The sequence below is a fragment of the Dermacentor albipictus genome, chromosome 10, assembly GCF_038994185.2.
Source record: "Dermacentor albipictus isolate Rhodes 1998 colony chromosome 10, USDA_Dalb.pri_finalv2, whole genome shotgun sequence".
NCBI classification, from domain to species: domain Eukaryota; kingdom Metazoa; phylum Arthropoda; class Arachnida; order Ixodida; family Ixodidae; genus Dermacentor; species Dermacentor albipictus.
In genome coordinates this window covers 96256259-96544616 of record NC_091830.1, presented here as the reverse complement: position 1 = coordinate 96544616, position 288358 = coordinate 96256259, and the positions used below count along the sequence as shown (strand labels likewise).

Sequence of the window (288358 nt, the reverse complement as noted above, 5' to 3'; positions counted from 1 at the left end):
ATTGCACCGTTCTATCAATTTTATAGCACTCCTTCTTCCACTTAGGCACTTCGGAACTGCTATGTGTTGCTTCACTCACACAAAGTGAGAAAAAATGCCCTACTTAAGTACGATACTGTCGAGCAAGGCCCCAAGTGCATTGCATTAAATCATAAAAGCGTCGCTTAGACGATACGTGATTGCTCGTTATTTCTTCCTCAGTAGTATTTGCCAATAATGCGATTTGCGTTTGGAAAATTCGCGCACTTTCCGGATTTTCTGTATACAAGTAAATTGGTATTTGCCGCTTTTCAAAGAACCTTTTAGACGCCGATTGCGGTCACTGGGCGGGCGTCGCTCTTGTGTTAAACAAGAACAAGAATTGCGGCCGAACACATCTCACGACGACTACGGACGGTAAAGCGGTAAGCGTTCTAGCGGTGCAGCCACAGACTGTATGGCAGAAGTCACGTTTATTCCAAATTTGTGGCGGTCATACAGATACTTCTGTTGCTTCGGCTACATGCACACTATACTGTCTTTGGTATCCGTACACATTCGTATGGAACTTGCTTGCCAAGGTTGACCACAAGCATCGGGTCATGATGACGACGACGCAATGATGGTAATGAAATGACGAGGAAGGAGTGACGTCCATGAAACGACAACGTCGGTGGGACCACGACGGCGTGACTACAATGAGATGACGATTCTGCACTGATGACGATGGCATAATGACACTAGCGTGACGTCCACAGCATGAGGGCACTGGGCCGACGACGAGTGTATGGTGAGGACGTTATGACGAGAATCGGGTTAACATGTTACCGAAAAAGCGCGCGAAAAAGACATAGACGAGAAAGAGAGAAATGACAAACATGGGCGCTACTAGCAACTAACCGTTTGTTTCCAAAGAAACAGAATAATTAGAAAATTACGCTGAAAGTGGAACAACCACCTTCTTAAGTGTGCACGAGAAAACGAAAATAACATACACGTGGCAACAGCACATCTGGCTAATCAAGAACTGATTTGCACAAACTCCCGAAGGTAAGACACTTCTGCCCGTGACGAAGCTATCGAGAGTTGACTAATGCATCTGTTACCCTCCAAAAACATGTAAAGTGCTTCCATTATTTCCCTTCGTTTTCGCGCTCTATGCCTGTACAAAATCTCAGTTTTATCAAAACCGGGTTTACACAATCTTAAGTGGCAATGAACCACCAAGTGTGAACCAGTGTCATTCTTTACACTGATCGCATGTTACTCAATCCTGATATTTAAACATCGATTTGTTTACTCTGCAGAAACCTTTCCGCAAGAGCACGGTATATTACAAACAACTTGAATTTCACAATCCAATTACTGCGTAAGGTTGACAGAACTTCGTGCAGGTTTTTCACAGCACTTCATTCATTTTTGTGTGGAGGGCTGGACAAACCTGACCAACTCGTGGACTACACTAATGACAGCATGAATTTTGTGCCTGCTTACCACTTTTTTAACTCGTGTGCTAGCTTGTGCACATGAGGAACTGAAACTGCATTCCTTCTACTCTTAGGAACATCATCAACTCTTTCTCTTTTAGGAATGCCTTTAACTGATTTCACCACCTCTTCACAAGTTCTTGTGAGAACACCAGTAAGGTACCCTGCTTCTTTTAGTCTAGATACTTGCATCTCAAACTAGGTTGCATCGTGTGGTGACATGAGCTCATAACAAGTTGATGCAGTGTATCAAGCAATGTACCGAAGATAAAGATGAAGAATCGTTTATAGTAAATGTCTTGATTTTGTTGAAGATTTCATGGAAATTCTATCATTTTATTTAAACTCTACGTAGATAGGGTGGGAAGGAAACAGTTCTTTATAGAATGTTTTTGTTTTTCAATTATGCGTTTTTACCAGCCAAAACTACTTTCTGATTATGAGACTCGCTGTAGTGGACGACTCCAGAAATTTCGACCACCTGGGTTTCTTTAACGTACGCCTAAATCTAAGCACACGGGTGTTTTCGCCCCGATCGAAATGTGGCCGCCGTCGCCAGTGTTCGCTCCCGCGACCTCGTGCTCAGCAGCCCAGCACCACAGCCACTTAGCAACGATGGCGAGTTTACAGAAATTGGGAGTTTGTATTGTTTCTAGCGTTGCGCCTCTTCTCAGCAACATTTTTTTTTGCCTGTCGGGGCAGAATAACTAAAAAGAAAAATAACATCGGTGACTTGTCTGTTAAGGTTGTGTGATATGTTGATCATTTTCTTGTTGTTGTGAAAACCTTTTACGTGCAAAGAAGAGCCGTTGATGTGTTAAATGTGTTCAGGGAATGTGGTGAAGGCCTCAGCGTCACGTGTGAACTGCCTGTTGAAAATGAGTTACAGTTTTTGGACTTCAGGATAGTATTTTCTGGAGCAGATCACGTTTGCTGGAGTATTCCCCTAAAACAGAGAAGCATTTACTTAGATTTTCGTCTGATCATTCTAAAGTAGTAAAACAAGTATTTGTGTTTCTTGCACACACTCCTCATTGTCTAAATGATGCCACCGCAGGATGCACCATAGTTTTGAGAAGCAAGTATCTAGACGAAATGGAGCAGGATAGCCTACTGGTGTTATCACAAGAGCTTGTGAAAAGGTGGCAAAATCAGCTAGAGGCATTTCTTCTGGCAAAATCAGCTAGAGGCTTTCCCAAATGTGCAACAGTTGACGATGTTCCTAATTGTTGAGGAAGGCAGTTTCACTTCCTTATGTGCATAAGCTAGCACATCGGTTAAAAAACCTGGCAACCAGATACAAGATTGATGTCTTAAGTTCAGGTCAATCTTGGTCAGGCTTGTGCAGCTATCCTAAAAAAAGTGGATGGAGTGGTGAGTGACAAACCTGCAGGATGGTCTGTTAATCACACACAGCACATGAATTTCAAAATTCTAGTTGTTTCTTATATACAGTGCTCTTTTGCAAAGGTTTACGCAGGTCAAACAAATCGATGTTTAAATATCAGGATCCAGGAACATGCGGTCAATATAAAAAAAATGTCACTGGTTCACATTTGGCGGTTTATTGCTGCTTAAGATAGTGCAAACCCGTTTTTGATAAAACTGATATTTTGTACAAGCATAAAGCGCAAAAGAAAAGGAAAATAATGGAACCATTTTACATATTTTTGGAGAGTGCATCAGTCAACCGTCGATAGCTTTGTAACAGGCAGGAGTGTCTTACCTTGTGATGTTTGTGCAAATCAGTTCTTTATTAGCCAGCTGCGCTGTTGCCACATGTATGTTATTTTCGTTTTCTCGTGCACACTTGAGAAGGTGGTTGCTCTGCTTTCAACGTATATTTCTAATTATTCTGTTTTTCTTTAAAATAAGCGGTTAGTTGGGAGTAGTGCCCGCGTTGTCATTTCTCTCTTTCTCGTCTACGTCTTTTTCGAGCAGTTTTTCTTTAAGATGGAAGAACAACAGCACGCCCAGCTCTCAGTTTTCATGAGCTGGATGAACAAGCTGGAATGTAGACGATGCCCCCAACGTGATAGGGCGACGAGGAGGGTACAACAGCGAAGTATGACAGTGCATCTTTGACGAGATGCCACGACAATGACGGCATGCAATGGAGGTATCGCTTAAATTAAGGCGACATGATTATGCTGAAATTGTGCAGAAGGAATGATGATCACAGAGCCACGAAGGCGCTATGACGAAAACGGCATGACGTTAATAGGATTACGTTTCTGAATTGATAACTGTAACATGAATGCATGATGACAACTTGGGAGACTGGGTATGTGCCAGTAAGCGTGCGCCGATCTTCCATGAACATTATCGACGCCAATTGTGTAAACAATAAAAATAATGAAACTATGCGGTTTTACGCGCCCAAGCCACTATCTGATTATAAGGCACGCCGTAGTGGAGGACTCCGAAAATTTTGACCACATGGGGTTCTTTAACGTGCACCCTAATTTAAGTCCACGGGTGTTTTCGCGTTTCACCCCCATCGAAATGCGGATTCCGTGGCCGGGATTCAATCCCTCGACCTCGTGCTCAGAAGCCTAAAAATGTGTAAACATGCATATGCCACTGGGCATATGTTGCTCTACAATGACTAAATATATCCCCGAAATTTCGGCGATGCTGAGCGGTGTGGAACACACGTCACGAGGGCTCCTCGAGCACAGCAGCGCTACACACTAGCAGGCCGCGCCACAAATGGTCCGCCCATGTGCCGCTCTTCAATGAACCTTTCGCCAACTTGGACCACTGAGAATGTGCCACGGAGTGTGCGGCAAGCGTGGGAACAATTCTCGGCGTTTGCAGGCACCGGCCCGACGCGCTTCTCGTCTCGGAGGCCACGCACGGACTTCTCAGCAGCGTGGACGGACTTCTCAGCGCTACTAGATGGCACTACGTGTTCAGAAATGCGCGAGAAAGGAGCCCGGTTGCCGCATGACGTGCTTCTCAGCGTTCCCATGCGCCGCCGGTGCGCCAAGAATTTTGCAGGCCACTCGGAGATTTCGCGGCGGTGGTGCTGAATGTCCTCAGTAAAGCGCAATAAAGGAACCTAGCGGAAGTACTCGCCTCAAGCGTAACTCGTTGCGATGGTGACCATATGTTCTGTCGATATACCGATTCAATGCAGAACGTATTACCGTCGACATTCATCGTTATATGGCTTCCACCTACTGCCTTGTCAACGACACTGTACGATCAGAAGCTAAATACGTTTATGTGGATACATACAACAATGTTGCAATACCCACGCGAAATAATGCCGTATCATGACGCAGCCGTGCGTTTCTTTTTACACTTTTCGAAATAAATTCTATTGGGCAGAAAACGTGAACATTACGATTTCTATTTTGACAAGAACTGCAGTGGGGTGCTCCTTTTAATATGTGCAGTACGGGTATGCGGCATTCCCTTCTAAATCACCATTGTGAAACGGTCTAGTTCGCGCCCTTCAGTGGTCGTTCTGGATATTTCTTTGGCAAAAGAAATCTCACGCAGCATAATTTGCTGTTTTCAACACCACAGTTACACTTTGAAAGCATCAGCTGCGAGGATCAAAAGCACTTCCATGCGAGACCAGTTTAATCATGTTAGGGCGCCATTATATTCATGCGCAGCATATACTAGGAGCAAGCGGCCCATTTGCGTTCTGATACAAGGATGTGAGTTCGTGCACATTTTTCGATTTGTATAAATCAAGGGTCCGCGAAGCATATTTTTTTTTAAACTTAAGAGGAAGCTTTAGTTCGGGGCGAACCCAGATGCCGCCTATTGAAGTATATGTAAAACTAAAAAGTGTTTTTATGAGGCAACCCGTGAGCGAGTCAAATTATTAGGTGTTGCTTCTGAGGGAGAAATTAAAATTCTTGTAACCGTTGGAAGCGAAATTTAGGTATGGGGCTCGCAATTTTAACGCGATAGCGTTAAGGAGCTCGTGTCGCAGAAATGCCGGTGTCGTCGGCGTCGGGTGTCGGTGTCGGCGTTTGCGGCGTTGACCGTGAGCGATAAATCACGGCAGGCGCTTCATAAATAAAAAGCAACTTCCAAGATTGGCCCGGTGGGAATCGAACCAGGGTCTCCGGAGTGTGAGACGGAGACGCTACCACTCAGCCACGAGTTCGATGCTTCCAAGCGGTGCAAACGCGCCTCTAGTGAATGCGGTGTTGCCTTCGAAACGAGCCGTGGAAAGTTATACTGCGGTGTATATCGGTAATTATGAACGTGTAACGTACAGAAGTCACAATTACACGAGTTGCGAAGTGCGTTTCCGCTGCATTTCTTCTACGCTTTCCGCACACGCAGAGCCATCTTGCGGCAAACACAGAAGACCCCCTCCTCTCAATGTACGGCGCTGCCCCGATAGGAGGCGCGCCGCGCGCGCATTGGGACCGCTGCCAGGCGCGTCGCGGGACTCCCTCTCCCCTGACGACGCTTCGCCGTGCTCCCGGTTTAGATCACTATCTATCTCTCTGCCCGTGCCGATCACGACGTTTGGCTGGCGTAGATCGTTTCCCCTCCGAGACACCGAGTTCTTTGGTTCGTTCCGTTCGCTCAGGCGCACGTTTCGTTGCCGCGCCGAACGCTGCGTTGCTCGACGCTCACCGCGTGATAGGTGGGCGCTAAGTCTGATGCGGGGCGCATCGTAAGTGATCGCTGTGCCGTAGCGCATTGTCGACCCCTTGGCGGGTCGACGGGAACGCTGTCGCGTCCCACTCTTGAAGGCGAAGCTTAAGCGTCCTCCAATTTTTTTTTTGTTGCGAGGATTGGAGGAAACCGGTAAGCTAAACATTCAGAAATTTACAAATTTGTAACTCAGCACCAAAAACAAATATAGAAGTTCTCAAAAACGGCACTCATTAGACCATCAAAAACACACATATTTATGTCAGTTGACAGCTTACGTGAAGTTTTTACAATGTTGAGAAGGGTTGAGAAGGGAAGAAAAAAGTGGTACATAAGGGAGTGCTGTATAGGGAAACAATTTAGCGGGCTTTACAAGTAATATTAAGTAAAATTCACGCAGACTTGTGATATTGTTCCACATAGCTAAGGTGGAGTTGCAAGCTGGATAGCCGAGTTTTATATAATTTTGTAATTTCCGAATGCTTTAATCAAATTCGCGACATCAAAAAGAAATCTGCTTCGAACGGCCACTATATTCCAAACTTTTCTTTTAAAAACACCAAACCTTATCGTATATTCATTCCCTGCAGTAGTTAAAAGGGAAAACTATTTATCAGTCTCCAAGTATTTAGATAGGAGCAACCAAGCTAAAGCTTCTTGTTAACTGCCCCTGCAGCGCTTACTATATGATATGGAAGAACGTGCATGGCTTCGCGGGTAGTCCGCGAGTAGCTGGTGCTCATCAACGATCGCTCTATGTGAGCCTCTGCACCTGCTTATAACGCCATTGCTTGCGTCATATAAAGCTGAAAAAAAAAGAAGTGGGCATGCCGAAAGTGGTGGGAGCGAGTGATCGATGTTTTACGCGAAATGGTTTGATTCACACTTCCTGCAGAAGAAGATTCTTTCTCATGCACGTTAACGGCATTATGTTTAAACGTCACGAACGTCTTCCTCAGGCGCAAAGAAACTGTTTCTAATGCTGATTTTCTGTATAACACAATGCATGCATATACTCAAAAGAAAGAAACGTCACTTACAAAATCATAGCGGCTGATGACCCAGAACTTTGGCAAATGCCCCAGCTTGGCCAACATTGGAAGAAGGACTACAATAATTACCACTCCAAGGACACACTGAAAGAAACCCATCAAAACAGTGGCGCACTCAATTTCAGAACAGTCGGCAAACTGAACTGAACAACGTATTGAACTATGATACTCTAAGCGTGTACTAATGATCTTGCCTCTTTAACCACTGTCTTTCTGGCACGAAGGTCATAAATAACGTGGAACAGTGCACTAAAAAGTGTGTCGCGAGTATCATGCAACTAGATTTCATAAAACAGCAATTGCGTTACTCGAATAAAACACAGTGCGCAATGTGTCCAGTACAGTGGAGTAGCTGCCAGTAATTTTTTCGCAACTGAGATTTATTGAGGTGATTCTCAATAATTATGTAACTCGAGAAGTACTGTCCAAATTTTCAAAGTGTGAATGAGGCACTTGTAAGCGCAGCTAAGGGAGATCCACCTAAAGTATATTGAGCAAGGGAATAAGTGCGTACTAATTTTATGCGGCCGATAAATAAAACCCAAGAAATAAAAAAGATACCATGTCACCGGGCTCCCACCCGCATCATAAAGAAGCGCCCAATAACAGTTTCCATTTCCGGAGCCAGGACGACATAAAGGAAATAAATAAAAACATCATAATCGAGCTAGTGTCTTATCTGCCGAGCCCAGGCGGAAGTGACACTTCGCGTTTAGCGTTAGTTGGAAAGAAGCTGTGATAGCTGTTGTCTTAGCATAGATAAACTGCACGGATGTTTTTTGTCACTAAACCTATTACTGCGAAAGAAAATTCACATTGTAAGTGCAGTGGATTAAACTTCGCTTTTGTTTTGTCGCAGTCAACATTTCGTTCTCTAATGACCAGAAGGCAAACATGGTGCTTGCCTCGGGTGATGCAAATGGCAACAAGAGGAAGGCGACACACACACACACACACACACACACACACACACACACACACACACACACACACACACACACACATATATATATATATATATATGTATGTATATGTATATATATATATATATATATATTACGATATCATCGAGTGATGTTCAAGGGACGAGCCGCCGCGAGAAAGGCTCTTGCGTCCCGTGTACAGACATCTACAGAGCCGTACGTTTCCTACATCTTCGACGTCTTGGCTCTATGCCACGAAGCTGACGATGCTATGTCTGAATCAGATAAAGTGTCAGATGTTATAAAAGGCATCGCCGACGACGCTTTCAATTTGCTTGTCTTCGGCAACGTCTCGACAATCGAGGCCATCATTAAAGAATGCCGTCACCTTGAACAAGCCAAGAGCCGCCGCATCACACACCACATCACGCGGCTACCCAACACCGCTGCTACGTCGACATGTGAGGGTCGACCGCGTCAGGCCACCACCTGTGACGATGTCAACCGTATTGCTCGAGGCAGCCTCTTCGCCGGCTTTCTCCGCGACGCCTCCCGATCCACCAGCAACCACGATTGCCATGATTCAGGCCGTAGTCAGACAGCAATTTGAGAACATGGGTCTGAACTCCGTGCGTTCAACATCTCAACCCAGCGTTCCCCAGTTTTCTACCGGCCGTCCTCGTCCCCGACAGTCCTTTTCTACCATACCTTGCCGCAATCCGTCCTAATGGCGTACCGCTGACGACAGACCATGTGCTTCCACTGCTGCCGCATTGGCCACATCGCTCGTCATTGCCGCAACCGATGGCCACCGCCTCCTCGGACATACGCCGCCACTTATACCCGTACCTTTGGACCTTCTCTTCCCTATGCCACCCAACATGAACCCACTGCCGCTGATGCCCCTGCTCCGAACCTTCGCTACAGCCACTAGCCCTCACCTCGACGCCATCAGGCTCATTCGCCCCAACCACACCGCTTAATTCTCTTCGCCGCCTATCGCCTCCCGGGCCCAGCCGGAAAACTAGGCACTGCAGCTTCTAGAGGTGAAGCTGCGTTGTCGACACTGCCCTCAAATCCTCTGCTCACGTTAAACACGAACCAAAACCTTCTTGACGTTGACGTTCATGGCTATCCAGTCACGGCACTCATAGATACAGGGGCACATCTTTCTATTATGAGTGCTGCCTTCCGACGACGACTGAACAATCTCCTCACCCCAGCGTCAGCACGCGTCGTCCGCGTTGCGGATGGCGGTACTGTGCCTATCATCGGCATGTGTACGGCACGGGTTAGCATCGCCGGCCGCCACATTCCTGTATTTTTCACCGTGATTGTTCATTACCACCACAACCCCATTCTCGGCCTCGATTTTCTCTCCGGGCATTCTGCTCTTATTGAATACTCTGTCAGTACCTTCCGCCTTGAGTTACCGATTCTGGCACAACCTTCTGACGCACCCCAGTGCCGCCTACGCCCCACCGGATTTATTCGCCTGCCCCCAAAACCAACAGCCTATATTGAACTCCTCTCTTCCCCACCAGTCCCTGATGGCGAGTACTCGTCACTCCTCTGCCCGACATTCCACTACAGTATGACGTTACCGTGCCTTACAGTATACTTACTATTACTGCGAACCACACTTTCCTGCCTCTCTTTAACTTTGGATTGGCAAAGCAAATTCTATCGCAAGGTATTTACCTTGCCAACATTGATTGTCTCGGCGACCATCACGTGGCAACTTTATCGACCGATGCTTCTTGCGAGCTTAGCAGGCCCATCGTGCCCGCTTCGGCCGCCGATCTCAAAATACAGAAAATGGTTGCGACGGACTTGTCTTCCGCGCAGGCTCAAGACCTTTAGCAAGTGTTATCGTTCTACAGAGATATTTTCGACTTCGACGATCGTTCTTTAGGCCAGACGGTCGCGGTTAAGCATTGGATTCTTACTGGCGATGCTACTCCTATTCACCGATGACCGTATCGAGTTTCTGCGCCGGAACGCCAAGTAATTCAAAGTGAAGTGAACAAAATGCTAGACAAAAACATCATTGAGCCTTCTTCAAGTCCCTGGGCACCACCTGTAGTGTTGATTAAGAAGGATGGCACGTGGCGCTTCTGTGTAGACTAACGTCATCTGAACAACATTACCAAGAAGGACGTCTACCTACTCCCACGTATAGACGACGCCCTTGACTGCCTCCATGGTTCCAGCTATTTCTCTTCTATTGATCTTCGTTCTGGATAATGGCAGATTGCTGCTGACCATATGGACAAAGAAAAAACCGCGTTCATCACAACTGATGGCCTATACAAATTTAAAGTAATGCCGTTTGGATTATGCAACGCCCCTGCCACCTTTGAGCGTACGATGGACTCCTTGCTCTGAGGTTTCAAATGGCCCACATGTCACTGCTTCCTCGACGAAGTCATCGTCTTCTCGCCCACGTTCGACACTCACCTTGAGCGTCTAAATTCTATACTTGATGTATTTCGAAAGGCGAAGCTGCAACTTAACTTGTCCAAATGTCGTTTCGGCCGTCGCCAAATTACTGTTCTGGGCCACCTCTTTGACGCTTCCGGAGTACAGCCTGATCCCGACAAAACTCGTGCTGTCCCAGACTTTCCGGTTCCGAAGACAGCCGCAGACGTTCGAAGTTTTGTAGGGCTATGCTCGTACTTACGTCATTTTATTCAAGATGTTGCGGCAATTGCTAGACCCCTCACTAATCTTTTGAAGAAAGGCGTACGATTCTCGTGGGGTAATTCAGAAGCCACCGCCGTCTCTCGTCTCGTCACTCTTCTCTCCTCACCACCCATTCTCGCCCGCATGGACCCTGATGCCCCTGCAGAATTGCGTGCAGATGCCAGCGGTCATGGTGTTGGTGCCGTCTTAGCCCAGCGTCAGCGTGGCCAGGATCGCGTTATTGCTTATGCGAGCCGCCTCCTGACACCATTGGAGCGCAACTATTCCATTACGGAACGAGAATGCCTTGCTGTAGTCTGGGTGGATGCGAAGTTCCGTGGTTGCCTTTACGGTCGCTCTTTTTCCGTAGTCACTGACCATCATGCTCTACGCTGGCTCTCATCGCTAAGAGATCCTACAGCCTGACTTGGTTGATGGGCTTTGAGGTTACAAGAATTTTCATAATCCGTGGTCTACAAGTCTGGCCGCCTACACCAAGACGCTGACAGCTTGTCGCCTTACCCTCTTGACGACCCTGACTCCTCCAATATTGCGTATTCTCCGTGTCACAGCTGCTTCATTTCGCCGACGAGCAACGTCGTGACGCCTACATCAGAGCATTCATCGACCGTTTTGAACACTATCCAGCCGACGCCACACTACGCCTCTTCGTCCTCCGTGACAGTACTCTGTACCGTCGTAACCTTCATCCGGACGGCTCTGAGTTCCTACTTGTCATACTTAAACACCTCCGCTCAACCGTTCCAGAAGAGCTTCACGACGCACCAACGGCAGGACACCTCGGCGTATGTCGAACCTATGACCGCGTATGTTGCCGTTTTAACGCGATAGCGTTAAGGAGCTCGTGTCGCAGAAAAGCCGGTGTCGTCGGCGTCGGGTGTCGGTGTCGGCGTTTGCGGCGTTGACCGTGAGCGATAACTCACGGCAGGCGCTTCATAAATAAAAAGCAACTTCCAAGATTGGCCCGGTGGGAATCGAACCAGGGTCTCCGGAGTGTGAGACGGAGACGCTACCACTCAGCCACGAGTTCGATGCTTCCAAGCGGTGCAAACGCGCCTCTAGTGAATGCGGTGTTGCCTTCGAAACGAGCCGTGGAAAGTTATACTGCGGTGTATATCGGTAATTATGAACGTGTAACGTACAGAAGTCACAATTACACGAGTTGCGAAGTGCGTTTCCGCTGCATTTCTTCTACGCTTTCCGCACACGCAGAGCCATCTTGCGGCAAACACAGAAGACCCCCTCCTCTCAATGTACGGCGCTGCCCCGATAGGAGGCGCGCCGCGCGCGCATTGGGACCGCTGCCAGGCGCGTCGCGGGACTCCCTCTCCCCTGACGACGCTTCGCCGTGCTCCCGGTTTAGATCACTATCTATCTCTCTGCCCGTGCCGATCACGACGTTTGGCTGGCGTAGATCGTTTCCCCTCCGAGACACCGAGTTCTTTGGTTCGTTCCGTTCGCTCAGGCGCACGTTTCGTTGCCGCGCCGAACGCTGCGTTGCTCGACGCTCACCGCGTGATAGGTGGGCGCTAAGTCCGATGCGGGGCGCATCGTAAGTGATCGCTGTGCCGTAGCGCATTGTCGACCCCTTGGCGGGTCGACGGGAACGCTGTCGCGTCCCACTCTTGAAGGCGAAGCTTAAGCGTCCTCCAATTTTTTTCTGGCCTGGCCTTGCCCGTTCCGTACGACGTTACGTCGCCGCTTGTGAACATTGCCAACGACACAAGAAGCCTTCCCAGCTCCCCGGTGGTTGCCTGCAGCCGCTCGACATCCCTGCCGAGCCCTTCCATCGTATTGGCTTAGACCTCCTCGGCCCATTTCCGGAATCTACATCAGGAAATAAGTGGGTTGCAGTAACGGCGGACTACGCGACCCCCTACGCCGTAACCCGCGCTCTTCCGACCAGTTGGGCATCTGATGTTGCGGACTTTCTCTTGCATGATATCATTTTGATTCATGGTGCTCCGGGTCAATTGCTAACAGACCTTGGCTCTACGTTCTTAGCCAAAATCTCTGACGTCATCATGCGTGCCTGCTCAATACAGCATAAATTTACCACCTGCCCCCCTCAAACGAACGGCCTCACTGAGCGTTTGAACCGCACCTTTACAGACATGCTATCCAAGTACGTTTCAGACGACCGCCTTAACTGGGACCAGGCTCTTCCTTACATCACCTTTGCGTACAACTCTTCCTGTCTCGATACTGCTGGCTTTTCTCCTTTTTACCTCTTGTATGGCCGTGAACCGACGCTACCATTGGACACTGTGCTTCCGTCCACCACAGTATCAACTAGTGCTTATGCCCGTGATGCTATCGCCCATGCTGACCATGCTCGCCAACTTTCGCGCGCTCGTCTACAAGTCTCTCAAGGCAAACAAAAGCAACGCTTCGACCTCCATCACCGTGATGTCAATTTTGTGCCCGGCGCTCTTGTGTTGCTTTGGTCACCATCGCGTAAAGTTGGCCTCTGTGAAAAATTGCTTTCCTGCTACACGGGCCCATATCGCGTGCTTCACCAAGTAACCGATGTCACCTACGAAATCGTTCTAGCCACGCCCACTAGGTCATCTGCTGTGACAACCAGTGACATTGTCCACGTGGTCCGACTCAAACCCTACAACTCTCCACGCCCCTTGGATATTTAACATCACCGTGAAGGCGCTTTTGCCGCCGGGTAGTAGTATTACGATATCATCGAGCGATGCTCAAGGGACGAGCCGCCGCGAGAACGGCGACGAAATGGGTCTGTGCCCTTGGCGCAATTGAATGTCGGCCTGGCGCTCTGGCTCCAGTCCAGTGTAAATAACCTGTAAATAGCCTCTTTCGTCTGTGTCTTTCTACACGTAACAATATTTACACAAGTCATGGAAGTGTGGCGGTAGACCGAACGCATCGGAGATTATGGAGAGTTGTGACGCCACAGCCAAACCGGCAGCTTCCAAACACAGCGATGTAGGACTCCATCGTTGAGTCCTAGCCTACGCACGGATGTTGTAGCATTTATGCCGTCAAACTTTCATGCGCAATGGGCGGAACGTGGCCGCCTGAGTAGCAATTTCCAAATCATCAGTTTGGAAGATTCTACACGACGGTCGTTCACCCGTACCACCTTAACCAGCATTAATGCTTGGAAGAGAGGGACCTGTAGAATTGCCTCGCCTCGACTTCTCGAATTGGGTCCTCACAATATCCGATGCGTCTCCGGACACATTGAGGAACATCATGTGCACAGATTAAGCCAATTTTCGCAGAAACGCCTAAGTAAATTTCCATAATGCACACTATTGGAGGGACTCCACTCTACGCTGCGTAAAGCGCTATCGGATTCAGCACCAGTGGACGCCCAATGTGTGGTTCAGAATTTACGCCGGTGCTATAATCGGTCCCATATTCTTCGATCACACACTGACTGGATAGCGTTACGTGAGCCAAATCCTTGAAGGGGTCCTCGATGAGTTTCTGAGCTAGGTCCTGCTATAATGTATTCCACTTCTGTGGTGTCGGCAAGATGGGGCGCCAGCACACACCACTATCCCAGCATGAAACTGGCTGTATGTGACTTTTCATGCGCAACAGATTGGAAGGCACGGCCCTGTAAATTGGCTGGCTAGGTCACCTGACCTCTCTCCATTCGATTTCTTTCTTTGGGGTCATGGGAAAGATCGTATGTACAGTACTCACGGATTGAAATAGGACATACGGAGCGCGTGGCCGTCGTTACATGCAGAGCCGCTCGTAGGTGCACATAGAACCAAAGTGGTGCATTGTGGTATAGCGCGAGGGGGAGAACATTTACGGAGCAGAATTACTCCTTCCGGCCGCCGACAAGCCGGCCTGTGGTTTAACATACTGCCAGTGTGGCGCTGCAAGGCTTGCGCGTTTTCGTGTGCCGATCGAAATGGCTCGACGGTGCACACCTGCGCGAGCAGACGACGCTCTCATTGCACGCGCTTTGGCGATGCGGCACGCATGCTGTACAAGCAAGACACGGGATTCAGCTGCGAGATTGCGCCTTGTGTGCGTTCGTAGATATGATAAACATCTGGACAAAAGAATAGCTTATTTCGTGCGAACACCTGTGGAGTAGCCGTCGAGAAGCTGCCTTCTTTATTCAGCCTCGAAATGATAACACCCGGCATTGTTGGTCGTACTGACGTCAGCAGAAGCCGCGCCACAGGTAGTTATACATGGTGAACACAAGACACGCCTGCGTTTCAGACAGGAGCAGCAATGCCAGGTATACCCATCTCGGAACGGATGCAGATTGAGACTGTCTGCAACAGGTTTACCGCAGCAACAAATCGTCGATATGACCGTACGCCCCCGCTCGTCGGTGAGCAGGATTGTGCGGGCTTTCAGGACGGATGCTTGCGTGACAAATCTACCCGGAGGACACCGACCGAAGGTGACGACCGACTCTAATGACGAGCGTATCGTTGAAGCAGCGAGACGAAACCCGAAGATGACGGCGAAAGAAATACGGAACGACCTGGGGCTAGCAGCCAGCACACAAGTAGTACGCGAGAAATTTCACACAAGTGGTCTTCGTAGTTGTGTGGCGGTGATTAAGCCCTCCATCTTTTCAGAAAGCAGGATCAAAAGGCTGCTGTTTGCACAGGAGCATCGGTCCTGGACAGTGTAAGAGTGGCAGAATGTCCTTTTTACGGACGAGAGCACGTTTACATCAAAATGGGACCAGCAGCAGCGAGCGTGGAGGACACGAAGCACGAGGCAGGTGGACTCCTTCACGAATTCGGTGGTTACACAGCTTCAGTAAAAAAATCCACCAACGTTTACCTTTCTTTACATTCCCGTAGCGCATGCTAGATGGGATAGATGGTATGTGGCGGCTAGGTATGCGTTTTCATCAAAAACTAGGTTTTATATGCCGTGCACTCCGCTACCGCGAGGAGAGAGCGCACGCCAAAAGCTTTTCACCAGCGCCTTGTTTCGTGGGTTGGACACAAGCAGTTCGTAGAAATGGTCACTAAAGGCAGTGCACTCTGCCAGCATTCAAGAGGCGGACCCCTATCGTCGCGGTTATCAATCGCAGGGAATTAAAACGTAATGTGTTCTTTCCGCTTCCTTCAGCCAGGTTCGACACCCCAAATCTACATCGTGTTGCAAGCAGCGGTCGATGTAGCGTGAACGTGTGGGGGTGTATTTACAAAGATGGCTTGGTTCCGCTTGTACGCCTGGACGGCCGCTTTAATGCCTCAGCATAATTAGACCTCCTCAACACCGTCCTTATGCCGTACGCCCTGGTTGGCCCATTTAAGTGCGGCTTGTTTTACTTCCAGCATGACTGGAGCCCAGTTCACACCGCAGCATCCGTCACTCGCCTCCTGGAAGGCAAATGTGTGATGGTGTTGAACTAGCCTCCGCAAGGTGCGGACATTGATATTATTGAGAATGTATGGGCTGAAATAAAGAACGCCCTGTCTCGTCGGCCGCTACGCAGGTGTTCTTCGGACAACATGTGGGCGGCTCTTCAAGAAGAATGGGAGAAGCTAGCGCCTTCTTCCTTGGGCGACAGCCTCTACGAAAGCTTGCCACGCAGAATGGCCGCCGTATTCGCTGCTAGGGGTGAACCAACAAAATACTGAGACTTCGTTTAAACGTTGCACGAGGACAGGCCTGTGACTGCTCCTTTTCTTTTTTGTCGTTACAAAGCGGACGAAATAAACTTTCTTTTCTTTTGTGCAAGTGTTGATCATCTCTACGAACGCACGTGCGGCGCTATCACGTAGCTGAATCCTGTGTCTTCCTGGCACAGCATGCGTGCCGCATCGCCAAAACGCGCAAGCACGATGCGCACGCAGACGCCGCCGCAAAATGGGCAATGCGCACCGCCGAACCCTTTCGGTCGGCACACGAACGCGCAAGCCTTGCAGCGCCACGCAGGCAGTGTGTTAAACCACAGGCCGGCCCGTTGGCGACCGGAAGGAGCAATTCTGCTTTCTAGATGTTCTCCCCCTCGCGCTATACCACAATGCAGCACCTTGGTTCCATGAGCATCCAGTGGGGCCCTGCATTTAGCGACGGCCACGAGCTCCGAATGTCCTATTTCAATCCGTGAGTACTGTACATGGTCGAGACTACCGCGTCAGACGAGCTCAAGGCAAGGATAACGGATGTCTGCCGTATAATTCTAGCGTCGGTCAACAAGAAAGCCACTGAAGATGCGATAAAACGGACACAGTACTGCGTAGCTTCAGAAGGACATGTATTTGAACACGTCCTGTAGGCAGCAGCTGGTGTTCAACGGCGTTTACGAATGCACAGATAATAATGTAACACCGAAGTCTCCTTTCTTTTTAAATTTTGTGCAGACGTCGCGATTGACAAACTGGCACATTTCGAAGTTGTACAGGCGCCGACAAAAGTGGTACACTCCACGCGGCGAGAGCCGGAGCAGCGGCACACTGCATCGAGATGCCATCTACAGGCGGCAAAAAGAGGAAGCCCGCCTTTGTATGAAGCTATAAGCACGTACATTGGCTGTGTTTAGATTCAAGCATAGTAATCCGTGGCATCGTGCATACAGAGCGATCTGGCGTGTTCAGATGGACTAGTCGTAGAGCAGGATATTGCACGACAGATCGCTGTGCCCTGGTACCTAACTAACACCGCCACTAAGGTCCATATGAATTATTTACTCACAAGCAAATGTAGCAAATTGATAATTCATGCCTGCTTAGCAAAAATTCTAAGACTAACTGCAGTATTGAGAGATATGTTCACAAATTGACCCGAAATAACCATGGTCTTTTCAGTGAACATCGTCCTGGAAAGCTAAAGCGCTGCTTTCGGTAAACGTAGGTGGAACGGAACTCTATTTCGTAGCACATATAACGAAAGGATGTCTGAGAAGTGGTGCTGGCCTCAAAAGTTTTGTTAGGGATTGATTCCTTGAACACTACTTGCTTCAAGTTCGCAGTTGCAAGAGCTGGTGTCAGTTGAATAATAAGAAATAATTTTCTTAGTACCTTTAATTGTCTATTTGGGCACTGCTATTTATCAATGAGCTAATGCCTGTATCTTCCTGTAATCTCGATTAAGCTAAAGACAGCTCTGTCACCACTTATTTCCTGAAAAAGAACCTGTTCGCTCTAAGAAATAATACTAAGGTTGCAGACGGCCCATTGCCGAAGTATACCACGCGATTTATTATATACAGCAAGAAAGCACTGGCTTCATAAACAAATAAGGTAATGATTTATTCCCAGGAGACAGGATACAAGAAAACACGCCAAAAAAGAGTGGAGTTATCAAAAATAATGGCAGATTTTATTGTTTAAAAAAGTTACGCATTTACTACACGATTGCCACATCATTTGCTACGATCTTTACCATCAATTGGATAATAATTACGTGGTTTCAATTCAAGAGGAAGTTCTATACCCAAAGTGAAGCAGTATCAATTCTTGACTGTATACTTCATACAGAGAAGACTTACTCGAACATAGACCTTGGTTGGAGAATGACGGAGAAGTGGCACTAGGCTATACTGAAACGTGCATAACTTTAAGGTTTCAATAAATACGAGGTGGTGCGAGGAACATGGAAAGGAATAACGTTTCCGTGTCTTAGGTTCCTGTTAGTGAGGGAAAACCAGGCGGACGTCGGTGCCTTGCGTAAACAAATTATATTTTCACAGGGCCCACTCCATCGGGTAGGAGCGGGATTAAGCGCCACTGGCCTTCGATCTTACAACCCCAAATTACTTGGTCGTGCACAGTCATCGTGCTAGGCGTGTCGTCGTCGTCCCTTTTGGGTCGATCACTGTGGCACCTAGTAGCGCGCTACAGTTGCAAATGCAATTCTCTGGTTCATATTATATATGTTGTTGGGGCTTGAAGGTGATCGAAGCTTGGGTAGCCGATTCGTATTGGGGCACCGAGTAAGATCACTAATAAAGCAGTGGAGTGTGAAATAGGCTGAGAATCTCTGGTAGTCAGCGAAACGTGAAGTAATGTTAGTTTTATATACTCGAGGCGAAATTTAACGAAATGTGTTGGGCGGCTAAAGCGCAGAATTATCTGTACCTCAAGACATAGATGAGGATTGAGGAAAGAGGTCAAGAACGTTATCAACCAAGTGCACTTTAATTAAAACGGCAAATAGATCACCCGGAGTCAACAAAAAGACAGTGAGAAGAACACAAGCGGTAAATTGGATGCGAAGATGGAAAACATAAAACTCATTGAAGCCTTACAACTCCAACGAGACCTAAATTTTAAGCTCAGAACTGCGTTCGGGAACCCGTGTTTATTGTGAATCCAAAGCACACTAAGTGTCATTATAGCCCATTTTCTCTTTCCCTTCTTTCTCAGATATATTTGGTGGATACTTGACAAACGTCTTACGAAATAACACGCATGAAGACGAAGGAGCACGTTCGTACAGAACGAGCGCATTATAAGTGTGTGCTCCTTTGTACTGGTATGTGTGTTTTCGTAATACTTAACGCAGTTGTCACAATGTCGTGCCGACTAGCCTTATTCGTCGCTTTTCTTAGCGGTTGTTACGGGCTACACGCTTCCAAGAGCCGAGAAAAAGCGGCTTGCATGATCGACTCCTCTTATTGGATCACGCATAAAAAGAAAACATTATGGTACAGAGGCGCTAATACAAGATACGAAGGTTACCTGCAAGGATGAAAGCACCAAATGCTTCGAACGTCACTCACCTCTGGCAGTGGCCGAAAAATTGGTGCAAACACAGACAGCGTCACGGCCACGAACACGCACGAGACGATGCCAGACACCTGTAAGCAACATTAGGCAAAGTATGCTTGCATATTCTTGATAAAAGCTACAACACAAACAGCACATGCGTGGTTGATGTCGCGCGAACTGTTTCCTGAGCCCTATGGTAGCAACCAAAAAGACATACTGAAGGTGCTTCATGACTGACGATCACACCTTTCGGACTCATCTTTCGTGTCCCAATAAGGCCAGTGAAACACAATTAAACCGTTATAATTTTTCTAAATTATGAATCTTTTACAGCAATGAAACCCTCTGCCAGTAGTGACAACAGCCATGACCATCTTTGAACAACATGCCGGGCGTGGAAGCTTCCATCGCCTGTTTGTATACGCAAGTGCACTGAAACTACATAGTAATATCTCCAACTACCTTGCAAATATATATTCGTGCGAAAGCATCAAATGACTCATTGATCGAAAAAGACGACATCTGTGGCAGGGAAACAGCCCGTAAATTCCCATTGGCTGCCACGCCACGTCACGAGCGCGCTTCGACGTAGCAGAGCACGCGAATCGGCCCACCTGCTGTCGTGTTAGTGCGACAGCTGTTTAGCGAATATACATCGCGCGACGCCACGTCACCAGCGCCGGGTTAACGCGCCATGTGTTTAGCGAGTAAACATCGCGCGACACCACGTCACCAGCGCCGTGTTAGCGCGCCAGCTGTTTAGCGAGTAGACATTGCTCGACACCACGTCGCCAGCGCCGGGCTAGCGCACCAGGTGTTTAGCGAGTAGATATCGCGCGACGCCACTTTACCAGCGCCGTGTTAGCGCGCCAGGTGTTTAGCGAGTAGACATCGCGCGACACCACGTCACCAGCATCGTGTTAGCGCGCCATGTGTTTAGCGAGTAGACATTGTGCGACACCACGTCACTGCGTCGTGTTAGCGCGCCATGTGTTTAGCGAGTAGGCATTGCGCGACACCACGTCACCAGCGTCGTGTTAACGCGCCATGTGTTTAAGGAGTAGACATCGCGCGACACCACGTCACCAGCGCAGTGTTAGCGCGCCATGTGTTTAGCGAGTAGACATCGTGCGACACCACGTCACCAGCGTCGTGTTAGCGCGCCATGTGTTTAGCGAGTAGACATCGTGCGACACCACGTTACCAGCGCCGCGTTAGCGCACCAGGTGTTTAGCGAGTAGACATCGCGCGACACCGCGTCACCAGAGCAGTGTTAGCGTGGCAGGTGCTTAGCGAGTAGACATCGCGCGACACCCCGTCACCAGCGTCGTGTTAGCGCGCCATGTGTTTAGCGAATAAACATCGCGCGACACCACGTCACCAGCGCCGTGTTAGCGCGCCAGCTGTTTAGCGAGTAGACATCGCTCGACACCACGTCACCAGCGCAGGGCTAGCGCGCCATGTGGTTAGCGAGTAGACATCGCGCGACACCACGTCACCAGCGCCGCGTTACCGCACCAGGTGTTTAGCGAGTAGACATCGCGCGACACCACGTCACCAGCGCAGTGTTAGCGTGGCAGGTGTTTAGCGAGTAGACATCGCGCGACACCGCGTCACCAGCGTCGTGCTAGCGCGCCATGTGTTTAGCGAGTAGACATTGCGCGGCACCACGTCACCAGCGTCGGGTTAGCTCGCCATGTGTTTAGCGAGTAGACATCGCTCGACACCACGTCACCAGCGCAGGGCTAGCGCGCCATGTGGTTAGCGAGTAGACATCGCGCGACACCACGTCACCAGCGCCGCGTTACCGCACCAGGTGTTTAACGAGTACACATCGCGCGACACCACGTCACCAGCGCAGTGTTAGCGTGACAGGTGTTTAGCGAGTAGACATCGCGCGACACCGCGTCACCAGCGTCGTGTTAGCGCGCCATGTGTTTAGCGAGTAGACATTGCGCGGCACCACGTCACCAGCGTCGGGTTAGCTCGCCAGCTGTTTAGCGAGTAGACATCGCTCGACACCACGTCACCAGCGCAGGGCTAGCGCGCCATGTGGTTAGCGAGTAGACATCGCGCGACACCACGTCACCAGCGCCGCGTTACCGCACCAGGTGTTTAGCGAGTAGACATCGCGCGACACCACGTCACCAGCGCAGTGTTAGCGTGGCAGGTGTTTAGCGAGTAGACATCGCGCGACACCGCGTCACCAGCGTCGTGTTAGCGCGCCATGTGTTTAGCGAGTAGACATTGCGCGGCACCACGTCACCAGCGTCGGGTTAGCTCGCCATGTGTTTAGCGAGTAGACATCGCTCGACACCACGTCACCAGCTCTATGGGAGTGTCTGCTCTTGCTGAATCTCTTTCTCTATGCTCTGGGTATGACTAAATGTCACCGAAAGCTTTCCAAGTCTATTCAATTACTCCGCTCGACATTTGTCTATTCACCCATAAAATTCACTTGTTCAGAATTTTACAGATATTGCTTCATTAAATTGGGGAGTTGCGGTAGCTGAAGATGAAGTAAGTGGATGATATCAGAGTGCATTGTTTTTACCACGCCGAGGCTGTGCTCCGACCGCCTCTATGCTGCATAAAATCGAGGCAACCCGCAGGAGCAGCCGCTTTGTCATGATATGATGGGGGGAGGTCGAATGCTAAACATTGCGCAAGCCCTTCTTTCGAGGTCATGTGCATCGCTGTAAGGTACACTAATCAGGCTGTAAATAGCTCGCAACATGTAAATGCTTCTCAGGATACAATTATTTGCAAGATTATTATTAAACTAGGTTTACCGCGAAGATGCTGCTATGATGGAGCCCATGCAGTTATGAGCTTGTCTTTCGCAGCTCGTTAGATGGCAGAGGCAGGCAGTGGCTCAGTGCCAGAGTGTGAGAGCAATAATCACAGAACGGGCATGACGCCGAAGTCAACCTACGGCGTGTAGAACCACAAGGGTTTGGTTAAAAAATTGGAGGACGCTTAAGCTTCGCCTTCAAGAGTGGGACGCGAGAGCGTTCCCGTCGACCCGCCAAGGGGTATAAGACAATGCGCTACGGCACAGCGATGACTTACGATGCGCCCCGCATCGGACTTAGCGCCCACCTATCACGCGGTGAGCGTCGAGCAACGCAGCGTTCGGCGCGGCAACGAAACGTGCGCCTGAGCGAACGGAACGAACCAAAGAACTCGGTGTCTCGGAGGGGAAACGATCTACGCCAGCCAAACGTCGTGATCGGCACGGGCAGAGAGATAGATAGTAATCTAAACCGGGAGCACGGCGAAGCGTCGTCAGGGGAGAGGGAGTCCCGCGACGCGCCTGGCAGCGGTCCCAATGCGCGCGCGGCGCGCCTCCTGTCTTGAGAGGAGGGGGTCTTCTGTGTTTGCCGCAAGATGGCTCTGCGTGTGCGGAAAGCGCAGAAGAAATGCAGCGGAAACGCACTTCGCAACTCGTGTAATTGTGACTTCTGTACGTTACATGTTCATAATTATCGATATACACCGCAGTATAACTTTCCACGGCTCGTTTCGAAGGCAACACCGCATTCACTAGAGGCGCGTTTGCACCGCTTGGAAGCATCGAACTCGTGGCTGAGTGGTAGCGTCTCCGTCTCACACTCCGGAGACCCTGGTTCGATTCCCACCGGGCCAATCTTGGAAGTTGCTTTTTATTTATGAAGCGCCTGCCGTGATTTATCGCTCACGGTCAACGCCGCAAACGCCGACACCGACGCCGACACCCGACGCCGACACCGACGACACCGGCTTTTCTGCGACACGAGCTCCTTAACGCTATCGCGTTAATATATGTGTCGCCAGTTCCAAGAACACTGTAGGGCCGTCTACTCTCAGCGGGAAAGACGCTAGTGCGTGGCGCGCAGGGTGCCTCGATATTACTGCAACCCTACTGCGTGTTTCCGCTTTGTCAATGTCACCGACCGGAGATGGGTACAGCGCGTTTTCCTGATGCGCGTACACACGTTGAGAAATAAAAATGTGGCGACGGCGCCTAGGTACTACGGACGCGGACACGCTTTTGCTCGTTTGTCCCTAGCCGACGACCGCACTCAAATACCCTGGAATAAGCTCCCCTCCGTTGGTTTTCCAGGTGTGGCGGCTATAGCACCGCGCTCATGATTGGGAGGTCAGTCGTTCGAATGCTAGTTACAACGTATTACAGCGAAGCTCTGTACCTCTACCATACAAGGAAATTTTCATATCGTTGTGGTAAGCAAAACAATGTCCACACGTGGACCGATCCCGGAGATAGTGCAATTAGAGGCCGACCCACGGCGGAGGTGAAGCAGGCGTTAAGCACTCCCTATACGTGGGCCGATCCCCATGATAATGCAATGCCGGGCCGACCCGCAGCGGAGGTCATGCAGGCGTTAAGCAGTCCCTATGCGTGAGCCGATACCGAAGATAGTGCAATAACGGCCCGATCTGCGGCGGAGGTGAAGCAGGCGTTAAGAACTCCCTATGCGTGGGGCGATCCCGATGATAGTGCAGTGCTGGGCCGACCCACGGCGGAGGAAAACCAGGCGTTAAGCACTCCCTATGCGTGGGCCGGTACCGATGATAGTGCAATGCAGGGTCGACCCGCGGAGGCGGTGAAGCAGGAGTTAAGCATTCACGATACTTGGGCCGATACCGAAAATAGTGCACTGCCGCGCTTACCCACGGGAGAGGTCAAACAGGCCTTAAGTACTCCCCATACGTGGCCGATCCCGGAGAAAGTGCAGTACCTGGCGCGCCCGCGGTGGAGGGGGAGCAGGCATTAAGCACTCCCCATACGGGGGCCGATCCCCATGATAGTGCAATGCCGGGCTGACCCGCAGCGGAGGTGAAGCAGGCGTTAAGCATTCCCGATACGTGGGCCGATCCCGTAGATAGTGCAATACCGGGCCGACCCGTGGCGGAGGGGATGTAGGCGTTAAGCAGTCCTCCTCATACGTGGGGCGATCGCGAAGATAGAGCAATGCCGGGCCGACCTTTGGCGGAGGGGCAGTTCGCTATTAAGGGGCCCACATACACAGCTTCGCTGGTAATCCTTCTTCACAGAGTCAAAGGGCACTGAGGTTTTTTTACATGCGTAAGCATTTCTTTGCCTACCCAACAACAGAAACCGTCCATCCGTCCCTCGCCCCGTCCGTCCGTCACTTAAGAGGATCGAATAGAAGATAGGGGCACGCAGCAGCGAGCGAATTCACATGCGTGCTGCCTCTCGCTTTACCAGGAACTACGCCGCGAGAACACAGCGCTCACGAAAATATGACCACTCGCCTTGAAGACAGTGGCCCTCGCGTCTCGCTTCAACGGGAACTAAGCGGTGACAAAACAGCGCACACGAAGCTATCAGCATTCGGCGCTCTCTGTCTCCATCGCAGATTGCTTTAAAGATAGGACATGCGCAGCGGTGAGACACACAGCCGCGGCTGTAGTACGGTTCATCACGGTTCATAATGTTCGACGTAGATGGCTAAGGCATTAAAGAGCGATAATGATGGGAACGTCATCAATGCACCGGGCGCTACTGTATGCAGTAGTTTGCTTGCTTCATCTATTCATCTTGCATCGCCGTCCTCAATAGTTGGTGTCCTAGCAGCGCTGTGGTCTATACTGGTCGGATCAAGTTACATAACATTGATAATTACATCGGGCTGCGTGGAGGTAAGTAAGTGGCACAATGCTTGCGCATAATTAGACAACTCCCAGAAGAATTTCTGCGTGACTTTTGTTCTTTTCAAATGTGCGCTAATTTATGATTCTCTCATTCACTTATACAGTTGTTTTACACTTATGCTTCACCACCAGGCCTGCCACGTAGGGGTTTTGCTAAAGTGACTGAAGCGACCCGGAACGAAGCGCGGGAGTGCCGTCTCAGGTAGCTGCTAATTTACCGGCCGTAGACTAATCAAGAATGACACGTTGTTATTGCGAATTTCGTTGCTTGGTATGCTAAGCTGTTACTGATTTTGCATCGGCTAGTTTTATCAGGTTTGAACAGAAGTTTAGCACCGGTTATTGTGCAGTGCGCTTTGCCATCGTCTGGAGACGAACGGGACAAAGCGCGTACTGCTCCATACGTATTGCCTAGGCGCAGTCCCCAGTATCCTCTCTCGCAATTCGAACATGCGCACAAGCCTCCTTCAAACGCGGCGCAGCTTTTGCCCGTCGGCGCCGTTTACAAAACGGAAACACGCCTGTGCCCACCCTAACCGGAGGCTAAACGGAGGGGCGCGGCACTATCGAGGCACCCTAGGCACGCTGGTGGCACGTAGCACGGCATCATCATTGTGGTACGCGCGCCGAATACGCGCGCCGTCGAGGTAATCCGCGGGTGACGGGAATTTGCATTTATGGCAAGCCCAAATTGCAGACTGTTTGACAATGTGTTAAAAACTCGCGCTTTAGGCACATTTAGGGCTACTTTACAGTCAAGCAAAAATCGATGCAACAAGGCTGATGGAAACACAAGCACACGCGTAGGCTTTCACTTAGCCATTTCTGTTCTGCTCAGTATCTCTCATGCACAAATGACGGCTGGGTTGTAAAGAGGAGCGGTGGTAATGCTATACAAAAGGCACGTTTCTAAATCACAATTGTTACAAGATAGCTTTTAAACGTAAAGCTAGCTTTAGGTTTGGCGGCCTGTCCGCAAATGCACTATGAATTCCTCCTCCTCGGCAAATGCTAGATGAAATCGCATGACACGTCTTGCCTTTATTGGATCAAAATCCCATCTTGTGACTTGCTGACTCCATGTATTGTTTTACAGCTTCATTTTGGAAGATAAAGAACACGGCAATCTGAAAATCCTGTAACTTTATTTTGACAATCTGCCAACTGATTGGAAAAATTGTGCAGCAACGCAGGTGAATGATTATGCCGTACATATGTATTTAAAAAAGCTTCGATGAATTAAAACCCCTTTAGAATCCCGTAGGTTAAAATACATAAAAGAAATAAACGTCGCCAAGCGATTACTTGGCCGTAGACCATTGCGAAAGCTGTGAAGCAACACTGATCGATCACGCGGCGCAGATTCTAGGGACTCTGAGGCACGTGCGCGTATGTAAAATTAAAGGTACATACTTATCCCCGGTTACCATCTCGAACACGGGGTGCGCTAGGTGCGCGGGTCATGGGCTTAGAGCCACGTCCGAAACATCTCTGAAGGCCTGCCAGCTGATTTATGAGGCGTCTCCATGCTCTTACTGTTTGAAGGGATGGGGCGGCGGGAGCGCGCGTGTACCCAATGATATTCCGTGAAAATCTCTTTCTACTTTTCGTGCGCTTCACACCAACACACCTTGTATGCTTGACCGCATTAAAAGGCTGCACAGTGGCAAAGCTGACAGTTGGAAACCAACATTGTTGAACACGATTGAAAATACACGTGCATTTGAAGGAAAAGGGGGAATACCGGCCATAAGCTGTTGAATGTATGTGTGCTTTCTATCCCTCTGCATAATTCCCGTTCACGAATGATGGCATCGGTGCTCAGTTAAAGGAATCACAATTTTCACGCTATGGATCAGAGTATGTAATTGATAAACGAAGCTGAAAATTCCGGAAATAAAGATGTGGCGAATAGCGCCTATGAAAGAACGACGCTGCTCCTGTGGACCGATAGCAGAGGAAACTTCAGTGGCGGCAACGAAGACAAGGACGTCAAAAATAGCGCGTCGTCCGTGATAATTATAACACGCCTAACAACTGTGCCGACCGCACGGCGGCTGACACGCCGTGCACCGGGGTCAGTCTTTCGGTGTGGAGAGAATTTTCTTTATTGGCAATTTCGGCTGCGAAAGAAGACTGGTAAAGATACCTGTGTCAGATTCCTAGTAATTGTGCGCTAAACTAGAATATTCATACTATGAACAAACGAGGTTTAGCGCTGTAATGCCGCAAAATGAGATTTGATTAATATTGTGAGCATTATTCTCTTGAGTTCTCCAAGAACTGTGCGCAACAGTTTTATCTGGTACCCTACGTAATGTTTTTTTTTTCCTTCATTACCAGGACACAATCTTTAAGTAGTACAGATGCACGAGAATCTACATAGCTGCCGCGGTGGGGGGAAATAAAGTAGATGCCACCGGTGTAACAATGAAAGATGGTGCAAAATCGCGGCAAGAAAAAAAATTTGTCGCAGGGAAAAATTAAAGATCTATGATATACTGGATCCCCGCACTCACCACGACTCTTGAAACGTGTTTAAGAGCACTGGGCAGGCGCACTTAAGAAATTACTTCAAAACAGTAAGGGTGCTTACGGGTTTCGTCGTGTGTCAAATGTGAACGGGTACAGAGGTACGTTATAGAAGTACTAACCTGGGTCTTGGCACCGACGTCCTTGAGAACTACTGATCTGGCGAGTGCCGATCCTGTGGGTATGCACAGGAAGAACGAGCCAACGACGCTGCTCATGCCGTAAGCTAGCATTTCCTGTAAAGGGAAAAGATACCAGAAAGAACCCGCTACGTTAACTACAACACGCATGAACTGCAAAATATGCTAGCTTGCTTTAAGTGTTCGATATGGACACCAGTTATCTAACGTTTATTAAGCCGACTAAAAAAGCAGCGTTCCCAACTACATTCATTCATTCAGTCAATCACGTAGCATACTACGTAACGCAGAACAAATAACAAACACGAAATAAGAAATACGTAGCATATTTAAAATTTTGCAATATGTCCAATATAGTAGAAACATTATGCTTGAAAGGCCAAATTCACCCCGCGAAAAGCAAATATACTGGTGTAGACATCTTCATAGGGAAGAGAAGAAAAGATAACTTAAAATGTCACTATTGAATAACGCTGAATCAGTTGAGAATAAAGAAGTATCCTTTTTTATTTCATTAAAACATATTTGTTATTGGTAGCATAGGTATAGGCGGTAGGTTGCATATGGGCAGAGAAAGTGAAGGTCAAACTTGGACTGAATTTCGCGCGTATCCCCAGCGGCTGTACGCTACCGTGACATCGTGGATTTCATATTATTATAGTCTTTTTATATTTGGATTGTTGTTGCTCAGTAACTATTCTGGTAACTTATGAAGTTTAGCCTCTGGCTACATTTATAGTACGCTGCAGTCTATCTTTGACCATTAAACATTAGCTAAGCACGCACAAAAGCCGTCAGAATGCATGGTCACACGCTTGGCTAGTGCGGAAACAACACCGTGGTTTCGCCACCCGCCTTGTTCTTGCGCCTTTTTCTCGCATGACAAACAAGCCTCTTCTTAGGGTAAGAGTGACTGTTTAGGGATTCTAGAAGCATAGCAGGCTGATACCACTGAAGCTATTCTATTGCGAATAGCATTGTTAAGGTATTTCACACACTTTCCAGTGTCTGTCTGTCTGTCTGTCTGTCTGTCTGTCTGTCTGTCTGTCTGTCTGTCTGTCTGTCTGTCTGTCTGTCTGTCTGTCTGTCTGTCTGTCTGTCTGTCTGTCTGTCTGTCTGTCTGTCTGTCTGTCTGTCTGTCTGTCTGTCTGTCTGTCTGTCTGTCTGTCTGTCTGTCTGTCTGTCTGTCTGTCTGTCTGTCTGTCTGTCTGTCTGTCTGTCTGTCTGTCTGTCTGTCTGTCTGTCTGTCTGTCTGTCTGTCTGTCTGTCTGTCTGTCTGTCTGTCTGTCTGTCTGTCTGTCTGTCTGTCTGTCTGTCTGTCTGTCTGTCTGTCTGTCTGTCTGTCTGTCTGTCTGTCTGTCTGTCTGTCTGTCTGTCTGTCTGTCTGTCTGTCTGTCTGTCTGTCTGTCTGTCTGTCTGTCTGTCTGTCTGTCTGTCTGTCTGTCTGTCTGTCTGTCTGTCTGTCTGTCTGTCTGTCTGTCTGTCTGTCTGTCTGTCTGTCTGTCTGTCTGTCTGTCTGTCTGTCTGTCTGTCTGTCTGTCTGTCTGTCTGTCTGTCTGTCTGTCTGTCTGTCTGTCTGTCTGTCTGTCTGTCTGTCTGTCTGTCTGTCTGTCTGTCTGTCTGTCTGTCTGTCTGTCTGTCTGTCTGTCTGTCTGTCTGTCTGTCTGTCTGTCTGTCTGTCTGTCTGTCTGTCTGTCTGTCTGTCTGTCTGTCTGTCTGTCTGTCTGTCTGTCTGTCTGTCTGTCTGTCTGTCTGTCTGTCTGTCTGTCTGTCTGTCTGTCTGTCTGTCTGTCTGTCTGTCTGTCTGTCTGTCTGTCTGTCTGTCTGTCTGTCTGTCTGTCTGTCTGTCTGTCTGTCTGTCTGTCTGTCTGTCTGTCTGTCTGTCTGTCTGTCTGTCTGTCTGTCTGTCTGTCTGTCTGTCTGAATATGTATGAGTATACCGATGACAGTGCACTACTTATATCTGACGAATTAAATTCGGAGGCTGTGAAACTACTTCTTAGAGGCGCGATACTTGTGGCTGACTGGTTAAATGCTAACAAAATGTATTTAAACAAAGGAAAAACTATCGTTATGTGTTTTAGAAATCCTTGCCCAATTCAATAAAGATATTCTCTCATATGACTGTTAAACTAGAGCTGTCCGTTCAACAGCACGCTTCTCAGTGTTTAGGGTGCTCTTCCATGTCTCTACCGTTATGCCCTTCTGTTATGTACCTTGGACTTTTTTAGACGAAGGGGAAGAATTTTATTCATTCGCTCAAGGAACTAAAAGGAAAGCAAGAAAATATACAGGAGGAGGTCCCAGAGCTCAAGGGCTTGCGGTTCTAATTAGAGAGAACAAAACAAATTAATTGAAACCCAGCGAATATGTAAAGTTGTCAATAAATAATTACGCAAGACAACAATACAACTGAAACATGATATAATAGTATATAAAGTTACTTCTTGTATTAAATAAAAACAACAAAATTATTATTAGGTAAATGCATCTGAAGCAATGGGTGGAATTGTCAACATGGACATGGACAACAAGAGAACAATGGAACTGAAAACAGGGTGAGAACCGTATGTTGTGTATGAGTACGTAATGAAACGTTTACGAACGTAAACATTTCCCGCTTAAGCTTATTGCTCTTCTTAAGTTGCGCAGGCTAGTTTTTAAAACTCTTGGCTCAGATATGGTTTTTGAGTTTGTTTGCCGCGCACAAACGAGTACAGATCGAGCAGATAAGATGTTACATGGAATATACGCGTGCATACTGTATGGTATTTTTTATGATTTCTCACACAATAACACAAGAATTGACTGCAGGTGCTGAATTCCTTACGTATGTGTTTGTAAAAGTGATATTTCTGACAATTATTTGTCCAATCCCCCCAAAATGACGTAGAGTAAACCTAAAAGTCTAAACAAAGTGACCCGCCATCCCGGCCTTACGAAAGTCGATGTCCAGCGAAGCTGTTGAAAACCACCACTGAAACGGCTGAGGGAATATGCAATGCTTTCTTGCTTCAGAGTAATAGTTGTAGTGCTAATTTTAACTAATGGTAGTATTGGAAGTAATGGTAGTTTTGACAGCACGCCGCCGCCTATAGCAATGCTGAAAGAGCATTTAAATCAGTTGCTAGGCTTGTTGTTATGTATACAAAAACCAAAAGGCTAGTTACGTGACTCCCCACGTCGCAAGCTGCCGTCGCCGCGGAAGGTTGCGCGACAGTATTCTTCAATAGGAAAAGTATGCGGGGAGCGCTACATGCTTCTCATAGTTATCAGAAGCACCTTATCATCAGTTATGCGGTTGGAATGCTTGTTTTGCGCTTGTTTTTAATTAATTGTATGCTGTTCTGCATGTTGTATGCGTGATTACAAAGACTGTATGTACTGTTTCACTTTGCCAAGCGCTCGAAGTCTCTGCCTTACGGGGGTTCGCGCCGTTTCTTCTGCCTTGCACTGCCAATGTAATGGACTCAGATTTTCGCGAACCAACGTGGACGCGAAAAATTTCGACCACCGAAGGCTAACATCTTCGCCGTAAGTCGTTCCTTGAAAAGTCACCGCATATATAGGCGAATTGTGATAAAAAGTGCCAATAATATTACGTTGAACCAACTCGCTGAAATCAGGCTATTGTTGTTCTTACCTTCCGTTTCATTTTAGCCAGTTGTACAAAGAAATAACAGAACATTTATTTATAATGACCTTACACGCCCCCGTAGGAGCATGACGTAAGGGGGGGGGGGGTATAAACAGAAGCAGTACTATATGAGCTAGTGCACATATTATGCAGCAAGTGGCACTTATACATTTCTTCTAAAAAGCATTCAAACTCAAGAGATACAGCACTTTAAAAAAAGAAAAGTAACTGATGCCCAGTACAAACCACGATGCAGATGAGAAATAGCAATGAAAAGCAGTAAGTTGGTGAACAGATTAAAAGGGTATTATTGAAAGATGACTGCTGACTTGGTTGCGGAAGGAATCATGGTTTGTTAAGGAAGCAATAGTGTCGGGCAAATCGTTCCACAGAGAAATGGCACGTGGAAGCGCAGAGCTGTTGAAGGTTAATGTGTGACCGAAGATGCGCGAGTAACTGAAATTGTTATGGAGGCGTTTTGACATGCGCAAAGGCCTTTCGAGAGGTAGCGGAGACAGCCTATTACCATGAACGTACTTGTGGAGCAAACAGAGAAGTGCGATGCAACGGCGAGTTTCAATTGAAATGATGTCATGATTCTGTTTAATTTCAGTTACGCTATGAGAATAGATATAATCGCAAGAAATAAAACGTGCTGCTCTGTTCTGTACGGCTTCTAGCATATTTATTAGATATTTTTGATGAGGCAACCACACAGGACTTGCAAATTCTAGTTGAGGCGGGACAAATCTTGCATATGCAAGCTTCCGGATGCTGGTTGGGGCGTTTATTAAGCTTCTTCGTAAATACCCCAAAGTTCTTACCTGCCAATGTAATGGATTCCCAAAATGAAGCACACAACGAATTAAAGCATGGTTGCTTCTCGTTAAAATGTTTGATAGATATTGCGTTTTTTATAAACTCTTCCTATCATTATTTTTCGACACTTGTTTTGCAAACTATGAAAAGATAACTCAGCGTTCATTATTATGTACGTGATCTTTTTTTATATTTTTTAGCTTGCATAAGGTTTAAAATCAGTATACTGTACTCATATTGATCGTGTAATGGTAAGCGCATACCGTGATCGATGGTACATTAGGGTAAAACTGCAGCACGAAGTATGGCGCTAGCGCGCGGCACAAACACGTTACTCGCATAGCGTGAGGCATACGTAGGGCGAACGGGCACCTAAGACTAAGTCACCCTACGTGACCGCTTGCGCTGTACCTCGCTTTATGCGTCGCCATCTGGCCCACTAATCTATTCTTTTGATTTTATTCGTCCTTTATAAAAACAATGTAGAGCGTACTGCACAATGTCTAGTCCCTTTCAGACACTGTGCCTCAGGCCCAGAATCATGTATAAATACGCGTCTCGCAGAAAGAAAGCTTGGCAAAGTGCAGGACGCTATTATTATTATTATTATTATTATTATTATTATCATTATTATTATTATTATTATTATTATTATTATTATTATTATTATTATTATTATTATTATTATTATTATTATTATTATTATTATTATTTCTTTTGAAAATATGTGTACATTCGACAGGAAGGTAACTGCCACCGGAAGGAGCACAATGGCAATACGTTGCACCCGCTCTCTTGCAACAGTTGTGAAGCAGACAACGCTGCAGTGTGCTTTCGCTAAATTATCTCCCTGATACAATTATATCGCCTTAAATGCAGACGCGCAGGAAAGAGAGACGCTAAGTGATTCCCAGAGACGACAGGATGGCTGTGATGCTTTGGAAACCGGCAGTCACAGGTGATTGATAACCGCAAACTCGCTGTGGCCCGTGGTCGCCCGTGAAGTTCCGCATTCCACAGGCTGCGCTCGCGCTGTCATCCTCATCATGGTGGCTGCCTACAGGCTCTGGTAATTCTGGTGTGCAATCTTTACTAAAGCTTACTCTGGTGGTAGTGTCTACGGGAGCTGAAACCGAGGTGGTTCGGCCAGCATGTAAGTGATACTTAGCACATGCGTTTGCCTAAACGTTGTCCTTCGGTCATTAAAACCACGGCTTTGTGACTTCGCAGACTGATAATGTCTATGAAATATGGAGTTAGAAATGAGCAAATAGACGCAAAATACATTGTCCGATGGCCTGATTCGATGAAAATACCTCTAGAAGAGAAGGACGACGTTGTAACCTTCACGCCACGGACACAAGTGTGAGCCCAGGCATCAGTGACATCCACAATAATTTACTTTGGGCAAGCGACTGTTAAGACGCTTGGCGCGTTTAGAATTAGCCACGGACGCATACCTCGAAACGCGGAATGCACGATCGCAGCGTTTTGCTACTTTCTGCACTTATAAAGGTATAGGCTCCTTCGAAAGTCGGACCAATAAAAGCAGAGAAAGCTCAAAATAAAGAAAACTACAATAACGTCTCTAACAACAACCATGAAGGTGAGACAGTGTATGTACGAATAACCTACCTTTATCGTGCTAGCTGAACGATCGCAATGGCAGGACACCCTCTAGTAATTTTTGCAAAGAACTCTATGTATTCCACGGAGCAAAGAAACTAAATCGGAAAGATCGTGGCGTCACATTTTTTGAGCAGCAAGTCCAGCCATGTTGGTGTACCATCTCCCGTCGGACAGTGAATCAGGGGACGTATTCCTGGGCGATTACTTTCGGCGGTACTGTCGCCTTCACGCAACGTTATGCTGAACCAGACAATCTGCTTATCCTGTGTTGCTCAGCCACCCAATTCACGCGTGCCTGATTGCCGAGGCGATAGTATGGCCTGCGCAATCCCCAGCTCGCCGGTGAAGATGGCGCGAGCTTGGAACTTAAATTGTTACGAGCCGCCGGAAGTGTGCGCTGCTCAGAGCAAAACCTACGAAACTTCTGGCTGACACTTACAGACACTAAGCACAAATTTCAAGCTTACACAGCGCCCTCTAAACTCAGGTCGTCTTGCGAACGGAATGTGTGTCCCGAAAGACCACCGCTGGAAGACGTTACATCCTTCAATGTATATGGAATTAATGTCGACTCTTGTCCTGAGATGGTTTCTGCTGCGATATTTTTTTTTTCATGCTCCTTGAAGTAAGAACATCGTGTGGAAGCCAGTTTCTTTCCCGTATTGTTCGCAATGGCAATAAAGCAGCAAAATGGTGCGCTTCTACTTCAATCACAAGATTTATTTTTATTATTATTCAAACAAAGGGACCGACAAGTCGGTCTTAGGGGGTATTTGTGGGATCTATTGGTCGTCTGACTGTGGAAAAGTCTAGTAATGAAATTTGGCGCTGTAGTGTGTACCTTAGTATTGTTTGCAGCTTGCAACTCAATGTCATCTCTTATTTCAGCAATACTCGAGAATGATTAGGATTTATTACACACAAATCCAGCGGCTTTCTTTGCCGTTTTTCCAGTCTATGGGTAAGTTGCGTGCTCGTTTCTACGTTTCGCCTCATCGCTTCGCACGTACAGCATCGTTCTGGCATTCAACATGTACTTTCCTGCGGCAACACGAGCTATTTCCTGACACGGATGCTTCTTTCCTGTTTTCGCTTCGGGGACTGTGTCGCCGGCTGCACTTGCTGTATAACAGCACACCTGCTGCTATTGTCGCATTCCTTTGCAAACTCTTGCAACATAAAAATGTACTCGCTCTTTGTACCAATGGGCTTGTTTTTCTAGCGGTTGATTTTCCGTGCAGTCGGCGTTGTTCTTCTCTCAGCTGCCCCACACACATTAAAGTCTCACTTTCTCCCTAGTGGCGATGCATCGGATTGCCACAGAAAGTTGGTTGGCAGTTATACGAACTAAGTATAGTAATTTTATCGGTCTTATCAACTGTAAACGTTGCTTACTAACTGAATTACCAAGCATGATTTCAGCGCGCACATGAAAACACGAACCTGTCACACTCGATGACCGCGGACACTCGCTGTCAAAATGCTGGCGCGAGCAAGCGCTCCAGCAGCACTTCGTGCTGTCTGTCGCTTCAACGCAAACTGAGCTGCCACAAGAACAGCACGCACAAAGTATGAGCCGTCTGCAGATAGTTCTTAAGATACGGCACACGAAACCGCGCGCAAAGTATGCATTTGCTGGCGCAGTAGAAGCCACCGCCCCCTCCTTCTAAAGTCTCTTGATGATTTGAAAGCAGCGACACTCTTTGAGCTCTGCCGCCGCCGCGTGACCTCCTCGCCACCTCCTCGCCCCTTGCGCGTTCTCCCCGCGGCAACCAGTTTTGCCCCCGTTTTTCTGCACGACGATTGGTCTCCCTGCCATTGCCCTTGGAAACGCGCGGATCTTCAGTTTTGCTTGTGTTTTTCTTTTTCCTTCGCGCCATTTTTCTCCTGAGCAGGCGTAGCGACCGTTGTACGCTGTGTTTCCTGCTCTATGTGCTAGTGCTATGCCCGGCTGTTGCGCATATAACTGCAGCAAGAAGCCTGAAGATGGTTATGCCGTTTTTATGATACCACTAGGAAAGCGTGACGGCTTGTGCAGGAAGCAGTGGCTGCATAAAATTGGCCGAAAGAACTTTGTTCCGACAAAGAACAGCGTTGTTTGCGAGCTGAGGTGTTTCTTATAGCTTTCTTGTAGCAAAGCATCTCGTAATGCTGATTTTTTTCATTCTTCCGGCCAGCTCAACAACGTTTTTGTTGCGGTTGTCTTCAGTATGCTTAATATTCTGGGGCGGCTCCATCACCTCGCACGTCGCTGTTGTTATTCAGTCGGAAGTGCAGCATTATAGATTCTGCTTTGCGCCGTGAAAAAATTAGTGGCAAGTATACCCGTAGTAATACAGGTGATGAGCATTAGCTAGTCAACATTGAGATTTTTTAAGTTTTAAGGCGAAAGCCTTTAGATCTCTATGGTTCAAGGCCGCGTTGTAAACTGTAAGTATCACGTGAGCCAAGGAAGGCAGGAGGTGACCCAAAGCATGTCCATCCCTGTATAAGAGAATGATTACCCAAGTCAATTATTGAATCATTAGTGATTGACATACGGTCGATTCGGGAGGGTTAAGGTGGATTAGAGTGCATTAAGAAAGATTAAGATTCATCAATAAAGATTAAGGTGGGTGGAGGGGGATTAAGGCGGATTATGGTGGATTAAAGTGAAGGGTTGATGAAAGGCTGGATCACCTGTATTACCGATTAGGGTGCACGAAGAAGGATTAGGGGGATTAAGTAGGATAAAGGAAGATTAAGGTCGAATAATCTGGAATAAGGTGAATTATGGTTGATAAAGGAGGATTAAGACCTATTATGATGAATTCGTGTAGATTACGGTGGATTACGCACCATGGAGTGCGATTAAGTTTGATAGAAGTGGATGAGGGTCTATTAATGTAGATTGGGGCTATTAAGCAGGACTTAGTTGTATTGAAGTGCATGAATAAGGATTAAGGTGGACGAAGGAGCATTAGGGTGGATTAGGGTGGTCTAAGGTGAATTAGGGTTCATTGAGTATTAAGGCCGATTAGTCTACAATAATCCTCCTAATGCACATTAATACACTGAATCCACATTCATCTATCTTAATCCTTCATTCGCTTTAATCCACCATAATCCACGAGAAACCTCCTTAATGCACCCTAATCCAGCTTCGTCAACCCTAATCTACGCGCAAGCCTCCTTAATGCACTTTAATCCTCCTTATTCAACCATAATGCTTCCTCATTCACTTTAATCTACCATAATCCGCTATAACCATCCTTAATTCACCTTAATCCACCCGAATCCACATTCATCTACCTTAGCCCACCCTCATTCTCCTTATTCCGCACGAATCCTCCTTCATTCACTTTATTTCATCTCCTTAATGCACCTTAATCCTTCTTAATCAACCCTTATCCTTCTTCATGCACTTTAATCCACCCTAATCCACTATAATTGTCCTTAATGCACCTTCATCCACCCTAATCCACCTTCATCGACCTTAGTCCAACCCAGTTTTCCTTTATGCACCTTAATTCACCTTCATTCACCCTAATGCACCTTCATTGACTTTAATCCACTTTAACCTCCATAATACACCCGAATTCATCTTAATCGAATCAATAATCAATCATTATTTTGCTCATCATTAATGATCTCTTATACGCTGCTGCACATGCTTTGGTTCGCTTCCCGCCTTCCTTCGGTCACGTGATATTTTCTGTAGCTCACAACGGGACCATGAAACAGATGCCTAAGGCTTTCGCTTAATAAGCCACACACAAAAGGATGTGTAACAAGCAATACTAGATCAGACGCACGTAGTAAAGCATCTGATCATGTGGAAGAAAAATTGTCTGGAGTATAGAACTCGCCCCAAAGCTCCCTTTACATCGGTATACCCCGTTCATACGGCTTTAAGAAAAAACCAACCTCTTCGTAAACGTTGCCTCCAGCATTATCGATGCTGTTATTAGCATTTCTCAAAATTTTCAACCCCCCTGGGGCGCGCAACTGGCTAAAAATGACACGCCTCCATAGAATCCTGCGGCCCGGCCGCGGAAGCCCAGGAGGAATAGGGCGCCGTGCGCAGCCGGTGGGCGAGGAGAATCGAGGAGGAAAGCGCCGTGAGGAGGAGAGTGTCGCTACTTTCAAATTATCAAGGGGTTTTACCTCCCCCCTCCCAACCGCGATGCCTCCCCACTTGCCTCCGTTTCGCGCGGGACATTGAGCCGCCGTCGACAGTTCCGATTGCACCCGGTCGAGAAATACGCAGTTGCTGCTAGAGCCAAACACCGGCCGCCTTTCTTCTCTCCATCCCATCGCCCACGGATTTTCGCGCGAAAGAAGACCGCGCGTTTGCTCTCCTCCTTCCTCGCTCGGGCGTGCCAGATTGAGCCGCGATCACCGGCTCCCTTCGCAGACTTTCACTCGCACTTACGCAAATGCGTAAGTGCGAGATGACACCACGCTGGGACGGTGTCATCTCGCTTGAACTTTATTTGTTACACCATGAAGACGCTGACGACAAAAATTGCAATAAAACACAAGTATGCCCGCGCATGCTCAGAGACACATGCGTGCACAAGCACACAAAAACAGGTACACAAACACTCAGTCCCGTGGGTACTAGTGAGCGCACGCAGACGAACACGACGAGTGGAAATGCAGAGATACACGAGCTCGTGCACAAGCATACGTAAATACGTTCATAGAGGCATACACACACACATACACTATAGTCAGGTGTTTGACCAAAACTCGCCTGCTTGGGATTAAGCATAGTCAGAAGAATAAGCGGACTCTGACTGCAAACAAAAAGGCATAAAAACAGGCAGGTTTCGTGGCCATGCGGGAGCGTTGTTCACACTCCTAACAAAATTCTCAATCGTGAGCCGAATGCTTTGTTTTTTTCCCTTTATGTTCGTGGTCCGCGTTCGGTTATTATTTTCACATATAGATTTATCTACACACACACATGACCTGACGCTACATTGACATATAAAGATGAAGTGATCTTTTATGTCCACCACACTATGTGAAAAGAATCCACGGTTCCAAATGTCAAATGTTACCTCATCACAATTTGAGGCGTTCGGTTGTGCATGCAGGATACCACATGTGTATCAACTAAGGTTTTCATCCTGCGAGCACTGGATAGCAGCTACATCATGCAGCCTCTTCCTAGGCAACGATCTGTTTGTCAGTTACTGGATGGAGCGGCGCCAATAACAACACGCGTTTTATCTCAAGGATACATACATACATACATACATACATACATACATACATACATACATACATACATACATACATACATACATACATACATACATACATACATACATACATACATACATACATACATACATACATACATACATACATACATACATACTGAAGCCAACAAAGACATCAAGGGCAACATACAGGAAATCACTTGTTCTGGCTGATTTAGTTAAATAAATGGTAAATTAATGGCAATGAATGCGGATAAAGAAACGACTTGCCGCAGATGGGGAACAATCCCATGTCTTCGCATTACGCGTGCGATGCTCTAATCAATTGAGCTACCACGGCGCCGTTTTCCCATCAACTTTCTTGGGCCTTTGTGCTTTACTACTGAACAGGCACGTACCCAGGGGGGGCCCGGGGGGGCCCGGGCCCCCCCAGAAATCAAGTGACATACCCTCCCCCCCTCCCCACCCACGCCACCACTCCTCACACATTCCTAAAGCGCCACCAGATCAATGTTGAGACTTCGCAGCTGTTCATCGGTCAGCATTATGCTGCCTTTTTCACTCCTTTTAGATGGCGGTAGTTATCGGCATCTCTTGTAGTGTGAAGGACAGTTTTCTCGTAGATTCCGCACCCGCGCGATTAACTCGATATGCGTTCAGTTGTCACCATCTATTCAACCATCACGCCCATAGCTGTTGTTTTTGTTAGTTCAACCTTCTTTGTTTAGGCTGATCCTGGGACCATGAGAGGGATGCGGCTGTTACTCAGCTGGTCTGTACTCCCATGGAACGAGTTGCGGCCGGAGAAAACGTCAATTGCGTTTAACTTATCCCTTTGCTTCATTGTTTCCTTGAGTTACGGCTCGCCCCGACGCTGGCAGATGCCCGGAACCATATACACGTGATATGGGTTAGATAAGGTGGGAAATAAAATATTGTGAAAGAGCGTCCATCATGAAACCCTGCAATAACCCTTAAACCCATAAGCAAGATGACTGTCACCCGTTACCTCGTCTGTTTTTCCCTAACTGTATAGCACTTTTCGTGCAAAATTGGCAACTGGAAACAAAAATCTCAAAGAGTTGAGAAATTAAGCGATCTGCTAAGGGAGAGCCAAGGCAACAACCAAACTGCAAGCAAAAGCGAATATTAAAAAAGTTAACCGTTGTTTATGAGAATATTTATGGATCAACATCTTTTTTATTTAAAAAGGAAGTAGAGAAAAGGCCGCCGGAAGTGGAGAACGATTACTTGTTTTGAATGACGCTTCTACAGTTATCGGTCGAACCGCCTCACGTAGCCACTTCTCTGCTGTGCTTATGTGGGTGTTTTTCTAACCTTTCGCCGTGAGTGCAGTACGTCTAGAATCGCAGAGTTCTGCGCTCTACGCGGTTGTATGGGACTGGCGGCCGCGCAGCGTTACGCAATTCGCGGAACTGTCAAAACTGATCAACAAGGCGACAATAACTGATATTCGAAACTATAACATGAGAAAGACCGAAGAAGCCGTAAAAAAATGAACGCAGCCTGAAATCAGTAAAGAAGAAATCTGGCATAGGACAAACCATGATGTATGCACTAAAAGATAAGAGGGATAATATCATAAGCAATCTCGAAAATACAGTAAAAGCAGCGGAAAAATTCTAAGCTGACCTGTATACAGTACCCAGAGGAGTCACGATACCTCACTTAGAAACAGTAATGAACAGGATACAGAAACTCTCCTTTAACTAGCGATGAGGTCAGAAGGGCCCTGCAAGACATGAAACGATGAAGAGCGGGAGGAGAAGGTGGAATAACAGTCCATTTAATCAAAGATGGAGGAGACATAATGCTTGGAAAACTGGCGGCTCTTTATACGAAGTGTCTATCGACTGCAAGGGTCCCAGAAAACTGGAAGAATGCATACATTATACTAAACCACAAAAAAAGGAGACGTTAAAGAATTGAACAATTATGGAACCATTAACTTGTTCCCAGTATTATATAAAATATTTACCAAAATAACCTCCAATAGAATAAGGTTAACACTGGATTTTGTCAACCAAAGGAACAGGCTGGCTTCAGGAAGAGATACTTTACAATGGATCACATCCATGTCATCAACAAGGTTATCGCGAAATCTGCAGAGTACAATAAGCCTTTCTATGTGGCTTATATAGATTACGAAAAGGCATTTGATTCAGTAGAGATACCAGCAATCGTAGAGGCACTACGTAATCAAGGAGTACAGAACGCTTACGTAAAAAGCTTCGAAAATATTGCTACATGCGTGAGGTATCTGTTTGTTTGAACGAGGCGCGTAGGCGCCATCACTCCAGAAAAGAGAAGGAAGAACGAACTGGGCTCGCGCTGTGAATCTAACCGGTCAGCGCTGCAACCGTTGTTGTATATATAATCTGTAAATAGTTTCTCGTCTTACTGACTCGTCTTTCGCGTTAGAAGATCTACGAGTTTCTACAGCTGCCTTAATTCTACACAAGAAAAGCAGGGAGATACCTATAGAGAAAGGGGTAAGACAGGGAGGCACAATTTCTCCGAAGCTATTTTCTGCGTGCTTAGAAGAATTCAAGCTATTAAACTGGGAAGGCTTAGAAGTAAAGATCGACGGCAAATGTCTGAGCAACCTTCGGTTTGCCGATGACATTGTTCTATGCAACAACAATGCAGACGAGTTACAACAAATGATCGGAGACCTTAACAGAGAGAGTGTAAGAGTGGGGTTGAATATTATTATGCAGAAGATGAAGATAATGATAAATAGCCGGTCAAAGGAACAAGAGATCAGGATGGCCAGTCGGCCACTAGAGACTGTGAAGGAGTACGTTTACCTAGGTCAATTAATCAGAGGGAACCCTGATCATGAGAAGAAAATTTACAGAAGATTAAAAATAGGTTGGATCGCATACGGGAGACATTTCCAGCTCCTAACTGGAAGCTTACCATTATTATTGAAAAGTAAGGTGTGCAATCAGTTCATTTTGCCAATGCAATATGTCTTAAGACTGGTACAAGCCCTCGTCATCAGCCGTGTCACGTACGCACTCCCGTATCAAGTCAAGCGCAAAAGCGAGACAGAGCGCATGGACACTCTCATAAGAATGGCGTACAAAACGGCTTTACAGCTACCGTCAAGCACAAGCACAAAGAAATTGCAAGCGCTAGGTGTAAGCAACACCTTTGAGGAGCTAGCAAGTGCCACGCTCATAGCGCCGAGGGAGCGCCTCAACAAGACTCAACAGGGAAGACACCTTCTTCAACGGCTAGGGTACCCGCTGACACCTCAGTACTGCAAAGAAGAAACAGAACTCTTGATTAACCACATTAGAGAGAACATTGTAGTAGACCCTATCCCCAAGAACATGCAACCCACCCACAATCAAGAGAGAAGAGCAGCGCGTGGCCGCATGTTGCACAAACGCTGCTTCAGAGACCCAGATACATACTACACGGACACTAGCCCGTATCCGTAGTCGCCACGTTGCGGGCCCAAATGCACACTCGCCGTTGTCAATCAGGGGAACCTGGTAGCCTCAGCCTCCATCCGCGCCACATGCAGCGCAGCAGCAGAAGCAGCAGCGATCGCTCTCGCACTTCGCGACGCCGAGAGCAAGGGAAGGTCCGCCCGCGTCCTTACGGACTCGCAAGCGGCGTGTCGTTTATACATGAATGGAACGCTCCCTATACAAGCCATTCGAATTCTGGGTCGCTCACTAGAATGGACCCACGGTATCGTCTGGCGCCCCGGGCACAAAGGCCTGCGGGGAAACGAAGAGGCGGACTGCGCAGCTCGAGGTCTCACTAGCCGAGCGGCAGACCACACCGTTCTTCAGCCCCCGACAGAACGACGAGCGACCGACGAGTTATTAACGACAGGTCAACAAATACTACAGGACCGACGTCTCGGAAGAACGCAATACGCTCCTCCACACAAAGCTCTCAATAAACTCCAGGCTAGGGACTGGCGCCGCCTGCAAACTAACACATACCCACACTTGTCTCGTCTACACACAATCTACGCAGACAGTTATACGTCCCGGACATGTCCCTGGTGTAGCAAGCACACAGCAACACTCGCGCACAGAACACACGAATGTACCGACCGTCCGGGCGACTCAATTTCACCACGAGTCACAACACACACACTCACTACGTGGTCTTGGGAGGCGAGACTCTCCGAACTGGACCTGGGAAGCCAACTGGCGACCCTCGACCAGGCCCGGCGAGCCGCGATCGCCAGTGGAGCCCTGTCATAGGGAACTACCCAGGAACAAAGCGCGCAACAGTTTCTGCCGTAATAAAGTTCCTCCTCCACCTCCTCCTCGTAACCCTTAATGACCATCGGTTATCTTTCCTCCTCATTACATGCCTTGCCCATGCCCATTTCTTTTTCTTGATTTCAACTAAGATGTCATTAACTCGCGTTCGCTCACCGCCTAACCTGCTCTATTCTTATCCCTTAACGTTACACCCATCATTCGTCTTTCCATAGCTCGCTGCGTCGTCCTCAATTTAAGTAGAACCCTTTTCATAAGCCACCAGGTTTCTGCCCCTACGTGAGTACTGGTAAGACACAGCTGTTATACACTTTTCTCTTGAGGCCTAATGGCAACCTGCTGTTCTTGATCTGAGAATGCCTGCCAAACGCATCCCAGCCCATTCTTATTCTTCTGATTATTTCCGTGTCATGATCCGGATCTGCCGTCACTACCTGCCCTAAGTAAATGTATTCCCTTACGACTTCCAGTGCCTCACTGCCTATTGTAAATTGCTGTTCTCTTGCGAGACTGTTAGACATTACTTTAGTTTCCTGCAGATTATTTTTCGACCCACTCTTCTGCTTTGCCTCTCCAGGTCAGTGAGCATGCATTGCAGTTGGTCCCCTGAGTTACTAAGCAAGGCAATATCATCAGCGAATCGCAAGTTACTAAGGTATTCTCCATTACCTTTTATCCCCAATTCTTCCCAATCCAGGTCCCTGAATACCTCCTGTAAACACGATGTGAATAGAATTGGAGATATCGTATCTCCCTGCCTGACGCCTTTCTTAATTGGGATTTTGTTGCTTTCTTTACGGAGAACTACGGTGGTTGTGGAGCCGCTATAGATATCTTTGAGTATTTTTACATGCGGCTCGTCTACACCCTGATTCCGCAATGCCTCCATGACTGGTTAGGTTTGGAGTGAACCAAACGCTTTCTCCTAATCAATGAAAGCTACACATAAGGGTTGGTTATATTCTGCACATTTCTCTATTACCTGATCGATAGTGTGAATACGGCCTATTGTTGAGTAGCCTTTACGGAATCCAGCCTGGTCCTTTGGTTGACAGAAGTCTAAGGTGTTGCTGATTCTATTTGCGATTACCTTAGTATATACTTTGTAGGCAATGGACAGTGAGCTGATCCGTCTATAGTTTTTCAAGTGCTTGGCGTCCCCTTTCTTATGGATGAGGATCATGTTAGCGTTCTTCCAAGATTCCGGTACGCTCGAAGTCATGAGGCATTGCGTATAGAGGGTGCCCAATTTTTCTAGAACAATCTGCCCACCATCCTTCAACAAATCTGCTGCTACCTGATCCTCCCCAGCTGCCTTCCCCCTTTGCATAGCTCCCAATGCTTTCTTTACTTCTTCCGGCGTTACTTGTGGGATTTCAAATTCCTCTAGACTATGCTGTCTTTCATTATCGTCGTGGGTGCCACTGGTAGTGTATCAGTCTCTATAGATCTCCTCAGCCACTTGAAATATCTCATCCATATTAGTAATGATATTGCCGGCTTTGTCTCTTAGCGCATACATCTGATTCTTGCCAATTCCTAGTTTCTTCTTCACTGTTTTTAGGCTTCCTCCTTTTCTGAGAGCATGTTCAATTCTATCCATATTATACTTCCTTATGTCAGCTGTCTTACACTTGTTTATTAACTTGAGTTCTGTCAGTTCTATTCTAGCTGTAGGGTTAGAGGCTTTCATACATTGGCGTTTCTTGATCAAATCTTTCGTCTCCTGCGATTGCGCACTGGCATCCTGCCTCACGGAGTAACCACCAACTTCTATTGCACACTCCTTAATAGTGCCCACAAGATTGTCGTTCATATCTTCAACACTAAGGTCCTCTTTCTGAGCTAAAGCGGAATACCGAATCTGTAGCTTGATCCAGAATATATATATATATATATATATATATATATTTACCCGGACCCAGTACTGCTTTTTTTCTCGTATATATATAGATATATATATATATATATATATATATATATATATATATATATATATATATACCAGGAAAAAAGCAGTACTGGGTCCGGGTAAGTATTCACAGTGAAGTAGACGCGCGTATGAAGCAGATTAGGGACGTTTCGGCCGGGGTCCGGCCTTCATCAGATTCTGATGAAGGCCGGACCCCGGCCGAAACGTCAATAATCCGCTTCATACGCGCGTCTACTTCACTGTGTATATATATATATATAGCCGCAAAATGGGAGGACTGAGTGCCCAGTTGGTGCTTCTTTCCCTTCAAGCACGTGACATCAATGGATTCAAGGTTTCCTTTACACACATATAAATATTAGAGGTGCGTTAATATCGATATTCTTTTCGAATACGAACAGTAAGAACCGCATATCGAATAGAAAGGCGCAGACGCACGTATTTCTATCAGGAACACTTATTTCAGAATAATTACATACCACATGCATACTGACTACTGAAGAAAGGGCACACCTAACTGTGGGGAGGAATTAGGATCAATTTTAAACAGGAAATCAATAATTGTCACTACAACTCCGTACATCGCAGCTTAACATATTTTTTTATCCTGCTTGCAAGCAACTTTGACGGAATGAATTACTGCTATATGACTTAATTTCAATGAACGCTAACCTAATGATAATGGGCCAAATACGGCCCATGTCCAAATTTCATGTTGGCCCATCCACACACAAATTTCAAGTTGGTAAACCCAGAAATTTCCACTTTACCCAACCCTAAATTTTGTGTTGACCCAACCTAAAATTTCATGTTGACCAACCCCCAAATTTAAATTCGGCCACCGATACCAGAAGCTTCCCCTTGCATTGTCTATGGAACGCATGTATCTAATAGGGATTCTCTCTCTTTTCTTTTTTTGCTTTATATTCTTCCGTATCACTTAAAAGCATCCCGCCATCTACATTTACAATATCATAACGATTAAACGTCATATCTTTGCAGATTACGCCTTTTTGTGCTGATACAACACATTATACTATTCGCGTGACGGTGCAGGCGAGCTTGCCAAAGAATGTTGCTATTGATCTGTGGAATGATTCGTTGACTGGGAAACTCGTGTAGACGCGGATCGACGGAAGCGCTGCTTTGTCGCTGGTGTCTCAGAAATGAAATTCCTCCGCCGCGCCAGCGATAAGGCGAGGCAGGCAACCAAAGAACATTTGACATATGCGCTAAGGAATTTCAGGCTTCATACAGACTCTTTTGCGGGCACTACCTATTTCTGACTCCGAAACATGAAAAGAATGTTGACGTTAATAGGCATAAGAAAGCATCAACTTAACTGATAATCTTTCAATAATCGAAGCTGTTCAGAATGAACCATTCATTCAACAAAGTGACAATTTTAGTCGTTTCCAGAAAACGAAGTTGGCAAGGAGCGGGTTCAATCATTAGTTATCTTATCACGCCTTATCTTGATACCGCGTTCATATCTCTTACAGTAGACTACTGGTTATAATAGACGTTCTCATAGCAGATAGGCACCTTACGCTTCTCACAGTGAATGGTGAGGCACGTACCTGGCTTGCATCCGCCTTGAGGCGTTGCTTTCGGCCGAACAGTTCGGCTATAGAGAATGCGGACACAAACTGTACGACGGCGATTGCCACTGCGTCGGGTAGCAGCCATGTCCAGCGGTTGAAAGTTGGCGCTGTTGGCTTAGGAAACCTGGAACACATCATTCCGTACTTAAGCGCCGTTCTCAGTTACATCGTAAATAATTTAAAATATTACCTTTGGAAGGCAGATTAATTATGCGCCTTCAGGTAGAATAATTCAAGCGACACACATTACAGGTAAAAATGATTCCGCTGTCTTGACCAATTCAAGAATCTGATCGATTAACCGAAATTCCCATGAGATATGTTAAAGCATATGCTGAAATTGCTGAACTGCAGCCTCAATAAACAGAGTCATCTATTTAATAGAAATTAGGAAGCTAGCAACCATCTTCATCTCCCTCGGCCGCGTTTTAGACAGCGTGCGCTCCGACGCTTGCGTCGCGTGCCTCATGCTGCAGCTGGGCATCATCCGTGCTTCATCGAGCTGTCGGTCTTCAGCTCTCCGCATGGTAGCAAAGCGGGACCCAGACTGGGTCATGCTTTGGTGCCTGTGCGGCGACTACATTGCGCTCAACGCGCGCTCCGTCCCTGAGCGCTATCCATTCCCTCACATTCATGACTTCGCAGCCAACCTAGCTGGAACAATAAAGTTCAGCTAGCCAGATTTAGTGAAGGCCTACCATCAAATCCCTGTCGACCCAACGGACATCCCAAAATCTGCAATTACGACGCAATTAGGGCTATTCGAGTACGTCCGCATGCCCTTCGGGATGAGAAACGCCTCTCCGATGTTCCAGAGCTTGATCAACGAGGTAACCCGTGGAATCCCCTTCATCTTTGCATACGTCGATTACCACCTGGTGGCTAATATTTTCCCTGAGCGGCATAGCAACCACTTGCGCCTGCTATTTTCTCAGTTTCAGGAATACGACTTGCTTATCAACCCCTCAAATTGTGTCTTTGACGTCCATGACGTTGAGTTCTTTGGCGGCCGCCTGAGTTCCTTGAGCTGTTCAACTTCCAGCCCCATTTTCTTCCCAACATTGTACGATTGTTCTACCACTGACCGAGCTTTTCAAAACCACTAAAGCTCCGTCCGCTCCACTGTCCTGGACGTATAACGAGGAAGAGACCTTCAAGCTGCCAAAAACGCATTGGGAGAGGGCACCCCCCTGGTGTATCCCCTGCATGTTGCACCAGTAAGTCTTATGATGGCTGCGTCTAGTGGCCGCGTTTTTCGACATTTCCAGCGCAACTCCTGGTGTCCACTAGGCTTTTTCTCCCAGAAGCTCGCTCTCCCGCCTGGCTTGCAGGACTCTCCCACCCCCGCACCCGAGGCTAAGTCGAGCGGAGGCGGTAGTACTCAGATAGCTCCAGACCGGATCGCTACCGAGTCCGAGACTGATGAATCGCATGTACCCCGAGACATATCCGACCGATAAGTTCAGAGTCTGCCGGAGGGAGACCGCAGACTACACGCATATATTGTGCGACTGCGTTAAAAATTCAGAAGATGCAAAATCAAGGGCGCTCCCACCACGGCTCGAGGCAGCCGCGAAGAGCTACGACCGAGACGAACAGCACTGGGCCGTCCAGCAGGTCTTCAAGGCGCTCGAAAGGCAGGGACCCAGCGAGCCGGCAACTGCGAGCGGAGACCCACGACGAGTAACGGCGACTTCTTAGATGACGCAGGCCCTCGTCGGGGCGCGCGAGCGCCCAACTGCAGGCGTAAATAAAGTTCACTCCAATCGAATCCAATCCCAGAAGCTGAAGCCTACAGAAGCACGCTACAGGACGTTTGGTTGCGAGCTGCTTGTGGTATATTTGGTGTCCGACATTTCTGACACCTGCTGCAAGGAACAAGCTTTTACGGCCCCACGGATCACAACACCTTGAGGTTCGCTTTTTCTAAGAATCACAACCCTTATGCAACTGAAAAATACGGCACCTCTATTTCATCTGACAGTTTGTCATGGATATACGATGCATTGAAGCCTCAGTCAACGCAGCCGCACATAGCTTCTCCCGTTTCGACACAAAATGCGCGGCCACACTTCGAAGAAATTGCCGTGACGCAGCGTTAGGACGTCGAGCTCAGTGACCTGCGGTCCTCTGCTACTTCATTAGCGCTGTCCGACATGCACTTTCCATTTTCTTCAGGCACTATCACTTGTGACGAGTCAAGGGGTCGAACAATCCCATTCGTTCAATTTCTACTACGCCATTAGGCATTCGACAAGCTACACGGCGGAAGTCATTCGGGAATTCTTGCCACGTAGCGTCTAGTTACTTCCCGCTTTGTGTGGGTGAGTGACTCTTTGTGTGACCCAGAATTCTGACATCCGCCGCTGGGCTCGCCAATGCCTCCACTGTTAACGCTCCAAGATTGCACAAAACAGGAACTCGCCAATTCTGTCCTGTCGTCCACCCGACGCCCAGTTCAATCACATTCATATCAACATCGTTGGCACTCCGCCACCATGCCGATGTGCTCGCTACGTACTCACTTTTGTAAACCGTTATACCCATTGGCCTGAGCCATCTCCTCTCACTGACATAACAGCATTTACAGTGACTTCCGCGTTTGTCAGTAGCCAGAGATCGAGCTTCGGATGCCCCAGCGTTACTACGACCGATCGCGGCTGACAGCTCGAATGTGATCTCTTCCGCGAACTCACATACCTGCTTGGCGTCCGCCATATCCATACTACCGATTATCACCCGTCGCCAAATGGAATGGTTAAAGGTCTTTACCGACAACTTAAAGCGGCCTTGATGGCCCGCCAGTCTCGCTATTTTAGGGCTGAAGACGTTCCTCCCGTCGTACATGGCGTACGTGCCCACCTCTTTCAAGAAAGACTGTGGCTGCATGGTTGCGCAGCTGGTCTACGGTGCAACATCGCGGATGTCCGGTGAATTTTCCACACTAGCTACTGTTGACACGTCATATGCAGCTATGTTTAGCATTTCCAGTTCTTTTTTGGCCGCTTGCGTCCTTAGGTAATGTTTCCTCAGCAGAGAGATGCCTACAGCGAGCTACATTTTCCTACTGCTTGAAGGCATCCAACTATCTCTTACGCTTACATTTGCCTTTTAATTTTTCAAGGTACTCAAGCGGACAAAAAAACTGTTACCAACGACATCAATGAACATGAAGTCGTGGCGATAGACAGAGTCAAACTAGTCTACCTAGGGACTTTGCCATCATCATCCGCTTTCATCGCTGAAACGATGGATGTACCCAATCGCCTGGCATCAAAGACGGTTTATTGGGCACCGCCCCACCACTGCCTTCCTTCTAAAAGGGAGGCTGCCCTGAAGCAGCCATCGTCATCTTCCTCGGTCATCTTTTCTATACGGCGCGCTCCGGCGTGTATGTTTCGTGCCTCGTGATGTGGACTGTGAGATTAGATGAAAATGGCAGAAGAATTTAAAAAATTGCTTCTTCGGTTCCGGCCATTGGCCCGAACAGTTCTCAGCTCTTTCGCTCGCTGATTCACACATTGTTGTAGCGGACCTAACCTAGGCTCCTATAAAACCATAGACTAAGATTCGCCAATGTGGCAATGACAAAATGCACCGGTATGTAAATAAGCATGTGGTAGAGAGGTCTTGACGTCACCGTGGTATTATTCGTCTGCGTTTTAATCTATATAAACCCTGTTTCCTCAAATAGAATTTAGTTGGAGGTTAACGCCTGTCAATCGTACATGTTCTAGTGCGGGTATATGTAGCACTGCTTTTTCTTCAAATAATCATGTCTCGAAAGACGCATTCCTTTGCTTGAACGGCTGTTTCTCGTCCTCTACAGATGAATAGTGGGGACTTATACATCGATATGGTGTAATAAGGCACTTTTTGATCTTGTCACTCCAAGTTGTGGGTGCGACAGTGCGCATATGTGATAAATCACAACGTATTCTTAGCCTTGACAGCTGTGGACCCATGCCGCACCACATGTACAATAGCCTCAAGATCTTCCTTCAGGTATGTAACGATAGCCTCGCTATATATTTCTGCTCAAATTCTTCAAAAATAAAAATCCAAGGACACCTAAGCAATTCTTATGAGTTGTTAACGCGAGAAGAATATTATGCATTTGAAAGCCGCTTAAGGGTCTTTCGAGTGATTATCTTCGCGTGGGCAAGCGAGCGTGTTCAAACGCTTGGCCAAGGCTTCTAGATAGCAGAAGGCCGGTACACTACTAACAGTGGCGTCATGCTACCGTGTTCGACTGCCATAGAATCTATAGGGAACGCTTCCGAGTAAGCCGCGGTGATTTTGACGTCAAAGCTTTCGTCACGCCGGGCTTGGCAATAGAAATTCTAGACCAGTAGCATGACGTCATAAAGCAGAGTACACAGGCCTGATTCCTAGGCTTGGCGCGTTTTCATTTGGCCTTACCAAGACGGAGTTAGAAGGCAGGTGAGAGCTTGCGTGGACAAGGAACGCGCAGGGAACACACGCTTCCGAGAGCAAGAATGACGTGGCGTCGCTTCAATGCCCCTTCAAATCACACATCAGCTGACGCGTATCACTTCTCCAGGTGTCCATACGACACACAACAGCTTTTTCGTTCAAGTGGCCAATTGACGCTTTCGCATCAACAATAAGAAAGCTTATTCATTGATTATCCTCGAATACATAGCCATATCACGCGACATATATCGTTAATGTAACATAACTCTTCTTTCCAGGCTTTTCTCAATGAGGCCAGGCTACCACCCTGGCATACAACGTTTAGCTATCGCAATTTCTTCAGTTCCTGTTCATTTTCAAGGCTCTATAGATGGTCCGCTTGACTTTCCTGAGGCAGTGCCACGGTACTACGTCCATTGACCATTGACCCTCCTCAAGTAGTTGCCCTAACGCTTTCGTCATATGAACGTCATGAGTTCAGAAATGTTATTCCATTATCATCATGCCGTCGTCATCCTATGGTCTTCCTCGTTCCATAGATGTTCTCGCTTTTCAGCATTACATCTTAATCATACTCTCGCCATGCAATCACGATTGTGCCAACGTCGGCACTGTGTCGTCGTCACACAGTGGTCGTTATGTTATTGTTTCTATACCGTCGTGCTTATGTCATCGTGGCCATTTCAGCATCCTCGTTGTAGTTTCTAAATCTGATTCATCATACCGTCATCGTCTTGATGTGTGGTCATCACGCAATCTTTGTCATAGAGTCGTGTGCACACAGTCCCAGTTACGTCATCATTGCCATAAACGCGTCGCCATCCAATTATTCTAATGCTGTCGTCGCCACGACGTCATCGTTATACGAACGTCATCGATTCAGAATCGACATCCCGTTGTCTTCACGCCGTCGTCGTCAGGGCACCTTCGCCCTTTCCTCTACTTCAAGTAGTTCCTCCCCCCACGCTCTATTCCATTGCCCCCTTCCCTTTAAAGAGTGATAAATAAAGTTTCTCATCATCATTATCATCATCGACGTCATTCGTTCTTGTTATTTTAATCGTCGTCAATACGACATCGTCATATGGTCGTCTCTATTCCGCCATGGGCATGGCCGACCCCCGCTCGCGAGTTTCATAGCAGATTCGGCTGATCCTGAAGACAGCGTGTGGCATATAAGCAAAGCAACAAAAATCTCCCGATGACTACTACAGTTTCGAAATGAAGGTGTCTTCAGCATTACAGTACATATCTACATTGCCTGCTAAACGCATTAACGTCGACAGTAAAGGAGATTTTCAAATTTGTGGCTCTCAAATTTTGTGGCTGTTTGAGTTGCCGCTCAATGTCAGCCAAAGAAATCCAAACGTTAGAAAGTGTTCAGAGGAGTATAAGGACGCCTTCACAATGATTGACCATATGTTTGCAATGTTGCTCTTCATAGTGCTTAGTGACTTTTTAGTGTCGGTTCAATAAGGTATTTTCTCCCATTTGTAATAGATCACAAAGAGCATGAAAACTACGTCTTGTGTGAACGGCATTGCCCACCAGCTATATTTCGCGTTTTCGAAATTGCCTCCATTCAGCGTGAAGCTTTGCCTGATTCAGCCTTTATCTATGCGTGCTAAGCATTGGTATTTCATCAACTATGTATTGCACGAAATGCATGTAGCTCACCCTGAGGCTATATGTCCAACCACTTTCACATTGTGTTTAGTCTCCAGCTCGAGGAAATGAGATGCCGCCGTTGCAACAGCTACCTGAAAAAAATGTAGTGTTAGGGCTTTTGACGAACAGCCATAAAAATACAGAAAGAAACTAATTGTTTCATCGAAACGTTCAATATGCAATAATAATAGCGATATTCAATAATATATCAGGGTGGATAGGTGGGCTAGTTGGTAACGCATAATAAAAACGTAGAGCGCTAAAAACACTAAAGACGTAGTAAAAGAAACACACACCACAGTTGTGAGTGAGCGCGTATGTTGTGTGTTTCTTTTTCCACGCCTTTCGTGTTTCTTGCGCTCTAATCTTTTACCAATAATATCGCAAAAGCATATTTTTTCGAAAAGGTTTTACAGCAGTAGTGTTGCTGGTAAGAGTTGCTGCATTTCAAACTCATGTATTCTAGTTGTCTCAAGCGCTTGTACTCCGAAATGATGTGCCACTTGCACTTATTAGTTCACACGTAGTATGGCTGTCAATCTAGAAATGTAAAAAGATTGGACTTGCTATTCCTCTATCTATGACACTAAAGATACTACAAAACCTGTAAAGCAGTTTTACTGTTCGTCACACAATGCCCGGTTGCGTGCTCGCTTTTTTTTTAAATCTTTAGGCATAAGCTTGTATGAGGCCACTTCATTTAATTATGTACAGACGTAGACAGTAATATTTGAAGATGACATTAGTATTTAATTGGAGCTGTTCAGTTGTGCAAGCTATTCCTTTAAGCTATAAAATTTTGTGATGAAGTGGACTGAGAACCAGCGACAAAACTCAAACGAAGAGACACAGGCGCCTGACAACCCTGTCGTCCTGCAAAATCCAACCTCTTTCCCCGCATTTTGTTGTTAGCGCTCTTAACTTGTCCTTAAGATGATTGTTAATAATCTCATCATCTACACACGTCATATGTTGAGGTTCACAGTTTAATTCTGTATTGGTAGGTTTTCTTTAGAAACTGCTTTATAACTCCTGATTTCATGTCTTCTATAAAGCGAATATTTCTACTACCTCGCAAGTAGATGAGGGCAGTTTTAAACGACAGCAAAGATATGATCATGCGTCCGTAGAGTGTTGGTGTTCCTCGTGCGCGCTCTAAGGTACCGTATATATTGTTAAGAGACATTCGGGCGACATTGAAGTATGTCAGTTATCAAGACAACCCAGGCGTACCAAGGCTACATAAGCCATAGGCGCCATGGTCACAGGCGTCCGTAGTCTATGCGAACCAGCTTGCTCCTTGGGAATCGGAGAGTAAAAAATGATAGCTGCCCGCTCTCCTAACCTTATTGGGCGTGGTTTCAACAGATATTTCCTTTAAATAATTTGTTTTGCTTCCTCTAATTTCTGAGAATATTTTTTTTGCGACAGTGAAGTTGAACAAACCTAAAATGATTGCGGTCAACCAGTTTGAGCGTTGGAAAAATTGGAGGACGCTTAAGCTTCGCCTTCAAGAGTGGGACGCGACAGCGTTCCCGTCGACCCGCCAAGGGGTCGACAATGCGCTACGGCACAGCGATCACTTACGATGCGCCCCGCATCGGACTTAGCGCCCACCTATCACGCGGTGAGCGTCGAGCAACGCAGCGTTCGGCGTGGCAACGAAACGTGCGCCTGAGCGAACGGAACGAACCAAAGAACTCGGTGTCTCGGAGGGGAAACGATCTGCGCCAGCCAAACGTCGTGATCGGCACGGGCAGAGAGATAGTTATCTAAACCGGGAGCACGGCGAAGCGTCATCAGGGGAGAGGGAGTCCCGCGACGCGCCTGGCAGCGGTCCCAATGCGCGCGCGGCGCGCCTCCTGTCGGGGCAGCGCCGTACATTGAGAGGAGGGGGGTCTTCTGTGTTTGCCGCAAGATGGCTCTGCGTGTGCGGAAAGCGCAGAAGAAATGCAGCGGAAACGCACTTCGCAACTCGTGTAATTGTGACTTCTGTACGTTACATGTTCATAATTACCGATATACACCACAGTATAACTTTCCACGGCTCGTTTCGAAGGCAACACCGCATTCACTAGAGGCGCGTTTGCACCGCTTGGAAGCATCGAACTCGTGGCTGAGTGGTAGCGTCTCCGTCTCACACTCCGGAGACCCTGGTTCGATTCCCACCGGGCCAATCTTGGAAGTTGCTTTTTATTTATGAAGCGCCTGCCGTGATTTATCGCTCACGGTCAACGCCGCAAACGCCGACGCCGACACCCGACGCCGACACCGACGACACCGGCTTTTCTGCGACACGAGCTCCTTAACGCTATCGCGTTAAAATAAATGTATAACCACTAACTCACCAAAATTAAGTCCGACGGCAAGGGAACCGCTGTGAAGCGTCTCATCTGGCGAGCGATGACTCCCTTGGAGACGACGAGCACCAACAACGCGGCCAGAGAGAGCAGTGCCGTGGCGAGGCTGCTGTATGGAATACTCTTTGCCACGTGGTAGACTGTCTGCGGTAGAACTTAACGTTATAACCAGCAGCAGGCAAACAGGTCATGTCTCCAGCATAAAAGTACTTGTTTAAAACTTGTCAACAAAAACTATCCAAAGCGAAAATCTAGATCTGAGGGAGCTGATGCGAACCAATGTAGGACAGTGTCATAATCATCAGCAATAGCTTATTTTATGTCCGCTGCGGGACGAAGACCTCTCCCTCGGATCAGAAATTACCCCTGTCCTGTGCCAACCGATTCCAACTAGCGCCTGCGAAATTCTTAATTTCATCACGCCACCTCGTCTTCTGCCGTCCTCTAATGCGCTTCCTTTCTCTTGGCACCCATTCTATAGCCCTAGTGGTCCAACGGTTATCTAACCGACGCATTACATGACCTGCCCAGCTCCATATTTTTTTTCTTTTAATGTCAATTAGAATATCGGCTGTCCCCATTTGCTTTATGATCCCACACCGCCCTCTTCCTGTCTCTGAACCTTACGCCTAACATTTCTCGTTCCATCACTCTTTGCACGGCTCTTATATTGTTCTTGAGCTTCTTTGTCGTTTTTCAAGTTTCTGCCCCATATGTTAGCACCAGTAAAATGCAATGATTGTAGATCTTTCCTTTCAATGATAATGGTAAGCTTCCAGTCAGGACCTGACGACGTCTGCCGTAGGAGCTACAATCCATTTTTATTCTTCTGTAAATTCCCGTATGATCAGCGTGTCCTGTGAGTATTTAACCCAGGTAAACGTACTGCTTCACAGACACTAGAGGCTGACTGCTGACCTTGAATTCTTGTTCCCGTGCATGGTGATTGACCATTATCTTTGTATTCTGCATATCAAACTTTAACCCCACTCCTAAACTCTCTGTGTTAAGGCTCTGAATAATTTGTTGTAGCTCGTTTCCAGTGTTGCTGAACAGGACAATAATATCTGCAAATCGAAGGTTGCTGAGATATTCGTCGTTCATCCTCACTCCTAAACCTTCCCTGTTTCACAACTTGAATATTTCTTCCAAGTTCGCAGTGAATAGCATTGGAGAAATTGTGCTTCCTTGTCTGACCCCTTTCTTAATAGGTATCTTGCTACTTTTAGCGGAGAATTAAGGTAGCTTTTAAATCTCTGCAGATATCTTCGAAGATAATTACGTAAGCGTCCTGTACTCATTCATTACGGAATCCATCCATGACTGCTGGTATCTACTGAATAAAATACCTTTCCGTAATCTATGAAGGCTGTATAGAAAGGCGAATTTTATTCTGCGAATTTCTCAATTACCTGATACATGATATGGATGTGATCCGTTGTAAAATATTCTTTCCTGAAGCCAGCCGGTTCTCTTGCTTGACTGAAGTCAAGCGTTGCCCTTATTCTAAAGGAAATTACCTTGGTGAATATTTTATACAATACTGGGAGTAACCTAGTATGCCTACAATGGCTCAATTCTTTAACGTCGGTCTTTTTGTGGCTCAGTACAATGTTGGCATCCTCCCTGTTGTCTGGGACACTAAGTTATGAGACATTTCCTATAGAGGGTGCGCAGCTTTTCAATCATGATGTCTCCTCCATCTTTGATTAAATCGACTGGTAGTTCATCTTCTCCGGCCGCTATTCCTCGTTTCATGTCTTTCAAGCCCCTTCTAACTTCATCGTTAGTTATAGAAGCCTCTGTAACCTATTCATTACTACTGTGAATGGAGGTGCCATGGCTGCTTTGGGTGCTGTACAGGTGAGTATAAGATCCTTCCGCTGCTTTTGGTATATCTTCAAAATTGCTGATGATAGTACCCTGCTTATCGTTCAGTGCATGGCTTGTTCTAGGCCACGTTTTCTTTTCACGGATTTCACGCTGCATCCATTCTTTACTGCCCTCCTAAGTCTTTCTCACGTTATAATTTTTAATATTCCTCATTTTATCCTTCTGGATCAGTTTCGATAGTTCCGCATATTCTATCTAATCTCTTGAGTTGGACACTCATACTTTGTGGTTTCTTTATTAGCTCTTTCGTTACTTTGGAAAGCTTATCTACTGGTTGCCTTCGTGCGTTACCTCCCTCTTCAATTGCTGCTTTTGAAGCCAACCCAGTGACCGCTTTATTCATTACCTCTATGTCGTAGTAATCTCTCTGTTCTAAAACTGCACATTTGTTTACAAGTACCAGTCTGAATTGATCTGCTTTTACCGTGTAGGTTGGCCTGTTTCTTCTTGACCAATTTTGGTCTTTCTTTTTCGAAATTGAAGTTAATCCTAGACCTCACTAACCTATGATCACTGCCATTTACCTTACCTTACACTTCTACATCCTTCACTATGCTGGGATGGGCTGAAAGTATGAAATTAATTTAATTGGTTGGGTCATCATTATGGCTTTTCAGGTACACTTTCTGTTGCTACGGTTCGTGAAGGTGGTGTTCAATATTCGCAGCTTATTCTATTCCGCGAATTCTACCAGCATTTCTCCTCTAGTGCTCCTTGAATCAATGCCATAGTTGCCAACTGCTTGTTCACTAGCCTGCTTTCCCCCTACTTTTGCATTGAAGTCACCCATTACTACAGTATACTGAGTTTCCACTTTCTTCATCGCTAATTCAACACCTTCATAAAACTGAACTATTTCATCATCATCATGACTGGCGGTTGGAGCATAGACTTGTACTGCCTATGTTCTGTACCTCTTACTAGGCTTTATTATGACTACTTTTACCCTCTCATTATAGCTGTGAAATTCCTCAGTGTTGCCCGGTATGTTCTTATGGAATTGGAATCCTGCCCCGTATTGCTTCTTATCTGGGAGTCTCCTATAGCAGAGGACGTGGCCACTAGTCAGCATTGTTCCTGACAAGTTCTTCTAACCTAAGGCCAATGATATCGATAACATGCCTGATAGATCCTCAAGGAATCCTACTAAGCTAGCATCGCTCGAGAAAGTTCGGGTGTTAAACGTTGCCCGGGTTAGTTTCCGTTGGCGGCCTGTCCATGCCCAGAGATTCTTAGCACCGTCTGCTACGTTACGGGTCTGACCGCCGCCTTGGTCAGGTGCTGCGTAGCTGCTGGGGACTGAGGGCCATTGGTTACGCGAATGAATCATTTGGGAGGTAATGGCCGGATACTGCACCATGGAGGCCAACACTGTTCTGGTGAAGGAGTATATTTTGTTGAAACTTTTTGGGTCTGGCAGTGGGACCATACTATACCTGAATTAGTATAGCCCCACTGGCTTTCGGCATTTTTGCCGGTATCCGGTGCCATCGAAGATTTCAGATGTATTGTACTGGAGGAGGTGAAATCGAGTTTACCCCCTTCAAACAAAAAAACATCTAGGATTCGAACTTCTGACCATAGCAACCAATCATCTAAGATAGCTCAGTGAGATAACACTGCCGGTGGTGAGGCCCTATTAAGGTGGAGAAGTCCGGCCCAGAGGGTCTTACAAGTCTGAAAACATGCTTGAATTTCCCATGATAGACGGGTAGCACAATCTAGCAATATTTGTAAGCCATTCTTGCATTGTGGTTCTGGAGTCTCCCGTACGTATGCAGTCAAAATGACGGCTAGGTGCAGGGGACATTTTTCAACGGAATATATTTATTGCAATACTGTGCTCACCAAAGATAAACCTTATATCACGTTGTCCGTCTGCAGGTAGCTAATTAGAAGCATAAGAGGACATTCTACAGCATTGTCGATAATATTCCTGCCTTTTTTGGTGTGCTTTCTATACGCAAGCAAATATATATATAGAAACTGTTCAAAATGCACTGGCAGAATTGAGGGTGCCTTAAGTAAGACACTACAACCGGTTTTTCCACGAACCAATTTTGGTTTCCTTTACAGGGAAGCGTTTCTGTAAGGACGTCATAATGCTGAAGGCAGTCACGATGGAGAGAAATTCATGAGGTTGTGAAACTATTTCAGGTTCACTCGGTCATCCGCTGTGCTGCTACGTTGGGTGGGGCAACAACTAGCACCAGAATTCAAGACAGACGTTAAGGTATGTGGTACTTCAGCAGAAGCAGAAATTAGCGTGTATGCTGAAGAACGTCGGGAAATGACATTTCGTCAATGTCGTCCTTTCTGAGAAACGAGCTGAACATGATACGCGCCCTTGTCAACAACCACACCATTGTTCAGCATGAGTTAGCTCCAGACAAGTTTGACATCAGTCACGCCCAAGAGTTTGTACCTGGACATAGCTTGAATATCCCATTGTCCGGTGCTAAAACTTACGTGGGGCAGAAACGGCCATTCATTAATAAATGGTTAAGAGAGCACAGTACGTCTGTCAAAAATACCAGAACAGTGTATCCCTACAGCAACCGATCGTGCATTTGCTCACCACTTTGCACAAAACCAGAGGTAGCACTCACACATAACTGCCACATTTCCAGAGAAGTGGACAAAAGTTTCAGTTGATTTGGATTAACTAGAAATGCTGTTTCTGCAGACAATACTTTCTTGGTTATGTGAATAAGGTGGCGGCGTCAACTCATTTCACGTGTATATCTATGCTTGTAATTATTTGTGAATGCGCCAATAAAATTTACAGCGGTGATTTCAGTGCTGGGGGTTTCTGTCGTTTTATCAATCATATTTGGCTACACATGTGCAGTTTTATATCTTATTCGAAGGTATAGCAAGTCCTTACCAAATTCGGCAGGAGGAGGAGGAAAAACTTTGTTTGCTCTGGTTAGAAATTAGCGGTGGCAGATGTGGTCGGCCGTCTTCATGGTCTTCTTCCCCGTCTGCGTAGTGTCGACGCCCCTATCCCAGCGCACCACTGAGGGCGGCTACTCGGTGACAGTGCCTTACTAGTCCATGCTGGACGTTCGGGTCGCTACTGGAGAGCACCCTCTGCCACTGCTCCGCACTCTGGTCTTTCATTTGGCTGAATTGTTGATTGATAACACATCCCAATGTAATGTGATATAAGGTTGGCTTGGTGCCGCACCAGGGGCAAATGTCTCTATACTGGGTGGGAAACATCTTCTTAGTGTGTTTAGATTTGGGTATGTTCCTGTCTGCAGCCTCCTCCAAGAGTTTGCTTCATGCTGATTTAGGCTGTTGTGGGGTGGAGGGCATTTAATTCGGACCCCCTTACAGTAATTCAGGATGTCAGAGTAGCCCAAAGTATCGCACAGCTCTCGAGACTCCAGCCGACCAAAAGGGGAAGGGAACTACTAATACGGCTAGGTTTCACGGAATCAATCAAAGAAACCAAAACAACGGATGAGGTTCCTGATGAATATCGGAAAACATACACTGTTAGCCCCCTACCCAAAAACATGGACCCAAACCTCCACACGGCGCGAAGGGACGCAATGGCGAAATACGTCGAAAAGTACCTGGCCAAATTTGACAAGACGCGTGAACTCATGATGTTACATACGGATTACATGTAGGCTTTCAGGCGCATTTTCATTCGATCTTATTTCACATATTTTAGACATTTCTACCATTAGAACAAGGGTTATAGAAATAGGTTTCTGTGAATTAATAATGGCTCCATTCTTTTTCTCGGACGGATGAGTCTGATAAGCGCTTGTTCGATACGTAGAGAAGCGGACTATGCCATGGTGTATTTTTAGTACGACTCGTTTCAGCACAGCCGGACCATCGTGCGATTCCACTCACTATTGCGACATTTTTTTTTTAAGTGGCAGCGCTTGCGTGCGAGCGTGTGTGCGTGCACGTGGTTTTATGTGTGTATGTGCGTGCGCGCGCATACGATTGTGTCTCTTGTGCTAAGCAGCATGCAAGCGCCGCGTCATTTTTGCTCTTACTTCCTGATGTGACGTTACAATAACTTTTGTCGCACACACAGTCGCACAGTTCATGAAGCACCAATGTATGAACGTATGCGCCTCTACGGAACTTTCGTACAGTGGGTACCTGTACCTTTCGCTTGACTGCTTTCGCAGTAGGAACTTCCTGTGATTCTTTTGTACCAGCGGCGAACACAAAATGTGTACCTTCCGCACAATTATAGGAATAATGGCCCCATAAAAGCCTTACGTACTCCATCGCAGCGTCATTTGCTAAATATATTTTGAACAACATTATTTTTATTCGAGGGGCCAAGCCACAGCTTTAAATGTGCCTCGTACCTTTGACAAAAGAACCATTGCTGTTATCTTTTAGTTTACTTTGCTCACCAGTGGTGTACCAAAAAGGCCCTTGCTAGACTGGACGCCGCTTCCGAAAACTGACGGCAGCTGGCTGACAATGACCATGACTGCGCAGCCTGTCAGAAATCCCTCGGCCATTACGGGAGATATAATGGCGGCCAGCCGGTCCAACCGAAACAGCCACAAGGCAACCTGCGAACAGAGTCCCCATTATTCTGACACATTTGAAAAACTGCAACTGAGACGGTTCTTCTAGTTCTCTTTAGCCATTACTTCACGTTTGCTTGACAACAACAACAACAACAACAAGAACCACAACAAGGGGCCTGTGTCTTCGCTAAAATAGTGCTACATGTTCTCGTGCTTTCTATTCGAAAACCTGTGAAGCATGGTACATTTTCCCACAATCAGCCGCTGGCACCAGTGAATTGTCCCTTTTCAAATCTTTTTTTTAATACATATCTATGGCGGTAGGTGACGCTGTTTTTTTTTTTTTGTGTGTGTGTGTAAATGTTATCACGTTGTAGTAATGATGAAGAAAACAGTCGCAATACTGTGAACGACAAAACTTTATATTGGGCGAGCCTGTGCCCACACAAGCGAGAGACACTAAAAGCACAACGATAGTGGCAAACGCAGTCGGCGATCATCGAAGTGTGACCTGCGGTACTAGCGCGTCGGCTCTTATACTCGAGTCACCGAAGGTTCTAGAATAATCACTGGTGCCCTGGCGTCCTCCAGAAAGTTCTGCATAATTCGCGTAACGCGCACGTAAAAATCATAGGACACAAGGTTTGCTGAAAGCAGACGGCTAATAGAACCATTGATACTACTCGATTAACTTCCGATAGATGCAGTCGCGTTCCGCGCTGAGAGATAATATTTTCTATACGGTGAAACGCCCCCCCCCCCCCCCCCCCCCGCTCCAGGGAACAAAAACAAGTATACGTGTCAATATTCACAGATAGCTCCTGACTTTTAAGTATGGTATATATAAATTGTGCTGTTGCACGCGGTTCCATATTGTGCACATGTTCTTGAACGTTAGCTTTCTCTTTTTTTGGTGCTCTTCGGCTCAGTAATGCGCAAACCGTGAGAGTATTATTCTATACGTGAATGGAACAAAAAAATAAATTGATGTTTAACAGAAAACATTCGTATCTGAAATTTGACTCATTCTTCCATTTTTTTTTTATTATCTGCGTCCCGGAGCTCACTGCTCTTTCACTATATTAGTTATATTCATGCTCCCTGACACATATTCTTCACGGATATATTTTCAAATTCGCTGGTTCCCCTGGAGTTTATAGAGATGAATGCATCGTCAAAGTTGTGAGCTATTAGATAGCTGTACATTGTTGCCTTTTTAAATGCAATATTTGTTTGGAATCGGCAATTGAATGTTGCGTGGAACTCCGTCACACATTTGGTGGCAACATATTCATTAGCATTACAGAATATGCAAAGATCCAAACGTCAAAACAAGCGTAAACGTGCTGTAATTGTGAACAAAAGAATACGGGATGCTCAAGGCAGTCAAATACGTTAGTAAAAGCGTTCATTATTAATAAAAATCGTGCAAATGCACGATAGGGCGCGAAGGCAGCACAACTGCAAACATTTTACCATAGAACAGTCTATCTATTATTTGTATGAGACTGATGGAAGCCTAGACGCCTTGTGTGTGAACTTGTAGCGACCGTCCATCGGTTCGTTGTCCCCACCGTGGAGGTCATTGCCCCTTGCTCAAACCGAAGCGCTTGTCCAACAGCGCCACCAGCACTGCCGTTTGGCAAACCTGCTTTTGAATAAAGCCAGTCAGCTCTCCATGATGAATCTGACAAAACGTGTTTGACTTGCCTCCGCTAAACCGATGTCCCAAGAAACTCAACGAATCGCTCCGGCGAGCAGTTTTTCTCAACGCCATGATTGGCATTACAGAAAATGTATCAGAAGCAGCGATATGATTTTGAGGCAGCTTGTTAGGGATTCCTGTTGCGCTAGGCCAGAATTTATGCACAGGACGGAAAAAAAAGGGTAGCACTACATGTGGCTGCCAAGTTTTTTCTGCACAACCATGTTCACTGTGGTCTTCTTTATGTCGCGTGCGTTAATAAGGCATTAGAACGTAAATATAAGATATATCGATTGGTCACTTTCAAATAATTCGGAAATCAGCCTCCACAAAAAATTGTATTGAAATCGCATACTTCTCACTTGGTTTATCCGCTGTAATTAAAGGGAGGCCTCTCAAATCTTTACTGCGTTGGTTTACCTGATATTCCTATGTAGAGATGCAGCGGATTGGCAGCTCTCGCTACAGGTTTGAGAAAACGTGAGTTTTCGAATGATACTAAGCTTAAACCCTACATCAGTTGATTCGCAGGGTGGACTCCGTCATTAATAATGTTACGTACCCCCCCCCCCCCCACCACGCCACATCGTGGTAATATAAGATGAGCTGTAGATTTCACTTTCTTCGATTTTGCGCCGAGACCTAACCGCTGCTACGCCAGTGTGACATGAAAGGCCGCGAAGTACTTTCCTTGTATTTCAGCCATCGTGGCAGAATAAAGCTTTTTGAAACTTGCTAAGTCCAGTCTTTGGCTCTCCTATGATACAGAAGGCTCCACTGTCACCAGCAACAAAATAAGCAGGCTCGATCCATGACTCCAGAACCCATGACGTCATGTCTAGCTTCAGGAATAAATTTATTTTTGCTATTGCACTTTTTTTCTCTCGCTTAGCAAACCATTTTCACAGAGGAGTCGTCTTCATGGTTTTCCAGAAAGGCGATTTACCCATGCAGTTGAAAATATTTACCGGTGTCAGTTTTTTTAAAGAGCTAAAACAGACGGTTTGAGTACATAATGAAAACGATTATTATTCTCACATGTAGTTACCACCATTAGAAAACAAATAAAATATATAAAATGAATATAAAACATGATTAAAGCCGTATTTAGAATGCATGCAGATAATGGCACTCTGTTGTGAATTTTCATTTTCAAGAAGAGTTATTCATTTGCACCGATATCTCACCTGAATAATGCCAGTCATGACTGTGAGCGTAATGGCAACGTCAGTTCCAGATTGCTCAGTGTACACCTGGGCTCCACCACCTTCAGGGGCCGTCGCGTTCTGCGAGACAATGCCGTATTTTTGGACCACCACTCCTGTCATGAGTGCTGTTACAGGAAACATGCCTGCGAAAAGTGTTTGAGAGGGAGGCGTAAAGTAATGAAGGCACCGAGTTACTCATCGCCAGAATTCTCGGATTCCTTGTTTCATTTTACAGCTCATTGGAGAATTTGCGCACAATATTTTTCAGCGGTAAGTTACCTTTAGGGACCTAGTGTCGCCAAACGTGGTTTTCTGTGTCTTCATTTAAGTGTATACCGTAATGGCGTAACTCAAAGATGAAGAAATCGCAAAGTAGGGCATCTGAAGTGGCTGTGAATATTGTTAATTCATTTGTGAAATCTACGATTCCCATCTTCATTCACTTGGTCTATGATTGGAGTGGCAGGTTGGTATTTGATTACAAGCCTTCAAATGGCCTGTAGGCTCACTACACTGTGTTAGTTAGGAGGGCAACCAGTAAATTAGGAAGTACCTTTCCAACACTACTTTGTGCCACAATGCTTATTACTCGACGGATTCAAATATGTTGCGTTAGATCATGAAAGCAAAGTATTTTTATAGCATCTTTTATCGCTCAAGACATGCTTCCAAGCGCAGACATATGTTTCATGCACACACGTACCTAGAGATACATAAGGTGAACTGCCCATAATAACGTAGATCACTGCGGGATAGAGTGAACTGTACAGGCCCAGAACTGGATCTACTCCGGCTATAATGGCTGACACTAGACCTGTAACGAGAAAGAAGAATCCAGAAATAGAAAATAATTACCGCTAGTATTTCAATTTTAACACACATTCAGGAGAATAATATTGCTTAGAAACAGTATCCACTGTAAAAACGTTATAATTTGCAGCCACATTTTCTCACTTATGAAAAAAGAAGTCTGGGCTCTCCTACGCAAAAGAGCGTACAAATGGATGCCGCATTATACCAGATACAGTTGCTCATGCTTACCCGCAGTGGTGGCCTAGTGGATATAGTGTTGTGCTGCCAAGCACGAGGTCACGGGATCGAGTCCAGGCCACGGTGGTCGCATATCGATAGGGGCGGAAGGCAAAAATGCCTATTATGCTGGCTTTGGGATTACGTTATAAAGCTCCACGTGGTCAAAATTGATCCTGAGTCCTTCGCCATGGCGTGCGTCTTAATTATATCGGGGTTTTACGGAGTAAAACTCCACAATTTACATATTTGAAGTAATGATTTTCTCACAGAAATATCCGAATGTGTTTTTTCAGGCAGAACTCCATAAATAGTGCCCAAACACACTGCGGAGTTTGTGTCACACTTAAAGAATAAAAAAAATGTTCAGATAAATTTTACTTATAAGCTTTCTGCGTACTTGTGATGAGCTGCAGCGATACACTTCTTTTGAAAAAGAAAACTGGCTAGTTTTTGCTTATCTTCAGTTACACATCCATTGGGGGAAATTATGGATGATTTTCTTTTTTTTTCTTTTATTCATTCGGATGTCGTCTCTTTCTTTGTAGCATATGTGATACGTTATATTTTAAGGGATTGATATTTACACTGAGCAGATAAGATCTCTAAAGTTAGGCTCAAAATTAGGAATTGAAATGAGTCCTCTAATATTAATTCAAAAGACTTATGGGTGAATCGTTTAATTTCAATTTCTGGATGTTACGATCTATCGTGCAACTAAGTTACGCTACTTCTTTATATCCGAGTGAAAATTTCGAGCAGTGTTGTTCGATGCGGTTGAAAAAATTCCGTTAATACTAGAAATAACTATAGATAGCTTTTACTTAGATATGTTATCTACAATTACACATAGAAAGAATTGTGAAACATTGCATTTGTACTAATTATGACGACAGCTCAAGTTTTACTCTACCGACGGAGTTCTTGTGAGGAACTGCAGAAAAAAATTCTTTAGTGTCTTTTCACAAATACGTCATCCCACAATTTGACAAACTAAAATCACAAAAATGTTTGCTACCTTAATAGATGAGCTGGAGCAAATGTATAAGCAGGGAATCTTGAGTGAAAGACTTAGAATATTTCAATTAACTTTTTATAAACGTTTCGCTGTAGTTTTCTTTTTTTTTTAAACTTTATCAAATGTTCCCAGACGGGCAAATCCTTGCCTTTGCGTTTGGTTTAGTAGGGAATTCTGAGCGTACAGTGCTTCCTTTGCACGTGCCTTCTCACTTAACTGTACTGCATAGCTGCGGGCTACTATATAAAGTAACGAAGAACAAACTAAACCTAAACCACAATCTCTTGCGCATAATTGTTCTCTCACCTTGTGGCACGTGAAGAACAGCGACTGAAAGCCCCGCCAGGACGTCGGGCACAAGGAACATGCGAAGGTTGTAGCTCCTGATCCATGCTATGCAGGGAAAGAGTCCCAGCAGGAACGACGGGATGCCAAGCAACGCAGACTGGCACGCTTTCGCGGCTCTATCCCCGAACGAAGTCTCTTCCGGCGGCTCTCCTTCCGACACAGCAACAGCGTCGGCTGTGAGCGCCTTTCGGTCCACGATGACTTTGGGGTCCGCTGGTAATGTTGGAGCTGGAACGGTGTGGGCACGTTCCTGTTTGCGACTCATGACTGACTGATGCTGAATCAGTGTCGATTGCTGCTGTCAGCGCACATTTGCAAGGAATTATTTTTCGTAGCTATCAAAGCTCGAAACCGTTTCTCCTGAACGGGGAACGACCTGGCGAACGTTCGGCTGAGCTTGAAAATTCGAGACATGAAAACGATGCTAGGGATGTCAGCGAAAATTCGCTACGGCTTGTCGTATAGGCAACTTGCGCTGCTGTAAACTCCTACGGTGTGCTACTGCGGGGTTAGGAGTTTCAAAATGCAATGCCCATTGCTTAGAGAAAAGCAATAGCGCATAGTTTATACTGAAATGCACGTGTGTAGTGGCCTTCAACTAGCAAGGGAAGTTTTAACCAGATTTAGAAACCTCGTCGTCAAACACTTGCGTGTTTTTGCTTTTCACTGGCTGAAGCAATAAAAAATTACAAAAAGCACATGTGCAATGCCGTACAAAGCGTAACATATGGCTCTAATACAAGCGAGGTTGGAGAGAACACGTCGCACAGTTTTGACGTCGAATTTTTGTTGTTTTAGGCATCCACTTGCACGCTCTGTTTGTAGCTCGTAGAAAAGCACGTGAATTTGTTAAAGCACTCTAGGTAGCTTTAGTAACAAGGACATGAGAGAGAAGTGACATCGGGCTCTTTTCAAGGCTGCCGTTTTTTATTCGAGGTGACTCATGCGATACACGTGAAACGAGGCCCATATGTAGGAGTATTTCCGCGCCCTACGAGTTCACGGTCCTTTAGCGTCCACTGACATTTTCACCCCGCCTTTACTGTCTTCGCTATTGGCTTCTGACACTGCGACAAAGTCTGTGCTGTGCCAAAGGACGACTCCCTCCATAAACAGATAAATGTATGCCATTGTTGATTAAAGAAAATAAATCTTCATTACTATTTTCGTTTTGCACTCGCGTTTTCTTTTTTTGTAGCGAATATTACAGTTTATTCAAACTTGCAAGAAGTAGCTTCTTGAATGACGCGACGGTTAATTTCTTTTCGAGCGGCTTAAGATTGATGGCCTCTTTTTGAACAGTAATCACTAAAATAAACGAAACGATTTTCACAGTATAGTCCTTTTGTCGCATTAACGACTACGGAGCGTAAAGAGAGAGAAAGGATAATGATAAATGAAAGGCCGGTAAGCTAACCAGTTCTCAGCTTGGTTGGCTAGCCTGCACTCTGGAAGGGACATGCAATGTAAATGTTTCTCAAGAAACAGAAAAGGTGGGACTGTTTCTAATGTTACTGAGGAGCAACAAGATCTAAGGCACAGACGCTAATTGAGTAAATGGCCGCTTATAAATACTATGGGAGAAACTTCAACAAAAATAATTTAGAAAGTCGTGTCTACGCGTTACCATACGCTTTCTAAAGCCATTCGTGCAGCTTAGCGAGTAGGTGCAAACATCGATCGGGCAAATAAATAAAAAAAATTAATATATGGGGTTTTACGTGCCAAAACCATTTTCTGATTATGAGGCACGCCGTATTGAGGGACTCCGGAAATTTCGACCACCTGAGGTTCTTTAACGTGCACTGAAATCTAAGTACACGGGTGTTTTCGCATTTCGCCCACATCGAAATGCGGCCGCCGTGGCCGGGATTCGATCCCGTGACCTCGTGCTCAGCAGCCTAACACCATAGCCACTGAGGAACCACGGCGGGTGCAAATAAATTCGGGTGCAAAAAGTTATACAACCCCTCCTCAAATATTTCATGAAATCAGCCTTCGATGAACTGCATGCAGTTAGAAGGCAACCACATGAAGGTGATGCTTGATTTCAAGAACTTTCCTGCTAACGCAATTAATGAAACATGTACAACGATCACTCAAGGGATTTTTGTGGCGTTCCAATGTTCTTTCGAGTACTACTGGCATATTATCTCGGTTATGCTTGCGATGAAGTCACTGATTTGTTTTGATATGTTCCTTGTAAAAGGACTGTTTACAAAATTTCAAATCACGGCAACCCACCAGTCATAAGAGGATACCTTGCGGTATGTGTGAATTCCGTCGCGTCAGTAGCAGCTGTCACACACGGAGTGTGTGGTTTGCAATCCATGAACACAAAGCCGAGTAAATTAGCGTTTCATATGCTCACACGAACAGACTATACTTCTCTGGAGAATTAGTGCGAACTGTTTTCAGCACCGCACCACTGCCAGCCGAACGGGAACAACGAAAACAAAAGACAGCTGCACGGCCACTTCGAACGCACCTGTGTCGGACCGGAATCTCGAATGTGTGCCTCGGTACAAGAGGTGTTTTCACAGAACCACTTTTTTCATTTCCTCTTTTCGAATGCGCCGTACGTCAATTCCAAGGACGACGCACGCACCGCGCTTCGCAACAACCTCCTCGGCCTTCAGTGAAACGCGACATCATCGAGAAGTCCCGCTTGTCCACTTGACATATGTCGCTGATGTATTCTAACTAGCCTATCCTCGTACTTTTTTTCCTTGCTGTCATCCAGGAAAGCGCGCCACGAAGTATCTAACGCGATTTATCCACACCAAGTTTCAGCTTTTGATGCTGTGTAAAGCTGGCATAGGGAGCTGCTATAGCGAGCATCATATCCCTAATTAATGCTTCCCGAAGAAGCGTACCTGTAATCTTTGCACATGTGTAAATTTATTGTATCAGTCAACAACCTAATCATCCTCCATCACGAAAACATTTGTTCATCATAATAGAAATCGACGTGGGTGCAACCCCTTTTACATATCACTTGTCGAGTTGGGTTCTTCCCTTACGAATAATGTTGGCCCGCAGTGAAAGCGCTTACGTGTTTTACCCTTGAAGTTCCCTGCAGGCACGCCACGACATGAGCGCGCATATAGTCATGCATTCATGGGCTCGCGGTTGCAGAACTGTTCCAGTACGCCCCTTCAGGTTTCATGAAGACAGGGTTATTAAAACGTAGCTTTGTACAGATGAATGTGAATTTAGGTCAAATCCTTAAAAATGCCATCGTATTGACACGTGTACTTGTTTATCTTTTTTTGGGGTGACCGCTTTTCACCGTCTAACAAATGTTATTGCTCAGCGCAGGACACGACTGCATGTACCGGAAGTTTCTAGAATGTTATCGATGGTTCTATTCGTTATCCGGTTGTCACTGAAGGTTAAAAAAAATTGTGGGGTTTTATTGCCAAAAGCACTTTCTGATTATGAGGCACGGCGTAGTGGAGGACTCCGGAAATTTCGACCACCTGGTGTTCTTTAACGTGCACCTAAATCTAAGTACACGAGTGTTTTCTCATTTCGCCCCCATCGATATGCGGCCGCCGGGGCTGGGATTTCATCCAGCGACCTCGTGCTCAGCAGCCCAACACCATAGCCACTGAGCAACCACGGTGGGTACCGAAGTTTGTGTAACCTCGTTGTATGAGCGACACGAATTGTGTAGTACTTTCTGGAAGACATGCGGGCACCAGCGATTACTGTGAAACCTTCGATGACCCATGTATCAACACCGACGCGCTTGACCCGCAGGTCAGATTTTCGACTATCGCCGACTGTGTTGTCCGCTATCGTTGTTCTTTGAGTATACCTGTTTTTGAGGGCACAGATATGCCCACTAAAACGCTAGCTTCGTTACTCACAGTTTTGCTACTTTCTTCACCGTTACTACTGCGTGACAATATACGTTAAATTGCCGTACTTGAGGGTGCATTCAGAATCTCAGCATACATGCAATGCATCGGGGCTGCCGGAATTAGCTTTACCAAATACTCAAACATAAGTAGAGCCCCTTGAAATCAGGTGTTCCTCCACTCGTGTTTCCCAAACACAAGCCTTCGATTACTATTCTTTTGCAAGCAAGGGAGATCCCGCAGCAATCTGCAGCTATAACGACAGCCGCACCACTGCATTTGGACTAACCGGTCACAATACATTAATGTATTTACTCGGCTTAGATGAATCAAGTTTAATTACCCTAGTAATACTACCCCCTGTGGACCTTACAGAAACACCTTGTCCTGCCCCTCTTGTACTGCAAGTAGTACTCGAACAAAAAAAAAGTGGCATACTTGAGTATCAGCTGCTCCACTGAGAGTCACGTTTACTTTTTCGCACTTTTTAGTGGCACGAGCATCAAGTGACACCCCTGTTTCTTGAGCAGCACTTGCGCTTCACCTCCTGAGGTGACCGGGGGAGAAATTCAAAATTCATCAGAAAAATGCTGAAAAACAAAGTAGTACAGTACAACAATAATGGGTTTTTTTATGCATAATATCACAGAGGATAAAATTGGCTGCGAGTTACTGAAGTGTGTGGAATAATTAGAATTAGTTAGAAATTCCTGATTACCGCACACCAAAGCACAGATTCGTAGACTTTATATGCCCGCCGCGCGAGCACGACTTAGGCGAAATTACTGAAAACATGAACGTAGTGACGCAGTAATGATGTCACACAAAAGAATGTTGTATATTTAACCAGATAATTAAGGAAAAACAATTTCCTGGCATAGACTGAACATTTGGCTAGCCGAGCGGATGTGACGTCACTCTCTCCTCTCTCGCTTCTCGTTTCGTGGCGCTCCCCTGCTCGCTCGCTTTCTCGCAACAGCGGAGCGCGCACGCTCGTTACAGGCTCTGAAGTCAGCAGGGCAGAGGGTGCGTAAAGCCTGTTTCACATGCAAGCGATTGGGCGAATGGAGCGAACAGCGGCGCGGCGCTGCGAAGCTTTTCGCGAGGTTTCGTTTCACATGCGTTGCCGCCGCGCGTTTTCCGCCGCTGCGAATATCAGTGTTGCTGGCAAAAAAATGGGACTTTCAGCCAGTTTCGGTAGTTTGCGACAACCAATATAAGCGTGGCTTTGTCCCTGCCGCTCAAATCATTATTTTATAAGTACATATCCTGCGCTGAGCAATTATCAATTCGTTGAAAAGCTCTCTTGGCATGTTGCCCGTACCACGTGTAGCAAGTAAATAAACATCCTCCTATGCGCAGGCTTTCCCACACTAGTCCCCCACTGGTCACGTGTCGCGACGGGCCGTTCGGAAGCGGTGCTGCCGCTCTGCCGCTGCGACAAAATTCCAACTTGCCCGAACCTCGGCGCCCCCGCCGCAAGTGCCGCCGCCACCGCTCGAAACAGATTTCTGCGGAGCGGCGGCAGGATTCGCGAGCATTTTCGCTTGCATGTGAAACAGGCTTAAGGTGCGCTTCATGCGTCGCTCGCTAGTGGGCTACGCCCCGCCAGGTCGCACCCGCTGCGCTTCCTCCTCGCCCGCATATCATGCCAGGGGAAATGCGTTCGATCGCTTAACCTAAAGCACAGCAATGCCGATGTGCGCGTGCCACTAAGAGACACCTGGGGCCCTATAACGTAAAACTATTCCAATATGTTTTTATTCCAATCACCTGACGTCAAATTTGCGTAACCGCCGACGCAAGCGACGGGCGGTCACCCGCAGGTTTGTCTGAACAGACCAATCAAACGCTCTCCTCTTTCATAGGAGGTCGCTTTTGTGGGTTTGAAAAACGAACAACATTGCCTACACTGAGTGGCTTGTCTTATCTAATTGGCTCACAAGAGGCGAGGAGCACGCTCAAGTGGAGAGGGATTCGATAGGGCCGAGTCACTACACTGAAAATCGATAACCGAATGAAGAGGGTCGTGCCGGCGTCTGCAATTTGTCCGCTTTCAACGCGATAGGGTTAAGGAGCTCGTGTCGCAGAAAAGCCGGTGTCGTCGGCGTCGGTGTCGGCGTTCGCGGCGTTGGCCGTGAGTGATAAATCCCGGCAGGCACTTCATGAATAAAAAACAACTTGCAAGATGGGCTGGATGGGAATCGAACCAGGGTCTCCGGAGTGTGAGACGGAGACTCTACCACTCAGCCACGAGTTCCATGCTTCAAAGCGGTGCAAAAGCGCCTCTAGTGAATGCGGTGTTGCCTTAGAAAAGAGCCGTAGAAAGTTACACTGCGGTGCATACCCGTAATTATGAACATGTAACTTACAGAAGTTGCAGTTACACGAGTAGGGAAGTGCGTTTCCGCTACATTTCTTCAGTGCTTCCTGCGCACGCAGAGCCATCTTGCGGCAAACGCAGAAGATCTCCTCCTCTCAATGTATGGTGCTGCCCCGGCAGGTGGCGCGTCACGCGCGCATTGGGGTTGTGCGAGGACAGGTGTGAGGCGCGTCGCGTCCCGGACTCCCTCTCCCCTGACGACGTTTCTCCTTGCTCCCACACGGGTTGCAGAATCAAGCGTCCTTCCATTCTTTAGATCACTATCTCTCTATCTCTCTGCCCGTGCCGATCACGACGTTTGGCTGGCGTGCGTCGTTCCCCCGGGGCTCCGAGACACAGAGTTCTTTGGTTCGTTCCGCTTGCTCAGGCGCACGTTTCGTTGCCGCGCCGAACGCTCCGTTGCTCGACGCTCACCGCGTCCGATGCGGGGCGCCTCGTAAGTGATCGCTGCGCCGTAGCCCATTGTCTTACGCCCCTTGGCGGTTCGACGGGAATGCTATCGCGTTCCACTCTTGAAGGCGAAGCTTAGGCGTCCTCCAATTTTTCCTTACTTAGCTTGCGGTGGCTCGTCGACAATCGCGGTGGCATGTGACGGAAGTTTAAGAATGACGCTCAAACGGATCCTCAGCAAAGAAGAGTTGGCAGAACGAGGTCGTAAACGTGCCGAAAGTGCATGAACACGTTACAGGGCCCCGCAAAAAGCTTTATTACACGCAAATAAAGCCATGCTCTCCGACAGCTGCGAGTAGCCAGTGCCTGAGCGATCGGCGGCAGCCATCTTTTATTCCTTTCGGAATGGGGCAGCCTGCGGCTATTCAGAAGAAAATTCAGTTTTGTTTGGCATATTAATGCATCTTTATCGTGTACACGTCACTTTGACCCAGTGACTTTTTGCGGTTCTGTGACGTCGCGTGAGAGGCAGGTTATGTGGGCGCAGCCCGAAAGCTTTTGACCAATAGCCGAGCGCTAATGTCGAAGCGGCGTCGAATCTGAAATAACTATTTTTATTTTGTTAGGTCAAATCATGCATAATCCTTGTGTACACGTTATACCACATGTGGAGCTATCGCGGTTTTTGTGACGTCTCGTAAGAGACAGGTGAAACGGGAGTTGTCTAAAAAGTTTTTGACCTATCGCGGAGGCCTGATTGAAGAAGTAGAATAGAAAAGTTTGGAAATATTTTACGTTATAGCGCCCCTGAGTCGAAATATTAGGGTCGCTTACCATTTTTTGTTTATAGATTTATGCAGCGTGTAAGGCACATATCTCAAATAGTTATAAATAGCCACAAATAGGTGAAATGTATTACGCCTTCTGAATGCATTTTGCGCTGCCGAACGTCTATGTGCAGTGGATTTCTTACGAAATCAGAAGCTATACGCAGCTTCATAAGGTTGGCGCAGCTACCCAAGCTACTCTTTTCCGGGTAATTCTTCCGTATCCCTAAATATGTTTACTTCCGATTGCGCACATCTCATTCGCGTATTCAATGTGGGGGCGATGAGGCTTCCTAGAAAGGATAATCTTTGCTCTCTTCGGTACAAGGCATTCATAGATTACGCTTTGTGCAGCCTTCGAAGTGGAAGTAGTTACTGATAGAATGTGCTGATTGGAGCTGGTTGTGTGTGGTTTCGGTCTTCTTCACTTCATCCTGGCTGAAGTGTTTTTCGACTTAGTTCTATGAAAGTAGTGATGTTGAACTTACAAATGGACCTAACGTTTACATGAAAATGTCTGTCTGGAGTTCCTGTCAGATAGAAAGTAGCGGAATGATCTGGGGCAGCCGCAAACTTACTGGATGACAGGGTATGCGTTCTGCCGATTGAAGTTGAAATTAGTCTAGAAGTTGGCTGGATTGCGAAGTCCCTAAACGACAATTGAGCATGTACGGGCTACCTGTGTTCACTACGGGTCCCTGGAGATCGTGTGACACATCTTGTGTCAGGCGAACGGGGACCATTTTGTGAAAATCCACTGCTGATGTCGTCAACACGCTTGTTTAGATGCAGAGAGGTATACCCGCACTGCGTCAAACTGGCAACACTGGCAACTGTGAGCATGTCGATCATCAGGAATGTTATACACATATTTTTAGTAAGATGGATGTTGAACGGTCCCATTGGGGAATCCGCATTATCCAGTATGGGTTATGCTATTGGAGCGTGCTACCCGATAATACTAAAGCCGTTTGAATAAAAGTGCAGCGATATCTTGAAGGATAAAGTACCCTTGCCGCCATCAACGCTAGTTTTTGACCTGCGGATCTGGCTAGACACCTTCGATGTTCTGGAACAACAGGAGGACTGGGTACGCTCATACTTTCTTGCGCGTCGGTTACCAGTAACGTAATTGACTGGACGTGAGCGCATAAGCACGATCACTGAATTGCGCTCCGTTCCAACGCTGGTTGCGCATGCGATAGTTGTCCATAAACTACGAATTATCACTCTGCAGGTGATGTTGGTAAAAGTCCTGTCGCAAAGATTTACCCGTGAACCGTATAACTACGCACTGTTCATTATGTAAGAATCATTACTGGCCAAGAAAATCATTTGCTTAGACGAATGCGATTGTAGGGAGTCAAGAAGGAGGATGTTTCTGAACCAAGAGCTTGTGCTGTGTGTTGATCAACTCATGCTAGCAGACCAGCAACCTTAATAAGTAAGAGCATGACATATTTTGGGTGAGTAGGGCAATAAAAACAAGTATTGATCAGTTGGCCAGTATTCGAGAAGAGCAGGGGGATAAGAATGAAAAGTCAAATGCTAGGTTGTCCAAGAATAAGACACACTGATGCCGACTACACCTAGACAGAAGATAGGGGTGAGGGAACTGCTTAAGAAAGTTTACAATATTTAAAACTGAAAACAGTAACTCGAGGTAACGCAAACCAAGACTACTGCAACTGATGGAGAGTCTACCATTTGCTTTCTCATGACATTACTATGACTGAACTAGAGAGACATCTTTCCAGGCCTAATGAGGTGTAGCGTGTAATCATACTTACCGAATTGAAATATCAGTACATTTTATCTACAGCCTACAATGCCTGCTGCTGTGCATGCAACTAACATTTGCACTAATCAGTTAGGGACGAATGGCTCCAGAAAAGCAGAGCCTTCCCAGCAACAATATGTAAAATGTACATGATTGAAAAAGTGAGAAAGTTACACGTGCATTCTGCTTTTGTAATTCTTCTTACGCCTTATTTACCTGTCCTGTCGATCATGTTCCTCTCTAATTACACTCAGGTCATCTCCCTATATGTAACGCAGATAATGACTGAAATGTCGCCACACGAATTGGGGTGCTGTAGGAAAAGCAGCGAAGAAGCGGGTTCTGTAGTGCGGCCTAATAAGGTGGCGGTAATGATGCCAGCAATCTGGCGATGTTTTTAAAGTGACTAAAAATAGTTTGCTTTATGACCCGAATGCATTCTAACCTGAACTAATATTAAACCAATTCGTACCGCTGTTACCATAATGTAATCGAGGGAATTCATTTGATTTCAGCAAAAGCAAATCTTGATTCAAGTAATGAGAACCTTTTAAACTCCTTCAAATTCCCAGTCTCATGGAAGCTCTTTACTTTAACACAACGAGATTTCAAGTAGAAAATTTGTGCGCGCAGATGTATGCATATGCATGTGGAGCCCGCTGCGACCAATGTAAACACTTAAGCAATTTTAAAGCTGCTTCATAAGATAAGAAGCACACTTTAGAGCATCTTGCAACTTTCCTTCTTTGTAAAATGTAGCGAAAATGATAACATTACAGACTCAGCTAACTTCAGAAAGCTGTTGCTTTTGAAGGGTGGGAGATGGAAGGCACACTAGAAGTACATTGTTCTTCCACTATAAAAAGCTACCTGCACATTTCATCACGGAAATTTCCAATTGCCAGTCGTTCTATGTAACATTTGCGTTGTTCTTATGTTGCCCTATTACACTTAATGGCGTGGAAATATAGGGGTACAAACTATGTGCACAAAGGTCACAAAAAGCCGATACAAACGCCCGTTTACGCTCTTTTCTTGCGCTTTGTGCGAATTGGTACTTGAGCTCTCTGTCCTTCTCGGTAGTGGGCGTCGTAACCTTACGAGCATTGTACTTCAGCGCGAAATATCCATGTCTAACAGGCACCTTTGAAGAAGTATACACGAGAAAAAAAGTACCCTGCCTTCGTCTGTTATGTTTGCCAAAATATTCGATTTTAACATCGCATACGCTAAACATTAACATTTATACCACTAACGCAATCTAGGTATAAGGATAGTTTCGCATTCATTTCGAATACATAGTACCAATGCTCCAGACAATTGAGCTGTTGTTTCCAGTTCGTAACATATGCACCGTTTTATTATATAGCCTGCATCTGCTTGCATGACGTTATTATTTCCGATACGTTTTGCACCTTTATAGCTTCAATTGAGTAAAGCTTTTTATCCTCATTGGCCACGTTTGCTCGGTGCCGTGTTATGTCCATCTGTTTGCTGTCCCCCCCCCCCCTTTTGCTGTCTGTGTCCCTGTGTTACTTAGAGGAGCAAAGATGTGCACAAGTAAAGATCACCGCATAGTGCAGCACTTTTAGTTTGCTAGCAAAGCACAATCACTTCCCGTTCAGAGTTGCTTTACCAGAAAAACCCCTCATTTGATCAATTGAAGTCATTGTGCTCTATTGGCACGGCCAAGAAAGACGACGAGACGTGCGCACGTCCTAGAGGGAAAGCAGCACAGGCGGTGAACAAAAACTTCGTGGTTGTGAAAAAAGCTCAAACGAGAATTAAGAGCAAAGCGATTGAACTTTGTGCGCCTCGATCTGCAAGGACTAGCTAAAGATATAACTAAGAGTGAGAGGGGGGCGTTAAATGTTTTCTTTTCCGTTAAAACGCACAAACCCGAAGCTCCCCTCTGGTACCTGGCACCTGGCAAGCTGGTACCTGGCAACATTGCGTGAGTAAGTTCCTTCAGAAAAGTTTGAATAGCCTAGTAATAACTGATCCCTTTCTTACAAAAAGTTCAGGGGAAGTAGCCCATTTTTTCGAAGAAAAGAGTGACCTAGATTATGCTTTTTCTGTTGATGTAGAAGACTTTTTTATTCAGTGCCCTATCCGGACCTGTTTGCCTCTGTTAAAGATTGCATAGACGAGAGCGGCCCAGTGGCTTTCCAAAATGCCGCTGGTATCACTGTTGATAAGTTTTTAGTCCTTTTAGGATTTTATTTCTGAAGTACTTTTATCTTGTTTGACGAGCAACCTTACCTGCAGAAGAAAGGCATATGCATAGGCTCTTACATCGCCCCCATACTTTGCAATATCTTTTTATCATCCATCGATCGCTCTCTACACCATCGTTTTAACCATTTTATTAATGACAAAGTCCTTAAAGTGTTTCGTTACATGGACGACTTCTTAGTGGTTTTAAACAAGCAGTGCTCCGTTTCGAACGAGGCTACAGTGAGCAGTGTTTTAGACGATTTTAGAAACCTGGGGAAAGGGCTATGTTTTACTTAGGAGCTACCGGATAATGGTTTACTTCAGTTTTTAGGTTTACAGTTAAAGTTTTCAGATGGGCACATTTGTTGGGCTTACTCCCCTCGTGCGCAAGAAGGGCTCATGCCATACAATTCGGCCCACTCAAAGGTAGTAAAAAGAGGCATCGCCAACCTCTGCCTGGAGTCATCGCTCCGGAAGTCGTGTGTTCATGAGATGCAAGGAAGTTTTGACAACCAATTGGGCAGGCTCGTTGCAGCTGGCTTCCCTGAGTCGGTCTTGGTCCCTGTGGCAGAAACGCTTTTGAAGAAGGTGAAGGCTGGGGTAAGCAGGGTAGAGCCGAAGAAGAAAGAGTGGCCTGTAGTGGTACCATACATCCATAAAGTCACGCACAGCCTGAAAAAAGTGGTGAACCGGTATAATGTACCGGTGGTGTTCTTCGCTCCCCAAAAGCTTGTCCAGCTAAGCCGTCGCATAACTTGCGAAAGCCAAATGCCTGGCCGTCAGAAGAAGCATGGCCAGTGTTTCGTAAAGTGTGCCACAAAGGTCGTATATGAAATTCCTCTGTCCTGCGGAAAATCCTACATTGGACAGACGGGGTGTTGTGTCAACGACCGGCTTAGGGAGCATGCAAAAGGTATAAAAAATAATGAAGGTGAGCGACTTGTGGATCACTGCAGGGCTTGCACCGATTGCGTTCCACGGTTCCGCGAAGCGAGGATTTTGGGCAGAGGCAAACATCAGACATCGCGTCAAACATTGGAAGCCTTCTACATCAAGAAAGCGGGTCCTAACTGTGTTAGTGATACATCTGTTTTTCTTTACGAGGCTGAGCTGAAGTTTCTATCCCGCCTACTTTGATAAAACTTTGTACTCCATGTTGCCTTGTACGCATGCGCGGTGTTTTGGAGGGCTATATATGTCGAGTGCTTTCAACCTCATTTAACAGTTGAAGTAGCGCCCGTGGTGTCGTCGTCTTTCTTGTGTGTGTTGTTTTTTGGCGCAAAATATTTTCAGTATGCAAGCTAATGTCGAACAACAAAAGAGACGCAATTCTGAACTCGTTATAAATGGAGTGCCTTTCACAGGGGCGCCGTTTGCTTTAATGAGCACTTTATTATATCAGGGGCTTCATGTATATCTCAGGCAAGTAACTGTGTTTTTACAACGTACACCACGTCCAACATCCAAAACTCAATGTTCATGTTTCCAACTACAGAATTAGAAATCTCCACACTAATCAAAAACCTAAAAAAATAACAGTGCATGTGGTGCTGATGACAGTAAATTTCAACCTATAAAATCCATCAGCCAGATGATGAGTTAGCGGTAAGGGGGGAAATAGAAGAATTCCAGATCAAGCTACAGAACAGGTATTCAGGTTTACCTCAGGAAGAGGAGCTTAGTGTTGGAAATATGAACCACATTCTTATGGGCATTATTAAGGACTGTGCAATAGAAGTCGGTGGTAACTCCATTAGACAGGCTGCCAGTAAGCTAACGCAGGATACGTAAGATCTGATCAAGACACGCCAATGTATGAATGCCTCTAACCCTACAGATAGAACATAACTGGCAGAACTTTCGAAGTTAATCAATAAGCGTAAGACAGCTGACATAAAGAAGTATAATAAGGATAGAATTTAAAATGCTCTCAGTAAAGGAGGAAGCCTAAAAACAGTGAAGAAGAAACTAGGAATAGGCAAGAATCAGATGTATGCGTTAAGAGATAAAGCCGGCAATATCATTACTAATATGGATGAGGTAGTTCAAGTAGCTGAGGAGTTCTATAGAGATTTGTACAGTGCCAGTGGCACCCACGATGATAGTGGAAGAGAGAATAGCCTAGAGGAATTTGAAATCCCACAAGTAACGCCTGAAGAAGTAAAGAAAGCCTTGGGAGCTAAGCAGAGGGGGAAGGCAGCTGGGGTGGATCAGGTAAGAGCAGATTTGTTGAAGAATGGTGGGCAGATTGTTTTAGAAAAACTCGCCACCCTCTATACGCAATGCCTCTTGACTTCGAGCGTACCGGAATCTTGGAAGAACGCTAACATAATCCTAATCCATAAGAAAGGGGATGCCAAGGACTTGAAAAATTATAGACCGATCAGCTTACAGTATGTTGCCTACAAACTATTTACTAAGGTAATTGCAAATAGAACCAGGACCACCTTAGACTTCTGTCAACCAAAGTACCAGGCAGGATTCCCTAAGGGCTACTCAACAATAAACCATATTCACACTATCAAGCAGGTGATAGAGAAATGTGCTGAATTTAACCAATCCTTATATATAGCTTTCATTGATTACGAGAAAGCGTTTGATTGAGCCGAAACCTCAGCAGTCATGGAGGCATTACGAAATCAGGGTGTAGACGAGCCGTTTGTAAAAATACTGAAAGATATGTATAGCGGCTCCACTGCCACTGTAGTCCTCCATAAAGAAACCAACAATAAGGAAAGGCGTCAGGCAGGGACATACGATCTCACCAATGCTATTTACAGCGTGTTTACAAGAGGTATTCAGAGACCTGGATTGGGGAGAATTGGGAATAAGAGTTAATGGAGAATATCTTAGTAACTTGCGATTCGCTGATGAAATTGCCTTGCTTAGTAACTCGGGGGAGCAATTGCAATGCATGCTCACTGTCCTGGAGAGGCAAAGCAGAAGGGTGGGTCTAAAAATTATTCTGCAGAAAACTAAAGTAATGTTTAACCATCTCGGAAGAGAACAGCAGTTTACGATAGGTAGTGAAGCACTGGAAGTGGTAAAGGAACACATCTACTTAGGACAGGTAGTGACTGCGGATCCGGATCATGAAACTGAAATAATCAGAAGAATAAGAATGGGCTGGCGTGGGTTTGGCAGGCATTCTCAGATCATGAACAGCAGGTTACCATTATACCTGAAGATAAAAGCGTATAAGAGCTGCGTCTTACCAGTACTCACGTACGGGGCAGAAACCTGGAGGCTTACTAAGAGGGTTCTACCTTAACTGAGAACGACGCAACGAGCTATAGAAAGAAGAATGATAGGTTTAACGTTAAAAGATAAGAAAAGGGTAGATTGGCTGAGGGAACAAACGCGAGTTAATGACATCCTAGCTGAAATCAATACAAAGAAATTGGCATGGGCAGGACATGTAATGAGAAGGGAAGATAACCGATGGTCATTAAGGGTTACGGACTGGATTCCAAGGGAAGGGAAGCGTAGCAGGGGGCGGCAGAAAGTTAGGTGGGCGGATGAGATTATGAAGTTTCCAGGGACAACATGGCCACAATTAGTACATGACCGGGGTAGTTGGAGAAGTATGGGAGAGGCCTTTGCCCTGCAGTGGGCGTAACCAGGCTGATGGTGAAGACGATGAGATGATTATTCAGCGACTTACGCATATATGCAACCTGATTTTGAGTACCAGAATATTTTCAGATAAATTAAAAATTGGAAAAATCTCTGTCATACACAAGGGAGGTGATAGAATTGACATAAATAATTATAGCCCAGTTTCAGTCCTACCAATCCTTTCGAAAGTAGTTGAACAAGTTATAAACATCAGGCTACTAAACTTCTGCAAGCGAAACGATATCATCGCCGCGAAGCAACACGGATTCCAGAAAGAGAAATCTACTCAAATGGCGCTAACGAAAATTAAGGACAAAATAATAGACAACCTTGAGCAGAAAACATATACATTAGGTGTTTTTCTCGACTTTAAAAAGGCATTCGACTCCATTAAGCACCTATTTTACTGTACAAGTTATATAAGTATGGCATTAGAGGAACGGCTCTCACATTAATAAAGAATTACCTCTTAAATCATCATCAGTACACGAATATTACGAATGCAAAGTCCAGCTTAGATCAGAAACAGTATGGAGTTCCACAAGGATCAATCCTTGGGCCGCTGTTATTTCTGCTTTATATAAATGATATAATTAACGTGCCCTCTTCACCAGAAATAATACTGTACGCTGATAATACCAATGTATTCATCTGCGGACAAGCCCTAGAAGTCCTCCAAGTAGAAACCAATGTATGGCTGGAAAACTTGTCGAGTCGACGTGGCTCCACGCTAATGAACTAAAGTTAAACACTAAAGAAACTAAGTACATTATATTACGCGCTCGGAACAAGTGTAGTAACTTTATAGAAAGGTCCTGCGAGCTACGGGGCGCAAGGTCCCATAGAGCGGGCTACTCCCTCGTTGGGACCGGGAGTTGTAACTCCCTGGCCGCATCGAGGGCTCGCTGGACGGCCCAGAGCTGCTCTGCCAGGTCCGTGCTGCTTAATGCGTCTTGTTGCCTGGCGGAGTCTTGATCCTTGTTTGCGTGGGTCCGACCACACGGCCAGAGCAAGTGTATAAAACAAGAAATACTTATCCAATTTCGCGATTAATCTATCAAACGGGATCGAATCCCGGCCACGGCGGCCTCATTTCGATAGGGGTGAAATGCGAAAACACCCGTGTGCTTAGATTTCGGTGCACGTTAAAGAACCGCAGATGGTCGAAATTTCCGGAGTCCTCCACTACGGCGTGCCTCATAACCAGCAAGTGGTTTTCGCACGTAAAACCCCATAATTTAAGATGAATCTATCGAACGTGTAGCAACGCATAAATTTCTTGGTGTCATATTTCACGAGCATCTTGAGTGGTCACCTCACATCGAAAAAGTTCGCACTGGTATATCTAGGTCCATTGGTATTATGTATATAATAAAGAACCTTTTGCCTATCTGGCTAAAGAAACAACAATCCTGCTCTAAACATTATCCAGGAAAGGAAATCATTCAAAGCTTTCAAGAATAACATCACTTTGTATCTATTGTCCCTGCAGGCATGACCACTCCTTTTGTTTTTGTTTTCTGTTGTTTCTTACAGCATCTTCCTAATTGTACGTGAATGTTCAATATGAAATAACTCCCGTTTCAATGTTAACCAACCACTCTGTACTTCCATCTCGTTTAGCGTTTATTTCATGCGCTGAATCTTTTGTGCTCTCCAATGAGAGTAAGAAGGGCGCAGACTCCTTGTCAGGCATCCACTTGCCTTTTGGTCGGCACCCTAGGGAACTGTACCATACGTTGTCTGAATAAACTCTTCGACTCTTTGACTGTTAGTCCAAATATCTGCACTCCTGCACTAATTTGAACCCATTTGCAAGACAACATTTTACCTAGTTAGTGTTTGCGCACAAATATTAAATTCAGTTTAAATAATTTTGTTGTAGAAAGCAAAAACTTCTGCATGCTGGTGCTGATTCTTTTTTCAATGAAAGTAGCGAGAACAAAACACAAAGAGAGACACTCAAAGCACTGATTCTCCTATAGGTTTCTTTTCGCAAGTTTCTGTGCTTCGCTTTGTATCCACGGCAAGAGTGAACGATTGCTCACATTTCTCTTCAAGATTCTTGGCTTGCGTAAGTACGATCATTACCTATTCAGAACAGAGTGTAGTAAAGACACCCGACACAAACTTTTGTGAAATGCTACGGGATAGCTTAATTCAAAATTTATTGCTTGGAACAGCATACCTGGATCCGCCAGTAACGCTCCCTTCGTTGCAGTGTCGTCATCCATCGCTGCTTTGGTTATCTTCTAATACCGTTTTAAGGCACACACTAGGTTCCTTGATTCAAGGTCTCACAAACTCAGTCCTTCCGGAGAAAGAAATGTCATGTAGAAATACATAACAAAACGCGCATATTCTTCATAATTGACTACGGCAAATCTAGCGCTCAACTGAACACTTCCACTATACAGAATTGCTCTGGCAAAATTTGTCCTCAGCGAGGCCTACAATGCCTGGTCAGCTCGAAAACACCTTATCTAAGGCGACTCTGGTGCTACGCCTTAGCCGGCCCTGCTGATTGTCGCTTACCAAAGTTCCGCGCCATGCATTAGGCGTCCTTGCCGTACGTATCCAAAGTGCTATCTTGCGTGCGTCGGCGTATTGCCGATACACGAGGTGTCAGCGCGCACGCCCTTCACACCTTCCTTATTATCAGTGTCCGTGGATTGCAAGATATTGACGAGGCGTAGAGAGGAGTAGAGTAGAGACGAGGAGATAGTATGAAGTTAGGCTACTTGGTGCCCAGTCGACGTGTCAAAATAGCGAACGACCACTAAGGGAGATGCACGACAAACACGGGCTACGTTGAAGAAATTCCACTGCTCATCGAGTGTGACCGAGAGCGAAGCCGATTGGCCTTGCAAATAAGTGGACTGGCGTGAATTATCACGTGTGGCTGAGCAAGAATGCACAAATGGTCCGATATTCATTCCCACGCGTATCATTAACGCACATTGCGTCGTTCAGGTGCAACAGAAAATACATCTCGTAGTACATTGTGATTAGTGCAACCGATCTAATACTGGTGTTTTGACATATGAATCGGTTAAATTTTAATTGCAGGACGTGTAAGCGCTGTTCAAACGAAGTTTTGCGTTTTACTTTAGCGTTGTAATCAGTGCCATCGACGTAGTACCCAAGTTTTCATATGCGCGCTTGCTAGATATTTGATTCCAAGAAGTGTGACGAATGTTTGAAAGAAAATCTCACCTCTCGCCAGGAGTAGTCATATTTTCTATGGAAAAGAAAAACCCTTTCTTGAAAGGCAGCGTGCTCGACCGTCGTATATTAGCCTACATCAGACAGTGCAGGCAACGTGGCGAACAAAGAAAGGCTTTTGCAGGACTCCATTTGCAACAGCCATTGAATGGCAAAGATAACAATGACCTGACGTTGGCACTGATGGCATGACGACGATGATGGCATAATCACGACGGGCGGCGGCTATGCATACCTTCACGATGACGGCAAACCGAGGTGGCATCACGCTTGCTTTTCACGCTGCCACTTCGGTATTAAACAGCACTAGGTCTTACTATTTGCGCTTTGAAGAACGACCTTGTGGTTCTCGTGCAAGGAAGGTGCCGTCGGCGCTGGTTAACATGTTTCGTTATAATCAGGAACGATTGCGGGTCGTTGTTCACGCTCCGCTATCAGTGAGACCTATGTAATACGTATATATGTGCACTTGTGCCCATGATATTTTGCTTTGTTGACTATCCTTGCGGCGTTTATTTATACCTGTGCCTTTCTTTCATCTCGACTGTCGTTTGAACCGTTGCTTGCGCATAAAGTGAACTTTTTGTTGCATTCTAATTTCTGTAGTAGGTTTTCAAGACTCGCGGTTCGCATGTCTCCTGGCCTGTGATTGTCGGAATCATTATTTAGCCGAGTAATTTTCAACCGAATCTTATATTGCCTCGCTCATGTTGGCCTTGGTCATGGTGTTGCCGTACGAAAAAACTGAAGCAGCGCGAAAATGAAAATTGCTTGTCGGACGGCGTATTCACACCGGCCTCCGGGCACGCTAGCCGATTCAGCCACTGTGGGTCATCATACGCGCGCTTTAAAAGAGCGTTTTATATGCATGTAGAAGTAGACGCAGTGCAACGCGCGAGCCAATCACAGGCGCCCCCTCTCTCCGGAGGATGGAAGGAGTGTGATCGCGTGTTCGCACGCCTTGCATCCGCCGTTGCCGGCCAGTTCAGTCCCGGCAGTCAGATTGGGGGGCCGTGCTTGGTTTGTTATGCCGAAGAGCAGGCTGCGTTGAAGGAATGGCAACGGGAGCGGGCCGTGCTTCGTGCGTTCGTCCGAAGAAACGCCGCCTGGAACTCGCTCGAGAAAGGGGTCGTCGCTGAAGCACCGACCTCTGCCTCAGGGAGCACGAAGCCGATGCGGTGAAACAAGAAAGAGCCGCGGTTCCCGAACTTAGCTTGTACCCCTCTTCACAGTAGTGGAAAGGCGGTCAATTCATTATGTGTTCCGTTAACAGTTCGGTTCTCTTTATTCACAGTTTTATCCGCCGAAATATTGGCCTACCGAGCAGCCATAAGCCACACCAAACTCGGGAGTGGTAGGCCCAGAAAGTTGCACTTTAACCCTTTCCCTACCGTGGGGTAATAGGTGTTTTTGTAAGGTATACGCCAGAGTTCTTTTTTTCCTTAAGTAACTACTGCACTCAATATTTTATGTAATGCATAAACAAAAAGTATAATGAACGCACATTTCGCAAATAGAGGTTTTATGTACAAGGTGTATGTCATAAAAAAAGATATAAATTGCCAGAATCAAGAATATGGTGTAAAACAGAAATATTAGGAAAGAATGTACCAAGACTTATGAGATATACAAAATATATTGCGGTCCAATAGGCACTATATCCCGCAAAATCAGAATTGTCCGTTGAATAGGTCTTCTGCTACAAAAATTTAAGTGCAAGCACTACAGTTGGGCGTGCCATGTGGCAAAGCAATTTCCGGGTGTAAAATATCGCGGATTGTTGCATGTCTTGGAGTAATTTCTTGTTTTCTGCTCGGTTTTCCTGACGTTGTAGCATTTCTTGCACTTTTGAGAATTCTCCATCTTGGCAGGCCCTCAAGCACTCTAAACAACAAATACGAGCCGAAGCAAGCAGCGAAACTAACTTGTCTGCTGCCGTCGATGTCCCGTGCTGGTTTGCGTCGTTGCAACACTCAGGGTCGAAATCTGACACAAAAGGCAGCTTCCCCAGGCTCATTGCTGCTCATTCCATGGATTAAATCAGTCGCAGACGCAGCGGAATCACGAGATCTGCGATCTTTCGAAGCGCACCCATGCCGCTTCCGGAGGTGGCCGTATTTGCTTTCTACTTTGACGACCACGAAACTTCGGAGCGTGCTCAAAGATCACCTTGGAGAGGGAAAAAGCGAACTGCTTCAGAAGCAAACCCCTCCTCTAAGCCCGATGGCGCAGTGTGCCGGTGAGCAGTGCGGAAGGTCTCGAAAGCGGCCTTTCACACCATCGATAGCGGTATAACGGTTCCCAATGGGCGTTGTAGCGAAAGAGTTAATATAATGGAGGGAATATTAAAGCGAATATTAAGATAATATCATTTTTATTTATTCGTTATAAAAATGTTTTATACTTATGTATCTCATTATTAGTAGTATTCAAAACTATACTGAGAGTCTTGACAGGAATGCCAAGGAAAAAGGCTAATTTGTATTGAATACCACCAACGCAATGCCATTCAGCCGATACCTCAAGCCGATGTGCTGAATTACAGATTATCCCGTTAGATCAACAAACCGTCAGTGGTTTAGATAGCTGTGCTTCATTTGATATGAGGCATTGTGAAAGCACCACAACCAACAGCTATGATGTTAGAAAACATATATATATAGCTATAAATGTAACCTGATGGCACGAGTAGCGTGATATTGTAAAGAGGAATTAAAAAAAAAGGTGGGTTATATGGCATGGACGACAAACAGGTTCTCTAATGCTCGTGGTAGATTTGTAAAATATACAACCTTCAGCAGCGCTCTTCATTGTAATGTCTGTAAACCCAACTATATTTCGCACCATAAAATGCCCGCCGCATAACCTCCTTCGGTTACACCTGTAGTTGTTCCTGTGTTCCCAAATGATATCACATAAATGCCTGTTAGCCACTGTCGCTGACGTGGAATGCCTCTCAGCAGTGCCCGAGGCTACCTTACAGATCTAGTGGAATACTTGAAAAATTACTATGTATGCCTCCTGCCCAATTTCAAGGCAACGAAAACGTTTAGAAATTTCCTTTTGCAGCCTGTTTGGGCTCGTCATCGCTGGCCTTCACCTAGCGGGGCGCCTTTGTTACAATTTTTAACTCCAGCTCCTTTTTCTAGCTTATATCTCTCCCTTCTACAGCTTTATTACAGTCACACAAATACTGCCTCACTGAAGTTCCAAATAATATTGATTCATTTCATTGTATTTCATCATGTTAAATTAGCTTCCTCAGAATTCATCTTATTAAAAAATTAAATTATGGGGTTTCACGTGCCTAAACCACTTTCTGATTATGAGGCACGCCGTAGTGGAGGACTCCGGAAATTTCGACCACCTGGGTTCTTTAACCTGCACCTAAATCTAAGTACACGGGTGTTTTCGCATTTCGCCCCGATGGAAATGCGGCCGCCGTGGCCGCAATACGATCCTGCGACCTTGGCGGGTAGAATTCATCTTATCGTCCTTCTAATTTGCGCATCTCTTTCTCTCACTCACGCTCTAGTGTTCTGTTACATTTTAGTTATATAATATTCAAAAACCACATACTAACCTCACAGCAAAAAAAGTAATGTGTCATTATAGGGTATTAAAGACACAAAGGAAAAGGAAACATCAACGGCGACAAGCTTAACCACAATAACGATGTGGGGTGCTATGTTGCGCTTAAGGATGGCGGGAGGGAGCGCTTATGTTTCATTATAGTAAGGATCAGCATTCACGAATTCCAACTGTTTCTTTTTAGGAATGGCCAGCGTTCGAGAACCTGTAGGTGCGACTTCCAACGCCCGCAAAAAAAGGGCTCTGTACCATGCTGGACAAGCTTCACAACCGTCCCCTTCAGACAAAATTCTTGGATCCTGCTCATAGCCAAAGCAAGTCCATGGGCGCTATAACGTAAAACTATTCCAAACTTTTCTATTCCAATTCTGCTATCAGCCCTCCACGATTGGCCAAAAACGTTTTTCAAGCACCCCCACTTCACCTGTCTGTCACGCGACGTCACGAAAGCCGCGATACCTCCCCATCTGATATGATGTGTGCACACTGATTATGCATGATTTGACAGAAAAAAAAAACAGTTATTTCTGATTCGACCCCTTTCGCCATTAGCCCTCGGCTATTGGTAAAAAGTTTTCGGGCTGCACCCACTTCACCTGCCTGCCACCCGACGTCACAAAACCGCAAGAACTCACCACGTAAAAGTGACGTGTACGCGATAAAAATGCATTAATATGCCGAACAAAACTGAATTTTCTTCGGAATAGCCGCAGGCTGCCCCGTTCCGAAAGGAATAGAACATGGCTGCCGCCGATCGCTCAGACGCTGGCTACTCGCACCTGCCGGAGAGCAGGGGTGTATTTGCGTATAATAAAGCTTCTTGCGTGGCCGTGTAACGTTTTTGAGCACTTTCGGAACGTTTACCCCCTCATTCTGCCAACTCTTTTTTGCTGAGGGTCAGTTTTAGCGTCATTCTGGAGCTTCAGTTGCATGCCGCCGCGATTTTCGACCAGCCACCGCAAGCTAAGTAAGGGAAGGCCGACCAATCGTAGACGCCGGCACCACCTTCTTCATCTGGTTGTCGACTTTCAGTGCAGTGGCTCGGCCCCATCGAATCCCTCTTCTCCACTTGAGCGCTCTCCTCGCCTTTTGTCAGCCAATTAGATACGACAAGCCGCTAAGTGTAGGCAATTTTATTCGTTTTTCAAGCAAACAAAAGTGACCGCCTATGAATGAGGAGAGCATTTGATTGGCCTGTTCACACAACCCTATTGGTGACCGCCCGGTGCTTGCGTTGGTGGTTACGCAAATTTGACGTCAGGAGATTGGAATAGAAACATATTGGAATAGTTTTACGTTATAGGGCACCATGTTAATCTAAAAACACTAGCCCGGTTTCCTTTTATGCAACCAGACTACATGAATAACTACGGACCTGTTCAGATGGATTCCTTTTGCATTAGCAGACAGATGCTTTGTACATACTCTCTTTTTTCTCCTCATCCTTTATATACAGGAATTAACATCACCAGCATGGTTGACTAGCTTTGCACATACTAAGTAGATGAGTGCAGAGTAAATTCATTCGTATTTGGTGTACTGCTGGTAATGAACTCATAATGATCTGGATAGATGAATAATTCTTTAATTTTATTCCTATGTTCACCGTTTTGTCCTGATCCTGTCTTTACTTTACTTCAGTCCGCACTCTAGCATTTTCATTTCTAAATTTCAACTTCCAAACTGCTTATTACCTCTGTTCCTCTCTGCTGCCTTTACCCACTCTATTCATGGTCTATCTCCCACTGCGGGTACGCGCCGTGAACACCCAGACCACAGCAAGAGCAGCACTCCACAGGGATGTCTACTCAAGCACACATATTTATAAAACTACGCGCTCCATGGTCATTCCTCCGTAGAGGTTAAGACCCAGAGTTTGGAAACAAAACCTAAACAATGCGCGTAACATTCCTTTAACAAAGAACGGAGAAGAACCGCTCGGCGAATTCGGCTTTTCGGGCCGTTGCAGTTATCATTAGTATATGAACAGATAACCATTCCTCAGGTAGATTAGCTTAAGTACTTGGGTATACTACATGACGGAAAATTTAACTGGCATTCTAATATAGAAAATATTGGAATGAAGGGGACACCTGCTGTAGGTTTAGTACGTAGAATCAGGAATCGGCATTCTGGTATGCGAATTGACACACTAATTATTATTTATCGTACGTATGTAGGACCGATTCTAGGATGTTTCTGTGTTTTCTTCTCCGGAAGTGCAAAATATAAGCTCAGGCCCCTTGTGATTTTAGTAAGAGAAGCTCTTCAACTATGTTTAGGCCTTCCTTAATTTGTTGTTAATAATGTATTATACCAGGGAGCGCGCCTACCTACTCTTTACGCGTGATTCCGCATGCTTGCGATTCAAACCTACCTAAGAACTTATGAATATTCTCTACGACTTGGACAATATGCATTTACTGGTGAACCAAATTCATTTTTTGGAACACGTACTCATGGTCGCATACCCCAAAGGTTGTATTTGTGCAAGCACAATTAACACCTCTAAATATTCCTTTAACACCTTTGAATGTAAATGTCTCCAGGGCCGCTCAAGATAGAATTTGCAGACATTTTCGCAGAATTTGCAGACACCCGCGGGACTGTCTGAAAAGACCAATCAAATGCTCTCCTCGTTCATAGGCGGTCATGTTTGTTTGCTTGAAAAACGAATAACATTGCCTACACAGAGCGACTTGTCTTATTTAATTTGCTCACAAGAGATGAGCAGCACTTTCGAGTGGAAAGGGATTCGATGGGGCCGAGCCAGTGCACTGAAAATTGATAACTGGATGGAGAGGATGGTGGCGGTGTTTGCGATTGGTCCGCTTTCCCTTACTTAGCTTGCGGTGGCTTGTCGCCAATCGCGGCGGCATGCAACGGAAGCTTAAGAATGACGCTAAAACGGATTCTCAGCAAAAAAGTTGGCAGAACGGGGTCGTAAACGTGCCCAAAATACTCGAAAACGTTACGCGGCCACGCCAAAACATTCATTACACGCAAATATACCCATGCTCTCCGGCAGGTGCGAGTAGCCAGTGCCTGAGCGATCGGCGGCAGCCGTCGTTTACTCCTTTCCGAACGGGGCGGCCTGTGGCTATTCAAAAGAAAAGTCACTTTTGTTCGGCATATTAATGCATGTTTAACGCATGCACGTCACTTTGACGAGGTATGTTTTTGCGGTTATGTGACGTCGCTTGAAAGGCAGGTGAAGTGGGTGCAGCCCGAGAATTTTTGACCAATAGTCGAGGGCGAATTGCGAGAAGACGTTGAATCAGAAATAACTATTTATCTTTTCTTCGGTGAAATTATGCATAATCAGTGTGTATACGTCATATCAGATGGGGAGATATCGCTGTTTTCGTGACGTCGCGTGACCGACAGGTGAAGCGAAGGTGGTCCAAAAACATTTTGACCAATCGCAGAGGGCTGGTTGCAGAAATGGAACAGAAAAGTTTGGAATAGTTTTACGTTATAGCGCCTCTGTAGACGTTAGGCGTATGGCCACGCTTCAGCGTGGCCTGGCGAAAGCTATTCCAAATGGCCCTGTCGGCCCATGAACATGTTCGGGACGCTAGGCTTAGCTTCCGAAGCCATGTCGTTCTAAAGGCTGCCGCCGGTGCTCACAGCCGCTCACCTCTGCTGCCATCTAGTCACTTGGTTTTGCTTCCTTAAAGGGACACTAAAGGTTAATATGAAATCAAGGTAAAGTGATAAAGCAATGCTCTAGAACGTCTAAGGCGTCAATATAATCGCCAACAGAGCTTTAGGAACCGAGAAATTTAGGTAAATGCATGACATGAGTTGGGACCCCCCCCCCAGCGACATTCCGGTACTAGCCCGATGACGAAGGCACTCCTCATAAAAAGTATGTCACTAGTACTCAACTACTCGTATTAAAAAGATCATTTCATTAGGTTATAAGACGGAAGAAAATGCTTATTGTCTACTTCTGTTTGATTCTAAGAAAAAAAAAATATTTTGACGTTACCCTTCAGTAGTATCGGTAGTCGAAAGGTTTCGTTTTCACTCGACTCCGCGCAGCGCGCGCTTTGTAGTTTCAGTTGTTACGTTATCTCGTCGTGCTGCGCTGGTTCTGCTGGCTCGCGAAACTTGCATTTGGAACAAGCAGCGAGAATGCCACGTCCATGTGATGTTGTGGTATGCGCGAAGGGTCCGAACATGGCCAAGGGCAGTTGCAGTGGCGAATCCAGCTTTACTTATCACTGTATGTCAACGAGTGAACCTCTCCGTTCGAATCGTTAAGTGCCGTGCCTCTGCCACAGCGTGTTGGCAAAGAGCCAAAAACTCGCATAGTGTGCTCGCTGCACTTTCGTCCTGAGGTACGAGTGCAACGCCGACTTATAAGTCATGTGGGGTGCCTCTCAAAGCAATGCTTTCCTGTAGCGCTGTTCCGTCGGTCTTGCCTCCATGCTCTTGAAGCGCAAGAACGACTGCAGGTCTAAGACGGGGTGGTGAGCACGGCATTTCGTTTTCACGAAGGAAAAGCTACAAATGTGCGAATATGTACAGCCATGACATGCAGTTGCCGTCGTAGTAGTACGCAACGACGCCGGCAGCGCGAGCCCTCAGCAGTAGGTCACGTTCATCAGTGCTTAAATCGCTGAAGTCGAGCCCAGCATCGCCAGCCAATGTGTCGTTGTCAGGGTCGTCCATTGCAACGAGCGTCAAAGTTGGCGTCATACAATAAAGAACCAGCTTATCGCCGCGCGCTTTCCCTTCCGCCAGCTACCATATAGTTCCGCTTTCGCGCTGCTGTCGGCTTCGTCTTGGCTCTGTTTCTGGCCGCGCGTTTGCGCTTTGCGCAGAAAAGCCGTAGCGCCATCTGCGGGTGCCATTTTACTCACCGACAGCGCAACTTTTCCTTCCGCCAGCTACCATATAGTTCCGCTTTCGCGCTGCTGTCGGCGTTGTCTTGGATCTGTTTCTGGCCGGGCGTTTGCGCTTTGCACAGAAAAGCCGTAGCGCCGTCTGCGGGCGCCGTATTACTTACCGACGGCGCAACGTCACTATGAGACCATGACGTCACCACTCCTCGATCGGAGGGCGGGCGATTTGAACTTCGCTAGAAGTACGCAGATGCTTCAGATCGCATTTTCTCTTAATATAAGTCTCTTCTTCGCATGAAACAAGCGTTTAGAGGTTTCTGGGATGGTATTTCAACAGTCCACGTTCAATTAATATTAACCTTTAGTGTCCCTTTAAGCCGTCGCCATCGCTCTCCACTTCGGCTCGTGACTTTGTCGCCAAATTTTACGCATGCATAACAGTTTATTAGCAGCCGAGCGGGGCTGTGTACAAGCGCAGAAAGACCCCAAGAACAGAAAGGGTGGCGTTACTCGTGCTCACTGTTGCCAACCATCTTCTCTGATCAATACATGACAACTAGTTGGTTAGGGATGTAGGATTCATTTTAATAAAATTCAGCGAATACTTGCATCTTCCTTTAATATAATGTTTGCATCAATATGAATATAAGGCGTTGTTGCCATACCTGCGCCATAGTGAAGAAACCACACATAGTCTATAAATCCATACAACTTACACTGTCTTCGGTGAAGAATGCTATCTTTTATATGATTGTGTTGGGAATAACGCATGTGTGAGAATTGCAGGCGCTACAGCAATAGCGAATGACGCTTTACAGCTATAGCGTCGCTGGAAAACCAGGTTTGAGAGTTACTTTTCTACTGAGCAGCCACGTTTGTTCTATGTGTCGGATGTGTCGATCCTCGTCCGGAAATACTATAGTGTACTATATTCCTTTAAACTACGCCATATCTATGCTGAAAATGTAGCTATATGTCAATTGGTAAGACTAGTGAGTGCACTTTCATGCTGTCAAAAGAGCCTAATGCCACAGTATACATCAGTTCAAACTAGCTTCTTTTGAAGGTGACAACGAACGTCCGTTTTTTAGAAGAAGTTAAGAAAGAAAACAGCGCCGCTAAATTCTCGACAGATGCTTTGGCTCTTGTTGCCAACGGATGTTTTCGACGACCGATGCGAAAATTCATATTCTTTATAACAGAATCAAGCAGGAAACATTTCACCGCGCTTAGGACAAAGGTAAAGGGCATGATTTATATGTACTTCTGCAGCCCAGAAACAAATATGAAGACACGTGCTCTCCTGTGAATTTCGCTATTTATATCTTTAGATTTCATGTGAACTTTGTTGGTGTTGTGCAGAATGTCGGGGGAAATTCACGAGGGCATCAAAATTAACTCTACCTTACTGCATGATACAGCTGTTATCGCTGTCATTGAGACTCTGCGTTTTCGAAATACATTGTTGTTGCTTGAGAACCTGAACCACTTAGTAACGCACTACATGCTTGGCCATGTATTTTTGCACTCTTGCCTTTCCGTACCATAAATATCTACGTCCAATAAATGACTTACTGAGCACCATGTTTTTTTTTTTCAGACGCCACTCCCCGCTAAAATTTTTTAGCTAGGCCCCAGAAGGACCACAAGCAGCGTGACGTGCCACGTCGTAAGCAATATAGTCCGTAAGCCGTGTTATGCTTATACAAGTTTCACGCGTCTTTTGCATATTTTAGGACTGCAAGTTCCTGCATGACAACTTAATTCTACGCCGTCTCGGCAAGGGACACTCACCGCAGCAGATTGTTTTCTGCAAGTTCTACAAGAAAATGCGGTGGGACTGTGGTGGCATAGTATCAGGTTGCGCCAGGAACCGTGGAAGAATGAAACCTTGTGGCACACAAGAATGCATATACAGATAAAATATAGCAGTCCTTAATGATAACATATATGGCCATAACAATGTGATAATAACTTAACGATCACCTTTTTATGGTGCGTCAGGCCTACTGCTGCAACTGTTTTTCATGATGCCAACATAGCAGTTCAATGGATAAGCCCACTTTCGCCCGAAAAAATACAGGCGCAGGTGAAATTGAGCCTCGTAACAGTTTCTGAGAAGCACCTGAAGATGGATGAAAGCTGGGACAAACAAATACCATTTTCCAGAAAGAAATCGGAGAGTTGGACGCAATATTAAACATCGCACGTGCCTGTTTCTAAATCAGAATATAGAAATGCTCCCTAGGTTGCCGGTTTTCATGCTGCCATTTTGTGCACCATTGTTGGCGAAGTGCACGTGGTGTTCGCTGAACATTAAAAACTATCGCGAGCCTAATGAAAGACCTGTTAAGTTCCTCAATTTTGGCATTGTTCACGTTGAACTAACCCCAATCGAAATTTTGCATGTTTATCGGCACGCCAGTTTAGTGAAACCAATATGCCACATATCGCCCTTGCGCAGCTAATGAAGCTGATCGTCCTGTGCCAGCAAAACTGAAAGAAGATTGTCAGAAAGGAAGGATGGCTCATGTGAACATGAGCCTTCACGGCTGCTATTCAATTTGATGTTGCGCTCGAAAGCATGCAACCGGACAAACATTGCTGTGAGAATTTCAGTAGGGTACCTTGAGGTGATGATAATGGTAAGCAATATCTCTATGGGCTTCATTTCGTACCGTGCAGGCAGAGGAAATAAAACCCAGTAGCTACCGTTGACTCACAAACTTTTCTGTTACGCGGTCAGCCTAGCTTAGCACACGCGCATCGCAAGGTAATTCTGCATGAAATAATGCCTCTCGTTGCACCCACAGTACCAGTAAGTGTTAGCGATGGTCAATTCAATTTCAGGATGCCGTACTTAGAATCCGTCCCGAATTGGAATTTTAGCTTATACGTAACTTCAGATCATTTGCTGATCATCAGGTCCCAGGAGACGTACATGTTTTTTGCCTCAAGTTGCTATCGAATACTTCAAATAGTACTGTACATTCGATGAGGTTATTTATTTTTGCCATTCAATTTTGACCTGTTTGTTAGGCTTTTATTGTTACGCCCATTGTTTTCTTAGTAGCTGAATTCCACCTACATAGTTTCGCTCCGTACTTGATCTTATAGGTATTGTGGCCAATCACCTGTAACTATATTCAATTGCCTACCGCCACCTGCCCTCCTATGCGATGCACCCAGCTCAGCGTTTTTACGGACACTGTAAACGGATGAATAAATAAATTATTTAATTAATTTGTTCCCTTTTCGTGCTACCATACCATGGTGGCCAGAAAGTGACACATGCCTTGAGGTCTTGCATGACTTCATTCCACCATAGCACTTCTCCTCGTCAGTGTGCACCTGGCAACTGCGCATCATCGCAGCAGACTTTAAAGCTATGATGCGTGAGAGGAAAAACAGAACGAAAAAAAGTGCGCGAAACTATCGGCTGTCAACTTGAATAATTGAGGTGATCGTGAGGACACTCCCTCTTGACAATTATTAATCATTAGCTACAGCATCAGTGAATTGTTTTGTCCCCTCCAAGACGAAGGCCTCTCTTAGCTACCCCTAAGTACGCCTTTTTTGGCCCAGCTGACTCCGCCTTGTGCCTATAAACTTCCTAACCACATGAAATCACCTGAATACTTGCCGTCCTAGTCTTCCTTTCCCAATGGCGGTTGGCCGTTCGATCACTGACTGATGATTCTTTGATTTTCGCGTTACGTGATCTGTTCCGGTGGACCCGTCTCTGATAATTACAAGTGGAATAGCAGCTACGCTTGTTGGCTCTTTATTTCATACCGCACGGTTCCTGCTTCTTCATGTCACACCTGCCTTCCTTTTTCCTTCTTTCGCCCCTTCCTCTACGATTACATGTTTAACAGCAATTGTAGGCATGAGCTCAGCCACCTGATTGTTTTGATTATCGTTCATAACCATCAATAGGGAAGGCTGAATTGTAATAATTTTCTGTCACTGTATCTGCAGGACCAACTCCAGTGACCAAGTCTGGCCAAGTGGGTGACAGCTTCAGCGCGTCCCGTCCCTGCAATGAGGCTGGCGAGTGTCTCGATGGCATGCGCACGTGCCAAGGCGACGATGTGCACGTGATCAAGGGCACCTGCGTCCGCATCTCAACCGCGGTCGAGATGTCGTCCGACCGCGGAAGCCTCAGCCGTGGTGGCTCCACGGATGCCACTACGGCTGAGGCTTCGACGAAGCCCAACTAGCAAAGGTGATTACTTTTTTTTTCCGCAGGGGTCGTCTTCAAGAATATAACTGCAGTACCATTCACGAGAACCCTGCGGCGTCATGTTCCAAAGTATTCTTAGCTTAGGACAATATTGGAACTTCTAAGGAAAATTACTGATTGTTAGAGGTAAAGGCTTTAGAGATCCAATACAGCAAACGTAGGCTCTAAAATTCAGATACCCCGTCGTGTGCCTGTTGCACAATCGCACACAATATTACACGATAAACATTTTCATAACAAAAATATATTCTGAAATATTAACACACACATACACACACTATATGTATATATATAAACCAGTACAAAGGGGGTTAAGAGGGGGCCGAATTTTATTATTCCTGTCATAAGAAGCCAACAAACAGTGACACCAAGGACAACATAGGGGAAATTACTTGTGCTTGATTACTTAATGAAAATTAATGTTGGTGAAAAAACAACTTGCCGCAGGTGGGGAACAATCCTACAACCTTCGCATTTGGGAAAGGGTGGCATAAAAAGCTGCAGACCTTTCATTAACTTCTACGTGGCCGCCGCCGATTTCAATACCTAGCCGGTGGCAAGGTCTTCTGTTTCGCATCACTTTCGGTTCTCGCCGATGATAATGCGTAGCCGTGCAGCTTCGGTTTCTATAGTTCCGGGTTCTTCCTTTGCCCGCTGCTACCGCCGTACTTTGCGGTCGAGCAAAGTGAGTCTAAAGGAATCAATTCTGCTGTTTTCAGCTCCAAAACAAAGCTCTGATTACGAGACATGCCACAGCGGCATACTCAGGATTAATTTTGACTACCTAGAGTTCTTTAACGTCCACAACAATATACCTACAGTACTCAATGATTAAAATGCGATACTTTGGCACATTTCTTTGCAACACATAGAAGCAAGAGTGCATGTGATGGATTGCGACATGGATTGGGCACATCGGTACTCACCCAACACTCACCGGTAAGCCAGGGGAGGCCGCCGTTAGGTCCTATTACCACGTTTCAATCGTCGAGTACGTTACATACGTGTTTTGCACAAGCAGTGCTCGTAGAAATGCGGACGCCGCGCAGGGGAATCTAAACGGCGATCTCTTCCCCAGCAGCGCAATGCCATGGGCACTAAGCTACCGCGGCAGGTCGGGAAATATGTGCTGCACTCTTGGTTCGATATGCGTTTGGGTTTTGCGTCAATGTGCGAAGGTGCGCCAGAACATTGGTGTATATTTTTTTTCTCTCAAACAGGGCACAGGCAACCACCCTTCGCCTGTTACAGACGAATACATACCCCTCCCTCACACGCTACCACACTATATACCCCGACATCTACCCAAGCCAGACGTGCAAGGTCTGTAAAACTTAATCGGCAACACTCGCGCACATGCTATGGGAGTGCAAACACCAATACCAAGACCTTAATCCCGTGACCCTCTCGTCGAGATGGCACGCCGCCCTGCGCAGCTCCCACCTCGACGACCAACTCTGGGCGACGCAGCAGGCCTACGAAGCGACGAAGAGGCAAGACCTCGACGTCCCATCGTGGGAGGCCTAGGCCCAGCCGACAAAACTGCTGGTGTTTATTAAAGTGCACTCTCTCTCTCTCAACTCCCGCAAATCCCGGGTATAGTCAGTGTCGTTTATATACGGGCTCGGATTCTTCGCCCAACGCGAAGAATCTGGACCAGTATTCATACCAATATATATATATATATATATATATATATATATATATATATATATATATATATATATATATATATATATATATATATATATGTGTGTGTGTGTGTGTGTGTGTGTGCGTGTGTGTGTGTGTGTGTGTGTGTGTGTTTTCGACTTGGACCGTTCATAAGAGGAGATGCCAGCCAATCGTGATGTTGGGCATGGGCGTCTTGCGCTGGAGTTTGAGGTATAGTAGCGGGGCCTGGTGGCAGCGCGGGAAACGACATCTGGGTCGTACCAGCTTGGGTCGTATTGAGCCCTGGCTGTGGTGAAGCACGTTTCTAGGCCGAGTTTTGCGTCGATTCGCACTTTTTTCTGCCCTGTTGCGAGTGCGAAAAGGCTCGTCACTTCTCGCAGACCATGCCGACCACGCTGCGAGCTCGCCGCAGCCTATAGTTTAACGAAAACGGGCTCTCCGTGTGCCGTGGGACGCAATGCTGGGAGCAGACGGAATCGGTGGCGCCGATCCGGAGAGACCTAGCCCAGCCTCGAGAAGGCGTCACCGTCATTACTTCTGCGTCGTGGGCTGTCATGAACAAGAAGGCCTGAATCCCAACATCATATTCTGCCGTTTTCCTTCAAGGCCTCACGAAGTGGAGCGTCGGGCGCGCTGCATAGCTGCAGTTCGTCGCGCTGAGTAAGCGAAACTTCGCGCCATGCTGACTGCTTCGCCTGTCTTGAAGCTTGCTTGATTATCTGCATTCTAATGTTCGGTCTTTTGCACCTACAGTCCCGACAGCAGACCGACATAGCAGCAAGCATGGCTGGTAATTCACGATTCGAGACCCGGCCACAGCGACAATTAACAATTCGATCGATGCGAAGTGGTGAAGTGACCAGGTGTGTGCAAATGAGCACAAATGGTCGGGCTCATTCGATGACAATTCACTACTTCACTACGAGCAGCACAGGTTAAGAGAGTTAAATGCGCTCATCCTTGATCTCAAGCCAGCACGTTGAGGCAGCGCAGCAAGGCAGTATTGATTGCAGCACATCGATGTTCGAGCGCTGTCATTAAAACCTACATCAAGCGAGCGGCGTACGAGCTCGCGCCGCGATTCGCACGTACGTGCGAGCTCTTATGCATTGCATCAGTTATTACCAGTTACTAAAGACGACAGATGGCCGCTACTAAAACGCAGGCATAACTACTTGTTTAGCGGCATGCAGTCAACAAAGATTGCAGGAGGCCCGCCGTTTCGCGGCATGTCCAAAGACCGCTGCCGTCGCGGCGCGTACGATCGTGCGCTCGAGCAGTTCGTACATCGCGGCGCGTACCGTCGTGCGCTCGAGCAGTTCCGTACACATGATGTCTGCTTATCGCCGCTGTGGATTCATTTATAGCAAGCATTTCCTCGCGTTTGTGCGCCTGAATCTAGCAACTAGCGTGCAAACCTTACCTGAAGTTCCACTTCGTACGCGACTCGCGTTTGACACGGTGCTAAAACTTCGCCGCCCAATTCTTGAACGGCGTACACGTATTCGGCACTGCATAATTTCTTGCCTTTACGCAGCGTGCCACCCCTGAAAAAATCTTCGGCGCCCGATATTCGCTGCAGGCCGTGAAACAACACAACCGAAAGTGGCGGGTCCATAGTGTAAACGTGCTTTCCGAAGCAGACGACCGAGCTTGGTACGACCCATTTTAGCGCAGAGGGCGCTTTTTAGCACCTTTTTCGCAGCGCCCCCTGGGCAATGCAAGAGCCCCATACCGTTAGCGAAAGCTAGCGGCCATGGCAAACAGAATACTTACGAACGGACAAAAAAAAACCTTCTTGAATTCTACGCTTTATGTTGTCTGGCCGACGACTCTGCGGTTGGGCCGCGTCCTGCAGAGCAGTGCCGTCGTGAGGCAGCCCATTTCGCTCTTAACACTGCGGTGTCAGGACGGCCGTGTACGATGCTCGACTGAGAGCGGGGGACTCCGATATCGCAGTTTTGCGTCTTTGCAAGTACGCATGCCAGGCTAAAGGAAAACACACACTTTCTATTTTGCGCGGCAGTAACGCACATTTCATTCTCTGAAACATTCAATGTACCATGTAAAGAAAGCGCATCGAATTGTCCGCGAAGCATTTCCCTTGTCATTCACAAGACAGCTTTCTCTTTTCTCCCTTTCAGGAACGTAACTCGCCCGTCTGTTCACATCACACGCCGGCGACCTGTTCATTTGGGTATCGGGTACAAGCCTCGCCAAACAACAACGCTTCTGTCAACGCCAAACGAAGAGCGCTGAGTTTACATTTATCACGATGGCGACATCGATTTCAAGGATTCCTGGAAAATTCTGCCTACCTGGAATCTTAAGAAAAATTCATGTTCTATTTGAAGCAGTGTGAATAACGCAAAAAATGAAATAAACTGCTATAATAACTGAAATCACACACCGCTGTACTTTGCATTAGTAGCATTGTTCATTGCACTTACAAGCGACAGACGGAATTTCCCGCGATAGCTTTCTGTACAGGTCGAAATCTTAGATAAATTCAAAGCGGCTGTTTCCTACTGAATATCCATGCGCAATTGAAAAGGAAATGTGCACTGTGCCAGTGCATATATGTTCCTAAGAGTTGTTAAGAAATGAAGGTTCTATCGCTGTCGTCAAAGAAAGCGCCCATGATTGCGTAGTACTGAGTTTTACACTGGCAAAAAAGATGAAAAAGAATGGAACAAGGTTGCAAACAGACGAAGCGTAATTTTGCTTTACTTAAGGAACGCCCATTAACATGAAACAAGAAAGTGTTGCTAAGGTGGTGTTGGGAGCTTTATTTTAAGGATCTACAATTAAGAAGGGGTGCCAAACCAACGGTATCTATAAAATCAGCATGAACACGGAAAACGGCGTTCCTAGAAGCACAGTGAATGCTTGACTGAAGGGTGTGCGCACTCGAAAAAAAAGTCTGTTGAATTTGGCATGTTCAAATACTTGAATCATTCGCATAAATAAGCTCAATCTAAATTGTTGTGGAAAGTGGTATGTAATAATACTGAAAGTTGGGCAAGTTTGTACGCATTCATGTTATGGAGGGTACAACGCGAAACTAATCTCCAGGAATCTCGGACGCTGCCCTTCAGGCCGTTTTTCTAGCTACAGCTTAATGTACCAGTGTAATTTAATCGCGAGGTGTTTTCAAAAACAATGTTTCAGAAAGTCAACAACTTTTTCTTAGCAATGTCGAGAGCGTGCTACCGTCTAATAACATATATGCGCGCATTTCTGATAACATATGCGAGTGGGTAGTCACACGGACTAAGCCTTGGTTAACATCCCCATACCGCCTTCATTTTCTTCTCTATAGATCAATATAAGCATTGTAAGTCGCAAGACTCTCAAACAGGGCAGCACGTGACAACCGCAAAGCAAACAAGCCCTCGTGTGCGCGCGGTGCTAGCAGGAACACGCACAGCCGTAGATACAGTCGATAAACATTGTTCGGTGGTCCGGTTTACCTTTTATATTTTCGCAGAGTCCACTTGATGCACAACTGCAAGAAAATGTTACTTTAGCTAAATTTGTTGTACTGCACAGTATAGACGTGTAAGCCTAATCCCGGCACCGCCGGAAACCTGATAATTCTATATATTATTTTTTATGACCAGCCTCTGAAAACATGGAAGGAGACTACGCTTCAACCTGGCGGTTAGCGGCGATGAGGTAACTCCTAGCACATAGGCCTCCGAGATTTTCCGCCCGCCACGCGCAGGCACGAGCGCTGCCCAATCTCGGAGGTCTGGTCGAGAAGCGGCACGAGCTGCGCGGTATACCTCACGCCATAGAGTTTCTCACTATAGCACCTAGAGGGTAATCTGGCGCCACCGTCTAAGGGAGTTTCTTAAGGGGGCACCGTGCCGTCAAATGGGAATGACGGTATATGTGTCTGCGAGGCTCCTGTTGGCTGGTGTTGTAAGAGACTTCGTCTAAAACGTGGATATGGCTACATAAATAACGCGTTCTCAAAGTAAAATCTTCATAAAATGTTTCCGTTCATGCATATTACATCTTTACTGACCCACGATACATGACCAAGCGAAGGAAAGCAAGAACAGACGACCAACTGTTTCAAAGCGAGCGCGAACCTTGTCGTCTGTCCTCCAACTTTAGCGGCCCGCTGATACTTTCTTACGTAACATGTAGTCGTACACACAATAACAAGTTCTCATAGTTAAACAAAACATGTTTTCGCATAATAATAAAGCTAAAACAGCTTTTCACGTTCTGTTCTAGTAGGAAATGAATCAATGTGACAGACGGAACGGTACTTGCCAAGCGCGTCTTCAAGATGTGCTGTCTCTACGAGAACGATGCCAATCCGAATCCACAATATACCGGCATTCCCATGCATACCACAGCGCAGCAGCGCCAGATTTCCCTCTAGGTAATGTAGTGAGAAACTCTATGCCTCACGCCACGGCCGGGCTAGAGGGGCGACACGCGCGCTCTTTCTGACGGCCTGCGCGCCCGACAAGGGAACAGTCGGGGAATTCCTGATGGCTGGTTGCCGTCGACTGGGGGCGCGTCGACCCAACCCTACCTCTTGCTGCTGCTCTGGCTGCTCCTGCTCCCAAACAAACCAAGCGGAAAGCTGCGTCGCTTGAATCGCTGCCTGTGGAATGCAACCTGTCGGACTGCCTCTATGAACACACTAAAAGCGCCAGTACCCAAACTACAAACGATGGCCAGAGAGCAAGCCGATACCTCTCTGTAATAGCTTCGCTCTCAAGTTTCATATCACCATTCCAAGAACCAGAAGCTACTGGAAAAGCTCGCGACGGAAGAACAAGGCACCGTATTCTATCGCAAAAGTAAACGTCATGCTTCGGTCGGGAGAATCGTGACGAACTCACAGAATGGAGACTAAAACGTCTTATTCCTGCTCCACCAAATATAGCTATATGAAAAGCAACACCTGGCGTATCCTGAAGAGGTTATTCGAGAATACGTCGTATGGCGATTTCTCTCGCCGAAGGGTGGTGATCACGCTCGACGGTCAAGGCTCCTGAATTTTGCCCGCAAAATGCACCCTCCATAAATACATGGGCCTACGCCCGACCACGTCTGGAATGAGTGCTGCGATGCGAGCGAGACTGGTTCACTAGGCTTCACTCCTGAACAGCCGGCAGCATATGTCTTCATTAGTTATTGAAGAAGCCAGCATAAAGCCGAAATGCATCTATGACCGGAAAGGAGATCCCGTATTCGGTCTTAAGGACAGACCCGACAGCAGCACGTCGAAAACCCAGGAAAGTTTAGCGAACAGGGTTTTGTGCTTTGTTCTGTGCGGCACTAACAGCCAGTATAAACTACCCTGCTCTTATTATTTCACTAAGCAGCTAAGTGGAAAAGACATTTTCCAATTGACGAAGGAAGTGATTGCCATAGTCGAGGCGTGTGCATTCGTCGTCGTTCGAATTGTGACTGACAACTACTCGGCGAACACGACGATGTTCAAGCACATGGGCAATGGCTTCTTGCGTACGGTTATGACGTGTCTGCATGACCTCGAGCGGGTCATCCTCCTTAGCTTTGACCTGTGTCATCCGATAAAAAAAATATCCGAAGTCAGTTCCTTGAAAGGCAGCTCATGAATGGCTGTGACGTTATAACTGGCTGTACAAGCTGTATGAGTATGAGAAGCTGATTACTGTGAAACTCGCTCGAAACCTAACAAGGAAACATATGTATTCATTGAGTTTGGAAAATCAAATTGTCCTGCATGCTGTGCAAGTGTTCTCACCGCAGGTATATGCGGCGCCACAACATCTGCAGGAGAATTACCGTGGAGATAGCACCCTATGTGATTTTAAAGAAGCGAGTGCCACCATTCGATTTCTGAAAACGTTAAAGGAATAGTTTGACATACGCGGTGCATCCTATGCAGGAAGTGGCTACAAGGCGTCGTCTGTAATACGAGTGATCATCGTTTGATGTGGCTAGAAAATGAGTTCATTGTATACATAAGGAATGTGCAGACATGTTTAGTCGCCCCAGGCAACGACTTAATCATATAAGAGGCATTTCTAGCCTTGCTTTTCACAACGCAGTCCACTGTGGAAACAACGCGCTTCTTGTTGCAGAAAGGCGTCAGTTATGTGTTGACGAAGAAATTAAATAGGGATCGAATTGAGGCACCTTTTGGAAGAATTCGACAAATGTGCGGCAGCAATGATCAACTGGATGCCAGGGCCGTTCCAGCTGCTCATGATCGGATTGTGAAGGCAAAGTCGCTAAGCCCGAAGGAAACGGAAAGGCCCGCTTGCGATGTTGAACAAGTGGCTGCAACACCGAAAAGTTTCACGACGACCTGGAAGCCCTAAGAAAATGTCAACCCGCTACACCATGGTCAGTGACTTACTCCATCTCGTCATATGCTGGTGGCTTCGTTGCCAAGTTAATAACAGATTTTGAATGCGAGTCCTGCAAAAGGCTTGTAACATCAACGTGCCACAAAGGAGACCCTCTGTACGCACTGTTGCAAAGCCAAGATAGGAGCGGATTACGCTACCCAAGGTCCGAGTTTCTTACTATTTTGAACAATCTAGGGAATTATTTGAGCGCGTCGCTAAGGACTTGCCAAGAACGAATACGCTTGAGAAACTCAACTACTCGTCGAGCGTCAGCTCGAAAGCGCGGCAGTACTGAGCTGCCCAGAGTGTGTCGACGACAGCCACCCAAAGCGATCAGCGGCTATAATTTCCGAAAACTTCATGCGAATATCTCGCATCAACCATGCAAACAAAATCGACGACGCGTAAGATAGGCCCTCCAGATATGTGCACAAGCTATCCAGGAAGTACATCAGACTATGACCTTGACATGTATGAACTCATCTTTGACGAGGAAGAAAATATCCCAGTACAAACTACGTGTTCATTCAGTATTCAATGTCTCTTCTGAGTGTTTATTTTATTCCAAGTTTGTACCAAACTTTACTGAAATCTATGTTAGAAATGCAGCAGGCATTATTCAATAAAATGTATACCGAAGAGTAATTCGCATAATTTGCCTCTTATCCTTTGTGTTGCGGTGTTTCTTCCAAATTTTCATGATACGAAGCTTCTCAAAGATAATTTACTGCTGTTCGGCCCTATAAGCCAAGAATTCCAGGAGAAGCGGGAGGGGGGGGGATCACTCATTTTGAGGACATCCATGATAAAGGGAAATTACCTTGAACAAATATCACCTGTGGCCCGGTCTCCACAAACGGCAGAGGCCGTCTCTTTCAGTCAGCTCAAATGGTCAGGGTTAGAGTCACTGGAAAAAAATTCAGAGTACCGCATTCGTTTCCCCCCGCCGCCGACGCGTTTATTGGCCCAACCGTACCATGTGACCTCTGGGGGTGCCATATACCTCCCAAGCGCGGGCGAGCCGGCTGAGTTAGAGCGCAGGCAGCGCAGGTTCCCTACGTTTTTTTTTGTGTGTGTGTGTGTGTTCCTATTGTCGCGCTCGCATTTGACTGCAAGGAAATCATGCCTGGCTGCTGCGCCTTCGGATGCGGCAACCGAACTGAGTCAGGAAAGACCTTTTTCTAGATTCCGACTGGGAAAAATGACCGAGAGCCTCGTTCTGCGTGGTTACACAGAATCGGCCGGGAGAACTTCAAGCCTATAAAAACACCCGGTGTGCGAGGTATAAGTACACCTTGCTTGTGCCTTTCGGCACTGTTTTAGAAGATATTTGAGCGAAGTGCACGAGGTGTTAGCGATGCTACGAAAACAGGAGTTCTTTGCAGGGATCGTTCGCGTCTTGCACGCTTGACGCGGGTACAAGTGTACGCGTTTGTTGCTCAACACACGCGGTTATTCCCTGCTCGCGGCACGCGAAGGCACACTTGTTGCGCGAGACTTCCGCGTCCTCACGTGCACCAGGTACTCGCATGACTTCTCCGCGCACGTGAGCGCGCTCTCGCCTGGAGTCACTCGACCCATACGACACTTCTTTTTCGCAGATCGTGACGATCGCAGTCAATAAAAACATGGTCAATACCAGGCCCATGATACTTCCTTTCTTCTACTTATCCTTTGCTCATTGATGCACACGCATTTCGAGCTTGAAACCAATGGCCAGGTGATATTCACAACATATGCTTCAAATTTTGAGCTTGTAAGCCGAGCACATACACTCTAAAAACTAGGAAGGGTATCGCAGGAGTGAAGCGGCCGGTTCACTCTTCAAAGCGTCGTTTTACTCTCGCAAAATGTCGAGGAGAGTGAAATGCATTGTTCACTCTGTCACCAAGGAGAGAGTGAAATGTGCTTTTCACTCTCCCCTTCAGAGAGAGAGAGTAGAAATACTCTTGCGGCAATAGAGAACAAAACGTAGCGTAATCTTCTGCTTCAACTGTAGGTGGCTGGCCCCGAACATGGCAATGTATCATTCATGCACGCTGAGCAAAGAACACATCGTTTTGCTTCTAAGATGATGATGCTGTGTGGTGTTTTGTGGCGCAAGGGCCAGGTTTGGCCAAAGAGCGCCATGACAAGTGGTAATGTTAACGATGTATTATGGAAGATGTGAATTGGCTGTAAAGTGGCCTAAAAATAGTCGCTGTAAAGTGCGTAAAATCTACGTGCTATAAAATTATGGCGATGACTAATGACGAATACTATGAATATTAAAATCCATCGTAAAGGAATGATGCATTATTTAAAATATGCGAGATGTTAAATTGCTTACAGCACTACTGCCTCGCCAGAGCCCTTGAACCACAAGGGTCTAGAGGCATGTGCTATTCAAAATAATTATCGCAGCGGCATCCTCTGAAGAGAGGAAGCGCTACGAACGTGTGGGGCTAATAATATGCAACACAACATCTTTCGAAAACCTAGGACGGCGTTGGTGTCAAAGAGCGGTTCTGGGCCAAGTAACATAACAGGATGAAGGGGGATGTGGTGCCGGTATGCTAAGAGAAAATGTTTCTTTCTTTCGGATTCGGCTTCCCGACACTCCAGTAGGACGTGGAGGACGGCCAGCCTCTCCCTGCATCTATCACAGGTTGGAGGCTCGTTTTCCGTGTGTAAGAAGTTATGTGTGCCAAAAGTGTGTCCTATTCTTAGACGGCAGAATAGGACATCTGTGCGGCGGGATTTTGTTACAGGAGGCCAGAAACCTAATTGTGGCTTTATTACTTGCAGTTGCTTCTAAGAGAACAGGCCGCCGCAGTTCAAAGGAACGCGTAGCGAGTGCTCTACGTTTTCACTCGGATTTGCTCCACCGCGCGCGCGCGCTCAAGATCGCGGAACAACACAGCACCGGAGAAAGGTGATCCGTACAGCGAGCTGCACCGCCGCCGCGAAGGCCAGCCAACGGAGATCGTATGTCAGCCATCTCGCGTCGCTACGAAAACACGACAGTCGTTCGTCATGCCTTGGATATAACAGCAAATCCTCCACGGTAAGTGAATTCTAACTAAGGTGCACATTCTCCGTATATGTCATGCTATCACCAGGAAGTCGTCGCTGCGCTTAGCCGACGCGATTGACAAAGGACTAGGCATACGCGCTGTGTCTCTCCATGTCAATCGAAAAAGCCAGTCGTCGCGATAACTGCATGTGATTTTATCACGTTGCCGTTGTCCGTAAGAGCTTTAAAGATCGCAAACGCTGCCAGAACTATGGTATGTTCAATAAGACGCCAGGCGAGAGGACGCTTAAAATGGTTCGTTCACCAGCCCGTGATTCCGAGCCTATGCGAAGCGTGATTAGCATGCGTTTTGTGTGTTTGAATTTATTCAGTTTAGCAGTCTACTGTGTACGTAACGCTGTTGAACTAAGGAATCACATAACAGAAGGCGTCGTTTTGCTGGCAGCATGCTTTTTTTATAATTAAACCGCGCGCTTGACGGTGTGTCGCGCAGGGGGAATCTGCGACCACTGAAGTTACGTGCAGCACCAGTGCTAGTTAGAAACTTTGCCGCAGGCATTCAGCTGCATGCTGCAAGAGGTCAGTTGGGCGCGTTATCTTGAACTTACTGAAAACACATGAGGAATCCATGTTTTATACTGAAAAGAGTATGAACCCCATATAAGCGATCTTGCGCGCGGCAGCTACAAGCGACGCGATGGAGATGTCTGTCGCGTTCGCTCGTCGCCTACAAGTCGTACTCCGTGCGAGCGACGATATTGAGCGACGCCTCCCCGGTGTTGCCGGCATGAGGGCTGCAATCACGCGTGACGCGTGCTTTAGTAATTTACGTTGATGTATTATGCGAAGCATATTACGAGAGCTCAACCCAGCTCCTCAGGCGCGGCGGTGTCGCCTTCAATGACCTTTGACCCCATGCCATACCACGTGACACCGTGACGTCACGACAGAGGAGAAACGGGGCTCCAACTCGCGCCGTCGCTCGCGGCGTCGCTCAACTCTCGCAAGATGGGCTTGGTGGGAATCGAACCAGGGTCTCCGGAGTGTGAGACGCAGACGCTACCACTGAGCCACGAGTACGATGCTTCAAAGCGGTACAAAAGCGCCTCTAGTGAATGCGGTGTTGCCTTAGAAACGAGCTGTTTCTAAGGCTATGGCGTGCGTCGCTTGCTCAGGCGCACATTTCGTTGCAGCGCCGAACGCTGCGTTACTCGACGCTCACCGCGTCCAATGCGGGGCGCGTAGTCGCTGGCGGGTCGACGGGAACGCTGTCGCGTTCCACTCTTGAAGGCAAAGCAGAGTAACGCATGAGTTGTTTCTTCGTCTAGCCGAACCAAATATAGCCAAGCAACAGCAGTTCACCAGGCTAAACAGTGGTTCAACAACTAAAATAAAGGCTAGTATGCTTCGCATCCTGGGCTTAACCTTAGCTAAGCCACAGCCATTTTTTTTACTAAAGAAGTAGCATAAAATATTTCCGAAGGTCTTGCCGTTGGTTCTTATCCTTGCACGTATAAAAATTGAATCATTTGCTCGTTCCGCGCTACAATCGGTAGTATTTGAGCGATGTACATCTAGTTCCGGCTTCGTGCTATTGGCTAGTCGCTCCTAGCACTTTCGGGCGACGAGCGATGATTTCTAGATTTCCAGAACCGAGCCATCTGTTCAAGCGACGGCCCGTTTTGTCGCTCGTCGCCGTCGCGCACTAAATCGCTCTCACAGTGTTTATCCCGAAGACTGAACTGTTTTTGCTCATGTATTGAAATGGTGTGATTATAGGTAGGTCTAGTTTTGTGTCCTGTTGCGGTTTTCGTGCATGGTGCGAAACTGAAAGGATGCTTATGTCTACGAACTCGGTGAATTGTCGAGCAGCTAGTTATGCATCGGCATCGAATATAACGGCTGCTGTGTGGAATTACAATTGCAAGGGCGCTTTGCATACGCTTATTGTTTTGGACATGCCTGTGCATTTGCTAATATGAGTTGGCGTGTCAGAGTTATGTCATATGAATAGCTAAATCAGCCTTCCTTTGGGGGTTACAAGCGTAATGTGTGCATTTTGCTATTGCATGGCAGATCAAAATGTGTTTATCGCTTGAATATTTTTAGTAGAGAAATAAAATATCAAAATAAAATGTTGCTTTAATTCCGTGTTACCAGTCTGTCGTACACAGAACAATAGGTTGGTGTAATAAACCAATAACTGCGGTTTAACTGCAACATTTACATGCCTTCAGGAATCTAAAATGCTAGATTTCAAAGCGCAGCAGTAGTCGGGTCTGTCAAAAATGAACTCCATTGTGCACCTCATACATGGAAATAAGTTCATGCCTTTTAGTAAGCTTAAACGCAGGCCGCAGTGAACTTTCTTGTTAGTATTGAAATGTGGGTAAGCTTGCCATAACAAGCCTCGTTGCCCTATTTTATAGGCACATCCATATATCCATTGAACTGAAGGACAATATTTTCATCCCTACTGAGCATCATGTTTGCAGCTATAATCCTCAAATTATGGCTTCAGCAGTGGCACAACCAGGGATGGTGCGGGGGGCACACTGGGCACGTGCTTAGGATGTGTCACAAATGGTGTTTGCGATACACCAGGCTCATGACAGACCTATGATGTCTGAAAATGACCAATATTCTATTCATTAGCAGGAGTATTCTAACATTCGTGCCGAACGAGGATGAACTGTCCGTTATTTCTTTTTTGTGTAAATCTAAAATTGAAGTTAATTTAGCAGTTGACTGTTGCAGTCATTTGGAGGTTTTGCATGCATTTCACTAAAAAGACTAAGAGCTAAGACTTTATTTTATTGCCATGGCCTTGACTGTCTTGATGTTGTTTTGCACCATGCCCTTGTGTTGACTTTTGCATATGATAGTTTTCAGGCACCCGCTTTATATAACTCAAGAAGGCAGCTGCAAGGACACGAGGATGTGAAAGAGCCAGTGCAGCGCGACTTCACGTAGTGGAGAGGAGCCAATGCCAAAAAATCAAAATGCATCGCCATGCAATTTGGACAAGAAACCTAGTATGTGGGTATATTGGGTGTGCCATTTGACCAAATGTAACCAAAATCAAGATACAGTATGTTACACCAAGATGAAAATTCTCACGTGCTCCAGGCAGTCATCTTAACATGGTATATTTATGTAATGTCTCCGATTGGAAAGTCAAATCAAGTTGGTTCTCTGGAGACAAACACATAGCAGCAAGTGTCATTGAAAAGTTAGAAATGTGTTTTAAAAAAGCTGATTAGTTCTGAGAAGTGACTGCTTTTTGTCTTGCCTCTCAACAGATACATCCATGTGATAAAAAATAGTGGTACAATGAAATTGCATATTTGCTTAGTGACATGATACATACTTGCAATGAGCACGGTGCCTTTGTTTACTATAAAAAGCAACAGCCCATGCTTGGTTAGGTTAGGCCCACTACAATATGCAGGCATGGGTGATTGGCGCTTTTTTTTATTTCTGTGTCGTGAGGTTTATTGACGTGCGTATAGGTGCAATGGCTCGCAGTATGGCTAGTACAAAAAAGGGGGGGGGGGCAGATATATGAAGCTCACTGTACACGACGCAGGGCAAAGGAAATCCGTGTTCAGCTACTATGTTAAATGTCATGTGCATAAATTTCACAACGCTACTCATTCGAAGCGCGCACAGGTGCATACTGAAGAAACGTTTTCCAGGGTACATGATTTAGTGCGTAATTTACACTAATTTTGCTCTAACCACAAGACATAATAATTTGAATATACTGCACGGAAAAAACCTAGAGCGAATTGAATTGTGTGTCAGATTCGTGTGTATACATATAGTCTTTCCTATGCATTAGGTTTTTCGCGTAATGCATTACCAGTTGACAGCCTATCTTATGTGTACTCTGTTTACATTACAGTTGTTAATTAGTTTACTCATTTGTTTTGCAACTTATGAAATGCCGGTGTATATATATTTTCAACATTTGACATAACCCTGTATGTTTTGTAGGGACAAACCAGGACGTGCATTTCTCAGCACCCATTAAACTGCCAGAAGTGACTCGAACACAGGCCACCAGTAAGTGGACATCAGTTGCAATTTCACATTATGCAGTTGGCTGCTGCCTTGTACTAAGGCTTTTTTTTAATCAGATGGTGGTGTCGTTCTAATGTACATTTTGACCACAAAGGTGCGATCATGTCTCACAGAGGCATATATGGTTGCTATTCTCTGCGAGGGACGTGTTCTCGTGTTCGTGAAGCATTTGTGTTTGGCAGTATTGTCGCCCAATGAGTCAGATATAAACACTGTAACTCGCCACTGCTGGGAAGTAGTTGCGAGAAACACAATATATTATGACGCTGTAGAGTTATTTTATTAATTCGAAGGAAAATTTTGCAGCAGGAAAAAAACTTGCTCTTCCAGGTAAACATGTCTTTTTCTCACAAGTTATTTAACCAAACCGTGGATGCGTGAAATTCATGACTTATGAATAGATTTTAATTCATCCTTTAGTAATGCTTCTAAAAGAGACTAGTAATAGCATGTGACTACCTCTCCAATCAGCAGATCATACACTTACAGTCATAAGTGGTAGTTCCATGCAGTCTCGCACTCTATATAACCTTTCCTTTCAGCAGCATTGGAACTGGCGGCTGCGTTTTCAGAAGGAGGAGTGCACTTGGCACTGTATATGTATCTGTGAATTCGGTTTTCTTTGTATGTGTCGGCTCACTGACACACACAGTGCAAAAATCAGTTGTACCATGAGGCTGATGACGCCTTCTGCTGCTAGAAATGCGGCACTTCATATTTTATAGTACTGCATGACATTTAAATCAAAGCTAGCACATAAGATGATCAAGAAAACTAACCGCTGTTATAGCTGTTTTCCTCAAAGAAACTTGTCCTTTATGGACTGTGTTAATCTGAGCTCTCCACCGATGTTTCAGTAGTATTATCCCTTAGTGAGTGAGAGATTGGGGGCAATTAATCGTGTTAGTCTTTAAGTGGTGTCCTAATTATGTGTATTTGTTCCAACAAAGTTGTCTAGATTACTTTATTGTGTAGTGTAAAGCTTATGAAACCATCAGCAACTAGTGAGTTGCTAACATGCATATGCATTTGTCACTATACAGGTGGCACTCGGCTGTACCACTGCAGTGCTGCGGAATTTGCCAGCACCATCGGCTTTGCAACAGCTGTTTCACAGCATGTCGGTATGTGCTAATCTATAGTTTTGTTGGGATGAGTTAGAATTATAGACCACTGCTACTCTGTATTGTGACAGATCCATATGATAAGTGATGTAATGGGCACAGCAAAAACGTGAATGTTTTACTATGCTACATAAAAAGGCTCTCCTTTTCGTCACTGGAGCAGGGGAGAAGAGCGTGCAGGCACTCCTGAATGTACATATATTTCAAAACATGAGAGAGACATATATATATATATATATATATATATATATATATATATATATATATATATATATATATATATGTGTGTGTGTGTGTGTGTATACACACACACACACAATTCAACTAAAATCAGGGACATTCCATCTTTCATTTTGAATTGACTTGTACAGCGCAAAAATACAACACAGACCACAGAGAAGCCCGCATGTTGTCAGGATTGGGGGCTCAATCCCTTCGTCCGTGGTCCTTTGCCAAGATTGGAGTACGGCATGAATTCGAAGGTAGCTGGCCCATGCCGTCGTCCAACTTATTTACGCTGAGATCGTTGATGAAGTGAAGAACTGCTTCTCATCGAGAACGAGGAAAAAGGGGTTTATTTACAGAAAAATAACTCAGTCTAACATGACTGTTTGAGAAAACTAGTATTAGTCCAACAGGACTGCATGAGAGAAGTGAACCAGTCTAACATGACTGCTCAAGAGAAGTGCACCAGTCTAACATGACTGCTCAGGAGAAGTGCACCAGTCTAACATGACTGCTCAGGAGAAGTGCACCAGTCTAACATGACTGCTCAGGAGAAGTGCGTCCAACAATCGCACAACCACAGTTTTTATACACTCGATCCGCCCGTCCACGACGCGGCGGATACACTCGATCCGCCCGTCCACGACGCGGCGGCTGTTCGTTTACACATCACCATCTCGCAGCTGCTCTGAAGACCAGTTTACAGACACAAAGGCACACACATTCCGAAGCCCAAGCGACGGCGTTGAAGGTGGTGCCGTTCCGGAAAATCGACGTTGTCGATCGCGCGTCGCTCATTGTTCCGAGCCACTCCAAACCGTGAGAAGCACAAAAATAAGTCTTCCCGCGGTAGCTTCTCCAGGCGTGTCAAATCAGCCCCGCGTTGAGGAACTCTGGAATCATTGTCCACCCACCGAATTCGTCCCGTCACCATGTCGAAGGGGCTGGAGGAAGGCGGCGGGTTCCAGCGCAAAGGTCGCTTCTTTGAACGCCTCGCAGCTGCAGCACGGAGAGGTGCAGGTGCGCGTCTTGCACCCCTTGTCGTAATCAGGTGGCAAGGTGGCAGTCTTGTTGTGCAACCCGCCGTTCTTTACAGCGCCTCCATGGCCCCAAAAGTCTCGACTGTCTAGCGCTGACAACCGCTAGGCAGGAAGAGAATGGCTGCTGGTCAGGGGGGGATTGATGTCTTGGCTCGCAGCGACCACCTGTGCATTGATGTCACCGCCCCAAAACATCCAACAAGGACAGGCAACTGCAAAATGAACCCCACAACACGGCTCTGCGCCGAGATGACGTGCATTGGCTCTCACTTTAGACTCGCTAGGCTTCAAAAAAAAACAACAACAACATAAGTGCAGAAACAAAAAAAATGCGGCATTTCACTATGCCAATTTCTGAAGCAAATTCCTGCTGACAAATTCAGCAATCATGGAGGGAATCCTGCTAAACGAGAGGGGATCTTCTTCGCTTAATAAAATTAACACTAGTAACCCTAAAATTTAGGCGGGACCCCCAAACGCAGAATTCAAATTAGCCTGCTCAAACCATCCGCATTGCTATGCAACTTTCCCTTTTTATATCTAACGGAGAAGTTGTACTCTTGGAGAGTGAGGCTCCATCGGAGCAAGCGGCCGTTTTTGTGTGACATTTGATTGAGCCACGTCAGAGGACAGTGGTCGGTCTCGAAGATGAACTTCGCTCCGTACAAATAACACGACAACTTCTGGGCGGCCCAAACCAAACAAGCGCATTCCTTCTCTGAAGCGCTGTAGGCTTCCTCTCTTACATTTAGTTTACGGCTGGCGTAGAGGATAGGATGCTCCTCGTTATCGTCGCCGACCTGACTAAGTACCACGCCCATACCTCTGTCGCTTGCGTCGCATTGAACTATGAATTCCTTTGTGTAGTCTGGCGCGCGAAGCACAGGGCGAGAAACCAATAGCGTTTTCAAACTTTGGAAAGCGTTCTCTTTGTCCTTATCCCAGAGTACGTTACTCGGTGCTCCCTTTCGGAGGGCGTCTGTTAATGGACTTGCCAATTGCGAGTAATTCGGAATGTACCGTTGATAGTACCCCACAAGTCCCAAAAATGAACGAACGTCCGTTTTCGTGCGCGGCTGAGAAAAATCTCTAATCGTAGCTATTTTCAGCTCAGCCGGCCGTCTCATGCCCTGACCAACAACATGGCCCAGATAAGTAACCTGCGAACAACCAAACCTACACTTTTCCGCTTTCATCGTTAAGCCGGCTTCCCTCAACCGTGAGAACACCTGTTTGAGGTGCGATACGTGTTGTTCCCAGCTGTCCGAAAAAATGGCCACATCATCAAGATAAGGTAAGGCGAACTCCTGCAAGTCCTTTAGGACAATATCCATTAACTTAGAGAAGCTAAACGGCGCGTTCTTCAGCCCGAAGCTGAGTGCGAGAGGGCGAAAAGTGCCTACAGGCGAGATGAATGCGGCATAGCGGCTGGCACTTTCTGAAAGGGGAACTTGCCAGTACCCCCGCACGAGATCTATAGTTGAAATGTATTTAGCAGCGCTAACTCTTTCAATTCGTTCCTCAATGTTGGGTATCGGGTACAGCTGATCCCTAGTGATCGCATTTAACTTCCTGTAGTCAACACACGGACGAGGGTCCTTGTTAGGGGTTTCTACGAGTATTAGCGGTGACGTGTAGTCACTCTCAGCGGGCTCAATAACTCCCAACTCTAGCATGCGCTGTATCTCTGCCTCCATAATCTCTCTCTGTCTTGGAGACACCCTGTAAGGTTTTGATCTTACTGGTTCGGCAGAGGTCAGCTCAATTTCATGCGTTATCAGTTCGGTTCTACCCGGCCGATCGCTAAATCTGTCGATATATTCCCCTAACACCCCTTTTAGCTCATCTAGTTGCTCGGGTCTTAGAGCATGCGAGCTTACCGAGTGTTCTACTACTTCTTCTAGGCCGATTTCAGAGTTGGATGTCGTCCTATACTCCTTAAACTGGGTACCAATGCCATCCGGCTCTTTGACAGTATAGTTAACGACTCCGCTCCGCTCTACATACGGCTTCATCAAATTACAGTGATATATCCTCACTTCCTTCCTGCGACCGGGCATTCTCAAAGCATAGTTAGTTTCTGAAAGTTTGTGCAACACTTTAACGGGCCCGTCCCAGTGAACTTCAAGCTTGTTCTTTCTTGAAGGTTTGAGGATCATTACCTGGTCTCCGGCGTTAAACGTACGAAGCCTCGCATTCCTGTCGTAATAGAATTTGGCGTTCTTTTGAGCTAGTGCCATGTTCTTTCCGACTAGTTCTTGGGTTGCGCTTAGCCGTTCCAGTAAATTTAGCACGTATTCAACCACGGTTGGACTCTCCCCTCTTTCCTCCCACATCTCTCTTAACATTCTCAGTGGAGACCGGAGTGTCCTCCCATACACTAGTTCTGCTGGTGAGAACCCTGTCGCTTCATGTGGAACCGTTCGCAAAGCAAACAAAGTTGCCGGCAGACAGTTCTCCCAGTCCTCCTTGTGCTCGTAACAGAGCGCACGCAAAACTCGCTTAAGCACCGAATGCCACCTCTCTACACTGTTTGACTGAGGGTGATAGACAGAACTGTGTATTAACTTTACCCCGCACTTTTGCAAGAATGTGGAGGTCAGTGCGCTCGTGAATACTGACCCTTGATCTGCCTGAATTTCGGCTGGAAACCCAACTCGTGCAAACACTGTCAAAAGCGCGTCTACTACTTCAGTGGAGCTGAGCTCTTTCAAAGGGATTGCTTCTGGAAACTTGGTAGCCGGACACAGCATGGTAAACAAGTACCTGTAGCCTGATTTTGTTTTTGGAAGAGGCCCTACCGTGTCTATTACAAGCCGTCTGAAAGGCTCTGTTATTAAGGGCACTACCTTCAGTGGAGCTTTCCAAGTCTCTCCTGGTTTACCAGAACGCTGGCAGGCGTCGCATGATCTTACAAAGTTTTCTACATCTTTGAAACAGCCAGGCCAGTAGTATTCCATAAGCAATCTTTCCTTTGATTTGTTTATGCCTAGGTGGCCGGACCACCCATTTCCATGACAAAGACTCAAAAGGTCCTCCCTATACTTAGTAGGTATGACTAACTGATCTAAAATCTTACCCTTTCGATCTCTGTAATGCCGATACAACAATCCTCCTTTCTCATGTATCGTTACGTTGCGCCTAGCAATGCCTTCTTTAGCTGTGTCACGTAATTTAGCTAAGCTCTCATCATTCTTTTGCTCAGCTGCCAGTGACTCTCTATCCACGCGTAAGAGTTGATCAAAGTTCTTTGAGGCCGGTGATAACAACGACCCTGTCTCGTTTGTGAGCGCGTCTGCTTGCTCTTCCTGCAGGCTAGAACTCTGACACTCTAGTGCTACGCTCTCATTGAGCTGGTCAACTGGCAGGCTCTCCTCAACTGTTCTTTTGTCCCCCGGGCCTAGCTCGGATTCGGGTATTGAAGCTATCCCCTTTTCTGCTTCAGCTGGAGGAGCTTGAGCATTTTCAGCCGAAAGCGCCGCGATCTTACGAGCTTGGCCTCGGGTCAATGCCTGTACTATGCCCTCTCCCAGTTTGAGCCCTCTGTCACGCAGTAACTGATTCGAACGATTCGAAAAGATGTAGGGATACTGCAGTGACAAAAATTTGGAAACTGCAGCCTCAGTCTCTAGCTCCCCGAATGGTCCACTGATTTTGACTTTGGCCATGGGCAGACATACGCTGTGTTCTTCTACAACCTGTTTTATCCATGCTACTTCTCCGGTGAAGTCCTCTACCATCACGTAAGACGGATGGACAATGTCCAGCGTGGCGGCACTGTCTCTTAGCACTCGGCATGGTTTTCCATTAACTTGCAGGTTGTGGAGATACGGACTTAAAAGTTCCATATTCTCATCTTTTTCCTCCACGTAGGAAAAAACTACGCTAGGCTTCTCGCAGTTTACAGCTATATGTCCCAGTTTGTGGCATTTGTAACAGCGAATTGGTCTAACAGATTCGAATTTTCTTTTCTGTTCTTTTTGTGCGGTTTCTCCGTTAAGTTTCTCCTCGCTCTTTTCTGTGGGCTTTTCCGCCAGGTCTACAGGCTCTGATCGTCTAGTTTGCGCACCCTTTTTGAACGGAAATGGTTTCCGCGGTCCATTTCGACCGTCCCAGTTTCCCTCCTCGGCGTTCAACTTTCTACGGGTTGCGTACTCTTCGGCTAATTCAGCCGCCCTTTCCACAGTGTTTACATTACCTCTGTCTTGCACCCACAGTTTCACAGCTTGGGGGATGGTTTTGTAAAACTGCTCTAGACATATGCATTCAATGATCATGTCTCTGCTGTCGTACGCTTCCGCGCTTTTAAGCCACTCGACTAGGTTGGCCTTTAAGCTATATGCAAACTCCGGATAGCCCTCGCTATCTTTCTTGCCTGTGCTCCTAAACCTTTGCCGAAAAGCTTCGGCTGAAAGGCGGTATTTCTTCAGGAGACTAGCCTTAACTTTTGCATAATCATATGCATCCTGCACACTCAATCTGGCGATTACTTCCGCCGCCTCACACGGCAACATAGACAGCAACCGCTGTGGCCATGTACTCGGGCCGAAGTTCATCTTCTCGCAAGTCCTTTCAAAATTGCTTAGGAACAAGCCTATGTCGGTCCCGACCTCAAATGGCTTTAATAGCCTGTCCATGCGGTACGATTCTGCCTCACTTGATCGACCCAGAGCGCCTTCACTTCCTTGAGACATCTCCAAACGTTTGCTTTCAAGTTCAAGTTGCATTTTCCTTAACTGAAACTCGCGATCTTTATCGCGTTCCTCTCTCTCTTGCTTTTCTCTGTCCCGTTCTTCTCTTTCTTTTTCCCGTTTCTCTCTCTTTTTGAGAAGTTCCAATCCCATTTCAATATCTTGCTCACTGGCCTGATTGGAAATTAGCTCCAATAATTCCGATTTGAGCATTTCCTTGCGTACATTTAGGCCCAGTTCCTCACCAACAATCAACAACTCGTCTCTCAGCAATGTCCTTAACTCCATGACTGCTGCTTTACTGCCTTGATTCTGCTCTCTAAATCTAGCTAGTAAAACACAACCTAGCTAACACACAACAATCTAGCTTCCCTACTGTTCTAAACAGAACAACCACAAAATGACGCCTAGAAAGTCAAAGCAAAAACCAAGCACTCACCGCAGATACAGCACCATGTCGCAAAGTCCATCCTACCGCTGTCAGCCAGTTGTCAGGATTGGGGGCTCAATCCCTTCGTCCGTGGTCCTTTGCCAAGATTGGAGTACGGCATGAATTCGAAGGTAGCTGGCCCATGCCGTCGTCCAACTTATTTACGCTGAGATCGTTGATGAAGTGAAGAACTGCTTCTCATCGAGAACGAGGAAAAAGGGGTTTATTTACAGAAAAATAACTCAGTCTAACATGACTGTTTGAGAAAACTAGTATTAGTCCAACAGGACTGCATGAGAGAAGTGAACCAGTCTAACATGACTGCTCAAGAGAAGTGCACCAGTCTAACATGACTGCTCAGGAGAAGTGCACCAGTCTAACATGACTGCTCAGGAGAAGTGCACCAGTCTAACATGACTGCTCAGGAGAAGTGCGTCCAACAATCGCACAACCACAGTTTTTATACACTCGATCCGCCCGTCCACGACGCGGCGGATACACTCGATCCGCCCGTCCACGACGCGGCGGCTGTTCGTTTACACATCACCATCTCGCAGCTGCTCTGAAGACCAGTTTACAGACACAAAGGCACACACATTCCGAAGCCCAAGCGACGGCGTTGAAGGTGGTGCCGTTCCGGAAAATCGACGTTGTCGATCGCGCGTCGCTCATTGTTCCGAGCCACTCCAAACCGTGAGAAGCACAAAAATAAGTCTTCCCGCGGTAGCTTCTCCAGGCGTGTCAAATCAGCCCCGCGTTGAGGAACTCTGGAATCATTGTCCACCCACCGAATTCGTCCCGTCACCATGTCGAAGGGGCTGGAGGAAGGCGGCGGGTTCCAGCGCAAAGGTCGCTTCTTTGAACGCCTCGCAGCTGCAGCACGGAGAGGTGCAGGTGCGCGTCTTGCACCCCTTGTCGTAATCAGGTGGCAAGGTGGCAGTCTTGTTGTGCAACCCGCCGTTCTTTACAATGTTAACAGGTATGATACACGCAATAATTCAACAGATTTGATACTTCAGGTGTGCTATTTTATGCAAGGGGGAAGGGAAAGGAGATAAAACCAGAAAAAAGAGTGGAGTGGAAAATAAAGAAATCATGCCAAAAAGCATGAGAAACATTGTGCAGCCAGGATCGCCAGCAGGACATCTAAAAAGCACTGATAAAATTACATACAGGGCAACCTTACGTATTGTTTGTTTCAATCAACTCAGATCACATGCAGCCATTACTGCAATCAAGTTGTTTCCTTATGTCATGAGGGAATGATGCGGGCCCAAAAAACTGTTTAGAGCTGAAGGATTATGTTCCATGCTTGCCTCATTACCTGCTTTTTATCATATTATTATCAGCTGCTTATGTTAGGGACAAAAAGTAAGAGTACGAGCTTTTTCCTAATTCGCCATTCCACACAGCATGTCTTTGTGACTATACGTACATGCAGATGATCAATAGATGAAAAATATTCATTACAGTAGAATCTCATTACAAGATACACTTGGTTGCAAGAGACATCTGAAAATGGTTTGGTTGGTTTGCCACATTAACAACACTGTACACAAGAGTCACCTTTGTTACTAACGAATTTTTAAGTATTCACTACTTCGAAGGGACACAACCCAGACACATTCACTTCATGCACCTTGTGTGCTCCGAAGGGCGTAAAGATCACGCAATCCTCACACAGGTCAAGTGCACATGTCTCTTTAGCATGAACTAGAAAAGGAGGGCAACGAGGACAGTGCAGGGCAGAAAGTGTCGACAGTTGAAGCTGACGAGCGTCTAAGAGCACCTCAAAGGCACTGCGAGCAACAAGGCTTGCAAAGTGAAGTGTTTAACTTCCACACGTTAGGGAGGAAGCTAACACAATCTACAGTCACTAAAAAGCTGTGAATGCCTTCTTTAAAGGGCCCTTAAACCGCCGAGGTTGAAATTTAGTTGCGGTGTTGCAGTTGTACATGTTAAGGCAACGAACACGTAGCCACGAGAATTGTTCAAAACGGTGCAGTAATAGTGGAGCTACGTGTTTGATTATCGAAAAGTAGTCCCCGCTCATTTTACTCTTTCATCTGGTACACGCCATCTGGACAGTATCGTCTTTTCCTCGCCTAGTACACCTCCAAATGTTACGGGACAGGCCATCACCAATGAGCTCTGTTGCTGCCGCGCAGTCCCGTCATCCTGCGAGGGGTGGCGCTAATGACCTTGCCAATACATTGGAACTGTATGGTGACTCTAGTTAAAGAGTCTCATAGGGAGACCCTTCTGTTGGCGTTTCTGTTCTTTGTCCCCATTGGCTGCCCACAATGGCATCGCGAGCAACGCGACGAGGAAGAAGGAGTGTGTATTTGCTTGCAGGCCTTGCCGGCAGTCGCACACTTCCGTTCGGCCAAGCGACAGCACCGGAAACTGGTGACATCATCAGAGACAGCCTGGTCATGTCAGGACAAACTGCAGCGTGCAGAGAGGCGCACGGGGTCGTTTTCGTCATATTGTGGTGCTCCCACAGTGCTACGCACTGTGGCGTTTGGCGTTGTTAATTGTGACGGCATTCTGATTTTGATGCGCATGTTTACTTGAAATGTTCAAAAAATGTCAAGAAGTGGTTTAAGGGCCCTTTAAGCCACCCTGAGCAATTATTCCTTCAGATATATCTAAATATACTTTAGTGATGATGCATAATAAGGTGATCTAGTCTGGCTCCTCAGTGTTTTAAAATTTTTGGTTTCGAGAGACACGTTTCCCGTGCCTCTTGAGTATCTCTTCTAATGAGGCTTAACTGTAATGTACGCACACAATTGTGTAACTCCTCCTGCAAGTATTATTCCTTAAGCCTGGTCACTGATGTGCAAAGCTTGTGGTTAAGTTTTGATGTCCGTACTTTTTAGAGCTATGTTTATTAATTCAGGCTGTTCTTATTGGTTCTTCGATGCAGGAGACAATGCCTACGAAATTATTGGCCCTGGTGACGAGAGCCCTCAAGGGGCAAACGACATCTCTGTTGCAGAAGTGAGCCCGATACCACCTGAAGTTACCATGACAGGTGGCACGGCAGCAATAGATACAGAGACGGCCATGTCTACTGCAGCTGCAACACTGTACGAGGCAAGCAGCAGTGTGTCAGCATCAGCAGCAGTGTCAGAAGGAACCGCAGCAGGCCTGGTAGAGCAACATGTGTGCTATCCCTGTGACTTTTTTTGTAGTGCATACAACTCATTTGCTCAACATACAAAAGCTTTTCACCACGACTGTGAGTCAGTGTTCTTGTGCAGCAAGTGCAAGACTAAGTTAGGTGTTATAACGCAGTACAAGCATCACTTTAAAATATGCAAACATACTACAGTTGTTGCCTCCCCAGCAAGCCCACATAGCGACAACATCGTGGAACACATGGTGGGACACACCTCTTCCCCATTAGAAGATAGTAGAGACTGTCAGTGTTGCTAGAATAACTGGTCTTTTTAGACAACCAGAAGGACAACACAGGTGTCATAAGATGGTTGTTTATGTTGTTGTTGAAGAGGTAAAAAAGAAGTTTGATGCAGCTGAAGTGCCAACTGATATTGAGCAAATCAAAAACAACCACCTGAGAAAGCAACACTATCGAAATTTGGGTACCTATGTGCCGCCAACTCTGGTAAAGATGGCATAGGACAGAAGTGTGATGAAAATCACACAGACACTGCTGTTCCATTACTGGTCACAGTGGGCACCGACTTGTAGGGCAAGAGAGTCAACTGAAACGAACATTATCGCATAGTGTCATGCTCCCATGTGACCACTTTCCATGTTATTTTGCATGATACAGCTCAACCTCCAGAAACGAGACTGCAACTTGTCTGTAAAAAGCTTTCACAAAAAATTATTCACAACACTACTAACACAGCAGTATATTTTTTTTTGTGGGTTCGAGGTTCCCGGGTGTCCATTAATGCAAAAATTGCGGAAAAAAAAGAACATGTGTCGTACTTACACCTTTTTAACAAGTACGAGGGGGACAGAACTTTTATAGTCATGCATCTTCATCATACTATTAAGTTTTTAAATGCCTTTTATAATTATTATTACCAGTTATATCTGAGTGCATTGTATGCATTTAGCAGGTGTGACATCAGGTCAGTTGGATCAGATGCCTTATCTGCAAGAGAGCCCTATATTCAAGAAATTTGAATTAAAATAGGTACGTTACAGATGCAGTCTTTCAGCACTTTATAGCGTGTGGTTTAAGCATTGCTCAATACTTTTGTGGATGGCAGTTTCAACCGGCCCAGCACTGCGCTTTGTCACGGTCACCTGTCTTCAAAGCGGTGTTTACCATTTTTGTTGATCTGTTTGTGTATTCATAGAGCAAGTTTTTAATTTATTATTTCCGCATTCTTGTGCTTGCACTAAGCTTGTATAAGGCAGTTACAAAATGGGCGTCACTATAACGAACTTTTCTGTTGAGCTTACACTTGCAAATAATAGTGTTCAGATGGCCGCACTTCCATGTAGGTGCACCGATAGCTTTGGGCATGTTCTCATGTTTGTATAAATCTTATATAAGCTAGTTACAAATTGTATGTCACTAAGCATTGTGATATTCTTCAAAGAACTGCTTGGTTGGTTGTACACTTGTGAATTAGTATTGAGGCGGTGGTATTTACATGTAGGCGCACTGCTAGCTTTCTGTGTGCTCACGTGTTTGTATTAAGCTTTTACAAGGGAGTTACAGCATGTACGTCACTAACCGCTGTGATATTTTTAAAGAACTGCTTTGTTGGTTTTACACCTGTGAGTAATAGTACTCGGGTGGCAGTAGTCATGTGTAGGTACACAGGGACCAGTTGTATACATTATGCTCATGTAAAGCAGTTACAAAGTGTATGTCACTAATCACTGTGATATTTGTTGAAGAATTGCTGTGATGGTTTTACACATGTGAATAATAGTGGTCAGGGCACAGTACTTGCGATGTATAGTTGAATTTATACAGTGCCAAGACATGGGCTGTATACATACCAAAAGAAATGTATGTCATTATATTGTTGTGATTATTACTGTTTGGATTTTATTAAACTCTGATAACATTTTTTCTTGTATCTATTGAGGTATGGCAATTTGTCATGCAACCAAACTGAGGACCTGAACTTGTGCATCCAAATAAACAGCTAATTTAAGAGTATACTGCTCATATTCTGCGAAACCAGTTTAACAAATCTTGTACTACAATGCTGGAAAAATGACAGAGCTGACAGGGATGTACAGAAAGAGTTCTGCTCTGGCTGAAGGACTGCCCCACACTGGAGTTGGTAATGTTGCGTTTATTGGAGTAGAACAGTAAGTGCACTTCTATTAAAATGGGACAGTAAATGCAGAAACATAAGGCAGACAAGCAGATGTGGCACATTTTTTTCAGGGCCCTCCACGCCTACTACTGCATTTCTAGTTTTCCTGTGCTCTTCGTATAAGCCCCTGTTCAGTCAAGGTTTTTACTCCATGACAGTTGTTCTACTAGGTTCGTAGCAATATTGAAGAAAAAAATGCAATGGTTTTCAAGAACTTTCGAGGCCCCGACACAGTAACTTCAAGGACCTCGTGCGATTTTTTTAGTAGTTTGGACAGGCAATAACCTGTTCAACAACATTGTTAACTTTAATGCAAACAAAAGAAAACAAAACAAAGCGCATTTCACTGATTTCAAACATTTGAAAGACTGCTAATTTGCCTTTCACACTAAACGCACACAAGGAAGCATTTCAAAAAAGCGCTCAAAGTTTTTCTGCAATAGCACAATTAACTACTTGGACCTGCAACATTTGCAGTTTTTGAATACTGTCTGGTTTGACAGTGTATGTGATGTCATCTGTTGCCTCAGCTTTTCACCACCAAATAAGCTAGTCGTTTGTAATTTCCTTTTATTGTGTCCGTAGCTCTCAATTTACTCATCACGGCTTTTCTTTGAATGCCTCAACTGTTGAGATTCCTGCTTCTGCTCCTCCAAGTACATTTGTCGCCGGTTCCGTGTGCCTAAAACTGGTATCTGCAGCTCCTTTGTAATTTCAACTTTAAGGGTGTCGCTTTCTTTCTATTACCTCCACAGACAATTCTTTGTGACATGCGAAGAGTGTCACAGAAGGGAAAAAAAAACGCTTGGCAATGTCTGCTAAGTCTAGCCAAGTGTACAAATTTAAGGACTTTCCAGTACTTCTAAAAATTCCAGGGTTTTCAATGCCTTGAAAATGGCATTTTAGAAATAAAGGGTTTTCAAGGATCGCTACAAACCCTGGATTCTAGCACCTAAATAATTTTACAAGCTTATTCTGGCTCGGAGTTTGGCAATTCATGCTTTTTAGCTAACGCTGCACTATCTCTGTACATTGAAGCCACGAGAGCGCAACCATTTTGGAGTAAAGCAAAATACTGAAAGCTTTTAATACCACTCTTTTTCTGTGGAGCTTCCTATTGCCTAGTTAAGTTTACGAATGTGCCTGGTTTTGGTGGGCGTTTCTTCGACATTTTCTGTGAGAAGTAGATGACTAACCCCCATTTTGTATCCTGGTTTTTGATGTCGCCTTGGCCTTGACAAAATTGCTGCTATTAGGTGGTGATATTGAAACTAACCCTGGCCCCGATCTAACCAAAATTTCAAAACAGCTGAAGGATATTGCAGCTGACATCAAAGATATTAAAGAAAAACGTTTAGTAGATATGGAAAACAAGCTTGACCTCCTTGCAGTCCTTGAAAATAGAGTCGTATCCTGTCAACAAGAAATCGCCTGTATGAGCGAAGTAATAGACATTCTTCAACATAAAATTGACGACCTTGAAAACCGCAGTAGGCGATCTAACCTAATTATTTATGGCCTAAAGGAAAAAACGATGAAATTAGCGAGTCGTTAGAGCAAACTGTAAACAAAGACATTATCGAAGACGCCCTTGGACTAGAAAAAGTTGCCATCGAGCGTATACATAGGTTGGGTAAACGAGCCACAGATAAAACTCGACCGGTAATAATGAAGTTACTTGACTACAGACAAAAAGTGGCAATCTTAAGCCGAGGTTTCAAACTAAAAACAACTGACTACTCAATTGGTGAAGACTTCTCTAAAAGAATAAGAGACATACGGAAGAAACTTTGGGATAGTGCAAAACCAAACCATGAAATAAAGGAAAAAGTATCACTTTCTTTTGACAAACTTTACATTAACAAACGCGCATATATTTGGGATGAAGAGAAGAAGGACAAAGTACCGATGCAAAAAAACGACGCAGAAACAAACCGCGGAATAACCCGCAGAGCCGCACAAGCGGCACAAGCCGCACAATCAAAAGATTAACATTGATAAATGTAAACGCCCGCAGTGTCCTAAATAAAACAGAAGCCTTGGAAAGCCTTCTAGTCGATTACGAGCCCGATATTGTGGCCATCACGGAAACATGGCTATCACCCGCTATATTCGACCACGAGATTGCCCCGCCAAACTACACAATCATCCGGAAAGACCGACCTTCACGAGGTGGAGGAGTGGCCTTACTGATAAAAAACTGTCTTCGCTTTGTCCTTCTTCCCGAGGTGGACAACGCTGAAGCCGTTTTCTGCAAACTTTTGTGCGACTGGACGTCAATCGTAACCGGTTGCGTTTATCGGAGCCCTTCCTCTGACAGTGCATGCCTTTCAGCAATTCAAAAATATATGCAGCGTCATGTCCATCAATCCAGGATTATTCTTGCGGGCGACTTTAACCTAGCTGACATAGACTGGTCCACAATGCATCATACGTCAGAAGCCTCTGAAGTGCTAATAGACTTAATGCTATATTTTAACCTACATCAACTTGTCACTTGTCCTACCCGCGTTCAAGGCTCAACGAAAAATATCCTCGACCTCATATTTCTTAGCAACCATTTTACTACAAGTCAAGCACAAATAGACATTATTGAAGGAATATCTGATCATAGTATACCTATGTGTACATTCCAGCTTGATCATTGTATTACTACCCAGTCAACAGCAAAAAGCTTTTTTAACTTTCATAAAGCAGATGACGCAAGCATACTAACTTATCTGTCGCATGAATTCGATTCCTTTTCGGAAAAAGCATCTCAGGAATCTGCTGATGTAGATGCATTGTGGCTACATTTTAAAACCATCGTCCTGCACTGTTTAACTAATTATATTCCAATGCAAAAGAAAAAACAGCACCTTAAGAATCCATGGATCACGCGCGAAATAATCCATGCTAAACGGCGTGCAAATCGGCTTCGTAAGGCTAACAAGAATAACCCAAAACCATCTACAACCTTGAAGTTAAAATCTGCAGTTATGCATTTCAAGCAGAAACTAAAAGATTCGAAAAAATATTACTACAGTGTCACTCTTGCTAACTTCCTAAAAGATAACCCACAAAGATTCTGGAAACATCTGCGCAGTACCGAGCAGACAACAACCAAACTAACTGAAGAAGAAAAAAGTGCAACGGCAAACAAATATAACAATTTCTTCAAATCAGTCTTCACGCAAGACAATGGTACACTGCCCCCTCTTCCACCATCCTGTACGTCAGTGCTTGATCGGTTAATAATAACGGATGCCGGCATCCACAATCTTCTCCTCAACATTGACCCTAAGAAATCAACCGGGCCTGACGAAATTCCAAACGAATTCCTAAAAAAATATGCTGAGTGGTGCAGTAGATATCTGGGACACATTTTTCGTAAATCACTAGCAACTTCTAATCTACCACATGACTGGAAAAAGGCTAAAATAATACCGATCCACAAGAAAGGAGACAAAAATAATGTTGCCAATTTCAGACCCATATCTCTCACCAGCACTTCATGCAAAATACTAGAACACATCATTCTAAAACACATGACAGTATTTCTAGAACGTGAAAACATCCTATCGCCTCACCAGCATGGTTTTCGATCTGGCTTATCAACCATCACTCAACTAACAGAGGCAGTTCATGACCTCGCTCTTAGTATTAATAATCGTTCTCAAATTGACATGATTTTACTTGACTTATCTAAAGCTTTTGATTGCGTGAGTCACACTAAACTAATTGCAAAAGTGGAGCATGCCATCGGGAAAGGAGAAGTTTCTGCTTGGATAACAGCTTTTCTAACACACCGCTCACAATTTGTTATGTTTGACCACATGCCATCTGATGTCGTTCCTGTCACATCTGGAGTACCACAAGGCTCGGTACTCGGGCCGCTATTATTTCTAATCTTTATTAACGATATAACCGATAATATAGGGTGCAAAATCAAACTCTTCGCGGATGACTGCGTGATATATAAGGAAATTAACAGCCATAACGACCATCTCGATCTTTCTGATTCCCTTAACACGCTAGCCGAGTGGTGTTACCAGTGGCAAATGTCTATTAACGTCAATAAATCAGTGCCAATGACAATAACAAGAAAAAAGCAACCCTCTCATTTCACCTATGTCGTTAATGGCACGCCTCTTTCAATGGTTGAGCAACAGAAATATTTAGGAATAACGCTGACATCAAACCTCAATTGGGAAACACACATAACTAATATTACAACTACTGCACTACGAAAGCTATTTTATCTAAAAAGACGCCTAAAGATCGCTCCAACGAACATTAAGCTTCTGGCCTACAAAACATTTGTGAGACCTATTTTAGAATACGCTAACACAGTTTGGTTTCCTTACACAGCAACTAACATAGCTAAACTTAAAGCTGTACAAAAAAAAGCTGCAAGGTTGATTCATAGTAAATATCGTTCTACTGACTCACCTTCGCGTCTCTTAGCTTCCTCAGGTCTCAACACATTATCGACGAGAGCGAAACAAGGTCGACTAAAATTTCTGTTTCAAATGCTGCACCATCAGTATAAAATTTATATCACCCGGTACATTTCATATTCGCAATCTAGAATAACACGGCATCAACACGAACATACGCTAACTGAATATTCCTTTTCTAATGACGCATTCAGGTACTCATTCTTTCCTCGAGTAATCAGAGAATGGAATGAACTTAACTCATCATTAACAGCGACAAATTCTTTATCCCTGTTCGTTTCACAACTGGAGCTCATCACAAGAGATTATTAATGATTTCTCATGTTTGTTCCCTGTTCTCTTTATGCTGTATAAAAAAATGTATACACTTCTTTGTTTCCAATACTTCACGTTTTTTGCTTTGACTATGATATGCCCCGGTTGTTCATTTTTGTTCTGCTTTGTTTAGTGTTCTGTTGTATAGCTTATCTACCTTATTCTTTGTATTTTGTTGAATATTGTAGCTTTTTCAGTCTTTGTGTAACTCGCAATGTATTTATGTCGGGAAAAGAAAGTGTTCATGCCCGTCTGCTAGGCTCTCGGCTGAGAGCGGCAGTATTGTAAAATAAATAAATAAATAAATAAAATAAATAAATATTCAGAAATGTATCTTAATACAAAGCTCATGCTTGACTTTGTATAAACGACGCCTGGTGCGGACGTCCCCTAGACGCTCACTGCCTTTCTTTTGGTGCGTTCACGGCTTGCGTCATTTAGATCAAGTCAAGCATGGGCTTCAAGCTATGATGCATTTCTGAATATGAGGGTAAGCGTGCGCAATTCCGGGCAACGCATTGTGCCATTGACACTGAGAGGAAACGGGAAAACAAAGTTAACACCCTATGCTCCTAAACTTTTGCCTACCTGTGGTGTGCGTGTATCGTGCAAGAAGGAACAGCGCAAACACCAGGACGAAAAAAAAGCATCAACCACACCAGTGCTTCGTGGTGTGGTCCATGTTTTTGCGTCGTCCTTGCGTTGTGCTGTTTCTTCTAAAATGCTCAACCAACTAGCCGACAAGTCCATCCTGTGCATATATATTGAACACACGTATGAGTGTAGATTGTCTTCGAAGCTTTTAGAACGAGCACTGCCTCAGGATACGAGCAGTGCACGCGTAACAAGTGGACACATTAGTCATTTAAACATGCGTGCCAATGCATGTGACGCGGCTATCGGCATAAGCAGTCTCAAAATGCTGGAATGCATGCTCTTCAAAACGCTAACGATCCGCTGCTAATGCAGGACAACAGCTCACAGCGGACTCAACCGAACTCTAAACTAATGCACTTGAAAAGAACGCCTACACGGCAGCGTGAGGCACGTCGAAATGCCTGGTACTGGCGTCGCAGTTAACCACATACGAATGGAACTGGCGGAAAAAATAAACAGACATGCTCACCAGTATACGCGAGACTTAAATTCACATACGTGGATGGTTGGCACGATACTTTGTATCCGCGTATTTTCGGAGAACATATAATGCATGGACTGGAAAAGCACTCGATCGTGAGCTGAACGGCACATTTGTTATTTTCCTGGGGTGACGACAAGCCGTGAATAGTTCTCACGTCGTCGTCTACGTTGTATTCCTTCGTTAGTCGTAGCAAGGAATGGAAATGATACAAACGCAAACGTATTCCAGTACACAACAGCACAGCACACTGCAGAGAAACTCCACCCACCGCAGCCGATTCCTCAAATACATTTCTTATATATATAACCTCTAAAACAACACGACTGAGCGTGGTGGTTCTGTGGTGTAATGGTTAGGATGTGCGCTTTGAATTGTATAGTTGCGAGTGTACGCGGGTTCGAATCCACGTGATGTATAGAGCAATGTGGTTCTCCATAACTATGTGATTCCCTCGGCTATTGTGTTCTAATTAAATTGTGTGTCTCCTGATTGTGAAATGTGCGAAGATAATTGCGGATTAAATGTGAATTACCTTTTTTTTTCTCCGCAGTGGCGTTCGCGACGCATACGCATAGGCCGATTCCGAGCAGTCACGCCTCATGGTAGGCAGCAAATAGCCAGAAAAAATGACTTTAAAATCCTGCATAACTTTGCTCACGCCTATTCTGTAGGCCGCTTGGAATTGGGCTACTGACTCTGAGGAGCCGCCTAGGGAACGGTATATCAGCGACCCTAATTTGATCTGATTTCCTGCCTGCATGCGCGGCCAGGACTTCGCTAAGAGGGTATTGGGCAGAGTACTAGCACTCTCTTTGGGGGAGTAGAAGTACTCGGTCTGGTGGAGTGCCATTACCCCTGCGGTGAGAGTATTAGCACTCTGCGGAAGAGTACTATCACTCCCTGTGGGAAGAGTATTATCACTCTGCGGAAGAGTACTAGCAATCCCTGGCGGTGGAGTAACAAAAGTCTGTCAACAGGAGTTGACCTACTCTCTCTCAAAGAGGGTCGATCTACTCTCGAAAAGAGAGTGAAATATGGGACAAGCCGCTACTCCCTCAAAGAGAGTGCCCGGCACTCCCTTTGTTTTTAGAGTGTATGCAATGAACTGAAGCCAGCATACATGTGTTTTATGTTGAAATGCTACGGTGCATACCCAAATAATGTTGCGCTTGACGCATAACAAGAAATACAAAACAACAGAACACCCAGTAGCTTTAGTTTCACTCTGTCATTATGCATGTTACATAAGCCGCTCTAAAAGCACAAGAATTTCATACATCGCCTATGTAACTTAGAAAAAGAAAGTGCTGCGTCACCAGCGGGCGTTCCTGCTTTGTTTTCTACACAGGCAGCAAATCTTGGCAGTCTACGAAAACAGTCATAAATAAGTTGAGAAGAGTAGCCGCTCGTGAACGCACTAGACAGCCGCGTTCATAAATCGCAATGTAGCAAACTCTTGCTCATTATCAGTGTGCAGAAGTACATATACGTTGCTGTAATCACGAAAATGGCTCATATTGGCCTTCCACAAGATTTAGTGCGCGAAACGGTCATCGAAGCTGGTTTTTACGCCTGCTGTGCACAGATCGTCTTACGATCACGACAAAGCACCGGTGCGCACATGGCAGTCGCAGTGTGTCGTGCGTATACGGCGGACAAAGTCGCCCTGCAGAATCGAGAACCTGTGGTATCCGTTTACAAACTAAATTAGATGTATCCGATTTAGCTTGTGAAATTATACAATGAACGTACGCGCCTGTGACACTGTCAGGTGTCAGTTTCGTCCTGCTTGGAAACATTCGTTAGAAGCCGACGGCGGTCCACGATGTTGTTGCCCAAAAGCACGAGCTTGCCTCATTCCGGCTCGAAGTGACAAAATGTTCCCTTCGTAGCTCGGTTCGCGGAAGCGAAAAAAAAAAGAACGCGTGCATAAGCTCCCGATAGCAGCGCCAAGCTGCTGCCCACAATCGTAGCCTAGTTCCAGCAGTAAACACGATCGGCGTGCAAAACAACCACCGGCTGCATTACTTCGCACAAAATAACATGTTATTTTCGCCCTTAGCAACCATTATCTCCGGGCACAAAGTAGTTGTACTTCAGTAAACACTCAATCCGATGTGTCACCGAATATCAAGCTCTTCCAACACGGCGGCCTTTCCGCGACGCAGTCGGCTTGGAAGGTGGTGGCCGCTCAGTGTTGCCAGTCAAATCCCGACCTTTGCGGTACTCTGAAATTTTTGCCAGGGACTCTAGCCAGGGTTGGGTGACAGCGCCATCAACTAGCAGTGGTGAAAGGCGGGAACTAGCCCCGACGCGCAGGCCGCAAAGAAAGAGCGCGCGCATCGCCCCTCTAGCTCGGCCGTGCTCATGCATAACTTTCGCCGAGCGGTAACGGCGGCGTTTATTCAGTTATTGCTATCATGAACTGCTGTTACTTCGATCTTCTTGTGGCGCTTCCACTCGTATTTCAAGCGTCAAATTCGGCACGGAGGCTCGTCTATATGTACGCGATAGTATACTGTAGGCTTCTATTGCGGTCGTAGATTTCCTTTTAGTTGGCCTCTAACTTTGCACTTATAAGTATTGAAGGCTTCTCATGCTCCTTCGCAACGCTTTTGTCTGGTAGGCGGCCTAGCTTTTCCACCGATACAAAGGCGTCTTTGGTGAGGGCGCGTGCTGTCTCGAAGCCCACTTTTGAGGTTTATTCGTCGCCGTAGGTTCACCGTCTCATCTCGCCGACTCACCTCAGCTTTGACAAAACCAACTCCTACAGTGAGTGCGATCTGCAAAATATTAAGGCGAATGGTCGTTGCAGTTCCAGACCTTCGTGGTGTAAACGAGCAGAGAGACGCGTCAAGTCTGCAGTTTCTGTCATGTCATGGTAGTTGCAGCGCAGTCATCATCTTTCTCATTGTCGTGAAGCTGCGATGCCGTCTCACAAAATAGGCCAAGAATAATGTGCGCCACAATTGTTAGACAGGGTTATTGAGGTCAGCACTATACATCGGAAATATTGGTAGAGTGTCCATTTGAATTCAGCGGCCAACAAAAGTTGAATTTAAATGCATTTATGTGCCTACTCAACGAGGAAGCCCACCCCTCCGTCTGTCACGTAATACCAATCGCCATAAAGAAATAAATGTATAAAACAAAATAAGCTAGCCAGGAAAAACATTGGTCATGGCGAGTTTCGAGCGCACGACCCCACGCTCATAAACCGAGTATCTTGCCCATTGGCCTCAACACCCCGCTGCCTTTTTACTGATATGGCTTGGACAACAACACTGTTGCCATCATTCAGTGAACTTAATGCCACAAACCGTGACCGTGGCTCGGCCGTGAACACAATACGCATAGTTTGCCTTCGTAACTTCATGCCCACTGGTAAAAAAGGGATCAACTGGCGCACGCGGCAAGCATCGCTGCACCTAAAACAAAGCAGAACAGCAACTTAGCGCTTGTACCTTGTCGCCGCGAATTCCGGAGATGTGCTCAACAGTGACCACGTTGTTTGTCTGTGGCCAATCACTGTGATCGTTTCACCGAACTATGGGACAAAGTAAAAGAAAAAAAACTGAGGTCAACTGTGGTCACGGAGTCAAACAAGACAAAATTGTAGCTTGAATGTAAGCTTGAGGCATATAGCGTTGCCAATTCGAGCAATACCTGAATATTTGTGCATATTATTTCAGATGATCTTTCACAGGAGCCTTCAAAATTTATTTGACCCTGGCGTTGTGCGTGCGGGAATAACACCCCAAGGGGAGGGGGGGATAGTGTACATAAAAAAGATAATGAATAATCACAGATATGAAACAGGTAAAAATCATCATTAAATGCAACGTTATTCATATCAGGCAAAATTATACACCATTCTCTTACGGATCGCTCATGAAAGAGTACTGAAAGGAGTCAGCTCCGAAAAGAAGCGCAAAGACTTTCAGTGCATAGTTACGTCTATACAATATATACGAAAGTTAAACAATGTTTTTTACCCATTCCAGGTTTAGATCGATAAATACTGCAAAAAAATGTAAGCTGAATACTTTTGTGACGTTTGTTTATTTGCCACGATAATTTCTTCTTTTTTTGCTCTGTCATACTTAGTTTACTATTAAATTAACCCAGAAGAAATTTCAGTGCCCTATTCTGCACTTTATGGAGTTCATAAATGTTATCGGCTGAGTAAGAATCCCAACAGGTATAGCCGTATTCATTGCCGCTGAAACTGTCTCACAGGTTCACAAGTTTTGAGCTCGAATATACTTTGAAACATCTTCCCTATCAAACATACTGGCTACGTTGGTGGGATGTTCACTGTTGGTAGCAGAAGTTTACTAGCCAGCACCAAAATCGTAAGTGTCGAAAGCGTGCACGTTCTATTGCTTGCACGCTGCGTTGCTTAGTCGTGAAGTCCTTGTAAAGTAGATAGTCACGTCTCTGCAGCACGAAGTCTAATATGAGAGATGAGTTCTACAAGTCGTGCGAGAATAATTGCAGATTCAAAAGAACGGAACCTATGGTTGACCCCACTGAGAGCCTTCTGATCCAGGTAAGGGATTATGTTGGTTGGCCCTTGGCACAAACGGAGAAAGTTGAGAATGTCAAGTTTATAAATTTAGGAAAGCGAGTTTACTATGCTAATGACGTTTCAGCAAGGCACAATGGAGTTTCGATGTTGTATATTGCGGTGTATTTGCAATTAGAGTAGTTAGAACAGTGCTGCTTCGGAAACTCACAGCGGTGAGGGCGACATCTGAAAAGATGATATCCGTGCGTAAAAAAATGTTTAATAGATTATTGGGATGGTGCACACTGAAGGCCAAATCCGATTCTTAGGCCCGGTGCAGGGGCGGACCGCGGAAAGAGTTTGAGGACCTGTGTTTCTTTAACGTGCTCCTTAATATAAGTACAGGAGCATTCCTGCATTGCGCCCCCATAGAGGCATCGATGGGGGCGCCTAAATGAAGTTAGTAATACACACGTTAATCAAAGAACACGATCTCCGCCATGCAACGTCCTAGCAAATGCACCAATGCGGTGGCTCATTGTGCTGGCACATATGCTGACACATATATGCAATTTACGCTGAATGATTCTTCTCACTTTCTGGGCACCAAGAGATACGACAAGCTAGTTTTTACTGAAGCAATTTTCATATACCGTTCCTGAAAGTGAAGGTTCCCATGTTTAAGTAACGGTGTTATCAAATGAATCCGAAGCGTCAAGTTACAGGTATTGGAACATTTCAGAGTCTGTTATCGCGTCCGGCTCATATTTCCTCTCAGGGACCCCACTTCGCATTCGCATTCACTAAGTAACACCATACTGACAAGCAGTTCCTATGGTCCTGTTAGATAATGAATGAACTTATCGAGGCTTTAACCCAAGTAAACTTTTATTTTCTGTCAAAGATACGTTTGTAGCTGCGTGCTGTAAATTCGTGCAGGTAGCTGACAGTTCGCTAGTGCGACTGCGTCTTGAACAGTAGGGGTGATATGCTCTATGCCAACGTTCTGCAGCATGGATTCTTGAGTTTTTATTACTTTTAGTGGAGTATCTGCAAAGAGAAAGAACATCAACAGTATAGTCATCATTACGAGCATGCGCAGCTGTTTCTGTATATCGATTGCCGTTCCTAGCGACCTCGTTTCCTAATAATTACGCCTTGCGTCAGTGCCCTCGACATCAAACACATTCAATTTTTAAGTATGAACGCACAGTGTAACCTTTTATAGTGCCTCACAGCTTATTGCTTGCTTTGCGAGCCATCCCATTGTTCTAGTGTATAATCGGTTATCGGCTTCATGCATTACTCGTTAGTGCGTTCTCCATTGACTTGGAGAAACCACTCCAGCTGAATAGGCCACGAATGGGCTTAAAGGAGGGTTCCAGAATATACAAAAAACTTTCTGAGAAATACGGTGACAAGAGAAGAAATACTGCAAATTTTATAGAAGAAGTTTTCATTTTAAAGCCAATGAAACTCCTCTTGGACATACATAAGATTACTTTAGGTCATTGACGACGAGGACAAGCGAGTGGACACACATGCGCTTGTCCTCGTTGTGAATGTGCTTAAAATAATCTTAGGTGTGTATACCGACAAGGCCCTACGTCAACGCATGTCCACTTGCAAGATGACAATACGACTTCCCCATCAACAGTGCGTCCAGCGTTACATTTCATGTTATTATTTGTTGTGTGCTTCCTAGCGTCTTCTCAAGCGTCTTTGAGACACATAGGTTAGTGCTGGATGAATGCACAAATAATTTTCTTTCATATGGAAGGACCTGAACTTGCGACTTACGAATTAATTACCATAGCCTGCCGTATGCAATCCAACCCATATTTATTTGACTGGAAATTTTTTTCCTCGTGATTCTGATTCCCGGCAACTTCTTGCCCTGGATTTAATTTTGTTAGGAAGAACTGGCCGAAAGGCTATATGGGAATGAAAGATAGGCAAATGAGATCTTCCGACTCGATGTAGTTGAGAAACGGCAGCACTGCCGCTGCAAACTTATTGTCCATCATACAATGGTAGTTTTCAGGTCTCTACTATTGCGTTACTTTCTACAGTGAGCCGTTAACCCCCTTTTGTTAGGCTAATTTACTATTGCCTCCATCTTTTATATAAATCTATATCTTTTGCATCAGCCCAGCCCAGAGCACCTATTACGAGAGTACCTTACTGCGTTAGATGGTAATGAGTTTTTCATTAGATACAAAAAAGGTGAAGATGCTTTTGTCATATCAAACATGATTTACATTTTACAGTGAAGCTCTTAGCCTCTCGTTAGTCGACATTTTTCGTGTCCATGTCCAAGGCAAAAATGTGGACCGATTCCCGAGGTAGTGCAATACCAGGGCGATCCGCCGTGGATGTCAAGCAGGCTTCAAGCACTTAGCAAACTGAAGCTAAAAGCGCATACATTCTATCGAATCACGCATAAAAGATATTGAACAGCACTCGTTTCTATAAGGAACAAACACAAAACAAGCGTGCGAACCACGTTTGATGATAAGGCGCTCCTGATAACACTGCGAAGCACGTAGCGCCCTCCACGTACGTTTGCTCGTAAATATTACTGTTGCGCAAGCAGCCGCGGTGACGGCAGCGTGCGACGTGGGGAGTGATATTACTGGCCTTTTGTATAGAAAAGCACGAGCCTTGCAACAGCTTTTATTGTTAATTGTTGCAGAACCTTTACCTGCAGCGTTACGATTGACGTTTATCCCGCGTCCCTTCTCGACGATTAATGCTTCACCAGCAAGCGTGCAGCTATGAAAGCTACTGTCTTTGTCCTAAGACCAGGGAGCTCGCTACTAAATCAGAGTAACCAAAGCTGACGAGCGCCCGCCTCGCCTGGAAGAGACAAAAGGCGCTCACGTCAAGGCGATCACAGCCGCCGTCCCTCGTGGAAACAAAAAATTACCGACGATTACGTTACTTCCTAATGCGAAATTTGAGCGCAGCAAATAAGCTGTTTCACCTTTTCGATAGATTGAGGCAAAGAAATCGAGCAACACATGTATGCGCTATCACAGAATTTTTTTTTTATTTTTCACACGTATTCCTTTAACAAAGACTCCATTAACAGTTCTTGACAGTCATGAAGGAAGCTTTGTGGTCGGAGAAATAGACTGATATATGTTCGACTTGGTACACCAATGCTTGATTCTCAAAGACGAGATCTATACAAGTGCCTCGCGAGGTTGTCACAGCCGTGGGACGCGTTACGAGCGAGAGGAACGGGATGTTCTCCCGCATAAGTGTTAGGAAATTGCTGTTTGTCTTTATGTCAACATTAAAGTCCCCCACTACTAACATCGGTGTGGATCGATGGACGGTTAATGCGAGTTGCAGGAAGTGCACGACGTCTTTCGTGAGGGCGGTAGCGGACTCACGAAAGCGGTATCAGTCGGTCGCTGCTAGCGCTGGGGGGATGAAAGGGGGGCGGAGCTGGTTACGAAGCCGACGACAACGCGAAACCCAGGAACGGACGCCAAAGAGCCATTTGTGTAGCCAGCCCTCCTCCAAAGTCTCTCCTCCTCCCTTCCATCATCCTCCCTCGCCCGGAGAGCCGACAGCGCGCATGCGCGGCGGCGGAGCAGCGGCGCATGCGCGGCGGCGGAGCGCGGAGGCGAGCTGGTTACGAGGCCGACGACAACGCCGACAACGCCGACGCCGACGACGACGACGACGCCGACGACGACGCGAAACCCAGGAACGGACGCCAAAGAACTGCGCTCTAAAATCACTGTGAATACCACACTACTGGAGCCCGACACTCACAAACGGACAGTCCCGAATGGCGCGTTAATTTATCAATGGGGCCATCGTCGAGGACATCCGTGGGAACGACTTCGACATCAAATTTCCAGCTTGCTACGTCGTTGCCTCGTCAGTGGGGGTGAACATGCAACATTGTGCGCGGAGCCCGGCGGGACGATGTCATTGGCTGGATTTTTCGAACCGTTCGACGATCTTCCTTCCCCGAGAAGGGCTGTGAATTTCCCCTACTAGAGAAAGGGGAAAAAGAAGTGTGTAAAAAGTGGACCTTGAGAGAGTGTACTGCGACTCGTGCTAGCGCTCCTAGTCATACGGGTGCTCGGACTCGTACGTGTGCTCCTACTCATTCTTCCAATAAAACTCGAACTCGTGATAGTAACTCTTATCATGTAAATTTGTAAACACACCTATTTTCTCATCTCTTGTTCGTCATCCGGGACCTCTAGATTGCCCGCATCTGGCACGCCACCAGCCACGGTACCCTAGCGGCCGCTCGGACACCGAGTCGCAACAACTGTACGAGAGCGACGCGATACGCTACCCTGGGTCCGAACAGAAGGCAACACATAATTAGGACTCCCGAGGATCAGCGTGAATGCGAGGAGCGGCAAAGGGAAGAAGAAGCGGCAATACGACTAGCTGAAGCGTGCTGTCAAAATTACCATTATTCCCATTACTACCATTACTCTAAATCATCATTGCTACGTACCATTACTCTAGAGCAACAAACCATTGCTACCCCCCCCCCCCTCTGCAATTGTTGTGGTGGTTCTCAACAGCTTCGCAGGGCATACAGTTTCGCAGGGCCGGGATGTCAAGTCAATTTTTTAGAGCGCAGCTCTTTGGCGTCCGTTCCTGGGTTTCGCGTCGTCGTCGTCGTCGTCGTCGTCGGCGTCGTCGTCGACGGCGTCGGCCTCGTAACCAGCTCGCCTCCGCCGCCGCGCTCCGCCGCCGCGCATGCGCCGCTGCTCCGCCGCCGCGCATGCGCGCTGTCGGCTCTCCGGGCGAGGGAGGATGATGGAGGAGGGCTGGCTACACAAATGGCTCTTTGGCGTCCGTTCCTGGGTTTCGCGTTGTCGTCGGCCTCATAACCAGCTCCGCCCCCCTTTCATCCCCCCAGCGCTAGCAGCGACCGACTGATACCGCTTTCGTGAGTCCGCTACCGCACTCACGAAAGACGTCGTGCACTTCCTGCAACTCGCATTAACCGTCCATCGATCCACACCGATGTTAGTAGTGGGGGACTTTAATGTTGACATAAAGACAAACAGCAATTTCCTAACACTTATGCGGGAGAACATCCCGTTCCTCTCGCTCGTAACGCGTCCCACGGCTGTGACAACCTCGCGAGGCACTTGTATAGATCTCGTCTTTGAGAATCAAGCATTGGTGTACCAAGTCGAACATATATCAGTCTATTTCTCCGACCACAAAGCTTCCTTCATGACTGTCAAGAACTGTTAATGGAGTCTTTGTTAAAGGAATACGTGTGAAAAATAAAAAAAAATTCTGTGATAGCGCATACATGTGTTGCTCGATTTCTTTGCCTCAATCTATCGAAAAGGTGAAACAGCTTATTTGCTGCGCTCAAATTTCGCATTAGGAAGTAACGTAATCGTCGGTAATTTTTTTGAGCCAATTAACTCAGCGCCAATTCCCCGTACTGGAATTGCGCTACAGTAATGTAGACATAAGCATCTGCAGCATGCCTCTGTGCCGTACCTTCTTCACATCCTCAAAATCATCGTTGTGTGTGTCACTTTCTTTACCACCGTAAGCCGATCAAATGGCTATATTGATGAACCAGAAATAATGGTTTCATATCCAAAAGCAGGTTGAAAGAACCATACCAATTCGCGGATGTAAGCAAATGGGGCGTGAAGCCTCATAGTAGTAACAGGGTTATCAAGACATCAAAGAAAGGATTAGGAGTAAAATATGAACCCTTCGGGTCCTTTACTTTTACTTGCAACGAAGGTTGAATGCAGCGATAACAGCATAAAAGCATTAGGCACACGCCGTATTTCAGTCAAGGGGGCAGGTGATCGAACAGCGACTCCAACACATATAAGTAGGAGAGGTGCTCGAAAACTGACTCGCTCGCGCTGGTAGAAACTTCTCGCTAACAGGCATATCACCACTATAAACTTTTATGAATTACGTTTTTCTCTACTAATATTAATTTTACAAGTATACCCGCAATACAGCATTAAATAACTAATACTTCAGCAGAGCTCTTGCAGTCTTACTAAATGCGCTTTAGCAATAGGGGCTCTATGTTCGCTGGCATTCAATAATGTATGAGAAGACAGTACTTTTGTACTGCTGAACGCGAACTGAGTGGTTATGGTGAAAATGTCGGTGACACTTGTTGTTACCATACATGTAACGGAGTTTCTAGAACACCCACCTTGCAAGACCCAGCTACTTGGACACCTACCTTGTAAAGAAGCCAGATAAAGAGCACACTTGTTCTCGCGGCACATGTCCACAACCTTGAAAGAAATAAGAAAAGTGCGTCACTAATCGTTTGTGTACTAGTGACAACTAGATTCTCTTATTTAGTTGAAGAGAAGAAATAATTTAGGGCCGAAGATATCGCACAAGGGAGGGTGTGTATCTAAACAGTTTTGTAGCTCTGTAACGTTTCATGGGTAAATGATGGCCGGACTTCCCCCATGGCCACCTTACTAGTGAACGACATTACTGCAGCTTCCCTGTTGAACAACAAGCGCTCACTAGAATGAACAAAGGCAGTGAATGACGTAATTTCTTGAGCGCGCACAAGCTGCATGTTTTGACACATGCCATGCTAGTCTTACAGAAGACGACGACATATCAAGTGCCACATATCGCCTAATCATATAAAACGGAAGATAATTCATCGAATTAAAGATGCTAGATTGAAACGTTGACGTGTTAAGGTAGACCAAAATGAAAGGGAACGAACAGATCATTTGTCGCAAGTAAGCACAGAACGTTGATCTCCGCAATGTACATGCTGAGCACGCGTTATGTCATGTGCCCAAGTCCCCAACAGTTGTCCCACGTGACATTCCGTGAAAATCTTCAGCATACTGATGAACAGATTGCTCTGTTGGTTTTTTTTTTGTTGTTGAAAACTAGGTAATCATCAAATGACGATGTACTCTAGTGACTAGCCGGGTAACCTCGCAACATAGACGCCTGTCCAAATTTTCCAAGAGCATAATCAAGGTTACGCGCAGACTACCAACCGCTATCTACATGCCGAAACACTTGTCAGCCAATGTTTTTTACGTGCGTGTAGTACGTTGTCCCAAAACAGACAGGAAGTATAGTTCTTACAAGACCAAGAGCGCGAAGTCCACTCGAGTCGATGAAACTGATAGCTGAGCAATCCATCACAATAGCACGTGTCGTTGCAGCTTCCCTGGCGGCTTCTTCCCTGAAATAATACAGAGAGACAAACATTTATTATGACAGAAAACCTGAGAGGTCAGCCTGAATCGAGTTCCTGGCCTGCTACTTAGCACTGGGGAAGGCAAATGGAAAAATGAGAGACTTGTTGATCATGTGGACGTAAATAGTGGCGACCGAACATTAAAAGCAAAGACAGTTTCAAGTCTCAAAGAATTTGATAAGAGTATTTAGAACATCACACCGACGACAAGAATTGGGCCACGGTCCTAATAAACCCTCTTCAGAAAAAGGTCGATTGGTGAACTTGGAGAGATGTTGTAGCAATGATGTTCTTTTCATAGCACATCGTGGGCTGATGCACAAGACGTGTTGTGTAGTGTCGAATATATTGCACTGCCCGCATCCTTGAGTGCATGCACGGCCAACAACATGCAGGTAGAGCCAAGTGAACGCTGCACCTAGTCGCAATCTGTTCAGTAAGCTTAAATTACTTATTTTGCTCGTGGGCTTAAATTTCACTTTTATGCCTGGGTCGATACTGTGGAGGGGCACGATGACAGTCACTCGGCAGCGCCTATCAATATTTCAGTGTTTTCGTGCAATAATGTGTTTATTAGAGCATTAGTGCCTGGCCAAAAAATTAGATGGACCCATGCATGGAATTATCGCGTACCGTTTTTCCCTACTGTAAGTTTCCCCAGCGCTAATAAACGAGGATGCAAAAAAACACATCAAATGCGGAGCAGCGCTGTACTGCCACCTTATTTATATTCAAAATTCCATATCTTTAAACTTCAACCAATCGCGATAGCCATGACAATCTTTATCTTGGTGGTAACAACACCCATGCTCTTGAGCACAAGAAGTTGTCCGGTGGCACAGTCTAGAGCGAATATACCAAAGCAATCAATGCCTTATCACTAGCAGGAAGCAGGCACTAGGTCACAATTTTGTATGGTTTCATAATTTATAACGAGCGAACACAACACAAAGTGCTCAGTGGGATAAAAGGGCAGACCAGCTGCAAGGCCAAGCATTGGAATGAACGCTCAGCATGCAACTAGCTCTGCAGAGGCAAATATTAAGGGTGAAAAAAAAACACAGAACAAAACAAAAGGTGATAAAATTTGTCTTTGCCACATGCGGAAAGGTGGAAACAAAAAGAAGGTGTTGTGTCAAACAGAGAGTGAAAAACCGCCTCTTGTTGAATTACACAAGTGATAATCGAATCATAAAGAACACTTACTCAGACGTGGCATTCAATAAAAGTGAGCTCGTCTTTCGAGAGAAGCGCTGATGTCTCGCTTACACATGTGCGTCCAGCTTTGTTGATGAAAAATGATTCAATAATTTCCCTCTGCATTCTATCTTTTGCTGTTTTCAAGAACCTACTTCTGCGAAACTCAGGTGCGTACCCACATCTTAGATCGGTTGCCCAAGTGGCCAGATTTGTTGCTTACACTTAACATTCACCCGCGTGCTCAGTCAATAAAACACCGTCCTCTATGGCCGGTGTACTTCAGTTTACAACTGAGCGGGTTTTCATATACAATGCTTGCTTTACAATTGATAACCTTGTTTTGTGTTTTTTACTGCGCCTATTAGGCTTTCTCTGGCTTATGGAACAAACCTTAGACAGCTTCATTGGGTTAGAAAATACTACGTTAACATTACCATTGAGGCTATTTTTTGATGCTGTGAAGAATTGTGCGAAGGCAAGGAATTACGTGCACTCGCTTCCTGTCAATTGTACTCTTTTCAAATTTTGGCTGTTTCCGTTCCTGGACAGGCTTCTCGGTCACAGATGTCACCATTAAAGGTAAGTAGCCGGAGCTCATCAAGCGGGCTACAAGGGATGAGAAGCTCAATTGCACTAGATGCGAATCATTAAGGAGTCGTTGAGAAAGTCATGGCAATCCCTCTTTGGGTATTCTTTCAGTGGGTACTGTCGAATGTTACGAGGCCTTTCATGAATCTCAGGTTGTAGATTAAGCAAACGCTGTCGATTTTGCAACGCAGGCGTAAATGTAAAAACTGGATAGAGTCGTCGGCAGGCTTCTCAAACGTAAACCTCAGTCCAATACCATACTTGTTAAACGTACTTATCACACAATCAATAGTACTGTGAAGGTCCGAATTAAGGACATAGTTATTCGAAACTAGGAAATCGTCAGCATGTATAAAATATTGGACCACTGGAGAATCTTTCAGGCAAGGTGGACGCACTGATCTGCACATGACAATAAGTTATCACACAAAACAGGGGTGACAGGGCAATCAATGCAAATGCCAACTTCTTTCACGTAATCTTTGTCTTCAACAGTGATAGCAGCGAACCGAAGGTAAAGTTCCAATACAATCATGAAATTTTCACTGCTGATGTCGGACCCATTTTGCAAGTCTACTGCTTCCGACTCCTCGATCTTGCTTCTAACAGCACGAAAATGTTGCGGGTGAGGCACTGAGTAAGCAAGTTCTTCTATGTCACTGAACAAGGCTGTAAGGCCAGACTTTTCTGCCATGTCCTCCAGGGGATCTACCGCCGCCAATGAACTGCCAACACGGAAGGGATCATACTGGAGTTGAGATACAAGGTGGAGCTGTAGAAAAACACTTACAATGTTGTGCCACGCGCGTTGTTCTGAAACAATAGTTTCAAAAGGGCAGACAGGTTTGTTGCTTTTTGCTGTGAAAAAGATTACCAACGCACATGTGTCTGCTTTTTCAACAGTTTTCTTTAGGACGTCCAATGCTGGTGGGAGGTTTCCTGTTTACGGTGAGTGTGAGTGAAGAAACACATTCACCGACAGGTCGTCCTCCTTCATCACCTGTGACCCGATCCGCGATAGTCCGGACCAAAGCCACAAGCTGATGTCGTTCCTTGCGATGTTGATAGCTAAACTTTGTAGCTTATGACGCGATGATTCCTTCCGCTCACGAGGATGCGTGTTTTTACCTGCAGGATTAAGAATATCCTGGTGATTCCGATAGGACGAGATCTTAAACACATGGTCCTTCGAATGAAATTTCAGTTGGTAATATAGAAGTGGTTCTCTGTATATGGGTTTCTTACGTCCGCGTTTATTTGCGCTGGTTAAATCGCTAGAATGTCGCACCAATTGACCCAACCTGAGGTACTCCTCAGCCATTTTTCCCTCTTCGTAGAAGATTTCATTCTATATAAGCCACAGTGCCATGGAATCCACTCAAACGTTAAACGATGGCCTGTTCTCGCAGCGAAATTCTGTAATTCTGCCACATTTTTGGCACCGAGACAGTAGGGTTGCCGTTTCAGGACACAATCCATCACTGACAGCGATGAATTCGCTTCACGAAATGTAGCCCGACTGGAGACAGTTCCCTCGATATAAAAAACAGGCAAAATGAACGGATTTGATTGATAAGTCGAAAGACACAAAAAATGACGAGGCGAAAAGTTCCTCTTGGATGATCACAATATAAAGCATGTATATAGCGCCTATAAAGATCCCAAATGTCCGAGATAGTTGGTAAGCTTTTGTTGAAACAGTTGAGTCGGTCAGTACCATTCGCCCTTTCTTTCATAGTGTAATTTAAGATGATATCTGGGTCCTCTTAGGAAGAAAATAGCACAGCTGAAAAGAAAGAAAAAGAAACGAAAAACGCCGTAATTGTCAATACTGCGAATATAAAAAGTACACATTGTTCCCTAGATGATTTAAGACTCTGTGAATACCGAGAATATATTCAACACTATACCTGATCACTCATACATTGTGCCATCGCGAACACAGTAGGTCTACTGTTCCGCGTTTCGTCGAGTACAGAACAAATATAACGCTAGTTTAATGCAAGACTGGCTAGTTCTCCAGCATAATGATCCCAGAAATAGCAAGCATTCTAAGAAAACCTTAAAACATGCCATGCTGCTTCGGGATAGGAAAACAGCGTGCTGATGAGGAGTGTCCAAGTGCCTTGAAAACTTTTTTCTCCTTCATTATCTTGACGGCCAACTTTCATTCCAACTTGCCCCTGGATCGTGAACTGGACAGTCTGTTTAGGGCTTACTATAAAACGTTTAGTTTCTTTCTTTTAGAGCGAAAGCTTTATATGACTAGGCTTCCATAGTTTTCTCGTCTTCCGGCAGCAGAAACAGACTAAGCGATTTCTAAGAAACCCATACGGATGCCGTGCGAAGACGCAGATGTCAAAATGTGGAACGTATCAGAACCCTCGCCGTGAACAATAGCGTGACGTCAAGGTTACCACGCTATATAAGTAGGAGAGGTATCGGTGCTAAAAATAGTTGCGTTATCGATGGGGTGAATACGCGTAGTTCGTACACCCGAAGAATAACATGCGTACGAGGAGTGCCGAAGAGCAATGAGAAGGTAAACGGCGCCGGCGCGAAACTACCACCGATGAAGAACGTTCCCGCGATGCTGAGCGAAAACGACAATCACGAGCCCCGGCACCTCCCAACGTACAACGATGACAGACTCGCAACGCAAAACATGACGATCATTCCACTCTGTGAAGATGTAACGGCAGCGAAAGCACTTTGCTTTCCGTTTGAGAGGTTTGAATATCGTCAGCTTTCGCTGCCATTCCATCTTCACAGAGTGGAATGGTAGTCATTTTCTTTCGTATTTCCTGGAAATCTTTAGCATTTGGGCGCATGCCAGCCGACAGGACAAATGCAAAAGAATTACTTCTGTTTAAATATCGCAATGACAACTCATTGAAAAATAATAACCTCATTTTCATAACCTGCATTAGCTGTATATTAGTCATGCACATCTTAGCGTCACTGATACAAGTTGCTTTCTAGTTAGAGCTATCATCCTCTTAATAGGGTGGCTTGAAAAGGGGTTTACTAAACCAGTGTCGTTATCTAGATTTCTCTAAAACGTCTGGTCGTCTTGCTTTGTGGCCAATTCAACCATCCTGCACCTTGATTCCATAAACCTGCCATGATTTCACTATTTCCTATCTTTCCACCTGCAGATTTATGTCGTGAGCAACATTACATCCTATCCGTTAGGTATGAGGTCAGGTGTGCTGCAGACAAGAGTCGCCAGGCGGTTTCTCTTCGCTGCGTAATAAATAAAATAGTTGACTAAGATAACATTGCAGAATTAGCCACTCGGGCATGATTGACTTATGTATCCTGCACGCCATATTGTTCACAATAACATCGCGCATCAAAGTTTGCCAGAGTTGATTCATTGTTGATACATCGGGTAGCAAAATGCTCTGGACATCCCACTGTAATGTAATGTATTGCATTCCTAAGCCTAATAACTTGTATTTTATCTTACAATCTAAACCACACTAAAGTGCATAAGGGCTGCCTAAATGAGCACTTAGCCGTTCAGCCAAGACACGTTGACTTTGTTCATAAGCACTCAGGCGTTCACCTAGAATTCAATTTTTCTTGTGGTGTGCATGCGAACTGATGCAGTTCGCCTAACTATTATGCAAGTATCATACGACCCACCAGAACACACACTAATCTGGAATACGTATCAAAGGCATGGTCTCGCCATAATCAATACTTAAGAGTACGGTAGGAGCAATTTTGAAAACGAAAGATTTGTTTGATTCTCAAAACTACGATCGTCAAGCTAAGTCTACTCTGATAAAACATGACTTCTACCCGTAACCATTCAATAGGTGCTGCACTATGTCATGCTATCTGTTTCAAACATACTACTATAGGTCGTCACCTCATGAATTCTAGCCTTAACCTCCCTCCGTTTGCTTACCGCATCAGATTCACAATATACAGTTGAAGAATAGTGTTTCAAACCATGCTTAAAGACGTTACGTACTAAAGAAATAGCGTTGCCTTCACTGCACATTTTCCGTACGTTAGTTGGTTTCTGCGGCTTAAGTACGGCTACGGTAACGCAGGTTATTTGTCAGGTGTAAGGACGTAGTGTTTAGGCACACTGAAGATAGCGCTCTCTAACGTGGCGGCGTCCATGGCTGCCGATTGAGCCAGAATTCTTGTGATGGCTATACACTCGCTACCGTCGACATCCAGTACCGGTTCAAATGATGCCTCGCGTCATTGAAACTTGCCTGAAGCTTCATTTATTAGTGCATAGGACTCCAAATTTCTTAGACTGTTCGGCGATTACGGCCTCCGTAGGCCTAACGAGGTTGGCACAGAAGGGACAAGATGGTCGCTAACGGATCATCTTGATCATGTTTGGCACAAGACACCAGACGGCGTCCTGTCTTCAACGTCTTGCTTACGCTTGCGTTTTCTGTACGTTAAACTGTACGTTTCAAAAGTACGCGCATTGTAACGTCACAAAAGTGTGCTTGCGTTTAACGCACGTAAAGCGAGAGACGGTATTCTAAAGCTGTCGAGTGACTTTGGCTTCTTACGCAACTGTCGGCAGCCACGTGAAGATGAGTGTGACCTGCTTACCGTGCCTAGTGCTTTTCATGTTGACATGTCTACACTACTCATCCTTTTCGCTGCCAGGTTTTCACCATACTAACAATATAGTACTGTTACAAAGTTATCGGTCGACGCAAGATGCGCCTACATGTAACATAATTTTCTCCAACGTTGTCACCAATTGTATGGAGAAAAATTCTTGTCTAATGAAATTCCGAAGTGATACTGGTGTACATTCTGCAACGTGCGCGAGTTCCAGCAATTGCTGTAGAAAGCACGATGAGTCATGGATAAACAGCCGACACTCCTGAGTGTTATATCAGGACTGAAAAATGTGCTGGGGCCTCCATCGCTATGCTCCGAGTGTGGCATTTTTTTCACTGGGTGCAAGTTAACATTATAAACAGCTAGATTTGAGACTAACATCTTGCCACTGACTGGGTCTTCCCTGTAGCTTCAACATGACAATATTTCGGTAAGCTATAGCGGATGATGTCGCTTGGTTTTGAAACCAAGAAAATTTTATAGAAGCATTCTGACAATAGTTATCAGCTGCTGTTTGTTTTCCTTACAAAATGTGCAGCTCACTCCAATTTTTACAGACTGTTCTGTTCATTTGTACAATCTATTGGGTGCCGTCTGGCTTTGTGTTTCGTCTACTGCTGCAGTCTTTGTTGCTGCAGTATTTTGCACAACCCGATGCTATTGCTCCCCTCTTACTCAAAGCGCTGTGTAGGACCTGGAAAGTAGCATAAATGAAGTACATATTGCGGGTGCGTAGTGTGAAAAGCTTTAAAAAAATAAACGCTGCAATATTCTTAGGCCGTTGCTTCCCAGCTTCACAACGTGATCTTTCGTTTAGATGTTCGTTTTACAGGTTATATGAGAAATAAGCTTGCCGCAGATTATGTTCCTGAAAGAAGTCACATTTACAATTACGAATTGAGTTTTTAGCATGTGCGTGCATTGGAGCGGTCGAAGGGATGAGGTGGGCACAGCAAGCGTGGCTTCGTTTTAACGTACGTAGTCTTAGAAATGACACTGTAATTATTTTAATTTATACAAGGTACATATACATAATAATACAGAACACTTGGGTATTAAACATGCAACGTCGTAGTTCTGCTCATGTGCATCGCCATAAAATGCAAAACAATAATAATACAGGCTGCCGCAAAAGAGGCCAAGGTCCACTGCTGGTATGAGATGTGTAAGCGCTGCAAACAATGAGGCTGTGTTGATTTTTATGTACTTACATTGCTTGTAGCGTCGTGGAGCCTTTTTCAATCTTGGATTCACTGCGCTTGAAGAAGCTCAGAATATCGGCAACTATGTTGTGGTGCGTAGCAAAGCAAAGAGGGCCACTGAATCTGTAGATTATCACTCTGTTTTCCTAAGTCGTTGCACAGGAAAGAAAGAAGAGTTAAGAAAATCACGCGATCGTATTCCGGGTGTTCACAAAAGTGAAACTAGTAGGTATGAATGTCACAAGTTCAAAAAATGACATGACTTAATGCCATAGGTTTGATGCTTATATCGCACTCTACTTTTATTTCTGTTTTAATATTGCTTTAGTAGGGGCTTTTTCATGTAGGTACTTGCGTTATGATTGCGTCGTGCAGCGTTATAAAGTACCATTTTATACACATCATCTGGAGCGTCACGTGTACGCATCATCAGCTACCATATATGAAGGTTATTGTTTTCAGGCAATAAGGAAACTCTACTTACTTTTTCTATCGTTAACGATGGCATTACCACATTGGTTAGGTAGGTATGACTTCCTTTAACTGAACATGAGGACGCCGGTGTGATAATCAGCCAATGCGGCCGCGTTTACGTGGTGACATAATGCAAAAAAATTACCGACGATTACGTTACTTCCTAATGCGAAATTTGAGCGCAGCAAATAAGCTGTTTCACCTTTTCGATAGATTGAGGCAAAGAAATCGAGCAACACATGTATGCGCTATCACAGAATTTTTTTTTATTTTTCACACGTATTCCTTTAACAAAGACTCCATTAACAGTTCTTGACAGTCATGAAGGAAGCTTTGTGGTCGGAGAAATAGACTGATATATGTTCGACTTGGTACACCAATGCTTGATTCTCAAAGACGAGATCTATACAAGTGCCTCGCGAGGTTGTCACAGCCGTGGGACGCGTTACGAGCGAGAGGAACGGGATGTTCTCCCGCATAAGTGTTAGGAAATTGCTGTTTGTCTTTATGTCAACATTAAAGTCCCCCACTACTAACATCGGTGTGGATCGATGGACGGTTAATGCGAGTTGCAGGAAGTGCACGACGTCTTTCGTGAGTGCGGTAGCGGACTCACGAAAGCGGTATCAGTCGGTCGCTGCTAGCGCTGGGGGGATGAAAGGGGGGCGGAGCTGGTTATGAGGCCGACGACAACGCGAAACCCAGGAACGGACGCCAAAGAGCCATTTGTGTAGCCAGCCCTCCTCCATCATCCTCCCTCGCCCGGAGAGCCGACAGCGCGCATGCGCGGCGGCGGAGCAGCGGCGCATGCGCGGCGGCGGAGCGCGGCGGCGGAGGCGAGCTGGTTACGAGGCCGACGCCGTCGACGACGACGCCGACGACGACGACGACGACGACGACGACGACGCGAAACCCAGGAACGGACGCCAAAGAGCTGCGCTCTAAAACATGACGGATGCGTGTTACAGTGCTATTCAACAACATCAAACTACATCCACAGTTGCAGCTGTTCCACAGGGAAGTTTCGTAATGACAGTCAGCACAACCAGAAAATTTATAGATGTTATTGGCACCATACGCCCTTCATGAAAAGACTGTAAAATGCCCGCAAAAGGGTGGAGTTGCACGATAGTTTTCGATGAAGCTCTCATTCTTTCACTCGCCAAACACAGTAAGGTGACTCGAAAACAGTAATTCATCTCGTATCGATGGCCACTAACACCAAGATATACTTGCATATGCTGACGCCATTGCATAGCCGGAATTCAGTACATTCTATGAATGGCGACGGCCATAAGGCTGCTAAAGTTGGTTTATCTTTTGGCGTTGATGTTGGCATTATATTATATTTTTTCAAGAACATTTCTCTCAATATTGCGGGATCGTGTACGAACAGTAGAAAGTAAAATCGTTTATGGCTCGAATTAAGCTAGTAAGAAGAGTAAAGAGCAACTTAACACTCTAGCCCTACAAATATTGAGAAGGATGTGTCCACAATTTGTGGAAAGGGCTTCTGCCAGAAGGGATGTAGTGGGGACTTACGTTGTGAAAATCTGACTATCTGAATATGACTACCGCGCCGTTACGTCAACCGATGTATTGAGAAATAATTTGTTCGTAATACACATCGATGCACTTTGCTTCGTTTAAAGTGAGCTATAAGGGCCTTAATTGTCCACTCACGTGGCAAAGCTTTCGTTTCCTATCGAGGCGACCAGGCAATCCTTCCTTAGTGTTTAACACCGGTGGTGCCTGCTTGAGCCTGCTTTAAATATGTACGACCGACTCGCCCAACAACGTGCTCTCCTGCTTGAACAAATCACCCCGGACTTCTGCTCACTGCATTTGTCACTTAAAGAATGTACTTGAATGCAATGTATGGCGCACTCGTGTGAGCGTAATAACACCACATTTTATAGTGAAGGCTTTCCTAAACTTATCAGTTTGTTCGCAGGGTTGTAGTAGACTCGTCCATAGATGATACCACTGAAATTTCCTCACTTGAGGGCTAGATTGCTTGATAATTCTGAGACTTTCGTTAAACAGATCTCGCTAAATTTCTTTTCCTTGTGCCCGATGAAACCGGCGCATTCTTGAATCCAATTTGCCTGACAAATTCATTCTGCGACAATAATTTCATAGCTTCCGGCCAAGGCCTCTGGATATTTACTATTGTCACTGTCACGAGTGGTTGATCGTAATTTCGCCATTTTGGAACAAAATTGAACATTGTCTTTTTTTTCTGTTTGGCTCTTCCGTGTGCCACATATCCTTGATTTATTTAAGGTAGTTGAGCGTTAATTATTCACTGTCGGCTTTTTATTGCACGACACTTTTGTGCTTGAAAAGCAGCCGTTGCAAAGCAAGGTTTGGGAGGCCTCCACAGACCCATGACAGTTCAATACACCGTGGCTGTATGACACCAATGCCACTCCGCAGCAACCCACTTGCGCATTTGATTAAAACTGATGTTTTTTTTTTTCCAAACTGTTCTCGTTTAGTGGTCGTTATTTTCTTTCCTTCTCTATCGCTGTGCCCCGTTATTATGCCAATGTAGCCCACACGGCAGCGAGCCTGATTGATTACGACTACATTTGTTGCGACTGTGCATGCGCTGTGACTGCTTTACGAGCTCCGTTCGCTTCTGCACCATTTGCTTCACACACTTCTAAAGTAACATATGTGTGTTCATCGCACGTGATTTTAGGTTCTTCACGATATGGTTCCTCACTTTGAGATCAGTAGTCTGTTTAAATGCTGCAGGAGGGAATGGTACCGGTCAACAAGCTGCCATCACTTAGGCGAGTCTCTTGGTAGCCACAAAACTTGCGAAACTGCACCTGATTAGGCTGTGGTGTGTAGTAGTCAACATGCGCTAAGGCGTAGCAAGCCTGGATTTCTGTTACACGCTAACACAGTACATGAGAGAGGCCAGAGAATAGATGCTCGCGAAGTGTACAGAAAGTAGGTGAGAGAAAATAAAGCGTGACGTTGTGCTAATATAGTAACTGAGAGAATACAAACACGCTCAGAGGGGCAAGGAAAACGTTTGTCTATTTTAGAAAATTAATTAGCCAGCAAATTAACTCACGCGGTATCTTACCTCTGGTGTTAGTTTTGAAGCGACGAAAACATCCGGTTTCCGAGGTTGCAAGCGTGATCCTTTCTGCCTATTGAGGGGGAAATACAGTTTCGGCAACCGGAACCGCAAGAACGAGTCAAAAAGATATAATAGTTCACACTGTTCCCAAGTTATGTCCTCTATAAGCGAATTTTCCTGGGCACAATCTTGCAGTCTAAGGAAGAAGAGCGTTGCCGCCTTGCGTAAAGAGTGTGCGAAGTGAAATATGCCGTGTGCCTTATTTTAAACCCGACAGAATTTTAAGAATCCCCTATGGCATGCGGAACCCAAGTTACTTAGTGAACTGGAGAACGGAAAGAGCGATTAGCTACAGTCTAAATAAATATGCATAACTGAATAACTACGAAGATTTCCCTAATCAAATGTTTAACTAATTACTCTAGCACACATATTACAATGCACGCACTGAAGCCAGACATATCACATGCCACATCCACTTAGAACGAATTTATAACTTAGCATCATATTCGGGATTTCCTTAGTCAAAATTGCGGGAAACAAATGCGATGATGTGTCAGTCCTTTAAAAAAAAAAGGCCGGCTTATGCACTGAGACGCAAAAAATACTGTAACAGCATGCATTTCTTCGCAATCATTGGGAATACATCTGTGAAAACTGGTGTAATCCTCTAAATCTGTCGAGTGGCTATGAGTTTAGTAGTCACCAGCTACCACCCTTCTGTCCCGCAGCCATAATATTGGGTGAGTACCGTAGAATAAAAGAAGGGATGCCTTTCCCGAGAGCTCGCTATCGCAGCACGTTAACATCTAAGCATTCATGCACCCCAATGGTACTGGCAACCGCATGTACATGTCAAAGATCTACAATAGTTCGCACTGTAAAAATACAACGGGTGCTCTATAAAAGTATTTTTTTCTCGTCACAAGCTTGCAGCCTAGAAATAAACACTGTTCGAAAGTAATATGTGCCGTGAAGTACTTAGTTTAAAAGTCAGTTGGCCAAAATTTGTTATATTAGCCAAATAATTTTGGGCTCTAGCTCTTTTAATGTTCGCCTCTCATAGTAATCAAGCTCAAGAACTACAATTGTGCTTAGTGCAACACGTAACTTTTAAATAAAACTATCAAAACAAAAAGCTAAGACACACCATATGAAACCATGGGTCCTATAACGTAAAACTATTGCAATATGTTTCTATTCCAATCCCCTGACGTCAATTTTGCGTAACCACCGACGCAAGCACCGAGCGGTCACCCACAGGGTTGTCTGTACAGACCAATCAAACAGTCTCCTCGTTCATAGGAGGTCACTTTTGTTTGCTTGAAAAACGAATAACATTGCCTGCACTGAGCGGCTTGTCGTATCTAATTGGCTGACAAGAGGCGAGGAGAACGCTCAAGTGGAGAGGGATCCGCTCGGGCAGAGCCAGTGCACTGAAAATTGATAACCGGATGAAGAGGGTGGTGCCGGCGTCTGCGATTGGTCGTCTTTCCCTTATTTAGCTTGTGGTGGCTGGTCGAAAATCGCGGCGGCATGCAACGGAAGCTTACGAATAACGCTAAAACTGACCCTCAGCAAAGAAGAGTTGGCAGAATGAGGTGGTAAACGGGCCGAAACTGCTCTAAAACGTTACACGGCCACGCAAGAAGTTTTATTATACGCGGCAGGTGCGAGTAGCCAGCGTCTCAACAATCGGCGGCAGCAATCTTTTATTCCTTTCGGAACGGGGCAGCCTGCGGCTATTCCGAAGAAAATTCAGTTTCGTTCGGCATATTAGTGCGTCTTTATCACGTACACGTCGCTTTGACGCGGTGAGTTTGTGCGGTTTTGTGACGTCGCGTGACAGTCAGGTGAAGTGGGTGAAACCTGAAAGCTTTTTACCAATAGCCGAGGGCTAATGGTGAAAAGGGGTCGAATCAGAAATGACTGTTTTTCTTTTTTTCTGTAAAATCATGCATAATCAGTACGTACACATTATATCAGATGGGGAGCTATCGCGGTTTTCGTGACGTCACGTGACAGACAGGTAAAGGGGGGGTGGTCGAAAAAATTTTTGACCAATCGTGGAGGGCTGATTGCAGAATTCGAATAGAAAAGTTTGTAATAGTTTTACGTTATAGCGCCCCATTACTCTGCCGCATGCACAGGACGATGCAGATAACCGTGTAATCACTGGCGGGAATATTGTGCATAGCATGTGATGAAATATATGCAAGGTCCGCGAGCTGGCTCTCCGAGGGAGGGTGATTGCTCGCATGGTATCGTCTTTAAATATTTACGTATTTATTTATACCCAAACGGCCCCAATGAGACATTTAGTGAGGGCCTTGCAGTGTTCCGTGTGTTGTATTTTTCTGTGTTTTAACGTGAGCTATACGGCATTCTATGGTAGAAATCAAGGGCGCATACCCCAATTAGTGTATTTATGTCACGCTTTAAGAGTACCCATATCTTTCTTAAGTTACTTCTCCGCCTATCAACGTTTTTAAACCTTTAAGAGGTCAAAATTTTACGTCGTCGCTCTTAGAAGTCTCGTGCGTTGACAAGATCAGGGCGCGTGAGAGGCATTATGTGACAGTAATGCATTAAAAGTTGTAGGAGCGGTGTGAGTCGTAATAAAATTAAGTTTATCGTTAGGATACCAATGACGATAATAATAAGGATGTGTTTGGTAACGCAGTGGTGGCAATTGTTATCACGCTCACTCTCGCATTTCTGCCGCGTTTTACGCCATATCTAATTTTAACAGTCAGCTCCGATTGTTTGATTTGAAATACAGTATTTCCTTCATTGCCTGATTTCATTGCTTTGCTCAAGCAGCTGTTTGTTTACCATATAGCCCTCAAAGTGAAGAGCATGGAGCAGGCCTAGTGCGCCTCTACTTTGAGCTGGATGCATTCTGTGAGGTCGCACGCCTCTACTTTGGGCTGGATGCAGTCTGTGAGATAAGAGCAAAACATGTTCTAGGGTACCTGCGTCGTTTCCATGCAGTACGGAAGAGGCTTCATCATGGGAAATCCAGTTCTTATCACCGCAAACTAAAAAAAACGGCCATGATCTGGAACACTAGCATAATTCCATTTCAATTGCTAAACCCATATTCTTTCTTAGTTTGTTTTTCTCTTGAGGTTATGTTGGATATCTGGCTTCCCACACAATGCTTCTATCGCGTATATTGCCTATGCATGCTTCCTATCTTTTCTTCCTGCTTTTCTCTCATTTGTATCTCTTTCTCTCTATCTACATTTTTTATTCCACCCATTTATGAGTTTCCGGAATATTAATATTCAGTTTCCCATCTCAGATTTCTTACTATAATAGCACTCCCATCAGCCGCAGCCGGGAGCGTGCCAGATGCCGAGAAGCAACACTATCAAGCCACAGATGGCAATCAGCGAGTTGAGCTTCTCCAGCACATCGAGAACATCTTTTGTCATCAGCCTGATAAGATAATTACGGTCATTACCTAGTAGAATGCCGTGGCAAAATCGTGCTTTCTGTGCGAGGGGTCGTAAGACGCCGCCCTTAGTGTTCGATTTGCTTCCTATCAAAAGGCCTGCACCACCTGAGTGTGGCTACCTCCATATTTCTGCGGCCACGACGCCCTCAACGTGGCACCCTAGTTCCCGATATTTATTTCTGCTACGCTGTTATCTATATGGGAGATGTCACTGAGAGAACGAGAGATACAAACTGTCGAAAAATCCTGAAAACGCACGACCTGAAGCCATTGTGGCTGCATTGGGGTATATCAACGCACACCATTTCATCGAAGCCAAATATTGAGGCGGAAGATCGTTTTGCCAGAGTCTTAACAACTTACCGTGTAAAATAATTCACAACGAACGTATCGAACCTTGTCTGATATGTCGTTGCTTGTGCTTAAGTTGTAATTATGACCTCAAATCCGCGCGCACCCGATAAATGCGCAAAACTTCCATTGCAAAGATAATGAAGTAACCTACCCGCTGAGCTCCAGGAAGATTATCAGGAGGCCCAAAAGAATTCCCGCCATGAGTCCATAGGTGGCGTTCAGAAAAACCGGACTCAGAAAGCTTAGCGACCAAAGTACCTGTGGAAAGACGACATCCATACAGTGTAGAGCAGCTCTGCGCGTTCATATTCGTTCGCAAGGTATTTTTTTTTTCGTTAGTTTAAACGCTGAAAAAAATGCTTGCGGCTCTGTCAAAACAATCTATCTGCAAGTATACAACTTCCGCGAACATTATTAGTAAGTTTTTCACGTCCTGGACGCATGTGAGACGTAAGCGTCGTATGCGTTCCAGAATTATCATCAATGCATTCCTTAGAAATACCGGGTCCATACACGCATACCATTTCAAGCAGGTTAAGTTGTCTGGATTTTCTAGAACACGCCATTTTTATTTTTTTTCCGTTATAATACCACTTATGCCAAAACTTTAGGCCCGTTGTTTCCGTTTGGCCAACACGGTATTAACGCCATAGCGTTGAGTGTCCCGTGTCGCAGAAAATCTGCTGCCGGCGTCTGGTGTGGGCGCCGGGCATCCTGTGAGCGAGAATTTGCAAATATATTCTACACGACATTAAGCTTCTTCTTTTATCAATAAAGTTACTCATACGTTATCTTACATTCTGTGCAAAGTTATTCCTGAGAATTCCGAGAATGACAGCCCACAAACAAATGTCACGACACAAAACACCGACAGCACACGCCTTCTATGTTAAATCTTTTCAGGCTTAAATATTAAAAGTGCGAAACAATAAAAGATCCGCCTACACAAGCGGCCGCGTTTCTACGAGAAAAATCGCCCTTCCTGCATAGCGGTCGCCGCCAGTGTTTCCCCGTAAACATTACGGTTGCATAAGATGCAGTTGTCAAGAATTCTTAGTCAACAGGCAGGCCGAATGCATCTCGGGCTGTGCTCATCCCTGCCATGTCATTTGCTCAGCGTCTGCTGGCCATCCCGTCGGTACATGCTCCAAAGTTTTTGTGTTGATGCAAAAAATGTTTTGACGCTGTAAACATAAGCTGCGTTTATATGCGAGCGATAGCGGGGTTTTGCTTTACCCGTACGCTTTCCGTACAATTACTTTGCAGTCTCCTTAGCAAGTAGTAAAGGTGAATGTCCTTATAGATGTTTATTAGCGCCACAGGGACTGCTCGGAGTCTACTTGGGGTTTGCTCGCTACTTTCAAGACGTACCATGCTAGAGCGGGGTAGTAAATTAATGATGTCTTGAACAATTAGCCCTTGAAAGCGTGTCGCATCGTCAACACATCACAAGTGCTAATGCTGTGGCGCCATCTGCTAACTAGAAGTCAAGCCAGTTTTATGACGCGGCGCCGTGTCTGTAGCCACTTGCGGTGTCAAAGTAAACAGTCGATCACCATAACTATGACAAAACATATACAACGGTTTTTTGATCTCAGCTCGAGATGAGACTTAGCGATGACGAATTTTACCGCTTGTTTTCTGCAGACACTACGGACTGCTAGTCAAAAGCACGAATTCAGATCGAACCGGGTGATTGGCGCGGTATGGTCGCTACCCTGTAACAGTTAGGGTGGCTATAAAGGTTACCGGCGATTGGTGCCACAGTAGTTCTCGGCATACGACGAGCATGCGCAAGTGTCCTTACATGCTACGTATCGCTGTATCGCATCAAGCAGTGAGAAAAAAACTCTAGTGCTGCTCATAACCCGTCAGTTATGCCCAAAACTAACCATATTCTGCTGCGCAAAGATATTGCCTGTGCACGCCAAGAGCTGCAAGGTACTTGTGCGATGGAGTATAGTCCTTTGTTCGGCCGCTGCAGAAAGCTAACGCTTTTCTTGTGGCGACATCTAGAGCACCATCGACGTGCAACGCCTGCAACGTCATTGAAGGTGCTCGTCATCACGCCATTATTTTGAGCCACTTTCCCTGTTTCGCCTTCGGGGGAAAATGCCAATAATTTTATTCATCAAAACAGAGTTGGCTGCTGTAAAGAGGGAACAAGTAATGTCACGAAGTAGCTTCAAATGCATCAGCACGATCCCCTTCTACTTCTCTGAACGGATGGCACTGTAGAAAGCTTTTGTCTTCGCACAGCCTCAACGGCCTTTGTACTTGAACAGTGACAATCGAGTTCAAAAGCGGATTCTTGCGGTTCTTTCATATAATGTCACTCTATTAATTGTTGTTATGCTTAGCTCTCTTTATGTAGTAGGCAAACCAGTGGCAAATATTGGGATGAGTTCAGTGACGCATTACTTAGGCTCAAGCTCCAATGTTTAAATGTTATTTGTTTATGCAGCAATTAAATGAGAGGCAACAAATTAGCGGTAACAACTCCACAAGCTGGAAGCGGCAAAGAAGTCACTGCTGTGCCCAATATACCATAACTTATGGAGTAATAATTAAATTGTCTTTAGTTAGCCATTAAGCTTGGAATTATAGCGCAATTCGTTTTATGTGATTTAAGACACAATTTTATTATTTATTGAAAGTTTGAGCATCGGAGCATCTAAATTTTGCTCCCACGGCCTATTCTGCCAGTATTATTTTTTTCTGTTTTTCTGTTGCACTCGGCGCCCTGGCGGATATTCCATGTGGTTCGCACGTTCTTCAAGTGTTGTCCGCTAGCCAAGTCGTGCATGCTGCGATTTTAGTGCCCACCACAGGGTACAATAAAAGTATGCCCTGACAAGACACGTAGATTGCAGGCGCCATCTCGATGCCTGGTCTGATCGCTCTTTAATTTCACCATGACCTTCCACCAACAGTCCAGCAGTTGACTCCTCAGTGGTTAATTGCTCGCAGCAAATAAAAGTTGAATTGCGCCTGCAATTAGCAGCAATTAACAAAAAAAATAGAATTTAGCAAAATATTCCTTACAGTATTGGCACCTAGTGATTTTCTTTCATTTAGGTGCATGTCAAATCAGCTCATGTGGTCAAAATCAGTCTGCAATTGTCATCTAAAACATTTTCACAACCGTAGTGTTGGTATGGTACGCAAACTGAAACGAATCAACAACGCATCGCACACACAAAGTGACAATCAAAATGTGAACTTACGAAATCAAAACGGCTGATTCTCCAAAGCATGGGCAGGTTACGCAGCTTGAATACCATTGGAAGTAGAACGACTATGATAAGCACAGCGAGGACGCACTGAAATCAAGGAAAGCACCATGCCAATTTACATAATCATTCTTTTGTGAGTCTTTAATTGGGATCAGTTGTTTGAGAAAGCTTATGGCTTAAGGCGCTATCTTCAGGTGACACCCTGGCGAAACTTTACTGACTTAGAGCAAAATCATTCAATAATAAAAAAACTACTATTCATTCACTTTGAAGCAACGCAAATAATGCATGATCAATGTCTCACCTCAGGAACTGGCCGGAAAAGTGAAGAAAGGGTGTACAGCGTCAGCGCGACGAACACACTTGAGACAAGGCCGGACACCTGAAAAACAGAGATTGTAATCAGAAATGACACGAAATTACTGTGTGTGTGTGTTTTGAAATTATGTGCGCGACAGAGGCGATCAATTCATTTGCCTCTCCCAATAGAGAAACTAAACTTTCTTCGTCCTTTTATGACCGGGAAGAAAGGAGAAGGGGGTGGCGGAAGAGTAGCCGTGGTTCGGTCGTTATATAGCCGGTTTCTTCTGACATGGAATGGAATTTTGACAGAAAAAAATAGTGATCGTGAGCTCATCATTATTTTCCGTAGTAGTACTATTTTGTGGTATAGCAGTTTTAAATAAATATTAAGCACAGCCAAAGGTGATGTTGGATATATTGTTCTATACAAATAAAGGAAGGTCTGTATGATCAAATGCTGCAAATACGATTTTCTTATTCTCATTATCTGCGACATCCATCGTATTAGCACGAATGTAGCCCTTGCGCCATAAAACAACAAATTCATCATCATCAGCACGAATACAGCGCGAGTTTTATTCTGAAATTTCAGTCCTGAGAACGCGCTTCACGTTATATTCGAGTTCGTGAAATGAATATAACACGCTTTTTAATCCCGTTTTGTTTCCTCCAGGTCTTCGTAGTCGCCGAAATCGCGGCTTTGATTACGGCACTGTGCCTGAAAGCCTTGCGTGCGTTGGATTGTGTCGCGGGCATTTCTTAAGTGCTGCCTGTACAGTCAACCTTGGCGACACGGAGGGCGACGCCGTTGTCGCCAACAGTGACAATGACGTCAGTAATGAGGACGAGCAAATTGTGCTTGCACTCGTCATTTCACTTTACTTTGCGACTTCATTGTGCAGCGACGATGAATAAAGGCCTTAGGGCATTCACTTTTATGCGTCGTTTCCTGTTTGTTTGCGGTAGCTCTTCGCTTTTTAATCGTAATGTATTTTTTTTACTGAGACCTAAATGTCCCTATCGTATTATATTTGTGGGCGCGTTATTTACGCGCAAAGACGGCAATCTCATGAAATATTTTTATTCACGTACTACACGTGCACAACTTTATTGTCATGCTTTGTATGATCTGTTTATGCACTGCCGGCCTCATAAGCTATGCCAAAATACAATCAGCCTTACATGCCAATGCAAGCATCGACACCTGGCGACAGTAATCTAATGAGCACATAGGCAATACTTTATGTTTGTTTACTTAGCACTAACGGGGGGCGGGCTAAGCGGGAGGTGAGCGTTATTCGACAGCTTACTTGATGTCTGCCTGGTATAATTAAATCTCGCAGGCACGTCCTATACGACGTGGCCTGCCAGATCTGACCGCCAGATCGGAATCGACCGACCCAGTTATCTGCCGTCCATGCCAAAGATGTATGCGAGAGATCGACGCCCATAAATAAAGAAAACAATAGTGGTCGTATGGTTAGAGCTTCGGTATGTAATGCTGAGAGTCCGAAGTTCGTCCTTTATTGGACACCTAAATGTTTGATATTCTGCGGGTCAGGTAAGCCAGCACGGGAAGCAAAGACCAGTGGTGTTCCCCTACCAAATTTCGCATTAAGATCTTTGCTCACAGGTCATGAGTCCTACGCGCTGGCACAGAGTGAGACGCAGGCTTTCCCTTAAGAGATTGGGAGATGCTTCCATTAATGAGGAGGTAGAGAGGTTAGTATAATGCTCTTTAGCAGGAGGCGCTCGCCAAGAATGATAGTAAATGAAGTTATCGTACAAGCATACGGACGGGGCATATACGAACATGCACACGAATCCGAAGTTAAACAGATTAGTCGAATCACTAATAACTTCGGAAACCGAAAACTTTTAGTAGCACGAAACACCTCGGTAGTGCATCCCTACGGGCCGAGTACGCCCAGCAACTGCCAGCTTGAGTTCTCTTCCAAGCGTACTGCTGCCTTTAGAGATTGTCTTTCTCACAAGTAATGATATCAATCACGTAGAATACTTCGTAAGCTCGTAGGAACTTTAGATGCGGGGCATATTTGTGAGTCTATCTACATATGTATCCATCTCAAGTAGTACTTGCAGGTCATTGTGTGCACCATTCGATAACGACAATCGCGTTCTTGCATTTTGACGTCTCGCTGCATATGAAAGTCACAAGGCCAGTCATTTTTTTATAACTGTCTGTACTGAATACCCGCGTGCCACTAGAAAAACTGTTGCAAACACCAGGCTTGATGAACAAAAGGTGCTACTTGCATCACGTTACCTTTGTATATTTACATGTCGAGCTATAAATAAAAATATTCCCTGCGTTAGGCGTAAATTTCTGCACTTATTCTCCTCCCAATCCTCAAAAGCCAGCAACGTCAGCCAAAAAGGTATGCAAACGACATCGGCTGTCTGATAATAATGAAGAAATGCGTTCGTAGAATTGCTCGGCAACCGTCATGAAAAAAATGCGCATAAATATTGCTCGCACATGACGGTGGCCGAGTTCTTCTCTTAGAGGTGTTCAAATGAGCCGAGTTGTACTTCCGAAAGAATGTTGTAAATGGGCCACCTGTGTCCGCGCACCAACGTCTTTGAGGACGACGGACCTGGACAGGGATGAGCCGGCTGGCAGAGACATGAAGAATGAACCGACGACACAGCTCATGCCGTACGCCAACATCTCCTGGGTGGGAAAAAATATAAATGCCAAAAAGTTGGTACATTTCCAAAGCGCACAAAGAAAATTGATTGAGCATGACAGGTAGAAGGCGAACTTCTTTAATGGGCCTTTAATTAGAGTAAATGGGATTAGCGCTTTTACCGTACTTACCGCATTTTCCGGGATTTGTGTGTCTGTATTTCAGGATCTAATCGTGAGAGCATTGAAATATGGCACATTGCTACATTTCTTCATTGGTTATCACATTAAAGGAGTACTGACACAAAATTTTGAAGTGGAGATAATGCGTGAGATTGGTTTATGTGAGAACACTCACATCACCTGCGGAATATTAACGGCTGAACTAGCATACAACACATTTAAAATCAATGTTGAAGTACGTGCGCGCAGCCAACCGCAAAACGTAGCACGTCACGACATCGACATCAAGGAAGAATTGTAATGAACCGAGAAAACACTACGTTACGACTTCCGATTGGCTGCCATGCTGCTTGCATGTGCTCTTAGTTGTGGTTGGTAGTGGGACTCTCTAAGTGTCGCTACAACTGCAGAATTGAGCCGCAGCTTTTGCCGTGTCCGCAGATCTCCTGCACTGTCAGCTTTACTGCGCTGCACCGACTACAGACGAATATCGAGTACAGTACACGGCCGTGACTACGCTGCATCGTTGACTTCGGCCGAAGGCATTCAGGGTTGGGAATAACGATGCCTCGCTTTTTCCACGATAGCTGTCACTGACAGAAATGAACACGCTGCTGTTAAATACCGTGCAGGCGACGACTTTCGATGCCGATTTGTCGTGTGTCACCAACGAACATGGCGGACGCGGTAGTTTACAGGTTCGTCCTCTCTGTCGCCGGCCGCAATATCCTAGCCGCTTCTTTTTAGTGGGTCCAACCGAAAGTTATCGGCCACATCTTACGACTGCGGCTCCCACCTGCAGGAAATCGTCGCTGCTGGACGACGAGAAAGACGACGACGATGGTGGAGAGGACGTCGCAAAGCACGCGCAGGTGTAGCAGACGAGCTACAGAAACACGAAGCTCGCACGGCAGCGTGCGCAGTGACATGTGGGCAAGCTAGCATACATCAAAGGTTTTTACGATCACGTGCCCAGGTGCGTTTACATTTCTTCTCTGGTCCATCTTGTTACAAAGAAGGCGCCAAATAAAACAACGGACGAAGGAAGGAGACACGAGACACGTAGGCGCGGGACACGTATGCAAACATGCATAACCAACTCGCCCACCAGAACGTGCTCAGTGAATCCATCTTGTTGCTCTCTGAAACCGAAACTTGCACTGGTCCCTAAAAACAAGATTCTAAATAATTACCTGTCACGCTGTGAAGTAAATGAGGTTTCGTGCAGTGATTACTGGGTCATTAGCTACTAATTAAAGCAGAAAAGACGAGTTCAATTTTTTTTTTTGTGTCAGTACTCTTTGAAGGCCTACACTTACGTGAAATGGGTTCCGCGGTAATTTAATGTTTATTTTAGGGTGTGCAGTGCTGACAATTTCTGATCGCGCTTGACAGTCCTTGAGACCAGAGAAATGCTTGAGTGCTGCGTTGGGCGAATTGTTCTTGATACAATTTTACGTTTTACGCCACAAAGGATAACGGCGTTTGAGGCCGGCTTTGAGCTCCAATAGAACTTTCAGTAGATATCGCTTATATACACAGGTTCTAGAAAAAATAAAATCTGGTGAGTGATTGAGCACGGAATTACGAAGAGTACTACCAAAACTGCGAGTTAGAACATGAACGTGAAACCGATGTAGTTTTTATATACCTGTGATATCGGATGAAAGCCACATTGGGCGAACGGCGATATGGGAATAGCACTCAACTGATCTAGATAATTCACAGCTAACAAGAGTTTGAACAGGCGTTCTGAAACGCCCGGCAAAGTGAGACCGACAAGTAAGTCGCTGAAATATCGACGGACTTATCTTCAAGAACTTTGTTACATATATAATAATTCATGCGCAAAAACTACGAAAATATGCAGTGTCGTCGGCACATATCGGCCACGCAAAGAGAGCCGATACAGCATCGCAAGTCAATGGACTTAAATATATGCTTGTTCTTTATTTGTTAGAGATCCTCAGGTGGTGCTGAAACACGTTGTCCTCAGTATTTGCGTTCGCGCTCCTTGCTGCTTTTACTTAAAACGCTGATCTGATAGAAATTGGCGTAAGGATCACAGTTTTTGTAGTTAGCCACTAGGTGATTACATGGCGTTGTTACCTTGAGTGAGACAGCACTTCCTCTATTCAACTTATATAAGCGTCGTCCAGTTTGTCCGATATATATGCATGGTTGTATCATAAGGGGACGCGATACACTGCGAGTTGTTGGCATAGTGCCTATGAGTGACATTCTTGTCAGTGCTGGTCCCGTGTTTCAGTTCAGCTGTCTCAAGCTCGTTTCAGAAATATGTCAAACTATTCTCAAGTTGCATAGTAATAGTCTCAAGTAGCGAACTCACCGGACAAATCCGGCAACATTAGTGAATAAAAGTTTCTTCGTGCCACAATTTAAAAAAAAAACATGAGTATGGTTACGCATGTAAAATACATAATTGTGAGTTTATGTATATGCACTTGAGATTAAGGTTTCTGTGTCAACAAATCGCCTGTCAAACTACAACTGAAGAATTTAGGGCTAACTCACGGCACTGATAATGAGACGTAGGGGTAGTTACATGCATGCGTGCTGTCATAAGGCTTGCCCTCTACATTGCCTCGTAAACATCTGTACGACAGTATATCGGTACGACATACCGCATGCGAAAAGGAACATAAACACAAATGCATTGATTGCATTGTGGACGTGGTATACCACCTTCCTCTCGGGTGTGGACGATCCTACATTGGTAAAACAGGACCCGACGTGGTTGCTCAGTGGCTATAGTGTTGGGCTGCTGAGCACGAGGTCGCGGGACCGAGTCCCGGCCGTGGCGGCCGCATTTTGATGGGGGCGAAATGCGAGAACACCCATGTACTTAGATTTAGGTGCACGTTAAAGAACCCCAGGTGGCCGAAATTTCCGGAGTTCTCCACTATGGCGTGCCTCATAATCAAAAAGTGGTTTTGGCACGTAAAACCATCATAATTTGATTTTTTTTCATGGGTAAAAACAGGCAGATGCGTAAATAACCGGCTACGAGAACACAATAACAAAGTAAACAACGTGGCAGCCGACGGCTTTCTTGCCATCCATTGCCAGAGATGCAAATGCAAACCCAGATTTAAAGAAACAGTCATCGCGAGTAGAAGCAGGTGTGAGATGACGCGCTTGATAATAGAAGCCAGACACACATCAACAGTCGGTGACACATGCGTCAGTAAACCTTCCATTTCATTATTCTCAAAAGATCTCGATTATCTTTCTTTCGCGTTGAACGTCTACACTTCTGTCAATATCTGAGGCAACAAAAAGTGCTTGCATGTGGTTACATGCTTTTGTGTGTGTGTGTGTTCATTTCTATGGAAATTTTACCCGTGTAGTATGACGTTTCGAGGGTGTGTATATAGTGAAGAGAACCAGAAATAAATCTATTGTTGAAAGTTAGCGCTGTGTGTGTCAGATGTACCTTTCTGTTGTCCTTGTTCACCTTGCATTAAAATAAAATAAGATACGTTTCAGAGTTATAGTGCTTACATCTGCTTGTTGATTATCTCATTTGCTGTCTCGTGCTAAAAAACTATTTTAGTGAAACATCTAAGACGTACATGATGATTTCCAAAGCGTGACAGCAGACAAGGGACGGAAAGGCACGACGTGGACAAGCACCGACCTGTAGAGTTGCACTCTGCTAAAAACATCTACCATAATAAGCCATGTTCTTGCCTTGCAAGTTGAACGCAAAAGCAGAAATCATACCACTTCAGAAAGTTTACCAAAATTCGAAATACTTTCAACACCAATGACTTATTACGCATTCTGTGTACAATAAAAAAGTCGCAGATGTCCTTAAACGGCTCCTTAGCAAAGAACCATGGCACTGATCCTCCAAAAGCAATTACACCGAGAACAACAATTCACAGAGGTACTCATGCAAATTCCTGATCACTGAAAATCCGTGCCCATAACATAGGCTAAGAACGTACATGCTAAAAATTTGTTCTCGCCCGGGCAAAGAACCAAGAACCAAAGACTTTTCTGGGTAGTCTTGGGTAGCTACGCAAAGGTGTTGCTCCCGAGCCCGATATGTGGACCTGGAAAATTATTTCTGTGGCTGCAAAGCTTTCATTTTTTCCCTCTACCCTAGCTTGGGGCGGTCGACAACTTTCTCTATACATAAAACCTCCTCCACCCAGTGGATCTCGGCAGAAGCTATTTGCGAAATGCCTTGGGTGCCGTCAGGAGGTATATTATGCCCGTGAGGGGAAATTCTGCTCCAAGATAATTGTTGTTTACACGCAAAATTCAGCACTGTAATTTATTCGCATTTCTCTTTTGTTTTGTGTGTCAACTGTTGCGCTCGAAACAACTCTCATGAGCACGCCAATCCGTACTTAGCATGTGACTACGCATTAGTATTTCTGTGGCATTCGCGCTTGTACCTCTGTCGTTTCGTTAGAACAGTAATTTCTTGCGCGGAAGCAGGTCTCTCCATGCACATGATTTGGCGCAGTGTTAGAAGAACGGTATTTTTCGTATTACATTCCCCATTTATTGTGTTTGTGCGTCATGAATCCTCGCCTCACGCATATCAGAATCCATACCACTTGGTTTGGGCACACTGTGGCCTCCCATTGCCACTTCGCCTACACGTACTGATAATGCGTGCGCGTCGAAAGTACGTTGCAGAGCCTGCGTGATGAAATTACCTGACTGGCGTCTGTCTTCAGGCGGCGCTTCCGGCCGAAGAGTTCTGCCATTGTGTAGGTAACGACAAACTGGACGATGGCGATGGCTGCAGCGTCAGGTAACAGCGATGTCCATTGGTTGAGGGAAGGCACGCGCGGCATGGGGAATCTGTAATACGTGCGGTTTTACACGTGTGTCGCTCGTAAATTCGGCACCAGATTAGCTTGTATTTGGAGAACAAAACCTACAAGTGTAGGTGTTGGGACTGAAGAATTGTACAACTTGTCTGCCAATACAGCCGTCAGCAGGCAGTAGCTTTGTCGTGCTTTCAAAAACGACATACTTATTCGGAGCATGACGGGGTATACAGAGGTCAAGGCAATTCGCTTGAACGTGCTTTAATAGTGCATGGTGCATAGTGCGTGGTCGCATTAGGCCGGTTGTATACACTCAATCAATGTTACAAATAAAAGCACGTGCTCTCTCTAGTGTCGCCAAGGCCATAAAGAGCACGCGTCTACAGCATTCTACACAAGTATCTTACAAACTTAGAGCCAGTTGCCGCTCCTATTTCTGATGTCCAAGCCTAACATGTGGAGCTGTAAGAAGGCGACATTCTTGTGAAGACATACCACCGACAGGCTGACGAAATTTGATGCCTAACATACTCTTCAAGTCTTGGTGCACCGTGAAATTCAGTCATGCGCATCCCGATAGGTGCACACAATTATAAAATGTGCTCTCTTCCGCTGTTACAACGAAAAGACACCTATCAATTGTATTTATGTAGACGGCCAATGGGGCTTATCGAAGATCTGCGAGGTTGGTGAACTCATCCTGTTTGTAAATTTGGTTGCATTGAAAGGATGAGAAAATAAAAATCAGCCCATCTGGGGAAACGACGCGGAAAAAAAAACCACAATCGTATAAATCAAGGAAAAGTTCAAAACAAATTCAAGTGATTAAAACATATTTAATACACGAGCCACGCAGTTAATTATACCAAGGTGTGTCAGCTGGCTGCAGATATTTCTGTGGTCCAGAAGTGCGTTTTTGTCTGCGCAAAAGCGCTGGCGAAAACAGACGAAGTGCTCCGTCTCGCTAACCTCTCGCTCGCTTGTCGGTGCAGCACACCCGACTTTATACTCTACTGCCGCAATCTCCACGAATCGTGTTCTTACTCTGAATATAGCTGTGCTTGCCGCATAAATACAGGCCTGCTGCCACACCGTTTAGGATTGATTAAAGCGACGGCAAATTGCCTCTTTGCGGAGAACTGACGCCTGTTTGAGAGCGTTTTACTGGCTACAACGGCTGGCATCTGCTATTTTTTACCACTTACACATTTACCCTTACATTTACATTTTACACTTACACATTAGTAAGCACAGGAAACCATTTAAACCTATTCTTGATCCTCTTTTGTCGATTTTTTAGTGAACACATTGAGTGCAGATTTATTTGCCCGCATGCCACGTTACTTGCTGAGTTGCTGGCGTCGTCCTTGAGTTTTAATAGCCCCAATGGGGGTGGTCTTTGGAATGCTCGAAAACACCAGTACTCGAAGTTAAACAACTTTTGAGGTTTTACTGCAAATCTAGGCTGCCCACAATAATGAGGTCTAATGAATTAAGAGTAGCGGCAATGTATAGCATCTGAAATGTACAAGTTCGTTTACGCTAGTTTAACACATAAAACATGAATACGCACGCATGAGTGAGTGAGTGAAGACTTTATTTGAAAACAAGGTATTGACGGATGACCTTGTTGTTAGGCAGCCATGAGCCCCTGGGCCCGGGCGGCTTCTACAACTGCTTTGATGACCTTGGCCTGCAGGTCAGGGTGGGAGCTGAGGAACACGGCCTCCCACTGCTCAGTAATACTTATTTCGTGATTTGTGTGATTTTCGCCTGGGCACGACCACGTAATATGAAACAGATCCGCTTCCTTCTTATAACGCTTACGTGTATTAGGGTATTAGTCCGGGCAGTAGTAGTGATAGGCTATGGGGTTGGGGATAGGTGTTCGTCTGGAGTCGTCTCCAAGCTACTTCTTGTCGCTTGTTAAGCGATTTGTGTGCTAGCGGTACACTGCCCTGCCTAACCTGTACTGCTGAGTTATTTCCTGGTAATTGACCATGCGATCCCTCTCTGATCCTAGCTTGAGCCGTCCGGGTGCTCGGTTGGTGGCTCCTCGAGCGGCGGTGTGGGCGGCATCGTTGCCGGGTAGGGAGGAGTGTGCTGGTGCCCAAATGGTCTGGATTGGTCATGGGTGTTGGTTGGTGTCTACTATGTGTTTTACTGGAGCCGTATCCCTCAACGGGAATAGCCTTTTTTGCTCGTAGCAGTTTTACCACAGAATATTAGGCATGTCATCAATTTGAAGTCACAAATGCATTTTAATATCTGATAAATACATTAAACGGCCATACACAAAAGGCACAGTCGAGGTCATACCCTCGGCAAGAGGAAGAAAAATTCCAGTACCCATGATTTCTAAGTCAAACCAGCCCGTGTAAACACATATTTCTCGCTACGTTTAAGTTGTGTTCTTTCAGAGAATTTCACAAAATAGATTTGTTTAGGCACTTCTGGCTGCCCGCGACAAAATGAGGAAAAAGAAACATCGAAAACAACATTATATTATAGCACTATAAATATTTTTTTGGCCTATAGGCAACTCGGTGCGTTTCTTTCTATACGATCTGCCCCTAACGGTTAGCTTCATTAGGATGAGTCCTTTATCAGGCATTATTAGATTTTTGCTTTCACACTTCAAGCAACATCTAATAACCCTGTTAAATATTCGCGACTTGTAACTTACCCCGGAGTAATGTGTCCGACCACTCGGACGTTATGCTTGGTGTCGAGCTCGAGAAAATGAGAAGAAAGAGTGGCTGCCGCAACCTGCGTGAAGTAAAGGGTCACTCATGGCTGAAGAACAGGTTGAGTGGCTTTCTTTTGGCGGCACTTCTGTTCAAGCTTTAATGACGCACGAAGACACTAACCAAACATTGACTACACCAGAAAATGATCAATTCCAGACTGCACTAGAGTTTTCTCAACAGCTTCCTTGATGAAGACAAGTCAATTTTTCTAAATGCCTGGAGCAGCCCCCTACCACAGATATAGCCGTTCGAGTGCCTTTTGATGCTGGAAAAGAAAAAAGGAAAAAGAAAACCGCACGATGTTCATTACTAAATAGCTTAGGCCAGGCAAATATTTATTTTTCTTCCACCATTTCAGGAGCCCTGAACTTCTGGAAACTAGCGCTGTTCACGCACGTTTTATGTTTAGCGTAGCACAAAGTCAAAGAAGCCCCAAGTTTTGACACGAGAAAGTTAGAAAAATTACGCGCCATTATTACGCACTGAGCTATGCTTTTTTCAACTCAATTCTTGGCCAAAACAACCTAGTACTGCGTCCTTCATTTTTTCCGTGAGCGTTAGTACAACCCTCTTTACAAATTTGAATTACAGACACTCATGATTATTGCAATGGTGTGTTTGAACTATGTGTCCCCAAATGCTAAGCCACAACTTGAATTGACGTACGCGGTGATGTGCTCAGTGTCAGGCAGGTCATCTGCATGTACTATCAGTGTAACGTTAAAAAAAGTATGTTATGTTGTTCAGCTTGCGAGAAGTACAACGTGGTTTCCCCAAGTCGAAAAGCCTACACATATTTTATTACTGCATTCATGGCAGTCAAAGAACTCCAATTCTGGGCGCTATCAACCCGTGCATCTCGTGGTCGCAAGCACAAATCAAGAGCTTAAACCATGTTTTCTGAGACTGTGCCCTCCCAAGGGCAGTAACACCTACTGCACCCGCCGTGGTTGCTCAGTGGCTATGGTGTTAGGCTGCTGGGCACGAGGTCGCGGGATCGAATCCCGGCCACGGCAGCCGCATTTCGATGGGTGCGAAATGCGAAAACACCCGTGTACTTAGATTTACGTGCACGGTAAAGAACCCCAGGTGGTCGAAATTCACGGAGTCCTCCACTACGGCGTGCCTCATAATCAGAAAGTGGTTTTGGCACGTAAAACCCCATAATTAAATTTTAACACGTAATGTATTGTACGTTAGAAGTGGCACTTCTTGTTTTTTTATTATTTTAGATATTTTACACTTTTCCTTGTAGATTTGTTATGTAAAAAGCTTTTGAGTGTTCGATGTCTGTGTGCGCCGCGAACACTGCCACAGTGAACTGCTACGCATTCATCCAAGTTCAACACCTGCACGTTAGACCAATTGTGGATTTCAGTGTGCGCCACTTTACTTTTGTCCTCGGGTCGCACAATGACGCTACCAATTGGCAAAACCGGGATATATTAATATTCGTTGCCTTGAAGCACTGTCCATTGTGCAAGTCTACGCAATGACGGGGTGAACTTTTCAATGCATCGCGTAGTGGCATAGTGGAGGAACTCAACAAAACGTCCTGGATTTCTATGCGTAACCATCTGCATTGTACCCCAGTGCTCGCTTGTACAGCACATGTTTCTCCAGAGCCGCTATTTATTACTCAAATACCTTCTAGCGCGTGCTACAAGATATTAGGCCCAATTTAAAGAGAGCACAATGTAGAAACGACGGCTGCTTGTTTATTTACTGCCGCAGTGACTCACCAGCAGTAGGTCTGACGGCAAGGGAATTGCCGTGAAGCGTCTAATCTTGCGGGCGATCACACCTTTCGCGAGTATCAGCACAACGAACGAGGCCAGTGACAGCAGCGAAGTAGCAAGGTTACTTCTTGAGACACTCTTTGACACGTGGTATAATGTCTGCAATGAAGCATATCAGAAGAAAGACACAATTTATCCTCGCAAAATACGCAGTACTGGCAAGTTGGCTAAAAGGTGTCTAGGTGTCACATTCTAGCAGCCATTCTAGTATATTCATTAGATTGCAGTAATTGGTGCGGTGATAAGACTTTCATTTTGGGGATAGTTTGTTCACTGTAAAATAAGCATTATTTATGTTAGAAAGTGTGATAAGTGAATAACAAATTCCTACTGAAATCATCTGAGTGTAATGGTCGACGTTAATGCGATTATCTTTGAACCTATGTAGCGACACATCGCACTGCCGCCGCAGAAACGCTTCATCTATAATATCTGAACTTGAGCCGGGCTCCTTAATCGCGCCTAGACAGCCGTTTTATTGGCAGCTCCTTCGAAACAGGGCAACAGCAAGAAGTCAAGGAGCCCATCTGGGCACATGTATTAGTACATACATATTTATCCGTGTAGTATTTTGTCTGTGCCACCCCAGTTCTTTGGCTTCCTTAAAATCGCTTTATCGACATCTATACTGGACAGTACATCATCCATCTAGCACATGCACTGCCGTTGCGATGTGCACGCATATATATATATATATATATATATATATATATATATATATATATATATATATATATAGAACAAGACAAGCTTCTCTGAATGCATAAGGCACTGGTTGGATGGCGCGAGGCACCGCCTAAGGTTTAGAGTTTTTTGCCCTCCAAAGGCTGGCACGTATACAGTGACTCAAGTTGCCGTGAAATATGTTATATACAGTTAGACATACACAAGGCACTCTCGGTGCAGCTCCTAAAGAATGCTAATCAATACACAACTTGTGCATCGGTTCGTTAGTATCTGTGTTCCCTCAGCCGAGCCGACGCATGCTCTACCAATTAGACCACGTACTACCTAGTCACCCTAGTAGGCATGAAAAAAGCTTAGATACGAACAAACAGAAAATATATATGGCGTCATTCTAGGGGCTCTGTCCGTTAACTGGGGGTTTGCACCGTTCTTTTCAGTGATGCTTAATTGTTATCTGTTCGGGCAAATACCCAGTTGACCATGTTGTCTGCTCAGCAAAACAGCAGCCAGCACAAAGGTAGCGGCAGTAGCTTGTAGACAACTTGGTTCACCCACCGGCAGCAGGGTGACAAACATGGTGAAAATCCTGTGTTCCTAAGGAATGGTAATCAGATTTAACAATGAACGAAAAGAACTGATGTTTAATCCACTCTTCGAATGCCGAGCAGCTTATTCAAAATACACAACAGTAAGTATTAAACGACAAAATAGTAACAATTAGCTGCAGCGGCCTTAATCACGCAAAAATCAGCGTCAGACTTTGGGACCATACTGACGCTAATACTTTGAACCACCTGGTGGAATACTTCTGAATCTGTACATTAGACTATTGGATATGGTTTAAAATTCCAGTGGCGCGAAGTAGAACGCCATTTAGGGTTGAGGCCCTACAGCTGTGGTATCAACTAACGCCGTCATAGGTAACTAATACTGTAAGTGGAACGCACGATTTATTTGGCTGCAGTTTTTAAAGGGGTGCGAGGAATTTCCTCTTTCATTATATTTTCCGTTTCCTGTAGCTCAGCTCATTTATGCTGCTCTTTCGGTTCTCTCCTCTCAGAAATTCGTACTTTCTGGCACTCCAGTACGCGAATTTCTCTCGCGTTATTTCGTCCGCATCATTGTCTTGATGGCGATGTTATATCCACAAATTAGTGGCTGGAGTATTTCTTGTCGCAATACACTGGCAAATGACGTTAGTAGTAAGAAGGAGGCTCACACGAAGTAACGGATAAATTATATAAGTGCAAACCTTCAAGCTAAGTGCACTCGCTGCGACGCCCAGAAATACCGAAGGAGCATTCCTTTTTCTTTCAGCGTTCATCAAACATGGGTTTCAGCTAGTGTGTCTAATCGTCCCAAATTCAACAAAATAATCTCTACCATTGAATATAAGTCCCTCGTCTCGGCTTGACCCAATCGGAACGGCTTAATGTCCTGAACTTTGCTTTTTTTCCGCTGAGTAACCACCACAAAGCCAGGGCGCCATAATCACGAGAATACAGTTCATGAGCTATAAATGTCTGTCAAAGCTGATGCTAACCCACATTGATGTCGACCATAACATTAGCGAAGGAACCAAGCCCACGGCAAAATTGGGCCCCGGATTCATGTTTCAAAATTCCTGAGTGCTCAGTTTCTCCTTCTTATCTTTTGTGGACAATTGCATGGGTTAATCTTAATGGTCATTCAGGTTAAGGTTGTGTTGTGAGGCCCTAACCGTTCATAGTGCATCTACCGTTATTGTTAACCGTTTTACTCAAGCAACTACTGCAGCTTTTTAAATGCAAGATTCGACATGGCAGGGCCAAATAAAAAAAATTATGCACACTGGCGGCTCGTACAAACTGGCCGTTGCTGGTACGAGCGCGTCAGTCGTTAACGAGTCTAATAAAGGTGAACACGCACGTGTTTGTGAGAAGCGATCAGCAGTACATCACTAACACGTGTAGAACTTCAATCATGTAGCAATAGTACTATGATTTCAGCTAGTTTGTTTAACGTGAAGTAACGTTCTAAAAGTGTAAATATACTATACATGCAACGCATCCAAGCCTTGTTTTCCAGTCTTGTGCAATGCCTCTTGTCTGTCTCACTCCAACGTTGTCCATATTTTATAGTGCAGCTCTTAAGCGCCTGTTCCTGCATTTTGCGTCGGCGTCGTCCCTCGGCGTAAGCGAGCCAACGAGCGCAGCGAAAGACGAAAGAGCGAACGCGGAGCACAGCGAGGATAAAAGAGGGCGAAAGCGAAGGAAGCGCATGGACGAAAGCGGAGGAAGTGGGTGCATCGTAACCATGAGGCGGAAAGTAGAGGAGGGCATGACGAAAGCGGCAGAAGGAAAGCGTAGTGCCGCGCAAGACAGGCTCTGTGGCGACGACCGCTAAGAGATGGCGCCAGAGTGGCGCACCGTCGTCTGTTCACGAATATCGTGCGGCAAGAGCCTCCATTGATACTAAAATGGAAACAAAGCGCTGCATGAGCGGAGGTCTGTCTGCGGCGGCTGCTGTGGATCGCGCCCACGCGCCACTCCCGCGCCGTCTCCCGCGATCTTCCGAATAGAGAGGCAGTCGCGACACACTTCGCTCCGTTTAGGATGTGCCGCACGAGGCAGGTTGCCCGCGTCGCACCAGGGAGTATCGTAAGTATCAGTGAATGTGCTGTGGTTATATGCTTGAAGCGTAATTTTGCGAAAAAAAAATTCGTTAAAGCTAGAAATGTTCGTCAAAACAGATGCTTTTGTACTTTTCGTTTTTATGTTGAGATCTCAGTAAGCTCTAGTAGATGAACTTTGCTGTGCATAGTCTATGGTGCGCGGGGACTGGTTCATTCTTTTAGACAATACATCTGTATATCTGACGAATCCAAAGATGGGCTGGATGAATTTGTGTATGGTTAGACATTTTGGCTCATGGACATACGATATCTGCTGGCCTAAGATTTTGCCTAAGTTTATCATCGAATCATGTCAACTAGCTAGCCCACAGCCAATACTGGGGATGCAAAGTATACAAAGAAGTCATATTCAATTAATCAATCAATCTTGTCGAAGACAACAGTGATGAAGATTGTATGGCGAGAATGAAGTATGCGAGCAAATTTTAATTCTTTATAGTAATATACATTTTTCTGCACGGAGTGTGGTTGGGGTGTATGAAAGAAATCACTAACATTTAGGGTGAACATTGTCATTAAAATTTTCCACTTGATATTCTGTTTAGTTCACGTGAAGTTTCGATGGAGTGGTAAGTAGCGTGTGCCTTTGTGTAACGCTCAAATTTGCGGCTTTTGAAGCGCATTTCCTGTTGCTGTGTATTTCCTAGAAACAGCAGCTTTCGCCCGAAAACAAGTGTACCACCAAGAAACAGAGAGAGAAAGTTGGAAACCAGACGCTTGGAAGCCCGTGGACATATCTTCACAATACCTTCATACCATTTCTATACTCACAAATATTCGCATGGGTCATAGTTAAGAAGTTCCATTCTGTACGAAACATCATCATCATTTGGCTTACCTGAGGTGTGCCAAAGAGACCTTGTGTGGGTTTGACGTCGACGCCGAATACCGATGCCAGCTGGCTGATGATCACGACGAGAGAGCAGCCTGAGAGGAATGCCTCGCCTGTTACAGGTGAGATGATCGCTGCCAATCGGTCCAGCCGCAGCAACCACAGACCGACCTTGCCGCGTGGAATGCATAAGAGGTGTGACCGTTGAAAGATTGAAGAAAAAAACTGCGTGCACGTCTGCCCTCTATCGTACACTTGGGCATGGATAATTTGGGGCTAGATTCTAGTGCCTGTTCAGGTCAGAAGCTGGACGAGAAGCATAAACTGCTTCGTTACTGCCACCATGAACTCTGTCGATATATTTATGGTTGTAAGCTCGTCCGCCCGTGATGGCTTTGAAAGCGGCCCAGTCCTAAATATCGTAAAAAATGCTCAGCAATCCCAACGTTGTGGAAGTTATTTTCAAAATAGATAGCACTCGAGCACGGCTGTGTTAATAATTCAACTGATTACTGCGCAAGTGATTTTTCTTTCCATATTTTCGATTGTTACTCAAAGAGACAATGTTAGAACTTTCCCACAAGTACCTTACTCTCCCTGGCTGCTATTTTAGTGGAACATTACTGTACCTGGGCTGGTGTCAAGAATACGAATTTACAATTTCACTCTTGTTAGGCTAGTCCGTCTCGATTTTCATATATATTTAGCGATGGCGACAGGCCAACTGCATACTGCACCTTATAACACAAAAAAATAATGAATTGTTAGCTCATTTGCACTTCGCGGATATTCATTCGCGAAGAAAACCGTGACAGAAGTTCTGGGAAAGATACCGTTTCGATATTATTATATACAAAGCAGAAATTCCTTCAGCAACCCATTGATGGAGCTAATAGCAAAAAAGAAAATACCACCAACCTTGACGGATTTGCACGCTTATATTGTGAACGAATAATACCTATACACTCAGCAAAAGATATACAGGAGAAGCAAGCAATACTATCGAACTGTCACTAGTATAAACCTACCTGTGGTACGAGCCCATTATGCTGTATTCAATACAAGCCCCAATAAAAAAAACGTAATAATAAGTTGCAGTGCCTGTAACATTTTGCAGAATGCGCTACAACCGTGATTTTGTAGATTCCAGTTTTTTATCAGTGAATGCGTTCTAACTTGACTGTCATAAATATGAGTAGCGTTGGTGCAGCTGCTACAAGATAAGAGGACAATTCGTTACCGATTAATAGGAAACCCATATCAAGTGGTACAACACCGCTCATACGGCTAGGTGGAATGTTGGATTCGTGGTTACCAAAATTCCGCGCGAATACAAGGGACAGAAAAGAAAATTTAGTACACGTGCGCAGACGCTCAGCGCGTGCATAGTGCACTTTCTTATTTGTCCCTGGTTCTAGCGCTGCATTTTCATAAGTCCATATAACTAAAATTTCAGGGCGTTCACTTCAACGATTCGATTGTATTACAGATAAGCAAACCTTAAAGAATAATAAAGGTTCCTGTTATAGTGAGACACTTGGCCGATGCAGTGTTTTGCTTTCTGATTTGCAGCAGCAGCTGACGAGCCCAGGCTGCCATGCTTCTCGGACAAATTTTTCGCCAAGGAAAAAACTGGAGTTCTCAAGCAAGAGCCTGAAAATCCTAATGCGCTATGGCATAATTTCGCTATGCTTTTCAATACTTTCTCATGGAACAATGTACAAAAAACGCCTATCCTGCTTTTACACTTTGTCCATTCATTCGTATATCCCATCTAAGCACGTATGTCCCATTTCTAAATAAAGGTGCCCCGAAGACCTGTACACTGATAGCAGGTCAAAAACACTGTACCCAAAAGCAGGCACGAATGGGTTACGAAGTCTTGCCTTTTTTAGAAACACCGTAAGCACGAAAATATAAACAATGAACTAAGTCGACAGAATCTGATACTTAAGATAATAAGACAGGCAATGGTAAATGCAAATATAAATGTGTCCATAATTATCGTTGTCTATAGATAGCACATTAATATTTTAGGGAGAGGAAATGATATGATGAACCTATGAAAGACTGACTCCCAATGAAGGCGCAATTTACTACGATACAAATATTCATTTTTGCGAGATAAACACTTTTTTAGTGACTACAGTGGTTCAGTTTGCCACTCACCTGAATTAGCCCACAGAGTAACGTAAGCGTAATGGCCACGTCAGCAGGTGACCGCTCCATAGAAAATTCGTCGACACCGTTTTCAACGAGAGTTCCATTGTCCGAGACAACAGAGTACTTCTTCACGACAACTCCTGTCATGAGGGCCGACACTGGGACCATGCCTGCGACGAATGGCAGTGAACAGGAGGCAAGACTTCAGTAATTCCCAAGCAGCACTGAGTGATGTTGTAGGCGTTGCGCGTTCGGTGCAATCCAATACCTGTTATCTATGCTGTGCACTGAGCAACTGTGGCTGCAATTCGTTCCGCTAGTACGTTGGCACCAGCGCTTCACAAAGCACATCCTGTAGCTGCCAGGGACATACGCCGCGTTTCAGCAAAGAGTATGGCGGGCACTTCCTAAGAACAGTGGAGCGGAGGCTGAAAAGTGCCTCTCGGTTGCCGCTCAAACAGCGCAGTAGCACATCGGCAGCCTTGGATCCGCGAGGACGTATAGCTTTTGAGCCTGGCTACGGGTTTTTCCATGAATGGCTCCATATCCGCACTCCCCTCCACAGTGGCTTCCAGCTTTTCTCGTCTCTTACGTTTTATAGGGGCTAAATTGCCTTCACAAGCAGCCGGCAGCTCCGCTTGGCGCGACACAAAAGTGAATTTCTGGTTCCTTGGCTATGTACTCTTTCTAAATGCTCTTGGCGGACTATATTGTAGTGGGACTGTCCGGTCATGTGTCTGGGAGGTTAGGCTGATGTAGCAATCTTGTGTAACTGCAGCAATCGCAGTGAATAGGACGCCGCGAACGTGTGTTTAGAAATATGCTACCCGGGGCTTCGCATTAGCGTACCTATATGCATAATAGGCTAGGGCCACCGGGCTAAGGGATGTTCATTCAGCAAGAGAGTACAACAGCCCGGAGGCAGGCACCAGCACCCAGGATGGCACAGCTTTAAATAAGCGCTAAAAGGAAGATCAACACTCTAACCTTGGCTCTCTACGGCTAGCTCTTATTATTAAAAGTTATCGCGGTTTACGTGCCAAATCGACGATCTGATTATGAGGCATGCCGTATTGGGGGAATCCGGAAATTTCAACTATTGGGGGTTTTTTAATGTGCACCCAAATATAAGTACACGGATGTTTTCGCCCTTCGTAGCTATTGTTATCTCGCTAGCTAATTTTGCTTTGTAGAGCTGCATCGCGGACTAAGGACGGACACCAGCATTTTACAAACAAGCGCTGAACTGTTGTAAGCTACCTGCTTCGTTTATGCTTAGCGTGCGGTACAATTTTACAGTGAATAATTGCCAACTGATCCAGCTTTCAGTTCTGTAGCGATTAGTAGCTAGCCAGCTTACTACAAAAAGCATTGGTGCTGTACTTATCACGTTCCAAAAAGACATTAGCTTCGCAGTATATGCGTAAGCATACATTGTGTACATGTATTTCACGACTGAGTGCGTGCATCTTTAACGTACATATTAACGTGATCTTTACCGAGTCGGCATGCCTGGAGCTCTTTCCTCCTTGAATACCACATTCGAAAAAAAGTACGCTTATGCAAGTAATTATGTTGTAGCGCGCTATTCATAGTAATGTATTATTACAATTATGCAATTATGCATGGCTATCAGACATTAGCGCAGCTGTTAGCGTTGCTACAACTAAATTATTACAGCCTATAGCTATCAGAGCGCACCACGTTCGGAAAAAGGGGTTACTCTTCAATGAAACACACCGCACGTTGAATAAAAGAATGGTGGACGCAGAGCGCGGCGCAGTGCTTTTCTACTTAAAACGGTACGCGCCATCCCATCGTCATCGGCCGCAAACAGCGTGTGACCAGGGCCAAACAATCTCGCATTCGTTGTGCAGAACTCTGAAGTACTTATTGGTGGCTGGTAAGGTTAATTTGGGGTAGGCTTAAGGTACAGCATCTTAGACGCACGCTAAAGCTGAGACAGATACCAGCACTGAAAAATACACTGCAGTAACAAACTTTACCTCAACATTAGCATAAAAAAATTAATCTTTGAAACGTATAGCGAAGGAAAAAAAGGTCAATGAAGGTATAAAAACTCTCCAAGAGTTTCTTCTCGTCACTCGAGTAATGGAATATACAAAGCAAGAAAGAAAACGCAATGTTGTTTTTGACCACTTACGTTAATAGGAGCCGACTGGGGACAAGCAAAGCACTTCACCCAATATTTCGCGAAAGTGTGCAATGGCGGCCAACAACGTACACTAGTTACCTTTTAATCAAGGCCGCTGGGTTACTGACCACAAGCCTACATTTAAGTATCCCGGTTAAATTTGCGCGCGTAGTGCCCAGAAAGGACACCTGCCTAAATTCCACCGTTCTGTTGCGTGATTGCTCGTGTTTGCCGGCAATAAATTCTTGGTGACAATAGCGCTCGTGTCCCTACGGACTGTTCTCCCTCCGACGGTTGTTGGCACTGGAAGCGCATTTACATGAACCAGACCAAGACATACTGTTCGGACTTTCTTACGTGACTAATTCGAAAAAAGAATATAGGTTTGGAAGATCCCGGCTTGCATTCACAAAAAAAAAGTCATATACTCAACTTGTTCCTAAATGCGAATTTCAGCCGGTCCCAAAGATTAACATTATATTAGGCAAATTTGCCCACGAATGGAAAGGGAGGCAATAACAATTTAAAATGTGTCTGAGCTCGGCGCCTAAGCTAATACAAACCCGCGTTTATTCGGAATATTTGAGATTCCTGACCCCGAGATTCTTTGGACGTTGCCAGGGTAGTGATGCCCACGTATCATCAGAAGTGATGAATAACGAAGGAACAGCAAACACTACAAATTTGTTGAAGGCCTTGCGCAGGAATAATATATATTTCGCCGAATTTATTCACCAGAACTAGGCTGAAAACATCAATATTTTATGGCTATAGGAAAGGGAATCCGCTGGGATCCAGTGAACAATAGCGCCGGATACATAAGACCAGTGCAAAATAAGTTTTTTATTGACCAGTGTTTTTCGGTATCAAACTACTAGTATTGCAATAAAGAGAATGAATGCAAGTGACTAAAAACAAGCGCCTCGCTTTGTTTTATGCTGTGAATAAAAAAGCTAGCCAAGTTCTCTCTCATGTCTGTGATTGCTAGGCAGTCTTTGGTAGTGAGATAAATCTTGCCAATGCCGTCCTCCAATTGAATGGTTTGCTTGTCGAAAACTGTTGTCACGAAAAAATGTAAGGCAGTATGAAATCGTTGTTTTTCGCAGTGTAAAAGAAATAAACAAAGTGCCCAAGCAATTATTAACCCACATGTCTACATACGATCACTGTGAGCAATCATTTGAAAGCTAGAATCGGACGGCAATTCATGGCTTCGCAGCTCCCTGCAAACTGGTATCACCATGAAAGTAGAAAAGATTGGTGACTAGAACGTGTCCTTGTACAGGAAATACGCTTCGCATGTTTACTTACCCATAGATACGTAAGGAGAAGTTCCCATGATGACGTAGACCAGTGCCGGATAGAGCGTACTGTAGAGGCCCAGCGCTGGATCGACTCCGGCGATGATTGCCAGCACGAGACCTGCGTCGAGGAAAGGCATTCCCTTATTTTGGCAAATCGTGCCCTTTACTTCAGCCTATAGTTTCCGGTATGTCTACATGAGAGTTCCGTTGTTTTAAATTTTTTTTCTTAACGGCTGATAACGGTGTGATGTTATTTTAGGACAGTACGTCCCGGAAAACCAGCGTTTGCCGTTGTGACCCACACTGTATGCGATGGTCCACGTGGTACTTCTTCCACAAAGGGGATCCGCTATGGTTGTTCCTATATGTTTGTGGCTTGAAGCAGCGAGATAGACACACCAAACGCTTGTCCTTCCTCTCTCTTCCAGTCTTTTTCGTTGATCTTTAAATTACTGAATTCTCCTTCCGTCCATGTGCTCGTAAACCCACACGTACTTCCCCTTAGGGAGCCTATACGCACTCTGTGAAAGGTATGCAGACGTGTGAAGTTTTGGGCTCCTGGCCACGCCTTTACGCATCCCTGATAACCTCAATCTGGCAGCATAATGGAGCAGTAAGAGGACGGGCAAGGAGCAAATATTTTTTCAATTTTCACTGAACCGAGGCCTCTGTCGCAATCCTAGGCTGCTATAAAATATAGGATGTTAAAGATACATTATTGTGAGTCCACTGCGTGGCGAACCTCTTTCTATATGCAATCTCAAGTCACCCATTTTGCGCTAGCGCACAGCATCCTATTCCAAAACATTTCTGTGACATAATCCACATTGTAAATTGTAAATCCACATTACCTTGCTAGAAAATTTCTGTAAAGCTCTGCTTTCCATTTTCTTTCTCTATTATTTAACAAGTTCTTTCTGTTTTCCATTAAAAGAAATTCGTTGTTTAAAGACAACTATCTGCTTTCTATTACAGAAAAAAGTTCTGTTTTCACTTTAAATTTTTTCCGTTATTTTAATACTATTTTCTGTTTCTTTTACAGAAAATGTGTGTCTAAAATAATCACATTTTAAGGCACAGCAAAAGTTCTGTTTTCTGTTTACATTTTCCTGTATCTTCACATATTTTTTTTTCTGTTCCACTGCACAGAAGTGTGATGTGTGAAGATGAGCTTATCTTGTGATGATTGAATATTCGGCGAACCAGTACTCTCATTGAAACCAACGCTTTTTAAGGGCATTTCTCTTCATAAGGCCAGTTGCCGCCCTCACGAAGAGAAGTTTCTTTGTAGAAACGTTGACTGCAGCCGATATTGTTGCTTCGATTACTGTTCATCACTTCTAGCCTCTATTTATATTATAACTTCTCTCATATTTGACTTAACTATCGCGCGTCACATAATAATTATAAAATAACAAATATCACGTGAGTATGCAGCTGGTCTCAATACGAAAATTAGGCTGCGAGGACAAAGCTGAACATGTCAGTGTTCAACTGCAGCGCAAGAAGACGAAGGTCACACGTAGCACTCATGTCTGTCTCCATTTCTACTTTACTCAGTTTTCTTGCATTGCTGCTATATATGGTCAACACTTTTTCTCTCAGTGGCTGTAAAGAATAATTTGTAATTTAGGGCGTTGTAGAAGTAAATAAATTTTTCTTTTATTTTACATCCAAACATCACTGCACAAATAAATATGAAAACAGGTATATGATTAGAACGGCTTATGCGCGCGACGTTCAGAAAACAAGCAGCAACGTTTTTCCTCCAGATGCTATAACAGCTTAAAAGTCAATTTCCCAGGCTATAGATAAGCTTCTGTTTGCCATGGATCGCACGCGCACGTAAATAAGGAAGAACAGGAAAATGTACATGCCCTTTCAAAGCAAGGCAAGCGAAGTAAATAAATACGCATATCTTTGTGTATAATAGGCACTGATGGCCAAGTTACAGAACTCCCCCGACCCTGTCAGTAAATTAGCGTTGAATCGAACGCGGCATGTATTCGTGCACAAATTTGCGACATGCAATAGCATCAAGATGGGCGTGCAATTTGTATCAGGCATCATGGTATGTGTGCATTACACACAGACACACACACGCGTATGTTTGTGTGTGTGTTTGTGTGTCAGTGCATTATGTCACAGTGTTCAGATATTGTGAAGTGCACATTGAAGAGGTGTGTTTACTTTAAAGATGCCGATGCAATTCAGTGCTTCTTTGATGTAAGAAGGAACTGTTGCATAAAGCCAGATTTGCTTTAACCATCGTAGGTGAGTCGCAAAATCGCAAAACTGTTCCCATCTGAAAATTGTTTAATCTAATTTAAATCTAACACCTCTTTCTTTCTATGTATGAATTATGTAGTGTTACATCCCAAAACTATGATTTATTATGAGGCACGTTGCAGTGGGGTACTACAGTTAAGTTTGATCACCAGGGGAGTTTAACCTGCCCCTAATGCACGAGACAGAGTTTTTTTTTGCATTTCACTCCCATATAAGGTGCGGCCGCCGTGGCCGGGATTCGATCCCGTGACCTCGTGCTTAGCAGCACCACACCATAGCCGCTCAGCCGCCGTGGCGGGTGTTTTCTTTTTTTTCTTTTTTTAAAGTGGAGCTATTAGAACTTCGCTGAGTATCTCTTGACGTTCGCAGCTTCGTCGAGCTGGGGGAGAGAAAGCTGAGAGAGAGTGAAAGCAAAGTATAAAAAAAATTGGAGGACGCTTAAGCTTCGCCTTCAAGAGTGGGACGCGACAGCGTTCCCGTCGACCCGCCAAGGGGTATAAGACAATGCGCTACGGCACAGCAATCACTTACGATGCGCCCCGCATCGGACTTAGCGCCCACCGATCACGCGGTGAGCGTCGAGCAACGCAGCGTTGGGCGCGGCAACGAAACGTGCGCCTGAGCGAACGAAACGAACCAAAGAACTCGGTGTCTCGGAGGGGAAACGATCTACGCCGCCAGCCAAACGTCGTGATCGGCACGGGCAGAGAGATAGATAGTAATCTAAACCGGAAGCACGGCGAAGCGTCGTCAGGGGAGAGGGAGTCCCGCGACGCGCCTGGCAGCGGTCCCAATGCGCGCGCGGCGCGCCTCCTGTCGGGGCAGCGCCGTACATTGAGAGGAGGGGGTCTTCTGTGTTTGCCGCAAGATGGCTCTGCGTGTGCGGAAAGCGCAGAAGAAATGCAGCGGAAACGCACTTCGCAACTCGTGTAATTGTGACTTCTGTACGTTACATGTTCATAATTACCGATATACACCGCAGTATAACTTTCCACGGCTCGTTTCGAAGGCAACACCGCATTCACTAGAGGCGCGTTTGCACCGTTTGGAAGCATCGAACTCGTGGCTGAGTGGTAGCGTCTCCGTCTCACACTCCGGAGACCTGGGTTCGATTCCCACCGGGCCAATCTTGGAAGTTGCTTTTTATTTATGAAGCGCCTGCCGTGATTTATCGCTCACGGTCAACGCCGCCGACGCCGACACCCGACGCCGACGACACCGGCTTTTCTGCGACACGAGCTCCTTAACGCTATCGCGTTAATAGTATCGCGCAGCACAGCGCCAGGGTGAGGATGGGTGGAGCCTAGCTGGGCTGAAGGAGCGGCGCGGCTGGGACGCAGGTGATGAGATGTCATCGCTCTCCGATAAAAGCCCGCGCGCTCTATTCGGCGTATTTCCAGAAGCTACCAGGTTCACGGTGTCAGTACTAGCCTGCATCAGAGCTGAGGTGCGGCTGTCGCCACAGCGTCACGTCGGGGCAGCGTCTAGCACACGACGTCGAAACATACTGCGTCTCAAGAAATCGCTCCTATTGGGGCGGGGGCTTCAAATGGCGCGCCGTCCCAACCGAAACCCCCCACAGAGGAAGACGGCATGGATTTTTCTCAAGCCTTAACATCTCCCAGCTCCACTGGTCTCTGGTGTTTGTGATAGGAGAGCCACGCATAATTGTTGTCGATGAACCAAGGAACCAGATATTTCATGAAGTCATGCGTGAAAAAGAGCAGGTGGCAGCACTAGCACTGTGGTAAATGATTACTACAAAAAGAACAGTCAGGCTACGGTTTGTTTTGTACAAAAAGATAAACATTTTATTTTAAAGGAAGACAAACTGATTGCTAAATAAGCAACATATAAACAAAACAGAAACGGCGCAATCCTTACTGCAGTGCGAGAGAACCAGCTTATATATCAAACCATAAAGATGCTGAAAAGAAACTCAACATGGCCTCAGCATTACGCTGATGAAGACTTTTGCTTTAAAACTCATTCTTAAAGACACCTAATTATGAGACAACTCTTCGTGCAAGGCCGTGATGCTTGCTGGAGCGCTAGACCTTGGTAGGTATAGCACTCCAGTGGTGCAAAACAATAGTGTAGCTTTAATATACATATGGCAGTAGATTGTACAGATTGTAGATTGTATGATTGTACAGAGCTCAGTGAAACACTTTAGCACGAGACTTCTTTTGAGAAGTGTGGTAAACAAAGTCGTGCAGTGTGTGCGTATGTCAGTACCATGTTGGAGGCCACTAGAACATGCATACATCAGCGAGACGACTATACACTTTGAAACAACCTTCACCATGCGCCAAAACGTACAAGCGCTTCCCCCCCTACACACACACAACACGTACATAACACACACACACACGCACAGACGCACACAACACCTACAAAACACGCACACGCATACAAGACCATGTTGGTGATCGCTATTTGCTTCGAAAATGCAGAAGCCTATACGGAACATTGCATGACAAGTTTCATTTTATAATTGAAATAATGCACTATGCTAGCGGATGTGTGAACCCAAGGTTAATTGAGGCGTCTGTGGTTTTCTTCTTTAAGCACAGTTAAGCATACAAAAGGCGGCACATTCAGAATAACTATTGTTTCATTTTAAAGGAACAACAGTCGGTGAAGACAAAGAAAGGAAAAGGTCTCAGGTTGCTTTCCACCGGTTGAGCTACAAGTGTAATTACCACCCTCTCACTATCTTGGTCGTTTTGTTGGTTGTTTTATGCGTGTCACCTATTCATAGCAATATTAACATGCTGTTTCTGCAACTACGGACGCAACATGTTTTCAACCATGCAGCCAATTAGAAAGTGATATCAAAAATGAATATGCACATTCTCTCATGACTTCCTCTTACATGTCTTTTCTAAACTAATCTTAAAATTCACTTGAGGGCACATGTTGAAATCGCGGAATTGAAGCCCATCAGTGGAGAAGTGGTGCAACTACTTCATTACTTCTTGGCCTCAATTTCGAAATTTGAACCTGTGCTTCAAACAGAACACTTGCGAAGTCAATCAGTGAATGATTTTAATTAGCAAACTGAACATTGCATTCTGCCAGTCAAGGGACGTCCACTTCATCATGTAACCCATATCAATAGGCCGAATGGTGGTATATGTTCTGTGCACCTTTTTTTCATTTTTCGACCTAAAAAGAAGGTGTGCTTTTGTCCTAAAGGCGAAGCATCGGTTGCGATAGCAAATTAGTAGACAGACATACGAACTAAGGATACCAGTTTAATCGGCAGTATAAACTTGAAAACATTCGCTCGCTAATTAATTTAACAAGCATGCTGTCAGCGCGCACTTGCAAACACAAACACATCTCGCTCGATGAACACGAACACTCGCTGTCAAAACGCTGCTGCGAGCAAGCGAAGCAGCAGCAGCAGCAGCGAGCAAAGTGACCTCCGTGCGATTTATCGGTTCAACGCGAGAGCGGCAAAAACAGAGTGCGTACACAGACACGAGTCGTATGCAGATCAATGTCAAGATAAGGCGCGTGGTCGCGCGCGCCTAGCACGCACTTGCCGGAGTCGAAGCCACCCCCACTCCATCCCACGCTGGTCCCGTCAGTTGCTCATGCCCCGTGCCGCGAAGTGCGCAGTCGCAAGCAAATTAGACGTCAGCTGTTTTCGTAACAATCTCGAGCAGAATGGCAGGAGGTAGAAAATAGTCCAGATAGTTTAAGGCGGTGGACTCCTTAAGGTAAATGTACAGTATTTGTTACGTCAAACACACATGCTGCTTTTTGCATTTGTACTGAACCTTTTGTTGCAGCTCAATTGACGGAAATTTCGAAAATTTGTTTCTTATTTCCGCAGTCAGTCATTCATAAATTCAGTTATTCTTGGTCAGAGTCAGGAAGTGAGGCTAGTGGACGACATGCGAGCAATTCTTTGTGGCCACAAGCGTGATGACAACGTATCTTCGCGGCTCTGTTGCTAGCACCTTCCCCTCTGTGCTTTTAAAATGCGCACATAGTACACCATGCCATGCAGTCCAGTGTTCCCGCTTACTATTCTCAAAATGAAGCGACGCAGTCAGTGGCCAGGCAAAACCATTTCCCGACGGTAACGCACTAAAACACCCAAACCGCAGCTGACTTAGCACCATGACCAATACTGGATGCAATGTGCCCTCACATCCGGCGTGTTGATATTCTAGCAAAAAGTCCCACTTTCCCGTCACTTCAATAAAGTAAACACTTGATCGTAGCTAAGAACTAACGTCGCTGAGTGAGCTTTCCTGAGAACTCACGCATGCTTTCTTTTTCTTTCTGGCAGCGATAGGAAAAACAAGTAACATTCCGAAAAGGCGAAGAATAAACAACAACACATTTGTCAAGCCCACTGGGGAGCCCTTGCGTTTGATACAAAAAAAACTACCGCGAAATGTAATACCTAAATACCACGTTGCCTAAAAAAACGTAGCGTACCCTGGAATGTGGGAACACGTAGTGGCTAACTTTTCTCCCTCTTCGCCTGAATTTCCTTTGGGGGCTACATTTTAGTCCTCTTCTATGTCATGAACCCGCGGAAAAATATTGGGTAGAGGAATACTTCGTGCATTGTTTGTAACGTACTTGAAAAGAAAGCCACTTGCCTCTTACGATTTTAGAAAGGCAAAACGGAGCAGTGTCGACATGGTTGACTCGAAGAGGGACCACCTCAATTATGGCACGGGGCATCAATGCAGTACCACATACAGTGCGTCGTGCGTGCTATATGAAAAAAAAGCGGCATGTATGAAACGAAAAAAAAACCCTCTAAAGTGTTATTTTATAGTTTCTTTATGCAGTTACAATAATTTAGAACGCTTATATTTTTGCTCTTACTCGTTTTTTAGGGTCCAGATCAAAAAGTAAACAGAAAATTCAGTTTTTTCTCCTAACAGGTTTCTGTCATACAGCATTAACAGAAAATTTCTTTTCCGGTACAGATAATTTCTGTAAATTTTCCTTAAATTTAAGCTTCCTTAAGCTTCTTTTACAGTGGTCACTGCAGTTACCTGTTGTTCTAGGATACGTTTAGCAGCTCTCCGGTTCTACAACAGATAGCTTGTCATTTATTCCTGCTTGGCATCATCATCATCATCATCATCATCATCATCATCATCATCATAATCATCATCAGCCTAGTTACGCCCACTGAAGGGAAAAGGCCTCTCCCATACTTCTTCAACTACCCCGGTCATGTACTAATTGTGGCCATGTTGTCCCTGCAAACGTCTTAATGTCATCCGCCCACCTAACTTTCTGCCGCCCCCTGCTACGCTTCCCTTCCCTTGGAATCCAGTCCGTAACCCTTAATGACCATCGGTTACCTAACCTCAATATTACATGTCCGGCCCATGCCCACTTCTTTTTCTTGATTTCAACTAAGATGTCATTTACCCGCGTTTCTTGCCTCACCCAATCTTCTCTTTTCTTATCCCTTAACGTTACACCCATGATTCTTCTTTCCACAGCTCCTTGCGTCGTCCTCAATTTCAACAGAACCCTTTTCGTAAGTCTCCAGGTTTCTGCCTCATATGTGAGTACTGGTAACACACAGCTGTTATACACTTTCCTTTTGAGGCATAGTGGCAACCTGCTCTTCATGATTCGAGAATGCCTGCCAAACGCCCCCCAATCCATTCTTATTCTTCTGGTTATTTCAGTCTCATGATCCGGATCCGTGGTCACTACCTGCCCTAAGTAGATGTATTCCCTTACCACATCCAGTGCCTCGCTACCTATCGTAAACTGCTGTTCTCTTCTGAGACTGTTAAACATTACTTTAGTTTTCTGCAGATTAATTTTCAGACCCACCCTTCTGCTTTGCCTCTCCAGGTCAGTGAGCATACATTGCAATTGGTCTCCTGAGTTACTAAGCAAGGCAATATCATCAGCGAATCGCAAGTTGCTAAGGTATTCTCCATCAACTTTTATCCCCAATTCTTCCCAATCCAGGTCTCTGAATCCCTCCTGTAAACAAGGTGTGAATAGCATTGGAGAGATCGTATCTCCCTGTCTGACGCCTTTCTTTATTGGGATTTTGTTGCTTTCTTTGTGGAGGACTACGGTGGCTGTGGAGCCGCTATAGATATCTTCCAGTATTTTTACATATGGCTCATCTACACCCTGATTCCGTGATGCCTCCATGACTGCTGACGTTTCGACTGACTCAAACGCTTTCTCGTAGTCAGTGAAAGCTATATATAAAGGTTGGTTATATTCTGCACAATTCTCTATCACTTGATTGATAGTGTGATATGGTCTATTGTTGAGTAGCCTTTACGGAATCCTGCCTGGTCCTTTGGTTGACAGAAGTCTAAGGTGTTCCTGATTGTATTTGCGATTACCTTAGTAAATACTTTGTAGGCAACGGACAGTGAGCTGATCGGTCTATAATTTTTCTAGTCTTTGGCGTCCCCTTTCTTATGGATTAGGATTATGTTAGCGTTCTTCCAAGATTCCGGTACGCTCGAGGTTATGAGGCATTGCGTATACAGGGTGGCCAGTTTCTCTAGAACAATCTGACCACCATCCTTCAACAAATCTGCTGTTACCTGATCCTCCCTGATCCTCCTAAGGCTTTCTTTACTTATTCTGGCGTTACCTGTGGGATTTCAAATTCCTCCATGCTATTCTCTCTTCTGCTATAGTCATGGGTGCCACTGGTACTGTATAAATCTCTATAGAACTCCTCAGCCACTTGAACTATCTCATCCATATTAGTAACGGTATTGCCGGCTTTGTCTCTTAACGCACACATCTGATTCTTGCCTATTCCTAATTTCTTCTTCACTGTTTTTAGGCTTCCCCCGTTCCTGAGAGCCTGTTCAATTCTATCCTTATTATAGTTCCTGATGACCGCTGTCTTACGCTTGTTGATTAACTAAGAAAGTTCGGCCAGTTCTATTGTAGCTGTAGTGTTAGAGGCTTTCATACATTGGCGTTTCTTGATCAGATCTTTCGTCTCCTGCGATAGCTTACTGGTTTCCTGTCTAACGGCGTTACCACCGACTTCTATTGCGCACTCCTTAATGATGCCCATGAGATTGTCGTTCATTGCTTCAACACTAAGGTCCTCTTCCTGAGTTAAAGCCGAATACTTGTTCTGTAGCTTGATCCGGAATTCCTCTAGTTTCCCTCTTACCGATAACTCATTGATTGGCTTCTTGTGTATCAGTTTCTTCCGTTCCCTCCTCAAGTCTAGCCTAATTCGAGTTCTTACCATCCTATAGTCACTGCAGCGTACCTTGCCGAGCACGTCTACATCTTGTATGATGCCAGGGTTCGCGCAGAGTATGAAGTCGATTTCATTTCTAGTCTCACCATTCGGGCTCCTCCAGGTCCACTTTCGACTAACCCGCTTGCGGAAAAAGGTATTCATTATCCGCATATTATTCTGTTCTGCAAACTCTACCAATAACTCTCCTCTGCTATTCCTAGAGCCTATGCCATATTCCCCTACGGACTTGTCTCCAGCCTGCTTCTTGCCTACCCTGGCATTGAAGTCGCCCATCAGTATAGTGCATTGTGTTTTGACTTTACCCATCCCCGATTCCACGTCTTCATAAAAGCTTTCAACGTCCTGGTCATCATGACTGCATGTAGGGGCATAAACTTGTACCACCTTCAATTTGTACCTCTTATTAAGTTTCACAACAAGACCTGCCATCCTCTCGTTAATGCTATAGAATTCCCGTATGTTACCAGCTATTTCCTTATTAATCAGGAATCCGACTCCTAGTTCTCGTCTCTCCGCTAAGCCCCGGTAGCACAGTACGTGCCCGCTTTTTAGCACTGTATATGCTTCTTTTGTCCTCCTAACCTCACTGAGCCCTATTATATCCAATTTACTACCCTCTAATTCCTCCAATAAGACTGCTAAACTCGCCTCACTAGATAGCGTTCTAACGTTAAACGTTGCCAGGTTCAGATTCCAATGGCGGCCTTTCCGGAGCCAGGTATTCTTAGCACCCTCTGCAGCGTCACAGATCTGACCACCGCCGTGGTCAGTTGCTTCGCGGCTGCTGGGGACTGAGGGCCGGGGTTTGATTGTTGTATTCATATAGGAGGTTGTGGCAAGGTACTGCACCAGGGTGGCCAATCCTGCTCTGGTGAGAGAGTGCGTTACCGGTTCTGGTCACCGGGATCAGGCCGCACTCCAGGGCTGTTTGGCATATGACCCGTCAAATTAAGTTCTTGCTCTTATATGAAGTACAATATCAACTACTCTCTTTCGCTCTATTAACCACACTGCTGTCGTCCTGCCGCACAGGACGACAGCAAAGGACAAAGCCTGATCTTTATGCGACTTTAATGGTAAGGGTAGCGCATCTATTCGAATGCAAAGACAAGGAAAGCAAGAAGTCTAAGAGGCAAATATCAAACATTTCACAAAAAAAAAGATTCCCAGACCAAACTAACACTGGCTCTACATATCGAATCATGTCCTAAAATGACACCCTGGTTGTGTATTATATTATGTGCCGGTTTGTGCCCGTTCCCTGTCTTTCTTTGCGTTCTGTTTCGCCGCGACGCTTCTGCCAACTCGCCCAGCTTTCCATCGTGAGAGCCGTCCAGGTTGAGGCATACATGTCTAATCGCGATGTAAGAAAAAATAATGCAAATAGTGCAGCGGTAAAGCCAGCTGGTTTTTCGATTGGATTAGCAGCTTCCCGGTTCGCTATATTAATGAAATCCTATCCTAGACTACAACCAGCGACAAGAAGAAGGCCACAGCTACCACTTTGGGGAGAATTCTTGTCAAGTTTTTTAACAGTAATTATGGCATCAGGACGAGAATTTTCCAGCAAGGGGTTCACAGACTGCAAACAGTGCAGTTTTAAAGCATTCTAGAAGAGCTGATTGTTCAGCTGGTTGGCTTTCCCTAACTGAAGTAGTAACTTAGTGCGATAAAAACCACATAGAAAAGAAAGGTGTACAAAGACAGGCGCTTGTCTTTATCCGCCTTTCTTGTCTTTGTGGTTTTTATTGGGCTAAGTTACTACTTAAATTAGATAATTCCCTGTGGCTATTTTCTTACGTTATCATTGCTTGACTGTATCAGTTCAGTGTCTATAAAATCTGCGTGTAAAATGAACTGCTTTGTTGACAAGAATTAAGTTCATCTGGCAGCAGAACAATAGCTTTGTTTTCTCCATGTCCGTTTGAGTTTTTATGACCCTATAGATATCACCATACTGACTGTACTAAAGAGTCGATTTTAATTATCAGCCGAGATCACCCAGAACAACAACTAGCACAAGAAGAAGCTCTTTTTGATTAGTCCTTAGCGCACATAATACCAATGGCGGGAAAACAGGGCTCAAACGCGCACGCACACACACGCATGCATAAGCACACATACACACACCGTTTCTTGTAGGAGGTCATTTAATTTAACCTGTCTGAGGCACCACTTTCCTTGTACATCACCATGCACAAACCAGCCCACATATCCACACATCAACAGACCATCTGGGGCTTGATTTTATTAGATGAGCATGACACACTGACCTACAAGTCGATGTAGGACCAAACGGCAATACCGTCTAGCGCAATGAGTCACGACTAGCTGATAAATAACAATGCCTGATCGAGCGCATTTCGATGGAAAGAAGTGATGGAGGGGGATCAACTGTAAGTGTTCTATGTATAGTCCATATGCCAATACATTGTCAATCAGAGCCATCGCAGTGGACATCTATGGGTTAGGCTTCACATTACATGATCCCTAAATAGCTCACTAAATCTTGTGCACGTCTTTTCTTGCGTTCTGCTTCCGTGCGAGCGCCACCTCCATTCAAGGACGCGGAACATCTGCGCTGTGGTGAATATTGGCCTCGAGCTCCACCACTGGAAAAGCTGGCGCCACCGTCGGCGTGACGTGCTAGGAGGGATCACGTGGACATAGCGGCCGCGTCGGCTGCTTCGGGAGCGCCGAAGCGAGCTGAAAACGTGTTTAAATTCCCTCGTACGCTGCGGTCCTCATTCAGTGGCGAAATTTTCCCGCTTCGAGTGTCTCCTTTACAACGCTTGAAAGCACTACAATAGGTTGTGGCTGCGTTTGAAGGCGCGCAACATGGTAGGCTACTGCTCGGTGCCGCAGGGCCGAACGCACGTGACGGAGGCCGGTGTCAACCTTATTCACACCCAGCCGCAGGACACGAAGCTGCGTGAAGCTTGGCTCGCGAAACATAAAACCGGCAAACAGTCATCGGCTACAACTCGGGTATGCAGCAAGCAAAGACGCGAGGAAGATTTCTGCTACGGCGCCCGGTCTGCGATGTTCTGAAAAAGCGCACTGAGACGCTCGCCCGAGTCCGCTGCCTGACTAATGTCACCCGACGGTTTGGTCTATGAACTTGTCGATACTATAGATACTGGCAAGTTGAGTGGAGCGGAAACGCAACGGTAAGAAGCACATTTAAAGAAAGCATGGCATATAGTCATGTTTGTGTTATGAATTAATGCACTGGATTACAAAAAAAAAAGGAGCAGCGGGAAATGGCGTGCTGAGAACACCGATAAACATACAGTGCGACGCAACTCGAGAAATAATATTGAAAGGTCAAAGAATTTAGAAGAAAAAAAGATTGAATCGTCGTGACAACACATCATAGTCCACGTAGCCGTCGAAGTCTCTACAGTGAAGTTATTTTTGAATAGCTCTGATAGCACCCATGCAACAATGGTTGCTTGCATACTGTCAAATGGTCATATTCTGCGGCCTGAAGCTCATGGCACGGGGCGAAAACGCGCTCGCGGAGAAAGCGAAACAGTGCGCGGACAAGCATGCAGACGAGCAGTCGGTCGCTGCGAATCTACGCGATCGCTGCATTGAGGCTTCGTTCTGTTACGCTCCATTTACTTATACAAACACTATAAGAACATATTTCACATAGCTTGCTCTCATCGTTTACCTACCTTTCACGCAAGAAGCCGGTTCGGGAGACTCCATCGCGGCGACCGCGCAGTGGCGTTCACTGTGCGTATTCGGTAAAGAGATAGCGCCTGTAAACGATTGTGTGCTTTCAGTTTGCCCAAGATTATTATTTAGACCGTAAAAAACTTCTCTCGTTTCGAAAGTACTTACAGAAATGTCCGGGAGAGCTCGCGCATGGTGTTTTCAGTGAGCGCTGACAGCAAAACCTATGAGGAGCGCGCCGCGTGATCCCTCATACTACGCCAGCGAGGCGCTTCCGCTAGATGGCGACTCCGTAACTCCTCGCCGCCAATATGATGAGATTCAACCAAAAATGAAATGCATTTTCGTTAAACATGATCACACCCGTAGGCCTGTCCTGCATCCACTGTGCGCTCTACTAAGTCAATTTCTTCGCCGGTTCGCGATATCTACAGACAACGAAAATATGTAGAGAATGTCATTGATAAACCAGGAGAAACTTCTCCAATCTACGCACTTAAGATTTCTGGGGCACTACAGATCAGAAGCTAGGCGCATAAAACTCCGCAGGTTACGCCGAATACCTCTTCTTTTTTTCTGATATTGTTATCTCAGCACGGACGCAAGAAATTGTACGTGGATGTTACAGGTTGTCTTATCTCCGCTATAAATTTCGTCATATGGACTTTCGCGAAACAATGACGTTCCTTGCTTGCACAGTGATTTTTGTGCAACCACTCCACAGTAACTAGGACGCGTTTACTTCAATCTGCGTGGCTAACTCTTCCGATAAAATTGCAGAAGGTGCATGACATAAATGCGATCTTGAAAATGCATCCATATATATAAAAATAAATAATGCGGTTTTAGGTTTCAAACTGCCCTCTGAGTATGAAACAAGCCATAGAGGGCGACTCCGAAATAATTCTGATCGCCTGGGTTTTTTCTTCATGCGCCCCATGCAAGGTACACGGGCAGTTTCGCATTTCGCACCCATCAGAATGCGGCCGCCATGGCCGGGATTGGATCCTGCAAGCTCGTGCTTAGTAACATAACGCCAAAGCCACTAAGGTGACTGTATCAGTATAATGTAGGAGGCGTCCCAGTTTAGGTTAGCCAAGCCGGTATACAAAAGAAAGCATTAGAAAAAACACAGTGCAAGATACAAATCTAAGACTTGCGTCGTTCAGTTGTCAGTACTCTGAACACCGAACAACGTAGGTCTAATAATTGTATCTTTGCAGCGTGTTTTCCAAACTTGTATTCAGCTTTATTTAATTTAACTTTATTTATTTATTTAACTTTATTAGAACAGCTTGACCGTTAACTTTAACGCACGGTGGACTACAGTTGGCGCACATTGATAGCAAATACCCGATGAAGTGCGGTAAAAGGGAGCGACGTTAGAGATTTGCAGCTTTGTCTCAAAGCTGATACTTTACTGTCTTTCGTGGAACGTAGATTAGCCTCTGAAAAATTTTCCAATATAATGGCCCTTGTATTGCAGCACATTGGCTCACGAATCTGCTGCTGCAACAATGTTTCGAATCGTTTTAATATTAACACAGTTAGATATAGTCATGACAGGGATGAGCGGCTTTCTTTCAATTTCCACATCCCCACTAGCATGCTGGAAGGTACACAGGGAAGGTGGCAAGGCGGAAAGGCTCCGCCCAACTGTTTGTTGTGCTTTTTGCCCGCTGTGCCAATGCCGCCTATGTTTTTCCGCTAGTGTGACCATGCGTTCAAGCTACCTACAATAAGTGTCCGGCATTTTACTACAGTGAAACCGATGAGAACTGACGTCTAGCGAATGAGTGCGTGCCCATCAGGAGAGATTTAGCTTCAAGAGCACCACCAGCCCGACTGTGATTGCGACTATTTCAATCTGTCGAGCTCTTTTTTCCTGTCTTTTTTTATTGCGCTACTCGGAGCAATGCATGACTAGTCATGTGTGCCACAGGTCTGTAGAATTCTCATATACATTTCTGAAATAACGTGCGCTAACTGAGAAAAGGAAATTCAACAAAAATTACCCAACCACACAATCCCAACCGCTGGAGCACAAGTCCGGCTTTCTATGCCTATAAACAGTTCACGATACATCGACCAAGATTTGATTGCAGGTTTCACACTGTGGAAGTCCTATAACGTGCGCAACATCAGCTACTAGGCAACATACTGAATTTTCAGGTGCAATCACTTGAATCTTTGCATAGAAATATCGCATTTTGTATAGCACATAGTAATGTGCCTTTCTTTTCGCGTTTTTATTTGCGCACAAGTAGTATTTATTGATGCATTAGGAAGCTTACACACCCAACCTACGTTTCAGCAAGGGGCGTACTAGAAGTGCAGATTTTTGGGCTGCGCACCTCCAGTCGTCTTTCTTGTCCGTGTCAATTCATTGCTATGACTTGAATTGGTGTACTAGAGCCTAATCTTGCAAATGCACTCGCCCCCTGTTCGTAGTGGTCCCGTTTGTTTTTCAGAAGGCCTGTGGGCAGTATGTAAAAGAGGTGAGCACCCTATTTACGGTGCCCCAGACTGCCCTGCAGCGCTCGAGACCGCCGCACTAATAGATGGCTGGAGCTCCTGCGCTTTACTCAACCTCCTGTGCTAGCGCTCCCTGCGGAGATGAACCCGTTCCGCAGGGGTCAAAGAGATTCGATATCCTTTGTGCCCGGGTCTCCACATTGCGATTTCTGGACGCTGAATGTCGAACGCAGTGAGCCCCTAGCCGAGCGAGCGTGAAATTTTCAAAAAAAAGAAAGATTGTAGACTTGTAGGGCTTATAACTCATAATAAGCAGGTTTGAGTTTGATTAGCTATACCTACTACGAGATAGCGAGCTTTCTCAAACGCGACCAATCCTTCTCGATCCGATAAAGGTACTGCCGAGCTATGGCTCTGTGAACGCCGACGGAGAGGCTAGATTTAGCTCCGATTGCGTCATGCGCGGTGCGTGAACAGCGCCATCTGTGCGTGCGACACATGTACGATCGAGTAATGATTTTTCGCTTGTACACGACCACGTCAATGTAAGGTTACTGGGTAGTACGGTTCCATAGATATAAGCGACATTACTATAACAGGTCTTCAATGCATTAGCAAGATCTCACCATTATTAAAAAGAGCTTCACAATGTGAGCCTAAGACCGCAAGAATTTCTTAAAGTTGGGCCAGTTCAACGACGAAAAACACGAGAAAGACCACTTGCGTGGCTCTATTGTTACCTGACAGACATGCACTGATCTTGTAATTCAATACAGCACGAGTAGCAAGAAAATGTTGAGTCAAATTTCTTATAAAACAATTCGTTTCCGTCAATTCTACGTTTGGTAAATGGCAAAAAAGTAACCTATTTTCATAGGTCATCGATAAAGCTAAACAATCAGCAAGAACTTGAAACTACATAAGTGGGAGCATGCAATAACCGAAGTCCAGAGGAGCAACGCCTAATGGGTATTATTTCTTATGACATAAAGTACATAAATAAAATATTCCGTCAACGCCCTTCAATTTACATGACCGCGACTGGGCAAGACATTGGCCGGAAAGACACAAATTATGTTTGCGTTTACATCAAACGCTCCTTAGTGTTTTATCTAATGTTTTGCAGAATCTACATTATCTTGACATTGTTTGTTAGAAGGCTTTAAAGTCAGCTTTGAGACCTCAAGGATATATGCAGAGAAGTTTCTATTAGTCGTGGCATAAAGAAAAGAAAAAATACCTAATCAAAACCACGTGATAATTTGCTTTCGTCTTTCCGGCATTTCTAGAGATTTATTTTTTTTTCTTCATTACATGGACAAAGAATTTGAAACGCCCCGACAGTATGTTTCAGTATGGCCTGAAGAACAAGATTGGTGGCATTCGCCACCATTTGTTTGACGAAAGATGTTTGGTGAAAGAGAAATTATCCGCCCAGTATCAATAGACGAATATGTCCGTGAGTCCCTAGGACTTTGAGGGTGGCTAATTTGTTATGATAAATGATGGCAACAATAAATAATAAATTAAATTTTAGTGCTCACAGGATCGAATGTAATGGCGTCGAGGTCGTAAACATCTTTATTGGCGCTGCTTCAACACCGCTAGCTCCTTTCTAGCGATGCACCTACTTTGACGTCAACACTTATCTTTTCTCTCACGGATAACGGATAGGCATCTCCCTGTGTTACTCTGTGCGTTGGAGTGTTTCTGCTACTTCTTGGTATGCCCCGCCGAATAAGCACGCACTGATAACATAACTTCGATACTCGCGAAGGTAGCAACCGCGGCTTTGGACAAAAGAACTCGAGTGTTGATAACCGGACCGCCATGGCTTGGCTGTCCAGTGAGTGCCCCGGTTTTCTAGGACTAGGGAGGGGTCACTGATACCAAAGGGAACAAAAAGCAAGACGTGAGAAGGACGCTGACCTGCCCCCTTGGCAAACGCCTTCTTAGAACAAGCTCGGATGCCTGCCATAAGACAGCGCCGTGGCTGATCGAAGCGGAAATTGTGCAAGTAAAGTACCCGTCAGTTTTGTTTAAATGAAAACCGTGTGCTGAAAGGATTGTGTTAAGGTTGCATTGCTTAGTTGTCTCAGGAATTTTGTGGACTCTGAGTGGTATCATGAATACTTCTTTTTGGGCGGGTAGGTTCATTTTGAAACATATGGGTAACAGAGCAAACAGACGACCACAACAAGAGCGACGAGTACACACAAGCGCTGACTATACAAGTGGATTTTTTTCGCAAGGATAGCACACCTTATGAGTTCCAAAGTGAAGCAAGGGAAATTAAGGGCAAAAACATGTTGTTGAGTCTCATGTCAGTGGGTGACCAGGCCAGGGTTCCAACAGGAAAACGGTGTCGATTGCCCGAAGCTTACGGGCTCCTGGTTATATCAAGAATCAACGGTTAGCGCGCATAGCAAGACATTATAAGCACTTGTGCGCACATGCGCACTAACAGCAGTCTGCTTATCAGGCGCGCTATCGCCGACACAACGCTTGTAAAGGGTGATAGCGTTCCAACAACGCAAGCGCAATACAGCCAACCAAGCGCAAGGAAACGTTAATAATTATTTTCCTTTTCCCTTTTTTTTTGACAATCTGAACCCTCGACAACCGCATCCAGAAGATCAAATTTAGCATGAAAAGAAGGGGAAGGAGCGTTAAAGCAGTTGCTTCGTAATTTTAAAGTGTGGTAGGCTTCTAAATTGATGTGCGCGGTCTTGTCACTGCTCTTTCCTAGAATCGTCGACTCTTTCAACCGCGCCACCAATCCGTACAGTTGCTAACGTGTGGAAATGTGGAAATTTAAATGTCCGTATTTTAGAGCGCAGCTCTTTGGCGTCCGTTCCTGGGTTTCGCGTCGTCGTCGGCGTTGTCGCCGGCCTCGTAACCAGCTCCGCCCCCCTTTCATCCCCCCAGCGCTAGCAGCGACCGACTGATACCGCTGGATGCCGCTGACGCCGCTAGAGAGTCAAGATAACGTGACTGCATAGAACACCGTCGCCGCCATGCAGAAAGAGGAGGAAAGGGTCCCCCCCCCCCTGTTCCTGTGTGGCGGATAGGGTGCTCTTCAGTTGCCGACGCGCCGGTTATTTCACGTAGGCCCCGGCACGTCGACGAATCAACGGTTAGCGCGCATAGCAAGACATTACGAGCACGTGATAAGGCGATATAAGGCATTATAAGCATTATAAGCAAGCATTAGAAGCCGTGGGAAGGGACCACCTTCCCACGGCTAGACCTGGTTCTTAGCGCTGCGGAAGCGAGGGTATCATATTGTTTGTGTCGGCATCGGTGGCGTTGTCCCTGAAACCTACTCCGCAGCTGGGGTTGACTCACTATCGGCGTCAGCGGCATCAGTCAGTCGCTGCTATCTCTTCCCTCCTCCCTTTATCGTGTTGTCTGCTTGCTGCGCGCGCTTCTGCCCCCATCGTTTGCCGCTGGGTGTACACGCCGCCCCCCTCCCCCCTCTTCCTGCGAGTCTCCGGTTGTCAAAGCGCCGGCTCGAACTTAATTCCTTTCTTCGCTCCTCCTCCAATGCAACCCCTGTGCGGTGGCAATCAGAGAGCCAGATCGGTGGCGGCGGATCTGTATATGGGCACCGCCCGAGCCGAAATTGCGTGAAACAGCTTATTTGCTGCGCTCAAATTTCGCATTAGGAAGTAACGTAATCGTCGGTAATTTTTTTCATCTTTTTTTTTCAGTTTTTGAGTGTGTTCCCCTAAATGATCATTCGTACAATGACCACTTTCACCGAAGTAAAACACCCCACATGACATGGAAATGCCATGCGGCAGTCCAGTGGAACATCTAACAAGCGGCGGTTGGTGGTTCTTCTGGCATCCACGTTTTCTGGCGTTGCACATATGTGGACCGAACTATCCCAGCTTGTTTGGGGCAGAGAAACAAATTGGTGCGCCTTACCTACTTGCCACCTTCTTGAGATTGTGGAAATGTTTATGGATGTAAGGGACCACCTCAGAATTAGGTGCCTTCCGTTGATCCTCAGCCGTTGTATTTCCCAATTCAGGCTAGAATTTTTAAAGAAGGATTTCTGAGCTGGCAGTCAAGACCGATACGGGGAATGCTCCAGCCAAAAGATGGCTTACCTGATTAATAAAACTGGGCTTAACCTGATGTGGGCACGATTTTTGGAGGGCCGATTCCATACGTAACATTGCTATTCCTCTCTTCATTGTAATGGACTGTGCCTAGTCAAAAGGACGCTACTCTTCTTAGCCCCTGGGTAGTAGCCCCATCAAACGTGTTGATCAAAGAACCTAATATTTAGGTCTAAAAACTGTAAAAATTAAAGGTCCGGGAGTTCATTGGGGAAACGCAATCCACGTCCATCTTTCTTAAAGATACATAAAACTTCGCCTACTCTAAAGGGTTAGGTGAAGGGGGGCTGCTTTTTTGAAAACACTAAAGGAATCGTCAACATGGCTAAAAAAATTAAAACTGGCCCCCCATTAAACAACTATTCTAGTGCGTTGGGCACCTAGGCCAGCAAAATGTCACAGAGAATAGGGGCTATGCAAGACCCTATGCATATGCCATCGCGCTGCAAAAACGGCTTCCGGTCAAATACAATAAAAGTAGAGTTCAAATAAAACCACAATAAAGACAAAAAATTATCAACGGACATACCTATGGTGTTCTCGAAGGATACATCACCGTTATTTTCAATGTGCTCTTTGACGCACACTAGCAGTTGATTCTGCGGACAGAATAAAGCAGGTCCTGCACGTGTACCGAAAAACCAAAATGGTCATTTCCCTCTAAAAAGTGTACTACTGCTGTGGATTTTTTTACAAAAATGGGTAGTTCGCAGCAAGCGTCTTGATCTTTAGCAAAACCTGGATAACTCACTTCTGCCAAGATCCCTCTTCACTAACAATATTTTTGAACGGAACTTCGGGCTTATGTGTCTTCGCTGTGAAAAAGGCCCGCTAGGTTTTCTCTCTGCTGCTAGATATGTCCCTGGCAAGATGGCCGAGGTCTAGTTGCTTACAAAGCTCGACAAACTTGGTTTTAACATGCACTTCATATTTTTCGCGGGGAAAACTTCTTAACCGCTGCCAGAGATTTTTCATTGTAAATTTCTTTGGGTAAACATAAGGTGCTGCCACCTTATCTACACTGCCACTCACGACAGAAAAAAAGAACGAAAAACATAGTTAAGTTATTGTGCTCATAATGTGCAGAGATTTGTTGGGTGACTGTCTAGCTTTGGGTGAACCTAAAGTTTTAAGATTTTGTAATCTTAACAAGGCTATGTTAAGGATGACAGGGGTGGGAATTAGAGTTCAAAGTGGGGTAGCCGATACTCTAGTTTGAATTAAGGGGGGGGGGGGGAGTGGAGCTGACCGAGCCGTGTAATGCGCAGGTCACATGACTGGTGGCCTGTTCGTATTACGAAATGCGGACTAATAACCGGAAAGTGCCGCCGAGAACCATAACATGGGGTCAGCTGGCACAAAACGGGTAATCTGAGATCTCTGGGGGAACCTTTTCTCATGCAGTGGGCATTAACAGGCTTACCTTAAGACGCTGTTGATAATGTTAACGCACAACAACACGGTATCCTCTAAAAACAAGTAACTAGTACAAAATTAAGATCTTATTGCCTTTCTAAGGCTGATCATTACAGGGTATTTACACTTAACGTATTCCTGCTCACTCATATGCTCGTAAACAAAAGCGATCACAAAGAATCTCAGATTGCGACAACTGCATCTTAGGACTATATCAATATCTGAACTAACACAGTTTACAGCAGAAACATCGGCCACCCTCTGCCAGTGAAATTTGTATTAGTAAGAGTATTACAGTGGATTTCAAAACCGCGAAGTTGAAAGCATGCACTAACTATAGAAACACGACACAGCGCCACCATCTATCACTACAGCTAAACATACAAAGTTCTAGAGCCACAACTTCATAAAGTTGGTGTTCGACGACGGACACATCCACTTTAGTCACAAAATGGACAAAATAACGAACAAAAGTACTTTAAAATTATGGGGTTTTACGTGCCAAAACCACTTTCTGACTCCGGAAATTTCGACCACCTGGGGTTCTTTAACGTGCACCTAAATCTAAGTACACGGGCGTTTTTGTATTTCGCCCCCATCGAAATGCGGCCGCCGTGGCCGGGATTCGATCCTGCGACCGCGTGCTCAACAGCCTAACACCATAGCCACTGAGCAACCACGGTGGGTAACAAAAGTGCTTCTCTAACGAAACAAACAAGTGAACTCGGTATATTAGAGGAATAATAGACCTGACAGTGTGTATATTGCTGTAGGTTATGTTAGGATATAATAGGATATTGCTGTAGAATTTGTAGTTTCGCAGAGTAATTCTGTAACGAACAGAGTGAGCGACCAGCGCAAATTTATCAGTAGTACAGATGGCTATACGTACACGGTTACTGGTTAATGTGCTAGCCTGTTGCGAGCTATTTCGGCAGATGAAGGTAGTTGCCGTGGAACCGAAGTCACCGGGATATCTACAGAAATACCGTTTTTTATTTTGTTCTCAGAATAGCAATCCGAGTGATAGGAGAATTTGGCCTCACACAGAACAGTGCACCATAACTGCAAGTACACAAAAATGCGGCAAATAAAGAAACTGCATAGGCGCAAATACACACAGCAAGCTTTCCGTCAACATCGAACCGAGATGTTGCTTGGTAGTCGGTGTTATAGAGAAGCAAGCGCTTGATCACTAAGAAAACAATGGGTAGATTAATCCCATTCATGCAGACGCTGTGGTGGGGAAAATTTGTTTCTTTAATTCCAGACTCTCCGAACCAGTAATATACAGTACAGTACTAAACAAGTTAGAGTTACAATTACAACTTGATAACCATGTGATCCTTTGCACGAGTTAAGAGAAGCAACTTTTCCAAATGTACAGACAAATGCTCTGCAGATCCAGTTCATATGTTACCGCACTCAGCAACACTTCAGCAACAATTTTTTTCAAGCACGTTAGCATTTCTATGCCTACCCATCGATAAAACCTGTCCATCCACCACGTAAGATGAATCGCTCTGAATAAAATATATATATAATGTATAAAACAACCTAAATGTGGTTAAAAAACCTTGCCGGAGCTGAGTTTGGAACCTGCAACCCAAGACTAAGAATCTGTGTGTCTTACCGACTGGGCTAAACACTCGCCTTTTTTTCCTTATTGCATGGGTGCATAAATTTCTGCACAACTAGTAAAACAAAGTGCTATCAAAATTTAAGGTGGCTGAAAGCAGATTCGAAATTGGCGTAAATTTTATCAGGTTCTTACACGTCCCAGCCTCGTGCCTTCCCTGTATACAAAAGTTCACGCAACATCTGAAGATGGTGTGCTGCTCACCGTCGTCATCGCCTTCTATCACGCGCTAACCCTCCGTCAATGCGTAACTAAAGCCAAAATGCGAAATGGCACAGCTGTAGTATGCATATACATTTCTTGACCAATACTCCATAGTGGTCAGGAGCCACATACGTGGAAGGAAACAGCAGCAGCAACAATACTCTCGGCACCAAATCATGAGTGTATAAAATGAGCATACCGCCGTCGTCATGTCTCAAAAAGAACGTCGCGCAAGTTTACAACGTGCAAGACGACATGCGGATGTATACCTAAGCGAAAACATTTAGCCAAAGGGATTAGAATGTTTTCGCATTTCGACACCTAAGCAGTCTTAAGTTTCTCTGCCGAATTTACAGCGGCACAGATACACTCCTCACACTGCGTTTTCACTAAGCATTTCACAAAACTGGTGCAAGGATTGGGATTCTTAGTAAATGTTAAGACTGCTATCAGAACTGTAGTGCGGTATCTGGCCGGGCGAGTCGATACATCTGCATTATTACTACTTGCAGCTTGCACTAAAAACAGGGACACAGAAGAGAGACACGTCAGCGCTCGTGCGTTCGGCGCTCTTGTTTCGTCTCTCCTCGGTGTCCGTGTTATTTAGTGCGTGTTGTAAGTAACAACAATGCTATCAGAACATTGTGCAATAACAACATTTAATTAATAATATGCCGCCTCCGAATAACAACTTAAAAGCTAATTAGCACAATTCGGCAAACAAATGATGCAATGGTTTTAGTGCGTAAAGTGAGATGTCTAATTTTGCCCCAAAAAATGTCCTTTGCTATGAACAGTGACCTTTTTTATCTTAAATTCCCTCGTTTCGTGGAATGTTGAGGTGGTCGTTGCAGAAAGACGCTCTAATGTTCCAGTGCAAAACTGATAAAGCATGCCACGTGCCGCTCCCGTTCACGTACCTTGTGGCACGTTAATAACGACAGTTGAGAGTCCGCCAAGAACGTCCGGTAGCAGGAACGTCCGCAGGTTGTAGGTCCTCAACCACGATAGGATGGGAAACAGTCCGAGTAAGAACGATGGAGTCCCGATAAACGCGTTATGTAGCAAATCAGCAGCTGCTGCACCAAGTGTTTTTGCCCCTTTCTCTTTTGGGTCCAGCTTCTCGAGCGCACAATTTGTAAGCGCCTTTCGGTCGACAATGATCCTTGCTTCCCCTGCGGTGGCCTCACCTGAAAAGGCATAAGCAAGCCGCCAGTGTTGTCAACCCTTGTTGAAGGTTCATTCAACCACAATACAGATTACTAAACATTGTTCGGTTTTAGTCGAAATACTAGCAGTCATGGAGACATTGTGATGTCCTGTTGTACAGGCAACCTCCTTGAATGCCTGAGAAATTACTTTAGAGATTCCACAGGTGTCCTAATTTTTCACAAGAAAAGCGAACAAACATGGTCACAAACGGGTTAGGCAAGAAATACCTCTCAAACGTTATTCACCGCAGTGTTCAAATGCCTTAAGCGTACGGAAACAACTCCTTGAACATATATTGCGTGGGGCTTGTGGCGAATAACTTCAAAAACGGGGGCCAGTTCTGTCGTGTTTCGAGTTCATAACATGCTCCAAGATGATTAGCTTTGACAACAAAGACGAAAGCGCAGCTCAAGTGCACTTGAAAACGAACGCGTTTCAGTAACCGTAAACCTGCAAAGAAACATACCAGAAATATGGAAAGACAGCTAGCTCGAAATAGTTAAGCCTTAATTTAACGAAGTCGATAAAACCGGCACTTTGCTTCGTTATATCGTAATTTCGTTGCATTGCAATTTGTCCTCTTCGGCAACTAAGCACAGTCGGCGATCAATTTTTCTTACTCCGAAAGAGGCCGGAGAATTTTTCAAATTATCCTGCAAATTTTTGTATCAGAAACCAATTCATTTTGATGAATTTGCGAGTAGGCGACGAATGATACGGTTTCATGCCCTACCGACGCTGACTTCACATCTGTGGTGCTAATTAAACGAAGCCAGCCCAGCTTTCGAGGGCACTCCGTCCGCGTGGATGATAGATTGCATCGTCAGCACGGGGCGACGCTATCATGAAATGCGCCAGAAGCGGGGAGAGAATACTCCGTCTGCCTCTCGCTTCTACGGGTCACTGAAACTCGATATGACGCAACCTTCAACACTAAACGCGCTGTAAGAGAGCTTACATGATGCCACGCCGTCTCCGTACACCCACTCGTTGCATACGCCGCAAATTACCAATAAAGTAGGGTGCGCCGCTGCGCATGCACTCATCCGCGCGTACAGCTATGCGCAGCCACGTCTGGGACGCGCGCTAACTTAACAACCACTCCGCCCCTCCGTGCGCTCTGTCATGCGTTTGATGAAATTACCGCGAGCTCACTACCGTCCCCTTCTTTCCTTTTGCTCACATGGGAAAGAGGCACTTGTGAAGCCACCATCTTTCTTGTCCCACCCTCGCACACTTTCACTCCCACCTAAATCACGCAATGTGCGTGGCGCGATGGCATTTATCGCATTTAAACTTTACGCGAAACATGATGCCGGTCCAATTAGGTGATCGCTTTTGTTTCGCGGCGCGTGATTTGCGGGGCGCTTTTGCAAGCAGCCGCATGCAATTCACTCATTTGACCATCTGCGTCTGTGGAAGTTTCCATTTATTGTCTCGGTATTCCTTTGCGGTGGCATTGAAGTTACATTATATTTAAATGGTGTACAAACACACTTCGTCAAATTGAGGTTCTAAATACATAGTGTCCAAGAGGTTATGTTCAAGAGGTTATGAAAAGTTAGATACTTCGTTATATCAAGAATTTTGTTATATAGAACTTCGTTATATTATGGTGTAACTACGCAGACAATAATTTGCGCAGCATTTTGGCTGCATTAAAGAGGCGATTGAATTGAATAAAGCCTGTGCATATGCCGCCGATAATGTACGACGAATTCGCACTGATAATAAGCCGCCATGATCAGGAAGGCGAAAATCTTCAAAGATGGGTAAGGCAAAGTTTAATGACCAATCAAGCTGAGCAGTATTAAAGGGTTGAGGCACGGTTCGAATAATTCAGAGTACTTAAAGAGATACAACCTTGAAGTATAAGATACAATTATTACTCCGCTCTTTTCACAGTCCCGTGGACGTTAATTTTTAGCGACAGCGAGAAGCAGTTCAATAGCCCTTCTGAATTTGACTATAGGAATTGATTGCACAGTGGTGGGGAAACACAAGTACAAAACAGACGCACACGAGTCTTTCTACTCACTGTTTGTTAAGAGAAATCTACAGACCCATATTTAGGCGTTGGTGTTGGACAGAACACGAGCAGGACACTTAGCTCAAACAAAGCTCGTGCCAACATGTGTAGTTCGACGTAGGTATTATGCAATCTTAAACATTTGTTGTCAAATTGCTTAACACCAGTTACATTGTACTCTTGTTCATTTCAATCTTCACTCCTGCATCCTAATCCTGAGCGCAGCTAGTAAGAAAAGACTACACAGGTTGTTTGCCAAACATAAAAGAGCTGTGCGCCGCATCGAAAAGCTACAATGAAGAGACTACACAGTACATTGCTTCTTTAAGCCTAACTTATTCAAATATAAGCGGTTGTCTTTTCTATAGCTTTCTCTATATACACAAAAGAAAATTTACACGGCTACTATATTAAGTCCTCGTCTTCTCTCCCGGATAATACACTAGGGCTACCGAAGGAACAACTGTCGTAAAACACCAATATTCACAACTATGAAACTCATGCACTTGCTCACCTAATACACAATTTCTTTTAACACAACTTACGACAGTTCTTATATTATGCAGAAACGCAGGTGTAAATTTCTTGCTCGAGGAACAGTTTCATTATTTTTTTTTTGTTTCCATAGGAATGCAACAGCTTGTGCATCGCACCTGTCATGTTGCAGTCTTTTGTATGTTTTTGTATACTGCAAACCGTACTACAAAACTTCACAGGGCTGTTATTCGTCATAATTATTGCTGTGGTTCACATTACCTGAAATATTGCGTGAGTGTATTTTATGCAAGTCTAGCTTTTTGTAATTTTGATGTAACGTTGTTTCATTGATTTTTACTTGTCTGGTGTCCTTGCCCAGATATTTTATTGTTTCGCTGTGCAATAACTTTTCATATACTCGTAGGTTGGGAAAGTACGTACTGCGTGGAACTCGATGCCATCTTCGCTCAAGTGGTGCTGCCCGTACCTTATGCAGGATAGCTTTGAGTACAAAGTAGGATGCCTTTTAAAACAGGGCTTATGGTGGGCTAGCTGAGTGGTCATGGTGACGCGCTGCTGACCTCGAGGTGCCAGGTTCGGTTCATGCCTTGGCAGCTAACATTCAATGCACAACCGCTCGCATAGTTAGGTTTAGCTGAGCGTTAAAGAACCCAGGTGGTCAAAATTAAGCTGGGGTGGCCCACAACGGCATGCCTCGTGTTCAAATCGTGGTTTTGGCAAAGTCGCCAAATTTTAGAGCGCAGCTCTTTGGCGTCCGTTCCTGGGTTTCGCGTCGTCGTCGGCGTTGTCGTCGGCGTTGCCGTCGGCCTCGTAACCAGCTCGCCGACGAATCTGCTCCGCCGCCGCGCATGCGCGCTGTAGGCTCTCCGGGCGAGGGAGGATGATGGAAGGGAGGAGGAGAGACTGTGGAGGAGGGCTGGCTACACAAATGGCTCTTTGGCGTCCGTTCCTAGGTTTCGCGTCGGCGTTGTCGTCGGCCTCGTAACCAGCTCCGCCCCCCTTTCATCCCCCCAGCGCTAGCAGCGACCGACTGCTACCGCTTTCGTGAGTCCGCTACCGCACTCACGAAAGACGTCGTGCACTTCCTGCAACTCGCATTAACCGACCATCGATCCACACCGATGTTAGTAGTGGGGGACTTTAATGTTGACATAAAGACAAACAGCAATTTCCTAACACTTATGCGGGAGAACATCCCGTTCCTCTCGCTCGTAACGCGTCCCACGGCTGTGACAACCTCGCGAGGCACTTGTATAGATCTCGTCTTTGAGAATCAAGCATTGGTGTACCAAGTCGAACATATATCAGTCTATTTCTCCGACAACAAAGTTCCTTCATGACTGTCAAGAACTGTTAGTGGAGTCTTTGTTAAAGGAATACGTGTGAAAAATAAAAATAAAATTCTGTGATAGCGCATACATGTGTTGCTCGATTTCTTTGCCTCAATCTATCGAAAAGGTGAAACAGCTTATTTGCTGCGCTCAAATTTCGCATTAGGAAGTAACGTAATCGTCGGTAATTTTTTTGGTGACTTTAGGAGTGTCCTTTACTAAGAAGGTCGTTAGTGGTGCAGATGAGACCCTCTTGAAAAAAGTCAAGCGGAAGCTTAAGTTCATTGATGTCAGAAGTGACAAGCGTAAAGAAAGAGAGAAGACGAGGAAGAAGGATTTAAGCGAGCGCGTGGCGCCGCCATCTTGGAGAAGAGGGGCGCGCAGAGAAGGACGTGGTGGCCGGGCGCAGCGTTCCAGGAGAAGACGGCCGGAGGTCGCCTCTCTGGGTCCTACCCCAGCCTCTAGGCGACGCATCGACGTCCCGCCCGAGTACCAGGCTCGGCGAGCAGATGACCGACGTACCCGGAACTACCGGTGCCCCGACCTACCTGCCAGTACACGTCAACGTTTACGCCGCTGAACGTAGACGCGCGGAGGCTAGCTGCAGCGAGTCACCGTCCTGTCTAGGGAACCAAGCTGGGCCGGCGCGCACCGGGAGCGACAGCCGGCGTGAGCCCTACTCTGTCGGAGCGCGACAGCTCCTCAACAACCGTGCCATGGTCACGTTGACCGGGGCATCGGTGACGCCTGACACCAGCGATGACTGGAGGCGACCGAACTGCAACGACGAACCAGAGACCGGAGGACGCCGATATCCACACCGAACAGAACCGGTACTGTAAGCGCCCCTACTATAGCGAATAGACGATCGCCGCACAGACGTTAGTAGACGTGGTAGTGCGGGCGTAAAGCTTAGCAAGGGAGGACGCATTCCGTGTTAAATAAATGTCGAACGTTACCGTATGTAACTGTTGTTAAAAGTCCATATTGAATGAATGTTGTTTGCGCTGCCCTTTGCGTTCATATGCTCCTTCTGCCTGCTCAAGCTAGCGTACCAGGCGTTAACGTATAGGTGACAACATTGGCGAGCCTGCCAGGATCCCTTTTACTTCGTCGCGTGCCTCGGAGTGTCTTGCGCAGCGGAATGGACCTTGAACGTTTGATGACGGCTGTGACTGCCGTGGGCATGTAGGCTAAAGCCATAATAGCACTGTATCACGAGGAACACAAGCGATTAAGAGCAGAATGCGCAGAGGCGCGAGAGGCTGCGAAGAAAGATTAGGAGAGAGCCAAGGCAGCTGAGGAGAGAGCGAAGGCTGCGGACGAGTGGGCGTATAGAAACTTGACGATAGAAAAAGAGCTTACGGAAAAGAAATTGCAGTTGCGCGTGAGTAACAGTGGAGAAGAGGCACGAAATGGGAACCCAGATGTGGTACCCAGCGACAGCGTGTCCCCAGATGTTAATCGCCCCATTTGATGAAAACGAAATGACCTAGATGCCTACATACAGCATTTCGAGCGAATCGCAACTGGACAAGGCTGGCAGAGGAGTGACTGGGCGACAGGATTGAGTATGTGTCTTATGGGGGAAGCGTTGGCCGTGGACAGCCGGATGTCAGCGACTGACGCACTAAATTACGACAAGGTGAAGAGGGCTCTCCTACAATGCTTCAGACTAACGGCCGAAGGTTTCAGGCATAAATTCCGAAACTCCAAGCCACACGAAAATCAGGCGGGCCAGCGATTCGCCGCTCGAATCTCCAACTACTTTGATCGTTGATTGGAGATGGCTAACATAATGAAGACATTTGAAGACTTGAGGGACAACATGAGTGCAGAACAGTTCCTAGCATCATGTCATCAGGGCGTAGCAACATTCCTGAAAGAGCGCAACTTGAGGACGGTTGCGGAACTATCTGAACACGCCGACCGCTATTTAGAAGCCCAAGGCCAAAAGAATTTGGGAAATGGGAAGGAAGATAAAAAGAACCCAGATGAGAGAGGACAGACTCGAAGGACAATCAAATGTTTTACGTGTTACACGACAGGGCATCGGGCTGTGAATTGTCCCTTGGGTCGTACTAGCAGTTCGACGTTGAAGTGCGAGGGGTACGGGTGGAATGGACATACAATACAAACCTGCCGAGCTAAGCCAGAAAATAAGACTGCCTGCATTGTTGCCAGCGAGTCACATTGATGTCGAGAGGACGCAGATGGAACACAAGGAGTCCAGCGACTAGGCTAGCGCTGTCACAACAGCTCCGAGGTCAGAAGACCCGGAAACCTCGATGCCGGTAGTAGTGGGAGTGCTGCAGGGACAAAAAGTGTCGGTACTCAGAGACACTGGGTCCAACATTGTTCTAGTAAGGCCATCCATGGTGCCGGAAATAGATCACCGGTACAGAAACGCCAGTTTGATTGGCGGATGGTACGGTACGGCGAATGCCTGCGGCTCGTGTACTGTTGTTGACGCCTTATTACAGCGGTTGGATTGAAGCCCGGTGCGTCAAAGAACCGCTTTACGACGTCATTCTTGGGAATGTACCAGGGGTCAGAAGAGTGGATGATCCAGATCTCCTCTGGAGTGTTCCGACCATCCAAATTACAAGTAGGACGGAGCATGATTCCACCGAAGCCGGTGGCAGAGACAACGAAAGAAGTTCGTACCAGTATACCAGGGAAGATAGCATATTGTCTGTGGAGAAAAGCACAAGGAACCAGGATACAAAAGATGCCCGTATAAAGAATACTTCAGACACCACCATCGATATAACCGCGACCGAAATGAAAAAAAAAGGCAAGAAGCGGACAGTATTCTACGACTTTATTTTGAAATTTCAGGGAAATGGGTCCAGTGTAAGAAGAACCGGGTCGTACATAAGTTTGAGAAGGTTGGAGAATTACTGTACCGAATAGCCAGAAACCACGATGGAAGAGAAACACGACAGTTAACAGTGCCAGTGAGTTTACGAAGAGCAGACCTCGAGCTGGCGCACGACAATATAATGGCTGGCCATCAAGGAGTAATAAAGACGACCAACCGAGTATCAGAAGAATTCTTTTGGCCGTGCATGCAGAGTGACATTATATGGTTTGTGGGAACTTGCGAGATATGTAAGAGAACCACACCAAAATGGTTAGTATCAAAGGTACCTCTTGGGAATACACCTATTAATCAGCAACCGTTTCGAAAGGACACGGGGATGGTCAACTGAGTCGGTTTCTGAAAGTCCATACCAAGCAGACATCCCAACAACAGAAATGATCCCTCAGAAGGTGAAGATGACAAGCATGGTGTCTAAATTGAGCGCATGCGAGAAAACACAGGGTCAAGAATTGAAGAGTAATGGACAGGTCATCGCTGGGTCCGACAACTTTGACAAGCTCTCGGCATGCAGGGCTGGGTCCCGCGCCAACTCCTGGTGTCATCCAAATCATTCTGTCCGAGGTAATGTCTCGATGAGGCGCCCGCGTTGAGAACCAGAACCAGTGCACAACTTCCTGTGTTACCGTATCCAGGTCAGACAAGAACCGTACAGGCAGAAGTTAGTAGACCACGTGAGTGAACGTGCAACGAAGGACATCACTGACTTTGTTGAATATGTTAGTTTTAGTTAATACCACTGAAAAAGTATACAATCATACTTGGGAACATATAGTGTTTAGAGCTTCCGAGGGGTCTTCCTCAAACACTCGCGGAATACAATGCCTTGTGAATGCTGCTGTCGTTGACATTGACGTATTGTTAAGACTCGGCAGAAACTTACGTGATGTGCGCGTGGGTGCAGTGAAGTGCAGTGAACAGCAGCGAATTGTGAATGAAGATACGGTGAAGTGAAGTTATATGTGGTGTAGTGGAGTGAAGTGCGGCGAAGTGCAGTGATCGGTGAACGAAGAAGTGGCGAAGTGAAGTTATGTGTGGTGTGGTGAAGTGAGGTGCAGTGTCCGTGTGAACCCAAGAGGTGACAAAGGGTAAGTGAAGTTTTCGTGGAGCGAAAACTCGGAAAACAGGGGGGCCATTGTCAGGAGTGACAAGCGTAAAGAAAGAAAGAAGACGAGGAAGAAGGAGTGAAGCGAGCGCGTGAAGCCGCCATCTTGGAGAAGAGGGGCGCGCAGAGGAGGAAGTGGTGGCCGGGCGCAGCGTTCCAGGAGAAGACGGCCGGAGATCGCCTCTCTGGGTCCTACCCCAGTCTATAGGCGACGCATCGACGTCCTGCCCGAGTACCAGGCTCGGCGAGCAGATGTCCGACGTCCCCGGAACTACCGCTGGCCCGGAACTACCTGCCAGGACACGTCAGCGTTTACGCCGCTGAAAGTAGACGCGCGGAGGCTAGCTGCAGCCAGTCACCGTCCCGTCTAGGGAACCAAGCTGGGCCGGCGCGCACCGGGAGCGACAGCCGGCACGAGCCCTGCTCTGCCGGAGCGCGACAGCTCCTCAACAACCGCGCCATGGTCACGTCGGCCGGGGCATCGCTGACGCAGGACACCAGCGACGACTGAAGGCGACCGAATTGCAACGACGAACCACAGACCGGAGGACGCCGATATCCACACAAAGCAGAAGCGGTACTGTAAGCGCCCCTACTATAGGTAATAGACGATTGCCGCACAGGCGTTAGTAAACGCGGTAGTGCGAGCGTAAAGCTTAGCAAGGGAGGACGCATTCCGTGTCCAATAAGTGTCGAACATTACCTTATGTTACTGTTGTTAAAAGTCCATATTGAGTTAATGTTGTGTGCGCTGCCGTTTGCGTTCATGTGTTCCTTCTGCCTGCTCAAGCAAGCGTACCAGGCGTTAACGTATGCGTGACATTTGACCTTGTCCAATAGCCTAAAGCAGAGGATGTCAGAAACACATTTTGGTGTATGATTTTGCACAATCGCAAGAAAGTTGCAAGCAGACACGACGCCGCTATGGTACCCTTAGCCCCCAATAAGGGTTAAATCTCTGTATTCAAATTTGCTCTGAAAGCGAACTAAGATAGAAAAAACAAACGTTCCCTCGGATTTGTATACTCCCCGGCTATGAGGTGTGGTGAATTTTACGCCGTCAAGACATAACACGGCTCCTCGGAGATAATATACTCTAAAAGCCAAGAAGAAATAGAATAACTACGCGCATTTGGTCGTTAATGTACTGCTTGTGAATGTGAGCCGCTGTTTTGAGATCAAAGATTGCAAGCAAGATCAAAAGTAGCAACTCTCTCTTGGTATGAGAGGCACAATATTTCTATCTGTACGAGCGAAGCGTCTGCGATTCCGTATGTGAATTTATGAATGCGGTTTTCTTAGACTTGTACGAGTTCCACGTTTTGGTGTATCACGCAGTGACACGTTGTGACGGGGTGCATGTCCTTCAAATAGTAAATATACCGGTGAGTCATTTCCTGTCATTTAAAGTGGATAGCAGCGCCAGTTTATGCCTTTTTTTACTGTCTCTATGCCTCTCCGCTCTGTTCAACTAGGTTATCTTAGTGAGAATGCAAGACCAAGTAGGGCAACAGTTAATCATTCCTAAATCGCCTCGTGGTTGATATATTTAGCATTGACCATGCACTGCTATGCCTACTTTAAGCTGGGAACTGCTGTTATTGAAAGAGCTACAGCACGACCTTACCAAGATGTGGCATAATTGTGGTGCATTCAACAGAAACGCACAAGATGAGCTCTCGACACAGCAAGACGCACACGTTAATAGGTGTGCCACAATTTTAGTTTAGCCCTGCTCTCGCAAGAGTGAAATTGCGTGAGTGTGATGGCATCTGAAATAAAGACAGGGACAATTTTTTTGACGCCTAAGTATTTACCACTTACACGTGCAAGTGCTTGGAAAGAGGGTCCTGGTTATACAGTTACAAATGTTTTCGCTCACAAATTCAGAGTTAATTGGGACAAATACAGAAGTATCAGGACGAGTACCTGCGAGCAAATAAGAAGTTTCAAAGATTGCACCGACCGCTAAGGAAAGACGTAACCAAGGAAAATAAGCAGATAGAGCCGCCTGGAGCACAACGGCATCGACAGCAGGCTCCTCCATATATGGGAAACGAAAGAGGAGCTACAAAGAAGATGGAAAAAGCTGACACATAACAGAAAACTCAGAAAGAAAATTGCCGGCCTAAATAGAGAGATAGAAGAACATGTGCAACAGTGATGTATACAGAAAAAGGAAGAGATTTCTGATGAGATGGCGATTCAGTTAGAATTAGTGAACACATGTAATTTACTGAGCTACCTGCTCAACCCGGAAGATACCAGAATAGCATACAGGCAAAATATTATTGAAATAATTCATGCCTATAAAGGAAAGAAACATCGCCTGCTATAGGAATTTACTGAAAAATACATTCCGCAAGCCAAGCCGATTGCCCATCCAAATTACATCGGAAGAACCAACGAAGATATAGACAAAAAGATTAGTGAATCAGAAATATGAGCTTATCTGCATGAACTCAGTACCACATTGGCACCCGGACACGAAGGCAGAACAAAACAAACGTTAAGATCACGTACTCGTGACGCCTGCGGCAGAAAGGATGTTCCTCATCCGCCGCCAAGGTTGATGAGTGTCGGCGATGGCTAACACTCCCAGGGCTAGTTCTAGTAGTAAAACATCAATACCCTAAAAAGTGGATGGGGAAACGTTGCCGCAGTAGCTCAATTAGTAGAACATCGCACGCGTAATGGGAATACGTGGAATCGTTCTCCACCTGCGGCAAGTTATTTTTTCGTCCACTTTGGGGGTTAAGTACCATACAGAAGACGGAGAAGAATGTAAGTGCCAAGAGGGATCTAAATAATAAAATGGTTCCTTCCCTGCCAAAGAACATGCATCGCAAACAACATGAAGGACGAAGACAAAGGAGGGCCGAGGAGATACAGTAAAGACTTAGACGAGATAAACCAGAATTTTTTCTAGAATGCGTAACAAGCGTCACAATAAAGACAGAATATACAGACACAGCAGAAAAAACAACGATGGCCCTAGCAATAGCACAAACTGAAGCATACATAATAAACAATTACTCACAGGCAGGAACTCGCAGTTGTGCCAATGGCCGAATCTCCCCGGAGGCACTACACATATTATTGAATGGACCACAAAAAGAAAGAAAACGTTTAAATACTATGGACACCTGCCCATACTCGGGCCGCACCAGGGGACGGCGGAAACAAAGAGCCGACACACAACGCAGCTCGATGGCTAACCGACTGTGTTGCGACAAATGTTCGTCCCGTCAAATCGGGAGCCAACGAAGAAAGTGAGGACGGAGGTTGGGAGTGGAAAGAGAGATTAACGGAATACAAAGATATAAGAATACATTACAACATGCAGAGGTGTACTTATCCAGCACCTAAACAAAAGCTAAATAAGTCGGAGTCTGCCCAGTGGCAACAATTACAAACAAGAGCATACTGTAATTCAGCAACGTGGAATACAATCCATCCAGGCATATACAAGACAAAGGAATATACGTTATGCGGCTCAAGCGCAACTCTTGAGCATGTGCTCTCGGAAGGCAATGGGCTGCCGATTAGCCACGGGAGGCAGCCTCTGGCGAAAGCCTCCGCGCACGTTGGTGTGCTGTGTTGCTAAGCTCAGTCCCAGAAGATGAACTGTGGGAAACCCATCGGGCCGACGACGCCGCCAGAGCGCAAGGGCTCGTGGCAGACGCGCAGGCAGGCTGAAGCTCACCTTATTATCTTACCGGACAAAAATAAATTTTCACCAGCACTACCACTACAAATTTGGAGTTTCATTTGCAGGCCCACTGTGGTTCAAGCGCATTTGTACGATGCATCGGGCAGACGCTAAGGAACCGCGCGAGGTCAAAATTATTTCGCATTCCTACCACCACGACTTCCCTTCTAATCCATTCTGCAGTTCCAGAACGTCACACCCCCTCTTATAAGTAGGGTTCTCTATGAGTGTTGGACAGTGGGGTCAATGTTGTTTTCGGGAGATTTCAGCGGGCAACGTTACTGGCCCATTGGCAAACACTCTCATACGTAATGCCGAACAGATCAGGCGCTAGTCAAATGAAATCTCGTGAAAATAAAATTATCCCCTGTAGTGATTGCTCGGGAGTGCCCCGTTATAGTGACCATTTGTCCTTAGGAGACATTGCAGTGCATTGGACCTTTACAAATGGTTCTTTATAAACAATACGCTATCACAGATCGAAACCGTCGTGAATGGTGCCCAGAAATGCTTACAGCAGAAATGCAGAATAATGCACCAGAAATGCTTACAAGCGCAAGACAGATGTATGAGGGAGGATGTAGGCGAAGTAATCGATAGTGATCGAACGAGGGCTCTAATTATAGAGAATTCTTAAGGAAGGGCTCTTGTATTCGCCAACATATTAACTGCTTTAATTGGCACCATTTATATTTAGCTCACACGTTTATATAACACTGTCGAATCTATTGGCTATTTGATGATACTAGGCTGCAGGACTTGAGTTTAGAGGTCTTAAACGTGGCTAAAACGGGTGTTATAAGAACAGCCGCCACAATCATATGGTTTAATTTCACACGCCGCGTTTTACGCATTGCTTTTCTTAGCAAATATTGTATTGTTATTTATTAATTGCGTTTCATGTCCCTTTTGTTTCAACCGTTTTAAGTGCCAGATTCTGAAATAAATGTAACGCTAATATTTGTGAGAAACGACTCCCGAATATTGACAAAGAAACAATTATTTCGCTATTAGGTATACTAACGAAATCTAATATAAAGATTTCATGGGGTATGTTTGGCAAAAAAGGCTCATCTAAAATATCTTTGCACGTGTATTCTTGTAACCAAGTGGATTTCAGCTAAACTAAAAAGGCTGTAAGTGAGAAACAAAACGACGGTGGCTCTATGTTTTGCACTACGATAAAGACAGCAATGAAAGAAAGTAACAGCGTGGAAGAAGATGCACGTAATATAATGTAATGCTCTCTAAGCAGGTAAGCCCACTGCAGCAGAGCACCCCATATTGTTTTAAGGGTACCTTAATAAAATGACATTGACTAAAACACAAATCGTTATACTCAAACCTAGACAGCAAATCCGTAGGTTGCCTAACGTGATCCCTAAGCTCCCTAAGGCTGCCTAATGCTTCTTGAACAAGTGGAAACTACTTTGTGTAAGTACTCTCGTCAATACGTTTCCTCAGGAATCCGAGTGTTAGCGCAGCAGCCACGAAATCAGAATGAGAGCAGAAGAACTCCAACGAGTCGCCATCTGCATGAGCCTTTCTGCCGGCACGCTACTAGAATTCTTGCTGCCTCTCTGCACTGAAACAGAAGAAATATTCTACAAGTTATGGCAGTGAATTCTCGAAATGAATACGAATCGAATAGGATGGACCATTCGATTTGTAGTTTGGAATATTTGCACGCCCGCACAATCTTTATTCTTAACCGTACGTCGCTCGATACAACTCCGTTTCTTTTACACTCTTCCTTATTTTTATTGCTCGTTAACGAAACTATACATAGCGTATCGTTTTCGAAAGAGCGGAAAGTTGAGCATTAGTTGTAGAAACATACAGAAAGACACATAACTCAATAACTGCCTGTACTGCTTCGTTTGTCTGTTCTTTGTGCTTGTGCACATTGCAGTCAATACGCCTGTCATTCTTCGGCAAAACAGACTGTCCGTAATTCAAACCCTTTTGAGCTATGAGCAAGTACTTTACTGGTTTTACAGCGGCTGCGCAAGCATGGAGATTTTTTTCCCGCTTTTTTATCACAGCGGCTTCTCGGAACAAGCAGCATAACCCCTTCCCCCCCCCCCCTCCACTCTTCCCAGTTTCTGTCGGTGTCTTTAGACACTCATCTTTTTGCTAACTTTTACTATTCTCGATGTACTCTATAAACGTCCGCTTATTCTCCTCCGCCATCCGACTGAGAGTTTCACAAACGGCTACTAGAGAAAGGATTTGTTGCACTTAGGAAAACAAGTTCCCTTGCCGTAACGTTGTCGCTATCCCCAGGCTCAGGCATCCATTGCTTTAGAGCGGCTCGTTGACCTATCGGGGTTACATTGTCTGAATTCAGACCAGTAAGAGAAAGATTAAACTATATTGCAAAATATCAACATAAGGTGGCTGAGCACTGAGGCCAGAATATTGAAAAACTTGAAGAATCTATGCCACGCCGAAACTGCCATTTAAATGTGTCCTTTTGTCGAAAAGATAATATTTCAGTGACTACTTACGTGGGTCAGTGAATGACGTCTCCCAAGCTGTCATGTCGTCGTCCATTACTTCTCGCTGTTCCCCTCGGGTCTGTCGAAACGCTTCGATCACAATTCTTCCTCGTTACTGTGTTGTTGCCTCCGTGACGCCTGTTAACTTCTCAGTAAGCGGCTACCGACAATGAATTATAGGGGAAAAAAGATAGCCATAACAAATGTTTATATACTACGCGTATTTCATGCAAATAGATGTCCTCCTATGAATTGCCGTTACTGGCATCCTTTCTTCTATAGAAGTAAATCACCTCTGATGGCTCTCATTGTCGAGAATCATCTGTTGCTCAACATTAGTTGCAAGTACTGATCAGATTACGTACTATTGTGACAGCGGGCGCTACCTTTGCTGTGTTGCAATATCCTTTCTGGTTTTTACGTCATAAGAAACCATATCTCTCGGCATTTCTATTCCTTTTGCGTGTAATTGTGTGATAGCGGTTTATATATGACGCGTTTCAGAAGGCCCGTATTGAGTATTTTCTTTTATCTTGGTGTTAAAGCCCTCGCAGACGTGTCCGAGACAACAGCCGAGTTCTCTGTCAATGCAATCGGCACTCGAAGATCTTATGCGTAGTTGTAACTGCTGCTCTTTATCCCATCAGGGCAAACAATACGCACGACGATAAGTTTTATAACGGCATGTGATGCAGGTGAATGCCTTGTTGTTCGGTTCCCATTGATGCGCCAGCCGAAGAAAAGAAACCTCATCGCATATAGAGCGTCCACATGGCTAAAACCCCCGCGTGCATAAAAAGTCGTTAAGCTATGCCTGCCGCTGTACAAACAAGATCTATTAAAATGCTTCCCATGCGACGCCTGGGGATGACAGCACGTATAACTTTAACACTTACCTCGGGCCCACGCCTTTTCCAGGATACGTATAGTACTAATTGTCCGAAACCCTATATTCAGGGCACGTGGTGGCCGGCACTTTATGCGCCACTGGTGCGCGCTGGGGACACCAAGCTGACAGCTGACGCACGCTTGTATCACTTGAAAGCGAGACCCTTTTTTATGCTTTGTGACTGCATTCAACCCCTCACTGATCACACAGCATTTAACGATGGCGGGCAAGGCGCTGGCTGCCAAGAGGTCGAGGTATCACGTTTCAAACGTACCCACTTTAATAACCAAGTTTTTGGTGAAGAAGCAGCACACAAGCATCAGCAATGACGTTCGAAAAGCCGAGAGTGACAAGCAACGCATTGTCTTAGTTAAAGTAAGTCTTTAGCGAGTATGCTATTTGAGTTCTCGCTTGCTTGAACTTGTCTGTGTCAACTTCCTCGAAGCAAGTGCCCGCCATGCACCCTTGGTTACAAAAAAGTTTTCAAAGGAGGTTCAGAGACCGATGAAAGAAAGATATTCTAGAACAACGTTTTTCGAAAAGTTCGAAGCAGCAATCCTGAAATCCGAAAACGATCCAAAATAACACCGGTTTCGGTCTATAGACGGTTACGGCAGCGGTCGTTACGAGCTAATCATAGTATTTTCTTTATCGCATATGCTACGTTTTATTAGCTTGCATGAATTTCGTTACTACATAGTATCTCTTTTTGGACACTACTATTACTATTTCGAAGGCTTTTGACACCATTAATCGCAATACTCTACTAACGAAACTTGACATTTATTGCTTTAGGGGAACATTCCTGAACCTAATTAGAAGTTATTTGCAATACAGGTATCAGACCGTTGTCGTAGGTGACAACTGTTCAAAAAATTTGCCTATATTCGCTGGAGTTCCTCAAGGAAGCATACTTGGACCACTATTGTTGAACCTGTATATGAATGACATAACTAATATGAATACCGGCGCACAATTTGTCATCTATGCCAATTACACTAGCTCATTTATAACTTCTAAGGACGTGAAATAATTGCTATGTGTTGCTAATGATACACTAGCCCAAATAAACAAGTGGAGCCTATTCAACTCATTCATTATTAATACTATCAAAACAAAAGGGGTGCTTTTTCAGCCAAAAAAACAAAAAGCATAGCATTGACGGATATCTAAGAATAGCCACTTCTTTCATAGACATAGTACCAACGGTTAAAATTTTAGGTGTCATATTCCAAGAGACTATGCTATGGAATGACCATGTTAACATTATTGCTAACAAACTTGCACGAGTTTTTGGAATACTAATAATACTACGCTTCCTTCTACCATTAAGAGTGAAGCTACTACTTTTTAATTCCCGTTTTTTTATCTCATGTTAACTATTGTCACCTCGTATGAGGCAACGCGACTAGCAATAACATCAACATTCTATATTTATTGCGAAAGAAAGCCATCCGTGCAATTTCAAACTCTTCATTCGATGCGCATACTGATCCTCTTTTTGTCAATTAGATATCGCCGATAATATCGGTCTACAATACAATTTTCCTCAAACGCTTTTTAACAGAAAGAAAAGGTAGCGCTAATTTTCTCGAGCACTTGACAAGGCTAACATTAAATACGAGCAGTTTCAGTACACCTTACAGAGAAACTTGGCATATTCCGCACTCAAGAACTAACTACGGGAGTCAAATGCTGCGTCATGATCTGCCATCTCTACTTAACTCTCTTCATTAATCGGCATATTTATTATCATTTCAATAAGGTGCCCAAACTTGCCACTCATACTGTCATTCACGTGTATGCTTAGTGCTTTTTTGTGTTTTGTTCTGATGAACATGTATTCTAATGTGAAATTGCACAGTGACTTATTTAGTTTTGTATTTCTGTGAATGTTACCCGTAAATGAAAAAAAAACACGAGAAGAAAGGGGGTTAACCGAGGGGCCCGATTTTTATTAGTCATATCATAAGAAGCCAACAAACACTGGTACCAAGGCCTACATAGGGGAAATTACTTGTGCTTAATAAATTAAATAAAGAAACGATAAATTATTAGAAATTAAAGTCGATGAATAAACAACTTGCCTCAGGTGGGAACCAAACCCACAATATTCGCATTTCACGTTCGATGCTCTTACAATTGAGCTACCGCAGCGTCGCTTGCCCATTCACTGTCTTGGATATTTATGTGTCCTAGTAGAAGGGAGTGTGAGCCAGCGTCACCCATCACAGACCTTAGAGGCGGACGTGGAACGTCCTATTTGCCGCAGGCTTCAAGAGAACGTGATCTTTTTGGATGAAAGCAACTGGTCAATAAACCTACACATGCTACCTGAAGGCATCAATGTTGCCGGGTTCAAGACCCCGTGTAATAAACGAGAAGAAAGGGGCTAACCGAGGGGACGAATGGATGGATGCAAAACTTTAATGAAGGTCCTGAGGTACGCGACTCAGCGCGCTGCGGGCCGGTCCCACGTTGGGACAGTCAGGCCATGCCCGACCGCCGCATCGTGAGCCCTCTGGACAGCCCATAGTTGCGCCCCGGCGTCGGGGCTCTTGATAGCGGAGAGCCACTTGTCCTCATTGATTGATCTGGGCCTCGTAACGAGGGGCAACGCCAGAGCGTATGGTGTAGGCTAGCGATGTCATTGCAGTGCCTGCAAGAACTAGAGGCATAGGTGTCGGGGTAAAGCTTGTGGAATAAAGCCGGGCTGGGATACGAAAGAACCGAGCGGCCCGATTTTTATTAGTTATATCATAAGAAGCCAAGAAACAATGACACCAAATACAACATAGGGGAAATTACTTGTGCTTAATAAATGAAATAAGGAAACGATAAAAATAATGGAAATTAAACTGGATAAAAAACGGCTTGCCGCAGGTGGGAACCGAGCCCGCAATCTTCGCAAGTGGTAGAGCATCGCACGCGAAATGCGAAGGTTGTGGGTTCGGTTCCCACCTGCGGCAAGTTGTTTTTCCGTAAATGAAAAGTGATTTATGTTGTCTGTATTTCCTTGTTTTCCTGTTCCTGTTTTTCGTAACTTTATTAGAATTACAATTCCTCCATTCATGTGAATTTTCGCCGCTTTGCGAAAGTAACCTTGTATATGTAGTCCCATTTACCCACACATTGTTTATATTTAAATTGTTTTTCTAACACATGTGTTCATCTTGTATTTATGAATGCATGGCTACGTGTGGCCAAAGAAACCAATAAGGGACACAGACATAGTCAAGATCATTTTATGGCTTTTTATCTGTGCCGCTGTCCTCTATACGTTGTATAGATACAAAATAATGTAGAAGTTCCAAATATCTGTATGATTTAATAGGCAACTCGCTGTAACAGGTGCGTCACCCACCGTGGTTGCTTAGTGGCCATGGTGTTGGGCCATGGTGTTGGACGGACGCGGGATCGGATCCCGGTCACGGCGGCCGCATTTCGATGGGGGCGAATTTCAAAAACATCTCTTTACTTATATTAGATGCACGTTAAAGATCCCCAGGTGGCACAAATTTCTGGAGTCCTCCACTACGGCGTGCCTCTTAATCAGATCGTGGTTTTGGTACCTCAAACCCCATAATTTAATTTTTCCCCGTTCATCCTTTTCTGGGTCTAACCTTGATTCAGGACTCACATTCCATCTCAGCTGCTACATCTAACAACGTCAACGAGGCTTTTAAGGGGACTGTTCAGTGCAGCAAACCCCTGCTGATTTTATTGTACTGTCGAAGTTGCTTATGACAATGTCCAATTTTATCTTGGGCAGCATGAAAGTTTCTCTTGCCAATGCTGATTCTCGTGCTTACTGGTTTAATTGTTCCAACGTTCTTTATTGCTTTCTCTAACTTTGTAACTCCTAATTTATATGGATTCTTCAAGCGGGGGTTTTAGCCATGTGGACGCTCTATATGCGATGAGGTTTCTTTTCTTCGGCTGGCGCATCAATGGGAACCGAACAACAAGGCATTCACCTGCATCACATGCCGTTATAAAACTTATCGTCGTGCGTATTGTTTGCCCTGATGGGATAAAGAGCAGCAGTTACAACTACGCATAAGATCTTCGAGTGCCGATTGCATTGACAGAGAACTCGGCTGTTGTCTTGGACACGTCTGCGAGGGCTTTAACACCAAGCTAAAAGAAAGGGGCAAACCTCCACAAGTGCTAAATTTTCCCCCGTACTGAATATGGTCCCAAATGAGCAATATTGATTGCATTGAAATACCAGCGGCGTGAAATAAATCCAATGGAACCTGAAACAAGATGCACCTGACTGGCAAGCCGCGTGTGTATTGCCCGACAACCTTGCCAAATGATGACGCTGTTACCAGCGCACATGTACAGCTGCCTCCTGGAAACTGCAGTGTAGGCTCAATTACCATCGTCTTCAAAAACATTTATTGGTCTCTGCAGGATCTTCTGTTGTAGTCCGCCAGAGTATTCTCGGAATCTCTTGGCTGGGTTTAGCATTGGTGGAGCCCTTTGTCCGGTGCTGTAATGGCCTCAGTTGCCCTGCGTACTGGCTGAACGCACTGAATGCACTTGAATAAATTCAATGCTCCGCATTTGAATTTATAATTTTAAGGACTGCTGTTATAATAAGGTGGGATTTACATGAGGTGTGATACAAGGTGGACTCTTGACCTCACCCTGGGCATAACTAGCATCGGCGCTTAAAGTGACACTTTCCTTCGTAGCAACCGCGAGGAATCTTCTCAAGAACACACCTGAGTGTCTGTACATATTGAGACACCATCGTGTATGTGGCTCAGTGTACATCAGCTAATTGAAATTCTATGTTTAGTGTGCTGAAACTGCATAGTCGATTTGAAGGTTTGTGGCCACGGCTCAGTATTTTAATGGGATCCTAGGTATCGTAATCTTCCCAAGAACCCATTTTATTAATTATATGGACACTCAGCTTCAATGCAAAGTCGAAGGGTCATAGCACCGTCGGTGCATTTGCTGTGGCGTAGCTACTAGGGCAAAGAATACTAACGAAAAGTGGTGGGAGAGGACATAGCGCTAGACTTTATCCGTCTAGTGATCTGTCCTCTCAAGGAATGCACAAACACCGACTAGCCCAACTTTCTGCGTTCATAACACCATCACCGTGCGTCGTATGCTGTATGTGCGAGGGAATTCGACGACTGCCGCTCAATCTGGCGCGCGTGAATAAAAAAAAGTAGAGGGCAGGGGGATGGGCCATGGGGAAAGGAAGAGGGAAAGGCCATGGGGGGATGGGAGGTAGGGAGGGGGGGGGGTTGCGCTCTGGCAGCAACTGCGCGTTTCGACACCCGGCGCAAGGGGAACTGACGATCGCGGCTGAATCTCGGGTGCCCTTATGGAGGAATATGGGTAGGTAGCATGGGTGGGGGGGAGGGTGATTCGACTCTGCCAACAAGTGCCTACTTTGCACGGCCGCGTGCGACGTATTTTAACGCGATAGCGTTAAGGAGCTCGTGTCGCAGAAAAGCCGGTGTCGTCGGCGTCGGTGTCGGCGTCGGGTGTCGGCGTCGGTATCGGCGTCAGCGTTTTGCGGCGTTGACCGTGAGCGATAAATCACGGCAGGCACTCCATAAATAAAAAGCTACTTCAAAGATGGGCTGGGTGGGAATCGAACCAGGGTCTCCGGAGTGTGAGGCGGAGACGCTACCACTCAGCCACGATTTCGATGCTTCCAAAAGGTACAAACGCGCCTCTAGTGAATGCGGTGTTGCCTTCGAAACGAGCCGTGGAAAGTTATACTGTGGTGTATATCGGTAATTATGAACATGTAACTTACAGAAGTCGCAATTACACGAGTAGCGATGTGCGTTTCGCTGCATTTCGTCTGCGCTTTCCGCACACGGAGAGCCCTCTTGCGGCAAACACAGAAGACCCCCTCCTCTCCATGTACGGCGCTGCCCCGACAGATGGCGTGCCACGCGCGCATTGGAGCTGTCGCGGCTCGGACCAGCGCCTCCTCTATAGAGGAGGCGCTGCTCGGACTCTCTCCCCTGACAACGCTTCGCCTGGCTCCCTCTGTAGAATCAAGCGTCCTTCCCTTCTTTAGATCACTATCTCTCTATCTCTCTGCCCGTGCCGATCACGGCGTTTGGCTGGCGTGCATCATTTCCCCCTCCGGGATACCGAGTTCTTTGGTTCACTCCGCTTGCTCAGGCGCACGTTTCGTTGCTGCGCCGAACGCCGCGTTGCTCGACCATATGGCTTGACGCTCACCGCGTCTGATTCGGGGCGCCTCGTAAGTGATGGCTGCCCTGTAGCCCATTCTCTTACACCCATTTTGAAAGGGATCTACAGTCGGCTCATACGTTGTGCGCGCTCTGTGGTCACCGTTCTTTCGGTTGAAGGAATACACCGCACGAAAGGCACTTCGCTCGTTGCTGCTGCTGTGCTGAGTATGCGCGCTCATCGAGTGTGATGTGTTCATGCTTGCGCGCGCGCGCTGACACCATGCTTGTCGATTCAGTTAGTAAGCGAATGTTTCCAAGTTTATACGGCTGTTAAACTATTATCTCTACTTCGTATAGCTGGCTACTAATTTGCTATCACAATCCATGCTTCGCCTTTCAGGTGAAACTGCGACTGTTTTTAAACCTCTCCTTAAACTTTAGAATATTGTGCGCCAACGCTTTGCGTACGCTGCAGCACAGCGGCTGCACATTTAGGGACGATATGATCTACAGTGATTTGTGCGTTACTTTCAACCAATAATTTTGCGGTTCACCGTAGTGGCCTTTGCGTGGCTTGCGCGTCAAGTGAGCACAGAGCAGTGCCCATGAAGCACCATCTACGATCAAACTTCGCTCTGACTGCTTGCTTTAGGCTCACATTTCAAGAATCATAAAACGGGTTTTCCCTTAGAAACATCGCAGTAGGAAGATAAGGCAATGATGTAGTCTTGACTGCCATTCGATTATATTTCATAAGCTGTTGGAACGACATGAGGCTTTTCAAATTTACTGAATTCTATTACCTCATTTAGAGTTTATCAAGAATTATTTGGGTGCGCATGAGTTTTCTCTCCATTCCGTTGAATTCCACTTGAATTCCTTTAACATTGGCGTTGGTGGGTTTTATTAAAACACTGCCCGAATGCGGCAAGACAGAGAGAGACAGAGAGTTTATGTAGAGAAAAGCAGGGAGGTTAAATAGACGTAGTTCCGGTTTGCCACTGGGTTAGGGGGGAGGGATTAGGGGGATAAAAGCAAAAAGAGCATAAAGGGGGAGAGAGAGAAATGGAGACGATCCAGAACAAACCGCGTACACTATAGAGCGGGAGGGGACAGTCTTAACGTCTATTGTGAAGCCCCGTAGATCACAGGAACCATAGGAGCACGAATAAGGCGTTCTGCACGGGTGTTCTTTGGGAAAACTGGCATAAAGCTTTGAGTTGTGGTAGTGGACGATTGCCCAATTGGTCCATCAATCTGCACATCACCTGCCTTTCGGCACCATAGCGCGGGCCGACACAGATAATCAGTGTGAGCGTCTCTTCACAGTTGCATGTTTCGGACGTGGGGCTGGTGGCCATTCTAGTAAGGAAGGCATAAGAGTTCGTAAATGCCACACCGAGCCGCAGATGGTACAGCATGGTCTGTTCACGTCGTAGTAACCCAGGTGGAAGATGTAGCTGTATATCCTGGAGAAAAAGGACGCAAACGGCATGTGCTGGAAACATTCGAATCCCACAAGGGAAAAGTACAGTCAAGGGACATAAATCGCAGGACAGCCACAGCGTGTGTTAGCGAAAGCGGAAGCCAGACACAATGACCATTTTCATGTGCAAATCAGGCGGATCCATTGGTGTGGCCATTCCCGCAGTTCTTGCAATGTCATGAAAGCCTTTGTAAGATTATGTTGTGTCACTTGTAATGGCTGCGAAGACATATCTATCGAATTTCTCAGGCCATTTGTTCAGTGGGTCCATTGGACTTTGTATGCACTGAAGGGCTGACTTGGAGTCATTAAACACTGTCCCTTGTTGCGGTGCTTCCTGTTTAATGAGATCACGTGCAGCACGGAGTGCGTAGACTCTGCACTTATTGGCCTTGTCACACATGAAGTTGCGAAGTTGATTTCTTCATAGTTTGGCGCGATGATGACCGCAGTAGCAAAGCTCTGGGACTCGGAGAGCCTGCATGTCTGAATTCCTCACGGACGACTTCAGCCAGCAAAAGTCATAGTTCCGATGCCGGAGTCACCAGAAGGGTTTGTAGCTCTTCTCGAACTAGAAACATCATGAGCTCCCGCAAGGTGCCGGTGCTATCCAAGGTTAAAGCAAGAGATTCACGCGATGGGGCCAACACGTCTCTCTTATACTGCCTTGTTCGCTGCTGCAGTGCCTTTTTCGTTGATCACGTTTTACCGAGAAGCTCTGGTATGTTGTGCTTTTGGTGTATGGCGTATGAAGCCACTGAATAGCTCTTACTTGACATTGCGCATCAAGTGGCTTAACTTCGTTTCTTCCGGCATGGACGTATTTCGTACGTGGAAAAATGCACCACATACCTTCCACAACCAGTGGAACAGTTTGGTTTGGTCACTGTACCCTCGCCTGAATTCGAGATTCAGCTCACTCCTTGCAGTCGAGGCTTACATACGTACTGATCCGCTGCCGTCGCAATTCGTACCATGTAGATGGGGCCACCTCATGGTTCTCAAACCATGTCCGAGCATAGTCCTCGAGGGCAAAGTAGGCGTTGCGTAGCAGTCCAGCCGTTGAACTCGGCGACACACTCAAACTGATGGAGCCACCCTTCAGCTTCACTGAAAGCATCGCCACGGAAGAATTTTGGGATTTCCGGCTGGTTAAGAACGACCCCGGTCGGTGCAGTAGAGGAAGAAGGACGAACTGATGTACTCAGCCTTCTGATGCGTTTGGGTAGATGACGTGTTCAGGTGATAGTCCTTGAGGTGGACTGCTTGTTCGTACGTGAACAAGAGTCACCTCTATCAGATTTCGTAGTGGGCTCTTAGATGGTGTTAGATCTAAGAGCGGTACCATGTACTCAACATCTTCACCAGAAAATATGTAACGTAGGTTGAAAACGGAGGCGGCCCAAATGAACTCTATCTCTTGAGAAAGAGAGAGAGAGAAACAACTTTATTGAAATTATGATTGGACTTCGTTATTGCGGGTGAAGCTCTACTTCTAGGCTGCCACTGGCTATTGCCGCTCGCCGGGCCTAGTCAAAGGTAGCGAATAGGCTTCCGAAATGCCGTTCGGAGGGTTGCGCCTCCCACAGCCAAGTAGCCGCGAGATGGCGTCTGCCGAACGCTGCGTGCACTTGTAAGCTATGTGCTGATGAGTAGGGGTGGAGTCCATCTCTTGAATGGCAGGCCAGAAGAAGCGCGTGCAGCCAACGCGCGTCTTCGTTTTCAATGGCGCCGATCTTCTCAGGCGTCTTCGTGCGATGCGAAAGCCCCACATCCTTATGTTAATAAGTCTTCAACCAATCCGGATGAGTGTTGTGTTCTTCATGAATAATATTTTGATGTAATGAATGCGCTTTCCACATCAGTTTTCATTGTGATGCAACTGGTGGTGCAATTATAGCACCGACATTAGGTTTTTCCCATGTGCCTTCTGTCACTATTACCTCCACAGGGATATGTATATTTTAATTAACAAACTTCAAATACCATGTGCTCACCGACCTCACAATATTTCTACCAAAATTCTACAGGCTACTAATTTTGTTTCTAGTCGCATCTTATAGGTAATATTTATGTAGTCTTTCCCCGAGCGTTCTCTTGCAAAGGAATGGATAACTGCGAATATTGTACCCCTATTCAGAACCGAAAATGAATTAGAACTTTCTAATTATCACCGCATTTCACTAACCTGTATCGCCTGCAAGCTTCTGGAGCACATATTATATTCATACATAGCACGGCACCTTGAAGACAAAGCAATGTTCGTCTAAAACAACGTGGCTTTCATGCTGGGTTATTGAGTCTTATATTTGCTTCAGACTGAGCTCAATGTCATGGATTTCTCGAAAGTATTTGATCGCGTCACTCACCAACGCGTCATCAAAAAACTTGCGTCACTTTGTCTTGACCCACTGATCGTGTCATGGACAACATCCTTCCTCACAGATCAAATGCAGTTCACTTTCAAAAGAGGTCAGTATTCGCTAACGAAAGTAACATACAGTGTTTCCCAGGATTCGCTTCTTGATCCGTAGATTTTATTAGTATTCGTCAAAGATTTCCATTCAAATTTCATACACAATCCGCCCATTGGCAGATGACTGCGTACTTAAGCATCATATCAATAACCACGAAGATCAGGTGTATCAGCAGAATGACAGACCTTATTGAAAACTGGTGCCCGAAGTGGATGAAGAAACTTATTGGTTAGAAATAGAAAATTATGCATGGGTGTCGGGTACGTTTTCATTCCATTTATACATATTCGTTCCACTCGTCACCGATATCACATGCCTAAGAATACCGGTACCTTGGCGTATTAATTACTACAGAATTAACCTGGGTAGAATACATAATAAAAGCTGCAGCAGACGCGTGGAGGTCGTGGTGTTTCATCAGAAGGAATCCATCTTTCTCACCCCTATATGTTGGACAACCGGCCGGCGAAACCCACGTACGTACAAAGCTGCAATATGCTGCGTCTGTTTGAAACCCCTAATAAACTTACCTCGATAACTCCTTTGCAGAAGCTCAAAACTCCGCAGCGCGATTTGTATGTTCTAATCATGACTACAACCACAGCAGAAGTAAAATGAAATCTTCCGTCAGTCTTCCTTCTCTACTACGCCGGCGCTCAGTCGCCCTACTCTGCCTATTTAATAGAATGTACTACACTTTTTTTTTTTGCATTTACACGGAACGCTCCTTCTCCCAGCGCCCCGCATTTGTCGTCGTATGTTCAATTCATTTAACGTTCAGCGTCTTCGCAGTTCTACTAACGATATAACAATTCGGTTTTGCCTATTGTCATAGCGAAGTGGAATAAACTGCCTGAATTGGCAGTCTTTGAACATCAACCTGTATTATTTCATGAATAAGTATTGACACAACTCATGCGTTAACTACAGTTTACATTTCTTGCTTTTTGATTGTTTAATGTTGTTTTGCGTTTCAATCTTACTTCCTTGCCCCAAATCGTTTGGAATTGTGCTTTTCGCTCCGCCGCGTGTATGCTGTTAACATTTTTTTCGACTAAGTCTCGAGCGATCTTCTTAAATGATGTCTCTCTTGCTGTTTTTCGACTGCTTTTATTTACAGCATAGCTTGGCAGTCTTTTTATCCGTGGGTCACTCACCAGTTCCGGTGCATACTGTATATTACAACACCCCTCCTCCCCCATGTTATACCCCGAGCAGGAACTTTTAAGGGAATAATAAATGACGATGAAAATGTATGTGACAGATGGCGTCGCTGTTTTTAAGGTTACCCTGCGCGAGAACTTGATACAGCTGTCTAGAACTAAATTACCGGTGAAAACCTAAAGACACTAATAAAATCCAGTCATTACCATGCGGTAAACCAAGCTCTGAAAGCTGTTTTCTTTATAGACCATGCTTGATTTCTGCTTTCAAGTCTGCTTAACTTGCACCGCAAGATCAAAGACCGAGAGAATCTATTCTTCGGTGTGCGTCGTATCACAGGCAGCTTCGGTTTCGGCCCATCCACTGGCCTTCGTGGCACTGGGTGGTGGGCATGCCGACGAGAACTTTTCCTCCCTGGCAGCTGTAGCGGACGCGGGAGCCCGTCTCGTACCACTTCCTGTCAGGACTCACAGTCAGCCCGTCTTGGAGAGCCGGCCGCTGGCAGGATCCCTCTGGCGGCACAAATTGCTCTGCGTGGAGAACGCGCGATTTCCTATGCGCCTTCCAAGCAACAACGGTACAACGTTTATTTATTTCTCGCAAATAAAATGCACGTTCCAGGAAATTACTGCACGTGGCACTCACGCACCGCCGTCTGCTACAGAATTGCGAGAACTCTTCAGCTCTTTCCTTTTTTTACAAACAGCACCAGCAAATATGATCGATTCGGGAACATTGGGGCCCTTCCTATACAATGCCATCACACAGAGTAAATTATGGTGACAAGAAAATTGTGAGTGCATAGGACCTACCTGTATATGTTTTTCATTGATCAGGTTACCGCGGAGTAGGTGTTGCTTCATATAGGACCACCGCAAACGTCAATTATTAAATAACATTTTTGCTGTAGGACAGCAACATCTTTCGTTTTGTATTTCTTTTATCCGTATAATATTTTTTTACCTGCCTTTTTTACCTGCTCATTGATGCTAATGCGTTTGGGACCGCCATTTTTCTGAATAAAACTCAGTGAAAGTTAGCGCACTTGCCGGTAGCATTGTTTGATCTGGTCCCTTGCGGCGCTACGACACATGAAAGAGTCCTATGTTGGCCACTCTCATACCCCGCTATGAAACGGCCACATATAACCAAAGCTACTTCTGTAATGCCGAAATTGCTTAAGACATACACAGGAAAATGAGGATGATCCGCCCGTTTTATGCTGATACAATATCGTGAAGCCCGTGTCTTTAGATAGCCAGTTCATTATACCGACAGTGTGTTTTTTTTCGTTGCACCAAATTTTTAAAACATTAAAAATAAGGAAAGTGACGGTAATCTTATGGTTATCATTCCAGTATACGAATTGACAGCCTCCAGAAAAGCAATTTCCTCAGCCGTGAGGCTATTAAATGACTTTCGTAATAAAGATTTAACTATAATTAACAGTTGGCTTCAGCAAATGAGTACTTTCGAGGCCGTCTTTGGCGCTACTTAGCCCGACCACCAAATTTTGAATAGCGGAGTTGATGTACGTGGAAGCTACCCGAATAATTAATTCCCTTTGGCAGTCGCCTTGATATCAAAACTGGCAAGAAAAAGAGCGTTTCTGACGTCGACGTCACCTGAATTTCGCAAGGAAATCATCTGGACAAGTGAAGCCCGGTTTCATCGAAATTAAGCTGTGAGCATTCGCAATCGGCACTCTTGGGGAAATTAAAATTCCCACTGGCTTGGTGAGCTAAGCATAATAACGTTGGTAGGTTAACGCTTGGGTGTGGGATTTACGATGATACAGCAATCGGCCCTCACTTTCGTTTTATGAGATGCCTTCTGGGGCAATATAGAAAATATAATACTGAAATAAGTCGTAGGGGAATTAATCGCCGAATCGTGTCGAAGTGTCCCAGAGAAAGCATGGCGTCAGCACGATGGCAAATATTTGCAATTCCCTCGTAAGTCAATGAAGTGCTTTCAAAACGCCTGCCCTCTTCGATGGACAGCATGCAGTCGATCATTTCCGTGGCGAACACACCTCCGCATCTTTCCCCTTTTGATTTGCGCCGCTGGGGACATGTGAAGAATGTTGCTGACGCCACTGAACGTGCCACTGAGGAACACTTAGACGCAAGAATCGTTTCTGCATAAGCTGCAATCCAGCCTATAAAGCTCAAGCCAGTCATGGATTCCGTGAAAGGCACGTAGGTGATGAAGGACATGTGCGAGGCTAGCAAGTGTCTCGCTGAACAGTGACTTACAATAATATAGTTTCGCTTAACTCCGGGTACACTAAGCAGGTTGTCGCTTTTCCTGCCTTTGTCGCATACATTTTCTTTGTTTTTTGTTTTGCATTCAGTGAGGAAGTTTACTTCCTATCTGCTACAATTGTTGCGTTTTCATTAATACAACTTGCACACCTGCGTTGGAGAAAGATTTCCCGCAGATAGTGCGTTTTCACCAAACGTGGTTATGATCAAGCAGCGTAAGCAGTAGGTTCGGTGGAAATGGACACGTCTCGCCTGACTGAGTAACGATTTGAATTAATTAATTTATTTATTTATGGGGTTTTACGTGCCAAAACCACTTTCTGATTATGAGGCGCGCCATAGTGGAGGACTCCGGAAATTTCGACCAACTGGGGTTCTTTAACGTGCACCTAAATCTACGTACACGGGTGTTTCCGCATTTCGCCCCCAACGAAATGTGGCCGCCGTGGCCGGGATTTGATCCCGCGACCTCCGTGCTCAGCAGCCCAACACCATAGCCACTGAGCAACTACGGAACGATGTAAATTTAGCGGCCTGCAGGAATTAAACTGCTAGGCCAACGCCGCAGACAGCAAGGCGAAACGAAAGCTGGTCACGGGGCCGCATCTACAGAGAAAGCGTTCTGACTTTAAAGACTCGGTGCCGCTAAAACAAAAACGCTAGGTATGTGCACTGAACTGAAATGTGACCGAGGAAGCCCATCCTTCACTCTGACCGCAGTTCTTAAAAAGTGCTTAGGCGAATTCTGGTAAATTGCCAAGGCGGCCTACCAAAAGAGGCGTTTCATGATCCATCCCTAGGTGATCCCCAGTACCAATCGTAAGTGTATTTTGTAGGAATTTCAGCACTATTAAGATGTAAAGAAACTGTACGTCGGTTGTGCAACAGTGGCCAAAGACTGCCCACGAGATTGAAATCCAACTGTACCAAAAACAGTTGATCAATATATGACGTCAGCATTACGAAAACGAAAGGGCGCCCGCCGTCCGAAAGAACCGCCACACCACAAGCGTCAAGCAAGGCACAGCAAGGCAACGCAGGGCCAGACGTGCCGACACCACGTGCTCTCAGAACGGTGGCTCGTTCCCTAGAATCTGGTCTCTGGCGTGCGACAGTAGCTGACGAAAAAAACTACGTTCCATGAACCCAACTAACGGACTTAATGCGGCTATGACTTGCTTCATAGTCATATGGTAGTTTTGGCACGTAAGACTCCAGAATGTAATTATTTTATGCAATAAATGACAGACCACAAGCAAGAACCCAAGTTTTTCATGTAGGCCAGCGACCCAGAACCATAAAGAAAGCTTCCATAAATCATTTTGTGTCTGCATTACTAGGAAAAGGGTTTGTCGTTGATCACTTCTGATAATTTGCGGTACTTTGTTCAGCATGCAGAGAACAGTAGCCAGAGTATATCAGTCGGTTGTTGGGAAAACTTACGTCAGTTACCTGCCGAATAGTTATTTTCCATATATGAATCGCAAGTGCATATTGTGTGGTTAGTATCCAAAATTTCGAATATTCGCCAACCCTAGCAGACAGACATCAACAGTGGTTTCCAATAAAGGTCTCCCGAACGTATTACTAATTTCTTTGCAAACTTGTAAATAACATCGCCTTTAGGCCATTTGCTAGATAGTCGTAAATGTTCATTGTGGAATCTTCAGTTGGTCTGCTTTCTACTTGCAAAGTTGCACTTCGGCACACTTAGCCTCCTGCATGTGAGGACGTTTAGCAAATACTCTAACGAAAAAAAATGGCAGCTTCGCACGAAGGCGAAGCATTGAAGACGATACCAAGGTTTAGGGATGCGCTTCGGAGCATCGCGGGCGCTTCAGAACGACGCTTCGCTTGGTGCCTCCGATGTGAACTACATTCGATACAAAGCAAGGCGCTACACGCAACGTTGCCACTGCCCACCGAAAATCGTTGTGAAAATAACATAGCTTCGCTGTAAAGGTGCCATTCGAAAAGTCGGGCAAGAAAGCCGTCTACACAATTTCGCGCCGGCCACAGAGGACGCGTGAGTTGTGCTGTAGAGCTCGCGCGCACAGAACCGCGAGATTACCGCGAGATGGCCGATGCGTCCAGTAACTACACGGCGAGCTTACTGGCGGTCAACCAATATGCCAATGCCGTTGCTATTGGGAAAGGAGGCAAAGAGGAAGGGATGCAGTTGGCACTACCTTCAAGTGGAAAACTCGGCTTCCTGTGCTAGAATGTGAGCAGTTACATTGAATTGTGGGCAAATGCCCACCCACTTTGTTTTGTTCACTCGTGTTGCTTTAGGTCGCTACGATATTATATGTACTGCTACTGATATAGTTCAGTGGCCCAAGCAAGACTATGGGAACCATGTCCTGAAACAAAAGCAAGAGAAACGCATATCCTCGACAATTGCTTATCAGCGCCGAGTGTCACACTGCCAGAAGGATCGCCGCCCCTTGCTAACAAACAAAGGCATTCTGTCACCGCACATAGAAAACAACTAGGACGAAACACAAAAGGAGGCCACCCCATTCGCAGAATATAGAAGAGACCAACCAACTGGACATCAATAGTACTATAAACAAACGAAATTCAATACATTTGCCCACAATACATTCAATTGTGGGCAAATGCCCACCCACTTTAATTTGTTCACTTGTGTTGCTTTAGGTCGCTACGATATTATATGTACTGCTACTGATATAGTTCAGTGGCCCAAGCAAGACTATGGGAACCATGTCCTGAAACAAAAGCAAGAGAAACGTATATCCTCGACAATTGCTTATCAGCGCCGAGTGTCACACTGCCAGAAGGATCGCCGCCCCTTGCTAACAAACAAAGGCATTCTGTCCCCACTTATAGAAACCAACTAGGACGAAACACAAAAGGAGGCCACCCCATTCGCAGAATATAGAAGAGACCAACCAACTGGACATCAATAGTACTATAAACAAACGAAATTCAATACATTGCCTACTCTTACATTATTTATTTTGGCATCTTATCCCAACCTTTGCCTGTATGCCACTGTACTTTTTTTTGCCAGGTCTTCCTCCTTCATAAGTTAATATAGTTTTGATAACATTATTTTTGCCAGTTTTCTTCGTCATCCCCCCCCCCTGTTTTCAATATAATATAAGCCCTAACAACAGCGCATTGTCAGTTCCCTCGTTTTTTATACTATTTGTCGTCAAGCTATCTAAAACATGTATTTATTGTCACTCCATCTAAAGCAGCCCAAGATATTGCTGTGTGTCCTACTGCTTGTGCCACCGGTTCCAACATTTAGTCTGTATCTTTTGTCACTGCCACTGGAGCACTGGTTTAAAATATTGAAACTTCGCATAGTGTAGACTTTCTTAAACATACTCACCTCTTTCTTCGCACTTCGGTGACGTAACTGACCAACGCCCGCTTCCCAGACAAGTGGCTACGTCGGACCCGCGCAGTTCATAGCCTAAGAAGCAACGGAAGTGAGCTTTGCTGCCCACGAGGGCCTGTCCCGCGCCTTTGACCAGCACCTCGCCGTTCTCTGGGGCCGCAGGTGTATTACAGTGCACATCTGCAAACAGGTAAAACAGTATAGGTAGCCTCTTGAGTGAGTACTCGTATTACTAGACCACTTGAGTCCAATGACCATATCTCCGATGCGGTATTCCCGTGATGTCGTTGTGTTCGACACTCATGCAATTATATTCAGGTGCACCTTAGAGAACACCAGGTGGTCTCAACCTACACGTGAGCATACCACAACGGCCCACTGCAGTTCTGTTTTATACTTACTGGAGTGATTGAGTGCACTTAGCTGTAGGATGTTCGCGTAATGGTTCAGCGCCGCGCATCGAAACGGATAGATGAAGTCACAAGGTTAAGCACTGATTTCCATGTGACTCGTTCATTTGTGATATGACAAAAGCCAAGCTTGATTTAGTCAACAGGATTGCTGGAAAGCAGCATGCGTGTATCCACTTGTTTTTCCTAACAGCTCTAATGAGCATATTATTGCAATATGTTAAACGCTGCTTACATAGGCCTCTCAAAACACTGAAATTATCTAGGAGCGCTACTGCAGTTGAGCAACGCGACCGTGTACGATAATGTGAACGCAACAGCTTGTCCTAAAGTTAGCTCTGAGGCATCCACAAAATAGTCATCACCTCTGTTTTATTTTTCTATGTATTTCCCGCCGTACCTACTTAATTTTCAAGGTCTACCGAATGCGTATGGCAGGCGCAGCCAATAAAGTTCTTCCGAGGTTCATCGGAAGAGACACATGATACACTCAAAAAGTGCCTCAAGCAAGTTCTTTTCTTTATCTCCCTCTTTGAAAATCACTGATCTAGGTGGATCCACTTACTCTTTTTTGGTAGACCCTGAAAGTGAAGAGGCATATGATACAGCAACGGGACAGCGCTGTATGCGCTTTTTAATGGCCTAGCTGGCAAACTGATGGTACTTGGCAATCTTTTGGATCGGCACGTAACTGCGCCTACAATATTCCCGTACTACCATACACACGGTACAACACCGCACATTTCCTTCGTCCGGCGTAATAGAACTGGGCCTCGATTCGTAAAAAGCTCCCGCGCGATAACCTTTTGTAAAAATAAATCTAGCAGAACCTGGTGCTGGGCACACTTGTCGCGGAAGCGACTGGCCAATGACTGCGAGCACTTGTGAATAAGAAATTTGTTAGTTCGATCTCAGCCACAAGACTGCCCGTGTGGCTTTGCCCTTCAAGTCAGTCTTTTTTTTTCACAGAAAGTAGGTGTAGTTGCTAAGTACTTGCAGTTGCGAATACGTTATCAGCACAGCGCCCAGCCTAATTCTCTTAGAAAGGTCATGTGATTATGAGGTATTTTGCGCGCGCGACAACAGATGTAAGGACGTTCGAGGCGCAAAAGCGCCGTGGCCCCTCCAAATCTGTCGTGCTCTCCCGCTAGAGGGCGCATGCATGAATCGCGCGGAGATTCATAGGGCCTTGAGATATACTAAGTTCGCTTGGCCCGAACAACGACGAAGCGCACTCGATGCATCGTCAACGCTACCCCTTATCAACTCGCTAGTGGAGCCAGGGCGAAGTTCTGCCTGCTGCTGCTGGCATGAACATTGTAAGCACGACCACGTGAGGACGCCAGTGTCCTTGCTTAGTTGCTGTTAGTATGCGCTGCTTCTCAGCGGAAAGGGCTCTAAAGGTCACGCTAACGTTACCTAATATTTCGCTGGCAGTTGACTAATGGTGACGGTTATTCCATCACCTGCAACGCCACTTGTGGCGTTCTTCATCCCGGCGACGTTGTGAGACGCCGGCTAGCTGCCAGGGCGCGATTCTGCCTATTGAGCCGGATTTGCGTTATGTGCTGCGTAGTGCCAACATTTGGCAATTGCATGTATTAAGGCGATAGCGTTAAAGGCCCCGTGTTGCAAAATATCCGCTGTCGGCGTCGGACGTCATATGGCGAAAAACCGTTCCAAACCACAAACACGAAGGCTCTCCGCGTGGAGCAGAGGCGTTACTAAACTAATCGAATCGCTCAAAGTAAGCTGCGTCAGGAAAAAATTCAGAAAGTATAACCTAAACACACACTACAGTAGTGATAGTGTCGGATTTTAATTTGAAGATACCAGAAAACGTAATTCTAATACGCGGAAACTCGAAGAAACACCTCTTTTCCAGCATTTCTACTATTCATAGAGTGGCGCGGCTCGTTCGGTTCCTTTAAACAAGATCATCCAGATGGCACTCGCCCCCACGCATCCGCGGCCCACGCATGAGTCCGCGTCTCTACCAAAAAGCTCACCCACTCACATTCGTGCATAGCGTTCGCCGCCAGCGTTTCCTGGTGAACATCACGGTTACATAAGCTGCAGTTGCCGGGAAGCCTTAGAAGTAGTCGGGGATCTTTGAATTCTGTTGCGTTCCACTATTAAAGGCGAAGCTTAAGCGTCCTCCAAGTTTTTTAGAACACCATACGAGGAGCCCAATTGCAGTGCTATACCTTGCTATGGCGGTCAATGTATCGCCGTTTAGGCTACACTGTCATATGGTATTGCTTGAGTCTACAACCTCAGTTAGCTGTAACATATCACACTATCTGTAACGAACAGCCATTAGAATATAGTGGACGGCTGAGAACCGCCTTTTGATATGCTGTTGTCCTACGTTGTGGATAAAGTTCGTGCGCATATCCAGACCGGTTACACTGGACGAGCAATGTTAAAGGAACTGCGATTTAATTTTTGAAGTAACTTATATATCTAAAACCTTGTATTAGCAGTTTCAAAGGTAGCCATTCCTACGGGTATGACCCTGTTGTGCGGGTCACATAGCCGATTCAACGCACACGTCTATTTAGAGATCTCAGTTTTCAGCAACTATTATTTCGCGCTGCTAACATTTCTGTAGCTAAACGCGTTTCTTTCTTTTTTTGCTTTTCACCAGGAACGGGGAAGCCCATTTGAAAAACCTAAGGTGATACCAAGTATGGTTGCAACCTTATTGTCACCGTATTCTCAGCGAGCATTTCTAATAATTGTATCCTTGACCGCAAATTCTTTATGCACTTCTTGGACGCTTCTGGCTTTTTCCAGGCTTCCGTTCTCTGCGCAGATTACCTAGCTCAAAAACTACATCTGGGAAGTCGCATAACAAACAAGTCGGGCTGCTGTCCAAGAATGCGCGTAGCATGTTTTTAGGTGATGGTCATTTGTGGCCCCACGTTGCCGTATGGGTTATGGGTAGCCCTCCCAAAACCACCGTGCCTCACCCGTACGCCTCACTCAACTAGTACTTGAAGCGTCACTTCCTGAAGGACCAGTTCGGAACCACATGCAGCGACGTCGCCCGGCTCCGGTCACAGACCATAGGGGCAGCGTCTAAACAACAGCTCCTCAAAACACAGCTACCACGAGCAAAGAATGCGAGAATCGTCCCCTTACCAGCAGGTCATTATGCAGTTCTCGCATTGTACCCCAGGTACCACCACATGGTGCTACGTTACCTCCATGCAATTTTTTTCCGCGGGGTTGGACTGCACTATATTAAGGATTGGCTCGCGAGAACAGTTGGACGGTGGCAAAAAAAGACCTGGTTATTTCTCGAAAGATTCTAAAAATGCAGTGAAAACTATCAATAATACAGGTAGTCAATTTACCGATAGCTTTTCATCATCGTGAAAAATACGGCAGAGTAGGGACCCTCTGGTGTTCCGGATTGACATTGTCGAATCACTTGAATTTTCACTTTTACTTATTTATTTGTGATACCTTCAAGGTACATAATTGTACATTGCAGAGGGGAGGGGCGAGAATACATTCCAAGAGTATAAAATACACGATTAGTTCTAGGAATTAGCAGTGCAGGGAACAAAAGCGATATATCAGGCAAACAACGCTCCGGTAAGTTTTTGTGCTAGGCTGCCTCGATAGTACCGCTTCTCTTCGCTGCTGTCGAGGCACCCTATCATTGTGCCAAATGACGAGAAATGCGCAGTTTCCGCAACACTTGCAGTTATTTGGCATAACTTGTGCGACGCTCTCGCGCTTGCCGGTACCCTCTGCTACTAGACCTTTATGGTTGTTGCAAACCCGTATTACCTACCTAATATTTTGATGGTGATAGAGTGGCGTGTCCCATTCAGCGTCTCGCAGCTGTACGTCCCAGAATGCTGGTGTGTGGTGCGGTTAATCTCCAACATGTACGCATTTTCACCACTGTCCGTAGGACCTCCTCTGGCCCACACGGAAGCGCCGTAACGTGAGACGCTGCCGTTATGAAGCCACGTAACGTTCCCGCCGAGTAGGCTCCGAGGGTAGAGACACTTCAGGCGCAGATTGACGCCAGGTCGCACCACTAGGCTGCCGTTGTCGTCAGAGGATGTCCACTCGTCATCCACCAGGCCATCGTAATGAATTGACGGCGTCGTTTCTGTTGTGTTCCCCGCTGCAACGACGGAGAAGTGAAGACGGGAACACCTCCGGTGGTGAATTAGTGCATTTAAAGAGAAAAATAACACGAAGGCAGTAATGACGTAAAAATATTGCTTGCGTATTTAAAGGAAGACATCAGATCCATGGTCCTTGATTGATGGAAACTCAGGTGCTAAGCTTCCCTTTCGCCTCCGGAGTTAGCTTTGCTTCTTCTAATGCTACTTCCAGAATTGGTTCTGCTTTTTATGCGCCCTGTACTGGACCTCCAGTATTTTAAAACACAAGACTATTTTTAAAAACAGGACAGCGAGAAGTAGATAAATTTTGAAAGGTTTCTTTTCTGTGACAGCTGAATGATGTTTTAAGTGCGATTGCTCACCAGGGCCTATGAGGTATAATTCGCGAAAACGCACTATATTATTCTATATAACGAACCTTTCTCGCTTAGGATCTAATTCAGTCATGTGATTGTACCGCACACCGGACGCACTATATATGGTTTATGTATCTTCATGGTAGAGTTCCGCCAACTGGCCTAACTTTCCATATTCCTGCACTTCTGAGCTGGTATTGCAATGTCTGCAACACTACTGTCCTCCCCTTATCCAAACTAGTGCCGCAGAAAGTTCATGACACCATTCCTTATGTTTAATACAAACGAGGTTACATTCTGTGTTTTCAGTTTTATGTGGGGGCCAAATTGCAACGATGCTGCAGTGGCCCCGCCTTGTTGCATCTGGAATGCCTACTACGCGGCTATGCTAGAGTTGCTTTGCAAGTAAATCAACGTCCAGGCCCCACGGTAGCTTTTTTTCGTATAAATTTTAATTTTATATAATAGTCATCTCTGCACGAACTTGTTCCAGTTGTATTAATTTTCCTGCGTCATGTCTAAATTTGAATGCGGGATGAGCGGAAAAAATTGCTTTCTGATGGCAGTTGCCTACATACAAAGGGACATTAAAAAAATAAGTTGAACTGAAGTAAGAAATACACCTTTTATCATGCTCTCATCTTGAGAGGAGTCACCGTAAGCCAGACAAAAAAAAACGTAAATACAAAAGAAAACACGTGGTGGCGCCGGCTTCAAGTTCCCGCAACAGCCTCAGTGACGACATAAGCTTTGACGCCGTCTGGGGGCATCAAGCAATTTTTTTTAATGTTGTAATATATCTGCCGTTTTCTGCTCAACTTTCCCACTGGTGTCATCCCGCTCAGTATAAGCATAGAACGCAGTTTCACTGCTCGCCACTGATATGCTTTTTAAGGCGCAGTTTTTAAGCCTTTCCCACTGGTGTCGGCATGGGGGTACCTAGACGACACCAGTGTCCACATAGTCGGCTGTCCGTTTTGGTTGCTGGTGAAGTACTCATCTTCTAGGCTAGGATACGACCGAGGAAGAGGCGGGTGGCCGGAGCCTGCCACCTTCTCACTCGCACTGTTGTAGCCAGTCAGCACCGGCCGAAATGGAGAGCTCACTTGGTGGATGCTTACAGAATACAGGTCGCTATGACACTACAAGATATTCTCGGTCACTGTCACTAACATTCTTCAGGAGCAACGGAAGGACTCCTGGATTGCTTCCTTTATGGAGCTGCTTGAACGTACGTCGTATCCTGTCTCTTGGGAAATATACCGTCAAGTACACAACTTCATTTTCAACCTCCGTCTACATCTATGACGGATGTAATTGGCTTTGTTATTGCTTGCGCACATGCCATCTACAAAGCCGTATGCTCTTTCTGATTATGAGGCACGCCGTAGTGGGGGACTCCGGAAATTTCGACCACCTGGGGTTCTTTAACGTGCACCTAAATCTAAGCACACGGGTGTTTTCGCATTTCGCCCCCATCGAAATGCGGCCGCCGTGACAATGGGCAGAAAGTCACGAGAGCTTATTTGGTCGGTAAACGTCAAAGACGAAGAAATAGAGGATTTCAGCCTCGTAAAGTCAAACTTCAAGGGCTATTTCTTCCATACCAAAGTCTACGAAAATGCTCGTTTTAATCTACGCTGCCAACAACTGGGAGACACAGCAGACCAGTTTGCAACCGAGCTTAACAGGCTGGCAGACAGATGCGAGTTCAAAGAAATGAAGGAACGCCTAAGAAGAGACCGCTTCGTAAAATGACTATGAGACCAGCTTCTCTCGGAAGAACTCCAGATGGATCTCGATCTCACGCTCAGCACTGCTTTAGCAAAAGCGCGTACAGGCGACACGGTAAAGAAACCGCAAGCCGAGCGAAAGGAACGCGAGGGCACGATCCCAGATGCTTGCGTAAAGCCATAGTGAAGCCCGAGAAAACCCTTGGAAAGAGCAAAAAGTTTGCACGCTGTCAGAAGCCAGCCTATCGTGAAAAGGTACGCAGTTTCTGCGCCGGACCATTACATCCGAGACGCAGTTGTCCAGAGAAACAAGAAAGATGCAGGTTTTACTGAAAGTTGTTCCGCTTCGAAAATACGTGCCGCAAAAAAGAGGCAAGCAGAGGGAATCTTGACGACATTGCCGAACCTTATAAATGTCTTGGCACGGTCGAGCAATCGGCGAACACACCATCTGAGCACTTCGTCATGGTACTAATAAACGACCATAAGCTCCGCATGAAAGTAGATACGGGAAGCCGAAGTGACAGTCGTCGGGGAAAATTTTTCTTTAATTCTGCGTTCACTGGGCAAAGCATGTGAGCTGAAAGAACCGAAATATGCAAGCATCCGTACGATTGGAAAATTTGACGCTGAAGCAGCTTGGAAAGACAATTGTTCGAAGCAGACTATTTACGTCGTGAACAACTTGCGTACACCCTTGTTGGGCCTACCAGCTATCAAATCCCTAGGAATCGCTCGCTTCCTAGATGACTGTAGAAACTGCTGACGACATCGTAAGCAGGTGTCCTAAGATATTCCAAGGCACGGCTTCCATGTCTCGAGAACATACCATAAGTCTCTTTCCGAATGCAACACCGCACGCCCTGTGTACACCCAGACGGATTCCTTTCCCATGAAGGAAAAAGTCAAGCAAGAACTGGACAGGTTAGAACGAGAAGAAATGATACAAAAGATCAAAGAGCCGACAGAATAGTGCACCTCCCATTGTAACCGTAATGAAGCCGCCTGGAGCAGCAAGGATATGCGTCGACTTAACTGAACCAATTTGTCAGACGGGAGCGTCATCAGCTCCCAACGGTAGAGCAAGTTATGGGAAGATTTCAGGAAGCCAAGGTTTTTTTCTAAACGGGACGTGAATTCTGGATTCTACCAGATAAAGCTTTCTGAAGAGTGCCAAAAGCTCCCCACTTTCATTACGCCGTATAGGCGGTACTGCTACTGCTGGTTGCCGTTCGGGATCAGATCCGCACCAGAAATTTTCCAGACAAAGTTCTCGCAGGTCGTCGAAGGCCTAGACGGCCTACTGAACTAAATGTACGACATTCTGGTGTACGGCAAGAACAAAGTGGAACATGACAACCGCCTTCGTACTGTGCTCGACCGACTGGAATAAACAGGAGTACCTTTTAACAGGGGAAAACGTTGTTTCGATGTTGAGCAATTAACCTTCCTGGGCATGATCTTTGACCCCAATGGTGTGCGTCCAGATCCTGAGAAGATCAGAGCACTCAAGGAGTTGCCACGACCCCAAAACGTCGCTGAGGTTCTTTCTTAATTAGGCATCATGAACCATCTCGCAAGGTTTCGTCCTCATGCTGCGCCTACATCTGCGCCTCTACGCAGCCTCCTCAACAAAGACAGCGACTGGTGTTGGGGAACTCGACAAAAGGTAGCTTTCGAGAAGATCAAGACTACTCTCAGCTCGAACAGATGCCTGGCAAGGTACAAGCCCATGTACTCCACAATCGTTTCGGCGGACGCGTCTTCTCAAGGACGTGGCACCGTACTACTCCAGGATCAGCCATCTGGCAAAAGACGTCGAGAACAGCTTCAGAATATGCCTCCAGATCGATCACGAAAACAGAGCAGAGGTATTCACTAATCGAAAAGGAAGCGTTGGCTTTGACCTGGGCAGCAGAACGCTTCGACGAATTTCTGAGAGGCCTCACGTTTTTATTTGAGACAGACTACAAGCCCCCCATTTCTCTACTGGGTCGCGATCTTCTCGATTCTCCGCAACGAATAATCAAGGTTCAGAATGCGTCTTATGCGGTACTCGTTCATGCTCACACACGTCCCGGGTAAAACATCGCTACAATGCACACTCTTTCTCGAGCCAAAGTGATGAATACAGGACTGTCTATCGGGGAATTGTCTGAAACGGACGTCTCGGCTCACGTGGATGGAGTCGTTCAATATGCGCTCTCACTTAGCAAGATCGACTGCATACCCTCAGAGCAGGGAACGGACCCCAAGTGCACATCATTGTTCGAAGCTTGCAAGCAAGGTTGGTCAGCAAAGGACCGGCTACCGCAAGTTCTCAAACTGTTCTAGGCGCATCGTGGCAACATCACGGTTTGCAAGCAGTTTCTTCTAAAGGACTCCAGACTAGTAATCCCAAGAGCTTTGTGCAAAGAAATGCTTCAGAGAATCCACGAAGGGCATCAAGGCATTGCCCGCTGCCGCGCAAACGCTAAGGAATCAGTCTGGTGGCCAGGAATTAGCCAGGAAATTGCAACAACCGTAGCCAACTGCCCAACACCTGCTGCAGAGCGCACCCAATTTTCCGAACCGATGATTCCACCTGAAACAGCAGAGCTTCCATGGGAGAAAATTGGAATTCATTTATTTGAGATGAAATGAGCTGGCTATCTTGTTGTCGATTACCAGTCAGTTCAGGTATCCTGAGCTGGCCCTACTGGATCAAGCAACATCGTCACAGGTGGTCATTCAGCATCTGAAAGGCACCTTCGCCAGCACGGGAACCCGAAAACGGTAATATCAGACAATAGACCACACTTCATTTCATTTGCTTCCATTGATTTTGCAAGAAAATACGGCTTCAAGCATGTCAAAACGAGCCCTCGATACCCACAAGTTAACGGGCAAGCTGAGCGCATGGTAGGGACTCTCAAGGGACTACTGAAAAAAGCGCTGGACCCCTACATTGCCTTGCTGAATTATAAAAAAACACATCGGGCCTAACCAGCTAAAGTCCAGCGCAACTGCTAATTAGCCGCCACTTACGCTCACGAGTGCCATGCATGCCATCCGCTTTGAAACCGCTAGTGGTAACCGTTTCTTAGGAAAGACAGGACGAACAATACAGACAGAGAAAAAAGCTGTATTTTTACAGATGTCATGCTGCCAGACCTCTTCCCAGTTTATCTGCAGGCAACCAAGTATGGCTGAGGGATAGATGCGCCGAGAGCACAGTCCTTCGTCCTTCCTCAACACCAAGATCCTACTGGGTGCGGACTGCCGGGGGCACCGCACGAAGAAACAGACGCCATTTGTTCCCGCTCCCAAACGGAGGAGAAACCAGTCCAGTCCCAGCCGAACAGCCTCAACAAAGCAGCGTGCCAACGCACACAACCGACAACGAGGACATCGTGGCTGAGCAATCGTCCTATACCCAAGAGACGCTTCCACCGAACGAAACTTCTAGAGCAAAGTACGACGCGTTATGGGCGCGTCGTACGAGCGCAGAAAAGACTCGACATTGATGACTGATTTGTAAAGTACTTTCCTTTCTTGGTAGGCACACAGTGCTTGCAAAACGGCGAAGATGTGACGACATCCTGATGCACCCTGTGTGTGCCTGTGCCACAGACACGCGCTGAGATAAGCGCTATGCCTTCATTTCCTTTGACCAGTTCTCACACAAGTCATGTGACCATTCTGGCTGTATACATTTTTATGACGGAACATTAAAGGGGATCATTCTTGGTCATGAGACGACGAGCGCCTGTCGATCGGTCTCACACTTGCTCTTCCAAGATACAAGCAAACCAAGTAGCCCAGTTATCCATTTTGTCAATGGTAATAGTCGCTTGTTATCGCCTATTACATGCAACTATACATTGTAATCTGCAGGAGCATTGCGTCTTTTCCACGTTATTATCATCCAACCGAGGTTATGACCAGTGAGCACTCACCCATAATCTGCTCAAGCGTCGGCAGCGGATGGCATCTTGGTGGTTTGCTCGACCAGCGTCTAGAAGCCAGGCAGCGTAGCTCGGAATCGCCAGACAGCCTGTGACTTCCGGCAGGGGCGCACCAGAAGCGAACCACTGAACCCACGGGTAGTGCATCGGACGGTAAATCCGGAGGACGGTACCTCCCGGTGTTGTGAACAGAGAGTACCACGTTGTCCTCAGAAGCGAGGACATCCAATCCCGGGCAGCCCACAGCGTCATCTAGACGGAGTAGGCATAGAACGTATGCAGGAGATTTTCCCAGCCCAACACTCGAGAGGCTGCTTTCCGATGTGTTTGGCAGCCAGCGTAGCAATATAGCACTTTATCCTCCGTAATCAAAAGTATAACAGTACGTGGTGAGGTGACGTATAACAGTCATGAGATGAAAATTTGTCGCTCCGGCGTTACGAGAATTGAACTGTCCGGCGTATGATGTCGAAATTCAGTGGCACCTAACTGTGTGTTTAGCCCTCAACCTTTGGTGGGAACCCACGACATTTGGTGTTAATTACTGCAAAGTGAATTAAGGCACAGTTAATGAAGATAGAGGTAATTAAGGTACTCATACCCGCGAACTTTGGTAGGAGTCGAACCCACTTGGAGATATGGGTGAACCAGCCATATCTTCCAAGTCGGCTTACAATTTACATCGTAGAGGCCGAGAGTCGAACGCATCAACTTTGGTGTTATTAAGGCAAAATTAATTAAGACAGAAGTAATAAGGATAGAATAATAAACGGAAGATGCTATTCGAGAAAAATGTATCACTTTCACTCTAGATTCCACTACACTGACCTTCATTCACAATAAGCAAAACGAGAACAAGGTAAAAGCGGGAGCCAACGTTTCAACAAGTGGACTTGTCTTTTTCAAGGTGACTTATGCTTTCCTTAGCACAGTATGCTTTCCTTCGGCACTGTGCCGAGGAAAGCACATGTCGCCTTTATAAAGGCAAGTCAAATTGTCGAAACGTTCGGTCCAGCTTTATTTTGTTCTCGCTTTTGTCGGCGTCTTGAATTTTCACCTCCCGACTTACCCTTGTTTCCTCTGTCATTCATAGTTTTCTACGTGGATTTGAAATATAGCATTTTTTTGTGTAGCTGCTATTCTACTTTTTACAATGTCCTACAAATCTGCAAGATACAGTGATCTTTGGAGGCACTTCTTTTGGTATTAAATTTTCACAAAAAGCATCGTACCACTTTCATCCACTTAGTTGGCTCTTTGTTGACTGCGAAGTGCTATATATCCAAACAGCATGTATAATTAGCGTAATTATGCAAGAACATATTAGTAAACTTTAACTTATGTTTTTCGCAATCCCATGAGTATTACCTCGCCGACCTATAATTGGCCTATAGTAATGAAATTTCCCATACCTACTCTTCAAGATATTTAGAATGCTGATACTCACTTGAAATTACAATATCTGTCGGCAGTAGTTGCGAAAGTATAAGGTTATATTTCATGGGATTGTGAAAGAAAGTTAAGATGTCTATTTTTTGCATAGTTCCAGTACTAAGAGATGCTGTTTGGATTGATATCGGCACTTTACGGTCTACAACGAGCTAAATAAGCTACAGCGTGAACATTTCATACACAATGAAGTGCCTCCAAAGATAAATGTTTGTTTATTTATTCATTGATTGATTGATTGATTCATTCATTCATTCATACTGTCGATGCCATCAGGGATCATAACAGGAAGGGCATATATAGTTATCTTGCAATTTAACAGTAATAATTTGCGCAATATTAAGACTACACATACTAGACATGCAATTAGCAAAGGAAAGCAATATAATGGGCAGAAAGATGACGTAATACATTGTAATCAAGAGGTAATCTAAAAATTAGAAAATTTACTAAGGTGAACAAAATGGCAGGCATTATTTACATAACATAGCAGTGAATTTAAGAGTAACAAGGGGTAAGAAGATAGTCTGCCAAATACCAATCGTGGCAGGCAATAATTACAACAGGAAAAGACGTAAACAACTTCCACAAATAAACAATAGTACTCACTAATGGCAAACAATAGAACTTATGAAATTGAGGTATACACAAGAGGTAGTTCTCCATAAGAAACGTTTAAGGTGTCGTTAAAGAAATTGTGATTATGTACAGAATATAATGAAATAAAATGGCACAGAAATAAATGCTGACACAGGTACGTCATAATTGTGAAGCACGCTATTAATTTTCGGCTAATCTTAAAAAAGTAGTTAAGCTTGGGCTGTTTGTAATACTAGGGTCCAGCTTATTCCATTCACGTGTCATTAAAGAGAAAAACGACGAATGCTTATGACTTTCCGTATGAAATTGGTGTTCGTTTATTGATAATGAATGTTTATGTCGGGTGAGTCGTGTTTGTGCTATAAATAAGCATTTGGAACTGTCTATTTTCAATTCATTATGAGTAAGTTGACGCATAATGTTTACTCGTGCAAGCTTGGCTCCATTTAGGAAGGTCAGTATATTGGCCTTTTATAGCAACTCTGTGGGTAAGTCTGTTAACTTATGTTTGTTGTAAATATATCTTAGTGCCTGCCTTTGAATTGCTTCTAGTTTCTTAGCGAGTTATTTGGTGAAAGGAAACCAAACAACGTTAGCATATTCTAATACAGATCTGACAAATTTGTCATATGCTTGTAGTTTTGTGTTTGGGGGTGCTAGTCGAAGACGTCTATTTAGGAAAAACAACATTTCTGTGCGGTGAAGCTAACGCTGTTAACATGGCGCTCCCATCTGAAATCGTGTGTTAATGTTACGCCAAGGTACTTGTACTCGTTCAGTTTGTTAAGTGTGGCGTTATTTATAGTGTAGGTAAATTTTGATTAGACCTTTTTTCCCGTAATTTAAAAAATAACAGATTTCATTTATCTTTCGTCATTTGCCATTCATTACACCATTTGCATACAAGTGACAAAGCGTCGTTCAAAACTACATGGTCCTTATAACACTTGATTACCTGGTACAGACCACAATCGTCAGCAAAAAGTCTAACATTGACTGGAATATTACAAGGCAGATTATTAATGTATATGAGAAATAAAACTGGAGCCAGAACCCTTCCTTTGGGAAACTCCGGATCTTACGCTAGATTTCACGAAATCATCATCATCATAATCATCATCATCATCATCAGCCTAGTTACGCCCACTGCAGGGCAAAGGCCTCTCCCATACTTCTCCAACTACCCCGGTCTTGTACTAATTGTGGCCATGTTGTCCCTGCAAACGTCTTAATGTCATCCGCCCACCTAACTTTCTGCCGCCCCCTGCTACGCTTCCCTTCCCTTGGAATCCATTTCGTAACCCTTAGTGACCATCGGTTATCTTCCCTCCTCATTACATGTCCTGCCCATGCCCATTTCTTTTTCTTGATTTCAACTAAGATGTCATTAACTCGCGTTTGTTCCCTAACCCAATCTGCTCTTTTCTTATCCCTTAACGTTACACCTATCATTCTTCTTTCCATAGCTCGTTGCGTCGTCCTCAATTTGAGTAGAACCCTTTTCGTAAGCCACCAGGTTTCTGCCCCGTAGGTGAGTACTGGTAAGACACAGCTATTATACACTGTTCTCTTGAGGGATAATGGCAACCTGCTGTTCATGATCTGAGAATGCCGGCCAAACGCACCCCAGCCCATTCTTATTCTTCTGATTATTTCCGTCTCATGATCCGGATCCGCAGTCACTACGTGTTCTAAGTAGATGTATTCCCTTACGACTTCCAGTGCCTCGCTGCCTATTATAAATTGCTGTTCTCTTCCGAGACTGTTAAACATTACTTTAGTTTTTTGTAGATTAATTTTTAGACCCACTCTTCTGCTTTGCCTCTCCAGGTCAGTGAGCATGCATTGCAATTGGTCTCCTGAGTTACTAAGCAAGGCAATATCATCAGCGAATCTCAAGTTGCTGAGGTATTCTCCATCAACTTTTATGCCCAATTCTTCCCACTCCAGGCCTCTGAATACCTCCTGTAAACATTGTGAATAGCATTGGGGATATCGTATCTCCCTGCCTGACGCCTTTCTTTATAGGGATTTTGTTGCTTTCTTTGTGGAGGACTACGGTGGCTGTGGATCCGCTATAGATATGTTCCAGTATTTTTACATATGGCTCATCTACACCCTGATTCCGTAATGCCTCCATGACTGCTGAGGTTTCGACTGAATCAAACGCTTTCTCGTAATCAATGAAAGCTATATATAAGGGTTGGTTATATTCTGCACATTTCTCTATCACTTGATTGATAGTGTGAATATGGTCTATTGTTGAGTAGCCTTTACGGAATCCTGCCTAGTCCTTTGGTTTACAGAAGTCTAAGGTGTTCCTGATTCTATTTGCGATTACCTTAGTAAATACTTTGTAGGCAACGGACAGTAAGCTGATCGGTCTATAATTTTTCAAGTCTTTGGCGTCCCCTTTCTTATGGATTAGGATTATGTTAGCGTTCTTCCAAGATTCCGGTACGCTCGAGGTTATGAAGCATTGCGTATACAGGGTGGCCAGTTTCTCTAGAACAATCTGACCACCATCCTTCAACAAATCTGCTGTTACCTGATCCTCCCCAGCTGCCTTCCCCCTTTGCATAGCTCCTAAGGCTTTCTTTACTTCTTCTGGCGTTACCTGTGGGATTTCGAATTCCTCTAGGCTATTCTCTCTTCCACTATCGTAATGGGTGCCACTGGTACTGTATAAGTCTCTATAGAACTCCTCAGCCACTTGAACTATCTCGTCCATATTAGTAACGATATTGCCGGCTTTGTCTCTTAACGCACACATCTGATTCTTGCCTATTCCATGTTTCTTCTTCACTGTTTTTAGGCTTCCTCCGTTCGTGAGAGCCTGTTCAATTCTATCCATATTATAGTTCCTGATGTCCGCTGTCTTACGCTTGTTGATTAACTTAGAAAGTTCTGCCAGTTCTATTCTAGCTGTAGGGTTAGAGGCTTTCATACATTGGCGTTTCTTGATCAGATCTTTCGTCTCTTGCGATAGCTTACTCGTTTCCTGTCTAACGGCGCTACCACCGACTTCTATTGCGCACTCCTTAATGATGCCCATGAGATTGTCGTTCATTGCTTCAACACTAAGGTCCTCTTCCTCAGTTAAAGCCGAATACCTGTTCTGTAGCTTGATCGGGAATTCCTCTAGTTTCCCTCTTACCGCTAACACATTGATTGGCTTCTTGTGCACCAGTTTCTTCCGTTCCCTCCTCAAGTCTAGGCTAATTCGGGTTCTTACCATCCTATGGTCACTGCAGCGTACCTTGCCGAGCACGTCTACATCTTGTATGATGCCAGGGTTCGCGCAGAGTATGAAGTCGATTTCATTTCTAGTCTCACCATTCGGGCTCCTCCACGTCCACTTTCGGCTAACGGAAAAAGGTATTCATTATCCGCATATTATTCTGTTCTGCAAACTCTACAAATAATTCTCCTCTGCTATTCCTAGAGCCTATGCCATATTCCCCCACTGACTTGTCTCCAGCCTGCTTCTTGCCTACCCTTGCATTGAAGTCGCCCATCAGTATAGTGTATATTGTGTTGACTTTACCCATCGCCGATTCTACATCTTCATAAAAGCTTTCGACTTCCTGGTCATCATGACTGCATGTAGGGGCATAGACTTGTACCACCTTCAATTTGTACCTCTTATTAAGTTTCACAACAAGACCTGCCACCCTCTCGTTAATGCTATAGAATTCCTGTATGTTACCAGCTATTTCCTTATTAATCAGGAATCCGACTCCTAGTTCTCGTCTCTCCGCTAAGCCCCGGTAACATAGTACATGCCCGCTTTTTAGCACTGTATATGCTTCTTTTGTCCTCCTAACCTCACTGAGCCCTACTAAATCCCATTTCCTACCCTCTAATTGCTCCAATAACACTGCTAGACTCGCCTCACTAGATAGCGTTCTAACGTTAAACGTTGCCAGGTTCAGATTCCAATGGCGGCCTGTCCGGAGCCAGGTGTTCTTAGCACCCTCTGCAGCGTCACAGATCTGACCGCCGCCGTGGTCAGTTGCTTCGCGGCTGCTGGGTACTGAGGGCCGGGGTTTGATTGTTGTATTCATATAGGAGGTTGTGGCCAAGTACTGCACCAGGGTGGCCAATCCTGCTCTGGTGAGAGAGTGCGTTACCGGTTCTGGTCACCGGGATCAGGCCACACTCCAGGCCTGTTTGTGCAATTTTCTCAACACACGGTTTTTTTTTAGTATTTTCCGGTGGAGAATTGCGCTGCACCGGGATTTAAATCACGGTCCTCTTGCACTGGAGACGGATACTCTACCGTCCCCGCAGGAGTTATATTAAAAATTAAATTATGGGGTTTTACGTGACAAAACCACTTTGTGATTATGCACGCCGTAGTGGAGGACTCCGAAAATTTCGACCACCTGGGGTTCTTTAACGTGCACCTAAATCTAAGTACACGGGTGTTTTCGCATTTCGCCCCCATCGAAATGCGGCCGCCGTGGCCGGGGTCCGTTCCCGCAACCTCGTGCTCAGCAGTCTAACACCATAACCACTGAGCAACCACGGCGGGTCCTGCAGTAGTTGTACGCCTCATTTAACCTACAGTGGTGCCCAATTTGATCAGTCAAAGTGGACGAATCTGAGCTCGGTTATACCGCCTGGATGGCACTCGGCTAGAGAACCTGATATTAATGACCTGCACATGTGTGGCCACACATAATTGAGGATATATATATATATATATTTAGGAGGGTTTCCGTACAGTAATAAAATGAAGGAAAAGACAATAAAATAAAAGAAAAAAAAGAAAAAGATAGTGCTGGTTAACTTCTACACACTGAGCGCGGTTACTAAAGCATTCTTTGATCCAGTTCAGAACAGGGCCCTTTCCTAAGGTAGGTTCGAGTTTATTAATTAATTTCTTGTGTGTTACGCGATGGAAAGTTTTTGAAAAATTCAGAAACATTAGATCGATTTTTTTCTATAGGTCAATATTTAGCGATACATAGTGGACAATCTCAATTAGTTGTGTGACCATGGAAAACTCCGTTGCGAAAACCATGCTGACAATGTGTTTGGTTATGTGCTTTAAGATAATGTGTTCTAGTAGTTTACAGAAAGTGCATGTTAGTGAGATTGGCCTGTATTAGCGGGTTCTGTTTTACTTCCTGATTTATGAATTGGTTTCATTTTAGCTCTTTTCCAATCCTTAGGGAGGGTGCCTGAGGAGATTGATTTGTTAAAAATTATTAATAAGTACTTAGCCATCTACTGAGCGTATCTGCGAAGGAATGCATTTGGAATACCATCAGGTCCTGGTGATCTCTTTGGGTCTAAGTTAAGTAGTAGGTTAAGTACGCCTGTTTCGGTTAGTGTGAGTGGCTCTAGAGGCTTATTTCTAGAAAAACCTGCTTTTAGTAGTGGGCCGTTTTCCTCAGTGAAAACGGAGCAGAAGTAGTCGTTTAGCAAGTTAGCAGAGTTTCTGTTAACTTCATTTGAGGCTCCTTTGTTGTTACGATTATTTTGCTTAATGTAGCTCCAGAGCTTTCTGGAACCAGTTTTCAAGTAGTTTGTGAGTCTATTAGTAAAATAGACCTGTGTAGCTGTCTTAATTTTCGATTTCGTAAGTTGTATAGCTGCACTGAGATTTGCATGCGTAAATTTTAATGGGTTAGTGTTAGCAATTTTCGCATTCGGTTTAATTTACGTTTTGCATGTATAACGTCGCGCGTTATCCTTGGATTACACCTAGTAAGCTTTTTTTAGTTGGTATGTATTTGGTTATAAAATGAGATATAATGACGTTAAACGCGAGCCACAATGTATGGATGTCCGTATTGCTGTTATATAAAAGTTGCAAAAATGAGTCGTATTCATTAATCAGGTAATCAAGCATACTAGTGTCGTTACCTTCACTATAGTCGGGGTAAGCGATGATTTGCTGAGCGCTAACGATGTCATGAAGGGATATAGTGCAATAGGTGATTTTGTGATCCGAAATACCATCTAGTAAGCTTAATCTAGTTTCGGCATTTATGAAGTGATTGCTGAGGAATATTAGATCTAGTATGGAACAGCTAGATCCCTGCACACGTGAAGGTTGAGCTACAATTTAAGTAAGGTTGAGCGATAACATAAAGTCAAGTAACACGTCCGCACAGGTTGAATGATGCTGCATTGTTTGCCAGTTCACTTCAGGAACGTTAAAATCACCGGCGATTATTAATCTGGACTCTGATGCATATTGCTCAGTGTATTCATGAAATCGGCGCATATTGTCGAGGCCGGAAGAAAAACTTCAATAGACGCCGCCTACGACAATAGTGTGGGATGCGGAGCGCAGTTTACAAAAGTTAGCCTCAACTCCCGCCACATCCGGTAAGATTAAAAACGGGATTTCTTTCTTTACTAGAATGGCCACGCCACCGCCTCATGTTGTCCGGTCTTTCCGGATGATCGCGTAGTTGGCAGGGGCTATCTCAACATCTTTAATATCAGCTGTTAGCCAGGTTCCTGTTAGTGTTAGAAAGCCAGTTTCATATGCAAGAATCAAGGCTTCAAGGGAATCCGATTTTTTGTGCTTGGGTATTTATATTCAAAAATAATAAGTCGTATATGAAGTTCGCGTGAACACTGGCTTCGAGCGCCGTGTTGCTGGTTTTTTGGATCGGGATTGACGGAACCTGGTTTCAAATGAGCTATATTATTATTTTCTTCGTCCCAGTACAACAAATTGCCATTTATTCGTAGTTTATCATAAATTAGACTGATTTTGTCACCGGATTCTTTCATTCGTTCCGCAGAATTACACAACTTGCTTCTTAATCTCGTCCGCAGGCGAAAAATCTTAGGAGATCAAAAACTTGACCACTTTATCTTGAAACCATTTCTCAAGATTTTAGTTTTGTCCCTAAAGTCGAAAAGTTTGAAAATTATTGGTCTTGTTTTAGGGGTATCCGGCCTGCCTAATCTTACAGCGTCGAATTTCAGGACATTTTTGCCAATTTTTTCATTTAGTGTAAGTTGTAGCGCGTCTTCATTTTCCTTGTCTTCTTCTGGCACACCATACACAATTAGACATTATCATCTGGAGCAATTTTCAAGGTCGTCTCATCTTGGTTCCAGCTTTGAAACTACTTTCTGTAGTTTAGTGACCTTTTCTTTGCAAGTCGAAATATTTTGTTAGGGTTGTAAGTTGCTCGAGTTTCTTGTCTATTGCGGGTAAACGGGGCTCTTTATATCTTTGAAATCGTACAGGATTTGTTGTAGTTTCTGGGAAATTTCCGGTGTATTTGTTTCTATATCTAGAGCTAGTAGTAACAATTTGACGAGATCCACTATGTCAAAGATTAGTTCACGCAGTAGCCTAGGGCACCGCAGCACAACTAAACAAAGCTCGTTCGAATGCATGCGATCTTCAAACCGCTTTCTTACCTGTGCGATGAAGACAAACGGGTTATTCATGTGCCCCTGCGACTAGCTGCCATGCCCTATGGCCCGCGGAAATGTTTCATCCCTTCTGATGGCACGAAGCGACTGATGCGCCACCAACGTCGACTTGAAGCCTGAAATGGCGCTCGGAGTGATCGAGGAAGTGTATTGATAGTACGGGCTGTTGCTGTGCAATGCCAGCAGGACTGTCTCGGTGGTGTAGCGGTCCGGGAGCGGATGCGCTGCATGCGCGTAATCCATCTGTAGGCTTGCTGTCTCACTGGGGCCCTGACCTGCGGCTATCAGAAGCAGGGTTGCGGCTATCTGCACGATGAACACAAACGCGTTATCCATGTGGCGCTGCGGCCAGCTGCCATGCCCTATATTGTTGCAGCTGTGTAGCACATACTAAAGAAACGTAGGAATTACACAAAAACTAATGGCATATTTCAAAGCTAACTAAAAACTCTATGAATGGCACTACCTTCAGATGTCTAGTACAAATAATACTTTTTTTCTTAGCATCGTCTCAGAAGGCGCTTGAACCAACGACGTTTGGTGGGAGTCGAATCCTTGAGTTTTCTGTTAATTAGGGTGAAGTGAATTAATACACACCAACCTACGACCTTTGGCAGGAGAAAACAATAGGAAGTAACAACGCATTTGAATGATAATGTCAAGTAATGCAACAAACGTCTCGTCAGCACGCAGGCTTCCCCTTCATTCTCTTTAGCGTGAGCTAAAGTTACTGTGACTTTTAACATTCAGAATGCTGATAGACTGTGGAGAACAGCCATTCGATATACTTGTCGTTAAATTTCCGCCAGTCTGATTCACCGTCACAACTCATTGTTATAAACGGTATGGAGTCGCTAGCTTTACCCGCCGAGCTGGCGTAACGGCTTTGGTGTTGTACTGCTAAGTGCGTGGACGCACGACTGAATCCGGTCCTGGTGGTCGCATTCCGATAGGGGCGAAATGCAAGAACGCCCGTGTGCCATGCATTCGATGCACGTTAAAGAACTTTACATGGTTAAAATTATTCCGCACTCCCTTACTACGACCTGCTTTTATAATAATATCGTGGGCTTGTCAAATAGAACATGAAAGATTTGTCAGTTGTTCTTAACTGTCTTTTTTCCCTTATCGAAAGAAAAAAAACAAACAAAAGCGCAGGCTTCCACGGCATACGCAGCGCAGTCAAAGCGTAAGCTACAGGAGTGGCTCCACAGGGGCTTCATTTTCGGCAGCAAACCCTACAGGGCCTTCGCGGCGAAGGGTCGTGGCGTCATTTTCACGAGAACGAACTCAACTGTTCGCCTTTCGTTGACCGCCACCTGCGGCTTGTGCTGCTCTCTGCACAGCGGTCTGCTGAGCTCGTCATTCTTTTGTAGCAGTTGAGCGCGTAACTTTACGACTCCGTTCATCAGCACCGGCTAGTACCTTGTCTGGAGGCACCGTATCGTGTACCGCAAAGTAAACAAAGGAATCGAGAATATACGAGTGCATACGTCAAGTCCCTTGACACGCGGAAAAATACGATGCATGTGTTACATGTCGTGACACCTGGTGGAATACAAAGCAGCTGCAATGCAAGGTTTGCACGTATCGACGCTACGCGGCGCGCATCTCACATCACGTAACAAGTGTCACGATACAGTGCTGCTGCAGCAGTTACTGCTACTGGTGCTGCTGGTGCTCCTGCGGCTACTGGGACTGATACGATGCGATGGGCTATGTGAGGCAATGACAGTGCTAAACTCTCTCAGATGTTATGAAATATGGCGCACAAAAACGCCTCAAACAAACACCTCTCCCCCTTGGTGTTTTCTGCACTACACAGACAAACAGCAGTGGTTCGAAAAGGACTTCTTCTTGGGCAACTTGGTTCTTAGATTTCGTAGGCATACTTTGTGGCGCAAAATACATTTCTGGAAAAGGGACAGAAGAAGGGGAGACAGTGGAGACAGGGTTCACGCAAGGTAACGCTTAAGATCAACTCACCACTCTTGTGCTGGACCAAATGTTGAAGAAATTAAACATTCGCCAATCACACAAACATCAGAGAAAGCTTCGCTTACATCTATTCCCACAGTGCGTGGAATCTGCATATATTTTGTCCTTATTGCTGGCGATAGCTGCGACGGACACCAGAGGTGGCGGACAGCATCGCCAACCGAAACAATTATTAGAATGAGCCCATAACAGCTTTCGCTGTGAAATATTCGAACTATTCAAAGTGAAATGCACATTAAGCCCTTACTGAAAAAACATACACCCGGAACCACCCAACAAACTCTTTGACCACATATTTTGCACCTACCGTAGTGCTCGAATACTGATTTTGTTCCCCGGACTGGAGCAGTTTGCTGTACCCAATTGGACCATTTGCAATAATGTATCTTCGCATGCGTGAGCAAGGAAATTAATAACCACGTGACCTTGACATCAGACTAGCCGAAATAACGACTATTCCCTTTGAACATTTTTCGCTTTACCATCAGCGAACCCTGCAACGCCTCTGCTCTGCCGCAGCCTGAGGAACAAGGTGACGGGTTCTGGGTAAATATGAGTGCATGGAATTTTCGAGTAAATATTTAAGAGCCTTTGTTCCCGCACTTTCTCCCTGGAAGGGAAGAAAGAGATGCATAGAGGAAGAAACTCAGTTTGTAAACGAGAGTACGGGGCCAGAAAACACCAAGTGGCATTAATTGTTTTGCATAGGGAATTGCTTCTGCTACTGATTGATACTTACTACTTTTTCCTTAAGTGTGCTCAATTGTATATATATATGGGTGCTTGAATGGAGAGTTTCTCTAGATCTGGTAGATCTACAGAACTTGCCGTTATACATCACAAAGGATTATTATTAAAGAATATCGAAGCAAAAAAACAAACATTAGGCGTCCTTATGGGCTTTTCCAAAGAATTTGATAGGATGAATCATGAAATTATGCAAGAAAAATAAGTTTACTATGGAATGCAGTGCATTGTATTAGATTCAACTAAAGGATACCTAGCACACCGTTATCACCAGACATCTACCAGAAGGGAAATTTCTTCATCAAAACGCATTCATCAAGGCTTACCAACGAGAATTAAGTAGTCTGCGTCCCCTGTTATTTATAATTTATGTTATCGACATTGAAAGAATTGACAACCGTATTGATTACATTATGTACGCGGACGATGTTGGCTTATTCTACACTCCTAATAAAGAAAATGATTTTGTGAAAAGAGCGAACACATTGTTAGTTAAACTGCGCGCCTTCGGCGCTATCAGATAAAACCCGTCCAAACCTTTCCATTCGTACCCTGCAACCGGTTATCCACCACCGGTCAAATTTTTTTCGGGCCACCACCAATTCGCTTGTCTCTCAAGCGACGTGACGACACCCGCGAAAGCCTGTTATCTGACATGACGTGTACACACTGATTATGCATAGTTAGGCCGAACAAAATAAACATTATTATTTCTGATTCGACGCTTTTTTGCCGTTAGCCATCTACTACTGGACAAAAGTTTTCGGGCTGCGCCCACATCGCCTGTCTGTTACACAACCTCACAGAACCGCAAAAACTCACTGCGTCAAAATGACATGAACGCATCAAAGGTACATTAGCATGTCGAACAGAACTGAATTTCTTTGGCAAGAGCCATTTTTCAACGAATAGAAGATGGCTGCCCGCCAGTCGTTCTGGCACTGGCTAGTAATAGCTGCAGGGACGAATGGGTACATTTGCATACATCAAACACTTTGGCCTGGATGTATAACTTTGTCGAGCCCTCTCAGCGCGTACACGACATCGCTCTGCCAACTTTTGTTAGCTCAGGATCCGTAGTCGGGGCATTTCTGCCATTCCGTTGCACACCACTGTGGTTTTCTACCAGAGAACAAAAGCTAAGCAAGAAGAAGCGGGCCAATCGCGGAAGATGGCACCACCCTCCACCTCTGGTTTTGTTCTTTCACTGCGCTAGCCTGGCCTCACCGTAACCTTCTCCATTTCAGTATGCTACTCTGCTATGGCTAACCAATTAAATGAGAGAAATCTGTGAAGTCAGACAGTGTTATTTGAGAAAGCAAACAAAATTAGCTACCTATAAACGAGGAGGACATCTCATTGGCCGGTTCAAACAACGCTGCAAATCGCCGCCCGGTGGTTGCGTCGGCGGTTGTGTCAATTTGACGTCACGAGATTCGAATAAAAACCTAAATAAAAGCCTTACAGCTAGGGCCCTTTTTTAATCTATAACGGCTTACTCATAAACTCCTCTAAAACTCAGGCGGTGTTTTTCGCTTCAGACAGACAGCATGCACCGTATTTTCTCCGTTTGATGCTCATTAATATTTACAATAATTTGTCCCATTTCGCTTCAACTTGAGGTGCATTCTTCAACGAACACATCGTATGGAATCAACACTGCACGAACCTTAAGCCAAAGTTATTGAAAGCTGTATGAGTTCGTTGAAATTGCCAAACGCATTCTTAAACTCGCACTTAGGTTGTTGTCATTTATTGTGCGGCAATGGTACGGAAAGATCCCCTCAGTGGTCTTATAGTAGTTCAAAGAAATGTGTTACGGGCCGTAACTTAATGTCACGTGGTAGTGACGGCGAAGAAAGAAGCAGTACGGTGGAATACAAAACTAGCTTTTATTGGGCAAACCTGTGCCCACAAAACAGGCTACACTTATAGCAGAACGAAAGCGGCGAACACAGTCGGCGATCGTCGAAAATCTGATCAGCGGGTCAAGTGCGTCGGCTTTTATACAGCAGTCGTCGAATGTTCCGGACTAATCGTTCGGACCCGTGTGCCTTCCACAAAGTTCTACACCATTCGCGTTACGCGATGAAATCAGATAACACAAGGTTCGGCGACAACAGACAGCCAGGTAGAAGCATCGATAACTTTCCAGAAACATCGGATACATTCAGGCGCGTCCCTCGCTGTGCGATTACAGTTGTTAAGCGGCGAAATGTGGTCGCCCGATAAAGATAAGCACACGTGTCAATACCCCCCTCTTAAAGAGCATCGACCCGATGCTATATACAAGCGAAATAAAAACACCCGTAGCAAAAAAAACAACAACAAAAAAATAAGGAATTTCGTCAGCGTCCGTAAAAGGGTATAAGGCGCACCACGTGGACCACTTCAGATCGTGCGCGGCGCCGCTGTGAATGCGAAATGCCATCTGGCACGACCTCATAGTCCAGAGCGCCAATACGTCGGATGACCTTGTAGGGTCCGAAATAGCGTCGAAGTAGTTTCTCACTGAGTCCTCGTCGGCGTATCGGTGTCCAAACCCAAACACGGTCGCCGGGCTGGTACTCAACAAAACGTCGTCGGAGGTTGTAGTGTCGTTTGTCGGTCCTCTGTTGGTTCTTGATCCGTAGGCGGGCGAGCTGTCGGGCTTCTTCGGCGCGCTGGAGATAGCTAGCGACGTCAACATTCTCTTCGTCAGTGACGTGGGGCAGCATGGCGTCGAGCGTCGTCGTCGGGTTCCTGCCGTAAACCAGCTTAAACGGCGTGATCTGTGTTGTTTCTTGCACCGCCGTGTTGTAAGCAAATGTTACGTACGGCAGGACGGCATCCCAGGTCTTGTGTTCGACGTCGACGTACATCGCTAGCATGTCGGCGAGGGTCTTATTCAGCCGCTCCGTAAGGCCATTCGTCTGCGGGTGGTAGGCCGTGGTCCTCCTGTGCCTTGTCTGACTGTATTTCAGAATGGCTTGGGTGAGTTCCGCTGTAAAGGCCGTTCCTCTGTCGGTGATGAGGACTTCTGGGGCGCCATGTCGAAGCAGGATGTTTTCGACAAAAAATTTCGCCACTTCGGCTGCGCTACCTTTCGGCAGTGCTTTAGTTTCAGCGAAGCGGGTGAGGTAGTCTGTCGCCACGACGATCCACTTATTTCCGGTTGTTGACGTCGGAAAGGGTCCCAGCAAGTCCATCCCGATCTGCTGGAATGGTCGGCAAGGAGGCTCGATTGGCTGTAGTAATCCGGCTGGCCTTTTCGGCGGTGTCTTACGTCGCTGACAGTCTCGGCATGTTCTGACATAATGGGCGACGTCGGCGGTCAGGCGCGGCCAATAATACTTTTGTTGTATCCTCGAGAGTGTCCGGGAAAAACCGAGGTGTCCAGCGGTCGGATCGTCATGTAGGGCGTAGTTGTTAAGCGGCGAAATGTGGTCGCCCGATAAAGATAAGCACACGTGTCATTATTTATCTTATGTAGCGTTCCTAACTAGAACGGCAACAGAAATGACATCATCTAAGTGAGACGGGTGTCGTCCGCCATTTTATTCCAACTTCTTCCTTTTCACTTCTCCCCTAGCACCTTCCTTCGTCTTCTTTCATGCGTCCAGCGCAGACCGCTTCACTCTTCCGGATTTCTTTTAATTACACCTCCTGGGGTAATACTTGAATACGTTTCCAATAGCGGCGCACTCCGTTTGGCCCGAGGCTCCGGCGTACCAGACATTCTTCAATATTCCATGCTGGCATGCAGTCTTAATAACTTGAAATGGTCCGCAATATTTTGAATTTGAGGGCACAGCTCCTTTCCTTACAAGGACATAGTCTCCAGGCTGTATGTCCGGTATCTCACTACTGTGCCTTTTATCAAAGTTTCGCTTTATGCGGCGCCTGTAGATCTCCTGTTCTTTGACAGTTTTCCTTACTTCCGCAAGTTCGAGGTTCTCTAGGAGACCTAGCTCACGATCTGCAGGAAGTATGGGCGCTGTACCTGAAGTTACAAAATGAGGGCTGCAGCCTAAGCTCGTGGTGTATGATCTGTTGTGATGCTTCACAGCGGCCTCGAGACAGCACTTCCAGCCACCGGCAAAGTCTGGATACATCTTCAGATACTGTTTGATGTCTCGTATGGCACGTTCCGCTAGGCCGTTTGCTGCCGGGTGGTATGGAGAAGAATACTTTATCATGATGCCGTGCTCGTGGGCCCACTTTGATAATTTGGCACTCCGAAAAGCCGGCCCGTTGTCGCAGACGAGCGTCTTTGTGTGTTTAAAACACTCAGCTTTGAGGAGGTCTATTACGCTGTTTGCGTCTTCTTTGCCAGCTTTAGCCGCAATCGTCCGTGTGCACTCATCTATGGAGAGCAAGAAAGCTTGCGTTCGCTTGACTCCTTCCCCCTTCTTTTTGAGCTCCGCGAAGTCCAAATGAATTACTTCGAACGGGATGCTTGAATATTCAGGGTTTGTCATAACGTCTGTCGATTGCTTGAATTTAACTTTGTTCACCTGGCAGAGGTGGCATGTGCGGATGTAATGGCTGATGTCGTTTTTCATGCCCGGCCATGTGAATCTCATGAGCAATTTCTTATAAGTGCGCCAGAAGCCATCATGTCCACCCGATTCAGGGGTGTCGTGGTATAGATGAAGAATCCTTGGAATCATAGTTGGTGGTACGTGATACCTTCCATTGATAAACTGGAGCTCTTCTGTACCTTCCCATAGCTTAATATGATTGATTGTATCTGGATTATTGCTTGATTCCTGTACAAGTAATCTTGATAGTGCGTCAGCGTCAGTGAGGAGTGGGCCAGGACGGTGCGAAATTACGAAATCAAATTGTTGCAGATAGTTCACCCATCTAGCAATGCGGCCTCTTGGCTGGGCCATGCTCAGAAGTTGAGTCAATGCTTGATGGTCCGTGAAAAGTATGAATTTGGCACCTTCCAGGTAAGTACGAAAGTACTGCACAGCTTTTAAGACGGCCAGAGCTTCCTTTTCTGTGGTACAGTAATTGATTTCGGCGGGTTTCAGGGTATAGCTGTAGTACCCCACGACGTAGTGTTTGGTTTGATCAGCTTGTTTGGATGGCTTCTGGTATAGAACTGCACCGGTAGCATAATGTGATGCGTCCGCGTTCAGCACGAAAGGCAAGGAAAAATCCGGTATTCGCAAGATGGGGTCCGACGATATTAGTTTTACAAGCTCACGATAGACAGCTTCGCACTTCTCGTCCCAATGAAAAGGCACGTCTTTCTGAGTTAAACGTGTGAGGCACCTTGTTCTCAGTGCGTAGTCTTTGATAAACGCCCGGAAGTGTCCTGCAAGGCCAAGAAAAACGCGCAGGGAGTGCACATCATAAGGCTTTACCAGCTTGGAGATTCTCTCTACCGATTCTTGCTTGGTGCTTTTAGTCTGTCCATCAAACACCCTGCCAAGAAATACTACGGTATCTTGAAAGAACGCACTTTTCTTGAAGTTGACTTTGAGTTGGGCAAGACTGAGGGCATGAAGAACTTTTGAAAGATGACTACGGTGTTCGTCCTTTGTCTTTGAGTAGATGATGATGTCGTCGATGTACACATTGCAAAATGTGCCCAGGTAAGGTTTCAGAATGTCCGTCATAATCTTCTGAAACCACGCAGGGGAGTTTTTCCAACCAAATGGTAGGCGGTTGTACTCAAACAAGTCAAATGGGGTTATGAACGCGGTGTACTTCTTCGTTTCTTCACTTAGTGGAATCTGCCAAAAGCCCTTGCAGAGATCTATTCGTGAAAACCAATGGCAACCACCGGTTTCGTCAATGATGTCGTCGATTCTCGGCATTGGATAAGGTATCAATTCAGTTTGACGATTGAGAGCTCGGTAGTCTGTGCAGAGGCGGAATGTCCCGTCTTCTTTAGGTGCAATAGTGATAGGAGAAGCAAATGGGGATACAGAAGGCCGGATGATACCTGCGTCTAACATTTCTTGCAACTCCTTTTTCAGCCACACCTTTTTATCTCTGGACATATTATAGGGGGTTCTACGAACCACTGTTTTATCTGCGAGCTCGAAAGGAACGACATGGGATTTCATTGCTGGAGGGTAGCTTCCTATGCATATAAGCTCTGGGTACTTAGTCTTGATGTCTTCGTGGTGAAAAATTAGCCTTGATACACTAGGTTCTTCACCAGGGTCTTCTGTTCTTATCGTGTCTTCGGCCATTACCTTGTCATCCCAATAGAGGTTCATCTTAAGTTTTTTCATGTCTGGACGGGACAAAAGAAAATCGTAGGTGACATTGGGAATGGCCAATACGTCACTGGTAATAGCATTTCCTTGAAATTCAATAGCCAGGGTTACCCATTCGCTATGCATGGTCACTGACCCATCGTAGGCTTGGACACGCAATGTTCTACCAGCGTGCAGACGACTGGCATCCACTCGAGTCTTGTTGATAATAGATACCGAAGCTCCACTGTCAACGAGAGCCTTCACTTCAATGCCATCTACCTTAATGGGGGCGTACAATAAGCTTGACGACACCAAATATACTGTCTCACTGAAGCTCTTTTTCTGGGGCTTGTGATGCACGGTAGACAGATTATGTGGAAGTAGGTTGCCGTGAACTGCGGTAATTGGTTCTTCACCATCCTCACAGTCATGATTTACGCTTCCCAGAGATTTGTTTATGAAGCTGTGTTCACATTCAGTTGACGGCAACGACTCTAGATTGTAATCAAGTTGCTCTGTTCTACCATCTGGCTGTCTTCTCGATGTAATTCTTGGCACTGAGGTCTGTAGAAAGTTCAGAAGGTCATCAAACGTTCTTGGACCTTTGAGCTGGACATGACTACGGATCTCGATACACAACCCTTGCGTTATCAAAGCTACAACAGCAGAAGACGACAGCTTCGGTTCTGCAGAATACAACAGGCGACGCTTCTCAAGACAGTACTCAAGCAGAGAGCCACCTGTATAACTGAACCGCAGTGCCGCATCCCATCTTTCTACTGCGTTGCCTTCGAAAGCCCCTAAAAAGTTACTTTTCCACAGTTCCCAACATGTTGTTCCATAATCCATGAGTTGCACGTCATACCATTTTCTGGCTATACCGCCCAAATAGCGGCGCATATGCAAAATCTTTGTGTCGTCGGAGTGCCACAGATTCTTGTCACAGGCGTACTCGAAAAAACACAGCCAGTAGTGTGCATTTTGCGATTTTCCTTCAAAAACATCTGGTTCAACAATACTTCGTGCTGACTGCTCTCGACTAAGCGCTTGGACGAAAGTTCTCATTATTTCGATCTGTTGTATAATGTTCCTTTGCAGTTCCATAACACTCAAGTCTAGGCTCACCTTCCCGGCAGGCGTTTCCTCTTTGAGGGTGCCACGTCGTATGGGTTCCAGAACGAGTTCGCTCAGTGTCTGCAGTTGTAGATTCACTGTCACCGATCCTGTTTGCACGAGGGCTTGGCGGCTGATTGCAGCTTGTTGCAGTACCACGTTGATCAGCGCGGTAGAACTAACTTCAAGAGGAAGGTCCGTCGCTGGCTCACCGTGCACTTGGTATCGGGTGAACACAACAGACTCTGATGACGCCTGGTCGACGAAAAACGTCACCCGCATCGCTGGTCTTCGAATCCTGTCGGCTGCGCCAAAATGTAGCGTTCCTAACTAGAACGGCAACAGAAATGACATCATCTAAGTGAGACGGGTGTCGTCCGCCATTTTATTCCAACTTCTTCCTTTTCACTTCTCCCCTAGCACCTTCCTTCGTCTTCTTTCATGCGTCCAGCGCAGACCGCTTCATCTTATAATGCCCACGCCTACATTTTTTGAAAATATACAGTGTTGTCAAAATGGCTACGCACTGTCGGCACGAACTATTTCATTCCTTAGAAATGGAAATCTGTAACAACCCCGATAACCTATGATCAACTGCCAAATTAAATGTCAATGCGTCATCTCGCTCCACAAAAGTTGTGAACAGTGGTTTGTTTCGAAGCCGCGTGGAAATTACTGCTCCCATAAGTTCCACACTGTACCAAAAACATTAAAGAAATTTACGCTAATAGAATCCGAAATAAGCGTCCTCTCAAAAAGAGCTTTGTACGACTTGCTGCATTAATTTCTTTTCTTGAATTTCAACTTTCTATTTATCAGGTGACTTCTGTAAAATTTTGTGCGACGTCCTAAATAAGTGCAAGATGCGTTGTCAATGCATTTGTTTACGTTGATATTATGACATGTGTGCTTACTTTGGTACGAAGATCGTCCGGCATATGTGTCTGTATATGCAGCATCTTGTAGTGTATTTTTGCTAAGTTTCACTTACGCAAATCGCCTGTCGCTTGGAGGGGTGAGGCCAATCAAGCTGCCTTAATGCAGCTTTTATTTTTATCCTCACTATGACACCATGTACTCCTTACATGTTAGGAGAAATAAACTCAAATTTAAATGTTCTTTGTATTCTCATAAAGGTTGTAATCAGCTTATTTGCGCAATAGTAATTTTTTGCATAATTATCGCCCTTAAGGTGTACTGAAATGTAAAGCATATGTTTAAGTAACATTTTTGTTGACTTAATGCACCCAAATATTGGTGCCACACTTATTCACTAATGTTTCTAGATGGACGTACAGTCACGCATAATGCGCCACCATCTCCTGTACCGAAAGTTCCGGACACAATGCGTTTTTAATGAGGCCCATTCGAACTAATGTATTCCTAAAATTACATTCGTTAATTTCAAACTATAAGATTAACCTTCCAGAAGGCACGATCAACAAAATAAAAACATACCAATGTCATATTTATCATTCCTACTTTATTCCCCACTGTCATGAAACGTACTAGTACTTATGTGAAAACGAAGATGTCACGGCCGCCATTACAGAGATATACTTGAGCAAGAAGGGCGCTTTTGTTACGTGAACGACGAGATAGATTGCAATTTTACGAGGGCCGTATTGAAACTAACAATCAGTTGTTTCTTTGAGCGCAAATATGAAAGCTCTGAAGAAATGGCATGTTACTTTACGGGGCGCATTCTTTTCTGCATTCATAGATGGCTGTTTAGGATCAAATATATAGATAACCTAGTCGCCAGTATCAGCACGCCAAGTGATCGCGATTCATAGGCGGCTTCAACTTGCTCATAGCGACGCGTCGATGAGCTTGTAGAATGCGTCGAAATGGATAAGACAATATAAAGATGGACAAACTGGCGTTGCCAGACAGCCTCGGAGTTATTGCCCTCAGACGCCCGCGGCAATAACGAACAAGGAAACTGTTGGTGACTCCATCAAAGAAGAAAATCGGGTGACAATGTACAAAATATCGAGAACGCTGAACAAAACTCGAGTGCCGTTCAGGAGATGACTTAAAACTTAGGCCACAAGAAAAATGGACGGCGATCTGAAAGCCAAACGTTCAAGGACCTGTGTCATGCACTGCGCAGTAAAGTGACCTAACAGCGCAGTAACGCGTGCCTATGCACTTCCAACTGAACAGCGGGAAACTGACAGAATGGAAAAACAAAATGTTCCGCACTCGGTTCTACTGAGACTAAATGCGAGGCCAGTGGTACGAAACAGCAGAGTCGATCCGCGCAGCCAATGCGTCCACTATCTCCCCACGGTGTGAAACGGAATGCATTCAGAGGGGCATATAAGAATGGGTTGATCGGCAGGAAGAAACGTGCGCACAGAAATGAGCATTCGTGAAAATTGACGAAAAGTGTGAAAAAGACACTGGCAAGGGTCGTGTTATTGATGAAACGTTGTTGATGAATTATTGATGAAACGTTGTTGCACAAAAAATTCACCCTACTTCTCGTATATCAGAAGTAAAATTTTTATGTGGAAGTCACTTACCTGGGTGCCATCCGTTTAATTCGGGTCCATGAACAGAAGACGTGCTGTTTTTCATCATTTCCTCCAAGTGCTCAATTTCAGTGGAGAACTTTTGATGCAAGTCATCAATGTTTGCTTGGAGCTTGATAGCCGCTGAAACAATGCTGTCGTTATAACTCCCACCTAGTTCGTCCAGAAATATCTTGACAAGCTCGAGAGTGTGATTGAATCCTCCCACTGCTGAAAAACATTCTTGTACACTTTGGCTAAAATGGCTCATTCGCACTTCCAGTTCAGAATTCCTCTTTTCCAGTTTAGCCTTCAACGCCGTGAGCCTTTCTGCGAGAGAATTGTGTAGCGACTCATTCAGGGTCGAAAATTGGCTCAGAGAGGTAAATCGGCTCTCGTTCATCCAATGAAAAATGGCATTGTTGCTAACGTTAAGACGGTTGATGGCGTTAGTAAGGGAGATATTCAATAGTTGCATGTTACTCTCTGCATTATATAGACTCTGCCAAAGAGAACTGGCATTTCGCGCTGGGTCCTCAGTTCTGCCTTCGAGTTGTGTCAAATTGTGTTCTCTTAACACATCCACTGTTTCTTTCACCAGAAAGCTCACGTTCCCAAAGCTGCGCTTCATTTCGTTCATGAGAGAGTTTTCCACTTTTTTAAGATGCGTGCTGATGCGATCGGTGCTTTCTGCCATCAGTGCCACTTTTTTCTTCAACGCATCGTCGTCAATTTTTTTCCTTAATTTTACCAGTTCTTCAGCCATAAAAGTCATGGCCTTTTCGATAGGCCATTCTTCGCCTGTCACGTCATTGTATATAGGTGCCATTCGCTCCAATAAATCGTGCCTTTCCTTATCGACATCCGCTGGGAAACTGTCGCAAGGCATCGCCTGAGAATCTGAAATGTTGTCATTATTAGATGGGTATTCGGTGCATTCAATCACCTTGCTGTCTCTAATAGCAACTGAGAAGTTCCCGTCCTTTCCAACGAATTCAATTTCATTGATGTCGTCAAATTTGTTGTTTTTCATTACTTCGCTATAAAAGGCTGTGTCTGTAGAATTACGTCGCCCGTCGATGTCATTTTTCGTGAAACCGATTGAAATCGCTGGTGCAGAGGCGTTACGCAAGTTTCCCACGTGATTGATGCTCACTTTGATGTTTTGTTGGGTTCCATTACGGGAAATATTGCCCAGTGAGCGCTGGGCTTTGTGTGTCACTCCCGGAAATACGCGTGGCGTTTCCTTGGTCTTGTTCTCTTGCATATCAGTTAAATTTTTCTTCTCGATTTCAACGCTGTATAAGGAGTACTGATCTGTGGTTTCATTTATATGTTTTCGAGGAGACAAGAGCTGCATGATGTCTTCCCCAGTTCTATAAAAGCGTTCTATCTTGGCCACCATTTTTGGAAGTGATGCTGCTGCCCGTTGCACTTCCGGCGTAAGCAAATTCTTAACACTCCTCGCTTCCGCTTGCACAGCCTCGATGGTCCTGTTTGTTCGCTCCAATGCAGCGCGAAGACTTCCCCTGTCGGCCTTCATATCATTAACGTCGGCAGCAATCCGCAGCATCTTGGCTTCGTCCTCCTGAACCTTCTTGTACACATCGTGAATGCTTATCCCTGGCATAACATGTAGCAAATTGGACACAGAATTCTGCCCCCTATTCTGTAGTGCTTTCACGTCAGTTTGCAGTTTCTTTATCGAGTTCGAAATGTCCACGTAACTCAGCTCTAACATGTTAAGTTTATGCGATATGTTTATGGCGGAGCTCACCTGTCGGTCCAGCAGCCTCAGTGTCTCATCGACGTCTTCTTTCCACGATTCACATTGGCAATCACATTGTCTCGCTTTAACCTTCGTCGAAGATGAGAGCAGCGTAAGCAGAGCGGCCACGGACACTTGAGACAGAAGCGCCTTGACATGAGCCATGTTTCCTGGCTATGCTTGAACGCGCACAATTCAGGCATTCGTCTGAAATGGATTGGCTATCACCGAGACACCGGCTGTCGTACTGCAGAAGCCACTCAGAGGGTTTTTCTGCGCTTGGAAAACCACGGGAAACGCAGGAGTTAAGCGTTTCCTCGACGAAGTGCTAAGAGGAGGCGCGGCTGACACCGCACGAGGTTTCGACTGTCTCTTATCTGAAGGCCACGACGGACACAAGACACCGCTGGAAACAGTCGCCGTGAGATCCGTGTTGTGCCGATTGCGGAAGATTACCACGGATGAAAGTCCCGTCGGTTGCGCCAGCTTTGGTCTCATTACCATGCGCAGCACAAAAAGGGCCTTCTGGTTTTCTGAGAACGTGCTTGTTGGAAAATTTTGCTAAAATGTTTACAGTGCATCGCATCAACCTCTAAAATAACAGAATAAAAATAGCTAAAATAAAAATAGCTAAATGCCAAATAAACCACGATGCAAAACAACGCGGCAGACTTTCTGTCAAGTATGGCAGGTTTCGTTTCACGGTGCTTCACTGAACACAGTGCCGCACGCACACACAGTCTGCCCGTTCCCTCTTTCATCTTTCTGTTTATTCCCCCTTTCCTTTACACCTCGAATGGGGGAACTAAAGTGGGCGATCGCCTGCCTATTCTTCCTGCCGTTACTTACCTTGCTTTTTCGTTCTGTATATCTCTGTGAAGAGAGAGCGAAGGAAATATGCTAACCATTTCGTGTTAATATAATGAGAACTCAATTCTTATTCCTACTTGAGCAAACAGTATGTAAGTGATACTAAGGTAGTGGCAAGTAAAGCTGCTTCGCACTGCGTCATCGCGTTTTCTCATGATTTGTACGAAAGTAGTTTCAGCGCAACCCTCACAGGCTTTTATATTCTATTCTTCGGGAGCCATGCACGATATAGCAAAATAGCTGTGGTTTTAATAAACTATCTCACTGTTTTTCGCCTTTGGATGAAATGTTGCTTTGAATCCTATGCTGGTGCACCTGCTTGGACACGATGTCGTCGAATTAAAAGGATACGAAATAGATATTGTGCACTGCGCGACAGTGCGGAATCATAGCAAACTTTGCATTAAAAAAGTCTCTTGCGAGCAGTCACGTTACGAATTTCGGTTGCCTGTAAACAAGTCACACATTTGTAGTCTTTAGGGGCCGCCATAAAGTTTAAAAAAATGCGTTTAGAAAATGACAATATTTTTTTACAGCACATATGGATAGCACATTTCTGGCAAGATTCGATATATATAAGACGTGGGATTAGTAACTTCACAACTGGTGTGTTAAAATCCACCAATTTAGGCGCTGGTGTAAGTTTCTGTCCATCTGCATTCCATTCCTCGCCGCGTCGTATCAGAACTATCGTCGTTGTCAATAACATCATAGTCACTGGATATCATCTCTGACAATGCAGAAGCAAATCATTTGCGGAGCTTGACGACTCAATCATGTGAAACCCGCCCTTTCGCGACGGACGCGGAAACACGTTACTGACAGCCGCCATATTTAAACTGTCTACTGGAAAAACCTAGATTATAGTGCCTAGAATATACTGGCTAGTGTATCCTGCAGCCGCTCTTTTCAATGGAGGAGTGTGGCGCCGCCTGCAATGAATGCCCACGGTGGCCGGCAGAGGTCGCTGCCGTAAGGGTGAGTGTAGAGTTACTGTATATGCTACCGCAGGTAGCAGAGTTGCGCGTCTGTTTTATCACGCCGCTAGCGCCCCTATTGGCAGAGCGTCATCACGTGGTAGTCAAGCAACCGTGCATTGCGGAGAAGCAGATGCCCGGGCCAATTTTTGTATTTCCCGACGCCGCCGCTGCAGCGAACTGGATTGACACAAGTTATCGCCAGTCAAATTCAAAGCGAATTCGGCCGATCTTGGCGTTCCCTGTTCGCGTGCGCGCTAGCTGCGGAGCAACAACACATCGTGCGCAGCGCATCTCACAGTTGGTTCATCGCAGTGTCCGCGCAGTGCCATCGGAATGATATAATGACCGGGTGCTCCGCTCCCGTCTGCACGGATCGCTCTGAAAGCGGAAAAGCTTTTTATTCGATCCCATTCAAACCCATGCAGCACACTGCTTTCACAGAACTGTCATAAAAAACCAGCTCACATTTTCAGGATAATGCACTGCTTTGGTTGCTGTTTCTGAACATAAAAGAGGTTACACAACTAAGTAAAGATATTTCATCTACTACTGCTTATGTGAAGCAGGATGCAAGAGGAATTAATGTCGTTATTTACCATACGGTAAGGGCCTTTACTGTGTTTTGCATTATTACCCATATTGTAGCTATGTCAATACTGTGAGAGAAAAACTTTCACTACACTCCCACAGAAGGTTACTTTTCGAAACCCTGCAGTGAAAAGGCACATAATGAAGTGGCACTTGAAGGTGTGGCTGATATCCAGTGCCTGCTAGTAGGTGGGTACGTTTCTACAGCAAATTTAATGGGGTACCAGAGTCGAAATACTAATGGTTGGTCATTTATTCACCAGTAATATTTAAGACTGCCTACACGTTGAGAGCTTTGGCACATAAGCAGGTATGCCTATTGCAAAGCCCAGTATCCAGTGTCCAGTGCAGCGCCGGATTATGGGCCCAGTGCCGCGCGCTGGATGCTGGGGTGCTGGGCAGGCGCGGCGTACTGAGAGGCACTGGGTACTGGTGCGAAAAACAGCTCTAGCGCGTTAAATACGCGGTGCCTGGACACCGTATATATATATATATATATATATATATATATATATATATATATATATGTATATATATATATACATATATACATATATATATATATATATATATATATATATATATTTGAGAACAGAAAGAAACAGAGAGCATTTTGGCGCAATAAAAACAAAAAAAAAGCTCCGACCAGGATTCGAACGTCGGACCTGCAAATCCTAAGCACGGTACTTTACCACTACGCCACGCCAGAATTTTTTTTTTTTTCTACGTCAAGGACCAAGAAGCAGTTTTAGTTTCACAGAGAGAAGCCTCGCTCAGTCATAGTAGATGCGCTATCGCCCAGCAACTAAAGCTCACGCCTGTACCACAAAGAAAATTTTGCTGTCCATATTCAGTAGCTTGCTCGGAAGTGCCACAACACCGATTTTCACTTGCGATTTGCATTTTAACTTCGAAAAAAGTCCTAAATGAACCACCGACCCGGGACGCTGTATGGACTGTTACTACCGATTTGGATAGCCGTTTGTTGTTCTTCATGCGAAGGATATGCAACGTTTTCTTAGTTCAGTGATGCCTTTCAGTCGGCACGTCTGTCTATTCATATATCTTCGTCAGAGAAGCGCAGGCTAGGACTGTGATCCTTCGGCGACAGCACATATATACTTGTGTTCATGACGCGTCACATCGGCGCTCAACGCTACTCGTGCTGTTTGTGCGCTCATGCTACTTGTTTTTATTTAAGGACACTGATGCGAAAGCTGAAATATGGTGATTTATCCTTGTTAGACTTCTTGATTCCCGAGCCTAAACGCGTCGAGAGCGTGCAGATGGACTCGGCGGATACGCTTGGCATAAGCTTCGGTGGGGACCGATCTCGGCGCCTTTTCTTGACGATCTTACTCAGTCAGCTGTTTCGATGCACTTTGTTTGCGATTAGGCGGAAAAGCAGTCCACAAGCGATGAAAAGCGCCCACGGTCGATCGACAATATGGTAGGCAAGTCGCCTGCAAAAACAGAGTGCGGCTTCGCCGCATAGATTTGGTTGCTTGCCAGGCAAGATGGCGGACCTACGCGCAACTCTGCTACCTGTGGTAGCATATACAGTAACTCTAGGTGAGTGCAGACTGCGCGTGTCGTCTGCTTCGGACATCAGTTTCGCAGTGGTTGCGTCGGTTTCTATGTTTGCGTTTTCTGTCTTATTAAAGCGTTGCGTGTTTGTTCTTGGTGTTGTCAAAGAGTGAGTGCGTCGCTGCTGTGTTCGTGTGCTTGTCATTACGAGAACTATGCGGCGGCGGTGAAAAAATGCTGAAGGTAGAGTGCAAGGAGAGGACATGCTTTGTGCCGTTGTGTAGAAGCGGTTACCGCTCAAACAAAGGGCTTGTATCCTTGTTCACTCCACCATCTGATACGAAGCGGCAGCAGAATGGGCAAGAATGATCAGGAGAACGGACAGAAGGCTGGCATCAACTGCTGTTGTTTGTGAAAAACATTTAGAAAACAGTTTAGTCGAGCGTGCATTCTCTATCACCGTGAACGGCGTTGTCCACGAGATTCCCCGCGATAAAACACGCCTGAAACCCTACGCCACACCAACGATATTTCCTGAGTATCCTAAGCATGCACCTCGTGAGTGCCAGGAAAAAGAAAAACAAGAAAGAAGGAGCAGTAGTGCTTTGAACTACTATGATGCAGGTTATGTTACATGAAACATCGCTGCCAAAAATTCGTGACCACAGTGTACAGGCTTAATTCCTTCGCGAAAGGAAAGCTGAAGCTAGTGCCGACGCTGCTTCATATTGCACTACCCATTTACAATGAAGGCCTTGTCTATCTTAGTCAGACCTTGTCAATTAACCCCTTTGAAGGCCATGGAAGATGCTTTTACTGTGTTCTTTAGCAAAACAAGTTACATGTAGCGACTCTAGCTGATTTTTCAAGTCAGCTCCAGACATGTCGACACTGGCCTTTCCACAACTAGGGTGCCCAGAGCATGAAAAACCAGCTTTGACAGCATTTGTGAAGTTCTATGTTTTCTTGAGCTTTCGGTTTTTGTAAAAGCCATCAACAAAGAGAGTTAAGCGCAAAGGCAACGGCAGAAGCTCCTTAAACTGCGTCACTGCCACTAGATCTATCTTCTTCATGCGTGTGTACATAATCTGATATCTAGTGCTGTCTTGTGCCTGCGTTTGACTGTTGTTACGCTTAAATAAAATATTTGCTACGCTCAAATAAAAGATATGTCTATTATTTTTGCTCACGTATATCAGAAATAAAAAGAAATCTGCACGTATTTACACGTGCAGATTTCATCTGCACGTACCTAGTATAAAAAATACATAGTACGCAAAACAGCACAATTCATTTTACAGGCTGATGTATTTACCCATTATCATACCCTCGGGGCCCAATGGGCATTATGAGGGGATGGGTACATGGCTTACAAACAATCAAAAACATTAAAACCTATGAGGACCACAGTAAGATATAAATAGGCAGAAACAGCAGCAAATAAAATAAAAAGAAAGAACAGAGATATTCGAGTCATTACAAAAGATGATCGGTTACAACGGCCTTGAATGGTTATTCAATCACATCACATTAATAGAACAGTAACGTGACCTTAAAATCATTTTACTTTATTGGAACAAAAAATGTAATCTGAAGCTTACACTTAAAGAATACACTGCCATCATCGCTAGAATAAAAAACAAGTGTCCTTACCTATCGCCTAAGAGGCACCAAGGCGAACGCCTTGTAAAGCCTACTGTAATCCACGCTAATCCTCCTTCATCCGCTCTAATCCACCTTAATCCCCTAATTCACCTTAATCCAATCACTAATCAATAATTGAATTTGATAATCATTAACCATTTCTTATACACTGCTGGACAGGCTTTGGTTCGTATCTGGCCTTGCTTGGATCGCGTAATAAGTTCTGTACCTGACAACACGACCTTGAAACACGATCTAAGATCTAAGGCTTCTGGCTTAGAAATTACTTTTCTCTTCGCCAGCATAGAAACACATGAGGTTCCCCGCTGGAAGCCGAGCTGAGCTAGAACAAGCTTTTCAGGCAAGCGCCAAGCGCTAAAGAAGCCTGTTGTGATCAAAACAAACCCTATTTAGTAATCAGCTGCCCACATTTGAACTGTTCTGCTGCTACGGCTTAATAAAACCAAAAAGCGCAGCAGCCCACTTGCCGATGCAGTGGAAACAAGGCGGGTTACGAAGACCAGATGGTGCCACGGCACCCACCTGCACTGCAGCGCTCCTAGCGGCAGCTCCTGGCATTCATTGCATCCGGTGCCACCCGGGAGGCCGCATACGGCACACCAGCCAATATATTGTGCGAAAGTACGACTCTTCTACGGCACTTAAAGGCTTAATACACTCTCCGCATATTGCCTACACAGCACTTGCTCAAGATGCGCCCTATACGTAGACCTCGCACAAGGAACATAAAAAAAATAATTATGCGGATCCCAGGCACTATGGAAATCGATGTAAGCGAAGCTTCCTGTGCTGTTTGCTTTGAATGACGACAATAAGTGGTGATATTGACGGTGAATGTTTAATTTGTTCAGCGCTTCGTGCAAACGAGAGTGGTGAGTCGACTTAAACATTGCATTGTGCACACCACTGTTGTTTGCCTGCGTAGTCCACAGAACACAAAGGGAGACGTGTTCGCTTCAGGGGTTGTTGTGCGCCTTTGGTCATAGTTTCGGGAAGGCCTGAGCATTCTTATTGCCTCACATCGTACATCGTTTCGTTGCAGAAGTGTTAAACTGTACTGCAATTATGGGGCCGTACGAGCCAAAACCACAATCTCATTATGAGGCACGCGCCGTAGTGCCGGACTCCGGATTAATTTTCACAACCTGGTTTCGCATAACGTTCTCTTAAGTGTAAGTCGACAAGCATTATTGTATTTCTCACCTGCAGAAATGTGGCTTCCGGGGTCAGGATCGATTATCGATTTATCATCCTTTGCGCTTGCGATCTTCGATTTACGTCACTGCGACCTGAGAGGCCATGGCGACTGTAGCGGTGCCCTTTGTTGTGCAACTTTCAGTTATTGCACTGTTGGCCACAACCACCAACATGTCGTGCCATGGCTCACCACTGTTCATTTTAAGTTTTCGGCCATGCTGCTGAGATTCTTGAATATATTCAGTATATTGATTGAAGATAGATCACTTAGTTTCGATCTGTTGACGAGTCTTGACAATGCAGCCTATTTGACCGCATTTCCGGTAGAATAAAGTGAATATCTCCATACCATATTTTTTTCTGAAACGAAGAGAACCAGTAGTTGTAAAATATACCGAGTTAACGGGTTTCAGCCTGAAGGATTGAATTTAGGACGGGGGCACGTAGGAGTTTACTGGCAAACATTTTGCTCAAATGGTGGTCAGCGTTTCATTAGAACTTCCAGAAGTTGTTCTCAAAGTGTTGCCGCTAGAGTTAGGCATTCAGTTACTGCTGTAGTTTGTTCAAAAGAACAAGAAATTTCTGTACGTCCGTGATGCATCACCCAATTTTATGCGGCAATACAAGCTTTTGATTTCAACAAAGAGAAGTAAAAACCTAATCGAATGTTCCAGTTGTCACCTCACGATGATTAACTTCAGAAAGCACAAATGAAGCATCGGTTGTGGTTGGTGAAGTAAGTTAGAAAACTGCGCTGTCGTACAACATATCAGAAACTTGCATATCGCAGTATTACAGTCCTATTGTAAAAGCAGTTTTTATCAATATTGCAGCATAATAGAACGTCATAGAGACGCCTCAAATGCATGGAGATCCTAATGAATATTCTTCAGTCTATAACAAGCAGTAGTTTGTTCTCGCCCATGTGTTTATCTATACGGAAAATAATACGTCTATTGTAATTGTCTCTGAGGTTTTGTCTTTTATGGTAATGTGTATTACATGTCAGCCGCCAGCGCTCGTTGTGACAGGTGTCACACTGTCGTTTTGTAAGCGAACAAAAGCAACGGAAGCAGCTGTGCAGTGAGCGTTTCCAGCATCTGTGACCGAGGCGACAGCAACGCAGCAACCCGCTGGCGGCGGTGGTCACTCGATTTTGTTTGGGCCGGCCATATACAGACAGGGTGGATTGACCTATTTTCATCTCACTCACTGCTACTCGTCTCATGGTTGTGCTACATATGTGACACCAGAGCAGTGGAAGACGGCGGCGTGAACGTGCGCGTCGGTGGTATAGTGGTTAGCATAGCTGCCTTCCAAGCAGTTGACCCGGGTTCGATTCCCGGCCGACGCACGTTTTTTCCTGGCCGGAATTTTTTATTTACGCGTATATTTTACAAACACTGCATTCTGCGGGGCTAATATAGGGGCAAGAAACTTGGAGGTTAACAAAGAAGCTCGAGAAAAGATCAGTTTCGCGCATAGAGTGGTGGAACGAAAAGTGTTTGGCGTAATGTTAAGACAGAGAAAGCGGTGTGGATCATGGCGTAAAAGGTATCAGCTTGCATTCCCGTTGACATTAATAAAGAAAAATGCAGCTATAGGCAGGCCGCCAAGTTGATAGGATAGATAACCAGAAGACTATGAGGGTTATAGAATGAGTGCTACGTGAAGGCAGTGGCAGTCGAAAACGTCAGAAAATTAGGTGGCGTGGAAATTATGAATTTTGTAGGCGCAATTTGGAATCAGCTAGCGCAAGACAGGGGTAATTGGAGGCCGCTAGGAGAGGCCTTCGTCCTGATCTAGCCATAAATATAGGCTGATCATGATGATCATATATTTTGCAGGTTGTAATTCGCTAGCAGCGCTAGATTGATATGCATATATTGTTATGCCTGTCAAACTACAATCAGATGTTGACAGCATTACTTGGTGTCACCTCTGGTCCATGAAACTGAATGTTAACAAATGCAGAATAATCTGGACGTACCGAAGAACTGCTGACAGTTCAATCCCTGTTTATTCAATCACAAATTTTATCTTGTCATCTGTCAGTACTTATAGATACCTACGTGTCCACATAGATAACAACTTATCATGGAATACTCATATCAACAACACCATTAACAATGCGAATCGCACTCTTCTTTTTTTTTTTGCTACGTCACTTTGCTTCGGCTTCTCTTTCCTCAAAACAGCTTCTTTATAAAACATTAGTCAAGTCGAAACTCGAGTACGCTTCTTCATTCTAGGATCCTGACTCATCTACACTTGTTAACGCACTAGAAGGCATCCAAAATCGTCCAGACCGGTTCAGTGTTGCTAATTATTCTCTCACCGCTAGGATTACTTCAATAAAAATTTATCTCTACCTTCCGAGCCTTTCTATCAGAAGCCTGCCGCTCAACATCAACATTTAGGAGAGATACGAAGAAATATTTAATAACGACACTACTGGCTACTGATTCATTACTATAAGTATATGCTATCTACAAATATATTTACCAGTTTTCAATGATTCTGTATTTACCTATTGTATCGACAGCTTTTATTCATTTGTTATTCTATATCTTCCTTTGTCTTCCTTTTTCTCCTTCCTTAGGCATCTTAAATTTTTTGTCGTGAAGTCTACATAACATTTGTACTTTGCGTATTGTAAGCATATATTTATTTCTAATTATCTGTTACATTAACCTCGTGTTCATTGACATGTGTCATTCCTATGTTTGCATAACGTGTCAATTACTACATATTTATTTATTCATACGCTGTATCGGTTTCATTTGCATGTGTTTTGAACTTCAATTATTGTAAGCAACTTCTTGTATTTGTGTATTTTTTTAATAAATTCGTGTTTTCTGATCTCTGTCGCTGCTATGTTGCCATAACGTATTAATTCATGCAATGGTAAATTAATAATAGGAGGTCCCCCTGACAGTTCTTGTAACTCCGAGATCTCCTTCTGTACTAACGATGAATGATGAAATGAAATAAAATAAATAAAATAAAATAAGCAGGCCTGCCTACGTCGTCTCTTTCATAAAATCTTCTTTACAAATCTTGAAGTGAAACGCACATTGTTCTGGCCACCTGGTTACCTTTCATCCCGCGTCGACCATACCTTGAAAGTTGAAGTGCCGTTCTGCCAGACCAACATGCGCTTCCACTCCTACGTGCCGACATCATCCGAATGGGCTAACATCCCCGCCTCCATCACCAGCAACGCTGAGCAGGCATCATTCAAGACTGCCATTTTGAACGTGTAACACTACTCCTCTCTAAAGTGTAAAGTGTAAGAGTGGGGTTCAAGATTCGCATGCAGAAGACATAGGCAACGTTCAATAGCCTCGCAAAGAAGCGAGAATTCACGATCCCTACTCAGCCTATAGAGAGTGTACAGGAGTCCATTTATCTAGGTCAATTACTCAGAAGTGTTCATCATAAGGAAATTTACAGAAGAGATTGGGTTGTAGTGCGCGCGCAAGCATTAACAAATCGTGGCTTGGAGATGACCATTGTTTTTTAATAGAAAAATCTACCATGAAAGTCCTAATCATTCCCCCAATCATTTTCTTCAGTGTATTACAAGTAGTTTTTTGTTAATTGGCTATCATAGTATAACAACGTGGTTACAAAAACAATTTTTTCTTTAGTGCTGCAGCACAACAAAATGTGATGGAAAAATGGAAAATACATCTACGTCCTAATCAATTTTTCAGTGTATTGCAAGTAGGTATTTGTTCTCGCCCATGTGTTCATATATGCGGAAACTAATGTGTTAAATCCTGGGGCGCTATAACTTCAACCTATTCCAAACTTTTCTATTCCAATTCTGCCATCAGTCCTCCGCGATTGGTCAAAAACGTTTTTGGACCACCCCCACTTCACCTGTCTGTAACGCGACGTCACAAACCCGCGATACCTCCCCATCTGATATGAGGTGTTCAGACTGATTATGCATCATTTCACCGAAAAATGCAAAATAGTTATTTCTGATTCGACGCCTTTTCTTCATTAGCCCCAGGCTTTGGTCAAAAGTTTTCGGGCTGCAGCCATTTCACCTGCCTGTCACGCGACGTCACAAAATTGCAAAAACTCACCGCGTCAAGGTGACGTGTACGCATTAAAGATGCATTATATATGCCAAAAAAACTGAATTTTTTTCTTAATAGCTGCAGACTGCCCCGTTCCGCAAGGAATAAAAGATGGCGGCCACCGATCGCTCAGGCGCTGGCTACTCGCACCTGTCGGAGAGCATGGGTTTATTTGCGTATAATAAAACTTCTCGCCTGGGCGCGCACCGTTTTCGAGCCCTTTCGGCACGCTTACGCCCTCATTCTGTCAACTCTTCTTTGCTTAGGATGCGTTTTAGCGTCATTCTCAACCTTCCGTTGCATGCCGCCGCGATTTTCGACCAGCCACCGCAAGGTAAGTAAGGGAAAGCGTGCCAAACGCAGACGCCAGCACCACCCCCTTCATCCGATTATCGATTTTCAGTGAACTGGCTCTGCCCCATTGAATCCCTCTCCATTTGAGCGTGCTCCTCGCCTCTTGTCAGCCAATTAGATACGACAAGCCACTGAGTGTAGGCAGTGCTATTCGTTTTTAAAGCAAACAAAAGTGACCTTTTATGAACGAGGAGAGCGTTTCATTCGTCTGTTCAGAAAACCCTACGGGTGTCCGCGCGATGCTTGCGTCGGCACTTACGCAAATTTGACGTCAGGAGATTGGAATAAAAACATATTGGAATAGTTTTACGTTATAGAGCCCCTGAAACACCTACACTGTAATTTTTTCTCGGAGCTGTTCCTTTAGAGTAATGCGTATTACTTATCAGGGGCCAGCGCTCGTGCACACGGCTGTGACATTGTCTTTTTGCGAGCGAGCAGAAGCAAGGGTAGCAGCTGCGCGGTGAGCGTTTTCCGCATCTGCGACCGAGGCGTAAGCAACGCAGCAATACGCGGACGGCGGCGGTCGCCCGATGTGGCCTGGGCCGTCTTTATACATACAGGGAGGATTGACCTGTTCTCTCTCACTCTCTCTCTCTACATATGCGGCACAAGAGTAGTGGAAGGCACCGGTCCGAACGTGGGCGTCGGTGGTATAGTGGTTAGCATAGCTGCCTTCCAAGCAGTTGACCCGGGTTCGATTCCCGGCCGACGCAAGTTTTTATTTTTCTGCATCAAAAATTATTTTCTTTACACAGATATTTTACAATCATCGCATATTGCCGAGGTTGCGGAAGACACCTAGAGGTACACAAAGAAGCTCGACAACAACGTCAGGACCGCGCACAGAATGACGGAACGAAAAGCGTCAGGCGTAACTTTAAGCCACAGGAAGAGAGAGGTGTGTGTGAGATACTAAGCAGGTAGAGGTGATATTCTAGTTCAAAATAAGAGAAACGTATGGAACTGGGTCGGCTATGTATGCGCAGGCCAGATAACCGGTGGATCATTAGAGTTACAGAGTCGGTACCAAGGGAAGTAAAGCGCAATCGAGGACGGCAGGAAACTAGGTGGGATGATGAAATTAGAAAATCTCCAGGCGCCAGTTCGAAAGAGGTAGCGCAAGACAGGGCTTATTGAGGATCGCAGAGAGAGGTCCTCGTCCTGCAGTGGACAGAATAGGCTGAAACTGCTGCTGATGATGATGATAATTGTTCTCGTCGCTATGGCTATGCTTTGAGTGTTACCCGTCCTGTTGGGCACCAGTGCGCCCATTAAATACGTTGGAGACTTAGGTGGCTCGCCTTGGCTGCTTCTTCGGTGTCAGTACATCGTAACTCTATTGTATCACAACTTAGCGGAATCGTTCTTTTGTCAACACAAATAACAAATTACTGTAGAAAAGTAAATCCACGGTACGTTTCATTTGTCACGTCTGCAGCACTGCATTTCTAAACCCCATGTAGGCATTTTTGGGTCGGCCCAGCTAGCGCTTAAACATTCACCGCGCTACTCCTGGCATTTTAATCCTTCCAGTGGAACATCGGGTGCCACTTCGTTTAATTAGAGTGTCTACTATTACAAGAGATGAAGACGTAACAAAACATCAAAGAAACTAGCTTGTCAGAAGTTTTAAAACGTTTTAGCTATAACCCAAAGGATATAAAAGAAGCGAAATAAGCCTTCATACGGGATTTCCTGTATTCATCTTAATCAAATTCAGCTGTTTGACAGTACTCGTCCTGGGTCCGGCTCATCCTGTTGTCATCGTCTTCCTCGCTGATTTAAACTTTGCATCCATGCCGACCCGCCCAATTCATTCAGCCCTACCGTAGTTTGCGGTACGTGGATGAACGTTTTCACAATGAACAACAAGTGCTTGGGGTTTTGTAGTAACTGTCGTCACTTTTTACACCTTTAGTTATATTTAGCATATTAGAGACATTTTATAAGCCAACCATGGCCGCTCATCTTTGCAGCAGCGCTAGGCTAGAATTTTCACGCTAAAGTCTGCTTCACATGATGCGATTTTCGTCATACCGAAAGTGCGATTTCCGTCGTTTGCGACGAAAATCCTAGTCGCAGTGCCGACCCACCGATTTTCGGCTGCGACCAACCGGTTTGTCGTACAGTCACACCATCGCAGCGATCGCTGCGATTTTCTGTCGAAATGGCGCGGACAGCTATTTCGACGGTTTGTT

The 288358-nt window shown here is 45.5% G+C and overlaps 3 protein-coding genes and 2 non-coding genes across 5 annotated transcripts in view; 2 read left to right on the top strand and 3 right to left on the bottom strand.

Moving 5' to 3' along the window:
• LOC135921467 (sulfate transporter-like) overlaps positions 1-84520 on the bottom strand; it is a 108025-nt gene extending 23505 nt beyond the window's left edge. The window contains exons 1-11 of the mRNA XM_065455828.2: positions 84382-84520; positions 67071-67340; positions 65421-65531; positions 64697-64860; positions 61682-61846; positions 55383-55538; positions 53044-53126; positions 46906-47053; positions 27800-27913; positions 19478-19555; positions 7142-7237 (exon numbers count right to left, since the gene is read on the bottom strand). Of these exons, the coding sequence (XP_065311900.2) occupies positions 7142-7237; positions 19478-19555; positions 27800-27913; positions 46906-47053; positions 53044-53126; positions 55383-55538; positions 61682-61846; positions 64697-64860; positions 65421-65531; positions 67071-67340; positions 84382-84427 (1431 nt within the window). The 5' untranslated portion in view covers positions 84428-84520. The remainder of the gene's footprint in view (positions 1-7141; positions 7238-19477; positions 19556-27799; positions 27914-46905; positions 47054-53043; positions 53127-55382; positions 55539-61681; positions 61847-64696; positions 64861-65420; positions 65532-67070; positions 67341-84381) is intronic.
• Positions 84521-137389: 52869 nt separating this feature from the next.
• LOC135921469 (solute carrier family 26 member 10-like) lies at positions 137390-232308 on the bottom strand. Its single transcript, XM_070526596.1, has 18 exons — positions 232163-232308; positions 231119-231171; positions 208280-208549; positions 184269-184379; positions 180809-180972; positions 178646-178810; positions 174390-174545; positions 172584-172666; positions 169781-169928; positions 164832-164945; positions 162252-162329; positions 161939-162034; positions 158863-158969; positions 154898-154964; positions 151330-151466; positions 143605-143704; positions 142718-142772; positions 137390-137541 (listed from the first exon to the last, which is right to left on the bottom strand). The coding sequence occupies exons 1-18, from the start codon at positions 232306-232308 to the stop codon at positions 137390-137392; spliced, it is 2202 nt and encodes a 733-aa protein (XP_070382697.1).
• Positions 232309-233703: 1395 nt separating this feature from the next.
• LOC135921429 (uncharacterized) lies at positions 233704-275220 on the bottom strand. Its single transcript, XM_065455786.2, has 5 exons — positions 273127-275220; positions 251061-251321; positions 244688-245029; positions 240461-240649; positions 233704-235359 (listed from the first exon to the last, which is right to left on the bottom strand). The coding sequence occupies exons 1-5, from the start codon at positions 275045-275047 to the stop codon at positions 235163-235165; spliced, it is 2910 nt and encodes a 969-aa protein (XP_065311858.1). The 5' UTR covers positions 275048-275220; the 3' UTR covers positions 233704-235162.
• A 7771-nt stretch (positions 275221-282991) lies between these two features.
• On the top strand, positions 282992-283063 carry TRNAG-UCC (transfer RNA glycine (anticodon UCC)). The gene has a single exon. It is a non-coding gene; the product is annotated as a tRNA-Gly (tRNA).
• A 3738-nt stretch (positions 283064-286801) lies between these two features.
• On the top strand, positions 286802-286873 carry TRNAG-UCC (transfer RNA glycine (anticodon UCC)). The gene has a single exon. It is a non-coding gene; the product is annotated as a tRNA-Gly (tRNA).
• Positions 286874-288358: the final 1485 nt, after the last annotated feature.

Excerpts from the sequence above, each read along its gene's own strand:
- LOC135921469 (XM_070526596.1), bottom strand. The coding sequence starts at position 232,308 with ATGCTTTCAGTGAAGCTGAAGGGTGGCTCCATCAGTTTGAGTGTGTCG. Across the intron at positions 174,546-178,645 it reads GTCTCTTTGGCACACCTCAG|ACATTATACCACGTGTCAAA; the intron begins GTAAGCCAAATG and ends GCTTCATTGCAG. Across the intron at positions 154,965-158,862 it reads ATCTTCCTGGAGCTCAGCGG|GCAGAAAGGATCACGCTTGC; the intron begins GTAGGTTACTTC and ends CCCCCTCAATAG.
- LOC135921429 (XM_065455786.2), bottom strand. The coding sequence starts at position 275,047 with ATGGCTCATGTCAAGGCGCTTCTGTCTCAAGTGTCCGTGGCCGCTCTG. Across the intron at positions 251,322-273,126 it reads ATTAAACGGATGGCACCCAG|ATGACGCTGTGGGCTGCCCG; the intron begins GTAAGTGACTTC and ends TACTCCGTCTAG. Across the intron at positions 235,360-240,460 it reads ACCGAAGTGCGAAGAAAGAG|AGCAATTTGTGCCGCCAGAG; the intron begins GTGAGTATGTTT and ends TTCTCCACGCAG.